The 243,654-nt window shown below is 37.6% G+C and overlaps 5 protein-coding genes and 1 long non-coding RNA gene across 19 annotated transcripts; 3 read left to right on the plus strand and 3 right to left on the minus strand.

The window, feature by feature from the left end:
* Positions 1-10,971: 10,971 nt before the first annotated feature.
* LOC131689475 (ras-related protein Rab-2A) lies at positions 10,972-27,211 on the minus strand. Its single transcript, XM_058974575.1, has 4 exons — positions 26,788-27,211; positions 12,444-12,759; positions 12,206-12,386; positions 10,972-12,111 (listed from the first exon to the last, which is right to left on the minus strand). Exons 1-4 carry the CDS (start codon positions 26,831-26,833, stop codon positions 12,013-12,015), a joined length of 642 nt encoding a protein of 213 aa, XP_058830558.1. The 5' UTR covers positions 26,834-27,211; the 3' UTR covers positions 10,972-12,012.
* Positions 27,212-30,247: 3,036 nt separating this feature from the next.
* Positions 30,248-32,255, plus strand: LOC131692257 (post-GPI attachment to proteins factor 3-like). Its single transcript, XM_058979213.1, has 4 exons — positions 30,248-30,689; positions 30,768-31,340; positions 31,398-31,602; positions 31,659-32,255. The coding sequence occupies exons 1-4, from the start codon at positions 30,554-30,556 to the stop codon at positions 31,735-31,737; spliced, it is 993 nt and encodes a 330-aa protein (XP_058835196.1). The 5' UTR covers positions 30,248-30,553; the 3' UTR covers positions 31,738-32,255.
* Positions 32,256-39,292: 7,037 nt separating this feature from the next.
* LOC131693365 (monocarboxylate transporter 14-like) lies at positions 39,293-133,162 on the minus strand. 8 transcript variants are annotated; one of them, XM_058981118.1, is made up of 6 exons: positions 92,428-92,681; positions 90,669-90,766; positions 75,436-78,652; positions 40,315-40,424; positions 40,066-40,247; positions 39,293-39,925 (listed from the first exon to the last, which is right to left on the minus strand). In XM_058981118.1, the coding sequence occupies exons 3-6, from the start codon at positions 77,260-77,262 to the stop codon at positions 39,540-39,542; spliced, it is 2,505 nt and encodes an 834-aa protein (XP_058837101.1). In that variant the 5' UTR covers positions 77,263-78,652; positions 90,669-90,766; positions 92,428-92,681; the 3' UTR covers positions 39,293-39,539. The 8 variants fall into 8 exon arrangements, with proteins under 8 accessions (XP_058837101.1, XP_058837098.1, XP_058837099.1 ...); XM_058981115.1 differs by lacking the exon at positions 92,428-92,681 and adding an exon at positions 90,843-91,064; XM_058981121.1 differs by lacking the exons at positions 39,293-39,925; positions 40,066-40,247; positions 40,315-40,424; positions 92,428-92,681 and adding exons at positions 48,381-49,654; positions 59,482-59,663; positions 60,150-60,259; positions 90,843-91,061.
* A 13,568-nt stretch (positions 133,163-146,730) lies between these two features.
* LOC131691588 (uncharacterized) lies at positions 146,731-148,647 on the plus strand. The gene is made up of 3 exons (XR_009305811.1): positions 146,731-147,033; positions 147,092-147,271; positions 147,653-148,647. It is a non-coding gene; the product is annotated as an uncharacterized LOC131691588 (long non-coding RNA).
* A 7,947-nt stretch (positions 148,648-156,594) lies between these two features.
* LOC131690480 (elongator complex protein 2-like) lies at positions 156,595-160,612 on the minus strand. The gene is made up of 5 exons (XM_058976280.1): positions 160,373-160,612; positions 158,973-160,302; positions 158,521-158,827; positions 157,989-158,462; positions 156,595-157,924 (listed from the first exon to the last, which is right to left on the minus strand). Exons 1-5 carry the CDS (start codon positions 160,493-160,495, stop codon positions 157,810-157,812), a joined length of 2,349 nt encoding a protein of 782 aa, XP_058832263.1. The 5' UTR covers positions 160,496-160,612; the 3' UTR covers positions 156,595-157,809.
* Positions 160,613-167,399: 6,787 nt separating this feature from the next.
* On the plus strand, positions 167,400-238,687 carry LOC131688835 (ADP-ribosylation factor 6). Of its 7 annotated transcripts, none has more exons than XM_058973383.1 (6): positions 167,400-167,432; positions 167,633-167,971; positions 229,614-229,736; positions 229,913-230,068; positions 230,172-230,318; positions 236,565-238,687. In XM_058973383.1, the coding sequence occupies exons 2-6, from the start codon at positions 167,713-167,715 to the stop codon at positions 236,705-236,707; spliced, it is 828 nt and encodes a 275-aa protein (XP_058829366.1). In that variant the 5' UTR covers positions 167,400-167,432; positions 167,633-167,712; the 3' UTR covers positions 236,708-238,687. The 7 variants fall into 7 exon arrangements, with proteins under 7 accessions (XP_058829366.1, XP_058829367.1, XP_058829368.1 ...); XM_058973384.1 differs by having other exon boundaries at positions 167,405-167,495; XM_058973388.1 differs by lacking the exon at positions 167,400-167,432 and adding an exon at positions 169,270-170,141 and having other exon boundaries at positions 167,831-167,986.
* Positions 238,688-243,654: the final 4,967 nt, after the last annotated feature.

Consider the following 243,654-nt stretch of genomic DNA (forward strand, 5'->3'; position numbering starts at 1 on the left):
GTATACTGAAACAGCTGGTAAACTGGGGGATCACCGGAAGCATGGGCCGCTTCCTGTGCGACTACCTGTCTAATCGTACCGTCCGCACGAGAATCGGAGGTGTCCAAACTTACTCCTTTCCGGAGGAAAACGGGTCCCCCAAGGATCTGTCCTCCTCGTAGTTACACTATTCCTGGTGGCCATGAACTCTTTCTTTCTCCAGCCAAATATTCTATGGGATAGAGCTGACGTCTTACAATATGGAATATCTTATCAACCTTCTAAACCCCTTATACTGCGGGACAATCGGTTCTACTGCTAGCCTGCTTCCCAACACGCCTACTGAAGCAATCAACGTGGAGGCCGGGACTCTCCTCCTTTGTTGGGCGGCTGTACTCACCATCGCTAGAAGAGCACTGGGATTTTCGAAGCGTACAGCCGGGAAGGAATGCTTGCTGCTACAGACGTGGATCTTCCATCCATCGCCCGACTACTCCAAATTTGTAACCGGGCAAGGCGCGACCGTGAGAACAGAACTAAATACAACCAACTGATAGCGCCCAGGTATAGCAATCACGCGCGGATATTCACTGATGGCTTTAATATCGGTGATGAGATTGAAATAGAGGAAGAGTTCTCCTTCCGCAAACTGGCACTATGCTCGGTGTTCTCTGCTGAGGCGTCTGCTATCGCACTCGCTATGGTTCAGAAACCGGAAGGTACACCCGTCAGTGTGCTGTCTAACTCTCTGCAAGTCATCTCCGCTCTTGAGTCGAGGAAACCCCCCGTCATCCATTCAGCATAATTTGCTAGGTCCCCGCTAACTTCAACATCGACGTCTCACCCGATTTGTTCCGGCCGCAGATATCTTGGACCAGTTGAGATCAAGAAAAACCTTTTGTCGTGTGTCACTGGCGCGGCAGTACCTGACACCATCAGCGCATCAAAGGCTACTTCGATCGCTTGAAAAACTGGACAAATAGAAAGATCGAATACTATCGCAGCTCATAGTTGGACACACGATGGTCTCCCGTGTCCACATCAGATTTTTTAATATCCTTCTTCCTTCTTTCCAGCTCAACTCTCCACCAGGGAGTTTCCTTGGTCGATTTAACAGTGCGAAGCGGACGAGCTTTTTCATAGGATGCTACACTGAGCGGAATCGCTACATCCATATTATATGATATTCATATAACTCAGCACTATTGGAATTTCCAATGATTGCTACAGTAGACTTTCAAAAGTATATCAAACTTATATGGATATCATGTTGAATGTTGCATTCCTCACAAATTCAATTATATCAGGTTTCCATATAACATTTAAATTCCAGTGTCAGACCCAAATCTATCAGCGCACCATATAATAACTATCTGATAATTATCATATTAAAAACATTGGGTGGTCCAATGAAATGTATATGACAATTTGATAAATGTATAAGGAATATTTAACGTATTAAAGCATATGATGGTTTATTAAATCTATAAGAAATGTTAGTTATTTAGATAGAGAGCTTTTTCTACGTAATTATTATATGAATCTGAACTGATTGTTTTCGGATGTGCTCCAAAATTATGGTATTCATAGTATACCGATCGTCTTATTATTCTTAATTAAAATAATGCAGTCATTCTTAGACTGTAGTGAAACAACTGTAATCTTAATAAAAGATTAAACATTTAATAGTTTTTAATTCAGAACATATTTGTATACCATTGGTTCCAGTGCACAGTGGTCCAGATCGCTAATTTAGGAGGAATTTTTACTTTCTGACAAACCTGTATAATTTAGCCGTATCATGTCTTAGGATGATTTTGTGTACATCAGAAGATGCTTCTTTTTATTGGAATAGTTATTAGAGTGGTTCTAATTTATCTAAAATACGAAAATAAACTTTTTACTGATGAAAGATAGAGCTCCACAGTCTTCCACAAAGTTGTAAAGTAACTTATTTTGAATAAATTTGTTGAATATATTAAAGCTCTATCTCTTTTAGTTTTTGTTATACAAGAAATTAAAAAAAAGATTAGGGTGTTCCTGAAAAAAAACGTTTTTTTAGTATTACTTTCGTATCTTTTACTTTTTGTTAACAAATTCATCCTAAGACATGATACGGCTAAATTATACAGGTTTGTCAGAAAGTAAAAATTCCTCCTAAATTAGCGATCTGGACCACTGTGCAGTGGTGAAATGGAACTTTTGATTGAAGGAATTTTTTTTTTTCAATTTTTTTGAGGCTCTAAAGCTTTTGCAGACTACTCGTCTTCAAAATTCAAAATGTACCGTTTATCATTTTCGAGCATAAGTGAACTGCAGAATCTATATCTGGTGCACTTTTGCTCAATAATCCCTCTCAGAGCTGGCATAGAAACAAAATTCAGTTTGCTTCTAAAACCGAACATGCCCGAACCTGAATGCGCTGGGTCGGGAGAATGAATTACAAGGGGAACGAACCATACATTTCATTCATCGTGGCGGGCATCAATTGAATTTTGTTTTCTTTTAAGTTCACGCAGGGATATCAATTTTTTCAAGCTCTCGTTCTCAGTACATTACAATACATTATAGTAGATGTGGCAACATTTCTCAATTAGGAAGGAAAATCTTCAATTTATTACACGGTGCTACAGCAATTTTGAACTTTTCAAGAGACCTAGTACAGGTTGTAAAGCACTTCAAATGCATTTTAAAAAATTATTTTAAAGATGGGGTATAGAAAATCTTGAATTATAGCAAAATTAAACCATTTTTTGGGACTTTCTGCAATAAATTAATTGCGCTGTCAGTTTTCAGCCGATTTGCGATTTATCAACATTTCTAGTTAGAAGAAAAATATACCTTTCCAAAGGTAGCCATATGATGCTGTTTTGTAAGAAATAATGCGCCATTTTTGGACAACAATATTAAAATTGCCAAATTTTTGAGTTTTTTCTTGAAAAACATGCAAATGGTTCAACATTTTCCTAGAGGCCTAGTTCTAATGATACTTCGAAAGAACATTTAATTTCGTGTCCAACGACATTTTGATTATTAAAATCGATTGGGAAATGGCAACGTATTCAATTGTTCCCAAATTGGAAATTGTCGTGCATGAGCCCTTAAGGCGGAAAATTCTCTTTCGAAATAACCGCTGTGGTGCGATGCTGATCATAGTAGCAGTGCCACATAAACCCCTTAAGAGTCGTGGGAGCAATTCCTAATTTAGGCAAAGTCGAATTACTCCGTTATTTCTCCACCGATAGTCATGATCAAAATGTCGTTGGAAATTAAATGTCTTTAAAATTATCATTAGAACTAGGACGTGCTTCTGAACAAATGTTGAACCATTTGCATGTTTTTCATGAAAAAATAGAGAGTTAAAGCACAGAGAACAGACATCCATGATCGAACAAAAATATTTAAAAAACGTGTGTAAACATTTGAATTAATATACGATAAACACTAGCGCCACCATCGGTTGATGCATTTGAGCTGGAATTCATGCTGGAAGTCCGAACCGGTTCCGGACTAGTTTGACTGGGTAGAGGAATAACCGCTGTCAATTCAGTTGAACTCAGCCACAAAAAAAACATGACGACAGTAGCGCACCTGGTTTGGATATCCCAACTACCTTCGAAACCGTTAGAGATTTTACACAAGTTGAATGCTGAAGATGGACGTCTGTTCTCTATGGTTAAAGTCTTCAGGTAAAATGTTTGCAACTAGTTTCTCTACAACTTTGCTGAAGTATTTGTCTATCTGAATTATTGAATAAAATAAATTTCGTAACTCACTATTCGGGGGATTAATCATCAATCCGATAAAACAAAAAGAAGGGGAGTTCTACTCCAAGAAACTTTCTCAAAGACACCACATTGCTAAAGTCAACAGTTTTGACGCAATCTAAAAAACCCCTTTTTTTCTCTTTGGGACCAATGTGCAGTGTGTTACCTTTTCAGCAGAAGGAAATTACATTTGTATTTAAAAATTTGTGTTCAACTGACAATAAGTCTTAATTAACTAAACTAAAAATAATTAACTTAACAGCAAACGGTAACGGAATTGTGATGAATTGGTATCGAAGACGAAGTGCTCGACAAACTCGTTGAAGCGACGAACCATCACTATAATTGGACTATTGGAAGCGTAGTTAGTGTTACGCATTTCGATGTGTCCTTTACGTGATCAACGCGTTGTAGCTGAGTTCCAGCAATATTGTAGTTGAAATTAAGTATGCCACTTGTACGATGAAAACTGATGAAAAAATATTTCGCAACACTAAAACGCAGATTATGCCAAACAAATTACACAGATAAACTCCCGAAATAATAAAACTAAACAAACACTGAGCTCCAACTGTAATTTTGTCCATCTATTGATATTTCGGTTCGGTAGGCCTGGTAGCATACCAAATGTTTTAGACAAAATACCAACACATTAGGAAATGGCAATTTTGCTCACCTTTCTCTTCTACTTCATGGACGCGTTTGACATTTCATTCCACAGCGCACGCTAATCGTAGAATGATTGTTTAATTAGATTTAAAGCCTTTGCATCTACAAATGGCATACATTTATGATTCATATGGGATTTATAGAAGCGGTCGGTTTTGTAATATATTTGGTGTATAGCAAAGTGTACATTTTTTCATGTCACCGTGGTCGTACTCTGTACACAACCCTTTCATTTTTCATTTCGATTACCATTTCGACGAACCTGTAGGTTATCTGGAATCCCCCCTTGCACACGATATCGCAGAAGTTTCAATTGACAGGCTATCAACGATAATATTGACCGTTGATAGTTTTATTACAAAGAACGTAGATCCATGTTCGAACAAGTTTATAGTACTTGTGTAAACGTTTCAACTAATATATCACACTGAGACGTCCAAAAAATTGTTTCAAAATCGTTCAACACGGGTCCAACGATGGACGTTCGTTGAACGGTTATTTGGACGTTGTCCAAATTGGTCCAACGAACGTCCTTCATTGGACGATTTTGAAACCAACCGTTCTTAGAGGGATGTCAACACTTTTGAGCCGCCATACTAGGGTTGGGAGTACCGGTTTTACCGTTACCGAGAACCGGTAAAACCGTCCAAATATTCAATATCGAAATACCGGTTTTATAACCATCAAAAACCGGTATTTTCGGTATTTTTGTTTGCAAAAACTATTTAAAGAATCTTCCATTGTTTTTTTATAATAGAGCTATCGAAAAACTTTTCACCTTTTCACCTACTTGTAGTAAGAATGTCTGTGTTGAGACACTTTAATGTTTCTATATTAGCAATGGAATGCTGTCCAATACCCAACCCATAAAAGACTTCATATGCACATCAATTTTTAATATACTTGTGTTCATTTTTTTTACTTTACTGTTCTAATCTATATACGGCTCAAAACTATCATAAAACTTAATAAAAACAAATAAATTCTACAGTTTTAATTACGCAGTCGTCACATTAAATATTGTTTATAAAATGTCAATCTAGTAGCGTTACTGCAACGGGTTAAGTTTAAAAGAAATTTAAAAGGAAGCAAAATAACGTTTTCGTAAGAGGCAACAAAAACTAGAATCATTTCTTCATTTATGGCATTTTCTATTTTAGCACATTGCCATATTAAATCAGTAAATCAGTTTCTTTTACTTCATATTTAAGTTATACTCCCGGTCATCGGTTATCCGTGATTGAAGTTGCATTTTCAACTATCTCAGAATTTCCGAATTGATTTGAAATTCTCGACAGCCAGCTGCCCAGAGTAAAAAACACGCGCTAATTCTTCTCCGAGTTACATAGATCGTATCGCTTATCAAGGTGGATTCAGATTTGTAACTATTTACCCCATCTCACTAGCTCCTTCTCGTAGTAAACGTAGAGATGCAGAGATATACAGAATCTCCATAACCACGTTTGCTATAATAACATTAATTTCCTTACCAGATTACTGTAAAGACGTGGCGTATAGAACTTTCGAAACGTGTACATAGAGGATGGATAGCTACTCCCAGGCTCCATCCGTTGATTATCGTTCATTCGCTTGTTCTGGTCAATCACGAAGGCTACTTCTACGAATTTTACGATCGTCATGCTCATGCTCAGTTGGAAAAGAAAGCAAATACACGATAGGTTTCATATATATATTGAGTATGACTGCTCCAATGGATTTGAATACCATTAACAAATTAAACCGGGATAAATTTGACCTATAGCAAATCTAAAAACGATTGTGATGCGCTGGAACTTGGCTCAAATTTCTGTCGAATACAATTTTCTTTATATATATATATATATATATATATATATATATATATATATATATATATATATATATATATATATATATATATATATATATATATATATATATATATATATATATATATATATATATATATATATATATATATATATATATATATATATATATATATATATATATATATATATATATATATATATATATATATATATATATATATATATATATATATATATATATATATATATATATATATATATATATATATATATATATATATATATATATATATATATGTGTGTGTGTGTGTGTTAACCTTCCTATCTCCCACTAGCTGGTAGTGATTTACAGAAAAAAGATGTTTGCATGTATTTAAACATTCATGCAAATAACTTGGTTCACGGATTTAGGAAGGTGTTAGCTCAATTGACTTTCCGATGACCCATTTCGTGTACAGTGCCAGACATGTTCCGAGGTCATCGTTCCATCAACTAGCCCCGCCTTACTGTAATGTTTATATCAATTGGATTGTAACATTACAGTAAAACTTTCGATTCCATTTAAGCAGGAAATCGACGCGTATTTATTATAACGGTTCAATTTGTATATATATATATATATATATATATATATATATATATATATATATATATATATATATATATATATATATATATATATATATATATATATATATATATATATATATATATATATATATATATATATATATATATATATATATATATATATATATATATATATATATATATATATATATATATATATATATATATATATATATATATATATATATATATATATATATATATATATATATATATATATATATAACACATGTGTACTAGAACTTACCATTTTTTCAGTTTTCTACCTTCATTCCTATCTCCCATTTATGTCTCCTTTAACTCTCATCCACATTTCTTGAATTCCTGATTATTTAAGAAAGAAAAGGGGAAATAATAAAAAAGAACCGATAGACTCCGTGTTTTCCTCAGCGCTTCCGTTTCTCCTAGTCTGGTGTCACTGCCTGTTGGACTTGTGTAAGTTGTTCCATTGGAGATCTCCAAGGAGCTGTAATTGGAGGAAGATCTGACTTCTATCCAGAAGTATCAGTTTTTCACATTAATAGATTATATATGTACACTACAAAACAATCCCGTGTATAATGCAACCATTTTTTGAACATTTATATGTACATAAACACACATAAACACATACACATATATACACACACATGTATACATAAAACCGATCCACCCATCAGTGGGATGAGACACCTCTCATACATATAACTGTTGTATTATTCATTAAATTGCCAAACGCACGCAAAACTGGCAAGCAACTATATGTGAGACAAGCACAGCCTCGAGTCCTGCACGTATAACACGTATAATAAACTGAATAAATTAAAAAACAACAAAACAAACCAAAAATCAAAACAATTATGAAGCAAAAAAAGTTATTCATAAAATGGATAGAATGATCCATATAAATCAAATTAATAAAACAAATCAAATTAGCTCAAATGAAAATCAGACAATATTAAAAAAGTTATGAAATTAAGAGAGTAAACTAAATTGTTTCAAGCTAACTAACTGTCATACAATAACTAAAAGAACTGACTAAACCGAATTAATAAAATGAAGAAACTGAACAATATATGAACTGGGAAAAACTAACAATAAAATGATTAAAACAAATGAAACAAATAACATGAATAAAACAATAAAAAAAATTATTGAATTAATAAGATAAATAATATGGATAATGTGGATAACACTAACCGCCATGTTTGAAAAATGCAAAAACAACCAATTCCCTTGCAGCCGCCAGAAAATTTGTCGTCTAAGTATTGAAATTGCCTTTAAATCGCATTCACAAATAGCATTTGTTCCTAGGAGCAATTAGCACAGGCGAGTTGAGTCAAACGTCAGACTATTTAAATCGCCTGACGATCTTCGTCCGCATTTTTTTTGACCGGGTACTGACTCCATTCAGATATCCGAACCGGTTCCGGAATGAGTTTTACTGGGAATCAGTGAAATCGTTGCATCAACTAGTCAAGTTCAGATGGCGCTGTCGATGCTAAGTGGAAACATTTTTGGTAGCTCGCTCGAGTCGCGCACATACGTAGCAAAATAATTGTGATGTGACGATGAAATCACTACGTCAAATTACACTATTCCAGCGATATTTTTGGCTACCAACACATAACACAACAGGAGAAACGACCTACCGAGCGATTAACTTCGAATTCCTATTAAATATACTATATTTCACTGCAAAATTTTGTAAACTATGGGAGGTACACAAAATCACTTCCGTGAGATTCGGCAGTGCTGCCACTTTTTTCATATATATATATATATATATATATATATATATATATATATATATATATATATATATATATATATATATATATATATATATATATATATATATATATATATATATATATATATATATATATATATATATATATATATATATATATATATATATATATATATATATATATATATATATATATATATATATATATATATATATATATATATATATATATATATATATATATATATATATATATATATATATATATATATATATATATATATATATATATATATATATATATATATATATATATATATATATATATATATATATATATATATATATATATATATATCGAAGCATTTGTATGAGTAGAAAATGGCAACTTCAGGCAAAGAAATGACAATTTTATCTTTGCTTCAGGTCAGTTTTCGAAACAATAGTTTGTGACTGCGTTTTAAATTCTACTTGTTTTCCTTTTTCTATTTTTGGTTACCGGTTTTTAAATAAGCCACGGTTTTCCCAACCCTACGCCATACCAGCCTATCCTAACTCGGTGCATAACTATGTTGGCCGTTTTTAATTTCTATATGACCAGCCTTTAAATTCAGTAACACTCACCTACTTAACGAAATTGCGACAGTTTCGCATTTGGTGGTGATAGTTCAATTACCTTTGAATATGTATCTTTATTTTTCAAACAAATTAAAAGCTTGAAATTGATGTCTGTTTTCTGTGGTTAGTTGTTCAAGAGAATATCAACTCGTGTAATTCGAAACCATTACCTGGTGGAAATAAAAAAAATTCCATTAGAACGTATCTTTACCATTTTAATTTTGTTAAAAACCCTTACCAAACAAAAACATTTGCTTTCGGTCCGCCATTTTGTTTTTCTTGTCAGGCTTCGTTTTACAACCCACTACTTACACCCACGAGATGGTTGAGCTCATTAGCTATTCATATAACTTGAATATGCTTTTCTAATCATATTCATATTGACCGCGCTGGATTCAAATTTATTGGATATCACTGTGGTTTAACATGAACTTTGTGTAACATTCATATGTATTCATATAAATTCTACATAAATAATTGTGGTCTGATTCATATGACAAATCTAATAAATACAAGATATTTTCATTTCAGTGTACTATTGACGAGTTTGTCGTATCCACGACTTCACCCAAGTCGTCTAGTTGGCCAATTGTTAGAAAATATCCATGAAGCTTAGTCGACAAATTTTCCGTGAAGATTTCCTAGCTCGTAAATTTTCTATAAAATACGTCACATTAAAGGGTATGATGCTATGATCTGATAGAGGTGGTTCAGTTTCAATTAGAACCTTCCAATAGCCCAACTTTTTCTGAGCAAAGCATCATATCTAACACCTCATTTCTTACTGACATCCAATAGTGGACAAACTAAAAAACACGGCGAAATCCAGTAACAGCCCTATGGGACCGTAGTTAGTTCTCATGAAAGGTAGCCGCACGAGAGTTATTGTGTAGTGCTTGTATGCAGGCTTGAAAATATCCCGGTTTTCTGGAATTGAAGAGCAACCCACTCTACCAGGTTAGCGCTCAATAGCAGTCTCTCCGGATGCTGAGATTGTCAAAGTGTATTAACCGACCACTATTTTCGGTAGCTGGGATCTACTTCGCCACGGAAACATCAAAGGTAAAATGTTTGAACCGCCCCGTTGTGGTAGTACGGATTCCAAACAGATGAGCAATATTCTAGCGTTGAACAAATCAATGAGCAATAAAGCGATCTAAGAAAACATACGTTTCCAATGATCTTTGCAAAGCGGAAAATAAACCCAAGGTCTGATGCATTATGCCTAAGAAAACGCTTAAAATTAAAAAGAGACAGTTTTCAGATGGATGAAAAAAACGAAACATTCATTAAATTCCGTATTAATTCACAAAATGCCCCACTTCCTGTAGAGCAGCCTGCCGGCAGTTGGCCAAATCTTTGACCATAGCTGCCGAAAAAACAATGCTGCCACATTCTTCAATCCTCTGGTCGCTATATTGATCAGTTCCTTTTCAATTTTCGCACGTTTCGGTATTCTTGGGGACGACTGAGAAATGCTCCATCTTCTACAACACCCGCACCACGTAATGCGCCGGGTCCAAAACGCGACATAGTCCTTCGACGTGTGTTTCTTATAGCGTTTTTGTTTTTTTCTGGTGCTACACCGGTGTAGTGCAAAAAAAGAGATAGACTGATTACACTCAAGTTTGAATGAGTGTAGCACTGACTACACCGGTGTAGTGCACTGTCACGCTTCCTCATCGCGATGTCAATGTTGCCCACCCTCACTGGTTTCCCGTATTACCCACTTGTTAGGTATCATCTTGAGCAGTAAAAACGCAAGTTGTTAGAACTAATTATTTATTGTTTATGTTATTTGTTTTAAACTTTAATTGATTACAACTGAAAAGTAATCGTGGGTGAAACGACACATAATCATTTCACTGTTTTGTTTAGGTTCTTTAACACAAATGTGTAATTTCTAAAATCATAGCTAAAACCAATAGAGGGACTTCAATTTCATTCTTTGAAAAATGCACACCACAAGCACGTTTCCATATCGCACATCACATCGAATTAGAGCAAAACACAGTTCCTGGTTGGACATACATTAAAATAATAATCGACAATTTGGAAGATTTTTTTTCCTATCCATAGAAAGAGGAGAGCTGTGGAATGCATGTAGCCCCAATCGTAATCGTTTTGATTTAAGCTGAAACTCGAATATGAATCTGTAAAATGTCTTGGCTAAGACAATCAACCCGATTTGGTAAAAGCTATTTTTTATCTATGTAGATCAATAAAAGTTTGCATTAATGGTTCAGGATTACACTAGAAATTCAGTAGTTGTTCGTAGTTGATAATATGATTTAACTTTAAGATATTACTAAACATGCAGTAAGGTAATTGGTTTATTTTCAAACCCATTAAACGCTCTCATGCCAAATACCAGGCGACAATTCAATGACAGATGAGCGTATAAAGGGCTATTAGCATCAAAAAGTTGTTACCGCATTTTTTCATTCTACGTTATGAACATGGTTAACAAAAACGGAAATGATCAGTTTATCTCACTGCCTGGTCTTTTATGTCTATCAGATTTGCGTTGGCATTAATAAAATTAAAAAATGTATAATTCATTTTACAACATTCACAACTCACGTCCCGCTTGCACAGATCCAATCTTCCATAAGAATTATATTATCTGTATGTTTCTAGGAGCTCATTACGAATTTCGTCATTGTTTGTTTGTTTGTTTATACAAAGTCCTGCACGGTGCTCGGGTACAAATTTTTGCCTAATCACTTTTCACTTTCCATTGCACCCAATCTGCCAGAACTGAACAATGCAGCAATGTGTGTGATGTTTATGTCTCCAATATATTTTAACAGCAACCACTGCTAGTCTGGCCACCAGAATTGTTTCCACTGCCTAGGGAAGGATTGGTCGGCGAGTGGGCCTGACCAATCTTGATACCGTTTGCCTATAGGAGAAAAGTTAAACAATTATTAGCGATTCGAGAGTTCACACGTAACGTCGAAAATGAATAAATGAGTGAAAAATTAACAATAACTTACCTCATTGTTGATATCAAACACACCTTCCTGAATTTTCTCGTAGATCTCCTTTGCGGTATTGATGAAAGCTTCCTCCACATTCGCCGCTGTACGAGCAGAAGTTTCCATAAATACTAGGCCATGCTCTCGGGCGAAGGCTTCGCCTTCCTCTTTTTTCACATCACGACGAGACTCCAAATCACTACAAAGTAAATATTGTTAAAATGCTTCATTGCACTTAGGTGTCGCTCTTTGTTACCTCTTGTTTCCAATCAACATGATCACCATGTTCGAGTTCGAGTGCTGCCGGGCATCCTCCAGCCAGGTGGTCAGATGATTGAACGTCTCACGCCGGGTGATATCGTACACCAACAGCGCTCCGGCGGCACCCCGATAGTAGGAACGAGTAATCGAGCGGAACGCTTCCTGGCCGGCCGTGTCCCAGATCTGCAGCTTGATCTGCTTGCCATCGATGGTGATCATCCGAGCTCCAAATTCAACACCGATCGTCAGATCATGCACCGGTTGGAAGCGCTTATCGGTGAATTGAAGCAACAGGCATGATTTGCCGACTCCTGTGGATAGGGGAAGAAGAGCGTTTTAATATGTAACTTGAGTTGCCTTCGAGATTGTTTTATTGTGTGTTGAGCACTTTGTTCAATCATCAATTCAGGTGGTAAGGTTAAATTGAATGAAAGCAAACCCGATAGTATGTATAAACAGGCTCCCTCTTATCATGTTTCATGTGCAGCATATTGTGCTTCCATGTGGAGTGGTTTGTTGAAGGTGGAGTGGGACCGAAATGATGAAATAAATATTGGCCAAACATTATAGGAAATCGATAGTAAACCACTATCACTCATATTTTTTTGGGGGAGAAGATAAAAGTATAAAAGGGTAATCTGGTAAAAAAGACACATTTTTAAAATTTGTTGTGAAGATAGTGTTTTTATTTTTTTTTTTAATTTGTGTGGTGATACAGTGTTAGTATAGTCATTAAATTTCCTTATAATAATGTCGCAATCGGTCATTTTCGTTTGCATAATACTGAAAATTGAGCGAGTGACAGTGAATCTACGGAGACGCTTCGTCGAAAACTTGTTTTGCGTTGTACATCCTAACTCAAAATCTGCTGGACTAATCGTTTTAAACACAATAGCACTTTGAAGCTTTTCGGTTAATATGTTAAAAGGTAACACAATTTTTGTTAAAAGCTTCTCTGGGGAATGATTCTTCACATCATTGCCCCGGAAACTGCGAAATTATAGAATGGGACCATCCATAAATGACGTAACATTTATTGAGTAATTTTTAACACCCCCCTCCCCCATCGTAGCATTTCGTTACAAACCTCTAAATACCTCCCTGGTAATTACGTAGCTTGACGGTAACTCTCCCCCCTGTCCCCGTATTTTTTTTTAAATAAAAAACGATGTTAGTTATTCCCCTTTAAAAAAGCTACGTAGCCTGACATGACCCCCTAACCCCCCCCCCCCCCCCCCGTCGTCACACATCATCACAAAATGCAAAACTCCCCCTCCCCCATATAATGCTACGTCATTTATGGATGATCCCAATGATTGGTTCAGGAGATTTTGAGTGATAGTGTACGCCGCCTGGCCGGCTGTTCGGCCATCTATGGAAGCTGTCCTTCAATATCAGCTTCTTCCTCCCAGCAGCCTAGATAAACTGTGTAGTATCGGTAGTGGTTGTTTCAACCGACCAAATAGGGAACCCCAATTCGATAGTGTCATTCGACCCGTACTATGATTAAAATAGTTGAGAGCGTTTAAAATATTCTCAACATAGTACGGAGCCTGGGAAGAACCGGGCGAACTCCTCAGTATGCTGCATTACGCGGCGCAACATTCGCTTTACGCACCGAAATTCTGCCTAAAAAATGAATACACTTTTTAAGTGATCGGTTAAAAGTTACAGGTCTGGCCAAATGGTCAAATACAACACAAAGCCATATTTAGTAAAATAACTAGTTTTCGGGACTTTCGACACTAAAAATTTAAAAGACGAAATGATCTTTTCAACGATATGCTGTGTTATGTTCGTTTGTCCCACTGGAGCTGTAGAGTTAGGGTCTCGGAAAGTCTCGCCGTCAGAATCACTCACTACAAGTGCAGACGCGCCAGAAATGTCACCCACTAAAACACTGCTTGACCAACAGCACCGGAGCGTGGGTAATAGCGATTTGCTAACCGCCATCATAACACGACACCGCGCCGGCGGTTGATAAACAGGTTGGGAAATGGAAATTTATCGTTTCTGTTAATTGCGAGTGCGTATATTTGATAACTTCTTACAACCGACGCCAACGTTGCTATTCGCAGAAAGGAAGCAAAGTAAAGGAAAATGTAAAAAATAGGGTCTCGCGATAAATGTTATGTAGAAGTGTTCTGCGAGAATTTTGATTCATTTCGTGGAAGATTTTTATTTTAAATAAAATTATGGATTGAGCTCAAAAAATAAAATTTTTGGTTGGGAGACAAAAAATTAATTGATCGAATCAAATAACATTTATTCAAAGTTTACTGAAATTAAAACAGAATTATTGAAATGAGAAGTTTATTGTTGTTTTAATGAAAATATATTTTCAAGCCTCGATTCACACCAATTATTTTGACGTTTGTTGCAATTTGTTAGAATTCAGTAACACATACTTTTGATTATGCTGTATGTTTCCTGCGTGGAAGTAAAAATGAGTGCATCGAAGCAGCTTGGATTGAATTGGAAGATGTAGCATTATGACAAGCTGAACATGATGTGCCCCAGGATCCGATTGATGGAACAAATCAAAAAACCAATCTACACGTAATGTATGAGGGAACGCGGCCTGATTTGTCGTTCATTCGCGAAACTGCAACAGATATGACCACAATTCGTTCCACAATATTTTGAATTTGCAGGCTTTTTAATGGAACTGGAAATATTGACGTTGTCGAACCAGCAGGATCTTCCAATAATGAAATCCAAGGGCAAAAATGCTAGCAAGAAGCGGAATTTTATTGGTTCTGAATTTGCCAATGCCGGAAGATTTTTAGCTGTGGAAGCTACTACGAAGGCTAACATTTAAGTAATGAAATCTCAAAGCTTTCGATTATTTCGATCGATTTTAGCAGATAAACGCCAACAGCTATAATAACAACTACCGGTGTGAAAACAGATTATTATTTTGGTAACCTATTTACCAACGACCAGTGCGAAAACGGGGATCAAATATATTAGGGTTACTGCTCCCTAATTCATCTTAGCTCCTCTATTCATCTCACCCATTTGAACACGTTAGTTAGAGCAGTATCTGCTATCTCTATTCAACGCATTAGCTTAAATGGTAGGATGAATAAGGGCACGTTGTACTCGACTGTTCGCTTCGCTCAAACGGGAGCATTTTACATTTTACAAGCAAAATTTTTAACTGTACTTCTTCTTAGGTACGTAGCAAAGATGATGACACCTATTTAAGCACAATCCAGTCACTATAAGTCGAGTTATCAATTAAATAATGTGACATACTGACTAATGAGATGAATACGGGCACGTCTACTATTATCGTTTATCGTAATACGCACGCATTTGCTTACGCACCGGTGCTGATAGTCTAAAGTCCAATTGCAGCGGGCCGTGATTGATATTCATTGTAAGATTTAGACATCTATCCGCCTATTAGCGTGTGCTCTTGAATGATCGCGAGCAGATACTAGAAGAGAGTGAGTTCTTCTATCACTAGAGTTCCGATCTTGTCGCCGAGTTGCCTAGTGAAGTAACCAATAAGCATCATAACGTAGCCTAATATCTGCTTTAGATCCACATGTCCGCCATGCTTTTAAAACCATTTCTTATGTTTCCTTTCGGTATGCTGAGCAAAAAGGAAAAATGTTAAAATGAAATGTCCTGTTTAAAACCGTAATTGACTCTCTTCTAATACTTTAACAAAAGCACTGTTTTGAGCGACTTAGTGGAATGTTATATTAAACACTTTAAGGACATTATACATGCGAGCCACAACATAGCTGCAGCGCCAAACACACCCCTCTCCTGCCTAACCATATATCTGACATGAGCAAATATAAAAATACGTTTTTCAACACACTAACCTTGCTGGTGTGCCACGAAACTGCTACTTAAGGAAGCTAGAATATTTTTCTATACAATCAATCCGAGTTTTTGACGGAATGCCATCTGTAGCTCCTATTTTGTGCGAAAATATCGCCTCTCTTCACTTGGGGTTTCTTTTCGAAACACTTATTCTCGTTTTCATTGCACTTTTTCAAATGCACTTTTTTCACACACCACTGCAAAAACACTCGCGAAACTTTAATCGTTTACTAACAAAACTTCAAATTTTCTGCCAATGTGCAGATGACCAAAGGAAAATGTTCGAAAACTCTCATTTGTGCGTTTGAATTTTCACTTCAGATTTCAGTTTTTCCTAATGTAAACAAGCGAGTCGGTGCCTAGCAACGTGGCTTCCGCATATCTTCCGTTAACCGTTGTCTTCCGTTTTAATTCCACTATGATGAACAAAATGCAAAATTGCACTTTTCTGTTACAGATACGTATTTCGGCTACGACTTGCAGCCTTCTTCATTGTATTGTATCAGAATGAAGAAAATACCCTCTGTACCGCTTTATGTACCGAAAAGGCAGGTAAAAATTAGGTAACTTAGGTGTGTGAAGATGATCATTTGCGTACGGGTAATGTTTGGAAAAGCCATGTGTATCCGTTACCTTGATCTCGATTGAGTAAAGACGAAGGGGGTTGTTTAAAAATTTCTAGGCTCTCAGCAACATCCAATTTCCATGGATTAGAAGTTTGACGTTGAATTTTTATATCCTCGGTAGTCAGATCATGTTTTTCTGAAAAGGAATGTTCCGCTACCTTAGATTTGAAGTGAAATGGTACATCTTTAACAGCTTCCTTGGAAGCTTTTGTGATTTCAGCGATGTGCTCTTTAAACCGAATATCTAGTGTTCTCTTAGTTTGTCCAATATAAATTTTATCACAATGAGAACAAGAAATTTTGTATACCCCAGATTTTCCCAGAGTTTCAATTGGATCTTTAGTGGATCCTAAAATCGATTTAAGGTGGTACTTTCTACTACTAAAAACAAGATCCATACCAAACTTTTTTAATATATGTCTAAGTGGATAAGCCGTATTTTTGTTGAAGTCTACTGCTATCCTTTTTAAATTCTCGGTTAATGGGGTTAATGTTGTGAGGGATTGTTTTTTGAATTTTTTACTTTTTTTTATTGATTATTGATTGGATAGTTTGCTCTGGAGCCTACCAATTCTGAAAATAAACTCTGTTTCTTTAAATTTTGCTTCTTCGCTTAGTGGTAAACTAAGCATTCTATGAACCATGTGATGGAATGCTGTCATTTTATGCTGATAAGAATGGTTTGAAGTATTTGGTATAACTCTATCTGTATTGGTAGGTTTTCTATAATTTTCAAAAGTCAAGGATTTTCCTTCTCTTACTACAAGGATATCCAAAAATGGTAATTTGTTATCTTTTTCTTCTTCATGTGTAAACTTGATATTATTATGAATGTTGTTAATAGCTTCCAATATATTTGTTAAATTTCTCCGTTTGATAATGCAAAAAATGTCATCAACATATCTCCACCAGCGTTCTGGCAACAAATTTTTCATCTTTAAACATTCTTCTAGGTTTGCCATGAAAAGCTCACAAAGAAAAGGACAGAGTGGGTTACCCATAGGGGCACCCTTAGTTTGTTTATAGAAGACACCTCGGAATGTGAAATAATTTTCTTCCATGCAAAGGCGAGTAAGTTTAAGATAAGATCTCACTTTGCTTTTCGATAGACTATTGTTATTCTGTTGTAGTAACCAATCCTCTAAGAGGTTAATTGAATCCTTTACAGGGACACTTGGGAATAGGGCGGTTGCGTCAAAAGAGACCATTATTTCGTCATCTTTGATTTCACCTGACTTCTGAAGTTTGATTGCGAAATCTTGTGTGCTCTTAATCGAGCAACTATGGAATTGTTTAGGCATTGTTTGGAATTCGTTAACCAACCATTTTGCAATTTTTTGGGTAGGGGCATTTACAGCTGAAATAATTTCCCTCGTTTCATTCCCAGGTTTGTGGATTTTAGGTAGTCCCTTAATTCTAGGTAAGGCAGGATTTGAAACTTTGAGACGTGACAGGCTATCCCCTAGGACGGGTTTGCATTCTTTAAGAGTTTTATCGACACGTTTGATCATGTCAGGGAGAGGATTTATTCTTTGAATTCTATATGGACTAGAGTTTATTTTATGTTGCATGTCAGTATCATATTGATGCTTATCCATGACTACTACTTTATTTCCCTTGTCAGCCTTGATGAAGTAAACCGGCTTTTCCCTCAATTCTTTGGTGATTGTTAATTCTTTTGTATCTTCCTGGGTTTCCGAAACATTTTCTTTAATGATGCCAGCTACTACTGTTCTGGCGTCATTAATTTTTTCAAAAGGGAGGTTGGAATTCTTTATACCTGTTTCCAGGTCAATAATCATATATTCGAAGTTTTGTTTAGGTGTTATTGCGTAATTTAGTCCCCGGTTTAATAATTCCAATTGATCATTGGTAAAATTCTGGGAAGAGCGATTAACCACGAAGTCCTCCAAAACCTGTACAGCAGGTTTTGGCGGGCGGCCAAGAGAATATTTCCTTTTAAGAATTTTTTTGGCACAAGAAAATTTTTTTGGTAAGCAACTTACGTTTCCTTTCACTTTCACTATGTTCTGCTACTTTCACTTTGGTCAAGAATAAATTAAAATCACCTTGAAATTCCACTGCTAATTTTAGATGCAAATTGTAACACTCCAAAGTTGTCACGCTCAATACACTATACAGTCTTTTAATGCTGTTCTTAATTAAATCCAATTCAATTCTTTTTATTACACTCTCTCTTCTAATGCATTGTAATGAATATTTTTAATGAGTTTTCGTTCTCACATGGTACGAATGTTTTACGAAAATTACCTTTAGTAAGTCTCGAGCTGAGGTACCTTACCTCGTCCTCCACGGTAAGTGCGCCGCGTTTGCTCCCTGGACTATATTGAATATGTTCGATTGAAATGAAATATACCGAATATAATCTTCAAGAAGAGTTGCATAACAAATAAACCCACAGCATTACAATAGCATTACATCGGCTTTTTATTTGCTCTATAATGGCACTAAATGCACTTGTAAAGCTTACATGCTTTAAAGATCCTTGAAGCATGTACGCGTTATATCAGCTTTATATACGCATAAAGAGCAAGCGATAATGCTATATGTCGACTGTGCAGTTATGCATTATTGATGCTAATATAGAACTTTATTGCATTGTTAATGCTGTAATAGAGTTTCAATGCAACATTAGTGCAAATGTATAGCCAATATAGTGCAATGGCTAAATGCTTATGGTTACTTGGGTGGTTCAGATGCTAGAAGAGAGTAGGTTTTCCTATATTACTAGTTCCCGGTCATGTCGCCATGGAGCATGTTGTCTAGTGAACATGGGCGTCATTTTTTTGTCCACCTGAAGGCAGGCCTAGGCTGCTAAGACCGAAGAGTAGAGATTTTCAGACGTGATTGATGCATTATCGCGCTAAAACATTCACTAAATCATAGAGGTTTTTTCATGTTTGCGAGACCACGGGCTTTGGTGTGCTAGGATGACCACGAAGGTTTTACTCGTTTGTATGTTAACGTGCTGAATGGATTGTATCCCATTTGATATAGTCATTTGGCATAAGGTCGTTTGGTATAAGGTCATTAGGCATGAAAGTCATTTGGCATAAAGTCATTTGACATAATGGCCGTTTGGCATAAAAGTCATTTGGCATAAAGGCCATTTAGCATGATGGTTACCTGGCATAAACACCGCACTGAAACGAATACATTAGAAGGAAAATTAATTCCAAAATTAAAAGAAAATCATGTTGTGATTACAGGTTTGCTTGCGAAGTACCGCCTCTTCTGACACTACACGCAGAAAAATTAAGCATATTTAAACCAAAAATATGTGCTATTGAATTCAATCATTTATTGTTTATTACTTTAAACAACAAACTTATTGCTCTCAAAACCTTTTTTTTATTAGAGCAACAATAATTTTTTTGCTTTCAATAAAAATAGTTTTAATTTCAATAATTTTGTATTAATTTCAATAATTTTTTTATTAAAAGATGGAACACTATTTTTTTACTGAAACAATAAATAAATTTTATTGGATTCAATAAATAATTTTTTTGTTTCCCGACCAATAATTTTATTTATTGAATTTAATCCATATTTTTATTGAACCAACAAATCTTTTTTCTGAGTGTATAAATAAATTAAAAACCTATTTTAATCCACCTAGCGGTGCAATTGTGCCTTTCTCAATCATGAATCACGAGAATGTGTGCGTTGTTTATATTCATTAAAAACTTTTAAATGCATATATTACATTTTATTATTATACATCACATGACAACTATATACAGGAAAATAAATCATTATTCGAGTTCTAAAATTTTGACAAAGAAAAAACAGCCATGGTAATATTGAACTGAAAAAAAGGTGCGAAATCGGCTAAGTCCCAAAAAGTCGATTTTTATAAAAAAAAAATTTTCGAGATAACATAAAATCTCGACGTTTCATGCATTTTTAAGATGTTTGGCATCAAAAATACGAATTCGATTTCTGAAATTTCATGGGGTCCCCCCTTTGAAAAAAAAATTGAGTTCCGGCTTATATGGGAATTTCATATGTGACCGGACGATTTAGTCTATATTTCCGGACCCATATAAGCGATCCGTACGAAATTTTATAGACATCTGTGGGGATATTATAGCTATCATTTGGGACTAAGTTTGTGAAAATCGGCCAAACCATTTCCGGGAAACTGATGTGAGTTCGTAAATTTTGAAAGGTGGCCGCTTTTCCCGGGCACTTCCGGAACCATCTATGGTGGTCAATGTAGTCAACGAAAGTTTGGTTGGCCGTCGGTGACCGAGAACAGCAAATTTAAGTTGTTTGAGAGACATTTTAGCGAAATTTTTACCTTTTTTGCTTTCATCGGAGTATCGGTTTGAATCACAATTTGCTATGTGATCGCACGCCCAGGCCTGTAACTCCGGAACCGGAAGTCGGATCGGGATGAAATTAAATAGCCATTTACGGGGACGCAATACAATACATTTCATTTGAGGCCAAGTTTAGTCGAATTGGTCTAGCCATCTCCGAGAAACCGATGTGAATGTTATTCTGAATTTAGATACTTCCGCCGGGGCTTCCGGAACTGAGGATGGTGGCCAATGTGGCCAAATAGACTTTGAATGGATGTTAGTGACCTAATACTACAAATCTAAGCAGTTGTGGTCATATTTTGGAAAAAATTTCACCTTTATACATTCATTGCAGAATTTATTAAAATCGACATTTTCTGCGTGTTCGTACTTATCACCCTGTAATTCCGGAACCGGAAGTCGGATCCATTAGAAATTCAATAGCAGCCTATGGGAACGTTGCACCTTTCATTTGAGACTAAGTTTGTCAAAATCGGTTCAGCCATCTCTGAGAAAAATGAGTGACATTTTTGGTCACATACACACACACATACACACACATACATACATACATACATACATACATACATACATACATACACACATACACACATACATACACACAGATATTTTGCGATCTCGGCGAACTGAGTCGAATGTTATATGAGACTCGGCCCTCCGGGCCTCGGTTAGAAAGTCGGTTTTTGGAGCAATTGCGTAACCTTTCTATATGAGAAAGGCAAAAGAATAGTATTTAATTAGCTTAATCAGCATGAGTTCAATGTTATCTTCATGTGATTATATTTTGAAATGTTGGTGGAATGGGTTTAAAAGTGGAGGGAATGGGGGGTTAGTAGAGTGGGAGTGGAGGATGCGTCAGAAATCCTTCATCTTATTTTGGTATACGGGGTGGATGAAGGAAATGCGGGCGTGAGGGTGGTCCAAGGGGACGGTAGTGATGAAGGAGGGAGATGTAAGGGCAAGGCGGGGGGGGGGGGGGCGGAGGGCCTCTGATGCAATACTCAGCTGCATATTTTGCCTTCCATTTGAGACTTGGTTTGAGAAAATCGGTTCAGTCATCACCGAAGAACCAATGTGACTTTATTTGTGGAATATGCCCGGAATTCCGGACTTCCGGAATCGTCGATAGTGGACAATATATTCAAAGAATGTTTGATTGGCAATCAGTGATTTAGATCTGCGATTAGAAGTAATTTGGTGACCATTTCAATAGTTTTTAGCCTCTGAGGTATTACGATTGTACCGATTTATATGGGAAATTCCAGTGTATCCTTACTAACACCCCTGTAACTCCGGAAGCAAGAGTCAGAACAGAATGAAATTCAGCAGCAGTCAATGGTATTACTGTATCTTTCATTTGAAATCAAGTTTGTAAAAATCGGTAGAGAATTCGTTGGGGAATGGGTGTGATATTAGCTTAGGAACTTGGCGGGTTCCCCGGGGGCGTCATGAACTGTCATAGGTGGCCAATGTGGTCAAAGCTGCTTTGATTGATCATTAGTGATCCAGACCCGCAAACTAGAGTAATGTTACATCAATTTTAATATGTTTTACATCATTTGAACATCATGGTGGTACCAGTTTGTATGGGAATTTGCTGGGTTACCGCACTCTTCAACCCGTAACTCCAGAACCGGAAGTCGGATCAACTAAAAATTCAATAGCAGCTTATGGGAGCGTTATACCTTTCATATGAAACTAAGTTTGCGAAAATCGGTTCAGCCATCTCTGAGAAAATTGTGTGAGTTTAAATGACACACACACATACACACACATACACACACACATACACACACACATACACATACACACATACACACCCACACACATACATACACACACAGACATTTGCCGATCTCGACGAACTGAATCGAATGGTGTATGACACTCGGCCCTCCGTTAAAAAGTCGATTTTTACAGTGATTGCATAGCCTTTCTTTATATGAGAAAGGCAAAAAGCACTAGCCGCCGCCTAATATGGCTATGGAACATCGCTTTTCAACCGTACTGCCCGTACTTAAACTAGCTACAGGCCCTATGTTTGAGTAGTCCGGCCAAGCGAGTGGTTTACAAATTTGCTTTCGATGCATCGTCGCTTCCAACGCTATAAATTGAATAAAAATTTGCCACCGCCTAATGTAGCTACGCTGCTTTCCTTCCTGTGCTTATCCCAAAAGATCCTTATGCCAAATGACTATTATGCCAAACACCAGTTATGCCAAATGATCATTTTGTCAATTGACTTAATGCCAAATGGCTTTTATGCCAAACGACTGTATTCCCTGATCCAACAGTCACAAATACTCAGAGGAACACATACCATTAGCACAAAAAATGTACACCAATATTGCGCACTTTCCACTAACCTGGACTCCGCACATTCAAAGTGAGAGTGATCTCAAAATTGCGAACTGTCAAAACACATGTATTTCAAGTGATAGAGATGGTACTTTCATAGACAGAGCAGTTGAAATAATCACTACATGACAAGAATTTAAAAGAAGAATGAGAAATACTCAGTGCGGTTAGCGCTACTGAGAGTACCTCCGTCTAGCTGAGAATATAGGAACTATAGTGCTACTGGGACGCCGTCTATTCCTGGCGGAAACCAGCAGCCGTTTCTTAATCAGTAGAAGAGCCTGAATCAGTGTGTACCATTCATCGGCATCAGTTGAGTGTATTTCCGTTTCAATTTTCTCTTTACAATCTACGCTCATATTTTCTTGTAAACATTAGGTAGGTCTTCAAAACACGAAATCCCCCACAGGTCAAGACACTCGAGATAAAACAATTACACTCAGTTTCAGAACCAGGCGATTCCAGAACTATAAGCCCTTTAAATTCATTTCGGCTACCGAAGTACGTACTGATAGACAAGCTTCTGCATCACAGACATTTTCGCAATTTTGGAAAAATAGCTTTGGTCCGTTTATATTCTGAATTTTTGTGACTTCAACATTATTCGACTAGATAGAGATGACCAGCATAGGGGACTACTGTTGAGAATCCAAAAACGTTGCTCCTTCTACAGAATCAACCATCCTTGAATACAGATTAAATGCTTTCTGTCAGTTTGTATTAAGAGTTCCGTTAAACTTTTAGCAGCTCAAGGTTATAACTGAAGTCCTTCCTGCGCCACACTTGATCTTAGAGGAGTTCAACTCTCATGGCGTCGTTTGTGGGGCATCTTACGATGATAATCAGGCCCCTCTCATTTCTGACCTGTGTGATGAGTTCAGTATGGCTGTTCTGAATACTACGAAAGCTATAAGAGTCCCAGAATCTACAAGTTGTTGTTCAAGACCCTCCAATGGACCATGTCTGGCGGAGCCAGTAGATTTTTCGTATGATCTTATGCGAAATACTGGAAGCGTTGCCCACGTTGGATGAGAATAACTTCTCCGTCAGCCTATTTTGCGACAGTGTAGTTAAAACTCCAACTAAGCGTTTTCATAACCACACCCTTCAAACACGCTCGCCAAATTGATGGTGGAACAAAGAGTATTTGAAATTGCATGAAAAAAACTGAAGCGTACTACAAGTAATATCGAGAAAGTAAGCAGGAATTTCATGTCGAATACACCACTTCAGCGCAGGCTAAAAAGGCTCATTAAAGCAAAAAGGAGAGGCAATCAACGCCATTTTGTTAACGACTGATCAAAAGATACTTCTATGAGTACTCTTTGGACGACAGCCAGAAACATGCATAACCGGACAACGACAAATCAGGATGTTGAGAATTGAGATCATTGGGTTTTTGACTGCGTGAGGAAGATATGGACCAATTCGGATCCCGCACAAGGATTCTTCCGAGACACTCCAAACGATCTTTCTCGATGGTGTCGACTAATCAATAGTTGACCATATCGTTTGGTTGTGCTCAGAGCCTGACTATCATTGTGTGGCCAGAGCAAAACTTAAGGATGTTCTCCAAACGCACGGAAGACCACCTGATCTGCGATGCCCTGGCAGCTCAGGACCTTCAATTCATATTCCCCATTCCTTAAGACTATTAATGTTTTGTATACTAGATTCTTTTAAGCATATTCATACACTTAATCGGCAAACATCTACACCAGTACCCCTTCTCCGTAGTTTTCGTTACGGACATTCTGTCCGTATACATCAATGAGCGATCATTAACGAGCGCCACGTATCACTTGCTGCCACAGCTATCAGGATGACAAGAGACGACCATTGGACAATCGGACGCACTCAATGGATCGTCAATATGCCCCAGACCACCAGATGTGTTTCATTCTATTATACATCTGATACCACGGCTCACTAACACCGAAAGGCTCCCGTGGCGACAAAATAAAGCTGAAGGAATAAAAAAAAATCGGTATTCGGCGCATCAAAACGAGCAATTTCTATTTTGAACAATTCGAAAACGAAGCATTCTGATCTTAATAGATTACGTTTTCAATTTATACGGATAAATTGACCCGCAGCACTGAGCAATATTCTGAATCACAGAGCACATTTTTAAATTCAAAGCTTTTTTTCTTTCAAAAACACCATACCCACTGTTCCGTTTTAACAGAACGGCCAGATCTTCCAGCGAATTTAGGATAATCATAAATAAAATAATACAATACTACAGTGATACGGGTAGCAGTCTCACTTTTAAAGCGAATCTATAAAAACGATTATGCAGCACGACAGTATAATGAAGTCAATTCTGGGAACATCGGACACCTACGCGATTATGGACAGTCCATGCGTTTTACCAATAGCACACACCTATCGATTATTGAGTTTTTCTCTAACATATTTCATCGCACAACGACCTCACTGTTGCAAGTTACGTATATACCAACACCAACTGAATATAAACACAGCACTTGGTATCAGCTGTTGGGATTAGGTGTGTGCTTGTTTGCCGTATTAAATACATAAGTATAAAGACCAAAGATAAGTGATCAAATCTATATTAATTGAAGAAGGAACATAAGAAACTTACAAAAATAAATTAGACGGATATCAGACACCGCATTTTCAAATTTAGCGGTAAATTGTTTTGCATGACTCACTCGCTTAACAGGTCATTCTTTTATCGTCTGCTACTCACATGGTTTCAGAGGACATTGGAACAAGCATGACTAAACATCATGATTGAATGTACCAGCATATAGAGCAAGGTTGTACGCCGTGTAGCGTTAAATGAGTGTTCATTAATTCCTTAGCACAGAATTATAAAGAAACAGGAAATGAAGAAGCAACAAAGCTATACTAATTATAAGTACGTTCTAGTTTTGCGGCCAAAGTTGTTTGTTTTTACTGCGACCAAATCATTCCGGTGGCCGACTTTTTCTCGGTGTGTATAACCACAGTCAACATAGTCGGTGAGCGAGAGACGTCTCGTGAGAGTCAACGATGACGGAACATTATCGATTATTTTGCTTCTACTTCACACTCTTCCCCCTTCCCCTTTCACACAAGTGCTACACCAACAGCCCGTATAGTTTACGCAAAAATTCCCTACCCAGAAGGAAGATTATGGTCCATCAGGACTTACCCGTGTCGCCTATGATGATGTACTTGAACAAATACGCGTAGGACATCTTTGCAGATGCAGTCGGAATCTATCCACGGGGTGTACAGTGCCCACAAAACCTTTCCGTCTGTTTCAGCTGCTCGTTCCTGGCAACTCCTCTAATTACGTTGCACAACTCACAGGAACACTTTTTTTCTTCGCCACCCACTAAAATCACGATTTCGATTTAACTAAATGCGACACTAGCTAGCCGTAACTTGGACTATTGCTGGTACAGTAAGCTTGAGAAATCCGCGACGCACAATAATCACTACACTATTTCTTTGTTTCACACTAACAAACTTGGACTATTGAAAGGAAAGAAATACGATTAGGATCTGCTGCTTTTTGACTAAGTTCTACGAACAAACAGTGCTCTTCGTCACCGTGAAAGAGAAAAGCTATGGGGAACAGAGATGCCAGGTACTTTTTTCAAATGTCTGCAACAATAATTTTAAATGTCTGGGAAGAACAAAAAATGTCAGGAAAGCTAGTGTAACCAAAAGCCTTTATATTCAAAAATCTGCAAATATCTGCAACAAAACTAAAAAATCTACAAATATCTGCAACCAAACTAGAAAATCTGCAAATATCTGCGTCATCGAAAAAATCTGCAGCTTATATTAAAAGTCTGCGAATTTGCAGACTTGTCTGCAAACCTGGCATCTCTGATGGGGAACTGCAGGGTCGTACTCAGGATTACGCGAAGTGTCAACATAAACATCGCAGAGAGTAGGACATTTCATTTCGAGAGTGAGTTGACCAAAGGGACTAATCGACACCGACAACGAATCGAGAAAAAAATAAATTCTCGACAAACATATGATTACGGCTCAAAAGCCGACTGTCAAAATTGTCTTTGAAAGAAAATTCCGGACAAACCGTTACTTGCTAAACACAGTTCATAGTATAAAAACTCATAGTAAGAGAAAAACAGTATTTTTGGCAACGTATGTCCCGGCATTGTATGGCAACACGTCCAATGTAATAAGGATAGGCAATGTTCGATTGGATTCGTTTTTTGACAGCTAAACGCGAATCCAATTGGTCCAAAATGGAGTCTCCGCAGTTCTATTTCTAGAGTTTTTCTAGTTCATAGCAGTTTATGAAAGAGAAAACTTTTTTTGAATTTTGACAGTAGGCTTTTAAGCCGGAATCATATATTTGTCGAGAAAAGACTTTTTCAGTAGGTCAAATCTGCAAATAAGAGTCTCTCTTTGTTTACTTTCAATTATGGGAATTACTCGGCCAAGTTTACGTTTGAGCTTCCATACTTTGCTTAATAATGTAGAACCATCATCTTTTGACGTATATCGAAAAATGTGTTAAAATTTTTTTAGTGGCGTCGTAATAAGCGAAAGAGAAAGTAAACATAAAGAGAGGCTCTCATTTGCAGATTGGACCCAGTGAAAGTCAACAATTCAAATCTAGAATCAATATTGAATATTTCACACCAAATTGGACTATCACACAATTCTCGACAAATATATGATTACGGCTTCAGAGCCAACTGTCAAAATTTTCTTTGAAAGGTAATTCCTGACAAACCGTTATTCGCCAATCACAGATGTTGGTAGTAAACAAAAGAGAAAAGTTCTCTTTCATTAACTGCTATGGATTGTGTTTAGCTAGTAACGGTATGCCTGGAATTTCCTTTCAAAGAGAATTTTGACAGTAGGCTTTTAAGCCGTAATCATATGTTTGTCGAGAATTGTGTAATGCAGACAATTTATACAGACTAACGAAGTGTTAAAAAATTCAGCCAAACGGACTGTCAAAAACTACAGCCAACCGAGCAGAAGGGTATTGTGAGGGGAAGTAACGGGAAAAGCCCATGTAAAAGCTTATAGGATATTCCGTGATGTCAGTAGATATTCATGGTTGCTAGTTTTACTGTTTTTGTCTCAGCAAGTCTGTGTATACATTGTCTGTAAAGTGCACCTTCGTTTAATGGTGATAAAAGTGCACGTCCACGTTGGATCGCTTGTGAGTATTCACTGCACTTATTTATTATAAACCAAGGAATAAATGCATCAAAGACTTCCAAGCGATTCGAAGTGAATATGCACTTTTATTGCACTTTGAAAGAAAGTGTACAAACTTATCTGCAATACTCAGATAAGTTCGTGAATTTTCTTTCAAAGTGCAATAAAAGTGCATATTCACTTCGAATCGCTTGGAAGCCTTTGATGCAGTTATGTGAACTTATCTGCAATACTCATACCACAATATTCCTTTAAATGGTCGCAGTGGAAATCAAGGCTCTACAGCTTATAAAAAAAATCTGCAATACTCGCATATCAGTACCATCATCGCATAATGTGAAAAATCACTATGCCGAGAAAAATACCATTCAATATTTCAATTTACTTTTTGTTTTACGGCTACGAAGAATTGTAAATCCCGGTATTGATGCAAAGAATAGATAAATTGCTACATAAATATTTTTGTTTTACATAAATAAAATAAAAAATCATGAGCAATTCAGTGATTGCAAAAACATACCATATGTTTTGCACTCACTGAATTTCTTATGTTATTCTTCCATGCATCTTTGAAAGCTGTTCAAGCTAAATTTATTTAAATTACGTTTAATGTACTGCAATAAAAGCAGTCAGTATCTTGGCCTAGTTGAATGAACTTCACCGTTTCCATAATATCTTTTATTACATTCAGTGTGCCCAAAATCTAATTTTGACACTGTCCAAATTAGCATTGAAAGGTCCAAAATGAAGAAATCCCATGTCGTAAATAAATGTCAATTTCAAGTTTATTTCGATTAATGGAACACTCATTGTTAGTTATCCTCCAAGAGTGCTGCTAGTTTTGGAATAAACTCATGCATATATTGCATAAAACAGACAAGAATAATTTTTTAACGTAAATGAAAAATCAGAGTAGCTTTTCATTGATTTGTTGCTATATGTGGCACACATGACTGCGAACGAAACAAAAATAAACGTCAAATCGTTTATTCGCTTGTACTAATGCAAAGTGAACATGAATAATTTCTTCAACGTAAATGAAAAATCACTTGCTCATTAGTCATTATAGTATGTCTATCCCGAGATAAACTAGCGTTTCGTTTATTTGTTGCTGTTTTTTGACACACATGAGTGCGAACGAAACAAAAATAAACGTCAAATCGTTTTTTCGCTTGCACTAATGCAAAGTGAACATACGCGTAGTTTGGCGCACGACTTGGTGGCGCATGGCTTATATGTCACGATGTGTAGTTTAGAAAAGATTCACAATAATTTACAGTGCAGTTAAAGAACTTATTTGTCTTAGGCCCTTTGGTCAGTTCTAAGAAATTGTTTGAATCAAAATGTTTATTTTTGAATTCACTGCCCTGTTGATGGCAACACCGCCGAAGGAAAACATCGAAAACATTGCCATCGCTTATCAACATCATGATGGACATGTCACCGTCAGTGGGCTGAAGCGGGCGATAGTTTGTTTTGGTTTTCCTTTGGGTGGTGTTTATCAGCATTCGGTACGGTTGCATTACGTTTAGCAATTCTTACGGTTTATTCTAAATACCAAAATTTCCCGTCGGAATCGTCTTAGTTTAGGCAATCAGCAAAAAGATCAAAATGCCGTAAAATCTATCTTTTCACCATTTTTGCTTAGTTAGGGAAGATGAAGCAAATATTGATTTTTACTTGATGTATTAAATCTGCAGTGTTTGGCCAAGCCAAACCGGTAAATCTTTTCCCCCTACAACCATAAATCAGTATCTGTAAAAATGATGAATACACGGTTGTTAGCGTTGCTAGCAGTTCTACTGATTTTCATCCGCCAAATATTTGCTTCCGCCGGTGATCAAAGCCAATTTTTTCAAAACTGTCTGAGGAACTGCGTACTAAGGAATTGCACCAAGTGTAGGTCACATTTTCTCACGTTTCCGCTAATTAGATGAACCTTTTCCACGTACCATTAAATTGCTTTGAATTTTGCAGCTGGCTTGACCTTTAAACGCAGTCTACAAGGCACGCAGAACTCGATTAACAAGTTGCTACTATGGACATGTTACGACGAGTGTGGATACGAATGTATGTGGCCAACAACCAGCGCGTTTTTGAATCGGAATTGGACCACTCCGCAGTTCTACGGCAAGTGGCCGTTTATTCGCGTGCTTGGTCTGCAGGAGCCAGCATCAGTATTCTTTTCGATGACCAACTTCGGGACGCACTATTTGATGCTGAAGAAATTTCGTAGAGAGGTTCGTCCCGATAGTCCCATGTATCTCTTGTGGCACGTGTTCTCGTACATTTGCCTGAATGCGTGGATTTGGTCAACAGTGTTCCACGCGCGAGATTTTCCTATAACTGAGCTGTTCGATTACACATTTGCGTACTCCATGGTGTTGGCATCGTTTCACTGCATGGTAATGAGAATGATCCACCGGAAGTCAAAATATTTAAGAGGAAGTGTTAGTGTCCTATGTGTTTTATTCTTTGTGAATCACTTCGCTTATTTGAGCATCGGGCGGTTCGACTATGCTTATAATATGAAGGCAAATATCGTGACAGGTTAGTTAAAACAATCAGAAAACCATTTCACTCCAACTGATCTTCACTATTTCGTAGGAATGAGCGGTGCAGTTGGATGGATTTTATGGTGTATTTTGCAGCGACGAAAACGTCGCTACGTGTGGAAGTGTTTTTTGTTTATTGTGCTGGCCACATCCTCGTTGTTGTTGGAAGTGAATGATTTCCCACCGATTTTCTGGGCGTTCGACGCTCATTCCATCTGGCATCTGGTCACGGTACCACTGACTGTTCTTTTCTACAGGTACGGTTGCACACGAGTTTGTTTCTAAATCTTAAGTAAATCTTTTTCCTTTGCAGTTTCATCATTGACGATTGTAAAACCCTACGGCAGGAGTTACGCGACTATGGTCCTGACGATATGCGGAAGCTGTTGTGAGATAGGATTTTCCCAAAAAACGAACAAATTTACTTTAGATTCTAAACGTTCCATCGCGTTCCTAGCATTCGAAAGACTAACTATAGATTTCCCCCCGTAGAGGGTCCCGTCTTTCTTCCACTGCCAACAATTGTGATTCGGTTTGGTGAACGACAATAACTCTACGGAATGGAACAATTCGACCGGTAGCTGAAGAGAGTTGGATGGCGTGCCTTCCGAAACTGAACTATTTTATCTAGGTGTTTAATGTAATCGATTGATAGTAGGAATATATAGGCCAATAGGGTGCATCTCGTAGCCATACAGTTCTTGAATTGATCCTTTAGCGAGTTTTGCATTTAGATGATGTAAATTTTTACTATTCTATATACCTACTATTTAAAGTTATCAGCGGTGTTAATTTTAGATAGACAAGAATTACATACAAGTATTCTAATGTTGTTTGGTGTCTGTGAACTAGGGATTATGTGCAGTCCTCACCCTTTCAGGTCAATAAAAATGTAACATATTTGAGTAAAGTGGTTTGATTGTTGGAGGAAGTTTTGGTTATTGGATTATTTCGGACATCAACTTTATGTCGAATCCCAAGTTTAACATCATGTATTCGTTACGGTTTCCTAGCTTTTAGATTGTCTTGAGGAGTTACCGTCCATGTCATGAACGTAAGGTATTCAAAAAAAGTAACCCAGTGCAGTGTCTGGACTTAAGAAAATAACGCAGCGTTTCGTCAGCGAAACAGTAAATTTACGGACAAGACGCACGACGGAGTCATGGATTGATATTAAGGGCAGTGTACTAACACCAGGTTCTCAATACATCTGATAACGACATGCATCTGAGCTCGCGATTTCTAAATTAGCGGAGTTTCATGGCATCGAGTGAACATTCATAAGGAATAATCGTAAAATTGTTTATTTTTTGGTATTGAGAATGTCTCACCCGCTGTCTTGTTTGGTTCCATTTAGGCTCTCAAACAACCGTACTAAATTTGAGAACGATTAATTACTCGATCTTAATCCTCACGTCTCCTGGCTCCTTGCACGCCACCACACAAAATTTTTCTATCAAAAACACCGAGCACTAGATAGTCTCTTTTCACATCCACACCTTATGGCGGTGCAGAGCAACAGGGAGTACTAGCGATTTGTATAGAGCAAGCCTTGTGCGCGTCTGCACGCTACGATATTATATACTTAAAGCCGCAACACTCATTTTTACGCTGTAACTAACATCAGTATCACATGTCACTAGCGCCCAAAATATATTATTTCGTCGATTAATTTCATGCCGTAGACACCATTTCCATTTTGGAATTGTCATAGTTTATAGTCAGCCTGGTTCTTATAGCCTCCGTTTTAAAAGACTCAAACTCCTCTTTCACTGCTCTACGATCGACTTCAATAATGTAAACATCGTGATGGTAGTTCTGTTCCTTCCTTTAGCACAAGAAATCATCGTATCGTACATATAGGAATGGGCGCTTGAAAAATCGATTTTTTGCATCCGATCTTTTCGGTTCGATGTTTGAAAACATTGATTTTATTGATTCAATCAAATTGATTTTTCTTTCAAAATTCCCATTAAAAACGTGATTTTTTCACAATTGATCTTTTTACCTCGAAAAATCGATTTTCCCGGCTCGATGTTTGACACCATCGATTTTTTCGAATTAGAGATAGATGTAGAAAAAGCGTTTTTTCATTTTTCAAAATGCCCATCACTAATCGTACCTTTAATCACTGAAGGTTGAGTCGATGATTATTGCCACACTTTAGATTGATTGGTAAATCGGTTACAGTTATCGAAATGAAACCAACGTTTTGAAGTAGTAGCATATTTCGGTTAAATTTTAGGATGAAATTCTTGTAGAGTCGTTTCCGGCACGTTTTTCTCAGTTTTTTCCACTTTCTCATTTCCTTTTCGTCCATTGCTTCTTCTTTGGTCTTCCGAAGATCGCGCTTCATCATGGACAAAAGCATTTGTGGGCACGAAATCCACAAAATTAGCCGCGTCCTGTAAATCTCACCGTTTATGCTGGCTTTGGTCACGAATAGTTCACTTCGCTTGCCACAAGTGCATATGGCCTGCCGAATCAGCTACGAACCGAACTTCGATAGTTTGAAACGGTCATCCACAACATTTGTGTTTTGCCGTGAAAAATACCTGAACCAGCTACTGTTTGAAATCCGCTTTGATGTAGGTCTCATCATCAATGAAGGGGGACTCTGCTGGTATACGTGAAATGAGCAATCAGCGGCTAGAGTGACCGGTTTTCTTGCCTACTTTTACCAGTTTTAGTCCAGCTCTTGACTTGTACTCCATTATCATCTGTTCCCCGGAACAGGCTTTGCGAATGGTTTGCTTATTTTCTTCCATCTCGACCGGAATCCCACTGACAACTGCACAACTAAGCGAATGTATACAATACACTCTATAGAGAAACTAGACAAAATAAGTTAAGTTCGGTCAAATATGAAAAAAGCTAAGCAAGTTTGAAAGTGTCACAATAATTATTGGCTTATCTTTTATGGTGAATAACAACTGTCAAAGTACATCGGATGGATTCAGTCCGAGGTGTTCGCAGGTGTCAACATTTTTTTTCTATGTTTGCGTGCGGTTGTGACTTTTTTCGAGTGAACAAAAAATGCGAAAGAGAAAACAAAAGCACGTGATACCTTGGTTCCTTCTGATTGATCAGTGATCCAAATATTTAACTTTTGCGGTTCCAAACGCTATACTTATGTGTACCACGTACAAGCTTTGTTTCGATTGGTTGATTTTCTTAATGTTATGTTCCGGGGTCTTGGACGTCATGATTAATTTCATTAAGGGGGAGGTAAGGGTTTCAGCGCGAAAAAAACCATTTCTCGAGTACTTTTTCAAATGGACGTAAGTAACATTGAGAGTCTCTCTTTGTTTACTTTCTCTTTCGTTTATTACGACGTCATTACAACACTTTGTACTAATTTTCCAGTACATATCGAAAGCCGACGGTTTTTACTACAATATTATGCAAAGAGTAGAGTAGTAAATGTTGAAATGGCCGAGTAATGAACAGAAGAGAAAGACCTCAAAGAGAATCTCTCATTGTTACTTACGTCCATTTGAAAAAGTACTCGAGATTTTTTGGCGAATTTTTTTAGAACTATGCGTAAAGCGAATTTATTAAAACTTTCGTACATTATAGTGTATTATTTCAATAACATTCTGTAAAATTTCTTTTCAAAAATATCGACAAGCGACTCGATGACGAAGCTTTGTGTAGAACGTCTCTGTAAAAAAACATGATTTGCGGTGTTACCTGCCATTCAAAAACCACTTAACAGATATCTTTCAAATTTTGCATACACATTCTATGTAAAAAATACCTAACCCCTACGTTGAGTTTTTGGTATACATTTTTCAATTTAAAGAAAAAATTAATTTTTTTAAAGAAAAAATTAAATTTTTCACGAAAATTTCCGCCCTTAATTGAAAATTTATCTCAAAAACTCAACGTAGAGGTTAGGTATTTTTTACCTAGAATGTATATGAAAAGTTTGAAAGAAATCTGTTAAATAGTTTTCAAATGGCAGGTAACACCGCAAATCATGTTTGTTTCCAGAGACGTTCTACAAAAATCTTTGTCACCGAGTCAGTTGTCGATATTTTTGTATAGAAAAATTACAGAATGTTATTGAAATGATAAATTATAATATACAAAAGTTTTGATTAATTCGCTTCACGCAAAGTTCGGCAAACAAGTGTTTTTTTTCGCGCTGGAAACCTAACCCCCCACCCCCCATCACCCCTCAATAAGAAACCAACACACTCAAACTTGACGATTGTGAACACCTATACTATAATACTTCCTCCGAGATGCCGACCTTTAGACGCTCAACCAGGATTCCGCTCTTCACAACAGACTTGCCGTTTTTCAGCTATAGAATAACCCTTCGAACGTCGTTTAAAGCTCAGAAGGCGTCAGATACGAGCGAGAGTGTCTCACTAAATAATGATTTATTAGCAATCCATTTCTTAGCCCACTTGATCATATCATATGCTAATAACACGTTTGTAAACATTTGAATTAATTTACGATTAAACACTAGCGTCCCCTCTAAGAACGGTTGGTTTCAAAATCGTCCAATGAAGGACGTTCGTTGGACCAATTTGGACAACGTCCAAATAACCGTTCAACGAACGTCCATCGTTGGACCCGTGTTGAACGATTTTGAAACAATTTTTTGGACGTCTCAGTGGGTCGCCACACCAACGTATCCCAACTATCCGTCAAATCCATTTTGCAACCGGTTCGAAATCCTGAATGGATTCAGTATGGGATCTAGCTCAAAGAAAATAATCGATTCCTACTCAATCGGTTGATCCATTTGCGCTGGAATTCATACTGAATCCACCCAGAAGTACGAACCGGTTCAAGAATGGTTTGACTGGGTGGAGATATATCCGCTGTCAATTCAGCCAAACTCAGCCACTAAAATATATGACGACAGTAGCGCACCTGGTTTAGATATCCCAACTACCTTCGAAACCGTTGGGGATACACAAGTCGAATGCTGAAGATAGACGTCTGTTCTCTGTGCTACACTGATATCAATGACATCGGATTAATGGCGACCGTCTATCAAAATATGGTCGATTTGGGAGCACGTTTCGCCATTAGGGTCTTAAAGATAAATCATTCTCACTCAGAAAGATCCATATCAAACTACATTCAACGCTGAAAATGATTCAAAGAACAACAGAAATAGAATTTTATATTATCTAATAGAATAATTTGCAGTTTTTCCTTTGTATGAATCGTTAAAATCTCAACGCAAGATTTATTTGTGATACTCTAACTATGGTCGATCAGAGTACTACAAATTTCATCACTAGCACTTATTGTACAATAGTGAACCCCGAAATGGCTATTGGGACATGACCATCATTTAAATCCCACGATTTGCGAAGGAATAAACGTCCACTGTGTCCGAGTTTTGCATGTTACTCTTTATGTATCGCACTGCTCAGAAACCGCTAAGGAAATCCCACCTACGTAAAAAAAAAATCAACACACAGTCTCCTATATCATTATTTGGACCATAAATGGTTGCCAAATTTGTGGCTTAATGAATACTGGCAAAAGCTGCGCCAAGTACCTCAAACTCAACAGCTAGTACCATCAGCGAGGAAGATACTTTAAATTACCGTACTTACTCAAATTCAGCAGGATGGTTAAAGCGGATAACTCCGGGAAAAATTCCTTAAAAGAGGGAACGAGGGAAAATTACGGATTTCTCTCCTTTCTTATTTCACGTGAGATAAACTGAACTGCTTCGTATGAGGGTACTACAGCAAGTGACGGTTCGGCCGTCTTTAGTACTTTTCGCATTAGTCTTTGACTTGAGATCACACGCCATAAGTATATGTTACAGCGACGACTTAGGACGGAGGCTTCACACTCGTGATCCGTTATGGTAAGAAGCTAGAAGAACATGCTATTCCCACTGTCACGTCACTTAGTTACTAAAAGGAAATTTTCAAGTCACTAGGTAACGTGACTGAAAATAGGACCTCTGATCGCGAACATCCAGGCAGAAATTACGATGGTGACACGAACGTGTTCGACAACGAGAGAGACACGAATGATCCCGAAGATGCAGTTGGCGAGGAAACAAATATTTTCCCGTCGGCAATGTATTGTATACAACTCTGTGTCTTGTATTAAACTTTTTTTAAATGTATTCCAGCACTACATCAATGACCAATTACACGGACATTTCGGATTTTTTTAGAATGAATTTTTCAAAGATATTAAGATTGATAAAAATTTAATTGAACTATGTTGGGCTCGTTTCAGTATTTATGAATATGGATGGATCGACGAGTCACAAGTGCAGAGATGTTCTATAGTCGTCAAATTTTAAGTAACGCCTAATGTAAAATTAAATAAGAAAAACTGCTAATTTCTTCACAAACTCAAGATACAGACAATACTTCTTTTTATATTACTTCTATCGGCAAACGGCTATATGCTATGTATTTTTTTGTACTAATAAATACAACTACTATTCATTATTTCAATTTATTCGAAATAAATTAAACTTAGTCATCCTTATTTATAAGCTTTCCCTTCTAACCGACTATTTACGAGGATTTACAGTTATTCGGACAATACAAAGTATTATTTGTCATAACAAACTGTGAGGCCTGTTCATTACCGTTGTAAGGATGTCTGAGGTGTTTTGCCAAGGTACTGTTAGGTTTGTTCCAATACCCGGATAAACTGGAAGTATTTCCAGTTTATCCGGGTATTCTGTAGTATTCTGAAGAGTCTCGCATGTAACACAAAAGTTTCTGTTGTCGTTTTAATTAACAAACATTTTATGCGTGAAACGATTACCGCGGTCTTCAGCAAATTCGATTCTTTTTATAGTGTCTGTCTTCGAACCCTCGAAATTACATCTCTCTTGTGGTCATGACTTTATCATGGGAGTAAGTCAACAAGCCATTTTTTCAGATTAATATAAACATATAATATTAGCAAGCCATATCTGGAAATTAAAGGGTGTGTAAAGGAATTACGTAGTCTAATTTGGTCGGAGCATAATTCTTGATTTTGAGCACCAGTACGTGCATAATTCTCGTATGGTGATGTAAAATTTTGAATACACGTTCTGATGAGACGTTTGTGATGTCAGCTTTAGCTTTAGCTTATTACGAGAAGGGCAAGTTTATCAATTGTTTGTGGCCCATCGTTTTTTTATTTGTGCTCGTACTATTAAATTCAATTCCTTACATTCATTTTTTGACCATTTATATCAATGGAGTAAAGCTACCGTAATACTCAAAAAACCTTTTCTTAGTTTTTGCCGATTTATCTCTTAAATAATAATGCTAAATGTTGGCACAAAAAGTCCATGGTTTTAAGAAACACAAACACAGCTGTAAAACACAAACTACTCAACAGATATTTATTGAACAGCGCATGTGGGTTTCTGAAGGATGGAAGATGTCAAAAATTTGACGTTAATATTTATGAACCATATACATACGTCAAGTCCGGAGCTTATTAACGTACCTAGTAAGTGTTGGAGCAAACCTATTGAGTACGAAGAACAACAATCAAACATGACTTCTCTTCGCCTTTTTAAAGACAAACTAGCATTGGTACGAAAAACAAAAACTAAAAAAAAACAGTTTTTTCACACCGTGTGCTAGATCTTCATTAGAATCAGTCAACTTATGTAGAATATTGTTGCAGTACTGCTGATTGATTCTCATGAAGATCCAACACACGGTGTGGAAAAAAACTGCTATTTTCGTTTTTAGTACCATTGTTCGTTTGTCTTTAAGGCTGTGAACCATTTGGCGATTTTTTAGTTGAAATTTTATAGTACGAAAGATATTTTCTCTAGAATGGTTAAATATAACCGAGAGATGCGACCCATTTCAAGAGTTATGGACAGTTGCAAAAACCATGAATTGGTACAGGTGAGAACATTTTTCACTATTTTAATATTAGTTTTTTGCTTATTACATTAAGTATGACAGTCGTAGCCCCGAGACATGTTTCTCCCCTCATTTTCTATTGCAAAATATGGACAACCTCAATTAAGTACAGAAAATATTTCCTTCTTTCTTTCTGCATTGTGGGCAAAAATTTTAACTATCTAGTTGTCAAATTTAACCTTACTCCAGAGTAGAGTTATTTTGCAAATAACTTTCGAAGTGGTAGATTTTAACCAAAAGTTAAAAATTTCGCCAAATGGTTCACAGCCTAAGAAGCAAAATGGCTGTTCGGATAACCACACAATGATCTACTGCGTAACGGTAGAGCTGAATGCTTCGCTATTTTTGTCCTCCTCTTCCTCATCGTTTACAGGTTCCAGCGTTCCGACGGACCACGCACATACTGCCGATAGCAGTACGAAAAATCCTCCCGCGTAGAATGCGGAGTCCCATCGTTCGGTAAGGTCGTACATCATTCCAGCTAACGGAGGCCCCAACAGGCTTCCGATGCCCTGTACCAGCAGACACAGTCCGTAGGCGATGGTGAAGTCATCCAAACTTACCAACCGTACCATAATGATGGGTGTGAAGGAAAACGTACTGGCAAATGTACCCCCGAATAGTAAACTAACTGCAGCCATCATGTAATAATTAGATACTGCAAAAGGCACTACGAAAATTGACAAGCCACACACTGTAAGGAAACAAACAAATTAGTCTTTAGTTACATGAAGAGTAGCTTAAATGTTTTACTTTAGGTGATAATGAGTCAGGTTCTAATCCCAACGACTCACTCAGTTTCGGGGTCAAGCAAAAACGGCATTTAATACTCACACGCTAAGCAGACCGCATAGGTTTTAGTTACGTTAACCCAAGGTTGATCACCGAGCCAGCCCAAGCCGACCATTCCGATGGTCTGGGTGACACCGATGACGGAAATCATGTTCGCTCCATCCTGTTCGCTGAAGCCATGGGTCAGCATGAAATCGGGGATGTAGAAATACGGAATGATATACCTGTGGAGAGATGTTCGTTTTAGAATTGTTTTGTACTTTGTAACTGTCAAAAGCGATCGTTTGTTACCATGTAAACAACAACAAAGTCGATATGGACATCATGCAAAATTTGGATTCGAAAAACAAGGAAAAGTCGAACATGGTCTTCATGGCATCGATGAACGCTTCGTACCAGGTCTGCAAGTAAGGTGGAATTAAATTAGCACATCGTGGAAATGGAATGAAATATCTCTAGCTACGAGCTAAAACAACAAAAAACACTCGAAAACAAACAAACAACTTAAAAGTTAAGGACATTAACTGAACATTATAAAATGTAACATGATAAATGATGCTTCTAGAACTGCTGTATGGACGGATACTTTACATTATTACATATTGGTAAATATATGTGGTAAATATGAGTGTAGTTTCAAAAGGCTAATACTTACAGAAGAACGGATAGTTACCATAGGTTATGTCCATAATGCCCAAATTGAATTATTGGTAATATTCTCCTGATAATCATCATTCATCCCTTGTTCATAACGATTATACATCGTCGCTATTGTACCTTATGTCAAACGCTGCCGCGACGCATCGATTATATTCTTCGAAAAGTTTGCAGCATTTAATAATATCAAAATATCCTCAGAATTTCCAACTTTGAAAATTGAAATTTTCTCGTAAGGTGCTAAATGATGTGTCATAACGTCACAACGACAATATAAAGAGGTCCTGCTCCCACGAGAACTACGTAGGGTACACTTATTCATCTCGTTAGACAGGACGTCACATTAGTTTTTTTGAACTTCGGCTTACAGTGATTGAATTCCGTTCCTTGCTTCGTTCCTAAGAAGCAGTAACATATAAAAAATCTGGCTTGGAAAATGTAAAATGCTCGCGTTTGAGTGAAACAAAAAGTCGAGTACAACGCACCTTTATTCTTCCAATCATTTGATTTAATACGTTCGAGATAGCAGACACTACTCTAACAACTGTATTCAAATGGTGGGATGAATACAGTAGCTAAGATGAATTAGGGCACAGTTACCCTACAATTGCTACCACTGCAACATCTTTTTTGAATGCATCACAACATTTTCCTAAATCAGTGTTCAAGACTAAAGAATGCTTTGAGAAATCAGTATTTTTCAAAACTTATTCACACTACTATAACTTGAGTGATATTATGTAGGGGAGACCGGGGCTGGTTGGCGGTGTTATGCTTTCGGGATTTCTCTATTCATTCTGGTTAATTTTTTCATAAACAGTTTGCACTGTCATGAAGGCTTTTTCATTCATAAAAAATAAGGAAAAAAGTTATTAACAATCAAATGTTAGGTGAAAAATCGACCAACCAACCTCAGGGCTAGGGTTTATAAGTTTTTTATTTCTAATGAAAAAGTGAAGGCAGGGGTGGGCGTAGCGTAGTTGGTAAATCAATTGCCTTGTACGTCCTGACCCCGCACATAGGGTTAGAAATTTTTCACAAGAGATTTTTTTATTTGAAAGAGAACCGAAATAAAAACGTTAAGGTTCAAGGGGGGCGTAGACGCTTGTCACTATGTTTTGTGACTCATTTTCAAAACTTTTCTTCTCAAAAACGAGAAGTTTGAGGTACTTTGCAAAGGGTAATTTCGGAAAGATGCTGCACTCTCTACATCTCGTATTAAGGGACCTTTTACTACGATAACACTACGAAACAAAATTAAAAAAATGGGAGCAGAACCAAAAAAAAACAGCGAGAGTTTGGGGTCCCAGGAAAGGCCTGGTGAAGAAATTTTTGAGAAAAATTGTTTAAAACCAAAGTTTACATGTAGAACTAGGGTGGTTCTATGGAGAACATATCAATGAATATGGTCATCTTAAATTTTCGCATAAAGTCTTACATGAAAATCTATGCATTTTTTTAGCTCCATCGGACATCATTAAAGGGTGCATCCCCTTTTCATTATATTCATAAAAAAAATTCAAAGTAGGTACATGAAATGTTGAAAACCGAAAAAAAGTCGAAATATGTCTAAAAAATGTCTGAAACATCAATATCCAATTTCAAAATAAACGAAAACCGCTAAAAACGAATATGAAAAAAAAAAATAGTACCAAGGACTTCGAAATTTTTGAAAAAATCTCGGAGATCAAAAATTTTATTGTAATGGCATATGGTTTCAAAATGTATGAACCGTCGAGATCTAATGCCAAAGTAAAAAGGTAAGATTTGAAAAAGAAAAAAAAGGAAACAAAGTGGTAGAAAAACGTAATTTTTTTTTATTTTTTGGGGGACATTCTAATTGTAAAAAAAGTCTTTCTTTGGAGCTGAAAAACTGTTGACCATCGAATTTTTCTAATGAACTGGGCTTGGGAGCAGAACAAATCCAAGTGATGGCAAGGGTTTTGGGTTTCAACTAAATCATTAGGAAGAAATTTTGTAAAAAAATTGGAAGAAATTTCACAGTTTATACCCAAAGTTTTAAGAAATTTGAAAAAAAAATACATTTTCATGGTGATAATGAATATAGAGATAACTTTGGAATGTGTCCCTCAAAAATATTTCGTCGGCTTAAACAGATTACGGGATTCAAGTGCTACATTCCGCCGAAATATATTGACCATGATAAAAATATCTAAGTAGGTCTAAATCCAATCCGCGCATTACTCCTATTACATTTGACGTCGCCTATCACCGTGGAAATAAACAGAGCGCACATGGTGTCAACTCTGATTGGCCAACCGACAGGCAGATCGAACATTCATCGATTCTGATTTGCATGTGCACATTAACAGTTTTGAACATCGAATTTTCCTAACGAAGTGGACTTGAGAGCAGAACAAATCCTAATGATGGCAGAGGTTTAGGGTTCCAACTAAATCAATGTGAAAAAGTTTTTGAAAAAAATTGGAACGTAAGCAAGGCATCATCTTCTTTGTTATAAAACTGCATTATACTGTAGGGCGCATGACCGCAAGTTATTTTATCGAATTTCCCCACAACGTTTCACACGCCGGTAAAGTCATTACCTCCATCGCACTCCGTCGTGTCGCCGCCTAGTATGGGTTATCAAGCGAGCAGTCTGCGTGTTTCTTTGCTAAGCAAAACAATCGACATAAGATTCCTATCTTCGTCTCTCGGGGTACCGTGGGTAGGTGCGTTCGTTGTGTCTTAATACCTATTACTGACGCTATCTATCGATTATAACGTGGTAGCGGTATAACATTTCTTTGCCAAATCTCGACCTCGTAATCGCAGCGATTCTCAACCCGGGGTCCGCGTGCCCCTAGGGGTCCGCGAAGAGTAAAATCTTTTCCGGACGGATATTGAAACTTCAAGTTTATTTATCGTATCCAGCCCGGGGACAACTTGACAGATAGTGCTTGTTTCATATATGTACCACTGATTCGATGGTGGCGCTAGTATGCCTTCTCCGTATGAGTACCACGAACAACGAAACGAAATAGTTTCAAGAGAAAAACGTGTTTCGTTACGTGTGTTATGAACGCCGTCAATGCAGCAAGAACATCATTTAGAAAAAGCGTATTCCAAAATGTGGATAAAGAATAAGTAAAGAAAACAATTATTAGAGAATAAATTTATCCCTAACTGGAAACTGTCTGAAAGGTTTTTTTTTGTTTTATTATTGTGTGAAGTGTGGAATCGGTAAATCATTGGTGCTTTTTGCCCGAGAAATATGAATGAAAAAGCATTTTGGCCAATAAAAGCAAATCACCAAGTCTAACAATTCGTGAACCTATGACATCTTATTTCAAATTAATTAAGAACGTCAGGATGAATTCTGGAATTTTGTTTGAGAATATAAATATATGTAGGATTTTCTACAGGAATGTACAATTATGTTCGACTCTTGCCAGAGTTTTGTTCGACTTTTCAAATAATTCTGTCTGGAAGATTTTGCGATGGTTTTGGTACGAATCCCTTCAGAATTCATTTCGCATTTTACTCAGCTTCAGCCCGACGAGAAACTAATGGAACGGCTTCTACCGGAGGATTTCATGTTGGTTCGATCCCGAAGATTTTCGGAAATTTCAATATAAGTGGAAGTGGCTCGATTTTGAAAGCCATCTTCTTGTATTTCTGAAAATCGATTTATTTTTGTTGGATTTTTTAGATCCAAAATGGAATCTATGTTTCTGTTAAGGAATGGACAGTTTCTAATTTGAACAGCGAAATAAATTTGGTGATATGCTTAAATTGTTCATTTTTTACAGATATAGAAAATAATAGATAGGATGCGCCTTTTTAAAATTTTGTTCCATTTGAGCCGCCATGACATCACCAAATCACCACAAAATTTGCTTATGAGTTCAACATATGGGAGCTGTCAAGTTGTCCCCGGGCTGATCGTATCAGACTGAAAATAATATATTGATAGAATATAAATCGATGTTGAGCCGTGGGGATCTGCAACCGCCCAGGGTAATTTCGAAGGGGTCCGCGACTGCCCAGGATAATTTCGAAGGGGTCCGCGATGACCCAAGGTGATTTCGAAGGGATCCGCGGAGCAAACAAGGTTGAGAATCACTGGCTTAGACTAAACAAAAAAGAGCTATGCATCATGACAGGACTACTAACCAGACACTGCCCGAGTAAATATCATCTTAAGAAAATTGGTAAGCTTGCAAACGATATATTTAACAACGAAATTTTCAATTTCAGCGAGTCATTTTACTACGGAGGTGATAAAAACCGTTGAGGATGCCACTAATTTTGGAAATTTGCAAACTAGTGTTATTACCACTATCGTAGAAACCTATTATAAACCAGGTATACCGCGAATCGTTTTCATTAAAATATGTTCAATTTTTTAAACAACGCATCTGAAAACAAACTTGCATTGTATACTACATTCTATTAATTCCTTATATAAATTTATTAGATCCAGACAAAAATTATAATAAGATTCATTGTAGTGTCTTATGTTTTGTTTTATACAAATTATATCAAGCTGTAACAAGTGAGGTTTCATGGTAGTTTTATAGCCACTCATAAAACTTAGAATGCGCTTGTAGCGTGCTATAAAAATTCAATTGTTACTTGGGTGGCATCATATATTTTCCGCTAGTTTATATCATGTTAATTTATTGTCAGTTTAATAAATAAACGTAACGTCACATTTATCGTAATAGTAAATAACTTTGGCCCTTTCAGCTATTTTGAGATTATATTTAAAAAAAAAGATAGCGTTATGAAAAACATAACTCAAAGTTCAATTTGTGTGTACATTACTGACCACCGAAGGATTATATGTTTGCAACTTTAGGTCAGTGAAAAAAACGTCAATCTAAATTATTCAACATGTTGAAATATATTATATTATTTTTAACGAAGAAGTTTAAATCAATAGTCAGTTGAATTTCAGTTGTTTGTGAACTAGCTGAAACGGTTGTGTAACAATTTATTCGATTGTGTCCAGGTTGAAAAAAAACCTTACAAAGTGAGACAAGCGCTTCAAGCTTTGAGTTTGTGTCTCCACTGAAATATTCGTGTCTAGGCTGAGGCTGATAGATTAGTATTACCAACAAAAATCTGTTGTGCCAAATATAAAAAAATAGAGGGTTGTGTACAAACCACAATCATAGTGCATACACATTGAAAATTGATCGAATCCAATTCCAAATCAACCAAGTATGATCATCGCAAGTCATCGTGTGTACATTCCATGCAACTCTCCGATCCGTCGAATTAGCGCACACTCGTTCGTATATGCAAAGTTTAACAAAGCGCAGCAGAGTGAAAAGTGCCGGACAAACTTTGTACGTAACTAGGAAACGGGTAGGTATTGCCACCAGGAAAATATACATTCGGTTTAAATATATAATGATTTATGTCAACACTGCCGAAAATCTCTTCCTGCACTGCCTGTATGTTTCAGTCCACATATTGCTCTTTCGATAACCAAGCAACGACTGCACAGTGTTTTTGGTAAATGGGTTGTTTTTGGTAAAATTACTAAAAGTTTTAAAAGCAATAACTTATGAACGGGCAAAAACAGACAGCTAGCTCAAATTTGGAATTAGAAATGCTACATCAGCATTATAAAATTCATCAGAGTTTATTTGCTTCTCGTTGTCTCCAGTAGAGTAATTAATCATTTGAAAAAAATATTGTTTTTCAAAAAATGTCAAATATCCTCGAAAAAAACTCGAAATAAGAAAAATTATGCGTTAAGAAAAATAAGGTATTTTGACGCTTGAAATAACTTTGTAGAATATATGATACACGTAAGAATGATAATAGAAAAGATATTTTAAAAAAATATTTTGTGGGTCTTCCAAATATAACGAGCTATAACTTCTTAAACATCTACAAAAGAAACTTCTTGTATTCTGCAAACATATTCGTAACAGCAATCTACACCAACTTTTACAAAGATGTTAGATCATTTCTTTTACCAAAAACAATGTTATTGAAAAATATCACTTATAGGAGCATTAATCACGAAAATCACAGCAGCAAATGATAAACCTTACTATTTTTGATGAGTAGTCCGAATGCACTATTGACGTAATATCAGCCGTTTTTCTGATAACAACCAATCACCATTTGAAACTCATTATCTTGCAAAATATGCCAAATTATTTTGAAAATACACGAGAAAAGTCATTGTTGTAATATAGAAAGTTTTTCATTTTGATAATTCAAAGCATTTTTCTGAATAACTCGATCTTGTGTAAATGTTATTTCAAAAGTTATATTAATGAATTGGCTGGCATCATCCACGAACCAGATAAAGACTTTGTGTCTTCAGCAAAATTGTTGGCAAAGGCTTGCTCTACAACTTTGCCGAAGACATAATTTTAATATAAGCGCTTGTAAGAATGTTGTTAAATATAGATCATTAAAAAAACAACACCATATGAAAAGGATTATAGTGTCGACAAATTCCTCCGAAGACGTTGATCCAAATGTAACGATTTAGGCGAAATTAATAGATCGCACGATTTTGGTAAAAAAAATACTGTTGAATGGTACAAAACGGACACAGAACTCTTAGGTGCTTCATACTGACGACTGTGCCATAAATAGCTACCTCATGGATAAATATTTTTCTTTTTCTCATGTCTAGCCCCAGATAGTGAGGTAAGACATTTTTAATATCGACTAATATTTTGGTTGAAATTATGATGAAGCAGTTTTCTGGGCAGATTAGTTCTATTACATGATATTTCAGGTTTACCCTTTAAATGGGTTTCCCAATCCTTTCGAAGATGGGTTTGTCAGTTTTGTTAAAAAAGAAACCTGTTTTTGTGTTGTTTTTTTATCTATTTCCTTAACCTTGTACTATCGTTCAAAAAGGTTATTAGGATCCCTATATTTTGTGTACTCAACTTGCGATTTTTAAGCTCCTATATAAGTACCTACATTATGGTATCGGGCTCGATGTTTCCCATATACAGGACAACATTCGACAAAAAGGAAAATTTTTAAATCCTTTCTTTTTCATTTGTAAGAACAATAAATGTTGTGTCCTGTCTCGCGTTGCGTTTTCGTAAAAAGTATAACCCGTAATTAAGGTTAAAAGCCTATTGATTTGGTTTTCTGTGAAGCAGAATTTTATTTTATTATGTTAAATGTTTCTACTGTCATGAGGTCACTTTCTCATTAGCTATTTTTACCGAAGAACAGAATTCTACCACAATTTAATCGCCCTGTGCCGCAACCGCGAATTCAGGTGGTTTGGCGTTAATCAATTGTAATCTATCCATTGTAAATCAGATCACTTTTCAAACTCATTTTCAGTTTACAATTACTTTAACATTTATCATCTATAGGCCAAATAAAAATAAATCACAACAATGTTCCATTTCTCTTGTTTTTTATGACGGTTCACAACTCTCCACCAAATTAAAAAACGCCAATTCCACGCATTTCACGCAATCTGCTATATCTCAAACAAGACATGGATGTATCAAGGAGTCCTTTATCAATATCAGTTCAAATATTGCAAATTGACCGATGTTTATGGTAATTATGCTCCAAAAACAAAACTATGTTCACAACTCCTCACCGTCCCCTACTATTCAGTAAAAAAACTGTGAAGATTTATCGATGAATGTAATGAAGAATTATGATTATGCTTCATATAAAGATTTTTGGGACTTTCGGAAATTAATAATAATTTTATTATTGGTACATAGTTTTTCGAAAAGGTTTATATCATGAACAAATGAATGGATAGTTGATGGCGGAGAATAAGTACTTCAATACATAAGTATGGAGAATATGTCCATCCTAGCGATAACTATCGTGTAACGTTTAATATAATTTAATGATCAGTGCCTAATTCGATGTTCTTAAAGGTAGTGTATACTTCTAAAGGAGCTTCTATTTTCTATCGATTTTCACGCCTAAATTTGAACCTAATTAATCCTTGAACAATTCTTGTATTGTCTAATATCATCTTTTTACCTGTAGTACAAAAAATTAAACCTGTAATGACTAATTTCAAAATATTTCAAATAAACTCGCTACATTTTTCGACATTTGGTAGACACCTTAGGAATACTAATCACACACCTGAACATGGTTTAAAGTAGTTATTGCGATTGATCGACAGATGTCGCCACTCGAACGAAACCGTTGGAAGAAATGTTCTATTTCGATAACATCCGATAGTGATTTATCAGCCTTTATATCAGTTTCTATTTTATTACTGCTTTTCAGAGTGTGACAGATGAATTCAATTTTATTCGCCCTCAATTATTCACCCCAAATTATTTGCAAAAGAACTGGCTAGAAAGATCAACTAGAAAACTTTACTCAGTCTACTTACTAGGCTCGCTAACGTGTACTAAAATTCAAAAGGCACTTGGCTTTCGCGAAGAACTCAACAAGTTTACGCACTCGGGAAAAACAATGTTTCTATGCACTTAGCTCATGATGGTTAAAAAACGAGTGATTTCTACATTGTTTGCGCTCTTGTTTCTCACAGGGGAAATAACACTAGAAAGACTATTCAAATTAATACTTTTACCAGAAAAAAATGTCATAAGTACTGATACCATACGCAAGAAAAAAGAGATTTTTCAGATCTACTCCGTCACGGTTGAGCTCAGCGCCTCGCTTTCCTTATCCTCTGCTACGTCTGACGGCAGGTATCCGACAGCCCAGGCGCACACCCCTGAGAGCACGAGGAAGAAACCTCCCGTGTAAAATGAAGGATCCCAACGCTCGGTGAGGTCGTACATCATCCCAGCCAACGGAGGTCCAACCAGGCTGCCTATTCCCTGGATCAGCAGGCACAGCCCGTACGCAATGGTGAAGTCGTCCAGACTCACCAACCGAACGATGATGATGGGCGTGAAGGAGTAGGTACTGGCAAAGGTAAATCCGAACACGATGCTCACGATTGCCATGAGGTAGTAGTTGGTCACGGCGATTGGTACCGCAGCTACCGATAGGCCACAAACTGTTTTGTCGAAAAGTATAAGATTATAAGTTGTTCTGTGTTGTCTTTGGTTTTCCTCTGGAGGAGCATGTTGGCATTACCATTTGTGGATAGATCACCTAGAATCCAGTGTTTGACTGTGGGCACTTATTTTCTTGATCATTCGAATCATTACATTTCTTATTATAACCCATTGATTACTTAATCATCACGATTTCAATTTTCCTTGAGTAAACTGGTGCCTAGCGAACGTTTTCATGAACAGTTTTGATCCGTGATATTATCGAATATTAAATTCTCACGAACAATTTTCAAATATGTTGTTCTTTTAGATAACAAGGCATGCATCACGTCAATTTTCCGCCGATTGGTAAATTGTGATAAGTTATCGACAAAGTATCACGGAGCATAACATTCTCCAATCGCAATTGAAAAGTACATAAGAAAATTAATGGTTTTTACAATACAGTAATTATTTTTTCGCATTCTGCATTGATGTTATTATTACTGAATTACAGTATGTTCCATAAAAAAGAAAAAAATCTCTGTTCTTTTTTAAAACGATTTGAACCTTTGTCTATTACTTAAATATATGTGTATAGTTTTATTAACTATCAATCAATTTCTTCAGAATAAGTTATACATATAGCACAGAGTTAGAGTAATACACTGCCCGTGAACAGAGTAGGTACACTGAGAAATAAAAATATGGACCCAGGGCTATTAGGGCAGTGGGGGTAATTCGGACCACCTAGATTTCTCAGAAAAAGCAAGACTTTCTGACTATCGTACATATTCGTGGAACCGCTATTCTCAAACATAAAGAGCTAAATTGTTTCTTTGTTCATTGTAGAAAGGAGATACAACGTGTTTCGTTTTTTGCCATTCTCAAATCAAAAATCATTATAATGAAAAAACCGTGATTAAATCAACAATTAACAGTGAAAAAAATAAAATATAAGTGTTTTGGAAAGCTTGAGGCTCTTATTTTATGGAATTATTTTTGTTTGGGTGAAAACACAGATATTTTCGAGACGCTCACTACTTTTGTGCGAAAAAAGCGTACGGGGCTATTCGGACCCCCTAATCCGTCAACCACCGTTCAGTGGTTTACGGTTGCGCACACCATTGCACACGCCACAGCAAAGAAAATATATGGGCCGCCAATCGACAGCTGTGACTTACCAGGTTAAGTTTTTGTAAAGCAATTTATTTTTTTCTTAAAGAGTGTCTCTTATAAATATTTCATTCCATTGTAAAAAAACTAATGAAAAATGACGGTCTGAATTGCCTCGTGGGGAGCTCCGAATTACCCCTACATTGAAAAAGGATGGAAAAACGTGGAGCTTTGCAAATCGTCGCCTAGCGCTGCAATTGAGTGGTGTAAACGGACCTTTTATGGCACCAAAATGTAGATGAGGTTTCAAACTAACAGTTAGGACTATTGACCGGAAATTTTTTTCACAAGCCGATTGCGCAGGAGCGCCAAGCAGGTATGCAAGCGCACGATCCAACATGATTGTGAAATAGGCCACTCATTCACAAAAAGTTATTGACCAGTTGGAAAATATAAATGCTTTATTCTCTTCAGAAATGAGTTCCCATCTACATGAACCTGAGCTTGTAGTCTAAAACCATTTTTAATGTTTTCTATCATTACGGTAAACTCAAAATTTGATTTAGAAGTCTTGTTTTCTAGAACTTTTGAATAAAGTTACGACTTCACGGATTTTTTTTCAGTTTTTCTTGCTTTATGCATAAAATTAGCAGTAACCAATCACGAGCGAGCTTCGGTTGAATGTTTTAAAATCTGTTTGTACGTTGTTCACCAAGTAAAGGTCTCTGCTAGTAGCACGTAGCGACATAAACTGATTGAATCGCAGCATATGTGCTTTAGATATGCATTTAATGCTACTATAGAGCAAATACAAAGTCAATATAATACAAATATAGTGCTCCTTTTTAGAGTAATACTTAATTGCATTCATAAAAATACAATACAGACTAGACAGTAAAAGGAGCTAACTTGCGTGAATGACTGACTATATAGAGGGCCTCGGTTCTAGACTCACTAGTAGTAATTTTTGTAAATGACGATTGGTATCGTGTGCAAACGAAATTCCGTTAGGAATAAAATATTCATCTCATATCATTTGTTTGTTTGTTTGCCATATCATTTGAGGATTTCTAAAACAAAACTTTTTGGGCCACTTTGTGGAATGTCACAATTAATACAGATGTCTACCGTTAAATGTATAGCCTTCTTCAGTGATTAGTCAGTACGTTGTACAGTAGCAAAAAGCAAAACAATAATTTTGCATCTCAAAGTACCCCCTTTCATATTGTGACAAATGTAAAAGTTATGCCAAATTTCATATTAGACTCCCGTTCACTTCACTTGAGGTGTTTGATATTGACACTATAGGAAAATATGAGGAAAAAATATAGTAAATGCTATAACTTTTGAAGTAGCATCCGGAAAATTACAGTTTTTACCTTTTTTTTAAGAAAACATTCTTATTTTAGTTTCAGTTATTTTGCATTTCTTCGAATGTGAAAAAATCTCAGGAATCGACCGGAACCATTGCGACCTTTTTCCGAATACGAGAAATTGTATTTTGACATTCATATCAAATTTTGCCATTTCGGGATCATCTAGTTATTTTCAATCAATTTATATAAAATGTACTTTGTTGAACATGTAAAATTTTCAGGAACAAAATCAAAATAGATTCCTTACCGGTAAAATTTAGAAACATTATATTTTTTGACACTTAGTTTCGATTGCACATTTTTATCATTAAATTGCACATCTCAATTTCATTTAACAATAAATTCATATTTAATTTGCTACTTTTAGTCTAAATACGCTTCGAAATCACATGGGGACAGGTCAATTTCAAAAAAATACGAGAAGTTTGGGTATTAGGGCATTTAATAAAAAAAAATGAAGTTTCTAGAATAAATGTCAAAAAATCTGATATTTCTGAATTTCTTCGGTGACAAATCTGAACACAGAACAACTGATAATCTTATTTTTTTGGGTCAATTTTATAAAAATTGATTGTAGAATCATATAGATATATGCATGAGAAAACGATCAAATTTAAGATGAAGAACAAAAGGCATTATAATCCTAACTTCCCGTATTCGGACAAAAATCGCAAAGATTGCGTTTGATTTTTGAGATTTTTTTACATCAGAAAAGCTGCAAAATATGTATGAATTGCAGTTCAGAGCAGAAAAAAAATTAAAAATAGGGGTTTTTTAGGGCAAAAGTACCCATTACCCTAATTTTCGGTATTTTTCGAGAAACAGAAATATCTCCATTCAAATAGTACGGTTATTTTCTTTAAAAAGGGTACGAATTGTCCTCCAAATTTTCCCATAGTACCAATGTCAACTTCAAGCGAAGTGAGCGAGGATCTAAAATTGTCTAAATGATGTGAAATATGGCATCAGAGCTTACTTTGACATTTGTCACAATATGAAAAAGGGGACCATAAGAATTTAAAAAAAAAGTAAAAAAGTGTTTTTGCAATGCCCTAATGTACAGTGGCGGATCTTCGGACTAAAGTCGGACAAAATCTAAAATGTTGCCTAATTTGACTGAAAGTCACAATTTAAGTAATATTGGGATATTAAGTCAATTTTTAATGTCCAAGGTCAGAAAAAGTAGATTCATTTCTCCATACAGTGCTATCGAACCTTTCTTATGATTGTGATGGATTTTGTTTACTGATCGCTTATATTAATAATATCATAAAAATTGGAGAACACTATTCAAAATCTATTGTATAACGCGTTTGTTCACTTCAAATTTTCAAAATATCTTGCACTGAATACCATATGGCTCCATTTCACGAAATAAATCGTTTTAAACGCCTACAGTAAGGTGCAGTACGAGAACTTGAGCTTTAAAAAATAGATAGTTTCCCATAGAATGTATAACATTTGACCGTTCCGAACTGTTTCGCCTGGATACATTTGATTGAAAAAGTATTTTATACCAGACCACCTTTAAATATATATTTAAACAAGAAAGTCATAGTTTGAAGCTAACCTACCGAATATATTACGTTCGGAAACCAAGTTCTGTCATCTCCATTCAAAACTCTAAAGCATAATTGTGCTAAAATCGGATCAAAATCAAAAGAGCGACCGCATTTGAATGGAACATAGAAAATGTGGTTTCGGAAATGAAAATTTTGGAGATATATCATTCAATACATGATAAGCATAGGAAAGAAATAAAATATTTAGATTTGAGGTTTTGTCTGGCCTCCAGCCAATGTGCATTGTGGATGAAATACTAGTATCTGTTTTGATGGTGAAACGCAAGTACAATTTATTATTGTTATTATAATAGTGGATTCAAAATTTGATTTAATGGTCTTAAGAGGGTTAATAAGATTATTATTTACATCATTTGAAAATTCTTGCTTTTTGTTCACCGTACTGGAAAGGAAACATTAGCAATGCCTTGCGAACTCATTGCAGGAAATTGCAGCCATTAGAAGTTGTCTAAAAGTATAAGTAGTAACGAGAACAGACTTTCAATAATTTGGCCATTTCTACATTGGTGCTAGATAATAGCATTAGTAATGGAGAAAACGGACTATCACCTCTGCGCTGCAATAGCCGAGAATTTCTCATTTTCTAGCATTATATCAGCATTAAATCTTGTAGAGCTCAACGGCTTCCAAAGTCTGACCTATATACAGACCTGAAGAAGCTATAAGCTAAGGTTATAATGTTTATAGGTTACATACTTGGACTGTACCATCATGCTCGTTAGCTATATTCAAGCGCTGGTAAGGGGCCATAAATAAATGACGTAGCATTTTGGAGGTAGAGGGAGTATACTGAATATCAGACAATAGGGAGGGTAGGGTCAGTAATTGTGCAATGCACAGTGTCTTAAAACGTCGTTCTGTGTGATAAAAATTAATAGCCTCTACCCGAGCAAACGTAAAGTCCATAATACCCCCATACTCATGGGGTTGGGCATGGGTGTTTGAAATGGGTTCAGGCCACGAAAACACCATCGTCATGGTCCGGTATATCCCATAGAAAAACCATACGTTGGTATATTTATGGGTTATTGAGACCATTTTAAGGGGTTTTAATGGTTGTGAAAGTGGGCACGGACCATATTCATGGTATTTTTAAGGGGCTGTGTGGTGTTTGAACCCATGAGTATTTGCTCGGGTATACCGTCAATTTTAGAAGTAGTTTTCGCCTTTACGATTGCGCATCTATTGAAATAGAGGAGTTTTATGTGTCCTCAGCAAAATTATAGCTACAAAAAAGACGCCATACACTTAATTTTAAAAGTTATGGAACATTTTATATACAAGACACCTTTAAATTAGTTCAGTTATGATAAGATTTTAGCAATTCTCCTACGTTTTTATAATTTTCCATAAAGTTGTGGTATCGAAACACGTATTTTTGCGGAAAAAAGTAACTTCCTATCTATTGAAACTAAAATATATTGAACATTTTGTGATATTTTTAGGGTTACTTCTACCTTAGATAACCCGTTAATTCAATTAATATTTATCAATAAATTTAAAAAAAAACTCGCACGGTGACTCTGCATATCTCAAAACTCAAGCCCATGTGGCTGATTGGAGGTCACTGGAAAAAGCTATTTATCGTCGAAGGTCAAAAGATTTTTTGAAAACATCGTATTTAAACATGTGTGAGAAAGAGAGGCAACACAAAACTTTACATTAGAATATTTTTTTACTGTAAAATCGGATTAATTTGTAGTCTGCGGCAATGTCGATCCTTACATCTTAAGCAATATATCAGAGGTTGTTGGGATGCAAACACGATGATGTCATTTTTTGCTGAATTATAATTCGATTGCCAATATTTTATATTTTAACATACAAACTCAATCATTCTTGTGAGTAAACCAGAAGCAGCCAAAAAGTTTATGTTTGGTATGAAGTTTCTGGGGCCAATTACTGTTCGACTTTTTGCTCCTTAATGGGTTATTTAAGGTGAAAGTAACCCTAAAATATCACAAAATTTGGAATATCTTTTTAAACTTAATGGATTGGAAACTACCGTAAAAATATGTGCTTCGATACCATAAACAACTCTGTGAACGATTGCAAGCACATAGGAGAAAGGCTAACAAAGTTATCATGAAAAAACTAATTTCAAGGTGTCTTCCATATAAAATGTTCCATAATTCGAATGCTATCAAAGCTAGAAATATGACTCAGCAATTTCTTTTATAGTAATATTTACTACAACTTTGCTGAAGGAACAAAATCTCTATATTAATTAGCTTGGAAAATTAATTTTATATAGCGTAATTTCGGGAGAGATGCCGAACTCTCTATATCCCGTATATAGGGTCACTATTGTGAGTTTGTCTTTCGAATAATTACAACGCTGGAGATGTAAAATAATCCTTATTGTTAACTCACGAAAATTTTATTAGTGATTATGTGCCTCCAGTTGCATCACGGAGCGCCGAAAATTTTTCAGCACCACGTTAAAATTTTGTTGTTTTAAAATGTTTATTTTTTTTTGGTAAATGGTGTATCGGTTGAATAGCTGGGACCATTTAGAAGGTATTCTGATCATGAGCACAGTCATCCATAATTTCAGAGGAAAATGTCGTCATGCGGCATCTCTCCCTACAATTGGGAGAGATGCCGCATCAAAATTGCGGGTGAGATACCGCACGCGATGGCGGAGGATACGTAGCTAAAATGTATCTTTTTCACCTCGGAATGTCATCAAATGATCATTTGCGTCAGGTATAGGTTATTAATAAAGTATATCCACAAACTAACGGACCTAACACAGTGACATATAGGAATATGAGTCTATTTATCTATATATTTAAACGGGCGATATGTATCCAAGTATTAGTTACTTCGGTTTAGTCTTTAAAGTTTCAGGCACTAATTTTCGTGAACGCATTGATTTGAAGTGATGTCAATATTGTGATAAAAACGAAAATTTCAACGAATCAATAATTTTTGGCAAAATTAAACTTTCATGAATAAACCTAAGTTATAAAAATTCATTGTACGGAGAAACCGTCAAAAACTGCTTTTAAGGAACCCCTACCAACATATAGATATATATCGCTGGTACAAACATATAGATAAATAGTACCCTTAATTAAGTTACTACAACTTAACCGTTGCACAAGGTTGCGAAAGAAAAATATTTTTAAAATGTTGAATAAAAAAAATGTTTTTAGAAATGGTAGTATCCGCTTAAGAAAAGTGAAAGTGTTAGACGATTTATAGGTGTAATCAAACTTCATGAAACTCAGCTGAAGGCACCTAATCACAATAACATCAACGAGAGCTACAAAATTCTTTTGTTCACCACTTTCCAGTTTGTGACCACGGTGCGGCGTCTCACTCGCACATGCAGCATCTCTCCCGCAATGACGTGGAAATTTCATGATTTTTTCATGACAAAAATCATTTCCCAGTTTTTTTAGAAACTTGTCGCAGTTGATAAAAATGATTTCATCAAATATTGAATGGTTTACTTTGATGCAGAATCGATTTTTAGAAATGTGCGGCATCTCTCCTCAAATTACCCTATCACTTACAGATCAATTTATCACTTCTTCAACGAACAATACTTCTAAAATTAAGAGTTCAGACACAAACACGTTTTAACCATTTCATTCCCAACTTTGTTTTAGCCCATATGGAGTTCCATAACGATTTTTTCTTAAAAGTGTTAGGGTCAAGAAACACGAAAATATTTCCGAAAATAGCCGTCAAAAATCTTGTAAGGACATATTGTATTTAAAAGAATCATACAAAACATCGATTATTTTTTCATCGATCGGCCGTGTGACGGGGCAGGGTTGGAATTTTGTAACTAAAACCTATGAGGGGGAGAGTAGGGGTCAAGAATCACCGAATAAAAGCTACATGATTTCTGTACGGCTCCTAAGGCGACATACTGAATCATCAACCAATCACTCCCGAACAATGTAAAGGAACATATTGTGCAATTATAATTGATGTTTTGTACATTCTTCAAAAGTATCCATAATGTACCACATACTATTCGCAATGGAACAAACTTCAACATCCACGTGTGAAACTGATTATAAAAATTGCAACTGTAATTGGGATCAAAAAGTGTTGTATGAATAATCGATGGGATTATCCAGGCGTGACGAGTCCAACGCGAAACAATCAAATCCAACTTGTCTACCCTCAGGGACCAAATTGATGTAGATTTGTTATCGACAAAATACAGAAAATTTAGGTACTTTTTGACGATTAATCTCGAAATCATATAAGTAAATCATAACTTGTTGCATTCTGTCTATGATGATAAAGGTTCCATTCGAATTCTATGTTTATATATTTATGAAATTGCTAGAAATGTGTGATTTTCCCTAAATCAAAGATTTTATAAAATATAGGAGACATTGCGGACACAATGCTCCAAAACTTTTCATATTTTAATAAGGATGACTACCATTCGGGTGCTATTTCCCCATAGTTGTGAAAACCTCACTCAGGATGGGCAAGGTAAAAAATTGTTCAATAATATAAAATTTGGTATTTTAGCTTATCTTGATATTTGTCGTAATACCATAACACAAGGATTTTTTTTCGAAAGTAGTAGTAGTTTTTAGTATTATCGAAAAAGTAGTCAAATTTGTCCTGTAGGATTAACACCTCCGTTTATATAGTATTGCTAGCACATAACCGACAATCAAGCATAGTCGAGTTATTTTTAATTTTTAATGGTGGTTTCATTGCAGCGCATGGGCAAGCTAATTTCATTTGTTATCCGATAGAAAGCAATAGATAGAAAAAGATTTTGACAGCTCATACCGAAAATCAGAATAGAAATTTTCTTTGATTGAGGAATAGAAAGGTAATTCGCTCTTCGCTCAACGACAATTAAAATATTACAACAGACGGTGGAACGATGGTGAATTGAATCATAAAGTAAATATTTACTAGAGACCCCACTGTAAGGAATCACAAGTTACACCGAATAAGTACAATTCTTCAGATACGGTGGCGGTTGGGTATACTAAAATCAGCACATATCGTGCGCATTTTCCATTACCTACTATGATCGCGTGAAAAGGGCAGTAACTTTTATCAAGTTTGTTGTGGGCGCATTTACACACCCATTCATCACTACACACTTAAAAATATTTACATCTCACAAGATGTAACATAAAAGCAGTGTCACAATTCACTTGAATTTACATTCAAGAACAAGTAAAAATATGTGTCGCTCACAACTTTCCAGTTTCTTCAACCGAGTTTTACATCAAACGAATCACAATATTTTTTTTTGCATGTCAAAGCATGTAAAATTCTATTATGAAATAGACAAATACGTCGTAATATTGTTAACGTCATATGTAATTTCCAGTTTTTCTAAGTGTGTAGATGGCGCCTTAAGTGTCACTTACAGTTCTATAGAAAATCGAACAGTGGGATCTCTAATATATATTTTCTTTATGATTGAATTTTTTCTTCTTGGAACGTATTTTTGAAAAATTATTATTATCTTAGAAAACAATATAAAATAGTATGTTTCGTATACAAATTGAAACCAAAATTCACATGAAAGGTCTACAACCGAATCTATTATCTCGAAAATAAGCTATGTCGAATCGTTCCATAGCTGTGTAAAATGCATTAAACCTACAACGATTACAATTCGACGTCATCTTCCCCACAGATTCTCGAATTCAGCCCCTTAGTCAAACTGTCTTGGTTGTCAGCACAATGTCTCCTGATCCTGAAATGGTGTACCAACATGCTCCGTCTCCTGCTTTATCACATTTACAAGTACAGTGTAACACTCACATGCCAAACAGACGGCATAATACTTGGTGACATCTACCCAGGGTTGATCACCGAGCCACCCGAGACCGACCATACCGATTGTGCTGGCAACACCGACGATCGAAATCATGTTCGCTCCTTCCTGCTCAGTGTAGCCATGCAGCAGCATGTAGTCGGGGATGTAGAAGTAGGGAATGATGTACCTGAAGAAATGCGAAACGGTTTACTAGGATCGTCAGATATATATTTTTCAAATTTCTGACTTGTGAAAACAAATACAGGAATGAAAGGTTAGAAAAGCGAGTCTCTCGAAATTCGGCGTGTTCAATAAATTTTGATATGGATGAAATGTTGTAGAAAATTGTCAAAAATACACATATCACCCTATAAAGTTAGGTTTTCACGATTCGTTTACTTGTGTCAATGGGACGGATGTATCTTACAAAAGGTTAACTGTCAGTTTGGATGAAACATATCGGAACCGGGCCGATAGAGGTTTATAAATCTCTATGTTCCTCTCATTCCCTACATCTGAACATTTAATCCCGTTCTAGACGTGTGGTAACTTTCGTATGAATCGAATGAAACTAGTTTTGATATTTGGATCGCCCTAACTAGTGCACCTAAATCGCCAAATTTCAAGAATCTGCGCCCTAAGGAACACATGGCAAACTTTTCGGCTTCCTTACCATATAAACAGAAGTAGGATCGATAACGACAACATGCCAAACCGGAACTCTAAAAACAATGAAAAATCGAACATTGTCTTCATTGCATCGATGAATCCGTCGTACCATCTCTGTAAATGGAGGAGTAGTAATAGTAGTAGTAGTAGTTTTGAGTCACTTTGTACGAAAACATAACTAGCATAACCATAATCCATTTGAGAAAATAACCAACGTTAAAACTTAGTTAAAATAGCTACCGGGTGATATAAAGCATTACTTTTCAAAAAAAAAAAAACTGTCGCCAAAATAGTTTACAAGCGTAGAGTTATTAAAGCGGAACAAATTTTGCGAGAACCCTGATATAATTTAGCCTACACCATGCAAGAGCAAAAATCGTATTATTTTTAAATTTGGAAAACTCAGAGCAACAATACGTAACATATAAAATGTTTAAATCGGATAATTTGTTCTAAATAGAGCGATGATGGTTACTTCCGAGATCTAACCGGGGCATTTTCTGACATACTAAATTCTGATGACCTACCTTAAGGTGAAGCGATGCCAAAATCACAACAAAGGTTCGGTTATGTTCGGCTATGTTCGGGTTATGTGCAGCATCTGTGTGCGGTTAGAAAGTACTATACCGATATGAGATGGCACGCACACAAGCGTATCGTTCAGCAATCAGCTGACTGATTTTTGCACCACGTGTTTCATTTGTTTTGAAAAATAAAAAGGTGCAAATTTCCCAAACGAATCAAAATTCCGTGAAGAGAATCTATTCATCAGCTTGTGCTAACATGCCTGCATACAATGATACAATTTCTAAGTAATCTGATATAAGACATTCAAGTTACAAAAGGTTTTGTCTTGCGCGCCAATGCAATGTTGTGATTTTGACGATGAAATAAAAAGATGAAGCAGAAACGACGGCGGCCATTTTAGCTGTCACCTTGTGGCTCTATTCAGCATGTCCTTAAACCAATTAACTACAAATAGAAAGCTTAGAATCTTCAAAAGTTTGAGCATAATAAACGAGTTTCTGCATTCCATCGACTTCCGACGGATATTGAACTAAATCAAATGGCGCCAGACGATATCAGAACAACTACAGCCTGTATTATCATGTCCCAAAATCGATGTTCGAAGAGTCGTGGTGCTCAACCCTAGAATGGAAGATATGCATATTTGCAGCATTTTTGTAGAATAAATCAATTTTTAAGGTCCGCAAATGCGATTTATGAAAAAGTGTCCATTTCTGTGCCAAATTGTCGCATATAAGCGGTTTTCGCAACTTTTTTAAAGCACAACTATTTTCAAATTATAGTCTACCAAAGAACGTATCATGTATGCTAAATCATGCTCTGAAAATATTTCCAGCACTGATCTTATATACAGCAATTTTTCGTCGACTGAATTTGCGGACCATCTAGATGATTTTTTAGAAAATTGATTTATTCTACAAAAGGGCTTCCTATATGCATATCTTTCATTCTAGGGTTGAGCACTAGGACTTTTCGAGCATCGATTTTTTGGGGACAGCCTTTATTGTCCAGCGATAACTAAATATAGATGAAAATTTCATTTATTTTTATGTCAACGATACTAGTCCGCCTCCCAAACCAAACCATGGTTTGACTCACGGACTAGCCTCGTTGTCGCCAATGCGAAAATCACGAATGTTCTTTCTGCGACTTCATAGCCCAGGGATAGCTTAATGGCTACTAGATTAAGCCGGAGTAAAAAGGATTGCAGGTTCGAAGGGGCGAGTTATCGCACGATTGTTCCCGTTTAACTTATCCGTATCGATCTGTTATGCGGCACTTACGTTAAAACCAATTATGTTAAATTTAGTTTAGTAGTTTCTGCTATCTCCGTTCAACGCATTATTGCCTCAAATGATATGATGGAAAGAGAGACGCTCGATTCGAATTTTCGCTTCGTTCGAACACGAGTAATTCAAAATTTTCATTTTAGATTAGTAAATTGGCATACCACAGGTAATAGAAGTTCAGGTTACTGCCAAATTGAAATGAAACGAGCGACTAAAACCAACTAAACAAACGTTTGAAGATGGCGCAACGATCGATGCTACGCAAATGAAACGCAGCTATCTGACAACGTATAACAAACAGTTAATTGCCCATGATCGCAAATCAGTCCCATTAAGATAGGTAATCCCATAGAAAATGGGACAAATATGCGACCATGGGTAGTTAAGTAAATGGCAGTATAGGTTTTAAATACTAAATGTAATAGCATCGAAAAAACGGATCTTGACTTTAATTAAAACGCAATTAATTGATAATAGGCCTAATCAATGAAATAGTGTATGTCTCTGCTCTGACTAATAGGATAAAATGGGGCACAATCACCTCAGTTCATATCCGATAATATGTAACAGTTCGAGGAAACATATGTTCCATAGCAAACTAAAGTGTGAGTATTGCCCTCATCCTATCTGATTATATCTAATGGTCCGTAATGGTTTCCATAATATCATCAATCATGTTGTCAAAACTCTTTTATCTTATAAGATAAGATAAAATGAAGAGAAAAGGGAGGTTTTATGTTGCTTTGAAATGCCCACTGCGGTTTTGTTTTGAAAGCGATTATAAAAATTAAGTATGTGTTAGGAAGTGAGATTATCTGGTTACATTTGTTTATATAGAGTAAATGGTGCTGAGCTATGAGCTTAAATTAAAAAAAAAACTTTTGTCATTTTGAAATGTGAGGAGTAAGGTATATAGTGCACTAATTTTCGGCTACGTCAGGATACTTGAATGTGTCGAAAATTGTCGAAAGGGATCATCCATAAATGACGTAGCATTATATGGGGGAGGGGGGAGTTTTGTATTTTGTGATGATGTGTGACGACAGGGGGGTAGGGGGTCATGTCATGCTACGTAGCTTTTTTAAAGGGGAATAGAATAGAATTTAAAAAAAAATGCAGTGGTGAGGGGGGGGGGCAGGGTTACCGTCAAGCTACGTAATTACCAGGGGGGTATTTAGAGATTTGTAACGAAATGCTACGATGGAGAAGGGGGTGTTAAAAATCATTCAAAAAATGCTACGTCATTTATGGATGATCCCAAATCGATATCAATGTGGCCAGCTAGACTATGATGATCTAGACGTGTAATTCTAAGATGTTTGATACCCGTATTGATAGGGTGGCTAACGCTGTGGTTTGGTAATTCCCAATGGGAAATCGTTAAAAGTGAACAATATGGACATGGCCCCTAGTGTGGCTAATACTTTTGCAAAAATCAATCAAGGTATAAAAAAATTGTGCAAAATTTGAGCTAAATTAATCATATTAACACGTGTCCTAAAGCGATTGTAGTTTTATACAGAAAGTACATGTATTATTTCATACGCATTAACGGACTTACACCTGTCATTTGAGGACTACCATTTATCAGTATTATGATTACCATTTAAGTGATTCATTATGACTGTTTCTTCTTAGCTTTCGTTACGTGCTCCGGAGCACTGTTCACCCCGTTCCACAGTTTGTTGCTGCAATTGTTGTTATTATGCCTTAATATGAACTAAAAATAGACAATTACTAGTTTTTGGAACAATTTGGCATCTACCCACCTACCAGTGCAGAAGCCAATTTTCTATATCCTTTCGAATACTAGTAATTTCTAGGTGATCTTTGTGAATACATTTGTTTTTCCAGTTGCATAAACATTTGATCAGTGGGAAAGGGAGAAGAAAAGGAACGCCTGTGCATATTTTCATAGAGATATATTTTGGCAAACATAATATTTGACCCTACAGCATTTCGGTGTACCTCAAATTAGTAAAAATTTCAATATTTTCAAATCGCTTGGGATTGGTGGATCGGACAAGATCGGAAGAGTTCGAATATTTTTTGTATAGCTGAAATCTTGTTTTGTAATAGTGCTTCAGCAACTTTGCCGGATCTAGCCGTATAATGTAACTTTTTTATCATTCAAATTTGGAATAAAATGTTTAAAAAAGGTATTTTTAAAGTTGGTGCAATACACAGCAAGTCTACTTTTTAGTTAGTTTTAAGCTGAAGTTAAACAAACGGTTGTGTTGAACTACGTTTGTAATAATATTATCTTATTTAATACAGTCATCATCACTAGAAAACGATTTTGCTGAATATATAACGAAAACGATTAAAATATCCCTTAAAATATCACCATTGGGCATACATTCAAAAATTCTTTAACAATTTTTGATATACTCCTAATTTTGCCACGTTATACAGTAGGTTCTTAGGTATGTACAAAAAATATAACGAAACAGAAAAATCGAAAAAAAATATTTTGGTTTTTGGCCAAGAATTTGTTCTAGTTACTCCTCTGTGCGTTCTCTAGAAGATGTTTTCCTGTGAATCGAGTCAATTAACAAAACAAAAATATGAACTATTCTTAAAATTACGCTCGTTTTGCATTTCTTCTAAATCTGTTGTTAGGTCCAAATTTGTTTCGTTCAAGTAGCTCTGCCGATATATCTGAAAAATAGGTGCGTAGGGTTGTTTCACGCTCCCGGTCACCGTTATTTTTTGCTCACGAAACCGGATAATATTACCACTTCTCCAGGTCTCCTTTGGGTAAACACAATACACAATGTTTCACTTCACTGGATGAACTTGTGTTCATCTTCACGAAAAAATAACTATCTTATACTTCTGGTGAGAAATGAGTGATTATCAAACATAATGAATTGAAAAGTTATTCACATTCGGTTTACGGAAACTGAAGATTGCGAGCTCACATTATTCGGAAAGAACATGTAATTATTTTGTCCTTGTGTAGATGAATGAGAATTATGATGCCTGCATACAACCCATTTGGGCTCATTCGATAGAACTGCGGTCGCTACCTCTGTTCATTGCCAGTATGAATGTTAAGGCATTCGATTCGCATCGCTTAAACAAGAGGATTTTATATTATTCGTGGCATTTAAAACTGGACTCCATGAAAGTGCGATTTTTCTTATAAAAGTGCGCTTTTACATTGAATCGTTTTCATGTATGAGGCGCACTTATTTCTCGTTGGATAATACATAAGTGCGTAATAGACACCAAGACGATTCAATGTAAAGGCGCAGTTCTATTGACGTTTCCGCACTTTCAGTCGCACTTATTATGTGCGCAATGCGCTATATTGTCCAAAATAATTTTGTTGTTATACTGCTTCTATGAAACGATACAAATATATTGACACTGATTGAAGGCTGACTAATCAGTGAAATAGTATGGCACTAATAAGATTAAAACATGTGAATTTTGCTTGCGTCAATTCTAGCTAATAAACTGACAATAATGGAGTCCAGTATCGCTGTTGTATAAGAAAATAAATCTCTTCGGAAAGAAACTAGAACGTGCAACCTGCACAAAAGAATCCAGCACATTTAGGTCTATTGTAAATCGGATAAGCTTCGAAGTTGAAAACACACTAATAGCGGTTTGATTTAGTTTAACTAGGAGTTAAAGTAACTTAAAATTGTCGATTCTGTAACTACGAGCCCGAGAACTCGGAACATATTCTCTGCCATTGTGCAGTACTATTTCTTCGTAGGGAGCGATACCTCGGAAGGCATCTTATGACGCCTCACGAGCTATGGCATACCTGTCCCGAACGGATCCTTAGCTACATTAATAATGTACTACCCAGTTGGGACGACACATGTGAACAAACAAACAACTCGCCTCCAACTACATTGGATTCGGGTAATTTGTAACATGTAGAACAAACAGGGGCAGCCACAAAAGATAACTTGAATAGTGGTCGCAGTGGGAACACGGTGTGTTTGGTAGAACAATTTTATTCGAAAAAATCGACATCGCTAAAATTTCAACATGTGATAGAATGGGCTTTTCCATTTCATTTGAAAGTAAAATTAAAATATGCTGTCGGGGGCTCCAGAACAACTTTTTATTTTAAAGGTTTTTCATTTGAAAACTTGGGTTTTTCAATGAAACTGGTTCACATTTTTGCCACTAGGTAGTACTTTAGACATTCAAATATTACCAAAAGTGAGAATCTGATGGACAATTTCATTATGTACAACTTTGTAGAAAACTACATCGCGATCTAAAATCGCCAGAGAAAGCTATTACATTTTTATCAAAGTTTCTAGATTCGCACGGAGCCTATTGGTTAAGAAGCTTTATTCCAAAAACATTTTTATTTGTAAAAAAATGGATTGCCTTATTTTAACAGTGTTCTCAGAAGAACCTGAATGCTAGCAAAATCCCACCTTTAAGCGTAAAAAGCATAAGCAATTCCAGATTCCACCGTTTTATGCGCACCTATGATATTTTAGGAGCATGGAGGAGCACAGTAGATAAAATTTGAACGAAATTAAGACTCTTTTGAAAGATGCCGGGGAATGCAGCAAAATGAAATAGTTTTTTTTTCTGTCACAGATATTGTTTCTTCTTTTTTCTTCACTCATTCTGGAGTATGCTTGATGTAATCTTGAATCAACCTTTTTGCTCGTTACCATCTTGTGGGATATATTTGGCCTAAATTTTAACTTTATATTTGATCAAACTCGATTAGATATTCAGTCATTTGTTTTGATTTCGATTGAGAATTCTGATTGACAGTTTCGTGAAGGATAGAAAAATAATTCGATGAGATTTATGTTCAAGTTTGTTAACTTTTGGGAATGTCTGTACATTGAACAGAAATCGCAATAGTAAATGAGAAATAAAGGTTTTTTTCTATTGTACGAAGATAGTGATCTCAATACAAAAGTAGACATAGAAGGTATCACCTTTACCCGAAAGACGTGTTGCTGTTAATGTCTTCAGATTCTGAACTGAACTGGCAACTCTGTCTTCTTGATATGTTGTCTTTGCTCTTATCCCATATAATGAGGCAAATCTTCAATAAACAGACTTGTATTGCTTTGAGAATTTACTGAATGTATGGTCCAGCCTGATATTTTCTTGTTCGTTTTCTGTTGGGATCCGTGTTCAACGAGTAACGACTCCGGAATTTCTTCACGAAAGAAATTATGAAACTTGGTTTTGTTCTATTTTCTAATATTATGTGAAGTGTGTTTGATTTGGAAATGAAATTTGAGGACAAGCAAAAATTTGCATCTATAAATTCTGATGAAATTAATTTACCCCAAAAGATAACAAACATGGATCCAAAACTCGAAGAGCTTTTTTAGTTATCAATCATCTTTCTTTTAATGTTGATAAAGACAAACAGGATTCTCAACCCAATTTTTTTTTTTCGAGAGTTGTCCTACTGGAGCTGTAGAGCTAGGTTCTCGGAAGGGCTCCCCGTCAGAATCACATACTACAATTTGCAGACGAGACAGGCAATGTCGCCCAATAAAACACTGCAATAGGCCAATTGTAGCGGGCCGTGATTCTGAATGTGATATTCTTTGTACGGTTCAGGCATGTGCGGGCGTAGGGACTCGGAATCGCGTGTATCATCGCGAAGGGCTCGAATATTTGTACGTTAATGTGCTCGATCGCGTGTGCGTTTGTATGTCGCGTGTGCTAACGTGTAACTTCGCGTGCATAAATTCTATTTCATAACCGTGTGCCTTTCGCATATTCGCGTGTGTTCTAGAATGATCGCGCGCGGACCGTGAATCTGATACTTAATTTTTTGTGTACGGTTCAGATTCCAGAAGGAAGTGGGCTCTTCCATATCATTAGAGATCCCAATCATGTCGTCGTAGAACGCGTGGTCTAGTGGATATGAGCTTTATTTTTTTTTTGATTGGTCCAACTGAATGTATGGACCTAAATTGCTAGAATAAAGGTTAAAGATTTCCGGACGTGACCGATTCATGATCGCGCATTTGCGGGTTGGCGTTTGAGATCGCGTTTGTAACTTCGTAAGTACTAAAACGTTCATACAATTGTCGCAGTGTTATCAAGTTTACGCGATCGCGGGCATAGGTGTGCGTAGATGATCGCGAAGGGCTTAAGCGTTCGTATGTTGACGTGTTTGTCCAGTGTGCTCGCGTGTATGTGACTTCGCGTGTATAAATTCGATTTTGAAATCCTGCGGCGATTTATATATTCGCGGACCGTCATTCTGATCTTTAGTTTTCGGTGTACGGATCACATTCTGACAGGGAGAGAGTTACCCCATACCACTAGAGTTTCCGGTCATGTCGCCATGGAACGTTTTGTCTAGTGGATATGGTAGTTATTTTTCAATTTTATTATTTTTTTTAATAATTAACAAGGACCTAGATTGTTTGTACCGAGGATAGATACTTCCGGACGATCCCGATTCATGATGGCGCGAGCGCGGGAGTTTGTAGGTTGACACTTGAGATCGTGTTGGTAAGTTTATGAGTGCTGAGATTTTCACCTTATCACCGGGGTGTAATCATGTTTGCGAGTTCGTAGGTTGCTTGGAAAATCGCGAGGGGCTCTAACGTTTGTGCGCTGACGTGATTTTGTAACGTGTGTTCTTGAATGGTTGCGCGAACCGTGAGTCTGATATTAAATTTTCAGCGCGCGGTTTGAATTCTGGCAGAGAGTGGGATCGTTTATATCGATAGGGTTCCCGGTCATGTCGCCATGAGACGTGTTGTCTAATAGGTATGGGCGTATTTTCTTAATTGGTCCAGCTGAAGGCATGGACCTAGGCTTCTAGGATCAAGGATAGGCTTTCGGACGTGACCGATTCGTAATCGCGTGCACGATGGCATTTTTGTAGGTTCCCGCTGAGACCGCGTTTGAGAATGTGTGAGTGTTAAGACGTTCACTATCACCATCGTTGTTGATTCAGCTGAAGGCGGGTGTAGAATGGTAGTATAGGACTCGAAAAGAAGAAATAAAAGACAATATATGAAAGACGTAATAGATTAGATAGGTACAAGATACAGCTGAAGTTATGATCATCACATGAGACATACATTAGTACTTCAAACACTACTAATACTTGAATAGCCAATCACCACACATAGCACATCCTTTCTCAATTATCTATTTGTTACTGGTTGATTGTTGGTTATGAGCTGGTGAATAGAGGAAAGGTATAGAACAGACAAAAGGCTCATATCAGCCCTCCCGGCCTCCTCGACACACCACTATCGAGGCGTATTGTAATCAACATCTTGAAGCGGGCTTCTTATATAAATCAAATCCTCAGTAGTCATAATGTTTGGTGGATTATTAACATGAGAACTAATTAACCTCTAGTAGTAGAACTTGGTGCAAATAAAAACTAAAAAGAGCGAAGGTCCTTATATTTAGATAACTCTATTGAATATAGTGTGGCTTGATGATGTTTACAATACCGTCAATCCCATCAACCTGCGAGAGGGAAACAGGATTCTCAACCCAAAATTGCCATAAAATCCGTCGTTTATTACAATGACTCGAACTGTCTACTTTCGTTCATTCAAATATAGAGCTTTGAATTTAAGCCAATTGTAAAAAACTTAAGTTTTCAATCAAAAAACTTTAAAATAAAAAGTTGTTCTAGAACCCCCGACAAAATATTTTCATTTTACTTTCAAATGAAAGGGAAAAATCCATTCTTTCATATCCCGAAGTTTTACAGATGCCGAATTGTTTTGAATAAAGTTGTTCGACAAAGACACCGTGGCAAATTTTCCCCTAGCAAAAAAAGAAAACTTAAAATTTCTATGCATGTATGTCTTTATTATTTGGGGATGGAGTTTTGCTAGTCTAAGAACTTAGTTTACACTCACAAAGATGCGATTTAAGTGTGTTACTGCTTTTGTATGTGACATGATAACCATGGTGTATTTAGTGGATTGAACTGGGTTGGTCATTTTTCTGGTTAAACGGTAAGCAGATTCTCTGTTCTCTCTTTTATCCGGCTCGAACGTCTTAAAATTTTGTTCCCAAATTCCTTTTCATACCTGTTCAATACAGCTTCTTTTGATATTTCGTCCCCCTCCTTTGAAACGTGTTCAGGTTCCACGAGTACTTTCAAGGCCTGAAATGGCTCGATCCGTGGATGTCGATTTACGGTAAATCCCGAACATTAGTGTATTGTTTGTTTTTCTAGTGACAACTAGATCTATAAACGGCAGTTTTCCTTCCGTTTTCTTCTCTACTGTTAAATTTATTCTGTTGTGGCAGGAGTTCTACAGGTCAAGGGTCTGGGAAACACTCTCAAGACCTCAAGGGCAAGGTTCCTGTCGATCAAAAATCTACTAAATCCCTTCTAAAGATGGCCACGTAGTGTGTATTAGCAAAACCCGTCAAAAATTCAAAGTCCTGCTTCGAGAACACAAGCAAGCTGTGGATAACGAAAGAGCCAACGCCATCAGTGTGGCAGCTTATGCTACAGTCCACATTCGCACTATAGACTGGGATGTGCGGGTCTGCTAACCTTTCAAATCCCACTGGCCGGCAGTGGCATTATGAGAAAAAAATTTCTGCATATGGTCTGGCTTCCTCATGCAAACAACTTGATTTCGGGATGTAGGAGGTGTTAGCTCTGCCGATTTTCCAATGACCCATTTCAAAATGACAGAGACCTAGCGGTGCACTCCGAGGTACTTTCCCGTCGGCAAGTGCGCATGGAATTGACTCGTTTTTAGTGCTTCATGACATTTAAGTTAATTGCTTACCTTTTTACCTCATTACCATATACCTTATAATAACGAACAGAAACGACCTCATTTGCTGCGATAGACATTAATCTAAACTGTGAGCAGCGTAAGATCCATTTGGCATTTCTTATATTGAAATTCAGTCCACCTTTTCAGCAATCGCAAATCTTAAATAGGTCGATCTTCAACCCTAATCGGAATCTTTACTAAAAGATATATTTATTAGGTTTGAATACAGTTTTTTTCAGAATTTATCATCCATTCCACCTTAGAAGCTCTGTAAAAAGTCGAACTTTCGCCCTTAAAACTTAATATTTTGATTCTATTCAATCTGTTTACAACCAGAAAAAAAGATAAATTATGAAAAGACCAAAATAAAATTTTTAGGCTTTGTCCAGCTAGGCGCTACTGTGCGCCGTGGTGCGCGTTAACGCCGCGCTCAGTAGGCTAAGTTATTATTGGCATAGGTCAGTGTACGCATTGAGGTAATAATTTATACCTAAATTCGATTCGGATAACAACATCAATCTATAGTTACTATATTCATAGTTGGGCGCACACAAAAGCTGGAAAACTTGCAGCTCTTATTTCAGGAAGAAAACACTGGCATCCCATGCAAATGTTCAAGCTTAACAGTTTCATTATTCACGTCGTGAGTCAGAGTTTTACATGTAGCGAAACGAATTCGAAGATATGATGTGGTTTTATACTTGAACGAATATCTCTCTGTACTACATAAGAAATATACTTTTTTTCGTTTCTCTATGCTCGATAACACAAGAAAAATGTAAAATAATTATCACCATAATCACAATACCTTCTTTATATACATCCAAAGAGAAAATGTTATATGACGTCATACTCGTTTGGCTCCGGTATTTGACATGTTCAATTGGCTCCGTTCAGTGTCTCCGCCTAACTATGAACTAACATCAATCATCATATGCAGGGTACGATCGTTCGGAATAGACAGCATAGCTAGAAAATTTAAGCTGAAGCTGGATTGCTAAGTGTATGTAGAAAAGTTGCGAAATTGTGAAACTTGAAATTTGAAATTACATTTTATTGGAAATTTATAATTGCATTCTTTTAGGGAATAAATTGTTTTATTAGGATCAAGATTCGTTGTCTCCGTAATGAGCCTTGACGAGAAGATGGCGGAAATAAATGTGTGACACCATTTTAAATCCCAAGATGGCAAATTTCGGTTCTCGATAATCCTAACTCTACGAAAAATTTTGGAACCGGATTGACGAGTGATGTTTAACGATATTTGAAAACCTAAGATGGTGGTTTCCGCTTGAGCAATTTTTACGATAGCTCTAACCTCATAGATGTTATTGAAACAGACTCGGTGATTAGCTAATAAAAATCAATATTTGATGCCATTTTACAATCCCAAATGTCGACTTCGGATTGAACAATATTCTCGATAACTCTATTGCTTTTGCTTAATCGGAAGGTCGCCATCTTGAATTTTTTAAACAATTCAGATATCGATATTCGTTATCTATTCATCAATCACATTCCAACAATATCCATAATTTTGAGGCGATTGAAAATTTTGCTGTATCGGAAGTAACCATCTTGCATTTTGAAACAAAGTTTTTCAATGATTTCTATTAAATCAATGCATTACGTTATGTACACTGTTCATTTCAAAATCGAAATTTCAGACTCCTAGAAAATTGTTTCTGGATTCGCCCCTTGTAAATGCTAATCCGAACATAATATCAATTAGTAGTAGCTCAAGAAAACGTGTTTCGTGAAAAGAGACAATAAGAATCAAAACAAGCTACACAGATTAATCAAATTTTCCTGCACAGATTTTAAAACCTATACAGATTTCCAAATAACAAATTCGAACGAACCTTGCCTTAAACACTTGCATAAACGAAATTAAAATTAGTTTTCGAAAATTCCACGATCAAGTGCGAAAAAACTATTAGGGTCAGGAGATATGCAGCCGAGGTCACGAAGTCTCTGTTTTCGTTTTGAACTCACAAGCTGCACAAACTGATTCATCAAGAGCTACAGGGGCCTGCCGATTTATGACCGAATTCGTCAAGATGCTACTAATACAGCTCATAAAAGCGTAAGAGTCCCATATTGAAAAACAGCAAGCTGAGAAAAACGCTGTTCAAGATTTACATATTCGTTGCACCGTATGGTTAAGATAATTTTATTTGGTAGTTGGTTTGGGTATATTATTCGATATTTTATAAATAAACCTTGTAATCGATTTGTGCATTGTGATTCAGTGGTGATGCAGAATCCAACAGATAAATCATTTTCGACAAAAATCCATATGAAACTCTTACGCCTTTATGAGCAGTATACTGCTCATTAAAGCATAAGCATTAGAGTACCTCGACGTATGCCATTTTCCAGCACAGCAATTTTTCAGTTACTTTTGTTGTCCCCAATTACTGCGAAAATTTTGGGGACAGTTGGTTACACCCCCGAATTTGAGCATGGCGTTTAAAGTTTGTATGGAAATTAGTATGGGAAATTAATCCTATAAAAAGTTTGTCCAAAATGTGGTGAACAACGTTAGCTAAAACCGTAACTAGCTAGGATTTTTGATACAAGTGATATTACGGTTTTAAGGCGAAAGGGTTAACCGCAGAAATTTATTATTTCTGTCAACACTGCAAATGTACCACCAAACACGTACGTTTCAATCCCAAATATCTCAGAATATGTTTATTGCAAAGACTTGGTGTCTTCGACAGAATTTTTCAGAATGATTTTCTGAATCAGACGAACTTAGTTGGGTAGTCGAAAAACTATTTCAAGTTACCTATCAATGAGATTTGACCACTCTGATATCATCACATTTTCATTGCATTTGCCCAATCAATTGCCTTGATAGATACAAAACACGTAAATAAACCACCGTTTATTTGAATCTCGATAAGCAAGGATTTTCTGTGGCAGTATCAGAATTTTAACTTTGGTTTAGAATTATTAGCCTATAAATTGTTTTAGGTTCCTTCTTAAAAATTGATTTAATCGTGTAACATTTTCACTTCGTAGAATGATTTCAAACGAAGTTTTGGCAATTGCAATTTTTTATTTTGACTTCCAAACTACGGGTCCTGAGATATGTAAGATCAAAACGAAGGTGTTGGTGGCTTATTTACAGTGTTGACAGAATTAATAAATTTCTGTGATTACTGTTACCTTTCTATCTTGAAATCGTAGTAACACTTTTGTAAAAAATTCTAGCAAGTTATAGGTTTCGGAAAAGTTGCTAATCACATTCTGGAGTATACTTTTATTGAATTGGTTTTTCAATTTCTGTGAAATGCTAGCAGAAACTAGCTCGAGAAGATCAGTAAGGATATGTTGGAATAAGTCAGATGAGCAGATTGGTAAAGCTCTTTGTGCGGTGGGTAAGAACTGATATCTCAGCAAAGTGACATTTGTTATCTGAAAATCTGTACCGTATTTTTTATTATTGGTGAATTTTGAACAGCCAGTACTCAGCTCGCAGCCACATAAGAACGAAAATGAGACATCCTGTGAATTTACCGCTCCCAGCTGCTGTTTTACCTTGTAGTCTATGACATCTTTACATTTAATGGAAATATAAAAAGTGTGTGTTTGGATTAATGTCACCATTTTTCAACCTTGGCAATTAAAATATTAAATCTTCTTCTGTAAAAATAACTGTTTAAAGCAAAACGTTTCTGGCAGACAAAAACACACTAGACACGCGTTGTCTCACGATCAACCTTCAGTCAAGCTTGGCCTCGACCGTCAGAGGCGATTGACTGGCGAAAGACTGTCGGAGCTGTCTAGATGTGCTTCGGAAAATTGTGTATAGCAGCAAAGAATTCGAGCTATTTGTCATTCAAGCATGTTCAACATTTCGATGAATGATTTAATGACGAGTCAATTTTCGAGTTAACAATTCAATTTGGAGGACAAAGTATAACGAACTCTTTTGAGTGAGATAAATTCTCTTTTTTGAATACTTGATCGAAAACAATTAACAACAAGTGACAATCAGTTATATCTCGAAATTCGACAATGCACAGACCGACACAAACGAAAACATAAATAAAGCAATCATTTTAAAACAGGGAAGTATCATGCAAACTTCGGTTTGAATTCTAAATAAAACGTCTTCGAGCATTTGTTTCCAGCACCAATCATTTCAAATATAAACAACAATTAGATAGGATATTTCATATGCCAACTTTGGCTCTCGGTTTTTAAACAACAGTTGTATCACTATTCCGGACAGATTGCATTCCGATACATACAAAGAGAATTATAAACATCCTATAATTGCATACGAAAATGTCGTTTCGGGGGAATGAGGGCATTTAGAAACCATTTCTAAGGTACTACATGCAACACCATTCCAAATCGGTCTACGAAATCTGCAAAACATTTGTACGAAAAAACTTACTCTTGACCGACAGACACAAGAAGGCACAACGATAATCTGTTTCGATGGTATAATAATTATTCAAATATTGCAACTGTAACCAAGGAAACTACTAGCTCTTACGATAGCTCCAATTGTGCAAGTACTAAGTGAGTGTAATAATGTGCAAATGTGGTACCCGAAATGGAAAACTATACAGATGGAATTCTACAAGCACCATTATTTCAATTTTAACGGAGACGCCCGGTATCCCAACCACCTACAAACTACCATGCACTCCCTTAAACGCAAAGTACCAAAAAAATAAATAAAATCACATAGCAAAACAACGTCACTCACCTCTTCCTTTTCGCGCGCAATTGTAGTCATGGAGTTTCGATAGATGTTCGGACATGAGGACGCCTTCAAGCGGTATCGGTGCGTATGTAGCAGCGCCCCTCGATAGTGAATCGAGTTCTTGTGTACTCGAATGTCCTTCAGGAAGTTAGAATATCTCGCCTGGTGGGTTGGGTGGGTGTTCGATCGTTTCAGATTGTGCTTCGGTTCCAGCTTTTTCTGCTTGGGCACCAAAAGCGTGACGGCGGTGTTGACATTCGGGTTGAAGATTTCATTTTCGTACACTACATCCAGCGAAGTTTTGCGGAACGATCGCCGATCGTCTAAATCTTCCTTCGCTGCAACGGATTTCTCATCCAGTGACCACGAGCTTAGAGCTGCCCGAGAGTCACGCAGTTCCTTTTGACGGTGCGCACTGAGGTAGGCTTCTTCCAGCGATGCCACGCTCAGGGTTTCCAAGGATGTTTTGTGATCCGGATCGACGTTTTCGGCATAACTGGATATTTTTTCTTGGGAGTTTAGGGTTTCGGAGCTAGCAAGTGTAGCATGCGTAGGCTTTGTTTCTTCGCTCGGCGGTGATGGATGTTCTTCCAACTTTGGGAAGGTTTCTTTAACGAGGATAGTTTGTCGAAGGGAACGGCGACTGCCACTTCGAGGGTGTGGTTGAACTTGCTCTTGATCGAGCTTTAAAAATGTGGGCAGTGTTAGTTCACTTTGATATTTTTTTGACAGGGCTGGATTTTCTGGCGCAATAACTTGATTCGCTTCGGTGTTCACGTTAGTTACCAGCGTATCCAAGAGGTGTTCTCGTGGGACACCAGTTTCGATCATTTTCTTCAGTTCATCCAGGCAGACGCTCGAGTTGGAAAAGGTTTGCATGCTTTGAGAGCGACTTTCCAGTTTGCTTTCCTCGATCATCCAGTCTGGATCGCGTAAAAGAGCACCCATCACACACAAATTGAAAAGGGTTCCGGCAAGGATCAAAGTAGTACCTCGCCATCCAAATATTTCAATCAACCACTGCGTGAATGGGGCGTACAGGAAGGTACCGATGCCTGTTCCGGAGGCACCGATTCCAGTCGCAAACGTTCGTCTCTTATCAAACCAGAAAGCGATCGAGACCACGGCTGTCACATATCCAACTCCTAAACCCAATCCAGCAAGGATACCGAACGTGAAGTACAACTGTTCAACACTCGTGCAAATTGAGGCAAGGGCGAACCCGCACGTTGCGACAAAACCTCCTAACATAGTCATCTTTTGGCAACCGTATCGATCAACTAGATTCGACATTATTGGTCCTACAAGTAAGGGAACGGCAATAAACAGCGAACCAACCCATGCGGTTTTAGATTTAGACTCTCCGAAATAGTCCAACCATTCGGTATACATCAACCCGAAGGAGAACGAAACACCATCCATAATGAGTGAGATCATCACCGATGCAAAGACCACCACCCAGCCATAACCACCATCTGGGATTTTAGGTTTGTTCTTTTTCACCGGTTCCTGGCAGGAGGAAAGGATCGAATCCGCTTCCGAGTTGTCCGAATTCAGGCGCTTCTTTCGCTTGGCATCGACCACCGTCAGCTGAGACATCATTGGGTGATCCTCATCCTTTTCATCGTCCGACAAATTACAAAATGTCACCTCGTTCGAGTTGAGCAAGGTCGTTTTAAGTGCCTCCAGCTCCTCCTTCCCAAAACGAGCATTGGCGTTGTAATTGTTGTTATCACTATTGTAGTTGTTATTATTCAGCTGATTGTCGGTGTTGTTTCGAACCATGAAGCTCTTATTGCTAGGATCGGTGATCTGAATTTCGACCACCATTTTGCTCGCGTACTTGTTATTACTAATAATAAATTTTGTTCCGACGGGATGTGGTCCCACTTGTTTCTGTTATAAAATGTTCGACAGCCAAAAAAAAAAATGGTTGCGCGCCAAACACGCTTTGACCGTTGGTGGTGAACCTGACTGCCGGTACTGTATTGTCACGTTTTGTATCTGCTCGATTCAATTTAAAACCCTAAATACAGCAATCCTAATGGAAGAGTTTCCAAATGTTGTTGGCAGTTGACGAAACACATTAAATCGTTGGCTTTGCACGTGATAATATTGAAACATACAAAATAGCTAGAGAGAACGGTTCCGAACAGTAGCGTCACAATCCTCCGCGGGAGGGTTCTGTTTACATGTGCGTCTAGCGAAATGATAATAGAACTCGAAACTAATCGAACACGTCGTTCTCCGGTTGGTGCGATCTTCTGTTCCGTTGCGAGTAGCTCATAAACAACGACGCTTCCGTGGCTAATGATCTTTCACTCTTATTATATATATGCGCTTTCAGTAGGCTTTGCTTTCGATCGGCACATACACAGACACACAACGTATCGCTTACTATGCTTTGTAGGTGTGTTCACCCGTGGGTAATCACTGTTTATTAGGAGATTATTGATTGGACTCTTTCAACTAGGCTGGCGGGTGGTGGTCTTATCCGGTCGTATTAACGTCGACAACTTAACTTGGCTAGATCTAAGGCGGGGATCCTTGGCGGTGTACCGCTGACAATTGCTCACTGTGCTGGGAAAATCCCTGCTGCAATACATAGGTATCGCTATGAGTTGGTTCAATTCGGTTAGCACTGGTTTTCTTTTCATCAAGCCGATTACGTGCCGGGCTGGCCAATCCACGAACGTTTGTCTGAGATCCTTGCGTAATTGCTATAGGTACGCGCGATTTTGAAAGCTCCCCTCGCAGGGAAGGAGAGAATTACAATCACTATGCTGCTTGCAGAGTTCACGGACTCACGAAACTAGTCGTGTCAGGCTTTCTTCCCCTTGAAGGTGTCCCACATTGTTCTGGAATCAAACACTGGACTCAGGGGCTGTTTGCAATCGCACTTCCTAACTGGGAATGGCAAAAGTTTCAAAGTCACTGCGATATTCGGAACGGGATACTTGTTTAAACTTTTTCTCTAGCGAGAGAGAGAGAGAGAGAGGGAGGTGACTGAGTGATTTTCCTTTACACTTCTTCACAAACGACGGCTGTTACTGGTGACGCGCGTGAGATCTTCACCCCTCTTGATTTCTGGTTGGATTTATTTTTAACGAAACTCTGTTTTCTTCCGCGCACAACAAAGCGACGCTCGCAACTGTTTTTCCGATGCCGACCGGTGGCGAATGTGCTCGCCTGGTATTTTGTGACGTGCTGTACAAAATGTCTGAAAATAGAATCGCAAAAAAAATGCAGAATATCAGTCAATTAGGCTAGTTTGGGTAAGATTTACAAATCGTGTTTGAAAATAAATAACATTGCTTTGAAGTGGTTTGACGAGATTTGTAACCGAGCTAATTTGTTACACTAATAATACATTTCTGAAGGAAATGGAAATCAGTTAATGGTTGTAGCCTTAATTTTAGAGGTAATTAATAATAATTTTCGGGCCATGATCCATGATCCCACTATGAGAAGATGAATACTGTAATCTAGATGACCATCATTGGAGAATATTTCAAAGGTAAGACGACATGTATACTATCTAGATTATCTATAGGATTAAATGCCACGTGCCAGGAATTTCGATGATAATATCGATCGAATAAATATATGCGCATGACGAAGACAACATACAAGTGCTATATAGCAACATCTAATTTGGCTTTTAATTTTTCGGCTGTTTGTGTTGATGACCACAGTCAAGGCTGTTCAAATTTCGTATCTCCACGAAATTATTGTGGCCGAGTGGGAAAGGTTGAGTTGTCCTCGAAACACAAATCTGTTTTCAAACTGACGCAAATTCACACGACACCCGAGCGAAAGAGCAAATTGGCCTTACTGGTTGGTTACTGGTTTAGTCCAGTTGGTATTTACTGATGATCATAATGAAATTAGGACAACATACTAGGCTACATCATATATGTATTCCGTCCTGGCAAAAATGTCTAGACACATTTTAAATGCCGTACTGTGTTGTTAGTTCTGCTTTGAATGATGCCGCGTGTTTTGTAACCTTTTTCGGTTTGTTTAGGTGGCACTTACACTTTCGCTGAGGAAAGTGATAATAAAACGTATTACGTTTTTGTGTCAACAATAAACTAACGTATGTTGGTTTATTGTTGTCACTCGATTGAGTCTCCCGCATTTCCTAACATCTTTCAATATACATTTGGAAAATATAATACCAATGGGGACGGGCATAGCGCAGTTGGTAAATCGATTGCCTTGTACGGAGTTCACCTGACTTCGATTCCCAATCCCGCACATAGGTTTAGAGAGTTTTCCAAAAGAGATCACCCGAAAAGAGGCGAATGACCCTAAGGTTAAAATTTCTATAATCGAAATAAAAAAAAATAATACTTTGAAAATCTAGCATAATGTTACGAAAGATTAGTTCTACATATATCCAGCCACACAATTAAGCCGATATTTGCCGATCACGACAAGCTGAATCGAATGACACCCTCAACTCTCCGGGTACTTGATAGGAAAAAAGCGATAGCGATAGTCCTCAATGAATACAACAAGGTGACTGAGTCAATAGATTCCATTCCATTTCGTAACGTAAAAGCGTATCTTCCAATGAATGGAAACGTACTTCATCTGGAATCGTTTTGCCAATTATCATGATTGACATCTTGCTAAATATGTATATATTTTTGATTATAATGTGTGATAGACAGCTTTCATCTTTGCCATTGCAAAATTGTTAGAACGAACTATGAGTACTGTGAGCGATGTGTTAATATATTTTACATGCTGTCGTATCATATAATCACACAAAATCGCAAAGATTTCTGTTTGGAATACTGTGCAGTATCTACCAAGCGAATGGGATTAGTTGAATCTCATTTCACAACCGTAGATACCAGCATACAATGGAAGAAATCCAACCAAAAGGGAACTTAATTAGAAGTTACTGGATAATTACCACAATATATGTACTTAAAGTTGCAGAATTATTTAAGAAACAAAACGCAATCAAATTTGTTCACCACACGCAACTATGGAGATGACTTTAAAAATCGAGGAACAATAGCGGGATTTTATTAATTTAGAGGCCCACTTTTATTTCTCTAACTTTTGTAGTTTTTATTTTACACTGCAGTACCCTATGGACAATGTGAACGATGTTTCAGGGTGCATAATTTGTGTTTTCGCTTTTATGTTATGAGCACTTTTACATAAAACTATAACTTTTTCAAACAGTATTATCTTTGATTAGGGCAATTTACATTAAATACCGTTGCTGCCATATGAAATATTGTACTTGGTAGTATATATCATTGAGATAAACTGTTCTCCTTCAAATTATCTGAAGTATTTCTAAAGGCATTTTAATGAAAAAAAAAACGAAATCGCAACAGTTATAAAATCAAAACAATTTTTTAAGAAACACCCTAATTTTTTGGTGAATTTCCTGTAAAATGAAAAGTACAAGGCAGAGAATTCCAGTGTCCGGCATTTTTTTTAAATTTTGATGTTTCAATTTCTGAAAGACTACAAAACTCCATGCCGATCCATTGACAAGTTAATCTTTTAAATTTTAATAAATTTAGAACCATCCTACACACTATTTAAAATAAGAGAAAAACTCTTGTAAATTGCAGAATTGTATCGCGAGAACGAAGCAATATCTTTTATATTATCCTATGTGTAAGGAATTTGAACATATTACCATGAATATATTTCAATTCATAAAAACCGAAATTTTCAATAAAACTTTTGCAGTTTTAATTTTTAGTAACATGTCCTATAGATGATTTTGAGAGTTTTGAAGACAAACATTTTCTTCTAACACATCAAAACTCTTGCTTCTATTATTAAAATTTGATTATCATGATTTGATCGCAATTTTCCCTCATTTATATCTTGAATCTTAACCTTAGATCTAATTGAAAAAGATCAAATCCAGTCATTCGATTGAAACAAAAAGTGTGTTTTAGTTTTAGGGATTCCGACAAAAAGTTAGTGTCGGTTTCTGATGAGACGAAGTCGAAACGCACCCATGACTTTATTGAAGGTGCTGTTGGAGAAATCTGCACTCTTCAATTGAACGAATCAGGCGAAAAATTTTGAGGTCATTCGCGAAGGACAATCGTGGAGTCTTCAGAATTAGATGTACATCATTGAAGTATATCAGAAATATCAACGGTCCCAAGTGGCTTCCTTGAGGTATTTCAGACGTAGAAGTGAATGTGGGGACCTGGCATTCTCCTATGACCACCGATATCTCTTGGTCAGTGAGGTAGGATCGAAACCGCTGCAAAACACTACCATTTATTCCAAATCTCTCCATTTTTGCTATTGCGATATCGTGGTTTATCTGTTCAAAAGCGGCAGATAAGTCGGTGTAAACAACGTCGGTTTAAGCGCTACTTTCCATATTCTCTGCTATGTAGGATGGTAAACATAACAGGTTACACGCAGATGACCGTCCAGACGTAAAGCCGTGTTGATCGTCACTTAGGTACTGCTTACAGTGAGCCTGAAGAGGTAATTATTGACGTCTCGCTTATTGCCCTTTTTATTGAATGGGACATGTTCGCTGTTTTCCAGCAAGATGGATGGAAAAATACCTTTATCAACAGATGCTCGAAAGATGTGAAGAAGCTGAGTAACCAAAACTTCGATGTGCCTTTTCAGAATAGCAGAGGGAAACCCGTCGGGTCCCGGATTGAAAGACGAGTTAAGTCGAGAGGAAGCTCATCATCGTTGCATTGACATCGATAGCACTCGGAGTTTGGCCCACAAGTGGAGCTAGCAAAGTTCGATTTGCTCAATAGTTAATGCCTCGTCTGTGAACACATTCGCGAATTTTTCCGAAAAAAGTGCACATATTGATCGTGATGTGGAAGCTGTGTTCGCATTGAAAGTCATAGACGATACAATTATATCGCCATACGGATAACGTACACCAGAACGTTATTCGTATGGCGATATAAATAATTCGTTTGATATAATCTGTCTTATTGTGCGGTACCAGGTCATGCATACGAACATGTACCATATCATTGATCATATATTTGGAGATCTTGGTTCTGATATGATGTTATTATATACAATATCGTGTTCAATGTTATTCTTCACAATGGAGTTTTATGCCTAGGCTAACCTTCTATACATAATCAAAACACAGTGGATAACGTGGTGTAGCTGAATGTAGGTCACTTCCGCTGGACTAAGTTCCATTGCAACTTTTACTAGTTGCTCCACCTCCTGACCACGAGTTTTCTTAAAATCAATTGGTTGGTGTTAAGTCAGACCGGACTAATACTACGTTCACACTACAGAGATAAAACACGTTATAATAATTAACAACAAGAAAAATGTCATCAAGATAGCGTTAAAACACGTTTTAACTCGTAGTGTGAACATGGTATAAGTCGCAAAACATCAAAAAATGAGATAACGATAGCACTGGATAAAGAATTTCGTCAGCTACATCCGACTTCTGCCAGATTTGAAATATGTAACAATAAACAAGAGTTATGGCAAAAACTAATTTCCAATCATAACGTAAAGGACGCTGCGATTCAAACTTTAAACTCGTTTTTCTCGAAATCAATATTTTGTCACTTAGTCCGCTCTGACTTAACACCGACTAATTCAAAATGTGTTATCTTGTAGTACGGGCACTTTCATTTCATTTGGCTAACACATTTTGCTGGTGAAAAACTCTTTGCGTACTGGGTAACGAACGAATCGCTTTCTTGCTTCACTGGTGTATACAGAGCAGCGATGTTTTTGTTTCTGCTTTGTGTGAGATGAGAAGATAGACTACGCAGAAATCTTGCTTGCACTGCTTTCACTCAGCGAGTCCAAATGCTAGTATAAGGCCACCAAATGGAAGCGGCGGCTTTCAAGATAGACCGAACAAGTGAAAAAACAGCACCCGCAAACAGTATGGATCAGTAAACTATTTGGCGATTCGCACATTCACCGAGTTTTTATTTTTGACTGTGCTATAACATGAGAGTGATGATTTCTGGATGGTAGTTGTATGTTTAGGAGTACATCAAGAGTATTGGATATTTTCTGCTGGCATAAGATATTGTAGACACTTGGACATGCTAAGCATCTAAGTGTCGCTGAAGTTCGCTGCAATCCTCTACAGACCGCACAATGAGATAGTTTGAGATGATCAGGGTGTATAAATTTACACACAGTCATCGCCATCAAGACCATCCTCTGAAGATAATTAAACTTTGATTGGATTGTCGTGACTTCTCCCGTCTACCACCACACAATGCACCCCATGCTCGTACTTGGGTTTGAGTTTCCAAGATTTGCCGGAAGCCCGGCTACAATGGTCAAAGGCCTTGCAAGCTCTCTTGATTCTGGAATCGATGTGAGCAGACCAATTTAGTATTGAGTCAATTACCCCAACGAACTTAACTTGATCTGCAACAATAATTTCGGAGTCAAAGAACTGCAATGGACGAGCTCCGGTTGTAATCTTTCATTGCGTGAAAAGCACCATTGATGTATTGGATTAACTGTCCAACATGTAAACACCATTGCTCAATAACACATAGGGCTTGCTGCATCAAATCAAAAAGTGTGACCGATGATTATTATAGGATCATAGGCGAAACCATATCGTCGCTGTTGTGCTATCTTATGACAAACGCCATTTTGGGGTAAACTGAGTTAGATATACCACATTACTTAACTAAAAAATCTCTACAAAGTGGCGTTTACAGAATTTTGACATTCTGCTTGGTTACTGAGATATAGCGAGAAACGCGCTGAGAATATTCTATTTTTTTGGTTCAAATGACTGTGTCTGGGGATTGGCTCAAATTATCTTGATGTATAAGATGTTTCTATATGTAAAACTATCTGAGAAACGCAATGGCATAATCATTTTCAAAACAAAAATGCACGAACTTTGAGAAAAATGCAATTTAAGTTTTAAACTGGAAATATAGCATATTTGGCAACACTGTAACCAAAAATAACTATTTTTTCTAGATTCCCTGACTCATTTCCTTCAAAATGCATCTAACCGATTTTTTATAGACCAACTGAAGCCAAAGATATGAATAAAGTAATAGGTGATGTTACGACTGTCGTTGGTACAGAGGGCTATATTCGGCTTTTCAGTCAATAAATAATATCGAACACTACTTTTTTATAATGTCCAGACGTTTCGACCGTTGGTTTCGGCCTTCTTCAGTGGAAATTATAGGTAGCGTTTTTGTTCTTCGCTTCATACAAGCGGTCTATCGTCGCAAATATTTGCTTCCGATGTTTTAGCGCTTATTGAGTTTTCCATTGTGCCCAAAAGTTAACAGTGCTCCAAAAATTTCCGTTGTTTTTTCTGATTAGCCACAAATTAATGAAGCAAATGCGCAATATACCCTCAGCGCTAAAACATTGGAAGCAAATATTTCCGACGATAGACCGCTTGTATGAAGCGAAGAACAAAAACGCTACCTATAATTTCCACTGAAGAAGGCCGAAACCAACGGTCGAAACGTCTGGACATTATAAAAAAGTAGTGTTCGATATTATTTATTGGCTGAAAAGCCGAATATACCCCTCTGATATGAATAAAAGTTAATAATTGATGATTTTTTTTCTATGGAAAATTTTTCATACACGATTATATATACAAATTTTGTCATCAATACACACCTATGACACGTCTGAGTGCGACTTTTGTTTACATTTATAGTAAAAACTCGCAACATAGTCAACTGATCCTCGTAATATTTGGGAAATTAATACAGAATAGATAGAAGCATCAATTGTCTTCTTTGAATTGTTTATACCATTTATAAGTTTTAAGATATTCAATATCAAACTTTAAAAATCGTTTTTCTCGAAATGTGCAAAATGTGTGTTTTGTCATAAGATAGCACAACAGCGGCGATATGTAGAAAACACAAGCTCATTAAGTTTCCTCAAAAAGCTAACGACGACAACTTTCCATAGAGGTGGTGACAGCACACCACCTTGAGGACATCCGCAGACCAGCAATTTACTTATCTCTACTTGTCTTAACGATGGGCACAGATCTCGGTTGCTAAGCATTGTGGGTGGTTAGTTCGTAATATGCGCATGTACTCCATGACCTCACCCTGCTTCCAAATTGGATTCGAAAGACACGTTATGAAAAGCACCTTTAGTATCAAGCTTTATTGCTTTTGCGAAAAAGCGTTTACAGTGTTGTAGACAACATTCAGTAACCCCTGTTACAATAATATCAGACTTCCCCCACTGATATGCACGTTACATTGCATGTAGCGGGTGCTCAACCACGCTAACATCCAACTTCGATAGACGGCAAAAAGTTAACTGAATCAATTTTCTTGGCTATTTCCGGCAAATTTAAGACTAAGCAAAAGAAGGTTTGAAAATTAAAAGAGTTAAGTCGTCGAAAAACTCAATTCCACGGCTCTAAAATATTTGATATATTTCAGTTCCTTGGTAATTGAGCGACTGAAAAAAAGTCATGAAAACAGATCATGTTTCGTAAAAGCCACTTTAAATATGTTAGAATAGCGGTTCTCAACCTTTTTCGTACCATGGACCCTTTAAAAATCACCCTGGATTGCCGCGAACCTCAACGGATAAACATCGATTTTGTATGCTATCAATATGTTATTTTCAGATTAAGCCGTGTGGTGTCCGGCGGTCTAATTTTTTTTGCGCTATTTCAGCCAAGACTAGAACCACTGGATACATGCTCTCATGTCGTAAGAGGCAATTAATAACATGCTAGGAGCTCCTAAGTCAAGGTATTGCTCTGAACAAAAGACAACCTGGACCTGGCCCTTAAGATTTTGCATCATAGCCTTTATCCATTCTGTATTGAGTGAATCTCTGACAAATAGTCACCTTTTCTGACTCGCTATTCCCGATTGTGTAAAACACAACCACAGTGGTAAACATTTCAACATCCCAGTACTTCACTCTGTCAGAAAATGTAAGGCCATTGGAAGCTAAAACTTCGAAAATCGCACTCCTGGTCTGCAAAATCATCCACTGCAATACTCTGCGTCGCTCTTTCGAGTTTGAACCGCTTATATGGTAGTCGGTCTTTGCCAGTATTGTTCTTCTCCCACCCATTCTTCTTCTGTGCCATCGATAGATCAAGAGCCCTTGTCGTTGTGTGTATTATATTTATTACACATAAGAAGCATGTCGTATGCAATTTGGCTTTTAACCCAATTATGGAAACGTGTCTGACAGGGAGAGTTGAGATGCCAACTTGTCATTTACATTTCACAGTGAATTTCTTCACATTGTTTTGGGATATCTTTCATACTTTTTGTACGTTTGTTTGGTACTGCAAACTTTGAAAATGATCACTAAAGTGTTGATAAGAAGCAATACTCCCGATGGCCGGCTATTTGGAGTTTAAATTGCTCGTTTCAAATTCTCTGAAATTGATCGGGAGCGACTTTCGTACATATCTAAGATTATATTGTCTATAGATGAATAGATACCTCTTTTATATGCCACGCAGCTTTATCCTTTTATGTAATGCCCCGCGGAGCAATAATTCTGGACAAAATTTGGAATTGGACGTGAGTGGCATTGAGAGCTTCTCTTTGTTTACTTTCTCGTTCGATTATTACGACATGACTACTGCCTAAGATCGCATATTTGTTCCGTTTTCTATGGGATTTCCTATCTTTATGGGACTGATTTGCGATTATGGGTATAACACATTGCACTAATTTTCCAGTACACATCAAAAGTCGATGGCTTCTACAGGAATATTATGCAAAGAGTGGAGTACTAAATGTTGAAAGGACCGATTAATGAGCAGAAGAGGAGGACCCCAAAAAAATCTCTCATTGTTGCCTGCGTCTTATTCTGGGTTTTGTCTAAAATTATTAAAATTCCTATTCGAACGGCATTCAAATTCCTTCTGGAGGTCGCGCACCTGAAAACTTTGATCTAAAATGAAAAGACAAAGCGCGTGAGTACTTAGCTAACTCCCAACATCTACCAAAATATATCTTGATTCATTTTCCTACCTACTAACACCAATCCTATCCTGCGACACTTGTGGATGATGCAGAGAATTCCTCGGTCATAATAGTCACAAGTGTTGAACAAACATTCCTTCCCATTCTAAATCATACTATAATCTTAGTCCCTTTAGGTAGCACGTTGAGTATGATGTAGGGGAGAGTGCGGATACATGAACCACGGGGATAGGTGAATCACTAAGGATATTACGTCACATTCTATCAATTTTAGTGCAAACCTTTTGCGTGTTGGTAGCTCTGTCGGTAAGCTAACCTCACACGCATTTGCGATAGCGTCAAGTTTTTTTGTTGTCATTTTTACAGATAATCAAAGTTATTGTAGATTAAAAGTTGCCTCAATTAAGACCTCGTGTACTGTTGGAAAAAGTTTGTGGTGTCCCTTATGTGAGACTAAACATCATAAAACTTTTTGTTATTGGAAGTAGGTGCAAAATATATTATTTATATGAAGAAATTTGCAAAACTGAATGTTTCCTGCTAGCTTAACATTAATTTAAATTTGCCTTTGGCATGTGGGGATACATGAACCATTTTTAGGTTTGGATTTTTAGTAATTTCTTGTTAAGGGTTGTCAAAATAATGTGCAACTATATACGCTAAACGCAAACAGAGTTGCTTATGAATGTAACTATGTAGTCTGCGCCAATTTACAATCTTGAGAAGAGACATAGAGTACGTCGAGCAGGTAAAATACGCAATATCTCGTACCCTACTTTAAGTCGTTACGCCAGAAACTTAAAAAGGACGAGACACATAATTGGAAGTTGATTTTGGACAACTAGAAACAGAATTGACTGCTTATATTTTTCATTGTTTATAAATAAGATTAGGATTGAGCAGTGTAGAAACTCCTTTTAGAGGCTACGAATCAAATCAGTCTGAGATTTCACTGAATATACCTATAATGCTCCATTGGCAGGCAGAAAGTATAGGTTTCTACCAGGTTAATCACCAGAAACTTGCACGGATTTCCAAAGACTCAACCACGTGAGTCTAGAAATTAGGAAAGAAGACGAGGGAGAAGTAGCACTACTACCGACTCGCCATAAATGAAATTGATCAAAGAAAAACACGATGGGAGAAAGGAAAGAACACAAAAATACTAAACACAAAAACAAATAGTTTGTGATATGGATTTTATACTACAAACATACAAATGAATTTTTTTTAACAAAGACAGAATGAACGAACTTTTTTCGTATGGGTCTACGTGTTTTTATGATAGTCTGGGTAATGGTTTAACTATCCCCATGGAGTACCCACCTGAGGGGATACTTGAATCATTTGACATACTTAACAAAAATGCATATAATTTTGATAACACGTTACTTGCGTTCACAAATGATATTGCATATAGTAAGGCAATGGTTGTTCTTTCATATTCATGCATATAGAATAGTTTATCGCAAAAGGTCTAATACATATAACAATTAACAAAAAAGTGGTTCATCTATCCCCACGCTCCCCAACTACTCCCGAGTACCATACAATTGATTGAATATGCAATTTCAACAGGCTTTGATAAATCGCGGAAAACTCACGAGCGGTCAACTAAGCTAAGCTAAGATAAGCTATCAATATGTTATTTTCAGATTGTTAGGAAACAAGACTTGAAATTTCAAGATGCGCTCGGAAAATAAATTTTTCTTCACGGATCCCCAGCAACGACTTCACGTCCCCCTAGGAGTCCGCGGGCTCCAGGTTGAGAATCACTGTGTTAGAACGTAAAAATCGAATATAAACCTCACCCGTCAAAATCTCCGATGTAACAGTCGTTTGAAAAAAACCATCAATATAAAAATTGAAAAATATATCCTAAAAAAAATTATATCCGGTTCATACTAAATAGTTTACTTCAACCGTTTTTTTATCTCGAATCTAGGCGGATTTTCTTTCCAACGAATTATATATTTTTAATCGATTTTTATACCGGGGGTTCACCATTGCCGACTCTTTCGAGTGAGAGCCTTCGAAACGACTTTAATGCTAAAGAATCTGAGTGTGATTGTTAGGTTGGAAGTTTATATCCAACATTTACATTCTAATAAAGTTAAAGCGGGTTTTATTAGGCATGTTCTGTTCGTGCGACTTTCATTTTAGGTCGCTCAATTGAATTTTCATAAAACCAATATCCACAGGTTTCCGAAGCCGAAAAAGTCGACAAAATCATAACAGAACCGCACAAATAAGGTTTTATCAAGGGACCTGTTATCTCCGGAACCGTGATTCCATTCCACAACGCTTTCACCTTCGCTGGCCTTGGCTTCAATAACAACTGGAGCCGTTGGTGGTTCGCTGATATCAGCGACGCGTTGTTGCGCATTTGTTTGCCTCTTTCTCATCACAACCAGTTAACGGAGGTTCGTTCCAACTCCCGAAAAATCAATCTACCGGTTCATCGCGCGAATCATTCGATTGTGCAATGAAGATTGTAAAGCTGAATTGAGAAAACAATACAGTATGGCGCATAAAAATGTTTAAAAAATGCGTCGTAATTTTAGGTGTATACTGTATTCAATCTGCCGCTTAACAGGTTAAATAAGTGTTTGTGCATGATCTTCAGGCACTGTACTGTTCAGTAAGGTAAACAGAACAGTAAAAAGCAAGCCGTGGCTCTACAACCCTTTTGCACAATGTCCGCCTTCTATTCCAGCAGATATTGAAGCAGATTCTACTGTCAATGAGAATCCTTTCTGGTCGGGGATCGAACATGTAACGAATAGCTTACGATGCCAGCGTCAAACAATAGAATGATCCACTCAAAGATGATAAAAAGCAAAAAAACGGTGAAGTTTGTTCAACCTAAGGTGAACGATCCTGAGGTTCGCTAGATAAACAAATAACTTGAAATCCTCGTGGTGCTGCTCAAGGTACGACTAAACTTAGCGAAAACCGTTTAAATAACCATGGTGAGGTCTCTGACCGTATGCTGAAATGACAGGCGGCAACTCGATATGTATCTATTACCCATGTCAGGTACGATCTTCATGTTAGGAGCGGCTAGAAACAACTTCTGAACCGGAATGGGCGGCTAAGGAATAAACGGAGTGGCGGAGTATCCCTCTTAGGATATTAACAGCAGTTTCAAACAACGTTGTTGCGGCAGTAAGCGTGAAACAAGCTCATCGATTATTTCAAACCCTATGTGATGAAGACGGTGTAGTGAAATGGTGCTGGGAAAGGATGAAAAATGAGTGATTTACTCTGCCTAAAGATTTTAAACTTAACTGGACATTGGCGCGCATCTTTTTTCTCTTTCATCAACTTCCACTGGTGATACTCGACCTTGGGCTCTGTCTGGACAGTGTTTTACATCAATCTCGCAACTAATATCGTATAAAAATGTATCTGTTATTGCATGCTACTTATAAGGAATAAACTTTCTATCCGACTACAGTTTACCATAATTATGTACTACGTCACTTTTTCCATTCACCATTGACAGCTTTAGTCTCAACAAATTCGATTATTTCATCTGTAATATAGTCAGATTCAATTATCGAGTTTTCGAACTCTGTACGCCGGTAAATTCGCAGATCAACCACGCAGATCCAAAATGCCACTGGGAGAAACATTATTAGCCACACATTCCTAGGGAATTCCGTTTAAACACAATCTTGAACACTACAAAAAATCACTTTTTCAAACACATCAGAAAAAAAAAAACAATATATCAGCTCTGCTAATAAGTCGACAACGATCCCGGATGAACTGCGGCAGTAAAGGTGTGAAAGGCTCGTTTTTATCAGTCGATTAAGCACAGACATCGGAAAATGGCGGGCAATCTGTGCGGATCCTAAAATTGGGCCTTTTTATAATCCGTCTAGAAGATAGTATCCGCTAATCAGCCAGCAGTAAAAATAGCACGTACGTATAGTACAAGCCGGGCTCATTGATAACGGTAACAGTTTCAGCCTGCAAACCGTTCAGTTACACACATGTTATTGTGTCCGGGTTTGTTCGTTTATAATGCACCTCAAATCGAGCCTCAAATGGCGGTTGGCCTTGTAAGCGCAATGCCGTAAACTGTTGTGGAATGGCGATTGCGATAAGCCTTCGGTTGTTTTGCGCGGTACACTTTCGCCGGTCGCCGCGGCATTTGGCTAAAATTCTCACGGCATCCAGACTAGAACTGGGCTCTGGGCTGGTAATAACCAATACTAACCAATTTTTGTTATTTCCGTTTGTTCCAGTAACGGAACATCAAAATAATCAATTTTTTAGGAATTTCAGTCAAAATATTGCATGTTCTTCAAGATACCGTGAGTGGTTGCCGAAAATCGTCGAACTAATTTCCCGCCTCGTGAAAACAAATCTTCTTGTATTGCATTACTAGAATCCGCAGACTACTGGGAATATGGCGGATTTTTAAATTGATCTATCAGACGAACATTTCTTAAGCACTTGTTTATAATCAGAAGCCTGAGAATATCCTGCTCATGGTTATAGAACAAATCGTCAGATATCAAGAGGACTTTCAAAGGTATAGCCTCTGTTGTAACAATACTTCATTGAAGTTCTAGCAGTTTTAATAATTATCAATCAAGGCATTTGTGAAACCCCGGGTTTCAGTCGTTAAGATGTTATGATAATTTAGTAATAGCAATTCACAGAAGAAAAACATCCTTCTCACGATCACATCAATTTTGTATTCAAAAAACAAATTCAAGATAAGTATTTTCATATCCGATGTCTGTTGTTGTTTATCAATGGCTTTAGCTTCCGTGGGTCATGCACCATTTTTCAACAACCACTTGTGGATACCTCTCACGAAAACAGGGGGTTTCTACCCAGTGGATTCATCTGCCCTATATTGTAAACAACCAACAACAATAAACCATGTAAACTGGGATTCATGAAGCAAACATGCAACGCATTCTTTATTCACTCTCACTCGCTTGAACCCTACTTTCCAAGAACGAACAGAATCCGATTCACATTTTGTCAACTAAGTAGATCTACACATTAGTAACTTGGCAGCATGTACCGTACGACAGTTACTAAGGCAGTAACTGCCTTCTATTTCCTCGAAACTCCGAACTACATCTTGATTTCATATTCCGATTGCACACAATCAATCTAAAGTCAGTTCAAATAATAACGCTGATCAGTCATTGTTCACCCATTTCTTGCTTCAATATTCACTAGTTAAACAATTTTGCAAAACAAAGTGTGCCACTTCGAAAGCCAAGATCACTTCTCATTCAGAAGAACCTTCTATCGCGGCCAAATTATGACTGACTCTCAAAGGTTTATATTGAGTTTTGCAACTGTTTTAACGAAGATTTTTCACCCAGTCTCAGACAGACGAGAGTAAACTCACTGACAAACAGACACAACACTATTTCTCCCTATCGCACACATAGAACTCAAATTTGGTAGTATACGAGAACGCTTCCCACATTGATTGATAAAAGCATAACGTAGGAAGCGATGTATGTATACAAAAGATCTGTCAATCGGGATCAAAGTAACTGTATATGAAATCTGGTGGGACGATGGTGGTGAATAGATATCACACTAAATAGCGCTCCAGTAAACATATAGAAATGAATGACGGAAAGTTAGAGCTTCAATTCTAATAGATACATCCGTTTGTCTGTGCTCAAAGCATATTTATTGCATACTGTTACACATCGCGCTGAGATGCGGTTATCAATTTGCAAACACCGTATAGTCAGAGTGTCTCGTCTAGACAAGCGTCACATGGTCTGCGTAATGATCAACCAAAATAAAATGATAATTCAGTTCCAACGAGTCTGTATTGGTGAGAGTGTAAACAATACGATGCAGAGGTGCAAAATTCATAAATTTTTATATCGACCTCATAAAAAAGGCTGCACTTATCAAAGTCAACACGTCTCGTGTTATCGTTTGCCATTTCCGCCGACTTGCCATTTATTTTAAAACAAAGGTGTGATATCGCTCGCTGATGTGGGATAGACCCCTGAAGCAGCCGGTGTAAACTGGTTGATTGCAGTTAATTCGATAGGTGTCGTATTCTGGGCCTACGACAAATGGAAAGAGCTCCAACTCAGGGCATCAGCTTTGTCATTCCGAGAAGTTTTTGCGTTTATCGAAAATTAAAAATTAAGTGTCCTATATAAATTATCGATTAATGATAATAGTAACGACTTTTTTAAACTTTCTATTAAACAAAAGTATAATCAATTCACAACTCTCACAAGTAAATTTTGATCATTTGGATCAATTTCCGAACGACCCACGGTCAACATGTTTTGGGAAAATCTCAACGGGGAAAGTTTCTTGCGGTTTCCTGAGAAAACCTTCGCCGATAAATGACACAATATACCGTAACAATCCTACAAATCACCGTCAATTCATAAACACCTCATATCTTAGTAGAAGAACAACACACGACTAAATATATTTGTTTGAACTAGGGGGACAAGCGGTTCAATCTAGCCAGAACCGAAGCGATTCCCATTTCTACCAGTTAACCATAATTGCTCCGCAATTGAAATTGGACAGTGGCTGCACACAATTCAATTCATAAAATGTCCACAATATCGCTCGTTGGCAGCGTGCCGCCACAATATAATGCTCTCGAATAGCTCGCGGTCTGCGCCAGTTGTTCTCTAATTGGATACTGTTGATGCGGAACGCTATCGTGTTGAATGTAGCTGATTAATAATAATTGAAGAGCAAGCGCTACGAAACGTTTAAGAAATGTGTTGTTCTGTATTGGTCCGATAGCGTGTCAACGCGGAAATCGAAGTGTTGACAATTGTGACAAAATATCTTAGGTTTCGTACAGCTGCTACTATGACAGGTGCCGAGTCATAACGTCCCTGATGAAGGAGAAACGTCATGGTGTCTGAGACATGGCGAGGCACTGTCTGCGTCATAGGATCCAAGATCGCCCTTGTGACACAGCGTTCGGGATTCTCATAATACCCGGTATCACACATGGATAGACGTCATAGTACCCATCCATAGTATCATCCGAGTAGCGTTCAAATCCGTAGACCGGTTCCGGAATTAATACGAATTCCCGTGGGGTATATCCGGCATCCCAGTGGGGTGACGGACGAGTATTGAAGAAACATCCCATAAATTTAAGTAATTGTGTTTTGAAATGTGCTACATATGACTATTTCCCATTGATCCTTCACAATAGACTTAAATTGGACCAATCTTGGCCACCGGAGAACTGTTCCGAGAGAACCCAAGAAAATGTATATATTTTTCTATTATTCCAGCGATTTGGGTTCATAGCATTATACGAAATGCGAAGTTCTTCCAATCATACGATTCTACAGTTCCCTCAAGCTATGGCCATTTCGGGACCGGCTCCGGACGGATTGACATTTGACGCCATTTTGAAAACCAAGATGGCGGCTTCCGGTTATCACAAAACCGAGAAAACCACCATCAATATGGGTGTTATTTGAAAGAGGATGGTCAGCAAAAGCCGGAAATTGATAATTGACGCCATTTTGAAAACAAAGATGGCGGTTTCCGGTTACCACAAAACAGTGAAAAGTATCCTCAATATGGGTGTCATTCGAAAGGGAGTGGTCAATAGAAGCCAGAAATTGATTTTTGACGCCGTTTTCAAAACCAAGATGGCGGCTTCCGGTTATCACAAAGCAATGCAAACAACCATCAATAATGGTGTCATTGTAAAGCGCTAGTGGTCAGCAAAAGCCAGAAATTGGGTTTTTCGATACCAATTCGAAAACCAAAATGGCGGGTTCTTGTTCCAAAGAAACAGTGAAAACCGTTATCAATATGGGTGTCATTAGAAGGGGATGGTCAGCAGGAGACGGAAATTGATGATTGACGCCATTTTGAAAACAAAGTTGGCGGCTTCCGGTTTCCAAAAAACAGTGAAAACTACCATTAATATAGATGTCATTTAAAAGGGATTAGTGAGAAATAGTCCGAAGTTGATTATTTATGCAGTTTTGAAAACCAAGTTTGCGGTTTCCTGTTACTGCAAAACAGCGAAAACTATCATCAATATGGGTATCATGAAAGGGGTAGTCATAAAGTGATTTTTGACGCTATTTTCGAAAACCAATATGGTGGTTTCCTGTTACTACAAAACAGTGAAAACCATACTAAGTATGGGTGTCATTTGAAAGTGAGTGGTTAGTAGATGTAGTGGTGGCGGTGGTACTACCACCTTTGAAACTGGAACACTCTCCATAGCACTGAGCAATCATTACACGACAAGCATGATGTGTTCAAGCATTACTCTCTGACCATACTCAGCATGCTACTGTAAGAAGGGCCAAAAGGAATTGTGTGGTCGGAAAATGACTTCGCTTACGTGTACTACGGAAGATTTTGCTTCCAATAACAAGACCATATAAGCCAATCACAATGCAAGCCATTGTTATAAAAAGTAGCCTCTATAGGTGGGGAGAAAATCCCGCGCAATGTTCACGTAATGTTTGCTACACTCTTCCTGTCCAAATCGTTTCAATCAGATGGCTTGATGGTCCCTCTCAATTCCTATTCTATGTATTGGTCATTCCACGCACAGTGATCAAGGCACGTGTAATCGACCTTCACGGATTTGAACTAAATTTGGAAGAATTTTTTTATCTAGGGCCAATATATAAAAACCCAAATTTTGTGTCAATTGAATCACCCCTCGGGCCATGGGACTCCTTGAACAATTTTCTTCAAAAACCATTTTTCGGATGGATTCTATAGTAAATAGAACCAGAGATATAATCAAAAGAAAATCAAGGGTTTTGGCAAATTGTCAAAACGGGGGGCGCTCCCATGGCCTGAGGGGTGGTTCAATTGACATAAAAATTTGGGTTTTTTATATATTGGCCCTAGATGAACAATTTCTCCATATTTAGTTCAAATCCGTGAAGGTCGAATTCAAGTTTGCATCTTTTTTGATCACTTCGCGTGGAATGACCCATATGTATGATGATAGATAAAAATACATAAAATGTATTGTTATGTGTATAATAAACAAAACATTTAGTGGACATAATTAATATAATGCTCATGCTGCTCGTTACTAATATAATCAAAATATCATGCAGTGTTGATGTCAATCAATGAAAAGTGTCAGGTATAATGATGAACATAATGGAAAAAAAATGAATAAAATCAATATTATGAACAAATCGAAAATTATTATTATAATAATAGCATAGCATAGCATATACGATTGCACAAATCGTAGGTGGCTGTACAATGATCAGCTAATATTTAACAAGATATCCACTATACCATGTCGCAAGAAAAAAACTTGGGATTAACACGTGTACACTAGACTGCCCAGAAAAATAATGAATTTTTGGAAACTCAATCCGCCCACCCCTGAGTCAATTCCTAGTTCCACCAGGAGTACTTGCTCCAAATTTGAAGCAAATCGGACAAGTCTAGCTACCGGAACAACATGCCTGAAGTTTGTATGGGATTTTTCGACAATTCATATGGAGAAAACTCACTAGCTCGCATTTTTACCGCTAGGTGGCACTGTATGCATAGAATTATCACTGTAAGTGAAAATAAAAAAGATAATTTGATTCTCTACAATTTGATGTGATACCTACTTAACGGAAGGCAACCGACTCAGCGATGATCGATCGTTATTTACTTTCAAACGTCCAATGTATATATGTAGTTTTTCGTACGATAAAGCGCCAACCGAATTACCTAAATTTAAGCACGAACAAGAAATTTAGACAATTTCATTCATCTAAATTTTTATCGGAACCACTGGTACAAATTATTTGAAGATATCGCAATTTTCATAGTTTCATTGAATTAAAAATTTGTTTTAAATGAAATATATCAAAAAAGGTTGCATTTGTTCTCTAAAGCATTGAGTTTGATTTATTTTAACTTTTGTATGCTAGCTTAGTTTGTAACAACCAGCACTGCCAAAAATAGTCATTTTTATGCTATCTTTGAGATTTTATCACAAAAAATCTTAAATGAAAACATTCATTAACTTGCATGAAACATGAATTTCACATCAATACCCATCGATGTGTATAAAAAATGGAGGCCAAAACTCCTCAAAGAAATCGTCATTTTCTGCAAAAAAGTCAAACTTATATCATCACTGTTGGTAATTTATAAACATGGTTTAGTGAAAAAGCATGAAACTACTCAAATAAAACCAAAATATAAAGAAATTAAGGCATTTTTCGGTAAAAATCCTTAGCTGCAATATGGCGACCAAATTAAATAACCAATTTATGCATGGGTGCTTTTCTTATGTACAAATTTACCCAACTCTTATTATTTGGATTTTAATTGAGTAATATACGAAAGCACTCAATACAATGATGACAACTATTATAATGAACATGTTTTAACATGCCGCAAATTGGTAACTTGTTTTCGAACCTTCTCGCGAGTTGGTAATTCTCTACCCTCATACATGATTCAACATGATTCATTGCGCTCCGACAAGATTATGCGTATTCCCCACGTACTGCCTTGACTGCCTTGTGGATTAGTTAGTTTAAACATATCACGTCATTTGCCTATTCTAAAAATATTTTTATCAGGTATCAAAAAATACACACACATTTTCATGAAAAAATGTCAAAGCATCAACAAAGAGTTTTTTTATAACAATTTCGAAGCTCTATTATTGTTGAATCACGATGTAATGTGTAATTTATTCCATTTGACGGGGGTGGGTATAGCGTAGTTGGTAAATCGATTGCCTTGTACGCAACGCACCTGGGTTCGAGTCCCGACCCCGCACATAGGGTTAGAAATTTTTCATAAGAGATTTTTCTAACCCGAAGAGGCGAATGACCTTAAGGTTAAAACCTCTATAATCGAAATAATAATAATATTCCATTTGACGATTACACTTGGTTTGCTTTTTATTCTTTACACTATGTTTGTACGTGGTAATTCTTCAAAACAACAAAACTACAGAAAATATTTCCATGAGTAGGAAAATATGAGTTTTGTTGAGAAACATCATAACAAAACGACTAATATGAAAGGATGATTCTATTTCTTAGTTTAAATATAACAATACGGCCAGGAACTATACAATCGTTTAACGTATCATTCAACATTTAACAGTCGAGACGCCATCCGAAAAGGCTTCGCTTTCCGCGTGAGTATGTCACCAGCCATATAAAGCGTGTTACGTTAAACAATTGGTCAACTTCAACTTGAAACATTTTTTTATCGTGTATTAAGTCTCCAGAAACCTTTTTTAAGCATGTGTAAGAATTGAACGCTTGGTAGTATGCAAAGGAAAAATTATGTTCAGTTTGCCAACATTTTTTTTACAGAACATTTTCAAAACTCTATAAAAGAACATCAGTCGAATTATTAGCTTGTCACGATCCAAATTATGCAAAATAGTTGGTGGAAGAACAATTGACCAAGCGGAAAGGTGCTTTTGAAAAGTGGCTGTAGTTTTTTCATTACGCAGTTGTGTGGCGTGCCCCTGCATCATTCCGCTTAGTTCATTGTTTTTCCACCAACTATTTTGCATAGTTTGAATCGTGATAATCTAATTAATCGACTGATATTCATCTTTTAAAATGTTTTGAACAGGTTTTATATTGCTATACCGGTGGCAAAGCTGAACGCGGGTTCTCCTACGGATACTACCAAGCGTTTAATTCTTACTCATGCTCAAAAAAGGTTTCTTGAACCTTAAGAAAAACCGGCATATCCCACATTTTAAAGATGCATGTGTGTGAAAATGGCAAAGCAAGGGGAGCAACATAGCAAAATTTTGCTCGGGCATCGCGAAAATCCGAATTGCTCGCACGCCAAGTTGGTGAAATTGTTGAATGTAGCCGAACCAACTTTTACAAACGTAATAAAAGTGTTGTGACTGACAACTTTTGTCGACAGCCAGGAAAACCAGATCAGGGGGAAATCGAGAACCGGAGGCTTCAAAAGAGGAATAAAAGAGTGGCCAGCTGTTTCAAGCGGAACCCCAACCTGTCCGTCCGAGATGTCGCAAGCAAGCTGGGACTGTCACCTACAACTGAATAGCTGGCGTCCAAAAGGGGCTAACCCCACATTGAGTCTTATGGAAATTCAAGTTTTCTCGTTCGTTCTCCGAGGTTTTAAGGAAAGTAGTCTACCGATTCGCAATCAGTAAAATTTATGTTGTAGCTCACATACCGGTGAACTCGATATAATACTGTTTTAGTTGGATTGCATTGTACGTTGACGTTTCGGCAATAAAGTTTAACATATTTTAATCACCTTCCATGATCACAAATAGATATAAATATTTTTAAAACACCAAATTTTCCGAAACAAAATTACTTCTTTATGTCGTCTAGAGTGAGCTTTGTTGAACAAGCTTGCTTATGATAAAACGTTCGAAAATTGAAATTTAGAGTATTCTAATGTGAGCAAACACCAGTACATTTTCATTTAAATAGATTGAAAGTACTACGGAAGATGTCATGAATTAGATTTTAAATAAAGTATGATTATGGTTTTTTTATATTAAATCGCACTACAAATAATCTTTATTGAGACCACCAGTTTCAGCTATTCACTCCTGTAGGCAACAATGCCAACCTTCCAGTTTAAACTGGATTCTTCCAGTTTTTTTACAACATCCAGTCAAACAGACAATCGGAAAAATCTTCCAGTTTTTTGAAATTTGTGCCAGTTTTTCCAGTTTCTTGGATAAATTTTCATTTTAGTTTTTTTTCTCATAAATTGTTACTTGATTCATAGAATTTTCAAGCAAGCGATGGGATGATGCCGAGTGCCCCAGAATAAATTTTTAATCCACCGTAACATGAACACTTTTATACCACTTGTGAGTAAAACGGTTCGGCAATGTACATTTTGATTCGATTTCAAATGAATTTTACTCAAACGTAAAGGGGGCAGTACACTGTGTCAATTATTTTGATGAACATTTGTTGAATTCTCAGCTAGTTGCTATAATGGTATCGCAAGAAAAGTTTAAGCGCATCCTCAAGTTTAGCAAATGGTCTTAAATTTAGAATTTTGTGGATGTGTCGATTGAAACCTTCAAAACAGTAAAATTCGACTGTTAAACTATTACAATTACAATCAAATTCAAATGCTTTAATATTTTTTTTAAATTTGGACAGCAATATCAAAAAACCGACTCAAATTTTCAGTATGTTCGTGTTTACTCAATTACGTTCATTGCATCGTTGACTTAAGCATTACAAGGGTAAAGTCGGTTTTTTCGAACATCCAGTTTTTTCCAGTTTTTTTTCTTTCAAGAAAGGTTCTAGTTTTTTTCAAAAAAATGTTGGCAACGCTGCCTGTAGGAGCTATTTTGGTAGCATTTTGTTATGAAGAAAATCTAAATTCGGGGGTTATAGATGCTGTGTTGGGAAAAAACTCTAATTTGCTTTTGGCATTTTTAATAGAATATACTCTCGATATATTTCATAGAAATTTGAGCATTAAAACGTATAAAATCATTCCCAAATATAAATTTCATTCGTTTGGGGTACCAGTAATTTAATTAAAACATGTTAAAGCTTTTAAAAAGGGCAGAAATTACAGTCCTAATCAAAATTATTTTTTGTTCCGTTCAATATAAGCACATTCCCATTCAATATCAATATTCTACAATCAGTAAAACTGTTATTCTGACTCCAATCACAGTTTAATTCAAATTTCAATCCATAAATCATCAAAATTGTTAGTTTTACCAGTCATCTAATACGTGTTTGCTTAGGGGAACCGGGGGTAAGTCCGACACCGTGGGTAAGCCCGAAACCCCACGACTTTTCCCAGATATCAAATTTTAAATAATACAACAATAACAGGACATTATTAGTACGATTATTATGAGCATTTCGAGACACATAGATGCCATAAAGATTCATCCAACGTCACAAAATAAACAAAACATGTGAAAGCAAAGCTGATGCGCACTTGGATGGTATTTTTAGTTGAAACATTTTAAGGTTTTAACAGCACAAAAGCTTTGAAAATCACCAGTATTTTTGCTGCACATTCTAATCTACTCTCCATATCATTAATTACCTACGTTAAGGATAAGTTTGAGTATTCCAACACTGTTTATTGGGCATCGCACAAAAATGTGCACTGTTGGGGTAAGACCGACAGTTTTAGGAGGGGTAAGACCGACACGCTGTACAGTGGATCCACTCCATACAAAAGCTGGACAAAACCTGAAAAGTAGTTTAAAACGTCTGAAAATATCATCTAAAGGTAATTTTGGTGCGCTGAACTCGATTTTGATCAAAAGGACGCTAAAATGAAAATTAGACAGTCTAGGGCGGCTCTAAAAGTTTTCTTTTAAATTTCGCAAAAGTGAATTTTATTAACTTCTTAAAACAGATACTTTGTAAGTGAACAGGAACATTTTAATTTCCTAGGGTAGTCCTTAGTAACGAGTTGGCTAGAGTGGTTCCAATTTATCGAAATCTGGTGAATAAAAAATGATTTAATTTTATACATTTGTTTGTAGATCTTCAGTCCAATCTGAATACCATCGTAGAAAAAATCATCCCTTCATAGCTCTTTAAGAGACAATCCTCGTGTACTAATTTATGAACGTATGCGTTTAGAATAGTTATAAAAGATAGCATATCTTAACGTGTTTCAAAGAATGCCTTAAATTTTTGTTTTATTGGTTTATTTATTTATAGTTATCGCCAAAGCTATTAAAAGATGACAGGTTTATTTGATTTTAATGAAGATCTCAAATCATACCCAACTATGCTCTATTCACAGTTTCTCATACGATGCATACTGTAGCTAAGCCGCTCAATACTTTTCCATTGATTTTCAATTCCAATGATGATATGAATATCTCTCCTTGTGGGTACTGACTTGGTTTTGCGTACGAAAACATCCTGAGCATACTTTGCACTGTATGTGTATGCTTTGAAATAGAGGCGTGAGCGTTTTTGTATGAAACTCTCATCAATTTGGAAGTGAATTATTGAAGGAGATTTTGAATTTGATTGTTGATTGAATAGGGAGTTTGCACTTGAAAATAAATGTTGCATTACTAGCCAATAACAAAAAATCGGGTAAAAAAGAACACTTCCCACACTCACGTGTTTACCGTACATTGGTCACCAGTAAAGCTAACAACCAATACCTACTAAAGAAATAGTATTAATGGAAAGATATGATAATAGTTGCAGTTAGTTTGCCTCGTTGGCTTGTATTTATTTGAATTTTTCTATACTGCAGATAACTGTGAAAATGTAGAAACACGAGTAATAGTTGCAAGACGGTTAAGGCGTACTTATATTTGTATCAAGGAAATCGCCCCAAACCCTGAATTTACAAGCAGCGTTCAGAAAAAGAAATCCACCGGTGAATAATAATGCAAAACTTATGAAATCAAAAAATACCATACGTATCCATGAAAAAAACTAATTTTACAAATGTCCAAATATCAACCTTCGGCGAAACTGGATAAAATTCTACGTCAGTTGTACTAGATGAGATCCTTCAACACGCTTTTACCGATAAAGAGATGACACTCTGAATGTAAATAAGTCCGCGTTAAACAACATAGTTATATTGATTTTATTGGTAACTTTTGAAATACTTATTATTTCTCAAATCGAAATACACTATTGAATTCGTGAGATGATTTTCTATTAGAAACGCCTATATGTGTTGTTAAATTATCATTGTAGTACTTATTAAAGCGAGATAAAGTAGAATCAACAAAAACTTTTTGTCACTCAAAATCTTGCAGATTTTGAAGACCTTGTACGGTTCAAAAAAATGTAGCACTTATATTTTTCAACCGATTAATTAAAAAATTTGGCGAATACAGCTTTGGGTAATGTACATTTAGAAAAAAAATATAAAAGGTGTGAAAATCGACAATAAATTTTGGAGATTTTGGCCGGCCCGGCCCCACTGTGCGCTGTTTAGATGGTTGAGTTTTTGATTCAATGCGAACGACTGGGAGTTGTTTATGGTATTCAAATACACTATTATAACATCATGTTAAAATTTGAAATACACAGAAACTCTAGTATTTGCATTTATTCCATGTCAGTATTGTCACAAACCGACCAAAAAATTAAAAATCAAATTGAGCGCGATTCATAGTTTTATTATAAAACGAAAGGAAAAAGGATAATCTAATATGAGATTCTAAAATTATATTGAAGGACAATTTCCATCGACTGCCGGACTGTGAATCAACAGAGTTCTGAAAAATCATGCCACGAACCGGATAGTTTACTACAAAAGCGTATGTTATTTCTAAGTGAATGAATCTTAGTTACAGGGGATATATTCTTCTTGCAGAACGGATTTTACTCCTTAGAATGGTTACACAACGATAATAAATCTAGAAAAGATTAAGGGGGAAATCTTTACCATAATACAGACCAAGTGTTGAACATTATTTATTCACACCACACATTCGTATGCTCTTCCTCTTGCTACGCGATGAAATTCCAGAATGCATGCATTTGCATCACACATACTCATATACACATAATTACACTTTATCACATATACACAACACATTTTTAATGAAAAAATTGGACAAAAAGAAAGCTAACAAGAGTGTCGCTCTTGCCACTTCGGGGTGTCGGTCTTACCCACAGCGTTTTTAAAATGTTATTTTACTTCATTTTTCGGCAACCAATAATTTTTAATGATTTTTTTTGAAGTGCTGAAAAAAATATATCTTTTTAAGAACCATCAAAACATGGATTATGCACAGAATATACAATTTTTGGAGCTTTGTGGTATTATAGAAAAATGATTGCGCTTAAGGTGTAGGACTTGCCTCCGGTTTCCCCAAATATTTTTCAAAATTCATGCCGAAATCGAGATATGTGTCGACGATAGTGCAGAAAAAACAACAAATTGTCCCACTCAAGATTATATACCCTATGTAGTATGAACAGGGGCAGTGGTACTTGGAGTTTTCTCTATTTTTATTTTGAATACATTCATCCATAGAATAGGCCTAATTGAAAATTGACTATATTAAGAGAGGTCAATTGAGCGAAGTTTTGTTGGCTTGCCTGTGACTATGTTTTATCGATTGTCTGTGCCTAAATCGTTCGTTCGAAGAAATGAATTGTATTGCGTTACAAATTTAAGTGATAGTGCTAGATGAGAGATATCACCTTTTGAACTGAGAAATCATTTCAAGATTGTCATAATCGATGTTATTGTGTACGTCACCCCTGCTCTGATCACTAGTGGTGGATGATTTTCTCAATGATTTGACTGAAATGGCTTTCGAAATTGTTGGATATGTAGATGAAATTGTCCTAATTCGTCGCTGTTGTGGTATCTTATGACAAACACCATTTCGGGATAAAATGAGTTAGATATGCCACATTACTAATCTGAAAATTCTCTACAAATGGCGTTTTCAGAATTTTGAAATTCTAGCTAGCTTAGGCAATATAGAAGTTTTAGATGTTTTTATATGTAAAAATGTCTGAGGAACACAATGGCATAATAATTTTCAAAATAAAAGTACATGCATTGCGAGAAATATGCAGTTTTACTTTTAAACTGGTAATATTGCATGTTTGGCAACACTGTGATTAAAAGTTACCTTTTTCTCTAGATTTCTTGCTCAATTTCTTTCAAAATGCATCTAACCGATTGTTTCTAGGCCAAATAAAGCCGAACATATGAATAAAAGTTAATAATTGATGCTTTTTTCTATGGAAAATTTTCCAAGCATAATTATGACACGCCATACAAATTTTGTCATCAGTACACACCTATGACACGTGTGAGTGCGACTTTTGTTTACATTTTTAGTGAATATTCGCAACATAGTCAACCGAACTTCGTAATATTTAAGAGATTTATACAGAATAGATGGAAGCATTGATTGTCTTCTTTGAATTGTATTTTACCATTTATAAGTTTCAAGATATTCAATCTCAAACTTTAAAAATCGTTTATCTCGAAATGTGCAAAATGGCGCTTGTCATAAGATAGCACAACAGCGACAAATTGCAAGGGGGAAACATAAATCTGTACTACGCGATAGGATTCAATTAGTCCTGAACTTCACCATTGTCCCTCCAAATTATAAGGCATAATAATGAAATCCATTTATAATCCAAACGTGTGGAAGTTATAAGAATGTCTTAAGAAGTTATGGAAATTTAAAAAAGGTTTTTCTCGGTGTATCATATGAGACGACCGCCTTAAAAGTACAAAAGAGCTAATTCTGGAAAGTCCAAATCAGTTTGGAACTTGATCTTCTCTTCCAGACTTCATAAACAATTCGGACCAACATGTAACATAGTGATATTATTGACATTTATAACGACTGTTTGGGGTGCCCTTTCTCCAAGGTGATTTAATTAGTGTCACATGTGCTACTGTGACACTAATTAGGCTTGCACATTTATCCATGCTTCTATTGTCACCTTTGCCATTTGATCTCGTGAGTTGGAGCTGAGTTGGAGCTGCTAGCTCTGATTATCTCATAGGCACAAATGGCAAGTTTTCATGTTGTATATAGCACAATTCCAAGCTTTTCTTTTCTCTGGTTTGCTATGATACATAACTAGCTAAAAATAATTACTATTAGAAGAGAATCGGCGAGTATGAATGCTGGAAGGGTATTGGTTGATAAGAATACCTTTTCGTCATTTCGCGCTATCAAGGAAGGTAGTTTCCACACCAATTAACGCGCATGGTAACCTTTATTTAGAACTAAGAAAATGCTAGAGTAAGATGTTCTTGAACATACGACGACTGGTTGGTACCACCAGCGCTTTAACACTTTAATACCAGACTATGGTACCAGTTCTGAAGGGTATGTTGAAAACATAAACACCTATACAAAAACAAAAACAAAACTAGTCTGCCATATATCTATCAGCGTCTTAACTATTTGCCCTCGGTATCTGATAATCCGTAAGATCACATGCAATGTATTTGCTCTGTACGCGCCATGCCGGTTTTATCTGGACGTGGCCAAAGTCATTATGCGAATGTCGCGCAACAGTTTCAGCAGCACTGGATGTGAGCACCACCCGTACGATGAACCTGTTCGGTGCTGGTTGAACTGGTACTGGCCAGACCGAGTTTTTCAACCGGAAAATACCGGATGAAAAGCGGTATTAGCTGCAAGAAGTGAATGCTTCTCCCCAAATAACTCGCAGCATTGAAGAACCTCCAAATAACTTGGCACAGCTGACGGCGACAAACTAAACCGAAATTAGTGGTAAAAATATTCATCAACCGTAGTACAGGTGCGAGTATGTATCTATATTCACATAAATAAAAACCAGTCCTTCTTATCAATGTTGTTATCAGTTGATCGCTTCCGTACAACACAGTACCGCAGTGGAGGGCGTTATCATTACCGAGAACCGAGTTCTTCAACCCGTTCGTTTCAAATAACTGCCCAGAGTAAAAAAGCGCAAACTATAGACACTTTTCTGTGATTTTATGGTCACCGCAACAACTTAGTTATTTCTTCGACTTGTTTATTTTTCTCGGTGACAATTTTGCAGTGTATAGCTAAAGTATCAATACAAACCATAATTTTACAACGTCCACTTGCACGATCACAGTACGGCAATTTAAACACAATGACACGTTTAGCAATATAAACGTCGTTGAGATTTGGTTTGCAAAGCAAAGGTTCGTGTGTAACTAGCTCTGAGCCTCCGCCGTTCATGGGTACTTTTTTGCAGGGACGTTCATTGCACCAGTCAGGCACTGTTGCGCTCTGAAAAAATAGTACCTACTTATTTTCTTTATCTGCACGTGATCGATGCATGAGGTCGATACTAGTAAAACTTATAGCAAAGGTACGTAAGCAAAACTGGCTTCTCGACGATACGAGTTGGTCGATACTTTCTCGATCTCGACGTTGTACTCGGATCGATCTGATTCGACCTGTTGAATGTGTACGGAAAGTCTCTACAGCTCAAAGGATGTGGGAGGATCGTAAACAGTGAAAAATCGTTTTGGGATTTTTTAGATTTTGTTGTTGAAAATATGGCAAAATACAATAGTGTAAAACTAGACAACAAAAAACAAGATACATTCGTTTCTTATGAGTGATAATACTATTTGTCCAGAAATGTTTTATCTGAACTTAATTTGACCGGATATCCGATATGTGAAAAACACCAATCGCTTAAAGAAAAATGTAAAACGATATTTTTTCAAAATTTTAACTTCTTTCTATGAAACCCATCCGTCACGTGATGTTTTCTTTGTTATTTCAGAATATTTGAGTGGTGTATTTCTGAGATTTGCACTGTCTCATTATATCAACGGTCCTTCCCCATAAGTTAGAATAATTTGCATACACACTTGAACAAATTACATATTGTACTACAGCTGTCATTTCAAAGCTAGGAAACCCCCATTCTAATTGTCTGGAATGCCCTAACTTGTTTTGTGTGATTTTTAAACTGTAATCTGCGAATGGATATTGCGCATTTTGCAACTTATCAGACTTTTTGCACACTTGGAAAAAATCTGGTTTACGAGATGCACATAAAAGAAGAGTCGTAATTCACACAAATTTACATTAAAAACGTTCCAGGAAATTTAAAAAAATGAATAGAAATATATAAAGTTTGAGGATTTGGGTAACGTATATAATTAACATAATTTTTATCTCTGAGTTTACAAATAACATGGTAAACTAAACGGAGGACGATATACCAACTAGTAAAGCAGAAAGTTTTTTTTCACATGAAAACGATACTAGGTATTGCTTTAGGCGGCCGAATTTCGAAGCATCTCGGTATAATAGTTGGGCAACTAATTGGAATCTTTATATATTGGCTTCCCGCGAAACAAAGTAGGCCGTAAAAGAGCATACCAATTAACTGGAGAATCATTCAAAACATAACTATTTCCAAATAAAATTTCAATGAAAAGGCGATGTTCTGTTTCGATTGCATTATTGAATTCCTATTGCATTCAAGCTGCGTTAATAAACATAGATCAACTCAACTTGAATCAAAGTGAAAGAAATTCAATTGATTTGATTTGAATTGAATATGATTGAAATTTATTAAATAGAATTGAATTGCATCAGTCGTAGTATTGGCACGGCTGCTGGAAACAGGTTAGATGAATCTCCCTGAAGGAGGTTTCGGCCCAGAAAATATAAATTTAATCTTGAATACAGAGTTTTAAATTTGAAACACGGAATTTTACCTCCAATAATTATTATAAATGTTCCTTTTATAGTCCTCAATTATTTTAATTATTGTTTCCGGAACGGATATAGGTCATTTGGCCGAATGCCATTTGGCCGACTGCCATTTAGCCGAATGCCATTTGGCCGACTGCCATTTGGCCGAATGTCATTTGGCCGACTGCCATTTGGCCGAATGCCATTTAGCCAAATGTCATTCAAGCGAATGCTATTTGGCCGAATGCCATTTGGCTCGTTACAAGTACGTCATCAGGTCGACTCTATCTACACCGCCTTCGACCAGAGCCGTCTTAAGATCACTCGGGGCCCCTGGGCACAACTTAGCTGAGGGGCCCCAATAATTGAATAGGTATAAACTGCTGTAGAGTTGGATGATCTTTAGATTTCCATCACTATAGGTGGCATTGTGAATATCCAGGTATCGTCGAAAAATGGAAGATGATTTTGATAGATTTATTGAAAAAATATTATCGAAAGTGGCTAAAGGCGTAGCAGACTATATGCGGTTGTGGGAGATCGAACTCAGGTGAGCTGCGTACAGTGTAATAGACTTACCAGCAGCGCTATTCCTTCCCCATGTGCTATAATCTGTCCTTCATAGTTGTAAGAAGTTGTTTGAGTGCCTCCGTCAATAATGAGGAATGATGGAGTAAGGCGGGTTAAACGTCAACACTACAATGTCGACGATTCATTCAATAATTCAATATACCAATACAATTCAACTTGTTAATAGATGGCGACTACGTGATTTACAAAAGTTACATTGATTCGTACAATGTTGTTCTCAATTTCTTAGTGATCCTGATATGATGCAGCTGGAAAAAGTCAATTACCAGCTTTACAAAAAAGCAACATTAAACTATATTTACAGATGAATATTGCTGCCATTGAAATCAATCGATATTATGTCGAATCTAGATATTCGCATTTTTCGTTGCAGGAACAGAACGATTCTTTAAAGTAGTGTCTCTTCATGCACAAATTGTTGGTGATGTAGGTTTTTGTTATATATTCTGACAGAAGTTTTGTGCTTTCTTTCATAGTGAACGGTTCTGAGAGGCGAATATAGGAAACAAGTACATTATATAACATATTATTTTTTTCATATTCTACGAATAACTATCTCAAAGATGGCGCTGGTAGTTAAGTGGCAAGTCTAGAGTTTTGATTGTAGAGTTGCCTCTCTGGTGTCGGCGAAAGAGACCGAAGGAAAAAATTAAATAATAATAATTAATAAAAATAAAAATAATAAAAATCACCTTTCGAAAGTACAAATGTTAAATACCTTCATTGTTACATAAACAAATAAACATAGCGACACATCGAAATTACTCTAACCTATTAATATAAGCAACACAATTCATTTCTAAAATTCACTACCATAACTGTTGTTCATTCATAGTCAGCCTTAAAGATAAATTTACAGAAATGCAACCATCTACCAACGATCATCAAAGACGAAAAGCAAATGCTATATCACTTAGACTGCAATATTATACAAACTCTAACATAAATCAATAAAAGTTTAAGTTAAAAAAAATCATTTCAATACCAGTCATGTAGAACAGTCGAAATAGGAAACACATCGAATGCACGCGGCCGAATCCTCGACTACCTACGGATATGTTTCATTTGAGCCAGTATATTTTGATTGCTGATTATGACGGCCTAAAATATTTTTGAAAAGGCGGAGTGTCGTACTAAAATAACATTATTGATACTGTGCCAGACTACGACGGCATTGTGGAAAATGCCTAATCTGGCCGCGAAAGTATCGTGAGACCTCAAGAAGTCCAGGAGTCATTTTTCGAGGTTTTCATATAGATTTGTCCATTCACAATCCCTGATCTGCTGAAGAAATGAAAATTTGCCGCATGCTCGGATCGCTTGCCAAACAAGGATTGTATACCGAATTTCTTCTTCCACCTTCTGTAGAGCTTCCTTGTGCAAATTTTGCCACCTTGCTGGTTGCCGCTCCTGCTTGGTGCCTTTCGAACTTTCTATACGTGTTGTACAAAACATTTCTTTGTTTTTGCTCAAAATGAAACTTCAATTGAAATGTTGGATTGACGTTTGAATTGGTCCAACACCATCCAGGTCATGCAGTACCTCGTTTCCTACCGCTACCATCACTCTGCTTGATTGTCTGATGTTCCTAAAACGTCACATGGGTAAAGGTGCGAATACAGGCAACTGATCCATTATTACCTACACGCTAAAGAGTTATAAACAATTCAGTGCTACTAAAAGCCCGGGGCCCCTGGCTCTAGCCCAGTACGCCCATGCGTAAAGACGGTACTGCCTTAGACAAAATTAACCATTAGCAAAACTGAATAAGCTCGGTTTCAGTGGTTCTTTTCTGAATTGGTTTCAGTAATATTTGACTGATCGCGAGACGACCGTAAATTCGATTTCCATTTAGCCGAATGCCATTTGGTCGAATACCATTTGGAAGAATGCCATTTGGCCGAATGCTTCAATTTTTTTTAATGCATACTTTGTATCGTTTCATTGATGTTCTGTAACGGTGGCTTAAAAATTGTATCGATTTCGGATGAACAAAACACAATAATTTTGATTCGAATAACGGATATTAGCTCGACAAATAATATTATTTCGGTAATAAAAGTATAGTAGTTTCTTGCTCATATATTACATAAACAGTTCTATATTTCTATATGCTATGAAGAACATTACGATTTGTAATTTGAATGTACTGTGTTTAAATCACGCCCAAACTTTTGCGTAGGTATTGTTGAAGCCGATTTATCTAAGATAAGAGTTCATTTTATGGGTTATGAGATCAACATCGAACCTCAGCGCAGCCAGACATATTCAACGATCATTTGCGAGATACAAAGTATTTGTAAACTAAAGTTTTTTTTTGGAATAACATATCGAAATATGAATGACTTAAGGTGGGCACCTTGTGTAAAGTGCTGAAACCGAACGTTATTTTGCTTTACGATTTTGAAGGCAATTTTGAACAAAAAAAAAATATTTTCATACGAGCGTTCCTAGAGTAGACGTCCAACCATTCCCACATCAAAATTGTCTGGCACAGAAAATTCAATGAGATTTGTAAAGCTTGGACTACACGATGAACCAAAAAAAAAATAGAAAATAGTTCGAGTTTCGGAAAATGGCTTCATGAAAACCAAAAAATCTCATTGTTTATTTATTGTAAAATTCTTCAAAATAATGGGGATAAAACAAATTTATTCAGTTTTCTGTGGTTCATCGACAGGCTACACTACCGTTATAAGCATATTTTTCCCATGTTCTATGGGATTTCCTCATAAAAAATCAAGTCAATTCGATAATTGGTTTTACATTTCTTATAAAAGAAATGTATAGAATTCGCTCAAACTTTCAAGATTTTTTCCGAGGCCCGGAGGGCCGAGTCTTATATACCAATCGACTCAGCTCGACGATTTGGGACAATGTCTGTGTGTGTGTGTCTGTGTGTGTATGTAACGGACAAATTCTCATTCGTGTTTCTCAGCAATGGCTGAACCGATCTTATCCAAACCAATTTTAAATGAAAGAACTAAAAAACAGTATGAACGCTATTAATTTGTTTTTGATTCTGATGTTTAGTTTTTAAGATATAAATGTTTGAATGCGTAAAAATGGCGTTTTTTGCAGTTTTTTTAAATTATCTGCAGAAATTGACAATATAGATTACCAATTTATATGTTTTTAGACAGCTTTAACGAATACCTTTCGAACAAGCTATAGATTGTTGAAATCGGACTATTATCAAAAGAGATATTTAACATTAAATGCGGACGAAAGATTTTTATCATTTCCCATTGCCAGAAATATGACCAAAAACATGTAATCTATTATTAACGCCAAAACGGCTTATTTTAGGTCAATTGTATCTTCGGAGAATTTAATGGAGGTAATATGCCCTTTCTTTTGGTATTGTGCTTTTGCTGATTAATCCCCCTATGAGTGAGATATTTTCTCAAATTTTCTTGGAAGTGATTATAACGAAATGATGCCTTCAGCAAATTTGTAGCTCTTACTTTTGCGAATAACTTTACTGAAGACTTCAAATATCTATTTTGAATACTTTAAAAGTTATGGCTTGTTGTTTGTGGATTACTCTTCGTCGCCTATTTATTGTTCAATATAGTAATAATCCATTGAAATAAGCCAAACATTATTTCGATAAATCGAATTTTGTATTTCATTTTTCTATCTACAACCACTAGAAATAATCACCGAACACTTCCAAGTTGTCTGGAAGGAACTTGATAACTTATCAGTGCAAAAATGTACATTTATGCGAACCTTCTGACTGCAATTTTTCTAACTTATGACCATCGGATAGATCTGAAACCTTTCGGAAAATGAAAAGCGAAATAAATAACTCCAAGCAACGGCGTAGCCAAAAGAAGGTTTTGGGGTTTAACACCATACAGCCCCCCCACCACACCAAAAAAAAATATTGGATTGGAGTTGAAAATTTATTGATGCAGACTGATTCAATTCAATATTACAATAACATTATCTGATCCGTAGATTGATATTCTGTTGTTGTAAACATCATGAGGACTTTTGATAAATTGTCGGAATGGGGTCCTGATATGTAACTGATCTATTGATCTTGATTTCACAGTTGTCTAATAGCATCAATATCAAATTCCTGCCTGAAAACATTCCAATAGAAAATTCCAGAGTTCTGTAATCAATCATAATCCTCAGATTTATTTTCAAATTTTCAGCTTTTTTCCTACACAATATTACGAAAGCTTATTAAACAATTTTTCCTAATAAGTTTGTGAAAATTATAAACTATTTGAAATTTTTTAATAGTTTTATTTTTTATTCAACCGTGATTTTTTAATAAATAGTGACCATCGCTTCACAACGTAGTCTATTTTTCATGGCTTGCGGTGAGCACGATCTCTCGAATTGCTGAACTGAAAAGTATGGAATAGAAATTAATATTTAGTATTCTTTACAGACCCGCTGGTGCCCTAAGACGATTTCGCTAGATTTTTAAAGCACTGTGCACTAGGCTGCCCAGAAAAATGATGAATTTTTGAAAACTCAATCGGCCCACCCCTGAGTCGATTCCTAGTCCCACCAGGAGTACTTGTACCAAATTTGAAGCAAATCGGACAAGTCTAACTACCGGACCAACGTGCCTGAAGTTTATATTGGATTTTTCAACAATTTACACGAAGAAAACTCACTAGATCGTATTTTCGCCGCTAGGGGGCACTGTATACATTGTATTATCACTGTAAGTGAAAATAAGAAAGATATTTTAATTATCTACAACTTAGTCGAAGACTGCTAGTAAATCCGGCTATGTTAAAAGAAGTTATTAAACTTTTAACGAAGTGATGTCTGAGTCAGTTTTGCATGGGGCCTAGCAGTGCATGGTTGTGTATCAGTACTCGAGTCCCGCGAACTATATATTTTTGTGAAATGATGGTTAGATTTAGCGGAATAGTATGTTTACAAGAATTATAGTAAATAATACGAGTTATGTTTTGGTTAGAAAATTTTAGTTCCACCTGTGACCGCATAGAGGGCGCCACTACTAACTTTTCATAGAAGAGAGATAGAGTATCAAGATGTTCAGAAGAAATACTGAAAAATGCCTGTTCTATAACTTTGTAGAAGACACCAAATTTCTATCTTTCTCCGTTGAAAAGTTAGTGTTGGCGCCCTCTATGCGGTAACAGGTGGAACTAAAATGTTCTAATCAAAGCATGACTCGTATTATTTACTATAATTCTTCTGAACATACCATTGAGCTAAACCCAACGATTATTTCACAAAAATGTTTAGTTCGTGTGAATCGAGTACTGATACACAACCACGCACTATCAGGCCCCATGCAAAACTGACTCAGACATCACTTCATTAAAAGTTTAATAACTTCTTTTAACAAAGTCGGATTTACTTGCAGTCTTCGACTAAGTTGTAGACAATTCAATTATCCTTCTTATTTTCACTTACAGTGATAATACGATGCGTACAGTGCCACCTAGCGGCGAAAATGTGTGCTGGTGGGTTTTCTCTATGTAAATTATTGAAAATTCCCATACAAACTTCAGGCCCGTTGGTGCGGTAGTTGGACTTGTCCGATTTGCTTCAAATTTGGTGCAAGTACTCCTGGTGGGACTAGGAATCGACGCAGAGGTGGGCCGATAGGGGTCATTTTTTCCTGTCACCCTACTGTGCACCCAGTGCATTAACGCAAGTGACGGAAGGTTATCGAAAAGTTTCGTGAAAATGAAAATTCCACTAATGATGATGATTTTCCCAAACGGTTCGTTTTCGTGTGGTTTTTATTTGTTCTTTTGCATTAGGATTAGCGATAATAATTCAAATCAAGAATACTACTGGGAAGTCACCTTTAGAAAAAGTCGATGTCGAAGTAAAATTTGAAACTATGCACGCATGTACTTCAGAGATAGCGTGATATCAGGAGCTGCGATTTCATTTCAACACTTTTTTTGTGAAAAGGGCGATACTTACAAATGTAAACATAGATACATGCGAATGAGGGCTTTGAAACGCAACAAATTAACCTAAAAGTTTGGATTCTACGATACTGCTTTCTTAAACTACAGCAAAAAGTACAACAGGCGAAACTGTATTTTTGTTTGTTTATTTAAAGTTTCGCCCTCCACGCTCCATGCAAACAAACAGGGCGATACTTTTTTTGCTAGCAGTTTAGAGGCGAAACTGTTATTTTCGTATTTTTTAGGATTATCAAACTGATACCAGCTGTAAATAGTAACAATGATCTCTATTGAAAAAACCCGGACGAAATCGGTGGTGTAAAACGGTAGTTATTGTAAAAAAACGTAAGGGCGATACTTCAATGCTGATAGATGGGACCGAAAAAGTAAACAATCGCCAAAGGGGCGATACTATCATTTTGTCAATTTCAATAGCAAAAACAAATTTTAATTTAATAATTTCAAATACTTTATGAAGTTTTGGGTTTCGATTACTGAATCATGCAATCTAGAATGTAAAAAAATACAATAGTTCTTAAATAGGAAATAAAACCAAGTCTGGAAATATACACTGTTGATTTTCTTTGAATGGTATCACTGCTAGTATCGCCCTTTTCAAGAAAAAGCGTTGATTTCTTAGTTCTCAGTCGCGTTGGAAATTTGAGTAAAATATAAACTTCAAATCGATTCAAAAAAATTCGTTTTTTTTGTTTCAGTACAATATATAACCCCTTTAGGAAAATTCAGTTTTCCCACCACAATATAGATATTTTATTAACAGAGCATTAACAATAATTCGTTGGTATGTCTATTTTATGGGCCATTTTTTCGCTTTCCCATTGATTTGGTTTGAGATTCCTAGCACTGATGTTGTCCTGTGCTGATTTGAGCGATTCTCTGAGTCCTGCCACTATCCCATGTAGTATGTGTTATCAAAAACATCGCGAAGCATCAAGTTCTAAATGCTCTCAAACGATATAATATCCGAAGAGTGATAAGAGTTATAAGAAATGTCTCATCACACTGTTAGGTGGATTAAACACGTTTTTGAGTTGTGTTCGCTATTAAAGGGTGTCCCACATCAAATTGCATCACTGAAAAAACGCTGTAGAAAATAACCCATTGGGTATATTCTCTTGAAAATGTAGGTAGAAGTAGTTTAGAATGTATTGTTTATACTGTATTTTTATCGCTGTTAGTTTTTCGAATATTGTTGCTGATAGATTGAAATCTGTGTGTCTTCTAGCAAGCTCGCGTGAGGAATGCATGTTTGTTTAAAACAAAAGAAGTTCAGCGTGGCCATCGAGATTGCGAGAGACTATTCTAGAGGTTTAATAAAAACAATTAAGTATTTAAAAAGATGTCGATTTTTTGCCAACTAAACTAGGCGCCTCCTTTAAATTTGTTATTACGTTGGACGTTATCAAATATCTCAAATAAGGGTACGGAACAAACATACAATGGAATTGTTCAAGCAAATTAAATAAATTTCAAACATTTGTCAATGTTCGTGTCTAATAATGTAAAACGGAAGAAGTTCACCATCTCGTTAGCAAAAAAAAGTTTACCGGTGAAAAATGAAGAATACCGTATCGATTATATTATAATGGATAAATATTTCTTTAAAATACTTTTCTTATAAATCTGAAATTAATACATAAGTTTGTTCAGCCAGATTACCCAACCCGACAAAGTTATAGAATATAAAATTATCTTTCTTATTTTCATTTGCTGTGATCAGCTGATACATATAGTGCCACCTAGCGGCGAAAATGCAAGTCAGGGGGCTTTCTTCGTGCAAATTGTCGAAAAATTCCTTGTAAACTTCGAAGATCAACAACGTGAGTCAGTGGCAATACGCAAAAACAGCTAAATATCACTATTGCACCAATATACGGAGGTAGACTTGACAATAACATGGTAACTAGCTTAATTCCTTGAGAAAGGCGCAATACATGCCGCCGAAACGTCGGATGAAAAGTAAATATTCCGTTTGTTAAATATTTCAAAGACAAAGCCGAACATAACCCCTTTGATAGTTAATAGTTTTTGGAAATGTTCTCCTCTACAACTCTCACGAAGATACTCATGTGCTATCTCTTTTTCGTTTAAATGATAGATTTTCTATATCATCAATTCTTTGAAAAAGGAATATCTCCGAAAGATGGTGTTTTTAAGCAAGTTTTGAAACACTATGTGTAGTTATTATTTGCCCATAAGCACCTGCTTCATTGCGCGAAAATGTAGGTCGGAACTTATACGATCTGCAGTGATGTTAATTTTTATGATTGCAATTTTTATTGTGTTCATATTCGGTTGTTAGTTTTTCTGTTTTTACAAACACAAGTCAATATCTATAATAAAGATGAAAACTGATGCTAGGCGATCACAATTTACGATTCAGAGATTTATTACATGCTGTTTTTGTTTTTGATAATTGTAGATCGATTGTCTTTTTAGAGAAAACCAAGTTAAATAAAATGTTTAATTAATTGTTGAGTGTATATAAACCGTTTCATAGTTTTTACACAATCCTTAAACTTACGAGATGAAAAAGGGAAATTAAATATAATTAGAATTATTTTTCCCGTTCTCAGACTAAAATCACTCTGCGCGGAAACAAACACACAAAGGGCCAATCAGTTACCGTGCCAACTTTCCGAATGCGCATTTAATGAATCGAGAAGCACGTGATTTTCGAACAAAATTGCAATTGAACCTGAAATTAGTGCCCTTAAAAAATAGAAAATAAGCAGAAAGAAAATAGTGGCCGCTTCGAAGAACACGAAAAGGTCGTGACGCGTAACACGAACCATTCGGCGATTACTTTGTCCACCACATCAGAATTTGCATAATCAATCCCTCTTATTAACACCCACTCTACTACATACACCTCAGCCAATCCCCACGCGGTGCGGAAACCACAAAAAGCAATTAACGTATTGTCCTTGAACATGAAAGAAGCCATGGCTAGATGGACTGAGGCAGAATAACGCTGAGTTTTCCCGACATTGTTACACCATAGCTCCACATGCGATCGGGAAAAGTAAACTTGTATATAAACACGGAAACGTCCCAAGGCAGCATAAATGTTATGCTGCCGTTTCCCTGAACTTCAAGGTATGTACTCTCGCCAAGCGGGATTCCATTCACAGTCAACCTTGGCAGTTACCTATGTGGTATAAGGTGATTTTCAATTTTCTTGGTCACAACACATTTACTAATACGTGACTAATCGGAAAGAAAAGTTTGCCATGTTTCGATAATGAAGTTGCTCTAATGATAATGCGTCATTTGACTATCCCATGGTTTGACCTCCCTTCCTCCTGGTGATTTCTGTTGAATATATCAGGTTTCCTCGGTTTAATGGACGGTCTGGTCTGTTGCTATTTGCCTTGATGGGAACCCATTATAAAACAACAATAACAAAAACAACAACAAAACTAAACTAGCCTGAGCCAGTAGACTGGCGTCTGGCAGGGCTCATCGGTCCATTGAGCTTGATAGGATGATTTTCTTCGTCTTCATTTGAAATTGTCTTGGAAAGCACTTGGCTGATTGTCGCCGCTATAACTACGTGTATGTATGTACGTATATCTATTATCTATAGATATCTATAGGTTAGGTTGAAAAACCGAGCAAACTGTTTCTCCTGGTCATTGTTCCGGTTAGCTTCGTGGGGGGGCGATCGGTGAAGAACAGTATCGTTGGCGCCTGTTAGTATAAGACGTTGTGAAATTTGACGGCATTGCATGATTTTCTCTGGTCGAATAAACAATGCTTTTAGTCAGTCCTTTGTAGCTATGAGCAAGAGTTGATGTAAACGATTTAAAATTTCGCTTTGCTTGGTAGGGGTAATATTATCCGAAACTAAGCTGACTCTTATCCTACTCCTACTTTGAATAATTTTTTTTTTTCAAATTCTCCATTGATATTGATTTTTTCGATTCGTCCAAGGAGACACCAAAATAACGAAAACGTGTTGCTAACATGTTCAAATTCATTTGACTACGCTAGAAACAAGGCAGAATCATTACTTCACCATCCACATACTTGCGCAATAATGGTATTCTTCCGATAACAGTCAACTGGTCAGAAGCCATAAGCACGCTGTAATAGAATACATTGACCCAATTGTAATAAGTCGACAGTAGCGAAGCCAAAGAAGCCTTGGGTTTTTTTGTCTAAAGTTACACCGTTACATATCCACAAAGCTGCTCATGGTTACTTCAAACTAACCTTGAGGTGTAAACCAACCAAAACTAAACTTTCCATTTTCCATATTAGCGATTCATCTGGAACTGTGGCAAATTGAACCTACGTTCTGGTTTATGATACCTTATGGCGGTTGGAGAGATTAATCATTTTGTTGATGATAGTAATTTTACAATAAACAGAACGTTGTTGCAGTGTAATTTTTTTTCACTTTCCGATCAATGGCGACCGCCCAAGTTCCAAAAATTGATTTCCACTTACTACCAGTTTTATCCGGCAATGGTAGGAATAGCTTGAGTGTATATCTATAGGTGCAGGATAGTGAAGCACTGGTTTGCTGCACGAGGGGAAGCATTCGTGCGCCACGCCGTCGACGGAATGTGACATACCGATGGAGACACATTCTGTCTGGTCGAGAGCAAGTAATGTGCGGAAAATAATGAATTGGCAGGATTTCTTGGGAAGTCTTATTTTTGCACATAAAGTATTTTTGTGGATTTTGTGGGAATGTTATACATAGGAAAGAAGACACAGAAATGTTGTTTTTAGAAATTGTTGGCTCGACCTTATAATTTTGTAGACAATTTGTGCAGATAAAGTAGAAACTCATTTAAATTTGAAGAAAAATCACGCTATGAAGCTCTGTATCCTATAAATCAACTTTTGATAGTTATAGATAGTTGTAATCAATTTATTGTTTACCTCCCTATTATGCCTAGACTTAATATGAACTGTTCGTGATTATATATGCGTAAATGAAACATAAAAATTATTTTAGTGGTGGTTTCGAGAAAAATGAATTGTACGAGTCAGAGACCTTGGGAATTCTACGTAACTGCTATCATCTCCCGGTTCATCGTTTTTTTCTGGAATTCTATACTCTCGAGGATAGGTACTAAGACAAAATGAAATAACCTAAGGCCGGCGCAAACCCTACTCTTCCTTGAGTACTACCGTTCATAATATTGAAAAATATTTCACTCCTTCCAGTCCCAGGCTAATTAAATTTCGTAACAATATAAAAAAGGAAAAATTTACTCACTCTTAGTCGTTAATAAAAAAGGAAAAAGAATCAAACTTATGAATTCAACAGCAGAAAAAAGGTTTTATTTGTCTGGAACTCCAAATGGCCTATTCTATCTAGCTTTTGACGTGTCGTCTTCATGCTTTTCACGTGTCATCTTCATGCATTGCGACATCGCCCACAGAATTGACGAAAAAGAAGCGGCCCCACCTTTTTGGCGTAAAATTAATTTATAATAATTGGATTACTGCAATACACATTTATATTATGCCGTACACAAGCATAACACTCTGGTGCTGCCGCAAAAGGTATATAAAAGTTTTATATAATTCAAACATTCTCACTCGTCAGGTATTCTAACTCCCTGCCGATTTAAGTGGCATGCACATTCTGAGGAGCAAAATTATATTCAATTATTTTTCAGATTAGTTCCATATAATCTATTGAAATCTGAATGTTCCTTTATTAATCGATTTCTCATTTCGATAAAGAGTAGGTTTATTGGGAAAATAAAGAGGGCACTGAAATTTCGTTTGGTATAATCTCATAAAAATGAACTGTTCAAAAATGAAATTACAATGTAAGGATTGCTTTCCAATCCATAGAGACTAGATTTTTACGAAAATTTTGAAATTCATTATCCTGGAAAATTATGATCGAAATAACGGCACCCGTATGCCAGTATTGGTCTCACAATTGTTATGTAGATCCATTGAATCTACTTGGATTTGAGTTCTCAAGATTTGCCGAAAGCTTGTCTTTATTGGGCGAAGACAATGTAAACTTTCTTGACTCTCAAATCGATGTGAGCTGTCTAATTAAGTTTTGAGTCAAGAATTACCACAACTTATTTGACTTGAACCGCGACAATGATTTCACAGTCAAAGAACTGCACCAGACGAGCTTCTGTTGTAATCCTTCGTCGCGTGAAAAGCACCATTGTTGTTTAATTTGGATTAATTGATAGCAGAGTTAAAAATAATCGAAGTTCTTTTTTGACGGCTGAAAATGAACCTGATGCGACTCGTGGTGAATAGAAACAATATTCATTCAAATATCCATCCTTATTCATTCCGTTGAATATCTAGGAAAATGTTTTCAAATGCCGGTAAAGCATATGAAACAACAATCATCATCGCTTACATTGTGCCAGGGCCTACTTTGATGCGTTTGATTCGTTACTGTACGGTCGCTTCGTGTAATAATCGGAGACGAATGAAAATGTGCATGGATGAATGGGCGGTTTGTTCGTTTGACGTTTTCAGCTGCGTCACTGAATATTGAAAATGAATGCGGCTGAATATGATCAATTTTCATTCAATGAATTTGAATATTTTTAACTCTGATTGATAGTCCAACATGAAGACATCATTACTCAACAACACATAAGGCATGCTGCATCAAGTCAAAAAGTGTGTTAATGTAAATACCGGTGATCATTATATGATAATCACCGGAGAAATAAATCACGCGTCAGAAACCCAAACACAATAAGTTTCCTCAACAAGCCATCGGCGACAAGGGTCAATAGAAGTGGTGACAATCCATTTGTTTTCCCGCACTTAACAATTATATGCGCAAAAAGGGTATACTCATCAAGGGAAAAATTTACATTTCAAATGCAAACTGTAGGGTTCAAAAAGTTTACACATGAATTATGTGTACGTATCGTTATAGAATCATGTTTTATGTGCCGAAGCTATAAAATGTCAATGCGAAAATAATGTGTATTGATATTTTTCTCATCAGATCTATGAGCGAGCAAATAGTATGCATATGCTGCCGCTAATTGCGAAAACCTATATGTAAAATTAATAGATGTTAGTGCTATATTTTTATCTGTGCACCTTAAGGAACACTCAATTTCCTTATCTCTATTTCTCTTAACGGTGAGCACAGATGTCGGTTGCAAAGCATTGCGTGTATCCAGTTCGTGATATACGGAGGTACTCCATGACCTCGTGCTGCTTCCGAATACGTTGTCGAAAGCACCTACAATATCAAGGAAAAATCTGATGCTTGATTGCTTTTGCGAAAAAGCTTTTTCAGCATTGTGTAACAGAGTGGTAGTAGATTTCCCCCGCTGATATGCATGTTGCATTACACGTAGCCAAAATGTAGTGTAGTGGTCGATTAAACGTTCCATTGAATTGAAAAGGAAGGAGGTCTGGCTGATCGGTCTAAAGCTCTTTGACTCCTCATAAGTGACGCGGCCACCTTTGGGAATGTATTTGACAGTTACTTCCCGCCACGCTGATGGAATGTATTCTGTTGCAAGACTACAAGTAAGAACATTTTTCGAAATATGCTTGAAGTGTTCATAAGCTCTTTGAAGTACGAATAAATACCCAAGAATCAGAAGTAACCCGAAAAGAACTCAGGGGCAGTCATCAGACTTGACGTATAGCCTGAAAAGTGTGCGTCAAAAACACAATTGACTACTACATCTACGTCAGTCGAGTATTCATCATTACTAGTTCTAATCGAACTGACATGAACGTCTTTCGAATTCGAAAGCAACTTATTTAATCGACTAGTCTCGTCGAGACTTGAGACATTTGTGCAGAGCTTTCCCTCAGAGGATCGAAGGGCATTTCTGTGTGCTTTGTGAATCAACTTAAATGCCTTCGACCCGACCCTGCGTATGCGGTTCCTTAAATCTTAAAAACTTACTTATAAACTGTAAAGAAAGCTAATCGTTGCATGATGATTGCAACGGTTTTTGTCGGAATTTGCTTATAAAACAGTCCGTTATATTTTTTATGTTTATATTTAGCGAGTCTGTGCAGCTCATTTGTGCTAAACCAGGGAGGACGCTTCCAAATCATTCTCAGAATTTTGTTCTGAATCCTTTTCTTCCTGATTACACAACAACGTGCCCAAATTGGCCCTGCATATAGAATTGCCGGTCTAAATATTTGTTTATAAATTAACCTAGAATCCTAGTCTATGAGAGGGTACAAACATTTCTAGAGCGTTTTTTCATTACATCATATCTAACAGAAACGTCAAACGGAGAAAATCGCGTGCAAAAATTTTCTTGCAACTTTCAATTTTATTTAATAATTAAATCACACAGAAGGCTATTAATTCTACTATCACCTCTGCATTTATTCATTGCAGGATCGTATAAGCATGTTTTTCGTGAAGATTAGGGAGATAATTGATAACTATTATTTTATTACATTTTGCCGATCACTTTTGCTATTATGCTCTTTTACATATGTGGTCTTGGCAACTCCGTTTGTAGATGGCACATTTTACTGTGACGTTTAGAGAGACGGGCTTGTAGTTGTGATATATTTCATGTGCTGTATTGCAACCGAGAGTGTAGATATGAGGTTTGGCATTGGAAACACATACTAACTACAGTCGACTTGGAGAAACATCACAACGCAAAACATCACATCTACAAAATATTAGCAAAGCTTTGGTATACTATATGTGACATTTTGACTTAAGATTAACTAAACATATAAAGAGATTTTTTTTCTCTATTATTTGTGGACGATAAAGAGTCAATGCTTAGCTTTTATTTGGCATAAAAAACTCAGTTTGTTTACATTTGTTATATATTACGTTTTGAATAAACGATATAGATTTTTTTGTATTTGTTTTGTTTTTCTTGGCTTCCTTCAATGTTATCCTTGAAAGTAAGCTGAGCTATAATCTGTTTTATTATTGTTATGAAACCTTTCACTAGATATAATCACCAACTAAGTTGTCCAATACACTTAATCAATGTTCTAAACCAAACTTAATCTAATTTCACCAATCAAAACAATTAAAAACATTGTGAAACTCGTAGCCAGCAGCAATCACAGAGCCAGTGTTGACGATCCTTCCCTGCAGCTGGACTGCAATATCTGAACCGAAATATACCGATCTAAATTCTAGTAGCCGAAAAATGAACTGTCTGGGTTTTGTTCAGCTGCAACCAGTTTCGGGTAAAGTTCATTCGGAGTCATTTGTTGGATTCGCGCTGTTATTCTGGTTGAAACCAGCCGGAAATTTTATTTGAATTTAAAGACTTTTCGCTACTCCGGATTCCTGTTCTAGTCCAACCGGATTGGATTGACTGGGTGGTGAGGTTAAGTTCCAACCAATTGTCCTAACGAAATCAAATCAAATTAGGTGAATTGGGATTTTTGTCGATTTCTGAGAGAAATTAAATAAATAAATTTGCTATCAAATCAAGCATTCGTTCAGGAAAGGTCACAATGCGTCGATCATTCAATTTGACGTAGTGAAATAGACATAGCCTCATACCTCTTTCTGCTTATTTAGTATAAATTTCCTTTAAGGGGGGTTTACACTACAAAATATACAAAAATGGATATTTTTTGTATATTTTGCATTTTTAAGGTAAGAAATATATACCTAAGAAAGGATCAACTCGAATTTGACTTAGTTCGTCTGCTAGAACACATAAAATTGATTCTCAGGTGAGGTTCACAAAATCGGGTCAAAAAGCTGACAAAATCTTCACTGTTGTTATAAGATTGTTATGTTGAATCGGGTGAAAGTTACAAGATAAATTTAAAGAAAAATTGAAAAATATTCGTGTTAAGTAAATTAAGTATAACATAGTCTGGCGTTTAAAGTGCATATTTTGCAGATTAAGAATTTCTGAATTATTACGACAAATTTATTAAAAATCTTGGCAGTCAGCTATCGAATGCAATTATCAAATTAAAAAATTTATAGGAACTGCATGGACCGTGCCACTTTTCATAGTGAATGTATGAGACTATTTATATACAGTTAATACAGTTAGGCACATGGGCACTGTTGTATAAAAATCTTAGTACCGTCGTTCTCGTCTCTACAGTGAGGAATGAATTGATCGAGATGACCTTCACTGTTAGTAAGAAGATTATGGCAATATTAGGGCCAAGTTTCCCGTTTATTATGAAGATAGTACAATCAACTGAAGATAGTACAAGTGAACTTCACTCCAGGCATTAGCAATTGTGTTCGAGTGGTGAGACGAAACACTCCATCCCTTCATTCGTGACTCTGCGAACTGGTTTTATCTGTGCACAGACCACGCTGTGTGCTGATGACAAACAGTGAACTGTGAAAGTAAAAATGGCACCATCTGATCCCTAGATACATTGATTGATCGTGACGGTACCCCTGATTTTCCTTGTCAAATCATTTTTGATATTAAAGGACTACTACTACAACTGATAAACTGATTCATATTGTCGGGGACTTTATTTAAATGAATTGTTTTGAAATATTTGTTAGTCTGTGGACTGCCTCGAGGGGATAATAGAAACATAGAATGCACTAAAACTTATTCCCAAAAGTATTTATTTTATACTTGAAAAACACATTCCACTATCATCATAATTATAATATTTACCGCAGTTAGATCGCTTTGTTGCTTATTCGAATCTAGATCGAAATAATTCAAAACTGACTGCGAGGTAAATCAAAAAAAAACGTTCCAGCTGCACACTTGCTCCACCTGTTCCCAGATACTGCCGGTTTCCGGATCTTTTTCACTCAAATTGAGATGTTGCGAAACTGATTTCGAAGTAGTTCAGCCGGAAAATTCCTACTGAAACAGATTCCTATGCTACTATGTTTTAATTACCGCAAGATTCTGCTGTATCGAGTTTGTTGACTATTTTTGGCAAATCTAAGACTGAGAGAAACAGAAGCAATAAAACTGACAGACGAATAGGAATCTAAAGTGTATCAATTATAAACTTAGAACGGAAAACTAGGACTAGGCTGGCTCATATGGACATGATAAAAAGGAAATGTAAAGAATGAAGGGCACAAAACCTAACCATAATTAAACATCTGAACTAATTATGTATAGGGTGATGAGCCTATTTACGCCATGTTTCTATTATCACCCTACCCATTTGGAGCCATTGGTTAGAGCAGTATCTGCCATCTTTGTTCAACGCATAGAGTCGAATACTAGCGCAACAATAGGGACACTGGATTCGAGTTTTCGTTACGCTCAAACACGAGAATTTGGTCGTTTTTAGCGAATTTGTGTTATTATCTTGGTTCTTAACAACGAAGCAATGCCAATTTGTACGCATTACATTGATTATTGGCCGAGTAATTAATTGAATAGTGAGGCAACCTCTTTAATGTGGTGAAAATAGGCCCTTCACCCTAGTTGAGGTTTGTGTCCTTCAAGCATAAAGACGCTTTTAAACCAATTTTCCCTACGGAGAAAATGATATAGCATAAAAATTAAAAAAATATTATATTCGTCACTTATTGGTAGCGTTACTAGCAACACTGCATCAGCAAATCCAATCAGACTAAACAACTAAAGTTGCACGGTAAAGTTGGTAAAGTTTTTGATGCAATTCGTCAAAAGTACCTAAAGAGAATAGTTGCCGTTATTATCATTAGCTTTACTAGTAACAATATATACACTCAGCACAGCCGCCATTGCATTTTTCAAACACTGTTGTTTACAAACACCAATAGAAAAGGGAAAGCCTTGCCACTACAACCTTTTCGCGAATTTTTCGCCTTCTTAGCATATACATAACAATCGAAGGCTAGTGGTACGATCCTATTGGCACTGCAAGTCTTTCCTGGTCGGGGGACGAACACACGACGATTGGTTCACGAGACCAGTGTTTTATTGCAAATGTATCCTAAGACAGCAATTAACATATTCGTAAAGTTCCATTTAAGACATGGTTGAAACAAAAGTCATTTCTTCAATATTAAGCTTGGAATTGCTCTGCAATCTGTTTCTTATAAGCAAGCATCACTCAATATTAAACTAATTACAGTCACAAAGGGGAATGGTGTCCACAGACGAGGTAACACAAAAAGTGTTCACTATGAATTTTGTTCTAGCTATTCCAACGTGGTTACTATTGCCGCGTTGGAATAGCTAGAACAAAATCCATAGTGAATATACTTTTTCGGGTGTGTTCTGTGGTCTCGTCTGCGGACAGCTTGATAATACGAACAACTTTGTCGAACATACTGAAGCTTTATCTATGATATTTAAGAAGTTATGTTGAAAAAATGTTTTTAGTCATTCACAAACAACGGTCAATAACCTCGAGTGTACTATAGAGATTTTTGGTCTTCAATAAAGATGTTCACAAAAACAAGTTCTTCGATATTTTTAAAGGCTTCATCTTATTTTTCATACTTCGAAAAAAATGTATCAAAAATCTCAAGTCTTGGATCGTCATAAAACCAGAGGTTGGTAAGAAAACCAACCGGTACGTACATTCACTGGTACGGTTCTCAAAATCTCAACACGTGTAAACTAGTGTAACGGTAAACGAAATCAAAACTTCAACCGAGTCTCAGTTTCTAAAACCAAACCGAGTCACTCAGCACCGTTTAGGGGAAGATGGGGTAAAACGCACCCCCTAAGAATATATGATCATAACTCAGCTATAGAATATGAATTGGAAGAATTTAATTAATGATATCGTTTAGCCAACATTTTCTTCTGTAATCACAATCATACCACTTTGCACAATATTCAAAACATGAAAAATATTTAATTTTTCAAAATCAATTAAAATCACTCTTTGAAAAATAAGCGAGGCAAAATGCACCTGTGCGGGGGTAAAATGCACCACAACAACGGGGCAGAATGCACCGCAACGACGGGGCAGAATGCTCGGCAAACAAGCAAGTAGTTTTGTTTTCTGACGGGATTTCACAAAAGTGTGCCATTAAATAGCCTTAGGTTATGCAATTAGTAGGTTTTCAGAACGATTTTTCGGTTTTCGATTAAAAAACCAACAAAATCAAAAAAGAGGGCATTTTGCCCCCGATGGAACAGATATATAAATTTAGCAAAATGTGAATTATTTAGTAGAATTTTCATATGTAGTGCGACAGAATAAAGAACAACGGTATAAATAGAACTGGAGTGCTCTGAAATAATAGTAAAACAGCATTTATAAGAGCTGAAAATCCTTGGTGTGCGGCCATAATAATTACATGAGATGAGCACGTTATTGTTTTTTTGTTTATATCTCGAACTGCTATTGATGTACGGTTATCAAACTTTGACAGCGTATGTTTACTATGGCGGGCTTCCGACTGGTGTTACCATTTTCTAGAAATTTTCAGCTATTATCGATATAAGGGTGCATTTTGCCCCGGGGTGCGTTTTACCCCATCTTCCCTTACATGTGTGTACGAGTTTCAACTTGTGTTGATGTATTCTCAGCAGCGGTTTCGGTTCGGAACCGAGCCTGGTTTTTTCTGTACACGGTGCTGTGGTTGAAAGAAGAGGCAGTAAATTCGTCTGCATTGCTGCCGAATAGACAACTGAATTGAGTTCAATTAGTTGTTGAGAGTCGATGGGGCAATATCGAAATGACTGATTCTGAGCAGTTGTTAACAGATAAACAATTGATGTTTGCTTCAATGCTGAAAACCAAGATTGCGTATACACCAAACTAAAAACCGCTACCTTGTCTTGGCTAATAATTGCACGAAACCGAGAAATGTAGATATGTTTGATTAGGCAAAGTAGTCTAGAGCATACAAATTGAATTTAACCCTTTCATGTCCAACTTTTTTCTAGTACACGTAGGATTTCAAACCCTTTTTTTTCCTTGAAAACGGTGTGGTCAAGATACACGAAAAGCCATTTTTCATAAAGATAGGTGCTTCCTCACAGTGCTAGAAGCTGCTCAATTTTTACCTTCCAATGCTCAATACAATTCTCCTAGAATAATTACAATAGTCCGCTTACGTGAAAAAAGTAGCCAAATGCACTCTAAATTGATAAGTTTTATCAGTTTTCAATAATATTGAATAATAACGAAGGTATATGAAAAAATCATTTTTCTTCGTCAACGTAAACTGTCCATGGCAGCACTGCTCCATTGGAATCCAATCAGACTAATTGCAGTAACTTCAGTTCTAGAGGTGATCCTTGTAACTGTTGGTAATCAAACGAAAAACAATAGTCACATAGTGGCAGGGTCAGTAGAACAGGCTTAATATCGTGCGGGCTTAATTTTGACAGTCGGTTGTTACGATAAAGATGGACTTGTCTGTCTATACCAGGACACATGCTAGTGAACTGGGGTGATTCGTAGTTATGCTGCCTAAGCTCGACCCTCATTAGCAGAAGACAAAAAATAAGCACGTACGATATTAAGCCTGTTCTAATGACCCTGCCACTTCTAGTTTTCCGATCTGTTTACTTCAAATCCTTGCTCTCACTTGAGTACTATGGCTTTAATTTTCATAACTTTCCATACTCAGTAATATCTAGCTAATTGAATGTCATTAAAATGCAAAAAAGAAAATGTGACTAACATAGTCGAAATAAAAAAGGAAAAAAAGAAAAAGCTATGGAGATTACTTTCAAAAATATTTTTGCTGAATACACGAAATCTCTTTAAATGCTTAGGAAATTATAGCTCGTAATGTTTGGATGGCCCCCAAAAAACATTTTTTTTAAATATCTCTTCAATTATCATTCCTACAGATTTCGTACATTTTGCTAAGTTATTTCCCTCGTCAAAAATCACAAATTTTATGAACGCATAATTTTTCTTATCTCGAGTATTTTCGGCAATATTGGACATTTTTTGAAAAACAATAGTTTTTTTTCAAATCATCCATAACTCTACTGGATATAACGAAAGATAAGGAAACTCTATGGAGTTTTAGTGTTGATGTAGAATTTGTAATTGAAACTAGAGCTGGCTTATGGTTTGGCTCGTTCAAAAGTTATTACTTTCAAAACTTTTGCTAATTTTACCAAAAATTACCCAATAACTTCTAGATGGCAAGAGATAGACCGATGATCTCTTCTGAAAAGATGTGTATCTTGATAATACAAACAACTTTATCGAGCATACTGAAGCTTTATCTACGATATTTAAGAAGTTAAGTCATAAAAATGTTTTTCAAGGGTCATTCACAAACAACGGCCTATAACTTTGAGTGTACTATAGAGATTTTTGGTCTTCAGTAAAGATGTTCGCAAAAACAAGTTCTTGGATATTTTTGAAGACTTCATCTTATTTTTCACCCTTTGAAAAAAATTGTATCAAAAATCTCATTTCAAGGGAGATTAATCACTATAACTTAGCATCAAAATGAAGGTCTTGGATCGTCATAAAACATTCCAGAAAACATCATTGCTGTACACTTTACCGTTTTCGCGTGAATAATTTTTCGCACGTTTTTGACGAAAAAAAACACTGTGAATTGACGAGAAAACTCTCTCCGCACCCTTTCGTAAGCAAAATAAATGATTAACATAATTTGCATGGGTCGTGGTGGAACTGGTATGAGTGGAATTTTCCGGTTTCCGTCAGATTTCACGGCATAACAGTCTCACTGAACATTTTTCGTAAAAAACTAACGTCAACTGAATTTTTCTAATGAAAAACTGAACTAATCCTATTGAAAACCTTGGGTATGAACGTAATTAAAGACAATAACGCTTTATTTGCTGTACTGTTTCGCTCCAGAGTGCTAATATAATTTTCAACTTCGATCGCGTTTTTCTCAGTTGTCAGCTTTGGAACATGGGATAATCGGGCGCAGAACGGTAGCAGGTGATCAGTTACTTCAATTGTATATGCGCAACGCTCGTAGATATTCACCCTTATTCTTGTTTACGACGAATACGAGATTCGTTCGAAAGTGGTTTGTATTCCCGTTTACGACAGTAAAAACAAATGGGCTTACTATTCGTTCGAATCGCTTTCGAACGAATCTCGCATTCGTCGTAAACAAGAATAAGGGTGAATTACAAGCGACGCGACGTCATTTGCGAAAACCTGCTAAACATTGTTGGTCGCCTGTCGGAACTATTCTGTACAATAAACCAACAAGAAAATCCAACAGCTCCAATGACCAAGTTTACATGACACTTGTGGATGTGTACGGTGGGCAATGGTTACCAGTCTCCAGTCTCTGCCCAGGGTATAGACAGATGTAGACCAATGTAGTTGGCATTCTAGAAAAAACTAGTAGACTTCGCGATAGATTTTTCAGTTTGTGTGTTACGTGTATGCACCTACTTATTTTTTGTTGTAGGGAAAGAAATACAATGTAGCATTTAGATCAAGTTGGACAGTCTTGTCTAAAAAAATGTAAATTTGGAAGTCCTGGTAAGTTTCCAGCCGGCGTCGGCGGTAAAACATGATGATGAGTTATGTTCTACCAACGACCATGCGGTAGACTTGGGTTCAACGCCCAAATCCTACTTAGCAGAAGGCAAAGGATTCTTCACATTTCTTTTCGTTCGTACCCATATGAGCCTGGCTAGTCCTAGCTTTCTGTGCAAAGTTTATAACTGATACGCTCAAGAATACCCACCGTTTCTTTTAATTTCATTGCTTTCGTTTCTCTTAGTCTTAAATTTGCCGAAAATAGCCAACAAAATCGATACGGAAGATTCCAGTAAGTTGTCCATTGAATCTTAAAGCCCCATTACTGTCTCAAGTTAAAAAATCGCACCGAAGTTGTGAAATCCCAAGTACCAAGTGTAACAAATTGTACTATCGTTATTGATCCTAATGAAATAAAACAATATTTATTTGAATACAAATGCCGTTCGTTGCCATTGACGACTGACACACTTGGACGTACATCTATCTAGAGCATCAGGAAAGTTGACCGTAACCAGTCAGTCTGCCTGGATCGCTACCGGGCTGAACAAAAATATTAAAATGCGTAAAACGACAAGACCATACATTTTTGGACGCTATTTATTGTGCAATCTTAGAACAAATCAAGTTTGCTCCCCACTGTTTTGCCCATGTCGCAAAAAAAACTAGAATATGAAGGCACTCTTTTCACCACGACGGGCGCCAATTTAAGCACGTCGTGGAAACAAAAAAAAACAAATCATGGATAAATCGACTGCTCGAACGACGAATGCAAGCGACTTGACGGCGACTTTAACCGTTCAGCCAATATCTGTGGCTACTGATTGAGAGTGGAAAATTCCACTCAGCTGTGTATATTTAAGTCTTTTTTATGAACGTGCTTTCCGTTTCATATCATATGTGTTCATATGTTTTATATACTCTTTCTCGTATGGCTAAACACGACAACTCCCATTGCAGCCAAACGCACCGGCAGCAGCTTTAACTTCGCCGAACTCTCTCGCTGAAGGAACTGCTAGATCAGTGAAAAAATGTAGGCACGGTTTTACGCCTGTGCGGTCGTCAGTTCTAAATAACAAGGCTGCTGATGGTTCTAGTTTTAAATTTTAAAGTTTTTCTTTTCCATTCTGCTAGCACGTGTCACATGATGAAGTGTATGGAAACTGATAGTTCAGCCACCTTGCATGTTTATTCTGTCCTCGCAGTTTATTTTTCAATATTACACAAGAAATTCTGCACGATGCGACCTCTACCGAACAGTAGGTTTCATGTGCTGAGAGTTTCACACGTTCTCTTATCACGTTTTGAAGGAACGAGCAAAAAAAAACAGAAACACAAACTTTTTCACGCGATTCGCGAGAGCGAAATTTATTGACTCATTCGGAATCAGCCGGTCCTCTTCGTTATCATACGGGAAAAAACTAATTCTTTTGTATTTGCTCTCGACCGATTAGCACTGATTAGTAACCGGCTCGACAGAATTTGACATTCACTTCATGATAGCCTGGTCACGAAAAAGAACTATTCCATATGTGAGTGAATTCATGCAACGTTAATGTTCAGCATACTAAAAATCGGTAATTGTTTCGGTACCTGAACCTGACTGAAAAGAGAACAAAAGACGAAAGAGAACGCACCTTATCGATTCACCGATGAATAAATCACCGCTGTTGAGAGCCGAGAGAGAGAGACTACTGGAACACGGGAGTAATTGCACCGAACGGCGAACTATAAATATATCTTCACTGACTGACGAACACTGTAAGACTGAGCCAAGACACAACGGGACCGATGAAGTCTATTGGGTGTTCGGTGTGAATTTGCGGCCCCTTTACGCGCCGCATCACAGTGCGCATACGCGTGACGCATCAGGGCACATGCATCGCCGCGTTACTCGACGGTTCACTGTACATATTGGGCCTACGAAGGGAGTTGGAACAGAATATTAGCAACAATATTGATCTCTATTCGCCTGAACTGAAGTGTGAATCATTCTTGAAAATTTGGAATTTTCCCATATTAAGAAATAGTTAGTTTTATTTAACCACATTGATTCGACAGTAAGCATGAAGATTCAAATTGCTTCTAATGGTATAAACGAGACCGCTGACACACGTTTTTTTGCTCTCATACGTAATGTTCCCTTTTAAGAGTTATCTAATGATGTGTTAAGATTAAAGAAACCCACTTTTTTGCTTTTGCTATAAAGGAATTATTACACAACCTCCCAAAAACAATGTTGTGGCTCCTCCAATATTGTAGATTTTTTTTCTTTTGGATGTTATCCCATCCCATCAACGTATGGGTAGGGACCAAAGGCACCGGAATGGTAACTGGATTTAAATCCTGGATAACATATAAAATAGTTTAGTTTTAGTATTTACCTATGTTTTACGTTTAAAATGATCTACAGAGCATACCTCATAGATTGATTCGAAGAAAGAAGATACGTTTCGAATCAGTTACTTTTGCATATGAGTAGAAAAAACCAAGAAAGACGAAGATTTTAAAATAAGTAATGTTGTGTGCATATTATTAAGTCCTTAAAAATCCTTCGGATAGGTGAATCCAAACACTCAAAAAGTTCATTCGTTTTCGAGCTCTCCATCGAGACAGAGGTTGTTTTTTCTAGTCCGTAGTGCTGTGTGAGGCGATAAAGAATAGTTTTAATCCGCATTCAAGGTTATTTTGCCAGTTCGGTTCGGTCCTCAGTCTTTTGTTCGCGTGTGAGGATTAAACAATAGCCAGCTGTATAAGCTGGATCGGTTCGTCGTTGGACACCAGTTTAAAGCTAAGTGGTTTTTGTCTTTTGTAACACATTTATTGCTTTCTTCCGTCTGCGCGGGCGCTGACCCCGTGCGTTGACGTTTTCTATGGTTCCCTCTCCGGATGGTCAAATGGAAGTTGAATCGGGTTCAACTTCTAAGGCTCCCGCCCGGCCCAAATGCTATCCAGAACTCTCAACTGGTCCATTTGTGGTCTTCTTTCGGCCCAAGACTAAATCACTGAATCTTCTTCAGATTTCTAGAGACCTGACGGAACGGTTCTCGGCTGTGACCGAAATTTCAAAGGTCCGCTCGGACAAGATAAGGGTGTTGCTAGCCAACTCAAAGCAGGCAAACGATATTGCTTGCTGTGAGCACTTTACGCGGGATTATAACGTGTATATTCCGGCTGTAAGAGTACAATCCGAAGGCGTCGTAACCGATGAGAGTTTGACGTGCGAGGATCTGCTGAAGTACGGGGTCGGCCGATTCAGAGACCGCTTACTTCAGCCAGTTAAAATACTTGAGTGCAAACGTTTGCACTCAGTAGTAGTTGCGGGGGATGGTTCAAAAACGTACCCCCAATCAAACTCTTATCGGGTGACCTTCGCTGGTACCGCTTTGCCAAATTTCGTCCTCTTGCACAAGGTTCGTCTGCCTGTGCGTCTGTTTGTGCCGCGGGTCATGAATTGCACAAAGTGTAAACAACTGGGTCACACAGCCACCCATTGTAGCAACAAGGCCCGCTGTGGAAAATGCGGGGAGAATCATCTAGATGATTCGTGCAGTAGGCAAGCCGAAAAGTGTCCTTACTGTGCGGAGAGTCTGCATGATATCTCGGCATGTCCCGCGTACAAACTACGCGGGGATAAACTGAAACGTTCCCTTGCGGGACGATCCAAACATTCCTTCGCAGAAATGTTAAAGAATGCTACGCCACCATCCTCAGCAAACATCTATGCTCACTTGCCTCCTGACGAGGGCGAGGCTGGTAACCCACAAGAGGGAACATCTACTAGGGTGCCTAGAATTTATAGGAAGAGGAGGAACACTTCCTCTCGTAAAGTTCCTTGTAAAGGCCAGAAGGTGTCCCTTGAGGGGGCTCCGAAAGTCACATCTATTGGAAGTGTTGCAACCAAACCGAAGCAATTAGCTCCTGGTCTCGGAGGATTAAGCTCAGAGAAGGAGTTCCCAGCACTTCCAGGAACATCAAAAATCCCAAGTGTTCCTTTGTTTCAGTTCGAGAGTAATCACAGCACTGGAATTATAAAACTCTCGGACATAGTGGACTGGATAATAAAAACTTTCAATATTACTGATCCTATTAAAAGTCTTATGTTAGCTTTTCTCCCTACAGTGAGAACATTTTTGAAGCAGTTGACTGCTAAATGGCCCCTCCTCTCAGCGATTGTATCCTTCGATGGCTAACTCATCGAACGAGGTCACGGATTTGATCACTGTTCTACAGTGGAATTGCAGAAGTATCATCCCGAAAATCGATTCCTTCAAAATTTTAATAAATAATTTGAGTTGCGATGCATTTGCATTATGTGAAACTTGGTTAACTTCCGACATAGAACTCAACTTCCACGACTTTAATATTATTCGCCTGGATCGAGACACCCCCTATGGAGGAGTGCTTTTGGGGATCAAAAAGTGCTATTCCTTCTACAGAATTAACCTTCCCTCGATAACAGGTATTGAAGTTGTCGCTTGTCAAGTAACAACCAAAGGCAAAAGCCTTTGCATAGCTTCCATATATATTCCCCCCAACACCGCGGTTGGGCACCGACGGCTACAAGACATCTTAGAATCCCTGCCAGCACCGCGACTAGTTTTAGGAGACTTTAACTCTCACGGTACAGCATGGGGTTACCTCTATGATGATAACCGGTCTTCCTTAATTCAGGATCTTTGCGATAACTTCAATTTGACAATTTTAAACACGGGTGAAATGACACGGATTCCTGCTCCTCCAGCGCGCCCGAGCGCCTTAGACTTGTCCCTTTGCTCAACATCGCTGCGGTTAAATTGCACGTGGAAGGTAATTCCTGATCCCCACGGCAGCGACCATCTGCCGATTGTAGTCCCAATCAATAACGGTTCAAGGCCATTGAAATCAATCAATATTTCGTATGACCTCACACGAAATATCGATTGGAAGAGCTATGCTGCCGCGATATCCGACAACATCGAATCTACCCAAGAACTTCCTCCGGAGGAAGAGTACAGCTTTTTGGCTGGCTTGATTCTCGACAGCGCGAATCAAGCTCAGACTAGGCCAGTACCCGGCGCGAACATACAAAAACGTTCTCCCAATCCCTGGTGGGATAAAGAGTGCTCAGACGTGTACGCAGAGAAGGCCGCCGCGTTTAAGACCTTCCGGAACGACGGGTTACCCGCCAGTTTTCGACAGTACGCGACGTTAGACAAGCGAATGAAGAGTTTGATGAAAGCCAAAAAACGCGATTATTGGCGCCGGTTCGTCGACGGATTAACGAGAGAAACATCGATGAGCACTCTTTGGGGAACAGCCCGACGTATGCGAAATCGAAACAGTACTAATGAGAGCGTGGAATATTCAAACCGTTGGATATTCGATTTCGCCAAGAAGGTTTGTCCGGATTCCGCCCCGGCACAGAAGATCTACCGCGCCGCGTCTCCTCACGATAGCGCGAACGAAACACCTTTTTCGATGGTGGAGTTCTCACTTGCTCTCTTGTCGTGTAACAATAAAGCTCCGGGGCCAGACAGAATCAAATTCAACTTGTTGAAGAATCTGCCTGACTCTGCCAAGAGACGCTTGTTGAACTTATTTAATAAGTTTCTCGAGGCTAACATTGTCCCACTCGATTGGAGACAAGTGAAGGTCATCGCCATCCAAAAACCAGGAAAACCAGCCTCCGACCACAATTCGTACCGTCCGATCGCAATGCTATCCTGTATCCGGAAGTTGTTCGAGAAAATGATCCTATCCCGCCTCGACAATTGGGTCGAAGCAAATGGCTTACTGTCAGATACACAATTTGGCTTTCGCAAAGGCAAAGGGACGAACGATTGTCTTGCGTTGCTCTCAACTGAAATTCAAATGGCCTATGCTAGCAAAGAGCAGATGGCATCAGTGTTCCTAGATATTAAGGGGGCTTTTGATTCAGTTTCGATCAACATTCTTTCAGAGAAGCTGCACCAGCATGGTCTTTCAGCGACTTTAAACAACTTTTTACTAAACTTGTTGTCGGAAAAGCACATGCATTTTTCGCATGGTGACTTATCGACATCACGATTTAGCTACATGGGCCTTCCCCAGGGCTTATGTCTAAGCCCCCTTTTATACAATTTCTATGTCAACGACATTGATGAATGTCTTGACAATTCCTGCACGTTAAGGCAACTTGCAGACGATGGCGTGGTGTCTGTTACGGGACCCAAAGCTGTCGATCTACAAGGACCATTACAGAATACCCTGGACAATTTGTCTGCTTGGGCTATTAAGCTGGGTATCGAATTCTCCACGGAGAAAACTGAGCTAGTTGTATTTTCAAGGAAGCGTGAACCAGCACAACTACAGCTTCTATTAATGGGTCAAACTATCGCTCAGGTCTTCACAGTAAAATATCTAGGGGTCTGGTTCGACTCGAAAGGTACTTGGGGATGCCATATTCGGTATCTGAAACAGAAATGCCAACAAAGGATCAACTTTCTTCGTACAATAACCGGAACATGGTGGGGTGCCCACCCAGGAGACCTAATTAGGTTGTATCAAACAACGATACTGTCGGTAATGGAATACGGATGCTTCTGCTTTCGCTCCGCCGCGAACATATATTTCATCAAACTCGAAAGAATTCAGTATCGTTGTTTGCGTATCGCCTTAGGGTGCATGCAGTCGACCCATACGATGAGTCTCGAAGTGCTGTCGGGCGTTCTCCCGTTGAAAAATCGATTTTGGGAACTCTCATATCGATTGCTCATTCGATGCGATATCTTGAACCCGGTCGTGATTGAAAATTTCGAAAGGCTTGTTGAGCTCAATTCTCAGACCCGTTTCATGTCCCTGTACTTTGACTACATGGCGCAGAATATTAACCCTTCTTCTTACAATCCCAACCGTGTGCATTTCATAAATACTTCTGAATCTACTGTTTTCTTCGACACATCCATGAAAGACGAGATTAGTGGAATTCCGGACCACATACGCCCACAAGTGGTTCCAAACATTTTTTATAATAAATTCCGAGAAGTCGACTGTTCTAAGATGTTTTATACTGACGGATCAAACCTCGAAGGATCCACTGGCTTCGGTATTTTCAATCAAAAGTTCACCGCCTCCTACAAACTCAGTGACCCTGCTTCAGTTTACGCCGCAGAACTAGCTGCCATTCAGTATACCCTTGGAGTCATTGAAACATTACCCGCAGACCATTACTTCATCGTTTCGGATAGCCTCAGTTCCATTGACGCTATTCGCTCGATGAAACAAGGCAAGCACTCCTCGTATTTTTTGGGGAAAATACGGGAGCTACTGAGTGCTTTATCTGACAACTCTTTCCAGATTACCTTGGTATGGGTCCCTTCTCATTGCTCCATTCCGGGCAATGAGAAGGCAGACTCCTTAGCTAAGGTGGGTGCCTTAGAAGGAGACGTTTACGAAAGACCAATTTGCTTCAGCGAATTTTTCAGTATTACTCATCAGAGAACCCTCGAAAGTTGGCAAACTTCGTGGAGCAGTGGAGAGCTGGGAAGGTGGCTACATTCGATAATCCCTAAGGTATCGACGAAACCTTGGTTCAAGGGGATGGATGTGGGTCGTGACTTCATTCGTGTGATGTCCCGACTCATGGCAAACCATTACACGCTGGACGCACATCTCCGGCGTATTGGGCTCGTGGATAGTGGTATCTGCGCTTGTGGCGACGGCTATCACGACATCGAGCACATTGTCTGGGCGTGCACCGAGTACAGTTCCGCTAGGTCTCGGCTAATGGATACCCTGCGGGCCCGAGGAAGACCAACCAACGTCCCGGTTCGAGATGTGCTGGCAAGCCGCGATGTTCTCTATATGTCCCTTATATACACCTTTGTGAAAACCATCAATATACAAGTCTAACTGCCCCTTGTTATCTTCTTATCATTCTCAGAACGCTCTTCCACCTGTATCAAACCATCTGTATCGAATGAGCCAACAAACACGGGACCTACGGCACGAACATAACACGCTTAACTCGAAATGTAGCCGATCCACATCTGAGCCGTACTACGAAATCGTCTGGAAAAACCCCTGCCATCTTGAGGAGGACCACCCGGCGTCCCAGTACATGAAACCTCCTGATGAAGGCCACCCGAGTTTGTAATCCATCCGTTGATCTCACGATGCCTGAAACTGAAATAATTTTCTCTCCCTGCCATCTTTGTCTACCCTCCCTCCCCTGACTCTTATACCCAGAAGTAACACCCCTACCCCCCCCCCCCCCCCCCCAATATCATCACGAAGCATTTAGCTCTTCTTGTCTCTTCTAGTTTTAACTATTATATTATATAATCTCGTTGAAATTGCCCAACTCTACTACCCACAAAAATAACTATAATTACGAATCTTTACAAAATTCAATCATGCCCTCTAGTTATGCCTAGTTTTAAGTTAGTCGTAAAAAATTGTCCCCCTTAATTAAACATTATTTGCTCCAATAATCTCACTGATAAAAATGTCAAACCATATTGCCACAAAAACTAAATGACCCCCCTAATCTTACGAAAACAATATTATCCCCTTGTGTAGATATATAAGATAGCTATAAAATCGCATTAGTTTCATTTTAAAAAAATCAATATGTAATCCCCTAGTTTTAAGCAATTTAAAATGTAAAACAAAACAAAATTGGCACCTTTAAGCTAACGCAACGTGCCTTATCAAATAAACGATTTGAATAAAAAAAAAAGTCCTTAAAAATTGTAGAAAAATAGTTTTATATGTTCTTCGCTTAAATGTTATTTGAAAGTTTGGAATGGAAAATGCTTTCCGCATACAAAATATTCCACAAATAGGTAATTTTCGTTCAATTAAGTTTTTTTTTGTTAAATTTTGGAAGATTGCATCTACTTGAGTTTTTATTTTCTTATAATGATCATGTCAACCGTAATGAAGTGTTGAAATTTAAAAATCAAAAAATAGCAGTAACCCTAGCTTATATTTACTATTTGTAAAAATCAAAACAAGAAATAAATATTAGATTATGTTCGTTGGATCTAGTGATCGCAATTTCCTACTTTTTGTGGTGATCCATTTTATCGACGGGGAACAATGTACATACGGCATTAATAATTAAAACTTGGGGTTCGTTTGGTCTAACATATCCTTCATCAACGTATACGTCCAGACCTTCGTCGCTGTAGCACACTGAGTTCATTTAGTTAATCGTATGCTTTTCCACTGGTGATGCTGGCTCCTGGTTGAAGGTCTCATGCTATTGGTTTACTGAACTCAAAAGAAATGAAGTTCATTCCCGATCATTTATCTCACAAGCAAGATGATTTAAACTCCCTATAGGCAACATGATAATCGTTAGTATGCAATCTACGCATAGCACCATGCTTTGCAACGCAACGAACTTTTTTTTGTTTTTTGCGGGGAGACTTGACCAAGAGAATTTTGAAAAATCAGAACAAAAATGATACAAAACACACTGTAATCCTTTTTTCCCATATAGTAGAGAGCATTAGGTAGCAGTAAAAATATAAAAGTGTTGCATTTCATAAATGTCCTTTTAAAGATTAACTGTCCCGCTCATTACATGTTCACACGTCACGAAATCAGCCATATTACTGCTAACTCCGTTTACTGGTACTAAAAGATATAGACTGATGTTTGAGATGGGATTATTTGTGACGTGATTAACATTAACAGTATGTACCACAGCATAGTAAATATTAAAAATTTTGTATCTTTCTTCAGCTTATTGCCACTTGGTGAAGTCTCCCTATAAAATGTTGGTCAAGTCTCCTCAACATTAGTTTTTGCGTACAATGTCGTGAAAATTTTTGTTCTAACTATTTTAATGTTCCGATTTATGTAAAATCATTTCACTACTTCTTAAGGAATAAGATAGTATATGAGTACTTTAAAAGTAATTATTAATCGAGTAGATATGTCCATACAAAGTTTGATAAATTTTACATATATTTACAAAAATTACATCATTTAACTCAAATTTATTAATTTCGGAATATTTTCTATAAAGAAAGGATTTTTCGTTCCAAACATTTAAAATTACCTTAAGGGATCGAAACAAGTATAACAATATTTAGGGAAAAATTTTAAGAATTATAGACCCGCGCTCACTTGGATTGAAATTTTTGAACTTGATACTATGGTAAAGTATGGGGGAAAATATATTATATGCTATAACTTTTGAAGTAGCACTTAGAAAATTATAACTCATACTTCTTTTTAAAGAAAATAGCCTTAGTTTTTGAATGAAGATATTCCTCTTTCTCGAAAAATACGAGAAAGTGGGGTACTGGGTTATTTTGTCTCCAAAATCCCCTATTTTTAATAATTTTTCTGCTCCGTGATGCAAATCATACATATTTTGCAGTTTTTCTAGCGTGAAAAAATCTCAGAAATCGAACGGAATCATTTTGACTTTTGTCCGAATACGAGTAGTTGGAGTTATTGGGCTTGTTGTCATTCATATTAAATTTTGTAATTTTCTCGTTCATATTTCTCTATTATTCTTCACTCAATTTTTAAAAACTGTGCCTTGTTGAACGTAGAAAATTCTCAGGAACACAATAAAAATAAAAAAATTCATGAGCATCAAATTTTCTGACGTTTAGCCTCGATTTCACATTTTTATCATTAAATCTCACATAATAACTTCATTTAACAATCAATTCTTATTTAATTTACCACTTTTAGTATAAAATACTCTTAGGGATCACATGAAAAAAGTTTCATTACTGGAAAAAAGGGGAAGTTGAGGTATTAGGACATTTAATGAAAAAACCGATTTAATCCACCTATCAGTGAGATGAGACATTTCTTACACATATCACTGTTGAATTATTTATTAGTTTGCCGATCACATGCGAAGTTGGCAAGCAACTGGATGTGAGATAACAACAGTTTCGAGTCCTGCACGAATAGCCCTTCGAACATACTAAATAAATTAAAGAAAAATAATAAAATAAATACAAATTTGAAATAAATTTGAATCAAAAAAAGTTTTTCATGAAATGGATAGAATTAATAATTCAAATTAATAAAATAAATCAAATTAGCTCAAATGAAAATTAGACAATATTAAAAAAGTTATGAAATTATGAGAGCAAATAAAACTGTTTCAAGCTAACAAACTGTCATCCAATAATGGAAAGAACTGACTAAACCGATTTAATAAAATGAAGAAACGTAATAAAACATATGAACTGGGAAAAATTATAAATTTAGTAAAATGATTAAGATAAATGAAATAAATAATGTGAAAAAGACCATAAAAAATTATAGAATTGATAAGATAAATAATATGAATAATATGGTTAAAATTAACCCTTTCATAACTAATATTTTTCAAGAACATATATGTTTCCAAAACCGTTTTTTAAGTGATAGAGTAAAGAAACACGAAAAATATATTTTGATCAAGATAGATGCTTATCTAGCAGTGTGAGAAGCTGCTAATTTTTTACATACCATTCCTTAATACGCATGCAAGTTTTTCAATAGTTCGATTGGGCAGGAAAGATAGCTGAAAGCAGTCTACATTGATGAAATTTATCAGTTTTCAACAATATTTGAAGACAACGAAGATATATCAAAATATATTTTTACAGATAACTGAAAATGCTGCTCCAGTGAAATCAAATCAGAACAATTGCAATAACTTCAGTTATACGGATATTAGCGCTCAAATAAACGGGGATAGTCACAATTATTAGCTTTACTTTTTTTTGAGGAAATCTTCTCTAACCCCAAAGTTAGAACAGTTTGAAAACGTGGTTGTTCTTAAATAACAGGGTATGCAGAGGGTTAATAAAATCAATAAAATAAGTAGAATAAATAAAATAAATAAATTGAAGAAAGTGATAAAATGAATAAAAAAATTTCTTTGTATATATTTTATCATTTATTTATTTTGTTTGCTTTTAAATAATAAAATGATCGAAATGAAAAAAATCAGCGATATTAGAAAGTAATAGAAATAAGAGAGTAAATTAAATTGTGTCGAATTAATGTTCTAGATGAAATGAATAAAATGATTGACCGAACAAAATTAGTTAGATTATTGAAATGAATAGAATGTGAGAACCCGATAAATAATATAAAATTGCATAACACGAAAGTGAATAAAATAAATAAAATGAATGATACGAATAAGATGCATGAGATAATAAACTGATCGGAACGCATACAAAGAATGAAATGAATACAATAGATTAAATTAGGTCAAATAAACAAAATGAATCAAAAGAATGCCAAATGAAAAAAAAAACCATTAAAATGAAATGATCATATATTTAAAATAAGTCAAATATTTAAAATGAAAAAACTAAACAAAATGAATTGAATCCAAGAAATGAATGATCTGGAAAAAATGAGTATATGGAATAAAATTTTAAAAAGTTAGTTGAATTGAATAAAACGAATTCCAAAACCATTGTTTCAGAATATTCTGAAGCGTTTGTGAAAATCCCATTGCAAAGAGCACGTTTTCGTTATTCTTTTTTTGACAGCGTTTTAAGATTATCTGGTGTTTCTACTTTATTGTTGAGCCTTAATTAGTCATCAGGAAATCAGGAATTTGCTTGGAATTAAAAGACTCTTTTTGGCCACAAATATCTGAAAAATGATTTTTGCACAGAATAAAATTTTCAATTCCAGTATTTTAACGCGTAATTAGAAATAGTGCACTGAGATAAGGCCACATGTAAATAGTACTCATTTGCATTGAAGTATAAAGAAAAGAGTGTCAAGTGTCTAGGTTATGTTGGTTATTATTATCGATTGCACAAAAGCCGTACATTCAGTCGATTACAATGCAGTCACCCATTCTTATCACTTGAGGATTGTTTCGTTCGGAATTCTCATTCTGGAGATATGGGTTTATGTGTCCTACACAAAACAATACCATGACAAAGAAATGATTCAAACTACCAGAATAAGTATTTAAATTCATCGAAAAGCCATTGAAAGTGTCCCTGGACTGCTGTTGAGACACGAACATTCTTGAAATTACTAGTCGTATTTTTTCGCTAATAAGTATGCTTTTAGTCACATTGACCACGAAAAATGCATATTGGAGTTTTCAGTACAACTCAGTATTAGTTGTAGTTATACAGTAATATGTATTCAGTGAGGTCAACTATCTGTTCAATGCATCAACTGTGATTGTAATCATCGCTAATTTACGTGTAGAATACTGAGCACTCAAACGAAACGTCTATTGAATTGTCCAACGCCTGTACTAATTCTGGCGTTGATACTTCAATTGAAGCGTTCTCAGCATAAGGCAAATTTGGGCAATTGAATCCATCGCTATAAGTTAAAAGCATTCTTTTACTGGGATGCAAGTATAGTTCGATAGTTCAGTGGCCTTTTGGCGCCAATTTTCCCGGATCTAATCGTGGATATTTTTGGAATTTGATCCGTTATTTTTTTATAAAAGTGCATTTCAATGCAATGAATCTGCATTTTCAATAGTATAAACCCAAAACAGGTGTTCTCAATTTTCAAATGACACATTTGAGCATATGTTTCATTCAAAATTCAGTAGAGATACGAAAAGTTTAAAAAAGAGCACATTTTTGTATTCAAACAACCATATTACCCAATTTGCAATACCCAAGGATTTCCGTAATTTTAGTATACACAAGCGCTCAGTATAGAATTAAATTAAATTGGAGTTGATGTAGTTTTCGGTTTTTGGTTATATGACTCTCCTTAGTGCAACGTTTCGAAGAAATAGCCCCTCATCTGCAGAGGAAAACAGGGTTATATGTTTTGATATAGTTTTCTCATAATAGAAATGTATTGCAAATTTTGCCAGGACCACAAATATTTTTTTTTTCAAGTAGATTGTAATATTTAGTTTGTTTCCGCAAGAGAACAGAACAAAAACTGAACTAAAAAACTAAAACTAAAATGGAAAATTATTTATAAAGAAGCAGAAGAAAAAAATAGGTTTGTTTTCTTTAACCTGATCAAATACATCGCAATTTAACCCTTAAATGCGCAATGTTGTTTTAAAACAACATTGCGAAAACCATCTCAAAATTATCATAGTAACGTACCAAAACTGTTAGACAATTTTCAGAAAATTTGAAAAAAATTACTTTGCGCCTTTAAGGGTTAATCTAGCTTGGATACTAACAAATAATTCAGATTAGTTGAATTATTGACACATCTTAGAAATGGATTTGGAAATATCAGGATAAATCTGAGTCGAGACAGTTGCCACGAACATGGTTGGCGAGAGAATGGGGGTGGGGAGGGATTACTAGTGAGGAATGGTAAATGATGGTTAGTGCTGTGACATTATTGTTGTATATAGGGATAAATTATGATTCCTTGCATCTTTATTATACATAATTCAATTGATAATTTTTACGCCATAATCAGTATAACATAAATCTTGCAAAAGAAGATAAACTTTTACTAGAATTTTGTTATTCAAAAAAACAGTTGCTCTCAGTGAAGCTACGGGTGTAATATGAATATGAAACATGTTATTCTCTCACTACTAGGTGGATTACTTGGTGATCTGTGCATTCATATACCATCCAACGTCTATCTCACGACTGGACGCAATGTTTAATCCAACGGATAAATACATTAACTCTGGACAAATTTTCACTTTCAAGTAAATTTACACATTGTTTTGCCTTTGAAGTAAACTTGTGTATTAATTTTTGAGAAATAGTTAATTAATTATTGAGTAAATTTATAAAATGTTTTCGGAATCGAATTCATTTTAAACTAATTTCGTTAAGATCGGTTTAGCAGTTGCTGAGATAATTACATGACATTAGTGCACATACATACATACCCACACAAACACATACAGACATTGTCCCAGCTCGACAGCTGAGTCGACTGGTATATGAAACTCTGCCCTCCGGGCCTCGGAAAAAGTTTGAGCGAATCCTATACATTTCTTTTGTAAGAAATGTATAAATATGATTCGTATAGTTAATGACAAAAAATTTGATGTTTCTGAGTTTTACCGGTAACGAATCTATTTTTGTTTTATTCCTAAGAAATTTTCCACGTCCAACAAGTAAATTTTTATGAAAATTGATTGAAGAATAATAGAGATATATGCACGATAAAATGATAAAATTTAATATGAATAACAAAAGGCCTTATAACCCCAACTTCTCGTATTCGGACAAAGGTCAAAAAGACGAATTAACTTAAAACTCTAAGCACCTTACAGTAAACCGTCGAAAAGTCTTGATGATAATTTACTGACTGACTGAGATCTCATATGCTCGAGGTCTACTAGAGCAATTCAGCCTTTAAGTTTCTTTCAATTTGCCAACAAATCGGCAGTTCCGCTAGGAAGCAATATGGAGACAGTAGTGTTCACGCTGTTCTTCGAGGCGTTTCATTGCTGCATGGAGTTTGATAGTAATTGTCTAACACTGATGACTTGAAGGCATGCAATACGTGTATTTTTATTTACCTACGGTTAATGTTTCTATGATTGTCAACTATCACCCTTTTATTAGCCACATCTCCACGTGAAACTTTTGGTTGAGAGCGACTCACAGCAGGTTTCTAAAATCACCGAAAAAGTAAAATTTTGTAGACGAAATAAAAGTTGTTATCGTTGTTGCGATGTGTGTGAAATTTCAACACTCGAATACAGGTAATCCGGCTTTACCCTTGTAATCTAATCAGGATGTGCAAAAAAAAAGAAGTTCTAGGTCAGTCGATTTGTGATAAAAGAAAATGCTGTGAAATCGATTAATTTCGGAAACATAAGGCTTGCTGCAGTGCTCTGGGAGGTATCAGGAACGCAATGGAAAGCAGCGGTGCGAAGCACGAAAACAAATGATACTTTTCCCATCAGCATGTTTCAAGTTTTTGTTTTGCTTTATATTTCGGTATGTAGGGTTACTGTGCCCTAATTCATCTTAGCACCTCTATTCATCCCACCCATTTGAACACATTAGTTAGAGCAGTGTCTGCTATCTCTATTCAACGCATTAGCTCAAATGATAGGATGAATAAGGGTGCGTTGTACTCGACTTTTCGCTTCGCTCTAACGCGAGTAATTTACATTTTCCAAGCCAGATTTTTTACTGATCTGCTTCTTAAGAACGAAGCAAAGATGTTGATGCCTATTTAAGAGCAATCCAACCAGTGAGGGCTGAGCTATCAGCGAAATAGTGTGACATCGTGACTAATGAGATGAATAAGGGCACGTCTACCCTATAGCTATTTTTAGCCTGTCGTATATCTCACGTTGTTTCTTTTACTTCTAGTTACTTACCAGTTGGTTCAAAGAAGCATGTAAGCAAGAACTGGTTCGATCCGCATCGATTTTATAGGAGAAGAACACCATCTTTTTGGCTGTGTATGAGTTGGATTTATATAAAAACCCATTCATCATATTATGTATGTGCGAATGAATCATGTGGCTGAGTGTGGAATGGGACGGTTCAACCGAGTCGCTTGGTTCTCGACTTCATTCGATTAGAAACAGCTGATCCTAGGTATTTATTTGTAAGATGAATGCTACAAGGCTAACTCCAAATGAATTCATGAGCTGCGTCAACGATAATCATTGATTTAAGAAAGCTAATCAAAGAGGAACAGTAAATGTTTATCTGAAGGTCGTCGATTCAAGTCACATTGTAACATGACACTACGCGAGTTATTTTCGTGAAGTGATTGATACTCTTCGACGATAGGATTTTTGTGAGCACGCTAGTATGGGGACTGATAAAGGGGCTTTGGTTGATGTTGAAATTATACCTAAAATCTTTGAATCCCAATTAATGTGAATCAGTTTATTCGAATCAATGATGTTCACAAAAACTTAAGTAGGCGAATGACCCTCCGGGTTAAAGCAGAATATATGAACAACAACAACAAACTTATGTTGGAAAAATCTAATTATGAATAAAAACCTACTCCCAATCAAGCTGAGAGAAAGTTGTTGTATTCGGCTCTTCGTTCTTTCGTTTCTTTTAGTACTATACCTATCGATTAGATAATGCGATAAAATTTATATGCGGTACTCGTTTAATTTTCCGGCAGCCAAGTGATTCTTATTCCAATCAAGATTGAAATCGTTCCGTCGGGTTATTCCTACTGAAACAGGTATGCACGGAGGTGTCACCTGTTGGTATGAACCTACGCCAAAATTTAATTCCGGAATGATGGCTGCCCAGTTAGACCATTTTCCGACTTCCGATTCGTTCCTACACAAAACTGAATTGATCTAATTTGGAAACTGATTTCCCAGACGATCATAAGAGAGGATTACAGCCTACAATGCTAGTAGCATCCGTCTCTGCTCTACAAGAATGTTGAAGTGGTAGTTCTTTTATTATGGCTATTTTGACTAGATCTCAACGGTTAGATACCGGGCCGGTTGGACAACACTTAACTGGTTTTGGTGTGTTGTTTATAATCGTAGGCTGCACACGTGCACCGCTCAGTTGTTGCAATCGGGGCACTGGAATGCTGTGGACCGTGGGTGCACATAACGGTGTTTAGAAGCATATTTAGGCTTTATTATAGCATTTTCGGTTTCGCTTGGTGCTACACCGGAGAGGTGCAAAAAAGAGATAGACTGATGATATCCAAGTTTTAATGAGTGTATCTCCGATTACATCGGTGTAGTGGACTATCAAAAACGAAAATGCCATTAGTTTTTAAAGAGTATGAATCTGTGCATCATCTGAAAATATCATATGCATACGGTTTTCATAATCATTAACGGTTCGTGTGAAGTTAAAGGGTGCAAAGTTGTCGGTTTGAGTAGTGTTCTCTACTTAGTAAACTGCATTCTTATCATCAAAAATTCATTTAGTTGCTTGTTCTGTATAACAAATAGAACTAACTGAATTCGGAAGTTACCATAATTCATTGGATGAAACCAGCACCATTCAATTTCTGAGAAGTACCTATTACCCATAAGCTATGTCGTTTTGCATGCCTCGAAATCTGCGGCTAATAATTATGTGGGTTTTAGATTCTTGTTTGCTAACTGTACTACTCGGCCCACACCATATAATCGCATAGCAACGAAATTCCATGCATGCAGATGCTCACATGCAATTTAACTACTAAAACCTAGAGACGAGCGTCGCTAGCGATTCCATAGTCCCCGTCTGAAGGCCACGTACCATGGCTAATCCACACACTCGCTCTTTTTGTTGTCTTTGCTCGATCTTTTACAACATGAAGATGAACTACTTCGGTCAATCGGACGCTGCATGGACAAATGTTGGGGGATCCTTAGGGCATGCCTTATAATTCGCACCGCACTTTGAACTCGATCACACATTGATGACTGATTCCTGTATGGAATATTTTTGCCAGAAGGTGCTAGTGATAGTGGCAGTGAACTACAGTGACCGTCAGGAATCAGTGAACTACAGTGACCGTGGTGCAAACCATTAGGGTACTAATAAGGGACCATTCATAATCCAAATTTCTTCATCTACCCTCTCCTACCACGTCTCCTCTATATGTTTGTAGAGCAGGCGTTTGCCAACAACTTTGCTGAGTATGAGCATAATGACCGTACAATTTGTGATTGACCTACTACCGTACTCCGTGACTGATCAGAGCAAGCGAAATTGCACAGAAAACACTAGTTTACAAAATAAAAATAAAAACCTGAACTTCAATATTTGAACACCATTTCTGATGCAAAATTGTGTGCTGAGTCCGAACATGAGGTCCAAAAAATTTACAGTAGAACAGTTTTCGAGTTACAGTGAAAAAATGAATTTTACCTTTAACATTAAAAGAACGTTCAGTAAAATACAAATATCTTGTTGTTGTAGTGCATCGATATGAAATATTATTATGTTGAATTAAAGGTATTTGAATGCACTTTCGATCGTTAAAACATTTTGTTCTAGTGCGACTACCAGTTCTGACGTAATTTACGAATCTATTGAACTTTTTCTTAATTTTTCGTCATTTTTTGAAGAAAAATGAACGTGGGGTCAATATTTTCGGCAAGATAAAGCAATCCTAATAATTATATTTTCATGGGAAATTAAAGCCTACTAATAACCAATGAAAATAAGCACTTGTTATTTTGAATCCGATGAAAATTGCGAAAGGGTTTCAATTTTTTGTAAAATGGCAATTTTTGTGTATCTCTGGGTCAACTTATTGAACCGTCTCGATTCCAATTTTTAATATATGAGGGACTCTCTGTCAGAATTCTGTTAAATAAGCAAATGGAAGAATTTTTTTTTCGTTTATCCAAATGATTAAAGACTTCTTAAAACAATAATTTCAGGCTCAGTGGAGTAATGTCATCAAAAATTTGGCATTAAAATGCGTATAATATTTACATGTGTCATACAGAATCGTATATGTACAAAATACGTTGTAAACTGCATGCTTCACAATGCCTTTATACACATTGGAAGCTTATGACAGTGCAAAATGATTAATTCGGGCACTAGCTTCACGAATGATGACTTATCCACCTATTTCGTCACGTTTTGCTCTACTAACAATTTATTTTACGTTATTAAAACGTCTAGAAGTTTATAATTTGGAATTATATTGGATTCACATTGGCTTCTACGATGTACCGATTTTATTGTACTGGTTCACAAAACTTCCACATACTACAATATCAGGCCCGTAGCCAGGATTTTGTTTCGGGAGGGGCTTAAAAAAAATTGCATAAAGCTTTTAATTCTGACAATTTGATATAGTCACTAGAAACTAAATTAAATTTTGAAAAGCTCATAATGAAATGAATTTCAAATCTAAGACAATCCTAAAAATATGTTCATTGTCACAAGAAAGGTTATAGTACTTACTCTCGTTACAACAAAGTATATTCTAGAGTTCACAGTGTTTATGCGCTAACCGAATATGACAATGCTTGACGGTGCTGGAAAACACTAGGTGTTCCAAGCTACACCTTTAAAAGGCGTAGAAGATGCTAAACCGAAATGAGTAGAAAAATATCCATAAAATGTTCGAACGAAGAGAATGTCGAAATTCGCACAAAATCTTCTGATTTAGCGAGCGATTTGTAGATGCCCAGAGACGGTTCAACTTCTATTTTCTTTGTCTTGCGTTCTGCGAGTATTACCAGTTCTATTTAAATGAAACTATTTTCAAGACTAGCCTTGGTCTGGTAGATTAGAGCCCCAGTTAAGAAGGATTTTTGGTGATCAATAGGATCAAAATATAAATTTAAATGATTAAATAAACTGAAGGAAACTGCCCACAATTTAATTTATTAAAGAAAATTGTCTACAAATCGAACGAAAACACTGATTACTAATATCTTCTAATTTTCCTTCAAGTCGCCAGTCGCCGTGCATGTTTCGTTCACCGTGCTGTTTCAAAATCACGAAATTTAAAGAACTAGCTCCCTGAATCTATCGGAGAGATCCAGATCCCAAATCCTCTCGTTTCATCGTTTTATTGAAACATTCCAACTAAAGTTGAATCAAAATTTTAAATACATGGTAAGTTGATCATATAACGTGCACTGGTGCCAAACAAACTACTTATTCTCGTTTTGTTGCTAATAGTTTTATATTATTTCTAAATTGTGACGTATTTAGATAGGTATTTTTACGGTGACTATGAGAGCGGTTTTCATTTTGATAAAAAACAGAGTTGGAAGTCACGTCAAATCCACCTAAACGCACGGTAACTGGTGACTTGACGGTACGTGAAATTTGTTAAATGTATTACCAAAAGAACTAGAATGTCTATCTTCTGACGTCGCAAAAAGCAGAAGCAAAAAAAAATCGCTACGCTTTAGCAGGCTATAGGCACCAGTAAATCAAGCTAGCTATTGTTCTATATCAGTGCACATACAAATTGTATCGTTGCTCCTGGCTGCGGAGTGAAATGAGTTTGCCAAATGAAGCAAAAGTGTCTGTGCTACGGGATAACACGAACAGTTCAGGAAGTGGAACAATTAGTTAAAGTGAAAATGGAGCTTAATCTCGCTGAAGTTACCTACATTCAGCTACATCACGTAAAAAACTGTGTTTTGATCACGTTTAGAAGCTTAGCACAGGCCGAAAACTTCATTGCAAAGAACAACATGCAACACGAGGTCGAATTTAATAACACCAGAATCAAGATCCCCGTGCATATGGAAAACGACATGGTGGACGTGCGTATCCATGATTTGGCCCCGCGCACTAAGGAAGATTTCATCAAACGAATCATGTCGCAAATGGAGAAGTAGAATCTATTACGAATGATACCTAGAAATTTTTTTTCACCAGCATTCCCAACGGCGTTCGTATTGTGAGAATGCGAGTGACTAAACCAATACCTTCTTACATGACTATCGAATGCAAATCACCGAAGGATGGCATGACCTATAAGCAAACAACGCTAATGACATATCCCGGGCAGACCCCAACATGCCAATTCTGTAACTATACAGCCTACTACGGAAAAACATGCGCCGAAGCAACTAGTCAAAACTCATCTACTACAGCCAACTCTAACTAGCAGCCACCGATACCTTCAGATAAACCTAAAACAACGATCCAATTACCCAATAATGCAGGTACAACGACCACGACAACCGCTCCCAAACCAACAACTAGCATCGCCAATAAAGAAGCAAATACCGATGAGGACGGATATAGAACAGCGACCCATAAGAACAAGAAACAAATAAGAACCTCTGATCGTGAACAGCAAGAAAGCAGTACCGATGACGACATGGACGGGAACGATAACGCGAGAGAAGGCAGACTGAATGACCCCCAAGCGGCCTCACCACCAAGGAAAAAGATCTCAACACGCAGCAGCAAACTGCGTCAACAAGATCTGGCAGACCGACATTCTTAGATATTTTTGCCTTTCTCATATAGAAAGGTTATGCAATCACTCTGAAAAACGTCAACCTAATCCCGGCCCGGAGGGCCGAGTGTCATATCCCATTCGACTCAGTTCGTCGAGATCGGAAAAAGTCTGTATGTGTGTGTATGTGTGTATGTATGTGTGTGTGTGTATGTGTGTGTATGTGTGTGTGTGTATGTATGTGCGTATGTGTCAAATAATGTCACTCATTTTTCTCAGAGATGGCTGGACCGATTTGCCCAAACTTAGTCTCAAATGAAAGGTGCAACCTTCCCATCGGCTGCTATTGAATTTTGGATCGATCGGAATTCTGGTTCCGGAATTACGGGTTTCAGAGTGCGGCCACACAGAAATTTCTCATAAAAACTATAGGAAAAATTAAAAATAGAATTTTTATTTTTTATGCTAAATGTATTCAAGGTGCATAAAACGTCGAGATTTGATGCAAACACGAAAAAAAATTTGACGAAGATTCACTTTTTTGGATTTTGCACATTTTTGCCTTTCTCATATAGAAAGGTTATGCAATCACTCTGAAAAACGTCAACCTAATCCCGGCCAAATTTTTTTTTCGACTAGCATAAGGTTTCTGGATTTTAACAGGGGCGTAGTTGATGGTTTACGGAGAGGGGTTACACCCCCCCTCTACTGTTCACTCCCCTCCTTTAAAAATCTCCTCAAATCACCCCTCAGACCACCACCTCATACCCCTCCCTTTCAACCCCATCATCTTTAAACCACCACTATATTACAAAGCATACCAATTTAAGCTGGGGAGTCGTTCGTTCATGGGACTTTCGCCCTCCTCACATGCCCATCCCCGCATGACAAAATGAGTTAGCAAGCAGATAACATTGATCTAATGCTGATTAGGCTAATGGAGTATGATATTTTTTTGTTTCAAGTGTTTCACCGTCGACACGTAGCTCATCAAGTTCGTGGCTGGCATGCCATTGTGTATAAGTGCAAAGTGTACTAAGAATGTAATGGACATTTCCACAATTATGTTGAACATAAAAAGCCTCCGTGCCATAGTTTCGAGAAATGAGAAAGGCACAATTGCACCGCTAGGTGGATTAAAACAGGTTTTTTCAGTTCAATATTACCGTGGCTGTTTTTTTTTCAAAATTTTAGAACTCGAACTCTTTTAATGAATATAAACAACGCACACATTCTCGTGATTCATGATTGAGAAAGGCACAATTGCACCGCTAGGTGGATTAAAATAGGTTTTTTTTAATTTTTACTTATTGACCCACGGCTCAGTTGTGCTAACGCATTGAGCCGTTTCAAATAAAACTTTAGATTGGAAAAAAGAACTAGATATTATAAATATGAACAAGCTCAATAATTTCAGCATCTTTTTATTCCGACACATGGACGGGTATACATCGCACTTACTTCACCTCTTCCGAAGAGTAACGTAAGGCCAACTTTCTTTGATGATTTCTGTTGTTCTGTAGTTGAGTGCCCAGAAAATATAGAACAGCTGCTCTTGGGCCGATTTCAATTTATTTATTATTTTCTCTCTCTTTTTCTTCGTGATCTCTGCTCATCTCTCTCATTTTATTTCATAACGAGCACAAATAAAACGAAAACATGAAATCGAAACATTAATCCCAACTTATTGACTGTAGACTCAACTAGTTACAACATTTTAGTCGCTCTCCGTGATAGGCTACTGATGTTTGTTCACTTTATCGTCACGTCGTTTTTAGACTTACATGGACATTAATTGGAAGCCATCGAAAGAAACAGAAATGCTACTGCTTACAACATTAAGTTTATTATGATTGATTGACTAATATGTGGTTTAGCATCAATTGACATCCGTTGAAAAGTAAGGATAAAATTACAACAGATAGTCCTACCGCTACTATGTACGTTTCTGTATATCAACAACATTAGTAATATACGACGGTATACAATTCGTGGGTTGATGAACACCTCAGAAAAACCACTGTTTTACCACTTTTTGGCTTGTTTATTTTTTGGCGTTTTTCTTGGTTATTGTTCGATTGTTTAAAATATCACTACTTTGCGGACTAATAATGTTTAAATACGGAACGCATTCTCCGCATAAAATGAAATTGAGTGTCAACCGAAATACTTTACTATTGCATTAAAATGACGCGAAAACAAAAACTGTCTTCTCGACTATATTGTCATCAACTAACGGAAATGTTTTTGTCTAGCACGCTTGAGTGAGATGCCTGATGTTTCTACTAAGTGTACAGTGCACTAACCTATTACAGAAATTCAATTTGCTTATGCTTTAACTAACTTTATTCTGGCTAATATATAACATGATATCTGAGTTTTGTTAGACACAACCACTAGCGATAAAGTTCTCATTTTGGGACAGTTTTTGAGCTCACTTTTCTATAAAACTTCTGCATTTTATTATATATTTCGTTTATTTTATTCGGTTCAATGCATTAGCTAAATGAAACCTTGTGTCTTCAATATATTTCCATGATGTGAACAATGAAAGTGATAAAACGTAAATGGTTGTCCTACAGATCTCGTGCGAACAACTAACGATTGCGTGTGGAGAACTATTTACTAGGCTGGGAAATATTTTTCCTAACCAACAGTGTCGCGGTGGTTGTTCATTTCTATCTCGTATACTTCCTTATCATCATAGTGGTTACTGCCATGTCCATGTTCGCGAATTTCTGACGGGTCACGAGTGTCGACTTCCTCAATGATGGTGCCGACCATTGATTTTGAGATACTAGACGCAGTTTTTGCCGTCAATATTATCCGAACAGCAGCCAAAATTTGGCAAATGTTTGTTTTTCAGGAAATGGTTTTGGAGACTATGTATATGCAAAGATATAATGTGTAAAATAATACTATCGCATTCAGTTTTTACGTGCAGGGTCAGGTTGGAGGAAATATGTCTGTTCACCTAGATTATCACCACAAAAACACCATTTAATATATAGGGAATTACTTCCTAGATGTGTCCTTTATAATAAATACCATTTTTTTTTTCAAATGTGACAGGAATCTTTTAATAGCCACGGTGCAAGTAAGTGGTATCAGATCTTGTAGCCGAGCAATGATTTTCTCATCGTCCATATATATGAGGATCAACCACATGTTTCAAGTTGTTATGCAAAATGACTGGTTTCGCTGGGCTAATTTGTTAAATGGCATCAGTACTGAACGCCTGACATGGTTAAACTCGTTAAAGGCGATGTTCGTAAGCATAACCTCCATATTCACCTTCAGCAAATATTTCACATCATGAATGTTGCTCCAGCCAAATACGGAGGCTATTGACTTCAGGTCTTTTCGCATAAGATCGATCTTATGCGAAAAGACCGGAAGTCAATAGCCTCCGTATTTGGCTGGAGCACTACTTCTTGCTTCTGCGACTCAATCATTCGACAGATCCCCACAGCAAGAATTAAAGTAACAGTTTCTTTTGTTCTTCCGACGAGTCACACAACATGAAAGGAACTGTTTTATCACACTCAGCATACTGAGTAGATATCCTGACCGCTGTCTTCGGTGGTTCGAAATAGCAATCTTCCTCACAATTCTCGCATTAATTTGTTGAAACCAAACAAGATACATTTTGTTTAAGAGTCACCGAAAAACAGGTTGTTTCTTAAATTTATTTTTGAAAATTTTCGGGGGGGGCTTTAGCCCCCCCTCTGGCTACGTGCCTGTACAATATATTACGTAAAACATCTAAGTGCAATTACAAAATATTCTACGTTCTTCAAATCATTCTTACGTTCAGATTTTGCGATTTTAAACCTAAAATAAGTCTTATTCGATGTCCTACATAATTTGAAAACACGAACTGCTAGATGTTCTATGAAAGAACGCAAAATAAAAGCTTTATAAATTATTAATTTTATAATACTTGACGCATGTAGTATCACATATTTCTACGGATTCGCATAGTTTGTATTAACATTGTACAAAACCCAGTTGAACAGCTAGCGTTTCAAAATACGAATTTTATAACGTGTGCGGGTTTAGTTTATAACGAATTTTGTATCATAAGAATGTTAAGTTTATGTAATACACTTGTAAATATTACACGCAGTATTGTATACCAATCATTCGATGACTTTGAGCCTGAAATTGTTATCAGAAGTCTTACTCATTTTGATAAACGAGTTCAAATATTACCCCACATTAAATTCTTTTAAAATTCTTCCATTTACTTGTTTAACAGAATTCTGACAGAGAGTCCCTCAAAAGAGTGTTCACCTCCATGATGAACAATATTGAACATAAACAGAAGTGCGGCTTTGCATACGATTGAAAATCAGCAATATGTTGAACGTGCCATCTATAGTACTACAATTCAGTTTCAACCGAGTTGCGGCCTTATACAAATTTTCATTCCAGAGACGCGCTTTTAGCGATGTTGAATTGATTGTACCTTTAAATTAGCGAAGTTAAAACATTGAGAATGATTGAATACTGCTTCGCACCGCTTCGTTGGTTTATTATGCGATTTATAATTTTCTACTCTAGTATTAAAAGCAACTGCCAGCAACCTTGTAAGTTGAAATTCATCGAAATAAAAATTGTCGATGTTGCATAGCATTTTTAATTTTTATTAACAAGAGACATCATAGATTCTAACCATATTATCTTCACCGCAGCTAGCTAATTGTATTAGTTCATCAATGGGTCTGAAAGCAAGTCGTTTCACTGTTAAATGGTGACCGCATCTGTGGATCAGAATAAAAAAAAAATAGTTAACATTCCATAGATATATTCTAAACAACTTCTTACGTTTGATTCACACTCGCTAGCAATTTCCAATCCTGTTCGATTTCGTACAATTGTATGATCCCCGTTTCCAGCCCAATCGCTACTAAGTACTGGTCCTGATGCAGTTTTCGCCTAGCGAATGCCACAGCGGTCACCGATTCTCCTTTAAGTTCGAGTACAGCTTTGGCACAGTACTGTTCATCTTTACGTTCCCAGAATACCACCTTTCCATCGCGAGAACCAGTCGCAAAGTGCATCGAATCGTGTGACCAATCACAACACCAGATAATTCGTGTGTGGATGCTCGTTTGCTTGTTCGTGTGAGTGACTAACTGGAAGTTGCAAGTCGCTTCGGGGTCTTTGTTTTCAAATACGGACAGAGTTCGATCCCGGGAAACGGCTAACAATAGCGTGTTGCTTGGTGCGAATGCCAATTGTGTCACCGTCAGCTGATGGACCTGCAAGTGCTGCACAATTTTCCACGTAGAAGCGTCCCTTTGGAACATGCGGATATTAGTTTAACAAAAAATTAAAGATAATTGAGTAACAATACCAGATAAGAATTTTTGCATGTTCTGTTGAAGTAGCACGACTAGCAGAAGCTATCAACCGACCATCTGCTGTTGCAGCAAGAGCATACATCTCATATCCATGCCCGTAAAGCTTTTGCATTTCTGGCCACAGCGTGTTCTGCATCAATGTTTCCTCAGTCGGTGGGTTTAGCATGGTTGTAGGCGTGAAATAATGCTCGGGATACATGTCCTTAACGTGCTTCGATTCCGGTGGTTTTTCTACGTTATCGCCGTAAACCGCCTTGTTCGAAAGTCCAAGTGAAGGAACAGACGCACCTTTTGGAGTGTCTAAACAAAAAAAAAGTCGAAAATGAAATTGCAGCTTATGCTCAAATGCTTCGTAAAATGTTTATAATTCAATAAGTGTAAAAGTTGACGAAAAACTTCAAATATATAACTCGTAAACTTAAAGTGTAAGTACCACTAAACTTACTTTTCAGAATGTTTTCACCTTCATGATCCTCTTTCACAGCACACAGCTGCCGAAAATTTTCAACAAAATTTCCCGGCGCCTGAAAAATTCGAACAATTTTTTCCTCTGCTCCACTTGCAAATCTATACCTGGAAAGCAAACACAAGCACTGCATGTCGTAGCCATGGACTTGCGGCCTAGCGATCTCGTGCCAAGTCACTTCGTCCGAGTCCGACCGCTTCCAACAAGCGTGTACCCTTGTGGTTTGGTCTGCAGATACTGTAACTAGAAAATGGCCATCTTCCGGATCCCATGCCAAATCTCGCACTGCTTCAAAATGCCCTCCGACGGTGATGCCAGGAGTCCAAACACTGGAAACTGCCTGATCTTGATGCCACAGATGGAGGCTTCCCTGGAATCCGTGTCCAATTATTGATCGTCCAGTCGGTGAAAACTTCCCTCCATAGAAACCGAGAGAAGCGCCACCAACCTCACCTACGCGAACGCTTTCAAACCAGATTCCAGAGTCATGCGGTGTCCAAATTGTGAGCGTTTTATCTATCGAACTAGACAACAGATGAAGCTGGGAACCTTGCTTGCTGAAATGTACTCCATAAACCCAGCCTTCGTGACCTTGCAGAACTGATTCCAGCGATACAGCGTAGTAGTAAGTGCTTTCTTCATGATTGATGCTGAAAACTTTTTCTTCCAGAACAATATCTTCTTCAAGAGAGAATTCTTCAAACGACTTTTGAATCTGAATCTGATCCCTCTGGGATATTCTCCACAGTCGAATGAAACCATCCTGCGATGCACTGGCCAGCAACAAGTCGTCTTTTTCTACATCTTTTACGCAATCAAGCCCACGAACCCAATCCGCATGTCCTTTCAATTTATCCACTAAAACAAACTGATTTCCGGTGGAAGCGTACAAATGGATCAGGTCGTTATCCATAGCACAGGCCAACATCATACTGCCCGAGCCTGGTAGTAGGAAAAACTTCAACGCAAAGCAGTACCCCGTTCCGAGGGTAATGGTTTGAACGCAATCAAATTTTCCTCCTTCATCAATGCGCCACAGCCTAATGCTGCTATCTGCCGACCCGGTGGCAACGGTCAAGCGTTCACTTTGGTAGAGAGCGTCTACCTGCGTTACTCCTTTCGTGTGACCTGCCAGCACATGTTGTACGGGTTGCGACAAGTCTTGCGTGTTCCATAGAATACACGTACCGTCATCCGATCCGGAGATGAGATCGACTTGCTGTTGTGCATTTGTCGGTAATTTTTTCACCGTATTTACGCGGGCTTTGTGACCACAGAATGTACGGACAATCTTAGAGGATCCATGGAACTGAAAAAAAAAAGTATTGTACTTTATATAGCCTATGATTTGATGTGGAGATGAGATGAATTTTACTTACATTGGGATCAAAAACTGCAATCGCGTGGCATGCGGCGTAATAAATGAGTCCATCATCACCCCAGTCCAGAGCTTCCGGTGTTCGATTGCACGCTATTGAAGTGTATCGGTTTTGAATTTTCATGATGTATGATTTGCTCACTAGACGTACTAAGGCACAGAACAGAGCATAATAAATTAATACCTGAAAGTAGCAATTTTATGCTGATAAAGACATGTGCGTGTTCGGTAATGTTGATTGTTTATATCATTGGTTAGAAAAGTTCAAGAGGCATAATTATGTAGCTGTCAGGTTTGGTTAGAATTGATTCTGCGTCAGGGCTGTATTAGCTGTGTTGGTATTGATCATTATATTCAGCTAACTGCCGATGCCCAAAGGTTGGAATTACTTAATCGCTCTTCCATAAGGAACATCTGATAGGTTGTACTCTACAATTTCTTGGGAATTCAAAAATCCTTTATTGCCTTTCGTTTTAGAATTTCGATGCATAAAATTTAACTTTTGTGTAATGCCATTTCCTCGTAGACTTTTCTTTTCTAAATTTACATTTATCGTCCTTCCGTCGATAAATTTCAACAATTTCTATTTTTTCCTACGCCCTTCCGTCGCGGATTTTCTAAAATATACATCCATCGCCCTTCCGTCGATGATTTTCAATAATTTCTTCCAACAATAGTCTTAAAATGATCCACGTTAAGTTTGTAATCCATAATTTTTTTATCGTCCTTTTTAAAATTAATTACCATGGTAACAGTCCCAACAAACAATTTAGCTGGATAATAGCTTAAACAGTTCTTGTTCAGCTTCTTCTCTCGGATTAAAGGCTTGTTCAGCTTTCGTTGTTTGTTGGTTTTTTTTTCAAATCAATTCCTCAGATCTTCTTTCCTTTAGCACCGCACTTTTTATTGCTTTAAAATATTTTAACGGTGCCATTGTGACCAGCAGTCGATTTTTTGGATTTCCTCTTGTGAAATTCCAACTCTCCATTGCAAGCGTCGACAGTTTGAATATAAATTAGAGTGAGAATTTCTCACACTACAGCATCTTTCTCTTCATTTATTCAAATTATGGTAATAATTATTATGTTTTATTTATTTATTTCAAGTCCTCAATCAGATGTATACCGGTTTCTTACCGTAATTATTAAACTAACTTAACACTAGTTACAATTTTGATTTACTTTAAACTGTTGCTTAAGTTGTGTTAGTAAAGTAAAGTAACATAGTAAAGTCAATGGTTTTGCAATGCTTGTTGTAAATATTCATCATTTGGTTTAAAGGGCCAAACTTAGCATAATTAGTACGATGGCGAATTGCACAAAAGATGTTGCGGTTTCGTAGTTGTCGAGAAGGAGCATAAAAAATTAGTTTCGATACTAGTTCGATTGAATCAATACGATGTGATACAATCACCGACGAACCGACGTGCCACATGGAACAAAAAATGCGTCAGATGTTGTCCTAATTGTTTAAATTAAAATACCCCAACAAACATTAGGAGCTGAACTATAAGACTACGTGTTGATTTAATGCAGATTAAAGGTTATGTAAGCTGAATAAAACTTTCGCTGAACTATTTAAACATTAACAGTTTATTCAGCCTATTTAAAATCCAGTATTCGCCAGTTCCAAATAGGCTGAACTATACTGCTAATAAATGTAATAGCGACAATATTAAAGCTTTTATTCAACCATCTTAATTAGACTGAATTGCGAGTTGAATAAACGATGCTGTTACCAATACTATTACCTTTAATCATTAAGCTGCACTACATGTCTTCAAAAGGTTGTTTCTACCTTCATATTTGCCGTTATACCACCTTTGACTTTTAGCTGAATTATGTGTTTAACAAAGGTAATTGTAACTACTACAAAAATAGGCGCGATTAGCAAATCATGAGGAATGGCAACCGACCTGGGTTCGAGTCCCAATACACACACAATATTTTTTTACTATTAAGTGAAGGATTTTTTTTATTATTTCGGTATATTTAAATTGAGATGTTTTGCATATATTACAGTTAAGGAGCAATAGATCAATAAATGAATAAAGAAATAAAGAAAGTTTATTTAGTTTTTTTTATATCTACTGAATTTTCACCACGGGAAATACACGATTTACAGTTTTTCAATATACAAGCTTACCAAATCACACGCGCCCTCGTTTATGTAAATTTACCTTTTGATTCGAAACGGTCTGTTTACTTGTGCAACATGAATATTCTCATATTGAACACAAGAGAAACTTTTTTTTCCAACGTTGCTATACATTTTTGACACCAGCATTGTTACCATGATTTTTTTTTCTATCCATCGACTTGCAAACAAAGGTACAATGAAATGATTATTCACGCTGGCGAACTTAATTGATATAAAGAAATAAACTATTGAATTCGAACAGCGACTTCCGCTTACCAAAAAAATCACAATGCAAAGAAAATCATTTGGCAGGGAGTGGTAAATAAATTGAGGAGATTGCCACCTTAGAATTATAAATGACTTCAATCCATCATTCAGTTACCACCACTTTCATATAACACCTATTTTTACTTATCTAAATGTTGATGTGACAACCATAAATCCTCACCTTGGAAACAAAAACGATTATAATCATCATTTTTGAAATAAATTATCTAATTTAAAATTCCCGAATGTTGTAAAAATTATTAATTAAAAAAAATTGAAATAAAAAAATTATCGTAGGTTGGGATTCGAACCCAAGCCAACTAGGTTCACTCAAATCTATAGAAGGCTACTGTAGCCTTTGTACAGACTCTATTCAGCAGCCTACACTTGTCGGTACATCGGTGAAATCTTAAGCATTCGATGTATGCAAGATTGGTGCAGACAGTAAGGTAAGTGCTTAGTATTCAATAGGTTGCTGGTTCGGATCCCAGGTACGTGATATGATATCCAACAAGGTAATACAATTTTTCTCTAACTGTAGCGTAACACTAATAAAAGAATATGGCTTCCAAAGAGATTGATGGCGCGTGTAACTTGAAATAAATGTCTTTTTTAACAATTTTCCTATGATAATTCTCTCAGCTGAATAGCGGTAACGAAAAGGTTTATTGATAAAGCTGAACTGTTGTTTTCTTCAGGCTGTATACGTGCTGAAGAATTGTTCTTTCATGTGTCTTAATCAGACAAGCTGAATAAATTCTCCAAATCCCGGATGTTTAAGGGTGGAATAAACGATATATGATTACACGTATACTTCCAATGTTCAGCTAGAGCTGAATAAAGCAACTGTTAAAACGTTTATAAAACCACGAAATGTTTGTTGGGACGTTGTTACACTAACGGCATCTTTATAATGGTTCGCGTGGTAGTCTTCGTCGATAACACAACAGTACGCAAAAACAAGGTGTATCGACGTTGTACGAGGTATGCTAAAACAAACATGTTGAAGATCGTTTTTCCAGCTATTCATTATTCTATGTATGTACTTTTTAACAAAACTGTCCGTTACAAGCAAAAAAGTAACAGAATACATGCATTTTCAATGAGTTATTAATACAATTTTAATGCATATTACCACTACATACGCAGCTGAGAGAATTGCACACCTTCTGTAATATCAATGTAAGTATTATCGAGAAGCCTGCCCAGATTCGAACATGGCGGAGCGATCTGTCGTAGTTTGACAGTAGTGATCGCTTCATTTTAAAACAATCGTTATTTTGTATGGGACACTTTTCGAATGCATCTGTCATGTCGGTTCGTCGGTGATACAATGTCGTTTTCAAATGATACCATAGAAAATTCACGACGATCTTTCAAAGTTTGAATGTCAATTAGCATGCACCGTGCTTCATAAGATGGCAAATGTAGTCCAGTCCAACCTAGGTTACGAAGTGCGAATATCAAAAACTGCTATAACGATCAAACTATACTACAATATTGTAGTGTTGAAGGCACATAGGCTACATGTAATGTTTTTATTGTTTAGAGATCTTGGAAATAATAGCTAAAACCTAGTGTGCTGTTGCTTTGTTAATTATTGTGCTATAATGATCTATGAATTTTATTTTGGAATCTATATTAACTCCTAGATCTTTTATTCTATCACACTTTTCTACTTCTTTATTTCCCAATAAGATTCTATTGTTCTGTATATTATTCTTTCTACTCAATGTTATGGAATTACATTTTTTTACATTCAGTTTCAGCAGGCTTTTATTACACCATGTATAAAATATATTTACTTCGTTTTGAAATGTCTGAAAGTCTTCACCATTTCTTATTTCTAGTAAAAGTTTCATATCATCAGCATATATAAGAACTTTTACATTTTTAAGAACGAAGGAAATATCGTTAACAAATAAAATTAAGAATAGCAGGCCCAAATGAGACCCTTGAGGGACTCCTGATGACACTAGAATTGGGATTGATTTTATCCCTTTAAATCTAACAGCTTGTTTACGATTTGTAAGATATGATTGTACCCTAGATTGTACCCATGTAAGAAGTCCTGGTTCAAATCCTATTTTTTCTAATTTAAAAAGTAGCATGGGTATGTCGATGCGATCAAGTGCTTTGCTAAAATCTATATAAAGAGCTTCTACTTGGTTTCCGTTATCCATTGCTGTTAATGTGTATCTAATGAACTCGAGTAGATTTGTACTTGTAGAATGCCCTTTGAAAAAACCATGTTCCATATGGGTAATTCTGTTCTTGATTTGGAGAAATAAATTTTCATTAACAATCGCCTCGAAAATTTTGGGAATGCACGAGATGATAGCTATTCCACGATAATTACGCACATCGGATTTTTTAACATTTTTGAAAATTGGAAACTAGGAAAGAGCTTTGCCGTGTTTTAGGAAAACAACCTGATTCTAGAGACATGTTAAAAAGCCAAAATAAAGGAGCGTTAGTTCTATTGACAAAGTTTTTAAAAATACCGGTGAAAAGTGATGGCTCCAGGGCTTTTAGAACTATCCAAGTTTTTAAGGCATCCATGATTGTATGTACTTTTATCTGTTTAATGTTAATATCTCTTGAAAGTTCTGGGAGGAATGAAAAGTATTCACGCTCTCGATCCTTCTCTGAAAATGTAGTGTAAACTTCCTGGAAGAATGTTGCAAAAAGATTGCAGATTTCCTCTGAGTTATCGCCTATCTTTCCGTCAAGATGCATTTTTGTTGGGAAATAATCCGATTTATTTTAGGTTTTTACGTAATTAAAGAAGTTTTTGGACATGTTTTTATATTGCGTTCTGTTCTTGCATTGTACTCTTCAAGCGCGATATCAATAGCAAGGTTCAATTGATCGCATAGATTTAAATAGTTTGTTAAGTTATCTTCGCTGTTATATTTTTTGTAGATTTTGTGTGCTAACGATTTTTAAATTTTTGATTTCTCTATTAAACCAGATAGGATGTTTTGAGTTCTTTTAAATCTTCGTGAATGACTTCAAATAATATTTTGTAGAAAATGTCTACGGCAGCTTCAACATTTTCTTCATTCCTTAAAATCATTTGCCAATTTATAGCATTAATTTATTGCCTCAAGCTTTCATAGTTAGCGGACTCGTAATCAAATATCTCATCAAATTCACAGCAGGTCTGTCGTTAACATGCAAGAGAATAGAAAACTCAATGGCTGTATGATAAGCTTCATTCTACTATAAGGGAGTAAATGATTCAGTTACACAGAAGTCTTCGCCTATATTCGTCACAAATCTAAATAATAATGCCGCTAATTTCTTATGTGATTTATTTGATTAAGGCCTAAGCTGGTAGATTTATCGCAAATGAACTACAAACTACCATTTTCCCCTTAACAGGAAGTAGGATGCTTTCATTATCAGCATCTGGTATGAAATCAATACCACGTTGATTGAAATCGCCGTATATGTGAAATTTTTTTCCAGGGAAAGACTATTAATAAGGCATTCAGCAGTATGATAAAACTTTTCGTTTCTCGAGCCAAATTTGGAGGACAATACACCGAAGCGAAAACGTGAGTTTCATCTTTAATACGTACTTTCACCCACACATGCTCGAATTCTTTTGATTTTATAGTTGTGATAAATTCTGCATTTAGTTTCGCCAAAATCGCAATTAAAGCGCCCCCTCCTGACTTCTTACCAGATACTCGACAATCCCAGTCATCCCTAAAGACATTGTAATTGCTTCCGAAAACTTCTGCACTTCTAACTGTTTCGTCAATTCATTGCTACCTTGCTCTAATGAGCGCGTCGATTGCGGCAAAAACACTGACAGACGCCAATTCCGGTGGGGTACATCGGTGTGGCAGCAGCTGTTCGATGTGAAGTGCTAGGTTGGTCGGTAGGGCACGGGTTTAAATCATTACTTCTCTGGAATGCAATGGTAGGTCTGCACGAAGTTGGCCTCGAAAAACGTTCCTTTGCCTCAGCCAGTAGCTCTCTATCCAAGGGAAGATTGTCAATGTCGCGGCGTTTGTTGTCATGGTACGCAAATCTGCTGTGGTTGTAATTACATCCGTAATTTTTTTCGAAAATTGTGTGGTGCTTGTGACCGTGATTATTGCGACGCTTGGTATTATTGTTACTGTTATAGGTGGTGTCAAGTGCATTAGCGGGGCCTCTGTTTATTCCGTTTATTAATATAAATAAAAATATTTTAATAGTAGTAGTTGTACTATATTTATATTTTTGAGTTTTTTGGGCGATTCACAGACTATTTGAATCGAAGACTTTTGAGTATAAACTTATATTCTATGTTTCTATATTTTGATTACTAATTGTAGGGAGTATGATGGATGTATACATCCGTCATACTCCCTACAATTAGTAATCAAAACGGAAAAATTTGCCCTTTCGTTTACTTCTTGGTCGATAACCGAGAATGTCAATTGGCTTTTACGCCCTAATCCCAAGTTAGTCGAGGAAAAATTTCGAAGCCTTTCTAAAACCTCCCAACCCTGCTACGTGCAAGTGTCAAAATTTATTTTCCTCTCTCAATTTATTCTGCGATGATGTTGCTTTTCTCCCAGACTTTTCGACAAGCCATCAGCGCCAGTGAGGTCAGTCATCGTCGGAGAATCGAAATGCGAAGTGCTGGTTGTGCGGTAGTGTTGCTCGTCTCGTCTCGTCGTCGCCGTTGGCTCATTGATTAATAACTGTTTTTCCCGGTTGGGACTATAGGAGACTAGATAATAGATTCAATATCGAACAGTGTTTTGTTCCATTTTCGAGCTTGTTCTGAACGGCGGACGGTGATCGCGGACGGTCTCGTATTTTCCTCATTACTAATTTTTTTTTTGCTCAGTTCCGTCTTCGTCGTCCTTTTGTCGCTGCCAGTCGGATGGAAGTGTGCAAGCAAAACAGATAGTGTAGTTCGATGCGTACATGCTAGAGCGAGATACCATTAGTTCAAATGTGAAGAAGAGCGAAAAAACGGGAGAAAGTGCTGTCTATGCTGCTAGGTGTGTGGGAAAAATTTGTTTTAACAAAAAAAAATTGTGCAACATCGTATGGAGTTGTCGTTTTCCGGATTGTAACGAAGCCTCGGTAAATTGCAGCAGCGAACAAATTGGATTTGAACCTGCTCCCGTGACCGTCCTTCAGTGGATACGGTGCTTCACTGGATTTTTGCAGTTTTTTCTGTGTATGTGTTGAAGTGGTAAGATTTTTGTATTATCATCTTGTAAGAATTTTAACGAGACCTGTTTGGTAGTTTGTCTGAAATTAGTAGATGGTTGCGCAATGAACAGCTACCTGGCATTGGCATAACTGAATTATTAAAAGGTATGACTGAGGCGTCAGAAATTTGTCCCTATACCTACGGGATTTTGGAGGTGCATGCATTCTTAACTTTGTACTGTCGCTTTTACTCTCCTTTTTTATTTGAAAGGGCGTATGTCAGAGCGAAATTGTTCAGGGTTGCCAGTGTTGCGTTTAAGTTGACAAAGATATGTAATCGATTTTACTACTTTTTCATTTTGTGCGTAAAATGATAATAAGAAATTAGTTTACAATTTTAAATAGGTAGGACAGCTTGTACCAACTCGGCTCTCATCTTTTGGTGGGTTAACTCAAAAATGCAAATCCATGTGGCTAAAACTATTGCTTAGTAAATCCGATTGTGCCGAATAAGGATGTCCATACATACTCGTATATCTATTGGAATAATAGAATTATTCTTCTATGTGCAAATGAGGACCTCTCTTTGTATACATGCTATTTCGATTATTAGGCTTCGCCATAGGACCTTTTCAATAAATTTGTTAGAATGGAAAATTTAACCAGGCCATTGATTCGCCCGGTCTTTCTTTGCAATGTTGGACGAACATTACAAACGAACATCTGCAAATAAAAGCCTCAAAATAAATTTGAATCTTTAGATGAATAAAGGCTCTTTTTATTTCGATTATAGAGTTTTTAACCTTATGGACATTCGCCTCTTTGCGGGTTAGAACAATCTTTAACCCTATACCCAGCTTAGTTGCGTAGACGACAATCAATTTCCCAACTACGCTATCCCCACCCCCATATATAATAAAGGCTCTTCTATCCTATCATGCCAAGTAAGATTTTTTTTTAAATTAACTTGATCGTGAGTAACACTCAAATAAAAATATTTTGAATGGTTCAATTCTTGATCATATTTGTTTTTGAGAATCTCATATATTTGAATATGCTCTCATTCGTCACTAATGATGCATTATCTAAAGATTACCGTATACTATTTCAACCTATGTGGCTCCAATAAGATCAGCATATATGAACGACCCTCGACGAAACAAGACAAACCCAGCGAAGTGAAGAGGACTGGCAAGGGATAGGTTTTCAGTCGAACGTTGAATGTGGCAGAGAACGAACCAAGTAACACGAGCGCATAGCAGCGGTACATACCGCACAGCAACGCCTCTTTCTGCCTAAAGTTGCTGATTTTCTTTTTCGCAGGAATCTGCTTCTCGTGTACGATTTGTAACCTCAGTTCCAATCTGTTACCATGTGTACAGTGTAACCACAAGTGTGAACGACGAAAAAGTTCTTCATGGAAAGCAAACAATGAATATTTGATAGTGAATTTGCAGTGATTCGTGGAATTAATCGCTTTTCGAAGATGCACCCACACACGTACACGTATAGGGAAATGCTCTACAGCCACATTGAATGGTGAAGTTCGTTATTTTTGCATCAGACGTGGTGCCTGACGGACGGCTGCGAATGTATACGTGCACCACGGCCACGGCAGACGAGTGAGAATCGATCAAAGTGCGCCGACATTCGTCGACCAGTAGTCAGAGTTTCGATCATCGCGGCCTGTTGGTAGTGGTGCCGTCACCATCGGTGCTGGGCTGCGGTGTATGTATTGGAGCGCAGAACGTTTCATTGATTGACATCATCCAACTATTGCTGGTATTGTTGTTGGTTCAATTGATTGGATATACGGAATCGAACCTGCGGCGGTAGTTTCATTCGATTTGCATAATAGTCCTTTGAATGTGTAGTGAAATCCATTGTTTTGTTGTGGTTGCTAGTGGCACTGTCGATTGATGTATTTATCCGCGGTGACGTTTTGGCAGGAAAAGCGATGGAAACAGGAGTGCGTTAGTTAAATATTTGTTGACGAATCGACGACTGCTGCGGACGACGCTGTGTGGGAGCGAAAAGTTTTTGTTTGTTGATTGATATTGTAAGAACATCGTAAAGCAAACCAACTATCCTCTTTTTATGAGTATTGTTAATTCATTGGGGAAAAGAGAATATCGCACTGTCGACGAGGTGTTTCTTCAAAATTCTGCAAAAACAAGTCATTGCAAGGAAAGAACGTGAGTATTCAATTTAATTAGAACGTTAAAATAGAATGATAATCACGAAAGAGATCAGATCTTTTAGGTCTCATGATTGAACACCATGAATGTGACTCGTTCCATTTCCTACATTGTGATGTCTTGAGAAGAAAATTTGAAGCTTCAACTTTGCCGAATAGCACCGAAAATACACTTCGTTCCTACATGATTTAAATTTGACTATTGAATGTAAAATTAAAAAATGAATTTGGTGCTTTTTAGGCTGATAAAATAGGGATATAATTTTTTTCTTTCTTTTTAATAAAAAAAAGTAATATTTTTCTGTCTCTAGACATAGCCTCATAACGCCTTCTTTTCATTTAATATAAATTTCTCTTCCCTTTGCATCTTTAAGATAAGAAAAATATGGACAAGCATAGATTTACTCCAGTTTGACGTGGTTTGTTAGAGACCATCAATCGGATTTTTATGTGAAGTTGACAAAATCAAGTCCAGAAGCTGACAATCGCGTCTTTACTGTAATTATTTTACGTCGGTCTCTTTACGTACTTTGTGCCGACTTCATCATCTGGAACTTAGACATCGACCAGTCAACATATGGGCCGGGAAGAACCGGTATTACTTTTCTTTTGATGCAAGACGTGACCAGGGAATCAACAATTGTGTTAGGAATTAATTTTTCAGGAAGGATTTAACATACTGAACTGGCTCAAATTTTAACGCAAAGGATTTTTTCCAATTTTGAATACCCGCATCATCAGACTGACACAGGAAGAGATCCTAGAAATTGTAAAATTGATGTCACATTTACAAACATTACTTAGTATTTGAATAATGACTTATTTTAGTTATTTTAAAAAGAATTTCAATCAAATGTTTGCATATCATACATAACCGGGCTTTGCAAAAAAAAACACTTGAGTTTTGAAAGCATTATGTTTTTTTTCTCTAAGCATTCCAACAGTTAATATATAGCACAATAGCGCAATCTGAATCTAAAAATAAGTAGACCGCATTTTACCGAAGAGCTCAATGCTGATAGAACATGTGATTGTGTTAAAATGTGTTCCGATTGTTCGAAAATACCGTTAGTTCCGTATTTTCGCACGAAGTAGAAGCCAATAAATCTCGAAAAGTAATTGAATATCAATCAGCAGCTCACATAAAAAATCAATCAGTTAGTTACGTGTAACTTTAGCGTGTCATTTATATATAAACCTGCTTCAATGGTTGATGTGCCAGGAAGAGTGATGACGAACTAAAATGTTCAACTGGATCTGTTTTGGCACGTGGAAAGATCAAGGATACACGAATAACAACAAGCGCCATCACAGAGTTTTAGCATTTGGTCGAACGATTTAGGAGTCAAAACTGTGAAGACATTTTTACGCCTTCCGACGTTATTTAAGTTACATATTCCTAAGGCTGTGGACAAAAACAAACGAAAGTTGGCAAACAGATCAGGCTGCCAGAATTTAGATCTATCAAACAAAACAACCATCGCGTACGATGACGTCGGGACTGAATGGCATTGGTAGAATCTCATCGGAGAATACTACGACGATCAACTGCGAACCATACGTTTACCCTGCGATAAATTTCGGGAAGACAACTTGCGGGCTCACCATCTGCTTGTCGATTTCAAAACAGCGTACGATTAAATGAACCGAAACAAACTAGTCGACGATTCTGAACATGAATATCCGACAAAACTGATTAAGCTGACTCGTATAACGCTGGGCGTGCCGCAATCAAGCATCTAAATAGTCTAAGAAACATTCGACTTGTTTGTGACGTTGGATGGAATGAAGCAGGGCGATGCACTCTCCAACTTACTGTTCAACATAGGGCTCGAAGGTGCACAGCATACAAAGACCTGAATCATCATCACAAAATCCCACAGGCTTCTTGGTTTCACGGATGACCTCGGCATCATTGCCGTTGATCACAGAGCAGTGGAAGACGCATTTGCTCCTTTTTAAAAAACCGCTGCTATAATCGGACTGACTATAAATCCTGACAAGACTAGGCACACCCTGGCATCAGAGTGCTGCTAAACACGTTTACGATTACAGTTTGCTGGGCATGTAGCGCGAAAGCCGGAAGAATATCAGCAACTGGCATGTACAGCAGAGAACCTGAAAAAGGTCTTCAACTTCGGGGCAGAGTCCGCACTCGTTTGCTTGGTGCGATTAAAAAAGACGTGAATACGGTGGGCCTCCAAGAAGACTAGAAAATAACGGTTCAAGATCAGGTAACCTAGAAATCGAAAATACATAGTTATGATTTCGAGCACCCGTATTATTCGACCACGATGATGATGTAAAAAGAGTTAAAGACACGCTGCATGCCCTTTATGACGTTACATTGAGATAAGCTAAAAAAATATTTCCTATGGAATCATCCTAGTTCTCCAGACAAATTTTGGTTTTAAACTGTGAAGCTTATTCAAAAGTTTCTTAACCTCAAATTTCCGCCAATTTATTGACATTGAAAATGTCTTACTCCACTATCTGAAGCTAAATATCTCCTTTGTAACATAACTGTAAGATTTGCACGCTTATGACTTCGTTTTTACTAATTGGATTCTAATCATTTATGCACCGGCCGATCCAGAAATGTCTAACTTATATATTGCTAATAATTTAATATCTACGATAAAAGAAGCCTATTGAAAATTGGTAAAATTGAAAAGTTTACGAAAAAAGCCGTCAATAGAAAGCACCTAAGTGGCTAAAGCAAGCACGAAAAGTTATAAATAGAGGTTCCGCGTGCCTGTTTGAATCAGTTTTTTCTCGTATGCCAAACGATTAGCATTATGGTTACAATAAGCTGTAGATGAATTTTCGGCAGCTTGGCATCGCACACGGTTAAATTACGTACGAATTTTTCGTGTACCAGCACGGAGTCACAGAATGATTTGCAAAGTGGGTTGGTGGGGTGATTTGAGATTGAGCTCAATACTGCAGAATGCGACCTGTGTGTGCTGCTTGAGATTTGGCGTTTGAAAAAGAAATTATTTTTATGCTTGTGTTAGCGTTGGATTGACGTTATTTTCGGCAGTTTGTGGATATGTAGGGTGATGAGCCTTTTGGCACACACGTTTCCTATTTCGGATTAATGTGATACGTTTTTTTATTGCTAAGGTATCTGACAACATGTTTCGGCAGTTATTTCTGAATTACAAGCAAACTCAACTGGATTTGCGTCTACAATAAGGCTGGGGTTAGTTGTAGATTCTGATGGCTGAAGGGACAGTTTTGTATTAGATCAGTTTTACTTCTGCGATTCTGGGTAGTCAACCCCAAAGTAATGCCATCTGACATAATGGTTTTTATCACAGCTTTGCGTTATTTTACATCGATTGAATTTCTAATGGCATGTTCAGTAGCGCAGTATTTTATGTTGATGTTTCAAAATGGAATTGGAATGGGAACGACCACACGATGTATAGCAAATTGTCATATATAGGAGCAGGAGAGTTACCTAGAATGTGAGCCGGTAGTTGTGTTAGATTAAAATTCATTCGCGAATTATATTTCTCTAAACTTTTTTCGCTGTTAGACTTTTTGGAAACAAGTCAAAACTGAAACTGCTGTAATATATCTTCTTTTCCTCCTTAAATATCCAACCACCCTCACATTTTAGTAGGCGCAAACAGAGTTGAGTTTGACCGTGCTTTGGAAATACCTACAGAAAAATGTAGTCAGATGCTTTAATGATAAAAAACGCATCGCGGGCATCCGAAATATTGAATTGCATTGCCAATACAACATAAATAACTACATAGGCTCATTACACTACGTACGTACAAGCCACGGAGAAAATGAAAATTTCACCCGTCTCGTCAACCCAACGCACACTCAAGCATAAAAATAAATCAACTCTAGACAAATATATGATTGGGGCGCTTAAGCCAACTGTACAAATTCATTTTGGCGGGAAATCCCGGACAAACCGTTATTCAAAGAACACAGTTCAAGACAGTTAACGAAAGAGAATGCAAAGTGCATTTTGACAGTTGACTTATGCGCTCGAATCATATATTTGTCGAGAACTGATCGCAACAGGGTCACGCGATATTTAAATTATTCTGTATTTTACAGATTTTTCAAGATAATTTACTATCAAGATTCTGTATATGCAAATTGCAGATTTTGTGCTAAAATACAGATTTTCAGTGTTTTCAGGTTTGTGGTACCCAGCAGGGTTGTTAATCGATAATTAATCGTCATCGTCGATAACGTTAACCACCCGTCAACGTCATCGGAAACTCCGTTAACGATAATTTATCGGCGCCTTCATCGTCATCGTCGATAATTGTATCGTCGTTTTCATCGTCATCGTCGGTTCATCGGTTATCGCGATACATTTTGCGTTACTTTCCCGTTTATTGGGGTTGAAGTTGATGCGGTTAACTTTCAATTGTTTAGAAATAAATAACTATTGAAGGACATGTTGTTGGCAGTTGAAAATCAATAGTTTTGGACATTTTCTATGCACAGGGGTGGGGGGGGGGTCCGACGATGTTTCGAAATGGAATTTTTCGTCAACTTTTCAGGAGTTTTATATTGAAGGGCAAGTTATTGGCAGTTGACAATCAATAGTTTTGGACATTTTCAATACACAGGGGGTTCGACGATGTGTCAAAATGAATTTTTTCAACTTTTGAGGAAAGTTTGTTATATTGAAGAAGTTATTGGTAAGTGAAAATCAATAGTTTTGGGTATTTTCAATGTACCGTGGGTGCATCAAAATAGAATTTTTTTCAACTTTTCGCGAACTTTTTATATTGAAAGGCAGGTTGTTGGCAGTTGAAAATTGATAGTTTTGGACATTTTCAATTCACACGAGGATCCAAATTGGCAAAAAGTGAAAGAAATTCTTTGAACCACGAAAAACATTTTTAGTTATAGTGTCTTCAGCAAAGTTTATTTATATTTTTTGCATTTAAAAAGTATTAGTTGGGTGATTAATCCCTCTAAAGCTGAGAAGAAAGTTTTTTGCTTATGTTTATGAAAATTAAAAAAAAAATCTTTGGTAAAGTTGTTGAGAATATCTTAAGTATTAACTTCGCTGAAAAGACTATGTGTCTATCTATCCATTGTAATTTACATTTGTGGAGATTTCTTTGATATACCCCTGAGAATTGCTTTTTTCAGAATACTTTTCCTGGTAATTTTGTAGAATTTCAAAATGTGCCAAGATGTTGTTCAGCATAAGAAAATACAGAATTTTTTAACGCCCAAATTTTTAATTTTTAATGCCCAAAAAGCAATATTTTGGTGCGGAAGCCGCAAATTTCCGCAGACGAATACCAATACGAATCTGTAAAACAAACACTATCAAAATCGTTTGGTGGGCTCTAGTTTACGTTCAAGTCAAATTCGAGTAAATTCCTTCTTTAGCACATTTTTCGTATCTTAGAGATGCAAAATATACAAAAATAATAATACTGTACTGTAAGACCTCCTTAAGGGAAATTTTTACTAAATGATCAGAACGGGTTATGAGGCTTTGTCGAGGAACTAAAGAAAAATATTTTAACCGCTCCGGTTTGTTAAAAAGAAAGAAAAAAAATGTTAGTCCAGGTGTTTGCATTTCGACTTCGTCTCTTCAGAACCAGAAAAAATATGTGCCGATTTTGTCAATGTCATCGTTTTATCAGCCTATAATTCGCCAAGGGGCTGATAAAAACAGGTCTTCACTGTATTCAAAAAACGAATAAAACTCCATTATGACGCCGTACATAAATTACACTACATATTTAAGGGTAAAAGAAGGAAGCATGAAGCATCTTGTTACATAGTGGAGAGAAGAAACGGAGAAGGGGGCTAAATGCTTTCTAACTAGAAAAGGAAATCAAACGTTGGAAATATGTATGTATATTCTCCTTTTTAAAATCCGAAATCTTCTGGTTTAAATTAAAATTATAATAAAATCTGTTAATCACCACACGACTTAAATTAGTGTAATTTGTGAATGGCCTAATAATAGTGGTTTATTAGTTTTTTCAATATATGTTTTTGCGTGCTAAAAATTACTAATTGCACAATAGCTCAAAATTTGTTTTCTTCATGGTCAAAACAATTTTGGTCACCTTTTTGCCGCTTGGAAACACTGTGCACCTGGGACTCTTCTGTGCACCAACTTACTAGAAAAGTTGAAAAAATTCAATTTTGACACATCGTCGGATCCTTCTGCGTATTGAAATGTCCAAAATTATTGATTTTCAATTGCCAACAACTTTCCCTTCATCATAATACATTTTCCCGAAAAGTTGAAATAATTTCATTTTGACGCATCGTCAGACCCCGCTGTGCATAGAAAATGTCCAAAACTATTGATTTTCAACTGCCAACAACATGTCCTTCAATAGTTATTTATTTCTAAACAATTAAAAGTTACCCGCATCAACTTCAACTGCAATAAACGGGAAAGTAACGCAAAATGTATCGCGATAACCGATGAACCGACGATGACGATGAAAGCGACGATACATTATCGTTAACGGAGTTTCCGATGACGATACATTATCGTTAACGAGTAACGCCGATAAATTATCGTGAAAAATGTATCGCATTAACAACCCTGGTACCCAGGCTATCAGAATTTTAAATAACACTTAAAAAGCATCCTATGCAGCTCAGACCTTAAGCAACCACTTAGGCGTGGAAGAAAAACGCCAAATTTAGAAATTATTTATTCTCTACATAAAGAATAAAATCAATTTGATTATTATATTTGTGATCGGTTATCACAATTTTTGATTGTCAAATATGTTTTTTGTTGGGAAGCTTCTAGTTAATTTTTGAAGACAGATTTTCGATTCAGAAATTTTCTCCCGCGATGCAGATTTCCAATTTTTTTCACGAACAAATACAGATTTCAATGTGGCAACCCTGGATCCCAACGTAAACTCACAAGTTGCTCACGCGCGTCCAATCCGGCCATGTTGAACTCTATCCAAACCCAAGCCACTCAAATATATTGCAAATTATTGGTAACCGAAAAATTTGCACTCCGTTTAACTGTGTGTAGATAAATGCCAACACTGCCACAAATCCATAGCATCTACCGCTTATGGTACCATCCGGACGTTATAGTCAAGATGTTGCTCGTTTGGCATACAAGCAACGAATCATATAAAACGGATAAACGAACGAATGATTTATGAAATGTCCCAGTATTTGATTGAACCACATTTGTGCTCCCTATTAACTGGTCCGCCTGAAATAGTTACCTTATTGCTGGAAATTTCCACTTTTTGTGAGCTTTCTAATTTAACCGATACTTAATAGACTACTTTTATGGTACAGATATTCACTTATTACCAACATTCAAGCTAGGCGTTGATTAACCCTCCGGCATTCGTGCGTTGTATATTGTACAACATGGACAGTTGCATCGCTTTTCTTCGGAATACCCCGTAATCTTGGGCATTTGGAACACAGCTTTCTTCTGTAAATTTGGGTAGTAGATTTTGATCTTTTGTATGAGTGAATAATTATGCCGGAATTCTGCCTCCAGGCAGTGCTAGTAGGCATCCCTTTTATGTGCCTTATGTTTCTATTTTTTGGCATATTTGTGGCTTCATCAAAGTTATTCAGAAGATCAAAATTATTTTGGATTTTAACTTCCAGAAGATCAAAACCAACAAGGTGGTATAGGCGATTATAAGTTCTGCCACTAGACGGCGCTAGTGCGCATGTAATTTTTTCAACCTACAAGCTTCTGATTTTTAAAAGTTTTGTCTTTGGCAAAGAATTTGCCTAGTAGTACGTCAAATAGTTCGGAATTCTGGCAGTAGGAGACACCAATGTGAATACCATTTTTAGATCAACTGTATCTCAATATACTGATTTCCTGTTGGTCGGTGTCATGGAGTAAAACCTACGGTTATGGTTCAAAATAATTCGTTGATATAATTCTTCATTAAATAAATAATTTGATTGCCGTATAATTTTGAATCACCTTCATTTTGTACGCTGCATAGTTAATCTTTTTTTTTACAATGGAGAAGACCGTCCTAGCCCAGTACACGTGCTATTGGTAGGGTCCAATCTTCCGCACGGGGTGCACTGGGGGCGTGTCGGGCTCGAATGGCGACGCTGCCATTAATACCAACTAAACTCCATTGGGCTCCGCCATCGTTCCTCCCAGGAACTACCTCTCGGTATTACTTCTGGGGGATGGCTGTACTAAATGTACCCATTCACTCTCACTCACGCGTTCATACGTCCTGTATGAGGCTTACTTGTGTGCTCTCTATCGCACCTTGATTCACTCTCAAACACTCCCACATGAGGCTGACTTTTGTGCTCACCCCTAACATGCCGTGTGAGACTGACTTGGATGCTCACCCTTTCACTCCTCTGCCACGCCATGAGGCATCGATAGCTAAGTCCCAATATACTACGCTACGACCCTCCCGTCTTGGCATGAGGCAGCCCACTTATACGCCTATACACTCACTCTTCTGTCTTGCTTCGGGGTGGCTGGGTTTACCCCTTACGCGGTTGCCATTCGCTGCGCCAAACCTGCCTCGGCATGAACAGACCATTCACTCCCTTTTTTGCGCTTGGCCTTTTTCGCTCCAGCTAACCAATCACTAATTAGTCGTGCCCGTCGTCTGTTGCTCGGTTCGCCAGATTACCTGTAGCCTACAGGCAATCTGGATGGTAGCAGCCGAGACTGCGTTCCACTTCTCCACCGATTGACACATCCGCTGAATAAGGGTATCAGGGTTTGTGTCCCAGCCGCAGACGTCAAGCATTGCTCTTCTTTCGACGTCGAACCGATGACATACGAACAGTATGTGTTCGGCAGTTTCGTCTACACCTGGGCAGTCCGGGCAGACTGGGACCTCCGCGTGCCCGAACCTGTGGAGGTACTGTCGGAAATAGCCATGGCCTGACAGGAATTGTGTCAGGTGGAAGTGGACTTCCCCATGGGGTCTTCCCACCCAGCTCGATATGCTAGGTATCAGCCGGTGGGTCCACCTACCTTTCGAGGAGTTGTCCCACTCACGCTGCCATCTGGCGACCGAGGTCAACCTGGTGCGCTCGCGGGCTCCCCTATTTCCACGTAGCTCGAAGCACTCATTTTCCCGAATGACCAGCCCGACTGGCATCATGCTCGCTATCACGCAGGATGCATCGTGTGATACCGTGCGGTAGGCAGATATCATTCTGAGGCACATCACGCGGTAGGTGCTCTCCAGTTTCTGTAGGTAACTGGTTACCCTCAGTGCTCTTGACCATGACGGGCCGCCGTACCTAAGGATAGATACGGCAACGCCTGCTAGTAACCTACGTCTACTGGCGCACACCTTTGAGGTGTTGGACATCATTCTCGATAGAGCCGCAACAGCAGTCGACGCTCTCTTGCATGTATAGTCGACATGGCTGCCGAAGGTCAGCTTGTCGTCTATAATGACTCCGAGAGACTTCAGACTTCGCTGTGAAGTGATCGTGACTTCTCCCACATGAATAACTGCATGTTGTGCCGACTTGCGGTTGTTGACGATAACTACCTCCGTCTTATGATGAGCGAGCTCCAGGCCTCTCGCGGTCATCCATTCCTCCACCGTGCTGATCGCGTGTTCTGCGGTTAGTTCTACCTCAGGAATTGGCTCCACGTGGACCTCCAAGGTTACGTCGTCAGCAAAGCCGACGATCTTGACCCCAGGAGGGAACTTCAGTCTCAGGACCCCGTCATACATGAGGTTCCATAGCACCGGATCTAGGATCGAGCCCTGCGGGACTCCGGCGGTAATCGGAACCCTTTTCTGACCGGCATCGGTCTCGTATAGCAATACGCGGTTCTGGAAGTAACTTTCCAGAATCCGGTACAGACCCACCGGTAGGCTAAGCCGGTGTAACGAGAGCGCGATGGCATCCCAGCTTGCGCTGTTGAATGCGTTCTTCACGTCTAGTGTCACTAACGCACAGTATCGAATACCTCGCCTTTTCCGTTGGATCGCTATCTTGGCAGTACTTATCACTGAGTTGAGAGCGTCCACTGTGGACTTACCCTTCCGAAAGCCAAACTGGTTGCTTGACAGGCCGTCCGTACCTTCCGCGTACGGGGTTAGCCTGTTGAGGATGATCCTCTCAAGCAGTTTGCCAGTCGTGTCGATCAGACAGATTGGTCTGTACGCCGATGGGTCGCCTGGCGGCTTCCCGGGCTTCGGCAACAGCACCAATTTCTGCCTTTTCCATCTATCGGGGAAACGGCACTCGTCAAGGCATCTCTGCATACGAATCATGAACCAGTTCACGAATCCATAATATTTTATGGTTTTATTTATTTGACGAGCACGGATGGTCAGTTGTGAAAATTGTATTAGGAATCATGAACTGGCTAACAAACATATGAACGATATTTCATGATTTTGTGAACTATTTCACGGGCTCGACTAACATACTAGGAATCACGAATCATTTCGCGTTTCCATGAATAAGATTTCATGATTTTGTGAATTATTTCATGAGCACGAATGATCGGTCTCTAGGAATCACGAATCAGTTCACGTTTACATGAATAATATTTTTCGATCTTGTGAACTATTTCACGACCTCGAATGGTAAGTCATGACTATCATAGTAGGAAGCATATGCTAGTTCACGAATACATGGAAATTATTTCATGGTTTTGTGAATACTTTCACGAGCATGAATGGTGAGTTGTGACTAATTTTCTAGAAATCACAAATCAGTTGACAATAACATGAAAAACATATTATAACTTTTGAACTATTTGACGAGCACGGATATTGAGTCGTGACAAATATATTTGGTGTCATGAACTAGGACTCATGAATAATATTCCGAGTTTCGTGAAATAGTTCACGAGAAAATATGTTTTAATTTTGTGAACCAATTCACAAGCACGAAAACCAGGTCATGTTCAAGATGTAACAAATCGTGAATCAGTTCACATCGCATAGTTGGATAGTAATATTCTAAAAGGTATGATTAACATCGCGGTTCAACCTTTGGTTTTATGAATAATGTTCATAAAGTTGTGAACTATTTCGCGTACAGAAAATCGATGTGGTAATGGTGTGACGGAAACTGTGGCTGAAGTTCACAAAACAAAAACAAATATCCCAAATCAAACGGGTATCAGATTCGATCCAAATTACATTCGTTTACAACAAAAAAAAATGTTGCGAAAATATTTTAGGTTGCAATATTGCAAAATAACTCTGAAAGCTAGGAATATTTACAAGTAACAAGGCGCGATTTGTTTAGCTTATCAATAAACTATTCAGGTGGGCAATACACGAGAAGCTTCCTAAATTTTTAAATAAAAATTGTTGCCCGTTTTGAAGATGTATAAGTTATGAATATATGTTTTCAGAAACGCGCAAAATCTCGTGCGGATTTGGCGCGTTTTTATTTTGTCGTCTCTTGTAACAACCCTCAGGATTAATCAATAAAAGCAAGTTGTTCACTATTATTCAGATATGAAAGAGATTCGCAATTTGTTGGATGCTCGAAGACCTGAGATGTACATTTTAATGTAGCAATGCAGTTCGACGGTTCATAATTGTAATAAATTGCTGCTTGTTTATAAGGATAAACAAATTTATGAAAATTGACGATTGCTGTTCGCAAAAATTTGACCTGATGACGTTCAATAAAGCTCTTTTGTTCGATTCGATCACGATTAAGATAAAAAGGGTCTACCCGACCCGAACCAATTGATCAGCCCATATTTGATGCGGCTGTTATTAGGCGCTTATACGAAACATTTCAAATTCCACCACTAAACAGTTCAAACGTGACCATGAACAATATTCTCATCACGCTTCGAGCCCGAACAGCATATTACCGCTATTTGATTGAATTACCCAAAACTATGATCAGTTTCATTCACCCCGGAATGCCGTCAGCAGCGGACAGACACACACACACGGTGCGTAAATATCTACATTGAGTGGAGAAACAAACGGACAACAAAAATTAAATCCTCGCTGACAGTGCAGCCGCCGCGTGCCAAAGCGAGAGTATCCGGGGATGCTGAGATGGAGCAGCTGAAGAGTTCACTTTCGTGTAATGATCTCGTAGGAAGACCTTTCTCCATCAGCACGTAGCACGTCAGGTCCTCGGCAGTGTAGTAGTCCATCCGCGCCACACGCGGCAGGCAAGCCGACGATAATTACCATTCAAGCGAAATTATGAATATGGTAGCCACGCATTTTTGTGTTTCACTCTCTTCCACCGACAAGCTCGGCGCGAATTGACGATGGATCTGTAGAGTCTCGGTGGCACGCCACCTCTCTTGTGCTGGCTGATAGTCGGAGGAGCCCGCATCACACGAACGTCGAGTGCGAAACGGGGACGATGATTATTTTCGTTGCCGTGGTTGTTCACTATAACTTTCCATTTCGAAATTCCAACATTTCGTGGTTGTAAATTGCTTCAGAAGTGCAACCGTCGTAAACATACACAAAAAAAAACTTTCGCAAATGGACAAACCTTTAGGCGAAATGGATTTAAAATCCCCCCGGGGTGGGCCGACGACGACGACGACGCAAAAGATGGGCTAAGCCTTAGGTGACTGACTGCTGGATACCGTTTCCGTGCATAAACAATAAATTCCGGAAAACAATAGAGGCATATTCATTCAGCGTGGGTTCCACCGCAACAACAATACAAAAGTGTCTGCTTAAGGCTCAAGTTACCTCAAGGCTTGGTAGTATGCGTAAGAAAAATTGTGTTCAGCTTTGCCACCAGATTATCCATTTAAACCTTTTCAAAACTCTAAAAGAAGAATATCAGTCGATTTATTAGATCATCATGATTCAATTCATGCAAAATACCTGCTGGAAAAACCATCGGCTTAGCTGGATGGTGCTTTTGAAAAAGTGGCTGTGATTTTTTATCACACTACCACACCGAGCTGGGGTACGCAACACAACTGCGCAATGAAAAAACCACAGCCACTTTTTCAAAAGCACCATTTAGCTAAGCCGATGGTTTTTCCAGCAGGTATTTTGCATGAATTGAATCGTGATGATCTAATAAATCGACTGATATTCTTCTTTTAGAGTTTTAAAAAGGTTTAAATGGATAATCCGGAGGCAAAGCTGAACACAAATTTTCCTACGCACACTCCCAAGCGTTCAATTCTAACACATGCTTAAAAAAGGTAACTTGAACCTTAAGGTTGGAATTTTTTCACGACGAAGGGAACAATGTTAAGAAGCAAAGAGGAACCTGATACGATACGAATGGCCGGGGTAAGCCGCAGTAAAAATGGTAACACCACAAGAGTCTTGAAACGAGAAATGAAGTACTGCTACAGACCCAATGAGAGGTACGGAAAAGAGGTCACACACATACACACACATACCGAGCCGATAGTCCTCCAAGCCGCGGTGATGGTGGTAGTTTGCCGATACCAGCCATCCGAAATAGCCGACGAACGTCAACCCAGCACAGGGGAAGACCGAGTCGGTACCGCTAGTTTTGATTTAATTATTCGTCGTTTCCCCATTTTCGGGTTCTACTAGTTGGTATCAGTTTCAAGCGGAGAAAACCCTCCTCCACGGCACGCAGTGGGTACGGATCGAGATAGGGCCTAATTTGAAACGGAAACCAATTCGTCCGCAGTCGGGCAGTTGGGAAGCGTTTTAGCACTCTTTTGAAGTATGATCTGCATCTGATCGCACCGGAAGGTGGTGAAACAGTACCGATAAGGTGTGGATTTCTGTAACTGGTTATTACACGGAGAAATTACGTTCGTGTTTTTGTCTTTTTGTTTAAGGGAGACTATCATTTAAAAAAGTTGAAATCATACCTAATCTTTGCGCGTGGGTAAAATAAAAGTTTCCATGTTAGAAGCTTAGTTTTTTTTATTTTAAATTTTTTTTAGTAATATATACTCGTTCACATGGGAGATATTAACGCGCAAAGTCAACTAGGGCTCCGTAAAAAGGTAAGCGGGGTCCATGATTTCGTCGTTGGGAGTTGCTCTAGAATAACAATCAAACCCAATTTTTTCAGTGATGTGTCCTCTTCAATGTGCATCCAAATAAAAATATTCCAACTATTTAAAAAAATTGAAATGATGTATGTAAAATTCAACCATTTTAGTGTTTATATGAACTGCTAGGGGTTGTTATTTGGAGAGTCGAATATGCGGAAAAAATACACATGTTTTGGGTTGAGTGCGACGATGACTGAAAAATTCCCATATTGCGTGTTTCGAAAATGGGAATTTTTCAGTTAATGGTTGATTAAATGTGAGGTACGAAGATTAGTAACAGGTGTTTGATTCTTGTAAAAAGACTTGTAAAGTCAGGGGATTTGATTCTACCTGAAACACCTGGGGTTTTTTAGGGAATTCGTCTGTGAATATTGTCAAACCAAATTTTTCAAGGTGCAGAACCAATGCTTCGTTGGGGACTGAAGGGATGTTCATGTTTCTTAGTTGAACATATGGGTTACAACTGGGTATCCGTTTTTGGATTTTGCTTCCTCGTTGGTGACACTAGCTGTTGGTTCGAACGTAGTAGGTGCAGTCTCCGCACAAATCTACGAATAACGTGTTGAAAGGGTCGATAGAGCCAATTTATTCTGATTCCTGAGTGGGTGCTGTTTCCGCATTCTTTGCTTCATGAACAGTATATTCTGAGCGGGTAAAAATTGTAATTTGGCAGATGGTGTTGAAAATTTGTGTGTTAAATTTGATTACAATAGAGGATTTCCACGAAGATCCGTCCGAAAATATTTAAAATCGTGACCGACCATCTTAGATTCCTATGAAGTTTACACGTTTCACCGGCATGAAAGACTAAAAATTTTCCACAATCAGTAAGATTATTTTGACTAAGGAGTATTTTTTTAAAAGGGCGTAAACATTTCTACGTGCATCTTTTTACAATTTTTTTGTTCGATTATTGTATTTTATACGGCAAAACGAGTTTCAGGGAATAAATATTCATGTACGAAAAAATATACACTGAAAAAAATGTTGTGTTGTTTTTCACAAAAACGAAAATTTGTGTTAAAAATTTCAATGGCAAAAAACAAATTTTTTTCTAATTTTTATGTTTTAGCCTAAAGAGAAAAGAAACATTTTGAATGTGATTGTATGGTGGAGAACTTATCGGTAAAAAAGTTTTTCTAACAATAACTTTATACATGTTCTTAAATTTCATAGTAATTGACACACAAAACTGTAATTTTGTTACAGAATATAATTCTAAGTATCATTTTGAATCGCAATGCATTTAACAAAAATATTCCAAAAGTTTCCGAGATTTTTGGAATTTTGTTCCAACAAAAACAGTTAATTCGTGTGAGTATGCCCTTTTTAAAAGTTATTCGCGTTACCCCATCGTAAAATGTCAAAAATCAAATGTTTATAGTTTTAAAGACGTAAAAGAAACTTTTTCAGTGTATTTGGATCATGGAGAAGCTTTTAATAAAAAAGTTACATAACATGACATTATAGAATCACATTTAAAATGTTTCTTTTCTATTTAGGTTTTGTTGACAAAATATAAAAATTTAGAAAAATTGTTTGTTTTTGCAATTTAGATTTTTAACACAAATTTTTGTTTTTGTGAAAAATGGCACAACATTTTTTTCAGTGTATATTTTTTTGTATAGAAATATTTATTCCCTGAAACTCGTTCTCAGAAAGTTATGCTGTATAAAATAGAGTAATAGACCAATTTTTTTTTGAAAATAAGGCACGTAGAAATGTTTACGCCCTTTTGAAAAATTGCTCTTGTATCAAAATATTGCAATTGTCAGAGAAAATCATGGAGATTCATAAACCGAACACAACTTCAAAATTTCGCTCGAATCGACGATAGTCACATTTTGTTGTCGGCCGGTTTCTCATGGAATCCCTCAATAGTTTTATTTTGTGACGATGAGCTCTGGTGTTGGGATTCTTTAAACTTGGGAAGTTCCACCGTTAGTTGGATAAGGCTGGTGGTTAGAACAGCAAATCAAGACCGTGCGGTAGTAGGGAAGGGGCAGTGCGGGGTTTGGCCTCAATAAGGCATGGTCATAGGGTGATAGAATTTCGAGGAATTTGACCCGGAATTGAATTTGTACGCGCAAAGATACATAAACGCAATATACAAACGCCCACGCGATCGAACACGTTAACATACAAACGTTTGAGTCCTTCGCGATTATAAACAAAGGTGAACATGCAATCGCGATCATCCACGCACAAATACGCCCAAGATTTAGCAAACACAAAAACGCCCTGATGATTTAGTGAACGCTATAGTCGCTATATTCCTACGCGATCGCGGAGTCCTGCAATTGGCGACGAGCAGTATTTTAGTGGGTGATATGTCCCATTTCATCCCATTTCATCTGCAAATGTTGTCACGCTTTAGCGTCTATCAGTGATGTGAATTTCCATTTTCAAATGCCAACTGTCGCCCTCTTTTAGAGCCTGTATAGTTGTTTCCGGTACTTTTTTCCTTGCCACCTTCGTCTCTCCTTTGATCTTCTGACACTCGCGCTTCATTAATACCCGCTATGTTTCGATCGGACGCAGCTTAGGACAGTTGGGTGGGTTTATGTCTCTCGGCACAAAAACCACGGAACTGATGTCTTTGGTCAAAAATTGATCACTAGGATTGCCACGAGTGCATATGGCCTGCCAAATCAGGTGCTTCTTTTGTTTGCAACGCTCATTCGAAGCAAACTGTTTCCTTTATCCTTCGGACGAATCCTCAGAAAATATCAAGTTTTTGATCAAGTACCGCGTTGAAATGTTTGGATTCCGTTCGAAATGAGCAATCAGCGTTTTCTCGTTTTTTGCGTGTTGTTCCGAGGTTTAGCTGGCCTGTGGTCCACTGTGATCCGTTCCTATGAGCGATGCGACCATCCACAATTTTGCGTGTGGGTGAACAAAATTGTTCACGAACGGCATGCTTTTCCATCGTGACCAGAATCTCACTGACAACTAAGCAGCTGTAAACTACACTTTAAAGAGAAACTGGGTAAAATTTAGTTAATTCGTTTTTGTCGCTTTTTGGGACTTGGGAACACAGTGGATCAATATTTCGCTTCTATTGCCACGCAACCCCTAGGCTAAGTATGGCCAGATCAAGATAATAGTGATATCAACCTGCTGTAACATTAGGTCTACCCTAACTGTTGTTTAAACAAAAAATAAGGGCTCATAAACTACGAAAAGACATAATAAGGACAAGTTGTTTAGTTTCTGTGAAAAATTAAAATGCCTGCTAAATTTGCATTCTGGACCACTGTGCAGAGTCGAACATCTTCATCATTTTTTCGACTAAAATAGGAAATGTTAAAGCGGCACTTATTTAATGAAAGGCTACCGATTCTATCACCCTTCTTAGTGTACCACGGATTTGGATCTAAGAGTAGATATTGGAGTCGAGTAGTTGACATAAGCAGGCAAGGTTTTTTTTTCAATTTGTTTCTATGACACGACGCGATGTGTGGGCTCAACGGAGTCGCATGGCTTTTATATATTTACAAAAATAAAGAAAAAATAACCCGCTTTTAAAAACCTCTTCGTGCATTTTAGGTTGACAAATGGTGAGATTGCTAAAGTTGCGACATATCTAAAGACGATGACATTTTAATTTTCGTCAAGTCATGTGACCGACATATCAAATTTCTACTCCTGAAGTACATATTGTCCGCTTCCTTGAGTGTCGTTTTCGTCCATACTTTCATCACTGCTGGTATCTTGAAGGTTATTAATTACCTTTATTAGCCTTTTTTTAATTTGCGAATCACGATCGTGAATCCATCTTCCATGTTTTCTATTCGTTGCTAGTTTTGGCTGTTGCCGCAACAATAGTCTGAATTTGTTTTTGCTGTTGTAGCTGTTTTGGGCTTGCGTTCTGCCGCGTAGCTAGTGTGTAGATTGTTTACAAAACTAAAGTAGTGACACGTGGGAGACTGATTGTCATAAGTACACAGAGTCGTCTGAGAATAGGGTGTGTCAGATTGAAGGGTCACGAAAAAGGTAATCTATTTAGAATTTTTCAATCGCATTTTTACCACTCGAACCCAGTTCAGAATATCTGCAAACATTTTTTTTTTTCTATTTATCGTTTGAAACAGAGAGAACCTCTCAGGGTATTAGGAGATAGCTCGTGTAGTTGTACCTCGGCCTTATTATCTTCAACATACACTGAGATCATAAGGGGACCTCTGCTTTCAAGGCCTGAAATTGAGCTGTTTTTTGGGGAATAAATTGCAAAGTATTTACTGAATATATTCTGATTTTTTTTATTTTGAAGGCACATGTTTTAATTTTTTAATTTAAATTTTGAAGATCAGAAAAAAAACCACTAGCGTCCTTGATTTTAGGATTTACGCCTTTCTTTACTATACTGAGTGCCATTTGAATATTTTCAAAACGGAAGCGTTGCATACCCCAGCTTTTCTCAGAGCCATTGGTGTGTGACAGAGAGCAGAAAACACGAGCTTGGTAGTAGTGCCGTCCATTGAGAAGCTGCATCGGAATAATTCGTTCCGTGCGAGTTAGTAGCGAATTCCGTTGCCGAATCATTTGCTTGTGCCGTGTTAGCTAACAAATTTACCTATTCTGAAAGTTTAGCCGTGGCGGGTCGACTTGTTATTTCGTGTATATCGGCCCTTTTCAGGCCTTTGCCATGATGTAAAGAATAGTTTCAAATACTTTTAGTTATCGACAGTGAAAATTTGAATTGCATTCGATTGCAAAATATATGCTCGTTAAACTGTAGAATACCAATCAAATCACAGCTAATGGCAGCTTTTACAAAATCATTTTCATCGTAACCTTTATTCAGTTCAGTACAGCTGCAATAATTGACGTTGAAAAATAACTCGGCGATTTCAGCTGCCAAGCATTTAGGAGCAGTAGAAAAAAATATTTGAGCTGTACACGGCTAGTGAATGAATCAGTTTGTGTTTGTATCGCTACCCGCTATTCAATTATTTTCATTTCTGATGGTTTGAAAATAGTATACACAACGAAAAACCGGATTTTAAAACATCCGACCGGAGCCAATTCATGAACTGGTTATCGCTAATTCCATGCATCGATCTACAAATTTTGAACCGAAAGGATTGTGATTTTATTCAGTTTTCTATTTAGTCAACCTTGTTGGATGGTCGAAGACTTCATTTCAAAACCGGGAGGAATGTGTCTATTAGGGTTCAGTCGGCTCCGTAGACTGACTATAATGATTAATTTCTGTAGCTCTGTGGTAGTAACGAGGGCCAATTGGAACAAAAACATCCCAAACAAAGAACATTTTCTTTGGAAACAAATTAGCCCTTATTAGCGCTATCAAACCATCAACCAAGAATAAAATTTGAACATCCTCCCCTTCATCAACTAATACTTTCATTTCCGACGGGTTAAAATTAAAAAAAAATCGATTTTAATTCATCTGACTGAACCTCATTTCTGATTGGTTTCCGCTAATTTCATGCACCGAGCCGCAAATCTTGAACAGATTTTGTTCGAAGCTTCAGTTCTTTGACGACGAAAGTAATCTGATTTCATTCGATCGTCAACCCTTTTGTCTTCGAACGTAAACTGAACCGAATACAATTCCGGGGGTCGAATGCGAGTGCGACATTATTCGTGTGTTACATGCCTGAATGCGGTAAAGGAGGAAAGGTGAATGAAAAACCAGCATCGCGCTCGTTTCGTGCCGGTCTCCAGTGTCCTGTCAGTCGAATCCACCGTCTGCTGAGAAAGGGCTGTTACACCGGAGCACATGGAATATCTCGCCGTCGAAATTTTGGAGCTGGCAGGAAACGCAGCCCGAAGAAACAAAAAGATCCGGATTATCTCCCGTCAGCTGCAGCTGGCCATTCGAAATGACGCAGAGCTGAACATATTGCTCTTCAGCGTGACAATTGCCCAGGATGGTGTGTTTCCTAAAATCCATAGTATTTCGCCAAAGCGGACCGAAATGAATTAAGTTTAGTTAGAGAAAAACTAGGTATAGGTAACGTCTAGGACATTACCGGTGTGTTGACATAGAATAATTATTTACGTTAAAGTTTTCTGCATAATGTTGAAAAACCCTAATTGAAACATTCTATTTTTACTGGTCATTCGCCAAATTTAATTTTCGGATTACTGAACTAGTCCTTCACCTTTATCCCTAGAAATTTACCGAAAATTATATACTTTTATTGACAGATGTTCATGTATATTTTATGTCGATAAAGCGTTCTACTGAATTGATCTCCGAATACTACTTAAGCCCCCAGGTACATTTCACATAACCCGTTTAATCAAAATTAATGTGTAAATTTAGTCGTTGGAAAGAAATACAAACAGAATTTTTATATGATACGCCAAAAATAGTCCTACGTCAACACCACGGTTATGTCCCGGACATTACCCACCCCTAGCGTTTTTTTTATTTTGCCAATTGTAAAATTTATGCAACGATTTGTCAATTTTTTGACATATTATATGCTATAAAAATGAAACAAAATAAAATTTTGCAAATCGTGCACGGGAAAATATAGCGGTATGGTGATCTATCTCGCCTTAGTTCCTTTTCTTGATAAAAATTTAAATATAAACTGAAATCAACCCAACACAAATCAAAAATGAAAATTCTTAATCTATTCAGTACATACTTTGCATTTTTTCCCCAAAAAACAGCTCAATTTCATAGAAATCTGACTTCTAGAACTTAAACCATGTTGTTCACAAGAAATTGGGGTAATATTTTTGTGCGTTTTCAACATTTAACATTCGTGATTACTTTTGTGATAGATTTTAAAAACATTCTGACGTGTGGAATATTCGTTCTCACAAAGGGAAAATTGGATTGCACCAATTTGTGCGTTAAGAACTCAAGACTTAACTTAAAATTAAGTTGGATTGTCGTGTTTTGAATTCATCTCGTCAGTAACAGGCACCAACTTGGGCTCAAGTTAGACGATATATTTAAACTAGTACTCAAATTGGCACTAGTTAGCCACTATATCCAAACAGTCACACTTTTTTAAGACTCCCAAAACAACTGGCAAGTCCCGAGCAAGCTAATTTGGATACATAGTCTAATTTGGCCCCAAGTTGGTGCTAGTTACTGTCGAGATGAATTTGAAACACAAACATCCAACTTAATTCTAACGTGATAAACGGATACTAGTGGCAGAACAATCCGGGTATTGCTTCAAGCCAAAACTGAATCGCACATTTCTAGATAACGCAGTTTTGAGCCGCCATACCGCCAGTCTTCCCTGATGCCCACCTATCTCGAAATTCATTCAGTTCCACTTATTATCGAGCATGTCTCCAAGATTCAATTTTATCGATGAAACACAATTGATGCACTGTTTGTGGTTTTCCGGTCAGTTTCATCGAAAAGCAATCTAGTAGAATGTTGTTGAAGCTGTCTCCATGCACTCGTATCCCAGTACTTATCGCATGTCCGATAGTCGGTTGAAAGACCAGACAAGTGGAAAGGAAACCCTGACCATATCCAATTTTATTCCACAATTAGAAAATCGGACTATCCGTGAACTTCTTCAGAAACGCTCTTTCCTGGAACTAGTTTTATTCGGAAGGGTCAAGTGGTTTTCCAAGTGCTTCATCGCTGCTGGTTGCAATATAAAACCAGTATTAACATGAATTGGTAGGCTAGTTGCACGTAACTTTCGACAGCTTTGCATTTAAATTTTTATATCTTCCACTGAGATGGGTATTATCAACAACGAAAACGGCTATTTCGCACCTTGCTAAACCGTCGACCAGCGATTTTAACGGTACTCTCCCAAATAAAAACATTACACCAAAACGATCAGCCGAAAAAACTCCCAACAAATTAAGCCGCTTGCGAACAAAATATCCAATAACCAAACAATTGAAGTTTTCCCGTCACCCCATGCTGCGTTGCACCACAGCGGGCAATTTTCCTCCCAACATACCGAACAGCGCGGGTTGGATTTTTAGCATATACCAACCTGGCCCCCCAATGAAGCTGGATAGGTATTAAGCGTTCAAGTGGAAGCCGTTCGTGAGAATATCTGCCTAGCACTGCATGTGCCAGCCAGTAGCTCTCAAACTCTCTCGAGCTGACGCGAGATGATCGCTGATGTAGCAGCAATCTCGAGAGGCATCACCACCGACCGACCGGCTCTCGCTCGTCGTATGATTCATCTCGAAAGTGGTCCAACTTGATTGTGTTTCTGGGCGCCCGTGATTGGTTGGGTATACCTACATATGTATGTATATGAAAATATTATGAGCAAGTGTGCCAACTGCTAAGCAAAAGAATCTAGGCTCTCGGGGGGACGCGTTCAAGGTGAACGTACGTAGGCTGTGAATTGACTATTTCTATTGACAAATGAGCGAAGAATTCGACAAAGTAAAGAAAGGGATGTGTGCTCGTCCTAATCTTTTTATTGAGTTATTTCTAATATTAGTGATATACGTTCGCATATTCTACGTGTTCTGTAGTAAACTATAATTTCCAATTTATTGAGATATTTATCAAGCATTTTCTACAAATAAACATAAACTGTTACGTAGAAAAGTAACAGAAAAGGTATAATATAAAATACTGACGTACCTATTAACCAAGACAGGTAAGCGGCGCCATGTCAATTTAGGAAGCATGTAAACGAGTATAGAAAGTAGTCTGGGTAGCCTTCAACTATGGACTCGAGGGAGTACGAACTCTAGTTTATAGGAGATCTACCAATTATTCTCTGAAAAGTTTGGTAGTATTTTCTCCAACGAGAAATTGGCACGATTAAACTTTTCCCGTGTGGCATTTAATATACCGTATTCATATCAGTTTTCGAACCCAATCAATTTTAGTAAGAATGTGGTACAACTGGCGATTGGTTACATAAAGACTCCAACCTCTGTAACGCTAGATGGTTTTCAGCTGTTGTTCTTAAAAATTGCTCTGTCGGAATAATGGCACCTATTTTTCAGCTGCATCATTTGTCATTTACAACCTGAGTATTTATCGATCCTTGGAAATCATCCTTCATGTTGCCAGCTCACAAAAAAGGATATCAGAAGGAAATTTGAAACTACCATGGTATTACAACGCTTTGCACAGTTCCTAAGCTATTTGAAATGATTATGTTAGAACTCATTTTAAATCACTGCAAACTGTACATTACCGAGACTCAGCGTGGATTTATGTCGAATCGTTCAACATATACGAATCTTCACGACCTATGTGGCAGATACCGTGTGTTACGGCCTTCAAACTGACTTTTTCAAACTAAACAAGATTAATCAGGCTATTGCAGTGGCTTTGATACCTTTATTGAATGCAATCGTATCTCAGTAATCGTCATCTGGCTGTGCAGATAGGTTTCTGCGTATCCGAAGATTTTTTTTGATCTCATCTGGTATTCCGCAAGGCAGCCATCTCGATCCTTTGATTTTTCTCTTGTATTTCAACGACGTCGATTTTTGCTTACAAGGTCCACGGTTGCAATTCGCTGATTATATCAAGATATACGAAAGAATTCGGAATGCTGATGCCACTAATCCTATCAAACTCAACTCAACAAACTCCGATTTAAATCCAATACTGTCTTGCAGGATCCGAGCTTGACAGAGTGAATTGTGTCAAAGATCTCGATGAACATTGGCATTTATATCAGGCATATTTGCGATTTTGTCACAAAAACACTAGGCCCTTAAGATGGTTATTGCATTGCGTCTCAATAGAATCTCGATGGAGTAGACTGAGAGAGTTTATTGGGCCTTTTTTCATGTTTTGTGTTTTTTTTATACTTTGCTACTTTGCATTAGCCCAAACTGAGATGGGAGTTGGTGTGGGGCGGTAATTTTGATTTGGTCCATGCTCCATGGTCGATTCGACTGATTATTTTGTAGCAGCTGAGTAAGAAAATTGATATAGAACTGGTGTTGCAGGTCGGAACAGTTGCTTGGTAGCAGCTAGGGCTGCCAGCGAAGCGCACAACGTAATGTTAGCACGGCTGGAAAACGATAAGTTTTAATTCAGGAAGTTTAGTTTTATATTGTCCCATTTTTCAAAAGTTTATGTGTATATGTGAACAACTGATTTTAAAATATACTGAAGTTAGTCTAGTGTTAACCACCAACCGAATAGGTCGCTAATAAAGTGTTTCTCTAGCGCAATAAAATAGTACCTAATTTAATTAACACTTGTGTTTCCTGTGCCGCGAGAAATCTAATAGGAACGCGCTTATTCTGGCTCACAACAACTGGCATATATGATGGAATAGTGGGTAATTTATAGTTTCCGTGTGCAATTGTATCTTTCTTACGTTTCGTTGGTAATTTTTTACAGCGTTCAATTAGAGCATTCGATTCAATTCATTCGCGAAGTTTCTAATAAACTACGCACGTAAATCATCCATTCCTGGTCAACATAGTCCAACAAAATTCATTTGCTGAAATTCTGATGTGTTCCTCTAATAATCTCCTAGGCGAATTCAAGTAGTTTGGTTGCATGTTACCTGTGTTGTTTTCTTCCACATCAGTCGTTTTTTGTGTACTTTTTTTTTACTAATACATACCAAAAATAATCTCGGTCAATTTATAAGCTCCTACTACATCTTTTATGCATCATCGGCATATTATTTTTCTATATCTTAAATTAGATTCGTACCAACACTCACTAACACAATCAGTTTCATATACTCTTATATACACTCACAATCCATCTCATTTTAAATGTGCAAACGCTCGTGGCCTTCGCGATATTACAAACCTGGACACAAACAGGAACATGTTATTGCGATCATCGACACATAGGCTTACGCCCGTGATTTTAACCAATATTTAAATATCCCGGATATTAAGTGAACACTTTAGCACAAACGCGGACTCAAGCATAAACCTACAAACGTCCGTGTTCGCGCAATTATGAATCGGTTACGTCCGAAAGTCTCTACTCTCGGCTCAAGCAGCCTACTAGATTCATGGATTTAGTTGGATCAAACAGAAAAAAGTCGCTTATATCCACTGGACAACGCGTTCCATGGTGACATAATCGGTAACTCTAGTGATATGGGGGACCGCACACCTTTCTAGTATCTGAACCGTTCACTAAAAATTAAGTATTAGTTTGCGGTCCGTTCGATCATTCAGGACCACACGGTTATAAAATTGAATTCATACTCGCGTAGTAACATACACGCTAGCATACGCGACATACAAATGTCCTTCACGAAGAAACACGTTAACGTACAAACGCTCAAGCTTTTCGCGATCATTCACGAACACCTAACCCCTGGTGATTAAGTGAACGTTTCGGCACGTCTAAAATCAAACGTGGTATCACGCCTGCACTTACAAACGTTTTCGTCTTCGCGCGATCATGGATCGGTCACGTCTAGAAGTCTCTACCCTCGATCATAGCAGCCTAGGTCCAAGGCTTTAGTTGAATAAATCGAGAAAATTCGCTTATATCCACTAGACAACTTGTTCCATGGTGACATGACCGGTAACTCTAGTAATATGGCGGAACTCACATTCATCTAGTATACGAACCGTACACTGAAAATATGTATCATATTTACAGTTTGCGCGATCTTTCAAGAACACTCGCCAATATGCGAATGGCGACACAGTTACAGAATTGAATTTATACACGCGACGTTACATACATCTTAGCACACACGATTGAACACGTTAACGTACAATCGCTCGAGTCCTTCGCGATGATACACGCGGTCGCGAAGTCTCTAAGTTGGCATATGTCTTAAGCAGTATTTTAGTGGGTGGCATTTCCCGTATCGTCTGCAATCGTAGTGAGTTGGTTTGACGGGGAGTGCGGGACAATGCTCGAAAAAAATCTGAGCACTCTCTGTACCACCACGGAGACTGTCCACGAGTATTTGCGCCGGGTACTCGTTTCGTCTGACTTTTAATCGTAGTGTCGATAATCAAGTCAGCAAAAATCTTGTTCTCTATAGTGGACGTGTAGCTCTTTCAATCAATGATGGGTACACTCCTATTGTAGAGTGGTCGAGTTCAATGATAAAGTAGAAATTCGTTTCGTTTCTATCGTATACAAGATGGTCATTTAAAAGTGTCGCAAATATCGTGCAGTAAGGTAGATCGATTATCATCGTGAATCCGTGGGAGTTGAAGTGAAGGTACCGAGCAAAAGTTAATTCGATTGAAAGAATAGCACATTGTGAACCCCCAAAACGCTCCTTCATAGTATTTTCTCGGTCCTGGCAAATGATGTTAAAATTATGGAAGGGTAAGATCTAACCAGGTTTAACACAATGCAAATACATCACAGTGAAAAACGTTTATTAAATGTTTAAAATAATCGATTATACTACTGCAAACAGTTATCAAATCCATGACTGCTTGATGAATTAACCATCGCAGGATACGATCGCTTATGGAGAGCCATTTAATAGAAAACAGCCCCAAGTGTTCTCACAGTGTAAATTTTTTAACATCCAGTCGACGATATCAGATAATTCCATCTGTCCAGTACTGGGTTGAATCTGGCTGGTATATAGGGACACTTGGGGTTTTTGATGTCCTATGTGAAAATTCCTGCTAATTTCTTAGATTTTTCCGGACCAGGAGTTACTTACTTCGGTTTTGTAACAGCGCTTCCTCGAGGTATTACATTTTGAGGGACTCCCTCAAGTTACACCCCAGGCCTTCACGAGGAAGCTTAGGAGAGGAAATGATTTTCCTCTCGAAAATCTTTAGGCGCATTAGAAGATGTCTCTTAATGGAATTCCCACTAGCTCTCGTTCCTTAGTGATCAAGGATGCGTAGAAGACAGTCATGGCCGGTGGTGTAGCCTTTTTGAGCATTTATTCTGAAGTGTTTCCTAAAAGAATGCTTCAGTTGTTCCCCGCCTAATTTATACGCAAGATATGTCGAGATCATCCGAAGTCTCCCCACAGTTGGAAGACTTTTCAGCATCTCCGTTACAAGAATCATTTTTATGATTCTCCGCATTTTTCACACCGGTTCTACAATGGGAAGCTGTATGGCCGAATTGTTCGCAACGACAGCAGATCATACCCCGCGGCACAAAAGGTGAACAGTTAGACGAACCAAGTTTGAAAGAACATTTAGAAAAGCAGATCCGGCGAAGGGCCCGAAATGAGCCTGATGGAAAATAAGTTTTCTTATACTCCTCGATTTTTGCTGAACACAATTGTTTGTAATCCAGAATCTGCACTGAATAAAGCGAGTGGTTCTTGAAGGAGCCAATCCTATACTTCAGCAGATCTTCGCAATTAAGGCCCATGTCGGAGACCACACCATCAATTTCTACTTTTCAGGCGGGTACGTAAACAAGATACTTCTTCGTAAAAAGCTCTCAGCAAGCAATCACATTCGTGGTCACTCACTGATTATCTACGGTCATCTGGTTAGATCATGGTAATATCAGTCAGCCAAGTATTGTTGAGTTAGATCACGCGATATTTAATAATGTGAAAGGGTTTAGCTTTGGTCCGAAAGTAAACCATCTAGTGGCCGGTTGTATTAGATGGATATAATTTGTATCGAATGGGAGATTATCATCATTAGTTTAGCCAACCGAAAAAAAAATTAAATTATTTTAATTTTTATTATATTTGCATGATTTTCTGAAAATTTGTTTTGCGTTATTTATAAAAACTTCATGTTTCAAAATCTGACCCAAAATTGGTGATCATTTTTCAGACTACAAAGTGTAAACATTATATGATTATAAATTTTATGATATGATGGTGATGTTCAGTACAATGAAAGGTATTGATGTCCAAAATCTATGACTTCTGTTTTTCCCAAAACTTTGAAGCGTTGCTAAACACGATAATATTCAACTTTTCTAATTGTCTTTCTTATAATCTAATTCTTAATTGTGAAAGTTATTTCAAACTTCGATTTATGTGCTAAATCGAGTATAAGCATGGTCTGCTGCGTTTTTTTATTTGCCTTCGCCCGTAACAATTTGCATTTCAATCTTGGTGTTAGTCTATAATTAACTATTTCATCCCTTTTTACCACTAGTTTCTGGACTAAGACGTCGGGTTTGATTCTAGAGATAGTCATGACTGACACAGTTTGCATCATAGTATAATCGGATTGGTGCGTTGCTAATTTGTGTGGCACGATTATAACGAAGACGAGACCTGAACTAAAAGACTTTTTATAGACGTGAAATATTACAGTATTATACCGTATAAAGGGATCAAGTTTCACAAAATTCAGTGGAATGCTGGAATTGGTGTCAATATCTCATGAAACATTGTTTCACTTCCTAACTTCAAAATTTAAAAATTTAGTTTTCAACATATCTATCTATCTTCTATATATATAAAAGTCAAAGTTTGTATGTATATGATTTATAGACTCCCAAACGGCTTAACCGATTTCCGTAAAAAATTGCACACAGTAGGTATTTGGTATGGGGCGTGTTTGTGTGCTATTAGTTGGAGATTATCTGCCCACCAGATGGCGCATTGGAACAATTTGTGTTTTCCTCCTATTTCGCAGAGTGTCGCAGCAACGCGCGATGGGTATTAGCTAGTGTGTTATATATTTCATATGGCCTTGATAAAATTTGTATGATACGAATTTCTCAAATCAACACTGAATCTGACAACACAGGTCTAAAGATACCGGGACCATGTCAGTTGTTGGAAAAATCACCCCCTCTCCCCCTGAGTCCGCCATTTTGAATCTGCCACATTGAAAATGGAAAAGTTTATTTTTCAAGAGAAATTACACAATAAACATTATTGCCTCAAACATATGTCTCGTAACATCGAATAGCCATAACTTTGTGAAAATGAAACCGTAATTGATCTCTTGAACTCTTCTATTAAAGAGTACGAGGGGTAGTAAGTAATGTAACTGAAGAGACAGGCCACAAAATTTTTTGCACCCTGTGGATTCGGTTCTTTCGGAAATAACCCTTAGCTTTCCAAAAACTAAACCATGTTGGTTTGAGTAATGTGAACTGAATAAGTAGTTTGGATATCATTTTTTATAGAAACGCTACTAAACATTGGAACTGCAATGGATGATAAAAGGCACTACAAATTTTCTTTTGTAAAATATATAGGTAGAATACCTTAAATCGTAATTAAGTTTTACAGAAGAAGCTTATTGTGCCGAGCCAACACATTTTCTTAGGAACTTCGAAGCAACTCGTAACATCTAGTGCTTAGACTTAGACACAGCAATGCGTATTCACTAAGCATTTTTCACATTCTGATGAAAGTCTGTCTGTTCATATATGAATGTTGTCGATTCAGTGTTGTACTGACTAGTTATGCAAGTTTACACAAATGAAATCGCTGTAATATATTTTTTTCATTTGATTTCGGATACTGGAACAAATGCTTGTACTTATTCCAAAATGATTTTCTTAAAGATACAATTGGTAAAGTTACAATACCATGACATATTCCAGATCGCTGTAGCGAACCACTGTTACCATGTTCCTTTCATCTCTCGATTAAGTGTGTTTGGTTTGCTGTGCTAATGTTTACTCGGAAGAAGCGATTTACCGCCAGATGAACCATATGCTATTTTTTGGATGTTTCCCTCCTCTGTTTAAAACTGACATGACCCATATCGTCGGAGCCGATGCCTAATGATGACCATCGTCATCCGGACACAGGAGACGTCAATCATTTCTGGGGATCATTTCAAACACCAACAAATCCATTACACATCCGAAAGCTAACATGGAGGATGGACTGCACACATCAGAGGTTTTATTCGATTAGTGTCGTCGTTTTCGCTGGTTGGAAACATCGACAGCTTTGACAGATTAGTTTGTGGGCATTTCCATCATCAAACTATGTAGACACGATTTCCCGATCATTCAGCACCATTTACGCTCGGTGTGTCTGAATGTGAATAGCGCAACCCACTCGGTATGGATACGTGTGACAAAGTAAGGCGATGGAAACGAGATCCATTGAAGGTATATCGTATATCTCGTCACTCTGCCAGTCAGTCGGTCACGCAATGATGCGGGAAAATGTGTACAAATTCCTTGTTTTTCTGCTCACTGCTACCATTTACTGCTGGTACGCTGCTGTCTGATGGCTCACATTTTTTCGGCGGGAAGGAAAAGCTGGTAACGCCGAATAACTAAGCTCATGTAGGGTTTGCGAACCAGTTATGGTAATGGTTGCAGTTTTGGCTATGGTCATTTACAATCGACTATTAGACGAGTGTAACAATTATCTTCCATGTAACATTTTTTGAGAGACATTGACTATTACTCTCGAAATAATCGATTGAAGCATGTAACTGGTACTTATTTTACCTATTGACAAAATTGGCGCACTCACCCTATGCGCAGTTAGCTGTTTTTTCTTCGTTCTAGAGAGAGTACTCAGATAGGCACTAATTGATCAGACGTGTGCTATATCTTGCGAGAGGCTGGTAACTAATCGTTAAAGTGTACTAATTATTTAATGAGATTATGACTCTGTGCGGCATCATATTTTATATGTTGATTAAACGCTTCGTTTTTGGTTTTAGGGGAAATAAATTTGAACACACCAACTCATTGATTTTGTTATTTATAACTAAAAATTGCATGCACATGTAACAAGTAGCTCCCCTATTCTGAAATCACCACCCTAAAAGTTTCACCGTTCGGTGAAATCCAAATGTTGTGAACTCGACACGCATCAACAACGGGCTTGAACATGTATGCAAGATGCCTATCTCGAAATCCGAGAGAAAGAGGATCAACAAAAACAAATCAAGTGTTTTGCGAACAGTTCCTCAAGAGCTACTACTGATTTAGACGCCATCGTAGTTGGATCATATGAAAATAAAAAAAAAGAGAGAGAAAAGATCAGAACCGGTTCACCGCGAGTTCACGATCATTGGCCGACATTCCGGGCGCATGTTAATCGCACACACGCGCACATTCACGTACGTCATTCGAGTGTTCGCTACGATGCCAGCTCTTGTTATGGTTTTTTTTTTCGTGACGAGCTGTCTCCGATAAGCTGGCAATTAACGTCACCAGCAACAACCGAATCGAACTAAAACCGGTGTATTGACACAGATTTTTCGGTAGTTCATTTCAGATGGGATCTAAACATATGTATGTGCCGGTAGGTTTTTTTTCCAATTCGCTGTTCGCCGATTTTGGTGAATTTCTACTTTTACTTTTCGTACTTTCACTAATGGTGGCAACAGAAATGGATATTAATTCAGGATTGCGAACACAGTTCAATTGCGGTGGGATGTGTTTTGTTCCGTGGTTTCCGGCTCGGTAGAGTTTTATTTTCCAGATTTGTATTTTTTCAATTGTCCTTGATGTACCGCACGAGTTGAAACTCTTTATACAAGCTATTGTGAGTCCACGTCGAATGACGCCCCCATTAGATTTATCTCAGATGTATAATATCAAATTAAAAATACACAAAATACATATAGCATTCTTTCAGATAAAGCGTCAGGTTCATGATCGACTGTCACTAGGTCTTGTGGTTTCTTTCAGCAGATTCTCAAATTTTGAACCGCTTCCGAGAAACATGTTCCTTCCTGGGGTGGAATTACGCATCTCGATTCGAACGAAATTCTATCGACTCGACCTTGTTTCGCATTATGTATTTCGAACAGAGCTCGAAAGTAAATTTTCGTTCGAGTTAGCTCGAAGAAGTACTAGATTATCGAGAAGTTTTGGCATTATGGAACCATAACAATCGAACTCGAAAGCGACTTGAGTCGAACGTATTTGCTCGATAGTTTTATTGCTGTCGACTGTCGTTCGAGATTATGATTTGTGTTTTTATTTCGGAATACTTAGAGGATATAAAATTACCAAAAGGTGTAAAAAGCTCCCACGTACTTTAAATTTCTTTATGTTATATCTATTTTCACCATCAAGAACATACTTTTTTGGAAAAAGTAATACTACATATTGATAATAAATTATCTGACATCAAGTAATAATAAAAAGTATTGGAACAAAGTGAAGATACCTTGACTTGTCTAATCGCTATTTAATGGATGTATAGAATCACAATCATTCTTGATTTCAAAGTGGTGATTTAAACAATTTTATATTCTAATTGATTCTGCCTAAGCTCGACCCTCATTAACAGAAGACAAAGATTAAGCCCGTACGATATTAAGCCTGTTCTAATGACCCTGCCACTTCTAGTTTTCCGATCTGTTTACTTCACATCCTTGCTCTCACTTGAGTACTATGGCTCTAAGTTTCATAACTTTCCCTACCCAGTAATCTCTAGCTAATTGAATGTCGTTAAAATGTAAAAAAAACTAATCGATGCATTTGTTCCCAACAATACCTCTATTGTTTTCAATATCACAATATAGCCTTGAATTCAATGCCATAATGTACATTTTATACACCAACAGAATTAGTTGTTATATCGTCATTTGTATTAAATGCATGAAAATACAGAATATTATCTTATATAGCAAAGAAATTTGAATCAAATTGAATTACTAACAAATTTGAATGCATCAACCGATTGAAAATTATGCCATCTGCAATTTCTGGAAAAACTTCATTTTGATTGTGTTCTCCCTATCTCTAACTGTGTGCTATAACAGAATAATTAACTAACAAGTACACGAACAACCCAGCAAACACGAAAACGCATTTTTGTCTTGACTATTTCAACTAAAAATGGCTACTTTAACGAACTAGCTTTTAAATTTTTGCGTCATCAATTGCTGAAAAAAATGTTACTTTTGGAAGCTATCAGTTTCCTGAAAAAACCCAGAAAACCAAAATTTCAATGCAATGCTCGCTATGATTATTTTCCAAAAGATTTGAGAAAAAACGGTTTCGAAGTTGTGTTGTTTTAAACAATTATTTAGATATTAAATATGGTCTTTAAGAATAATTGTGAATAACTCATTCTGCAGATAATACATTCCATCATGCGACTGAGGTCCGAATAAGACACACTACCAGCTAGGCATTTTGATGTTTCGGTGCATCAACTTAAACAGCGAGATATATTAAAATTTTGTGGTAAGAAGTTCAAGAATACAGTTATGTCAAACTAAAATAATGCCCAAGCATTGAAAAAGGTGGTGAGGGAGAATGACGTGAACAAATTATGAACATGCTTGGGTCAATTTATTTACCACTATCACTATTTATATTCTGTGAATTTGACGCTCATCGCAAAAAAAAACAAAACAAACTGCAGTTTTGTTTACACTGAAAAAAATTCTTAGGTGGAATTAAAATTATCATACGATATGAGCAAAATCATTACACGTTTTCTGCAACGAAGCATTTTCGTGCATTGTAAATAGTTCGTTTCGTCTAATGGCATCTTGATGAACGAAAAGTTGAGTAGATTTACATATTTAATGTACGGGTTATTCCATGTCAAATTTACAACCACAATTTTAATTCCTACCAAAAAATTTTCTTGCATTCTTAGCACAAAATAATTGACATCTATTTTTCGTTTTGGCTGAATACGATAGATTTTTTTCAAGTTATGAGGTTTTGAATTTTATGAATTGGACCATTTTTCAACCACTGATAACTCGGAAACTCTTAGTTGTACGAAAAATTTATTAATAATAAAAAGTGCGTTTTCGAATGAATTCACCAATAAAAATCTGATATAGTTGTTTTTGTTATTTATGTTATGAATTCTGCAAATGATAGAAACATATCGAAAAAACAAGCTTGGACTAATAAGTTTTTTATTCAATGAAAATATTTATAATTATATTGAGAACCTTATTACTTTACGAGATATTTCAATTAAAGCTGGCCCATAACATGGCGTTTAATGTAAAATTGCCCTTTTTAACGTTATATTTGTAATTTCTCGCAAAACATTTTGAGATCCACTGCAAAAATTTTACACAACATTTCTAACATGATTTTTATTATTTGAAGAAAAAATAAGCAAAAAATTTGATCCAACTTTTAAAAAAATGCGAAACTGCAACTTTTTATATTTAATATTTTTTCCATGCATCAAATACTTTACGAGCTATCAGCGATTGAAAAATGTTCAATTTTTCCAACTTCAAAAGTTGAAAGCTCATACCTTGAAGTAAATATTATATTCAGCCATAACAAAAATACCTGTCAAATATTTTTAGCTGAAGAATGCAAGAAAGAAATTTGGAATGAACTAAAATTTTATTTGTAAATCTGACGTTGATTGGCCCGTACGGTGCATAAAAGTTATCATCGATGGCTAAAACATTTTTCGTCAATGAAACGAAATGATTCGTTCTTTTATCAATTGTTTTATATGGCATAAATATTTTTGGAAAGGGTAAATTTATTTTTCGTATATAAAAGAAAAAAATCGTATTTCCGTATTACATCGGATCTTTTTGCATCTATGTTTGACAACATCTATTTTATTTCAAAGAGCTCTCCCCTATTGAAAAAAAAAGTTATATTTGCGAAAATTATCCAAATATATTTCGATAACAAGCAACCAAAAACTAAAATTAAAACAATTCCTATATTTTACCAAATTTGGTTTTATGAAACTTATTCGTAGCAGAATTAAAAATATTTTTTCTCAGTGTATACTCTTATTTGACAGTTTGCGCTCGAACAGGCAGTTGAAATCTAGTACCGCAATCTAACAAGCTCGAACGCTTGGTCGAATGCGATACGTAATGCCGCAAATTGTTCGAAACGACTTCAAAACGTTTCGAATCGAGTCACTCGAATCGAGATGCGGAATGCCACCAAAGGACTCTAACCGTATTAATACCGACTCTAGTCTTCACCACACGGGGTTAAGAAAAATAACATATCCTTGAGTTTTAGCCTCTTCCATATAGGTTCGTCTATGTACACGGAAAAAATTATTTACAAAATCGTGAATAAAATGCCATGAATCCTGTATTAATTACGTTTTTACGTTACGAAAACAGGACCATGAACAGACTAGTTGCAAATCCGAGGAGCCGCGATCGGTCGACTGTTTTGGAGCTCCTCACTAGTCGGTCCAAGATCGTAGTTTTTCGGTACAGATTATCAAACAAAAGTGTTTTTAAATACGAAGAACGACTCGGTGAACAGTTTTCATAAATCGGAAGTGGAATTCAGTGATTTTTTTGGAGTTTTTCATCCCGGCGTAAAGCGCTTCAAAGCCACACAGCATTAGTGTCAAAAGTGCTCCCCCCGCAATACGGGCCGTCTATTCCCGATGCGGGGAAGAAAAAAAAGTGTTTTAACAACGTAAATAATAATAGTGGAGATCAAAAACTCACAAAAAAGTGTTTTTCCCAGTGATAAATCTTTTCCAAAAAGTGAAAATTTTTCGGCGTCACTTGGTGAAAAAAGTGGCGATTCTAAATTATCAGCGCGTCATCCGTAGCTATCGCCCGATAGGTGTCGCACCAATTTCTTAGTTCCACATTCGGAAACCTGCAGGTCAGTTTTTCTTTTTCTTCCGACATTTTCCAAACCTTTTTTGGGTCAGGACCACGTGCGTGGCCAATTGATTGATGTGTAAGACCGCCAATTGTTTGATGTGTAAGAAAGAAGCTGCAGATTTTGAGGATATCTGGAGAAGGGAAAAATGGATAAGCACGTATCAGTCACTCGCGTAAGTAGGAGATGAGGAAGGAAATAGAAAAACTGGTATATTTTTCTACAGACATTCTAATTTATATATACAAAAATCAAATAAATTCACTAAATACGCGTCGATTTCTTACCTCATGTAAGGAATCGAAAGTCTTATTGTAATGTTATAATCCATTTGATACAAACATTACAGTAAGGCGGGGCTGGTTGATGGAACGATGACCTCGGAACATGTCTGGCGCTGTACACGAAATGGGTCATCGGAAAGTCAATTGAGCTAACACCTACCTAAATCCTTGAACCAAGTTATTTGCGTGGATATGTTAAAATACATGCAAACATCTTTTTTCTGTAAATCACTACCAGCTAGTGGGAGTTAGGATGGTTAACACACACACACACACACGAAAACAGGACCATGAACACATGTGTTTTATAATTATGTTCAATTTGCTTTCAGTAACACCTGCAGAACGCTTTTATTAGTGGAGATATTTGTTTGAGAATTTCAGTCAAGGTGTCCGGCTTAACAACAAAAAAACGGTTTTTTGTACCTGAACTAGTTCACAACTTTATGGACATTATACATAAACTAAAGGTTGACTCGTGACAATATTCAGAGTCCGATTACACGATGTGAACTGATACATGATTTATTACATATTGATCATGATCTTGTTTTCGTGGTTGTAATTCACAAAATCATAACAGTCTGGATATTTTCAAGCTAATTGAAATTAAGAATATTTTTCACAGATCATTTCATTCTATGTGATCTAATTTACGATTCCTAATATGTTAGTCACGATTTAATATTCGTGCTCGTGTAAAAGTTCACAAAATCATAAAATATTCGCGTGAGTTGATACTCTTTCATAGTCACGACTGACCATGCGTACCCATGTATTAATTCACAAATTCATAAAACATTGTTCAAGTATTCATGAACAGGTTTTCTGATTTCTAGTATATTAGTCACAACTTACCAATCGTGCTCATGAAATAGTTTGCAAAATCTAAATGTATTCGCGAACTGGTTCGTGATTCCTAGTACATTATTAATGTTCTATCTTGCGTGCTTATGATATTCAGTAAATATCCCTATTCATTTTCAATTTCATGCAACTCTTCGCACGGTCATAAAATTTTCAACTGCTTCACAAAATTATAATTCATAGAATCGTTTTTATCCATTCATTTTTTCATAAAATATATAGTTGAGTCCAGTGGCTAGCGCCTGACGCTGGGAACAAGAAAACCTATTATGACTTAAAACATCGTTATTCATTTGATAAGGATCAGCGTGGAAATACTGAAAACTGTGCTGTACACCAAAAATACATTATAGAGCCTCAAAATCGTGTTCATATTTTTTGCGCTGCATTGTGACGATGATTTTGACGGATTGCACACTGACTTCATCATGTTTGACTGCTGATTATCTAATAAGAGTTGCTTAGGAAATGGTAAATAGGAATTCATACCAATCCGACCCACATTAAAACCTCAACAGCATGATAGCCATCATTGCCGGCCGCCCCCATCTTTATCGTTCACGGGGAAGGATAAAAGATAAGGTAGACAGGAAGTGTTGATGCTCCACCTACTTAACGGAAGGACGACGATTCATCAGACTCTTCCATAGGTGTCGCGAAGTTGATAGTTTGGAAGGGCATCAGGTCTAGGATTCGCTCCAAGCAAGCGATGCGACCTATAAAGTATATTTTATTAGGTTGTTGTTTAGTTAGTCCTCGAGTGACTCGAAAAAGAAAATATCTTGTTTAGTTTTTGGTTCTTTTTAAACTCTGGGCAGCCGGCTACCGAGAGTATCTTATGTTTCCTAAACAAAAGCAATTTGAACTCCACACAGCCGACCGTGAAAGTATTGCCTAGGTAAGCTAATCTTATCTGCGTAATGGGCCGGATCACTTTTTATTAAAACAGTATTTAGACGGAATTTGTTACTTTTTCTCTACGATATATTTATTGGCTTGAAAACTACCGAATGATAACACATTATACGGGCAAAGATAGCGCAAGATGTTATAAATCATGGAAAGTATTTCCTATTTTCCATATCGGATTGCTTTTGGAATACAAGTATACGAGCGATAATAACGAATACTGATGGGAAATATAAAGGATTGTTAACCTGATGCACGGGCTTGTTAGCAATAACGGAGCTTGAAATTAGGTTCATAAAAACAGACACGGCGAATTTTCAATACGTATTGACCCGTGATCATCGATACTAGTCAGATTAGTCGTATTGGGGCTAATTTCCGATCAAGTATTCATTTTTACGGCAATGGTTTCTCGATTAGATCTGTTCGCACCCTCTCATTCTGCTACTATCGGCAGAAGGCTGGTAGCACCCAGTCATCGCCGGTCTAAGGACCAAATGTCATCAATAGACTTAGACTCGCGTGGAGGCATGAGATAGGAAACTTGTGAGAATTTTGTTATCCCACCATTTGACGACCCTCAAAATCGTGTTCATATATTGTTCACAAAACCAAAATACTGCGAATCAGTGACACTTTTATGATCCAGTTCATATTGTCACATTACTCCGGGTAAAATAACCGAAAACGATAACAACGCGATACGGAAAAGTGAAATTACAAATATTATGATAAACGAGAATATCACGACAACATTCATATAAATTACGAAAATTGTGACTACACTGCCAGAAAAATCTGATATCAAACTTGTAACTAAAATATCACGGTAACGTGAATAGATATTACGAAAATCGTGACTAAGGTCCTGTAGTTATGAACATAAATCACGGTACAAATCAGTTTATCCTCAAATCATGAACAAGAATCATAACCGAAACTGAACACCACGGAACAACCACAGTAACTCAACCAAACATTCAGATGTAACGTCATGTAGTTTTTTGGAAACATAAATATTATCATGAATATGAGGTTTATTATTCATAAGTTTAGGAACTTATTCACGATTTTCGTAAATCGTTCTGTCCCCGAAATCGTGTTTTGTTCCATGGATTTTTATGTCGATTTTTTCCGGATTCACAATTGCATTACTACAAGGCAGTTCCATTCTAAATGATATAAGGTTCCGTAATCGGATTCACAAAGATCACGCGAACAATACTCAGCACACTGAATAGTAGCCATGTAGTTTGCAATATCCAGTCAGTGCCCTGACTAGAATGTTGCAATTATGCTTGGGAAAACGCTTCAAGTTCTTTGACATTTTCAGACTCATATCCCGCAGAAATTTTTTTGTTAGAACACAAGTTTACAAGCTACGCTAATGATCTGCATCTGTCCGGGTGCAGCCCAAGAGCTTTGTCCAACTAATCGACAGTGGTAAAACTGGTTCTGGACCAACAAAGTCAATCGCAGCGCCAAATTCGTCCGCCAATGTATATCGAGTAATACCGGAATGACCTGGTGTCTATTAAAGGTAGATATCATTTGGAATGCTGATTTCTTCGATTTGAGTTCGGCATGCTATTACTAATTCCGATCTCGAATCTGCAGAACTAGCAGGCAGCTTGACTGTCCGAGACTAAAAAATCTTACTGCAAATTCTCTGTTGATGTGCCGATTGTATGCGAAACAGAATGGTGAAGATTTCTGCTTGGAATACACGGTGAAGTGAATGGGATTGGTTTTTTTTTTCATTATAGTAGACACCGACCGACTCGGCCTTTCAACAAAGCTTAACGGGAAAACCGCTGTAGAAAATAACCCTTTGGGTATTTTCTCTTGAAAATTTGGGTAGAAGTAGTCTAGAGTATATTGTTTGCACTGTATGTTTATCGCTCAGTTTTTCGAAAAGTTGGTAAAAAATGCCGTCACCCGAAAAGTAACGTCGCGAATTAATTTTGCGCAAGCGCCTGGAAAATTTCCATATCGCTAATCGGGAAAACGGAAAACAACTCGGAATCGTGCAGTCAATGGTGAGTCGTGTGATTAAACGTTACTTCCAAAATCTGAGCATCGAATGGATGAAGGAATGTGGTCAGAATGGATGTTCTATTAGTGATCAAGATCACAAGCGTGCAGTGTAAGCGTTTAAGTGGAATCCCAATGCTTCGTTCAGGGATATGACTAAAAATTTGAATCTGTCCAAGTCTTGTTCAGAGAGCCAAGGACCAGGAGGGACTGCATACGTACAAAGTGCAGAAGGCTCCAAATCGCGACGAGCAGCAAAATATGGTGGGAAAGTTACAGGCCCGGAAACTGTACACCTAGATGCTGACGAAGCCTCATTGTCTCACCATGGATGATGAGACTTACGTTAAGGTGGTCTTCCGGGGCTACTGTTCTTCACCGGTCAGCACAAGTTTGACGTTTCGGAGGAAATAAGGAAGCAGAAACATTCAAAATTTGTCAATAAATACATGATTTGGCAATCGATCTGCTAATGTGGCAAACGGAGTGCGTCGTTCGCAACGACCGTGACTGTAAACGGGGAGATTTACCTCAAGAAGTGTCTCCAGAAGTGTCTGATTCCTCTGTTGTAGCAACCCGAGGGCCCTACGATCTTTTGGCCGGATCTAGCTTCGTACCACTATTCAAATGTTGTCCTTGAGTGGTACGAAGCCAATGGGATCAGTCGTACACAAGGACATGAACCCCCAAACGAATTGAAACTAAGACCCATCGAAAAATACTGGGCAATTGTGAAGCAGGCACTATGGATGCATCCTAAGGATGTCAAATCTGAAGAAGACATGAAGAAAAAAGTGGGTTTCTGTACACAAGAAGCTGCTGCAAGATGTTGTACTGAAACTGATGAGTGGAATTAAGCGTAAGGTGCGAGCGTACGGTTATGGTATTGAAGTTGAATGAAATAAATATGACAAAAATTGACTAATGGGTTATATTTTATTGTATGAAAGTTTGAAAATGATCGGTCCACTAGGTAATTTTCTACAGCGTTTTTTCCGTGATGCAATTTGATGTGGGACACACTTCATAACAATATAGCGTTACCTCCACATACTGTGTGAAATTTATGATGAGACACACAGCAAAAAGTAGCCATACTTCGGGCGAATTGTGTTGCTATTGATATTCCGACATTTCCGGTGAGACTACAGACACTAACAGACTAGCGGAGAGATTAAAACTAGCAACCATGAATGTAAGCTGGCATCACGGAAGCTCCCATTAGCTTTGCATGGGCTTCCTCTTGTACTTCCCCTCTCAAAACCCTCATGCTCGTTTGGCTGCACTTTTTGACACTTCGCGAGTCCGTGTATAAAGTGTCTGTAGGTGAGACCAGCAAAATGAAAAGTGGAACAATTACTAAAAGCTCCGATGACGCTCAATCTGGCAGAGGTTAACACCCTACAAATGGATCATATCAAACAAAACGTGCTGGATATGTTCAAGAACATTAACCAAATAGACACATTCGTTTCATGGAACAACTTGCAGCACACTGCCGAATACAGCTACGTTGCCATCAGCATTTCTGTACATTTAGAAAACGACGCTATAAAAGTACGCTCACATGATTTATCTAAGCACATAAGTGGATTCGGTCTCAGCTGATTCTTAAAGGAACTTCTTCCTTGGTGTTTCTAACAGTGCTTGTGTGATGAGAATTCGTCCGATTAAATTCATCCCTTAATGTGTAACCATGCTTTGCAGATCAACCGAACATGGTACGTTTAATCAGACAATACTGGTAACGTACCCAGGGCAGATTTCTACGTGTCATTTTTTCCATGAGACACAACACCACGGAAAGTCGTGCGCAGAAGCAGTTTAGAAAAGTTCGCCTACTACAACCACAAACAATACACAATCATCTTCTGCTAAACCAAAAACGGTGGTAATATCAATACTTCCGGATCTAGCAATAACAAATATGCAACCCATGGCGAGCGCGACCAGTATCTCCAAGCCAACAGACAGCACCACCAACAATGAAACGAACGACGGATACACAATAGCGACTTATAGGTACAAGAAACAAGAACATTTGGCCGTGAAATGCAACTATGTCGATGATTAAATAATGGATGTAAACGATGCCATAAGAGAAGGTAGACAGTGGGATCCTGAGAGCAGTAGTCAACAACGCAATTTTGTCACCAAAAAAGAATATTTTAACACGCAGCAGTAAATTGAGTCAATGACGATGGTATTTTTAATTTATTTTTCTCCTTTCATTTTTACAAATTGTAAAGCGTAGGTTCAGTTATGTTAAATTAAAAAGAAAGTTCAATCTTAAGATACACAAAAAAATAAAACAAACCTATACGCTACTATGAACAATTTCGCTGCTAAAAATCAAGTTGAAACACCGTCCATAGTAAGCTATTTCGATATACAGTAATAGCATTTTTCTCGTATCCGCGCTAATCGACTATCGTGTCGCAGTCGAAGTCATCGGTCTTCCCGTATGTGTATGTATGTGCATAACTACATACTTAGGCACATTAGACTAATTCGTTTATCGTCGCTATTTAAGCGGTCGCAATATCTCAGCGGAAATTTGATTATTTTCTTTGATTGACATAACAAAGCAGAAAGAATTGAAGCGAAACAGCATTCAGTAGCAGCAAGCGCGCAGGCAAGTCGGCTAGCGTTCGGTTGAGGTCCGTTTGTTTTTCACTGTTGTTACGAAGATGAGAAACAACAAGCTGGAACCTAAATGGGAACGGAGTAAGTTGGTCGGGAATGGTGGGTCGCTATGTGCTTCCGATATTGTGAACCGGGGCTTCTCTGTTTTGTTAGTACATGCTAATTTGTGCGGCGTGTTTCTTAAATTTCAATATAAGAGATTCTTGTTCTTAGGATTTATTATTTCGATGATAGATCTCTTTTTCAGGACAATTATCTCAACAGACAACTTGAAATAGAAATATCGTAGCAAAGCAGTATCTGCAAATTATGTGATCAAAAGCCAACCAACGCAATTCAACTTGTTCGTGAATCTTTTCAAGCATACTTCAGTTGGCGCATCGACACATACGTGTCGACTTGTTATCTAATGACGTAACGAGCACGCGTAGCGTCGTCTACACCTGAGATAGGTCTTTATAACTGTAGCAACACCGCTCGAACTCTAGATGCGTATGATACATATGTACATAAAAGCTTAGACGGGCGGCTGTTGGCTGATGTAATCGTACATTTTCCACCATAATTTTGCACATGCTTTAGTTCCACATGCCCCCGAAGCTCGACCATGTTGTTGTTGTTGTTGGTGGTGTGGGCGCATATCAATAAAGATGTTACCGTTTCATTTGTCGTTTACGCGGGCAACTGTTGTGTTTATATTTGTATTTTGATAAGAAATACCGATTGTTTATACAGCGATGTTTCAACAGGAAATTTACTGGCGGTCACTTGATTCGTCTGGTAACGCGAGCAGCGTCGGATATCAAATTGAAAACTTAAGAAGAAAAGATAGTGATTATTTAGGTTGTCATTGCTTTGGTAGTTTTCATGGTTAAAATACAAATCTGAGAGAGAGAGTGTCCTGACATCAAACAGAAATCGAAAACTCAATGAGATGTAGAGCTTTCTTTTGGATAAAAAAATATTTACTTAGCTTGATCTTTTACCAAGAAAGAAAGAAAAAAGTGCTGTAAAAAAGCCAGAGTATGGAAGCAGAGAAAAATATTATCAAAATATGCTTTAATACCTCGCAATCATACACGAAAATTGAATTAGAATTTCAATTTAATACTGACATCAAAGCAAGATCTTTGTTTGACTTTGTTCGGGAATGCTGTTTATTTTTGTGTCATTTTTCACGGGGGATGGCGCTGGGAACTAATCCGAAACTGATAAACCAAAATGAATATATAATTTCGACGGCTGCAAATAACACACATTAATGAAACCACCAATTTCGAAGCCCCTGTTTGGTGGGTTTCAGGTTGAAGGTTCTATAAATAATTTTGACTGGTGCACCTGTTGACCTAGTGAAGGAAATATCAACCTTGCCGTTTCTGGTAGCCTTATTTAGTACTGTTATCTGATTACTGATGATTTATTTCATTTACATCAGTAGATTATTATTACAATTCCATAGTTGAAACATACTTTCGTTACCGACATTCATTTTTCCTGGTACTGTCGATACCAATGTGGTTTACCATAGGTAATACCAAAAGCACTAATAAAAGCATCGGACTGACTGAAATAGAACCTACTCCACAGATTGATCGACCCGGGCAAAAGATGGGTCCGGGTAAAGGATGGGAATTTAAAAACTAGACGAAAGATGCGAAATTTATAACCGGGCAAAATATGGGAATCACGTTTCCAAAAATGACCATTCACAAAAATAATTTGTTTAGTAATTGTGTAATTTTATCTTCCGTATCGCCAACATAACGCTTTTATTTGCTTGCAAGTTTGCATGGTTTAAGCTATGTCATTACTAATTCATTGTTCACTCTGTGAACTGGTTCACAACATTGTGATATTCAGTTGTGATATGATCTTTCTAGACGGCGGAGAAATATTTGTTTCCTCAGTAACTGCGTTTTGGGTGTCTCATTTTTCTCTCTCGCTATTCAGCATGTTATCGTCGTAGTTTCTGACTTGATGTTTGCGATCAGATGTTCTTTCTTGCTTCTTGTCCTTGCTGGTCATGAGTATGAATCCTCCGTCCTTGGTAGTAGCTTTCTCGCTGATGGTTGTGGTTGTTGATTTTGGGGTACTTGACGCAGCTTTTGTAGTTGCCATTGTTGCCTTAACAGCAGCCACAAGACGGTCAAACCGCATTCTCGTTACAAAAACACGATTTGAAAAACTAGGAAAGTAGTTTCTCCGTATGTCCTCCACAATGGATACCATTGCTTCGAATTGCGAAATAAATTATATTGACCATATTGCTTTTAAGTGGTGCCAGATTATATAGCCGTGCCTCCATTTTTGTATCGTCGATATGCATGGGGATCTTGATATTACGTTGACCCACACACAATCACGTGTTTTAAGTTGTGCAAAATTAATTTTCGTCTGGGCCAAATAAATGCTACTTTCGAACTCCTAAGCGCTCCATCTTCTGATGCGAAAAACCACAGTGTTTGATCGGAGTACCACGTCTTGCTTATGCGACTGATTCATCTTGTTAGATTAACACGACAACAATGAAAGTAATTGTTTCCTTTTGTTCGTCAGACACACAAGATAAAATTGTATTGATTGTCGTTCGCTTCGCGCTGGTTCGGGCAGAAGCTGAAGGCACACTAAGTACCATGGCGGTGGCTTTTTGGTGGCTGAACCCTAGTTCACTGGTAGGTGGATATAGACTGACAAGTCTCCGAATAACATGGGGACCGTGCCAATAGAGCCAATATATTCTGATTCCTTATTGACTGTTTGTCCTGAAATTTATCTAGATTTATTTCATGAGGTTCAGTGTGATGTCCGGAAAGAAAACAGCAATAAATGCTAACAATACATTATAGATTAGTGTTCGTGAAATTGCTCACAAAACAGTTAGATTCCGCCAATCGATTACATTGTCATGTTCCAATGCACATTATCACGTTACTCCGCGAAAAACATCACAATTATACAAAGAGAAGTCACAAAAAGTTTTTGAAATCGCGAAAATGAGTTACATTACTCATCATGCAAAATCCGATGGTAAACTATCATGGCAACGCTAAGATAATTTAACAACAATCATTGATAATCTCTTGATATCATAAACATCGGTTTTGCTTATAAAATCATGAACATGACTCACACTACTAAAAAAATCTGCTGGTAATTTAACGAATAAAATATCACGGCTACAAAAAGAGAAATTACGAAATTACGTGGTAAATCGATTACCTTGTATGCAGCTCACCTATGTTCGATTCCCAACCCCGCACATAGGGTTAGACATTTTTCCAAAAGAGATTTCTCTATCCCGAAAAGAGGCGAATGACCCTGAGGTTAAAGCCTCTATAATAAAAATTAAAAAAAAACCTTAAGCCGTGACCAAGCTTTTGAAATTTTGAACTTGAGTCACGCGTATCACGATAACGCAAAATTCTCTTTGCGTCATCGTGGTACCGTTGATAAGCTCTTGATATCATAAAATCATGACATTCCTCTACTGGGAAAATCTGCTAGTAAACATGTAAAAATACCACGGTAACACACAAAAAATGACGAATATTGACACTAAAGGCTAGATAATTTATAAAAGGGGCATTCAAATTTTTGCGATAGCCGCGCTCTTCCCAAGTAACCACTAACCCATTGCGACATATTTGTTATAAACTAGCACTAATATTGCAAAAACAACCCTTTTTCGGCAATTGCAATGCAATCGAGCTCTACATTAGCACTATCAATGCATACAAGCTCCAGAACAATGCAGCATTAGTGGTAGTATTACGTACATAAATAAACCTGGTATAACGCATACCAGGTTTATTTATGTAGTAAATATAAAGCCGCTGTAATGTTGATTTATTGCAGTGGCGTTATACGTTATTTTGGCTTGTGTATTCCGTTCTACATGTTACATTGCTTTCTAAAATAGTCTAAAATTAGTTTTTAGCGTTTAGGATTCTCCTCATCAGTAACAAGCACCATCTTGGTGCCAGTTAGATGAGAGATCTAAACCAACACCAAAATTAGCATTAGTTGGACGCTCAATCCTAAATCCAATTGCTCATAAGTCTTATATGAACTAGGCAGGTTTCGAGTGATGTCTCGGAAGACAGGTACAGAAGCTCTGGTTTGCTGATGAGAAAACTGTTTCGGATTCCTCAGTCTATTCAGCAAACTAGAGCTTCTGTGCTTGTTTTCAGAGACATTACTCGGATCCTGCCAGTTACTTAGTTCATGCAATACGTATTAGTTTTACGATTTAAGATTGAGCGCCTAACGGTTTAGATTTATCATCTAGCTGGCACCAAGATGTTGCTAGTTACTGATGAGGAAAATCCGAAACGCTAAAAACTAATTTTAAATTAGGTACTGTTGCTTCCTGTGCATAGAAAGTATTTTTTGCGTATATAGTTTAGGTAGCAAATGGCTTGGTTGATGAAACATCTTAAAATAAATTAAAATTAGAATTTGTATGTCGAAGCGCGCATTTATAAGACCTAAATGTTATTTTAATTCCCCTCTCTTTTTGTTTATCATACAGAAGAGTAAACATAAGAAAGTGCCACATGTGTGTACGGAATCATATAGCACATGGGACAGCTATGCGTATAGCGGCAGTATACTGCTACTATGAGATTGCGTTAGTAATGCAGAAAACTGACTGTCAATCTGTGCACAGGTATAGTACACTTGCATTTTCTGGCATTATATCAGCATTAAATCTGTATATATTACTAAACAGCTCTTGAACATTGCTCTATAGCTGATCTAAATCAGATATAAGGCTACGTTATAATGCTTATTGGTTATTTGGATTAGGAGTCGAGATAGTTACAAATGTTACCTAGCAAGTAAACAACCAAACCGAAACCTCAAACAACAGTCAGTGGCCAGAATCTGGGCCAGTAAGTTGGAAATGTGTCTTGCTGTACGATGAAACCTATCCGGAAGCTGATTTCAAACCATTGCCTCCCCCACCCCCAATTACTACAAGGCTCCTTCTCGCGGCAAGCTTCCTGGCAGATTCAATTTTGTTTTGGCGGATAGGTTCGCGAAAAAAATTTATGATTTGGCGAGAAATCTGTTTCTGTGGCAATAAAAATAGCGATTTTGTGATGAATAAGACTATTAATTCGAAAATGTACAAAACGGACATGATGGTCCAATTACGTTTTGAACAGATCTAGCCAGTTGTCATTATAGCAAGTACGTGCTACAATGGTAGAACGACATTGGCGGCCAGTTCATCCCAAAAGATTGTCCCCAGTTCTTCTCAATAGATTTTTGTCTTTGGAATTTCTGTCATGATAATGAAGCGGAAACTGAAAACAAAGGTTGCAGTTACCAGCGACATTGGTGGGATAAAGATTTGGTGTAATCAGCTAGCCAATACTTGACTAAAGAAGGAAGCTGGCTGATGAGGGGTAACAACAAAAAGTACAATATCATGACAACGCAGATAGAAATTACAAAAATGGCTATAAAGCTCCTGAAACCATGATTAGCATTTTACTCTGTCAGAAAAATCCGATGATCATCATCATCATAGTGGCCGAACAATCCGCCAATTTACTTATCCGCCCGCCGCACGCGAGTCGTCCTTAGTTGCTTACAGCCAGCGGGGTCTGTCCAGAAATCGATAACCTCTGCCAGGTTCTCTGTTGAACATAACTTTAGCTGGTTTCTCTTATGGCATATGCACTACATGTTCGACTCTGCCGTGTTTTATCAGTCTTTCAATGTCAGCATGTTTGCATACTGTGTACTGCTCGTCGTTCATTATCTTGCGCAATTCTCCATTTGAACGTAGAATTTTTTTCTCAAACACGCCGAGCACACAATAGTCTGTTACCTTCAACGCTCATGCTTCATGCCCGTTCAGAGCAACAGGGAGTATCAGCGATTTATATATAACAAATTTTGTATGCTACGGGACTTTAACTGACTACGTAAACTATAGAAACTCCTATTTGCAGCCGCAACATGCCTTTTTACCTCGCGGCTAACATCGTTATCACAAGTTCCAAGATATATGAGTTGGTAGATAACCTTGTACCGTACTCCATCGATTTCCAACTCGAAACCAACACCGTTCGGACTGCTCTCTGCCAGCTACCACGTACTTTATTTTGTCAGAGTTTATAGGCAACCAGATTCTCGCAGCCTCGGTTTAAAAGACAAAAATGCCTCTTCCACTGCTCTGCGATCAACACCAATGATGTCGATGTCGTCGGTGAAGTCAAGAAGCATGGAACGTTTCGTTCCTTACACATCCGATCTTCGTATCGCACCTTCGAGCATTATGTTTAGAGAGTGGATCGCCCTGTTTGAATCCACTTAACGTCACAAACGAATCGCATGTGTTTCCGACTATCTTGACGCTTGATTTTGTTGGCAAATCAAGTTCAAGCATTATCTGCCACAGTTTGTTTCGTTTCACGGAATCGTACGTCGCCTTAAAGACCACAAACGAATGGATGAGTCTGTAAGTTGTATTCTTGGAATTTATCCAAAATTTGTCGCGGGATAAACATTTGGCTCCTCGCTGATCGTCCTTCTCGAAACCCGCTTTGGTATTCGCTGATAAAGTGTTCAGTCAACGGGTGCAGTCTGCTAAACAGAACACGAGAGAGTACCTTGCCGGTCGCTTCCGAGTTTTAGAAGTACGGTCCTGAATTTCGTACTTTCTAACGGCTTTACCGTTTTTCAGTTCTCGGATAGTCTATCGCCCTTCGTCTAGTGTGGGTAGATCCACAGCTTGTCCATCATCTCCAATTCTCGTTCTGTTTGTGCCTTCTCTACTCTTTTGTCCAACTCAATGTACTCCTTCCGTCTAATCAATAAAATATCAAAGGATTATTAATTATAATTAAGTAGATAATAATTAATTATAATTAAGTTCGTAATACAGAAGAAACATTCATAATCATGATCCCAACCAAATATTTGAGTGCATCGTCATGTATTTTTGGGTGTGACTTAGTTTTGTTGTAACACAAGTAATTTCATGAATATGTGTTTTATTTTTAGTGGTTTTAGGAGCTTTAGGTTTAGTTTACAAAATTGTGACCTTTTCATGACTATGAACATTTTTTTCGTGTATTTGGAAATGAAATTACATCCTTGATTTGTGATAACGGATTGGCGTAGAAATCTGTAGCAGAGCAGCGAAATTTCTGCTTGTATGTACCGAAACCAACATTCACCTCATTCCACCACCACCTCCCTCATTCATCAACTTTCCAACTGACTGAAATTTCATGCAGAATCGAACGCTTGAGTGCGGTGGAAATATAAATTCCTTCACCAACTAAAGTATTTATTTAATATTATGTAGACAGTTTGAAGGCAGAAGTTGATATCTTCTACATTTTCGAGCATAAATGAACTGCGCAATCTATATCTGGTGCACTATTGCTCAATAATCCCTCTCATAGGTAGAATAGAAACAAAATCCAGTTTGCTTCTGAAACCGAATATGTCCTAATCTGCATGCGCTGTGTTAGGTGAACGAATGACGAAGGAAACGAACCAAAAATTTCATTCATCGCGGCGGGGATGAATTGAATTGTGTTTTCTTTCAAGTTCACGCAGGGATGTCAATTTTTTCAGCTCTGCTCTGTTGTGTTTGCCAGGAACCATTTTTTTTAAATGCGTCAATACTACCAGAAGGCATGCTGTTAATCCTAGTACTAAATCTAAAAGTAGTAAAAATAAATTTATTTTCTTTAAAATTTGTGAAAATTGTCCTATAGTTTTACTATGTTAATATTACGATAATTAATGTTTTTTCGCGCTGTTTTAACAACATTGCACATTAAGAGTTAATTAATTTTTTATTTTGTACAAATGAACACTGACGCTCAAATCATTGCGATTGAGGGAACGATATTGTGCATCATTAGTCGATCGCACTTTCTTTCAGTTTTTGGTGTGGGGTAGACTTGAGTTCGTGGGTGGATTTCTCCAAACGACAGCTCATCTGACCCCATTCTTTTTGAACTATGGTGTGCAGTCTGTTTACAAAACAGATACGTGGCAAGCTTATATTATTACATACACATTGGTTTGAGCATAGCTAGTGACACGATTCTGGGTTATGAAAAAACGTTTACCTGTATTACCCGTATGAGGGAAGGAGTCCGGTTCGCAAAAAAACTTCAATTTTCAAATGAAAAATTATCACTTACACAAGTTCTCTGGATGAAAAACAAAAATAAATCCGACGAAGAATGAGTTAAAGAGTTTCCCCTCTATGCCCGCTGCCTTGCTGGTGCTCATCATAAACGTGACAAGACCAGTCTTCTATTTTGTTTTTAATTTTCCACTCCATTAAATGTTTGACACCTTTGTTTATTTTCGATAATACGCAAAATAGTACGTTATCCTGTCTGTGAGTAGATTATCAGCTTTTTGGGCCAGAAAAAATATTCTCACACTGTAGGGACGGAGAATTGATTGGGAATTTTTCCGCACGAGAGAGTGACAATGCCTGTCTAATATTGGTATCTGTCAGGTGTGGGGCAGATCGTGTAGTCCTATCTCGATTGCGATGTTTTTCACATACACGTCAATCTAGAATTTATCACCTGCATAATGAACGTCGTATTTCCAGTTGTTGCGGGAAATAAAGTTTTCTGTATCGATTTTGTACACGCTATCTATACCGCATTTCTTATATGATGAAACTGGATGTGATTTCCATATCAGAATTTAGTTACCTATCCTTCCGGCCATCACATCATATAATAGATATATACGATATGACATGGTGTATAAAGCATATCAATGACCTGGGAACTATTTTTCATGAGTGTTTTCTCTTTCGAGTTCATCAATAATCTGAGAGTGTTTACAGTTTACGGTGCAGTTGAAGTCGCTTTTTCTGCATTGGCAATGTTCCAATTAATTTCGGTCGCTTTTGCTACGCTGCCCACATCTGATAATCGACAGTCTATGCTTGTTTTGGATGGTCGTATGTCTTTCTGGCTCAGTGGTTTTCAACCGGGGCTGAATTGGACTATTGCAGGGGGTTAATTATACGGTGTCAATTTAAGCTTGTTATTCTAACGTTTTCGTCGATTAGTATGTCTCTTTGTATTTGTTTAAGTGTGTCAAGATTATTTTGTCTTTTCTGATAGGATATTGCTGATTAGCAATTTTTAGAAGGATGTACCTTTTGGTGATAAATTTTCGGAGAGGGGTGTATGGAATGAAAATGTTTGAAAACCACTGTTCTAGTTGACACCTCACATCCCAGGGGTAGAAAACACGAGAATTAGGTCGCGCTCTTTTTGCAATTTTTTTTCTTATTAGTAGCTTCATCAGTTTAGGTTTCAGGCATGTACTGATTGCTTGGTGGCGTGTTCATTTTGCTAAGTGTTATGCACCACCTGCTTTAAAGCATGATTCCAGAAGCTTAAAGCATTTATTACCTTACTGACTTATGATTACAATCACACAAATCCTATATTTCGCTTATCTACATTGCTGCATTCATTTATATAACTTTATTGAGCTCATTGTTTTCATTTCGTGGTTCTACCGCTTTACAGCTATAGCTGTGATTTTTCTTTTATTTTAGATACAGCTTTGCGCTACCGAAAACGGTTTCAGTCTATGTGAGATACCATGCGACAGTCAGATTCATTCCAAAAACGATTGACCTAGAATTAAAAGAACGTTTACCAAGGATTAAACAATACGACAGTTGCAGTCACCCCGAATACTATCTGTCAATGCGGATGAAGAACGATGAGCTCAGCATTTTCATTGATTGTCGTCTCACGTGACTGGTCCTCGCATATCGAATAGAAAATTCGACCTTTGCGCAAATAGAACTGCGATAAGAGCAGTACGTCGATGAAGGGATAGATATGGATATGTTTGCTGATGCAGCCGGTTCGACTGAATGAGTGACTGATGTTCGATTGATGGGCTAACAACTGTAGCAAAGTGTACAAACTTGTCCGTCCCGCAGCGATCGCTTTAAACTTTTCAAAACAATATACATTTTATTGTTGTGAACTTTATCAATATCGTCATCGCCACTATCAATGATTTATTGCATTCGTGGCCTAGGTTAACGTGAGGAAACGATTGAATCCTCCCAGCAGTTAGCTATCACAGTTGGATGGTTGAGTAGCAACTTGTTGCTATCTATCGTGCGTCTCCACTGAATCATGCCCAGTGGTTGGCCTTGAGTGGGTCACAAAGTGAAATTGTGCGGGATAAATGTGCGAGCAATATTCAGTAGCGTGAGTTGATAACATGTGAGTTCTGGTGTGTCGAACCATGATTCAGTTGAAGTAAAAAATGTTTGCGAATAATGAATTATACATCCGTTGAGATCGTTATCAATCTCTCTCCTTTATGTGTGTGTATTATATATGTTTTGTATGTTTTACAAGTTTCACTATTACTACATGCGCACTTGACTAGTTACTAGGCTTTTCGCGGTTCTTGAATTTCGGTACTATTGGAATCTAATCAATAGTATTATCTCAGGTGCCCTGCTGCTCCAGCCAAGGTATTTTGAGTCTAAAGATGGTAGGAAGTTCAATAATACCAATATGCCATGCTGTATTTACAGAGTGTCATGATAACGTAGTCAGGATTACCGGAAACAGATTATAAAATCTTAGAAAAACGAGCACTTCTTACGCCCTTAGGCACTTTTTCGAAAACGTATGCTAGCAGAATATAAATTCAAAGACTTACTGTGTTAAAAATTAGTAAACAATATATATGCAAATATCGTAAGTAAAAGTTCAAAGACATTTGCTTGCAATTATCTTGGAATCAGCACCAACCGGTGTTTGGTGCGGCAACTCAGAGGGTGTGGCGCTAGTCACAAGCAAGAATTACTGAAGCTGCGATCTATGTGGCAGAGCAGAAGGAACCTATTGGAAGTTGCCGACCAATCTGTTTTAGCTTTCAACAAGAGTTGAATGTGTTATAAATTGGACCATGTGTGTTGGAAATTTCAGGTCAAATAATGGAATTATGTAGTACATGTATATTCTTGAAAGATATATGACACCTGATGTCGAAAGCACATAAATTACGCGACAACGCTCCTTTTCATAGAATTGCCTTCCTTATAGCATCAAACCGTAGCGAATTTCACTTCACATCGATGATACAGCCGTGGCCACAAGGTCAAGTTTACTGATTTGTTTCTTAAGTATTGATATCTGGTGGAGGAAGATACCTATGGAGTTGCATATGTAGGAGAAATACGTATTGTTTGGTGTGACAAACGGTCGTGATACGATTGTTTGAACAGAAAAACTCATTTCTTCTGTACTGACTTTCAATTACTGTTTTTACAATTACTTCAGACATACAAATTTGATTTCCATAATTCTTTGTTCACTGTTTTTATAAAAGATTTACCTATCCAATGGTGAAGAAAGAATTAAAATTGGTGAGCAAACAGCTAAGATATGGCAAGTCAAAAAAGCGTTCCCATTTTTTTTTCTCACTGACTTTGTTATACTCTTTTTACTGTAACTTACGGTAAACCACTCTATTCTTCTATTTTTTTAATTTGACGTATTCACAAAAGACACATCTTTCTAGTGGTGAAGACAGATTTAAAATCGATTATGTAACGGCTGAGATATGACTGGTCAAAGTAAGCTTTCCCATTTTTTTAGAACCCCTTGGTAGTCTGCGTAACTTTTTACCCCCTTGGTATTCCGAGTGTTAATAATAATAGTAAAGCTGATACAACTTGTATGACGAAATATTCAATTGCATAGACATTAGCATATTTATTTCGCCAAATGTCTCGAGACAGTTAATGTAACTGCTTTTCATTATATTGTATTGTTCTTGGAATGTCGTGTTAATTCCATACACGATAAATCTATCGTAAATTCGCGGCAGCCGGCTGCCCAGAGTAAGAAACACATAACACTTCTGAGAGTTGCATAGATCGTATCACTTATCAAGGTGAATCTGGATTTGTGTAACTCTTTATACTAGCCTACTAAATAAAAACTCCCTTGGCAAACGTGGCATACACGGTTTCTATGACAACGTTTGTTGTGCTGACATTTGTTTCCTTCCCCGATGACTGTAAAGAAGTAGCCGGCGCCGTTATTTGCATTTCAAAGTAGAGAGTGAGTGAGAGAATTCAGAGAGATAATTTCTGAGCGGGACATTAATCTAGACCGAAATTCTGAGATGGATTCCATCGGAATGCTAACAAGACCTTGATAAGAATCCTGACAAAGATCGAAACGGAATACTGAGAAGTAAGTCATAAATATCTCAAGAGAATGCCAGAAACCGTCCGAACGAAGTCGGTATAATGACATTTTATGTGCCAAAAAGGCTTGCAGTATCCCATATATGCCCAAGTAGCACGCTTTGTTACTGTATAGTATTTGTAACTCTCTTGGTAACAACTATGTTATGGAAAAAGCGCACTTTGTTTGTATGTTGTGCAACATGTTTCTAATTGCAGCAAAATAGTGAAAACAATAACTGTGCCATTTGTCGAGCACTGGGTAGTTGGACAGTTCTGTTTTAGGGTGGAATGGCAAACAAAGAGGCATTTACAACTTGTTAAACTGTTTGTGCAAGTTAGCAAAGTTTCTGAATAGTTTCACAACTGTTATTTATGTTTGCATACTTAACACTATTGGTCAGATCTATAGTTACATAGTTGCACAATCAGTTTAAAAACCCGTGGAAATTCTTTTCAAATATATACAACAATAAAAAATATTGTGTAGCAGTCGTGCAACATTTAAAACTTTCAACAAGTTGCAATTGCTACTTGGGTGTATTGCAAGAAATATGCACTTTTAATTTTAAACTGAAATAGTTTCATATTTGGCAACACCACTGTTAAAAACTAATACTTTTCAGATTCCTCGAACAATTTCTTCCAAAAAGCATCTCGCTGATTGGTTTTAGTGGAAATGGTACCAGAGATATAATCAGAAGAAAAGCAATTTTCTTTCGCTTGGAATAACCAACTAGGCTAAAATTTGAGAGTAGGTTAATCCCAGACCTCTAATTCCCCGAAAATAAAGTTCTATTGACTGCAATTATCGAATTAGCACCATAATCAGACATTCTTGATGAAATTTGAATTTTTTTCGATCGAATCCCCAGATAATCGAATCTGTCCTGTACGACCACAATCCGAGATGGTGCCGGTGGTTGAGTGGTAAGCGTAACCGCCACTCATTCCAGTTGGTCTGGGTTCAATCCCAACCGAGGTCGTTGAGATTTTTTCTGAGGTGAAAAAATCTGTGTTGTGTCGGTCTTGAAGAAGTAGAATCCAACTTATGTACCTACTAACAAATATCCTCCTCCCGTGATACTTGTGGAGTGCGCAGTAGTATATACGGCCTCTAGCAAAAGCAAGTATCGTACTAACATTCCTTCCCGTTCCTTCCGCGATCTACTTTCGGGCCTGGCCGGCGCCAGTATTGATCAATAAAACATATGCATAATTATCTATTGATTCCCTGTGCAACTTTAGCTAGTCTAGATCGATAACGGAGTAGCAGCCAGGGCTGGTCGCACAAGCTCCAGCTGTTCTGACCTGTAAGACCATAAATCGTGGTGGTTGAAGGAAACAGAACATTGAATGATCAATTTGTCTGAGAGAAGAATTGTACGCTCAATAATCGGCGATTCAATGCAGAACCCTTCAACTGAACCTAGATTGCAATGCTGACAAGGGAAGACTGTGCGATTGTCGGGCCAGCTAATGTTATGTAGAATGAGATCTATCGACTAAATGAAAACTCCAAAAAGGATCGCGAACTCGTTTATGGTGTGGGTTTATGCTGGCCTGGTGGCCTTCGACTGTCATGATCAGTTCCTGCTTCATTTGGTTAGCTTGATATATATTTACCACAGAGCTGTCGAAGGTTGAGTTCAGAAGGGGAACAATGAAGGTTGGACTTCGACTGTAGAGGTCATACAGTGTAGGATTCTATTGAGTAGATCTTGGAGTGTAAAAACTAGTAGTTGGTTGTTATTTTTAAGTTTATTGTTCACCCTTACTGTTAAATGTTACTTTATACGGATCATTGGCCTTTTACCGGTTTTTACACAGATGATTTATTGTGGCATTTTTTAGAATACTTGTTTGGTTGTTCTTTCACCGAGGGATCCTATTTTGGGATTTGTGCCAATTTTTAGACTAACGGGGTTGTGTGGAGGTAGGGGGTTGTTTATCAGTGCACCTGACAAGGATTATAGCTGTCGTCACTGTCCGAAACATTCGGTATATAATTGTAAAAATAATGGACAATCCACGAGAGCGAAAGATATAGAGTAAACTGTACCACTAGCGACAATCCTGTTCTAGTGTTCTGTATCTACTTTAGCGATCATGATGATCTGTTCTTCCGATTTCTATTCTCGGTCACTGATAAATTTTGTCGATATGCTTCGGTAGGGTGATGTATGGCGCTGGTTGTTTATTGACTTATTTAATCATACATGAATTGGTTGGTTCGAGGTACAGAACTGGTACTCAGTGTTATTTAAATGGTGGCAGGATTTTTTAAATTTCGATTATAGAGGTTTTAACCTTTGGGTCATTCATCTCTTTTTCGTGTTAGAAAAATCTGCGGGGTTTGGAGTCGAGCCCAGGTGAGCTGCGTACAAGGCAATCGATTTACCGACTACATTATACCCAGCCCAGGTAGAATTTGATTGTTTCGGTCTACCAATCACCTAAGAATAAAATATGTGAGTCGTTATTGTTGAACTTGACTTCAGCAATCTATTCGATTTTGGTGCATTGGATACATTTGGGGAAGAGATTTGTCGTCTCTTAGATCCATAAGTATGTATAATTTTCCAATTGACATTTTAAACTCTATTAGACTAGGTATATAACATATGTTCGGTAGTAACGATCGCGTGGGAATGAGCATATATTTGTTCGCGCTGGAGACCGCGTTGATGAGATTATAAGTGCAATAGACATCACTAAATCATCGCAACATTTTTGAAATCTTGGGCTTAGTAGTGCTTGGATGATCGCTATTGCATGCACACCTCTGTGTATTATGGCGCGGGACTCAAGCGTTTGTATGTTAACGTCTTAGATCGTGTCGGCTTTTGTGTGTCGTGTGTACTAGCGTGTGTAAATTCGAATTTATAACCGTGTGGCAATTTGCATATTCGCTAGCTACTTCATTACGTAGGGTTATCGAACCACTCTTTAACGGTATGAGTGGAATGATTTGGTGCATTATGCATGAACTGACACTCCGAACACATTTATTTCACATCACATGGATGTATGGAATTTCTAAATTCTCAAAATAAATTGTTGGTTAATAATACCTTAGTCGGGCAAATTGTACTAACTCCGTATCAAGATAAACAGTCCTCAACCATAATATTCTCTTTCCCGTGTTTGAATGTATTGTGATTAGCATTCAGAATTTTCTGAATGGCGAACCAATCGTTCTGTCTCGACTGACCAGAAGATGTCCGTTTTTAATTTTCGGGATCAACCCACTTTAATTGTTGTTTGGCGAACTACAGTCGAGTCTCCAAGTGTTTACTGATCTTGTAGAACTTCCCTGGGGCTCCTATAAAGAAGTTTATGCTCCACAAGCCACCTCTGCAGAGGTCCAGGTGACACTGATTATTTCAGATCATCTTTGTTCTTCGATATTGCTTTGGATATATCCATAGTGGAAAGTGGTTTGATGTCTTTCTGGTAGAGAAGAGCATTATTTTTCTTCGATTTTCCCTCTTTCGCGAGATCTTTTATCAAAATCTTTTCCTTTTGGTCCCTCCTGATAACTTTGGTCCTTTTTCTCTATAACCTTACAAGGAATTCGCCAAAAAATAGGCCTTTAATGATACTACAGTTTTATCCACAACTGTAAGTCAAGTTATTTTCGGATCAGTTCACGTTTTGATTAGTTTCGATATTAGCAACAGTTGCTAGTAGACCAATTACACAGCAAAGTTCGGTCAGCGAGCTAGCAACGCCAATGATCACGCCGCCTAAGTGGCTGAGACCTAAACTGCCTATAATCGCAAGTCAGTCCCATGTAGATAGGGAATCCCGCAGCACATGGGACTGACTTGCGATTATGGACAGTAAATTGCTCACGAATGCGGCCGTCGCTATCAGGAGAAATACCGCCACCGAGGAACTGTCAGCACCGTAGAGAAAATGCAGCAATGGCAAAAACATGAACTATTCACACAAAATAGCAAGAGCTACAGGTTCAGGTTAAGTTGGTAAGCTTAACTACTACAAATCTTTGCAGCAAGAATCCGACACTACTACGAGCCAGCAGGCAGTGATGTCTGTTGAAGATTCCTTCTTGATAACAGACCTTGACCCAATTTGTTGAGCTGAGTCGATTGGTATACAAGACGTAACCCACCAGATCATGGAAAAAATCTTTTGTAAGTTTGAGGGTTTCTATACCTTGCTTTTATAGGAAATGTAAACAGATCAAAACCCCAACCCCTTGAGAATTTTCTGCGAACGGACCTGCGACAGAGTAAAGGCAATGATGGTATCGTCTATTTTATTGTTCTAGGTTTGTCATTTTAACCGGAATCGAAAAACGAAAAAAAAACATTAATTTTTTACTAGTCGTGCACGCAGTTTGTCTGACATATTTTAGAAGCTGATTATTTTCAATTTAATATAAATCTTGTAAAATCATTCGATTCAAAACTTCCGGCAATTGTAGCATTAAAGATACTAACTTTTCGCAACTAACTCGAAAAATTCCAAAAGTTTACAGGTGCGATAAGCTTGCCCGAATATGTCGGACGTTGCAAGTGGTGAAGGGTCATACCATTCATAGATTTGTATTGAAGCTTTCATTTCAACGAAACAAATGTGATCATTTCCAAAATAAATATTTTCGTTTTTACATAACAGTGACTATGCGGTATTATGTGAGAGACTGTACGTGATGACAGTTGACAACACTATTCACTCAATTTGGTAGCTACTTATCGTAGATCCAAGCACCATGTTACTATAAACTATAAACACCCCGAAAAATAATCTGCATTTCTCAGCCTATATCTTGAAGTCCTAAACAAAACGCGAAGCTACATGATATAGCACCAGAGCTACTGACAATAAATTACACCTTAGTTTGAATCGCGTTGCAAAACTGAGCTTCTTTAATCTCAAACATATTGCTCAACAAAAGTATTTGGGCGGCCCTATATAATCGAAATCTTATGATGAAATTCGATAAGATTTATTTGGTTTCACAGATTCAACATTCCCGTAGAAACTAAAAAAATCACATCCAATTTAATGTAAAGATTTTTGTTTTTTATCCTGGGACCTACTGTACTTTTCTAATATTTTCCTAGCATATAGCATACTAAACATTTCCTTTTCTCTTCTTCTTCCAGCAGCCCCTGTTGAAGGGGTACACACTGCAAACCGGTTCACCATGGGGAAACTATTGTCCAAAATCTTCGGCAATAAGGAGATGAGAATATTGATGCTCGGGCTGGATGCCGCAGGGAAAACTAGTAAGTACAAAACAGTCCACAGCCCCATCCGTCACGTCAGCTATCCCTGCTAGTCCGTACGTACGTACGGGGTTCGGGGGCGCTGAACGTTTTCCAGCACAAAGCTAACAATGGATATCCGTTTTTTTCTTCCTGTTCTCGTTACACTGCTTCATCCTAACCGCGCCGCCCGCCAGCTATTCTATATAAGTTAAAATTAGGTCAATCGGTAACGACAATTCCAACAGTCGGCTTCAACGTGGAAACCGTAACGTATAAGAATGTCAAATTCAACGTATGGGACGTTGGCGGACAGGACAAAATTAGACCATTGTGGAGGCACTACTACACAGGTTGGTACCCGTCGTCGATTGACTGGCGGTGTCCCCTCCCCGGGTGACACCTGTCCTGGGTCGAGAACAGTGCTATAATGGTTTCCATTTTTCACTATTTTAGGTACACAAGGACTCATATTTGTAGTGGATTGTGCAGACCGTGACCGGATAGACGAAGCGCGGCAAGAACTGCATAGGATAATAAACGACCGGGAGATGCGGGACGCCATCATACTGATATTTGCCAATAAGCAAGATCTACCAGAAGGTAAGTGGATTGTGGTTTTTTTTTATACGTGCCTCGATGGTGGTTCGAACTTTGATCGTCTGTGCGGAGGTATGCTGTTATGAGCACTCTAGGGGATTTTCGCGTATCTCGAATACAAAAATTAAGGCGGCAACTTCTCTAAAGCGTTTCAAATGTTTCTGATTTAAACTGTTACTATAAAAAGGAACAAAAAGTATGCGAGAAAACCTACCTTTTTTCGAAAGCACATTAGATAGGATTTAATTTTCGACAATCGGTAAAGGAACAGGGAAAATACGAAGCTTTGGGAATTCATTGATGAAATAAATATTCATCTTTTACTACATTTACTCTCCTGAAACAAAACTGCGAATATTTTATTCAGTTTCATGAATACTAGCCATAGTAGATGCAGTGGTCCATTGAAAAATTGCAACATCACCATCTATGGGCTGGAGCACTTGGATTCGACAACGGGTTTGAACAGCAACCTTCGACTGATTTCACTATTTATTCAGTTTTCGGCTCGATGCATGAAGTTAGCGGGAACGATTCAGGAAAGAGCTTTGTTCAGATGTTTATAAATCGATTTTTTCGTTGAGTAGATGAATGAAAATATTTTCAAATTTATATACTTCTGATTGATTTGTTAGCGCTCTTAAGGGCTCTTTTGTTTGGTAAAGAAAAAAATTCCGTGTGAAGTATTTTTTCCAATCGGAGTTGAACAGACCAAACACTGCAGTCAGGCCATGGAGGCATCGGCATCCTAATAATCGCCTTCTTACCCTATACTAAATCCCCTGATTTTATCCAATCGGCGTTGCTCCTGCTAATATCTCGAATTATCCCTCAGTGAGCATATCAGTAGGCTTTCAGTAGCCATGCGTGCTCGTACTTTAGAAATATCGACTAGTAACAGAATAAGCAGCTACATAGTCAGTTACCTACAAAATGCCGAAAATATTTTATGACATGGGAATTCAACCCGCTACTTTTTTATCTTACCAATGCAACTAGGCTCGAACCGAAGCAGTTTTCCCGATGATTGTTTTTTTTTAAATTGATGATCGTCGGCGTAGCTGTTCTTGGTGCCTTGATAATGGCTTGTGCCTTGATAATGGCTTGTTCCCTTTGTTTAGCTGAAATAACCTGTAGGTGAATTTGGAACAACGTCCAGCGAGAGTTTGAATTTTTAAGATGTCCATACAGTCGAAAAGCTGCAACTACCATATCAGAATTTGCGCTTTGTCGACGTTGATGATAGATATGAACATCTTCAGGAACTGCTAGTCACAGCCTACCATCATGACGATAGATAGGACTTCTAGAATTGAACCACCTGCACGCATGCGCCCCTATTCTTCTTGGGTTGAAAACTAGGGGGGGGGGGTATTACGGGCTGGACAGTCTTTGGTCCACAGGATGAAGAATCCATCTAACCACGAGGTCTATGGTCCTTCACGCAGTCATTATGTTGTCGAGGAAACGGTTACTGCGTTTACGCTTTTATTCGAATCCAAAAAAGAGTGCAATCTCTAAGACGGAAATTATCTAAGGACCCGGAACTGCAAGCAATTTACGAGTAGATTCACGAGTATCCAGCAAATGGATATATTTGAAAATTCACTGGTGACAAGTTTGAAAAATCGGTTCATCAGAAGTATACTATTTATAGTTATACCTATTATCGTTGTGCTGAGTCCAAAGAAACCAGGAAAAATTAGACTTAATAGGACGCATGAGCTTGGGCGACAGGTGCTGCATCAAATCATGCACCCAACACGCCCCAATCCGTTCACCAGCCTGCAGCTATGATTAATCGTTTTTGGGAGCGACGAGCTGGTTTCAGTGGAAACATCAAGGAGATGTACCACCAGAATTGGATAAGATACAAAGATCAACAAGCTCAGCGGTTGCTGGTTCGTGATGGAAGTAGCTTCTTTTGAATTTTGAATCCGCATGCTTGGCGTGTTTCGCATAGTTTATGATTATCGACAAACATATCGATGATTACTTCGCCAACACAGATACTAGGTATAGGCACTGTGTGGGACTCACGACTTACTTTTGAACATAACCACTAAAAAACTCCTTACCTTTTTTAGCCCTTCTTCCTCATGGAACTACTTCAAACTATTACTTCGTGGGGGAGCAGCTCCTTCTTTTGCTCGTTAGTTTTTCGCAGCTATCTCGGAGTCTCATTTGATCCATGCAATGGCTCGATCTTTCAGCCATTCATCTTTCGACTCTCCTCTTGCTTTCCATCTCCATCTATTATGTCGACATTTAGCTCCTGTTTCAGTGATTCATTCAGCTCCCAGCGTTGTCCCGATCCACTCGGATGCTCCCCGGCAGTGAACTCACCCTACTCCGACTGAAAAATCCCTGGCGGCTGAATTTTTAATGGTACCAGTTTCTTTCGTGAGCCAATTAGCTCCCAATTTTATCACGATATAGTCGGATAGTCAACGGCAGTGAATCTATACCCTACTGCGAATTCCCGGGTGGCAAATTTCTCCCTATATCGATGTTCGTTTCCGTGAGCCATTTAGCTCGCCGATTTGTCCCGATTTACTCGATTCAGTCGCTTACGGTAGATTTGGCCTACTCGACGGGCCAGCCGTAGGTAGGTGAGGTCTGACCAGCTGTTCCGGATGGAGCGTAGCTTCCAGTTCACTGGCGTCCCAATGACCCACTACTAGTTGTGTGACGCGATCTACTCGCTCTAATCCCCGACGATGGATCTAGCCTACTCACGAGCTACTCGCTAGGGTGTCGAAGTCGGTCTGGCGATTCCAGTCAAGCTTGACGTCCGGTTCGCTGGTGCCCCGACGTCACACCAGGCATACCACCCCTACAAACTTCTTCAAACCTAGGGCATTCGAAGACCACATGTTCCGGTGTCTCTCCCACGTTTACACAGCTCATGCAAAGGGGTGTCGTAGCATATACAAATCTATGCAGGTACTTCTGGAAGCATCCGTGCTCGGACAAAAACTGTGTCAAATAGAAATACGCTTATCCATGCTTCCTATGCACCCAAGCCGACACATTTGGGATGAGTCGGTGGTACCATTTTTCTTTCTCCGCGTTGTCCCACTCTTGCTGCCACTTAACCAACGAGTCCGCTCTGACCAGTCTTCTTGCATTTCGTGCATTCCTTCGCTGGCAGCATTCCACGCCCTCAGCCAGAGTGGTGCAGATGGGGATCATTCCGGCAACTACGCATACCGCCTCCGATGATATCGTTCTGTACGCACTCGCGACACGAACAGCCATTAGGCGAAACGTGCTTGTCGACTTAGTCCGGTTCCGTTTTGAGTTCAATGCAGCAGCCCATGCCAGTACGCCATATCTCAGTATTCAGGATGTGACACCTGCCACGAGACGTCCCGTGCTGCATCTTGTTCCTCCAATATTCGGTATGATCCTTGTCAATGCGTTAGTTGTCCTTACAGCCTTCTCGCATGGATAGTATACGTGGCTGTAGTAATTTAACCAATCATCGACCAGCACGCCCAGGTAATTCAGCGCACGAATCAATGGAATTGAGTGTTCCCCGACGCTGACCACGACACGCTGGATTCTTTTTACGGTTGCTGACCAGCACTACCTCCGTCTTGTGGTGAGCCAGCTGCAACTTGGCGTCAGTCATCCAAGTTTCCAGAATCTCTATTGTTCCTGCCGTCAATATCTCCTCATCCTCCTCAAGAGTCGCCGGTTATCGTCAGGACTACGTCATCTGCAAAACCGACGATCTCAACTCCCCTGGGCAGTTCAAGTGCTAACACTCCGTTGTACATAATATTCCAGAGCGTTGGGCCAAGCATGGAACCCTGAGGTACTCCCGCCGTGACCCATGTTCCTTTCGTAGACCAGTACTCGGTTCTGGAAGTAACTTTTCAGAACCTTATACAGATAGTCCGGAACCCGCATTCTGTGCAGCGCTACGGCGATAACCCCCCAGCTAGCACTGTTGAACGCGTTATTCAAGTCTATCACTACCACAGCGCAGTAGCGATTACCCCTTCTATTTTGCTTCAATGCTTTCTCCGCGCTCGCGATGACTGTGCAGATTGCATCCACCGTCGATATCCCGGATATATCGATATCCGGAATCCGAATTGTCTCAGCGATAATCCGTTCTCACTTTCAGTTCGTCAGCCTGTTCAGGGTGACCCTATCCAGAAGTTTACCAACAGTATCCAGCAGGCATATAGGCCGATGCGATACTGGATCTTCGGGTTGATTCCCTGGTTTTTGCGGCAACGCCAGCTTCTGAATCTTCCACCGGTCCGGGAAAGAGCCTTCGTCCAGGCATTTCTGTAGAACTATCCTGAACCTGTTAGGAAACGCCAGGATCGCGGTCTTCAGTGCCACGTTAGGGATACTATCTGAACCAGGAGTTTTCTTCGCTTTCAGCCCTTCAGTCACTATAAGGAACTCGTCATTAGAGACACGATTATCACCAGCATTTCCACCGTCTGTGTCAATGTACGGTTTAGGTGGCCATGAGGTTGGATCATGCTTCGGAAAAAAAACCCTCCACAATAATTATCAGTTTGTCAGCGCACATTTCAGCTGGCTTCGTTGTACCTTTGATCTTGACTATCACGGCACGATAGGCGTTGCCCCAGGGGTTAGCGTTTACTTCTCTGCACAGCTTCTTGCAGCAGGTGGACTTGCTAAGCACTATCTCCCATTTAAAAGCAGCCCTAGCCGCCCGGAATGGTACCTTACAGTCCTCTCTACGCTCAGATCTTAGTCTCTAAACGCGTCTTCTGGCTTTTAGGCAGACAGCACGGATGGTGCTGAGCCTTTCGTATCACCAATACGCCGGACACCGGTAGTTCCGCGGCTCCATTGTTCTCGGCATTGTTACATCGCATGCCCTAGCTACTGATTTCGACAGCTCATCGGCACTCGGAGTTGGAGTGACGCTGTCAGTACGAAGTGCTTCCACAAAAAGGTCCTTGTCGAAATCCTTTATTTTCCACTTCTGCTCGCCAGTCCTCACTCTCGGGGTTACCGTACAAGTTCGCCGACCAATGATGTAGTGGATCGCTTGGTGGTCACTATGTGTGTACTGCTCACTAATTCGCTAATTCATGTTTTCCATGAGCGACACGCTGCAGAATGTTACTTCTTTACGGAATGTGCTAGCGGAACGTTCGTTGCACAGCTTTACGTCCAGCTTCGCCGCCTCTTGCCTTGGTCAGCCTGCTACCCCACTTCGCGGCCCAAGCGTTAAAATATCCTCCTATAACAACCGGCGTTCGCCCGACTAACGAGTCGGTTAATGCGTCCAGCATCCGGTTGTACAGCTACACACGAATACGCCGTTGATCCTGGCGATCACGAAACCTTCGTGTGTGCTATTCACCACCTCTTGAAAAGGGAACAGCCCATCACTTGGATTACCACCATCCCTGCACTATCTACATCCCAGTTACCTTTATCGAGAGGAGCGCGACACGACTCTGCAATAATTGCAACGTCGCACATCGTTTCTGTTGTCGACTGCCACAACAGTTAATGTGCAATGATCGAGATTAAGCTGGGATACCTCCATCAGCATTGGCCTGTCTTCGCCTTTATATACGCAGGGCATTTGAAGTCTTCCGTCATGTGGTCGTTTCCGTTCTCCGGTTGCAGATCATGCACCTTCGTTGCTTCGTGCAGTCTCTAGCAATGTGCCCCTTTTCTCCGCACTTTCTACACACTACAGACCCTCACCAGGTGTACGAGGTCAAAGCATCTGCTCCAACTGCTTGGAAACTTGCGGAGTGACTCTCAGCGAACACACCGACCATTCGACTTTTTAGGTATGTGTGTATGTATGAATGTATGCATGTATTTGTAAAGGAGCATGTCTGCAACATAGCAGGACAGCCTCTGAAACTCCAAAACGCTCATGGGAAACCGGGTGAGCGGTCATAGGTGTGACCATAAAGCACTGCACACACTGACAAGTGCAACGGTGAGACGGCAGGTGTACAGTTAATGCACATATGTTGCAGAAATAGGTTATTGAGACAGCACACTGATGAATAACAAATAAACAATAACAATTATTTGCGCCGTGGTCCGTAGTATTCGACCAGTGGTTATGTATATAAACGTTGATTAATCATAAAATAAATTGCCTGTAAAATTCTTCATTTCGTGTCAGACGAATGAAGCATTTTTTTCTGCGTGCCACCTCTCCCCCCTTTTTCCAAATCATGCAATTAACTAATAAAAAAAAACTTTTTCTCTCCTTTCCAGCAATGAAACCGCACGAGATCCAAGAAAAGCTCGGCCTGACGCGGATACGCGACCGCAACTGGTACGTGCAACCGTCCTGTGCGACAACCGGCGACGGCCTGTACGAGGGTCTAACGTGGCTCACATCCAACCACAAATTATGAGAGTAGATGCCGGAACAACCACCAACCAATCCGTGAGAACAAAAGTCAGATTGCGAATTCTGTGTGTGCGTGTCAGTCAGCGGTCGTCACAAGGAATGCTGTAGCGGCTAGCGTGGGGCGTGATCGAGTGCACGTGTTATGTTGCCAATCCTATCCCTGTTTTCCTAAGAGAAACATCCTTACTCCTCCTCTCCTTTCGATCTTCAACTATACTACTGCTGCTAATATGGGTAATCTACTGTTTCGATTTATCGTTTTACCAAGCTACACAATAAAAGAAAAGTACATTTCTACTACTCTCTCGAAGAGCTAGAGAGCATAGAAATGTGATGTTAATGTGATCAAGCCAACTAACAAAAGTCGTTAGTATGTATGGTTGAACTGTGACGGTTCTGAAGTATCTGAAAATCTGAAAAAAGTTCTCAACATCAAGGAATAATGCAAGAGTGTGCCGAAGTGTTTTGATAGTACGAATATTAGTAGATATGTGCACTCCACCAATCGAATTAACACCAACTCGATCGAAGAACGTCAGGAGTGACAGCGTGAATTCCTCGTGCGTATTCCAATATTCCTATCCGATGTAACATCATTATCTAGCTTATCGTTAAAAATAAAGATGCAGCGCGAGTAGAACACATCGATCAAACTAAAATTAACAGCAATGAGCATGTAAACATCAAAGGTAATCCTGAAAAATCATGGCGAGTAACTCCAGGTGCACCGAAATGAGAAAGTGATATTCTCAATTTTGGACTGATTTTCGACGTAAACATCATACCTACGGTGGCAGTGCTTGTTCATAATACTAAGGCAAAGTATGTACGTCTAAAATATAAATTGAAACACACTCGGAAGACGAATTGAGGAGAAATTTTTATTTGTACATAAAAATGGAATACTATCATAACTGATTACAAAATCTAAAACAAAAAAAGCTTGGGAAATCATTTATTAAATAGTGAATTAATCGATTCATAATTCAGAAAATCCTAGAAAACTTACAAAAACGAAAAACATTCAAGGACACTTTGTAAATATTATATAATGGTAAAATATACAAATTGAAACAATATACTGATTAGTAAAGCTACAAAACGGCAAACAAATAGAAAAAAAAATATCAATGAAAAGTTGTTCATTAGATGAAAAAGCAAGCATTCACAGATAAATACGACCTGTAAAAAACACACAGTAATAACAGTAACAATAGACAGAAAGCCTCACACCCACTTCCCCAAAGCATTCAAATGCAATTGCGAAAAAAGAGAACTTGAATATAGTAAACGGGAAGATCGCGAAATTAACTATTAACAAGCAAATATGTTGTAAAATTCAAGCAAAATGAAAGTGCGAGCCAAAACAGAAGCGTGTGAATGTGTTTAGTGTGTTTGTACATGCACGACTGAATTATTTGCGAGTGGGATTGGATCCGAGTTTGCGTTAGGATACCCGTTATTTTTAATAGCATTGATAGAAAACAGTAACTATCTTTTACCGCCTTATTTATGTTTATATCGATTGCCTCATTTTTTTAAAAACTAAGATTTTGTTTTTTTCCTGTTTGGATCGTCCGCACGCTTGTCATCATGCAGATTTGTTTTTATTGGCTATTTTATGTGCGTGCAAGAGTAAGTCAAATTAATTTCCTTGTCGCCGTCGTGTACTAGTTGTTTATATTATTTCTAACCGCGTAAGAGAATGATAGACCGACCGGGAGGGGGAAAAAGTAACAAACTGTATTTGAAAAAAGACGCGTCCGAACTAGTTGAAGAAACTAACCATAAGAAGGGTGATACAAATGGATGCAAATAAAAATGCGTTATGTACTACTCGGAAGTTGCAGAGAAAAAGCAAACGGGATGCAAAAACGTGAAAACACAGTAAAGAATATATTATTAGAAATGTATTTTAGCATTTATAGCGAGCAGAGAAAACAAGTGAAAACCGATTAAATAAAACCTGAAATCTACATCTCAAGCCGGTGTTTTTCTTCAATGGTTACACTTAAATAGCTAGTTAAGGCTTTTTTGTCGATTTGGTTTTAACATTTAACATTAACATTTTGATCGACATTTGTGAAACCGCAGCCGAAAAAGATTCAGATTGTTTTATAACCATCCGACTGAACTCTAGAATGATCTAGAGTTACTAGAAAATCTTCTGAGCGATCGCCTAACTACCAATTGAAACGGATGTCTGATTACTGAGCGCAAGTCCAAATTATGATTTTGTAAAAAGGAAATACAATCCGAAAAAGATCCTATTTCAAACAATTTTTATCCAAAGATGATTTTTTCATTTTCTGAATGTATTTTGTAGTGAGTGATACATGTGATCCAAATGTACGACCATGATGATTAAGTTAAGGCCTATTTGCACCGTCGGTAAAAATAAACGTGAACTCAATGCGCATCAAATTGTTTTTCCAATATTTTGCTTATTAGTGCATAGAAATTAATGAAACTGGAACTAAACGATAGCACATTAATATACTTAACGAATACATGCCCAATTATTCGATGTAATTTAATCAATGCAATAATATTCATATTCCCCGATCATTTTTAATATTTTACGGTGAAATATATGTTCGCAGTGGATATTTCACTTGCTCACCGGGAGTGTAAACGCGATAATGGATGGAACAGATGCGGAGTGGTGAATATCAGCCTTATTCTGCATTACGACGGATCACATTTTCGAACGAGTGTGGTTCGATCGAAGCAGGCTCCCGTTTGGTTTTACTGTCGTTATTGAGGCTGTGAACCATTTGGAGAAATTTTTAACTTTTAGTTAAAATCTGACACTTCGAAAGTTATTTGCAAAATAACCCTACTCTGGAGCATGGTTAAAATTGACAGAGCGATAGTTAAATTTGACAGCTCGATGGTTAAAATGTTGCCCATGATGCATAATAAAAAGGTGAAAACATTTTCTGTACCTAATTGAGGTTGTCAATATTTTTCAATACAAAATTAAGGGATAAAGATGGAAACGATAACGTGTTGTGTTAAGATTTGTTTGGGTTATTTCATGATGTGGATGTTTACTTTTCGAGGCTATGACTGTCATACTTAATGTAATAAGAAAAGAACTAATTTTCAAAATATCGACAAATGTTCACACCTCTACCATCTTGTGGTTATCGCAGCTGTCAATTCTAAATAACTATTCATATGTCAACTTTTGAAACGGTTCGCTCTCTCGGTTAAATTTTTCCATTCAAGAAAAAATAACTTTCGAACTGTCAAATTTTAACTAAAGGTTAAAAAAAATCGCCAAATATTTCACAGCCTGAGAATGCAAATCACATTCGTTCGAAAAAGCGATCCGTCGTAATGCAGAATGCGTCTGTATAAATGACATCGCTGTTCACGGTGAAGGTTGGCCTTCTAATACCAGATTGCATTCTGACAAACTGTAAACTGCCAGTTGACCGTGAAATCGTTGTTCACTGATGAAATCGTTCACGACGTTGTCCACCGTGAACAATGGAAGGTATTCAATACTTGTTCGCTTTCATTTTCACGGAGTCTAAATAGTGCTTTACTCTTAAGTGTATTTTGCTTTAGCGCTTCAACAAACGTGCAGTTTCTAAAGCTGAGAAACGAACCTCAATTCATCTTATATAGAAGCAGATGGCGCTGTGTCAAGAGTTTATTTTATGCACGCATTGTACGGGAGACTGTCGTACTAGAATTACTTGAGTACCAGAGCACAATTAGCGGTTATATTGCTCTTTTATACCAAACATTTTGAAAGTAACGTGAATATCTGGAATTGAAAGCATTTCTCCACAGACAAATTTCTCTATTTACTTTCTCTTTCGAATATTACAGCGGCTATATTTCGAAAGATGATGATATTGACTATTAATTTGTTTCCCTTTGGCTATTGGGACCTATTGACAGTTCAGTTAAACAAACACTCCGGTTGCACGATTTGCTGCTAAATAACCTCGTCATTGCAAATGAAGACTGGTTGCATGCGATGCCGAACTTTGAAACTCTAGAGAAAATTTACAATAGGACGTAAGTAACAATGAGAGATTCTCTTTGGGGTCTTTCTCTTCTGTTCATTACTCGGCCATTTCAACATTTACTACTCTACTCTTTGCATAATATTCTAGTAAAAACCGTCGGCTTTCGATATGTACTGGAAAATTAGTGCGAAATGTTGCAATGACGTCGTAATAAACGAAAGAGAAAGTAAACAAAGAGAGGCTCTCGATGTTACTTATGTCCTATTGAAAATTTTCTCTAGAACTACTTACAAATTTATGGGGCCTGAATGGTCAACCTGGGAACAAAGTGGTCCTAGTCTTCGCCCAGGCTCAGTAATTTTCTTCACAGATAGGTCAAAAATGAACCAGAATCTGGTATTACAGCACGTGGAATAAACGATAGTATCTCCATGGGATACAGGCCGATAGTGTTTCAAGCAGAAATACATGCCATTCTAGAAATATGATACGCAAATATCTGCATGTCGCTCAAAACTAGTATGGGAGTGTATTCTTGCAGTTCGACAATCGGCGGAGAAAAATCATGTTAATTTATACTGGGTTCTGGGACATTGTGGAGTTGCAGGGAACGAAAAAGTCGATGAGCTAGCTAGAAGAGGGTCTTCCACTAATTTTATCGGCCCAGAATCATTCTGTGGAGTCTCATCGAGTGCCCTCAAAGTGGAACTGAAAAAGTGGGAAATCGCAGCTACAAAGAACAATTGAAGCCAACAGTAAACCCGGAGAGCGACGGCCAAGCAACGATGTTTCGAATGTGATTCGCGAACTGAAAGCGCGGGACATGGTGTACTCTCGTGCGGATAAAGGAAATGCGGTTGTGATCATGGACAAACAAGATTACGATTGTCGTGTTCTCGACATGATTAATACTGGTCCGTACGAAGAGTACAAATATAAAAACGGTAAGCCAAAAGACCCGCTCAACGTAATGATAGAGGAGGCAAACTTCGTCCATCAAAAAGTCGCCATTTTTGTGGGAGAAGAAAAATTCTAACGGAGATTCCACAGCATAGACCTGGTGGAGCCACTGAAAGATTTTGAGGCCAGGCGAGGGGAAGTACTGGTATCGTTTGATGTGACTGCTTTATTCCCAAACGTACCAGTAGCTGACGCCTTGGAAAGCCTTCTACGACATCTGGAGCGAAACCGCGTATTACCATATTAGGTCGAAGCTTACCTTTCAGTGGCAGTGTTGCAAGAAACAGAACTTTTTCATGTTAAGAGGGAAGTTCTACAAGCAAACATTTGGTCCTAGCATGGGCAGTTATCTCTCGCCGCTACTAGCAGACGTTTTCTTGGGCGATTTCGAGGTAGCTTTAGGCAAAGAAAAGCTCTTCCCTCGAGTTTGGAGACGCTAACGTGGACGACATTTTCGCAGCCGTGAAAGAACGCTGTCTAGTCCGGACCCATTGACCTATTGAACTCCCGTCACATCACAATCAAGTTTACGGTAGAGAAGGAAATAGAAGGAAAATTGCCGTTCCCAGAGCTAATGATAACTAGGCAAGCGGACAACAAACTAAAATTCGGGATTTACCGTAAACCGACATCCACAGACAGATACATAGCCTCCGACTCTAACCATTTCGGCGCTCAAAAACAAGCAGCCTTCCATTCCATGGCCCATCGTCTGTTCAATGTACTGATGGTAAATTAAGTCTTTAAGGCCGAGCGGGTTGAAATATACAAAGCTGCTGAATTGAACGGGTATGAAAAAGGATTTGTGGACAAAATTTTAAGGAAACAAAAAAGGAAAAAGCACAGACAAAACGCGACATCGTTAGAGCCGGATAAAAAACAAGAACCATGGATTTGCTTGCCGTTTTACCCCAAAATTACTAACTTCGTTCAAACCGTCCTTAAACAGCATGGTTACAAAGTCGCATACAAAAGTGGTAACCCGTTGAAAGACCTCTTGTGTAAGCTAAAAGACAAGGTTTCAACCGATCAAAAATCGAGGAACTACCAAATCTCCTGTAAAGATTGCCCCGCAGTATACATAGGTCAAACCCGCCGAAAACTCAAAGCCCGCATTCGAGAACATAAACATGCTGTTGACCACGGAAGAGCCAACTACTCCAGTGTAGCGGCACATACTATAGCCCACAACTACACAATAGACTGGGACAGCGCCAAATTCGTAAAAAGTGTACGGAAAGTTACACACCTGAACGCGTGGGAATCCATGTACATAGCCCATGCCGAACACGCGCTTATGACCGAGGACGACGCACAGTGGCTGGAGGCTGGCCAAAACCTCAAAAATTAATTTTTGAAATATTGATATTGTATATTTTTCCTAAATTTCTCATGTATTGAATGATGTATATTCAAAATTTTATGATCATTGGATAAGAACATGATTTTTGACATGAGTTTAAACGTAGCAAAGTCCGGATTTTTTAATGATTTGCATTTCCGAAACCACCATTGCTCTGTTCACTTCAAATGCATGTTGCTGTTTTGATTTTGGTCCAATTTTAGCACAACTAGTTTCATTGTGTAGAGGAACGAAAGAACTTCGTTAGCGAATAAAATACATTTGGTAAATTTGCTTAGAACTATGACTTTTTAGTTTAAATATGTTTGAGGTGGTCAGATCAAAAATACTTTTTTCACTAATGTATTCTGTACAAATTTCGGAATCATTTCGGAACGGTCACATAGTACACATTCTATGGGAAATAACCTACTACTTTTGTTGCTGATATGGAGGCGCATGGTGTTTTGTGTAAAATAGTTGAGCAATCTACAGTAAACCAACACGTTATACAATGGATTTAAAGTAGTGTTCTTCATTTTTTATGATATTGCTGACATTGGTGAACAGTAACGAAAAATCTATCATGAAAACAGGATCATAGTTATAAGAAAGGTTCAATGACACTATGGAAAAATGCATTTAATATTTTACGACTTT

This window comes from Topomyia yanbarensis, chromosome 3 (assembly GCF_030247195.1).
Source record: "Topomyia yanbarensis strain Yona2022 chromosome 3, ASM3024719v1, whole genome shotgun sequence".
Lineage (NCBI taxonomy): Eukaryota > Metazoa > Arthropoda > Insecta > Diptera > Culicidae > Topomyia > Topomyia yanbarensis.

What these genes read in the sequence shown, in the direction of transcription:
- LOC131692257 (XM_058979213.1), top strand. Translation starts at nt 30,554, where the DNA reads ATGATGAATACACGGTTGTTAGCGTTGCTAGCAGTTCTACTGATTTTC. An exon ending in GAAGGCAAATATCGTGACAG is followed by an intron (nt 31,341 to 31,397) that starts GTTAGTTAAAAC and finishes ACTATTTCGTAG; the next exon opens with GAATGAGCGGTGCAGTTGGA. An exon ending in CTGACTGTTCTTTTCTACAG is followed by an intron (nt 31,603 to 31,658) that starts GTACGGTTGCAC and finishes TTTCCTTTGCAG; the next exon opens with TTTCATCATTGACGATTGTA.
- LOC131688835 (XM_058973383.1), top strand. Translation starts at nt 167,713, where the DNA reads ATGCTAGAGCGAGATACCATTAGTTCAAATGTGAAGAAGAGCGAAAAA. An exon ending in ATTTTTGCAGTTTTTTCTGT is followed by an intron (nt 167,972 to 229,613) that starts GTATGTGTTGAA and finishes TTCTTCTTCCAG; the next exon opens with CAGCCCCTGTTGAAGGGGTA. An exon ending in GGATGCCGCAGGGAAAACTA is followed by an intron (nt 229,737 to 229,912) that starts GTAAGTACAAAA and finishes GCCGCCCGCCAG; the next exon opens with CTATTCTATATAAGTTAAAA.
- LOC131690480 (XM_058976280.1), bottom strand. Translation starts at nt 160,495, where the DNA reads ATGAAAATTCAAAACCGATACACTTCAATAGCGTGCAATCGAACACCG. An exon ending in CATGCAAAAATTCTTATCTG is followed by an intron (nt 158,463 to 158,520) that starts GTATTGTTACTC and finishes CATGTTCCAAAG; the next exon opens with GGACGCTTCTACGTGGAAAA. An exon ending in CTAGCGAGTGTGAATCAAAC is followed by an intron (nt 157,925 to 157,988) that starts GTAAGAAGTTGT and finishes TCTGATCCACAG; the next exon opens with ATGCGGTCACCATTTAACAG.
- LOC131693365 (XM_058981116.1), bottom strand. Translation starts at nt 77,262, where the DNA reads ATGGTGGTCGAAATTCAGATCACCGATCCTAGCAATAAGAGCTTCATG. An exon ending in TTGCGCGCGAAAAGGAAGAG is followed by an intron (nt 40,425 to 75,435) that starts GTGAGTGACGTT and finishes CCTTACTTGCAG; the next exon opens with ACCTGGTACGAAGCGTTCAT. An exon ending in CTATGCGGTCTGCTTAGCGT is followed by an intron (nt 39,926 to 40,065) that starts GTGAGTATTAAA and finishes GTTTCCTTACAG; the next exon opens with TGTGTGGCTTGTCAATTTTC.
- LOC131689475 (XM_058974575.1), bottom strand. Translation starts at nt 26,833, where the DNA reads ATGTCCTACGCGTATTTGTTCAAGTACATCATCATAGGCGACACGG. An exon ending in CATCATCATAGGCGACACGG is followed by an intron (nt 12,760 to 26,787) that starts GTAAGTCCTGAT and finishes CCCTATCCACAG; the next exon opens with GAGTCGGCAAATCATGCCTG. An exon ending in ATGTTGATTGGAAACAAGAG is followed by an intron (nt 12,387 to 12,443) that starts GTAACAAAGAGC and finishes TTTACTTTGTAG; the next exon opens with TGATTTGGAGTCTCGTCGTG.